This window comes from Orbicella faveolata, unplaced genomic scaffold (genome assembly GCF_042242905.1).
Source record: "Orbicella faveolata isolate gen_17 unplaced genomic scaffold, um_ofav_v1 contig_34, whole genome shotgun sequence".
Lineage (NCBI taxonomy): Eukaryota > Metazoa > Cnidaria > Anthozoa > Scleractinia > Merulinidae > Orbicella > Orbicella faveolata.
In genome coordinates, this window is record NW_028301563.1 from 1,132,501 (window position 1) to 1,365,000 (window position 232,500).

Consider the following 232,500-nt stretch of genomic DNA (forward strand, 5'->3'; position numbering starts at 1 on the left):
ACGGCTAATTTTTCAAATTTATATTTCAAATTTATACTTCAAATTTATATTTCAAATTTATATTTCAAATTTATATTTCAAATTTACATTTCAAATTTATTGCTGTGTTTTAGTTTTACTTTTGTGATAGTTTTGACAGTGATAAACATAGTAAATGACTTATGAGTACCGCGAGATTCATAGGTAAAATATAAATTCATTTTTTAATCGACGTTGTCCTCGGCGTCGCCGTCGTGGTTCCTTAAACTCCCTAATAAGTATAAAACTTTCAGGTAAAAAGCTGTTAAAATTGAGTCTTAACGTTTTCAATCTGTTTGTCCAACGGCGACGCCGAGGACAACGTCGATTAAAAAATGAATTTATATTTCACCTATGAATCTCTGAATACTCTGATGATGATCAAACAGATCGAAAACGTTAAGACTCAATTTTAACAGCCTTTTACCTTACAGTTTTATATTTTACTTTTATCGGCGAAATGTATATATCCCTACTAAGTAGTCAAGACCTTTATTGAAGTGTCTATGTTTAGCCTAGATAGACTAATTGGGGACACCAGTAAAATAACAACACTAATCATAACAATTACAATTTCCTCAAATGTGATTGGTGCATAAACTACTGTATTTTGCTCTAATTAATCTGCAAAGTTGTAATCGGACAGTGTAACCGGACAGCTGGCTGTAATCGGACACCTGTAATCGGACAGTTGCATGAGCCGATCATTTTAAGTCCTCTCCACTAAATCCACCAATCACAACATTGATTACGATCACTATAGCAACCAATTCAAGAGACTGACTTTGTAAAATTGTGGAGGTTTAGCCTCTGGTGACTGTTTTGAAAGAAACTTAACAGCCATTGTGCAAGCTATTCTCTATATTTTTAATTATGATATTTAAAAATGACTATTAAACGCTCTTTTTCAAATGAATTTTTGCTTTTGTGGGAAATTGTAATTGTTATGATTAATTGGTAACAGGACATCGTGTCCTCCAATTCAGTCTGTAATCACACTCGTGATTAACAAATCGGATTCCCGCTTCGCGGTCGTCCGATTTTGTTAATCACTCGTGTGATTACAGACCAAATTGGACTCCACTCAGTCCTATTACCATTATTAATTGACGTACGGAAATAAAAACTTAATGAGTAAGAGAGATCCTATATAGCTTATGTACAAGATAAAATTGTAAAAATTAAAATAATTCGATTGGCTACAAAGATTACAGCAATTGCTGTTGTTAGTTAAAATGTCGGCAAGGCTCATTTTTCTTATTTTTATTTTTTTTTTAGAAAACGAGTAAACTAGGCGAATCTCTTTGACTTTCGGTAAGGTTTTACCATAAGAATGGCCTGAGATATCTAACTAATACGAAGTCACTATTCCGCAGCGAGTGTGAAGAGCCTTTGCGGACAAACAGATCGGAAACGCAATCAGGTACTAGACCACGTTTGACTTTGCACGTAAGTGCTGTGATATCCTGAAGCCGTCTATTATATAAAGAAGGTATATCAGCGCGTCTTAGTAGTTCTTCAAATGTACCGGGGTGAAGTTATATATAACCCTTCGGGCTCGTTCTTGTCTTCGTTCTTAGCTTTCTTTTTTCCGATGACTTGCAAAATTGCCAGGTTATATGGCAGTAAGTTAAATATAAGGCGGTATAAAAGATTTAATACAGTAGTAGCTTAGCCTTGCAGGGTATTAAGTTTCGAAGACGAGAGAACTCCAACTTTCTGGCCTGAACAGTCCATAAATCTAGAAGGAAGAAAATGTACCCGTTCATTTGAATGGATACCTCTCTCGTGGGTCTGTAAAATAATTCAACTCTACGACGTTTTTTAAAATTTTGTTATAGTTACAACCAATTGGTAACAGAACTCTTCGCGTCTTTCAATTCGGTATATAAGTAAGTCCAACTCGAACTCGAATCCAAACTCGATGGTTTGGGACTCCCGTTATTAGTATATTGAGTGTCTTACATCGTGAAACTAAAACTTCAAAGGAGTGGTCATAAATGATGACGTCACATACAAGGGGCAGCCTCGATCACGTGTCTATATATATTTCCTGAGAGCGACAGTGCCCTATGTAATGCGTAGCACGTGGGCGTCAGGAACGATGCACACGATGGCTTTGAGGTGAGTATTTCTTTTCTTATCCTGTAAGACCCTATAACCCTGTTTCGAACGAGCATTTAGATTTCTTGGCGTAGATGTACACGCTCTTTATGATTCTTCTTTGTGCTCAACAGTTCTGAATAAGGAGGAATGCCATAAATTTGAAACTCGTGATGCACATGGTGAGTCCTTTCTATTTGTACATGTACTAAGCTTCTCGCAGAAGCAAACAGATTGTTTGGCGTGGATATTTTGACGTGGTTGTTCATTCTTTGTGTAGTTGCTTCTAGTTTGTGTTCACCGGTTATTTAATCATGGAGAATGAGCAATGAAACTCCATCAGAGCTACTAGAAAGCCTAAACAATTACAACAGCGACCCCGGGTAAAACGCCTGGTAAAAAAAAATGAATTTATATTTTACCTTGCAATTTCGCATTTGTCTAGATATGACAGTGCGCCTATTGGTCTCGGAACTTGTTCAAACTAAATACGTTACGTCCGCGTTCGACTCCAAGTGAAAATAAGAAAAATTAGCCGCCGTCGTTCTCCAAAATACGCAGAACTTACTCATTTTACGTTGTTGTTTTGCAGAGCACGGCAAAGAAATGTACAAAGATTTTTAACGCACGTGCAAGCCATTGTTCTACTCATTAAATCTTTTGTTTGGTGGCGTTCTCACCGTTGCCGTTGTCTTCTTTGCTGGCAACAAATTTCTAAGGGACACCCCTTAACTGGTGAGAAAGAATTTCCGCTTGTGTTGAAGTTTTCTTTTACCATTCAACGTGGCAGCGATATATTTTTCGATCTCGATTCTATCCTGCACTAATGAGATGGAGTCGATGAAAAAGAACATACTGTAGTCTTATTTAGCGCGTTGATATAAAAAAAAATATTTGCTTAGCATTATCAGGTGATTGAGGGTCAAACGGTGCGAACATGGACGAGTAATTCCAAATACATGTACCTCTGGTTAGGAGAGAAGTAAAATCGCATTATTTACGGTAGAATACCAAATTTGGAACTTATCCCAAAAAGAAGACGTTTGCAGGCAGCTGATAAGCAAATGACGTATGTTTTGACCATCAGAGGGTCAGAAAGGACAGGATGGGGAGGCAACGTTTTTCATTTTGTACATGTATAATATACTGTTCTTGGCTAAAACGTTGTGTATAATTTGTGCTGGAATATTGCCAATTTAACTTTTTTTGTGGCTTTGAACGGCAGACGATAAATTTTATTTAGATTATCTTTTGCAATACTCACGTAGGAGCCAAACCACCCCCCAAATGTTTCGTCAGTTCTTGGGTATTTCACATTATTTCGCATTACTTAAAAAGTATTGACTCTTTCTACACCAAACTTGGCAGATGAGCGGGAGACCTATTGCCAATTATATTTACGTGAAAAAATGTCGGTAAATGTCAAAGTTGTGACGTCATAGTGATAACGTCATGGTTTTTGCCACTTTTGAAGTTTTTAATATGCATATTTTTTACAATGTGTTCGAAAGAGCACATCAAGGGGAGTTGAAACCTGAAAAAATTTTGTCCATATCACAAAAATTAAATGAAATATGGCATTTTTAATCATGAAAAATTACTCTGCAAAATATGGGGTCCCCCCCTTGAGAAAAATCCCAAAATTGGAGCCGTAATTTTGTTCCAGCAAATGCAGCTATGTTGCACATGTGATGTGCCAGATGACTAAAGCAAAAATAAAGAAGAAAATCGGAATAAAAAATTATCCCTCTAGTGTTGTTGCGTTAAAATTAGTTTTTGTGTTCGACGAAGTGGAACGCAAACCTAATTGACCTGTGGCTTTTCAAAGTTCGTCTTCCTGTGCACGGTTCTAGGCCAAAAAAAACACATTCGTGTAAGGACACCAAAATGGCCACCCCGCTTGATTTTTGCAGGGGCATGTCACGGCCAGTAAACTGGTACCGTTTAATGCTAAGACATGTGATAAGACATGTGGCGAACATGTGAGTATGTGAGCAGGCCATGTGAGCTCGTCTTTCCGATGTATCTCTTTTTGACTTCTTTCCATTCAGTCGCCGTACGCCTCGCCATTATGTGCTCTCAGCGTTAGATTTTGGCGAATTTAAACGGTTCGACGGCAGCATTTATCGCAATCTGAGGGAATTGTCCTTGTTTATTAACACAACTTGGCTTTGGGATGATAACCGTGGGAACAGCTACATTTTGATTGCATTTGTTGATTAGTTCCAGTCGCGACAGATAGCTCAGTCTTATTCCGGTCAAAATTTTATTGTTTGGAATCGGTGGAAAAGTACTCTGAAGGCAAGATCCATAAGACTACTTTATTCACAGGGGAAATACTCGAATTAGTCGCGAAACGAGCACGCGACTGCAAATGCTAGCTTAGAATAATGTATACGTAATTTAAATATTCTATGAAACTTGAGAGACTACAGAAACTGGTGGCGTCACGCAACGTATCAACAAATCGTGACCTCTTCACTAGCATGGACTTTGACACTATGCATATCTGACTGTAAAACCTCGGTTGCTGCTGAAAAATGTTGATTTTAGCAATAGCCAAAGGTTGAGAGTCGGCTAGTGAAATCATTTATTTACGATATATAATTATATATTAAAGTGAGAGCATCGAACGCACTGTCATAATCTCTGATTACTACTAGTCTTATGTCATAACCTGTGACGTCACCCGTTTTTTTTACTGTTAATACCATCTTAACAAAGCTGAAAATCAAATTTCTAAAACCATACGATTTTTGACAAAAGCAAGCTTTCTAGTTTTCTAGATTATTAGCCTTCCTAGAAAAAAAACTGAAAAAAATAAACCAGAGAGACTGACTTAAGAAGGACAGTATGGTTAAGCAAATTCCGGGAGGGCAAGCAAAAAAATATTTAATTTACCATATCTCGAAAAATAATCATCATAGCAAAAAACGGTTTCCGGCATTTTAATCCTCAAGTCAAGGCCTTTCCAATAACATAATCTTCACATCAGATTTTACAAAAAATTATAGCACATTTTGGTGACGTCATAATCTGACATTTTGTCACAACTTCCAAATTAAAGTAAACTGGAGAACAAAGAAAGCTCATCTGCCAAACTTGGTTCAGAAGTATATAAACTAAGCAAATATAGCCTTCATGAAACATTAGGGGGGTGGTTTGGCCCCTACGTGACTGTATGATCAGAGTTTTTTTTCTGAAGTGGGAGGAGGTAGATTTCCAAGGGTTAACAGTTTGTCGTATAACATCCTGCATGTTATGGTACAGATTGGCGGTTGGGGTGTAGTAGAATCACCAGAATTAACATGAAGGAGCTTTTTCCAACTTTGGGGGATTGAGGATGTGAGACCACGATACTGTAAAAGTTGCAATTTAGCGTGTATTAAATGCGCAAGGAAAGGAAAGGCAGGAAGCAGTTTTCGTGCTCGTCTAAAGGGTTTGAAATTTGCTTTATTCCTGCTCGATGCCAATGAGGCAGATATACCGTTTTTTTCAATCGTATGAGTTTGTTGTTCCAGATTGTCTGAGACAGTTTCTCGGTCTTGCTGTGAGGTGTCGTAGACACGATTTCTAGCCAATGATGAATAATTTGTTTGTAAAATTCCGGAAGATGGCCATTAGGATCAAGAAGGTTGTAGTCAAGGAATTACACTGAAAGAACTCAGTGCCGCCAACAGTTGAGAGAGACGATTATGGAACATACTTCCACAGTGCGTCTGAGACGGAGCACAGCCGTTTTACCCAAGTTAGTTTCAAAGCCTTATCGAAAAGAACAAAATCTTTCATGCTAAGACTGCCATCTGATTTCTTCTTGACAAGGGTTGTCTTTTTTATTTTGGCGGGTTTCTGCTTCCAGATAAAATCGAATACTATTTTATTGACCTGTGTTGCAAAGTTTTTTGGAGTCTCCATAACGCTAGAGATGAATACAAGTTTGTAGAGAGCTGATGTTTTAACAATATTTATTCTTCCGTATATAGATAAGTCTCTTCGGGACCAGGGTTTTCTTTAGGGATCCTAACTTTTCAAAGAAATTTTTCTTATGAGACAATTCAATATCGTAAGTAAAGTGCACCCCAAGCGCGTAAGCAGGATCACCGCTTATTTGAAGGTTACAAATTGCTTCTTTCCTACGGTGCATGGAGCCAAGCCATAGCAGTTCTGATTTTGCCTGATTTATTTTTAGGCCAGAGCACTTTTCAAACAGTGAGATTAAGGCAAATAAATTAGAAACTGACTGGATATCGGCAAGAACGACAGTTGTGTGTCGTCAGCATATTCCATTTCCCTGGATACATATGCCCTTGATGTTTTACACTTTGGGCAAGAAGTTCCTGGCACAGCAATAACAAAGAGTGTGCCTGAAAGGGGACAACCCTGACGGATGCCGGGTTCTAAGTTGAAGTGTTTAGAGGCAACGCCATTGTTAATGATGCAACTGGAGATGTCTTTATAGAACACGCTGATCCATTTCCGGACATTTGGTCCAAAGTTGAAAGATTCAAGGCATTTTGGATGAAATCCCATTCAATTGAATCAAAAGATTTTTCCAAATCTAAGAAAACAGCTATACCTGGTATATTTTTTATTTTAGTGAATTCCAGTGAAACTACCCTTTACGTAGTCGGACTGACAACGATGTATTATACTTGGCAAGATCTTTTCTAAGAGAAGAGCAATACTTTTGGTTGCAAGTTTGTAGTCAACATTAAGTAGCGATACTGGTCTCTAATTTGTTAAATATTCCATGCTGTTATTCTTTTTTGGGATTAAAGAAACAATACTTTGCCGTTGAACGATAGAAAGTGATTGAAACTTTCCACTATAGATTTGCTGACAGCGTTCCAAAACTAGGCGCCCAAAACGTACAAGTGGCTGCTGCTTAAACGTTTATGCTTAATGCAATCAGAGCAATATATGTTGTTGGCCGGCTGGGAGGTCCGTATAGGGAAAAACTGTGACCAAGGTCTTGAAAATGCTGCTCGAGGCCGCATTTTCAAGCCCGAGGTCACAGTTTTTCACTATACGGACCGACCCTAAGCCGGCAAATAACAGGTTTATCTTTTTTTTTCCTGCGGTAAATTGGCTTACAAGTGGGTTTGTTTCGCAATTTTGTCATCGAATAGGCTTGCGCGCCGTCTACAAACCATTCGTAAAACATCTAACGAGCGAACGAGCGAGTAACTCAACCTCACTCACTTCTGATCAGAACCTGATGTTGTTCGCCTTTTCCTCCTATCTTGAACCTTTGGCAACAGCATTTTTACTTCATAGTTACATACTTAAGGTTGATTTTCTTGCAGATTGGTTGCAGCTGTAGGAATAAACGATGCGTGTCCTGTAGATGTGTTAGGCCCAAACGGCCTTGCACAACAAAATCTGATTGCTGGGGCCAGGAGAGTTGTGAAAATAGATCATTCCAGGTACGGTATAGTACGTATTGTAGTTTAGGGTTACCTATACCTTGAAGCACTTCTCGACCAAACGATGTTGCGTGTCTGCTTATACTGTAGATACCTAAACCTCTATATCAAATTAAAGCTTGAAGAGCTGGGTATCAAACTAAACCAAGTATTTAAAATAAAATAAATTGAGAGATTTTTCACCTCCTCTAAATGTGAGCATCCGAATCACATTTTGGTCCCTTTTGAAAGCTACAAGTCAAAGCCAATTTGTTTGTTTGCGCTCAAATTTGGACAGTAGATAGTTTGGCATATAAACAACATAGATGTGACTGCGAAATTATTTTTTTGAAAGATTTTTCTCCGACAGCGATTTTTCAATCATCAGTCCATATTGTTTTAATGCTATTTGGAATATTTTCAAAAATAATACGACTTTTTTAATTTTCACAAACATGTTTTGACGGTACATCCGTCATCGTCAGTGTGACGGTTATGAAAGTTTACAGTGGTTTAAAACGTGCCTGTTACAAATCGTACGTTACATTGCGTTGGAAAACAATACGCTAGATAAATTTCAAAGTTAACGGAATTAAAAGATGCGCGTGCGCGTGCAGCTATAGGGAAAGCGTCAAATTGATGTGTTTGACCTGTTGATTAAGGTCAGGCTTTTCCCACTTGATGTACATAGACTCCTTAAGCTTAACTTGGTACTTGGTAGGTGCAGAGTCTAAGATCTTGAAGCAGTCTAAGTTACAAGAGGTACGGCACGACTCTGAAGCCTGCAAATGCTTATAAACGTGAAAAGATCTGCCCGATGACAAGTGCTCAAAATTGTTGGTATAGTTTGATACGCAGCTTTATAAGCCTTAATTTGATATAGGGCCTTAAATAAATGTTCTATAGTTAAACTGGATGCGCTACATCGCTTGGACGTCTGACATCTTTAAAGGTATACAGTATTGAACCTTAATTATCTCAATATGCTTGAATTATTTAGTAAGTCGCTTAGTAGTAGGTGGTGTAGTGGACAATTGCCGGCAAATTTGTAACTCAAAATTCACAAAGATAATCTTTAAACGACCGTCCCACGCGCCACAAAATTTCTATTTAAACATATGCCACATACTGGTAACGCGAATCGAAGAGAATATGTAATACACAAAATAATGGCTGAATCAATGAATCCCGAAGAACTGACACTCCGAGAAGAAGAGATTAAAAAGGAGGAGAAAAGAATACTCTTCTATTGACGGCAAGACGTTTAAAAAGTCACCAAGTTTGTGGTCGTTTAAAGATTATCCTCGGAGAGCGTGTGGTAAAACGTTTACGCAATGTCACACACTTCACAATCATAAAAATATCATTGTAAAACCGTGACGTTAGAAACAGAAAAAAAGCCAAAAGAAAAATACCCAAACTGCGGCAAAATGTTGTGTAAAAGGATAGCTCACAGAGGTGGACTTTTTGTTGACATGATGAAACAGATGAGCTCCCAGCAGCTTGCTGAATTTATTCTCAAATCGAAGTAGCTGTGAGCCACTGAACTTGGAAATAAATTATGAAAGGGTGTTATAAGGCATTGCTCATTAAGGAACTACTTGATGTGAGAGCAGACTAGCTTTCGAGCAAGACCATAAAGCCTTTTCCCATTCAGCAGTGTGTTGTGATATTTGCGACATGAAACAGTTCAACGTTAAGAAACTGTTTGTTACTCAGGCCTACCTACATGTTTTACGTTACATATATCTGTACATGTCTTCCTGGTGCTGTAGTCAAAACCGCAAGATCATTTTGTTTGGTCAAAAGTGATGTATAGACTCAGAGTAATGTCCAATGCTTGCTTATATCCAGCTCTCAGTTGGCTTAAGACTGGTTCTCGTTCTTTGGTAAAATTCCATAAACCCTTTTTTTAAAATGATTATTTATTAATATTTTCTAAATAGATTGAACTAGTCTAGAAAGTTGACCAAAAAGTGAAGATTGGCCGATCAAGATGAACAGTGCTTTTATTGGAAACGTAGCTTTTTTTCACCAAATCCACTAAAACATTTACTGATTTATCATAAATTATTTAGAACAGACATTCTAAGTGAAGACATCCTAGGTAACAGTCGTTTTTAAACTTAAAAATGCGCAGATTATGCAGTTTTTGCTAAGTTATCAATACAGTGATCTGTTACAGCAGCAGGGCATATACTACAAAGTTCATGATGATAACACCAAAATTTAAGGATAAATTCAACACAGCTCACAAATCAATTTTAAGTAGCATGGATTTCTGCCAAGTGATACGTGACGCAGGATAATCCATTTCAGTCAACTTTAACGTACATTGAAATTTTGTGTCCTTTATGGTGTTGAGTTCAAGTACTTATATTCGCTTGTAGCCCTAATGTTAAAACTGAAGTGAACTCTCTTTTCATAAATGATGGGAATTCATTTGAAGTTTGTGTCCAAACGTAGTCTTTCGAAATTGCAATAAGTCCATTGGCCTCCATTGAGTCCGTTGAATGAGACCACTTCTTTATAGATACACGAATGAGAAACATTGCCATCAAAACATGTCAGTCGTGTCACCTCCACTAACCGTAAACACCGGCGGATAAGCCGTACCTTTTCACTCAAAATTTTCCTTAAAAATCGGGGATGCGGCTTATCTGCGAGAAGATCTGGACAACGTGCCGTACATTTACATAAATTAACACTTTCCATCGAAAATTTACAAGCCGGTAAAGCAAACTTATAAGCACCTCAGTAAACAGAGTTTCGCATCGATCATTGCCTTTACAAGTTTGGTGGCTCCTAAAAGAGCCGTTTTTGTTCATAACCACAAGCTTACATTTCTTGCCGTAAACTGCATTAAACCTTCAACCTTCAACTTAAACATTAAACATTAAACCTTCAACCCTCAACTCAGTATAAAGCTGCAGCTCAGTACAGAGGTTTTTATTATTATTTTGCTTTAATTAAACGATACAGCTACTTACGTTACCTACAGTACAATTACTTACATTACTAGTGACACAGATATTTTCTGTTACTTAAAGTGCACTTAGTGACGTTATTGACGATACAGCTATTTACATTTCTTACAATCACTTACGATATATACAGGTCCTTACCGTCATTAACCAAGTAAATCAACAGCTATTTCAACATTTACATAATCGATTACATAGCAGTAGCTTACATAACTTACTACTGACTACCAATTTAGCAAAGGATATTTGCAAAAAGTAATCATGAAAGTAGCTGAAAAACAGAATATATCTCCTGTATGCGGTGCACTGAGGGTCCATTTCGTTTTTCCATGCAGCCACACATTAAAAATAGACTTTTTGTGAGAACATTTAGCCTTGATAATGGCAAGGATTTGACGAGTTTGAAATGTTTACATAAGTTAATGATGTCACAGCTGAAATATTCTATTTTGCAGTCCAACGAACTATTATGTGCAGATCGTTCAGCAAATCATGGATTACAATCGCAGAGAGTCATAATAAGGAGATATCCTTCACTAAACATTTGCTGGGATATATTTCAGACTGATTTTGTTTTGGACTTTGTGAGACCAATTACTCCGATTTACCAGAAGATACCAATTTTAGGTAAACTGGATATTGATGGCAGCATAAAAGACTATCAGAAAAACATTTTCCTATGGAAATAAATTGATGCACTTTTGTAAAACAAGTCGCTGAAAATGGCTAAAAATTGGGTCATGCTCATTAACGATTCAGCAGTGATATTTGGCACGTCATGAAAACCTTAGTATGAGAGCAAAAGACTTCAAATACATATCAGTCAACTAAAAAGGGGCCACATATTATTGCACGAAAATAAGAGTTTCTGGAATTGGTACGAAATATCTTTTAGGCTCACATAAAGTTAATTGAAATTTTGGCCATTTTAGACTGCTTGAGAGGCCAGAATCAAGATGTGGTGATATCTCCCAGAAAAACGAACGCCTCACTTCGGCAAATATCATGGTTGTTAATCTTTTTGGATAGCTTTTATACTGTGAAGAGATGAAGGTAAATAATGGCCGACCTCGATCTTTTGGTCCTGCCTAGTTTTCTCTGACAATGACACTTAAAATGCTATTGTTGGACCTAAGTTCTGAGTGCTGTTGGCGTCTCTAAAGATAAGTCCCTGTAGCAGACTCCGGTACTGATCTCTGCAGCAAGAGAGTTTTCCCAGGTCTTTACAGATGTACTTTCCCAGGCCAAAAACCTATTATCACAGTAGCCTTGCTTTCTACTCAACAGTTAGATTATGAGCGCAAGATTTCTTTAAAATTTGAAGGTAACTGTTTCTTTGTAAATTGTACAGAACATTTGAATAATTTAAGCATATACTATGAGCGGCAGTCACATTAGTACCGGGCTGACAGACGCAGATAAGAAAGCATTGTATGTACTAGGCTGAGCTATAATTATTTACTGTTGTTCAAGATGGATTTTATTAGAATCAACTGAAAGTTTTGCATTTTCGGGCTTACCAGGTTGTACGAACACCCTACCCATGCTGAAATCGAGGCTTTAATCAGTATTATATTGTTTTGTGGTTGGAATTACAGGCAGTTCAAAAAGCAGCTGAAAGGCAAGTCTAAGTTCTGGAAGATGTAAGATGGATACAGGAGAAGGAAATCCTCGTGATTAATCATGCCTCTGTTGTATGAGAGTAGATTAGTCCCTGGTGTCCTTGAATGAAGCAATTTTTGCCACGACGCTCGGAGGCTGCACACGCCATTGCCGTTCAGCGAAATCTTAATCCGTTTGAGTTTTCCAGAGTCACCCTAGTCCTTCATAGCCAAAGTAGCCATAGGAGTAGCTCATTGTAGCGTAGCTTAAAGTCCTTAATACTGGTTCTACTCCAAGAGCAAGAGAGATTATCAGAGCAAGCTTTCAACTAATTACTCGTTGGGTGAATGTTGTAATTGTTGAGGTTCACTTTGCTGAGATGACATATGATCTCTAGTAAACAAACGAGCATTACTGCACTCTATATTAATTGTTGTTGGAGCATTTTGACAAAATTAATGCTTCTCATTGTAAACAGAGACAGCTCAATTGGTGTTTGTTTTATGTCTATTGTATATAATTTCTGCTTTCGTAACAAATTTTATCAAAGGATTCGCTAACTTGAGAATTACATTGTCTATTTTGCCATGTGATTACCATTTCGTTGGAATCTAGCAAAACTTGTTATTCTTGTACTACTCAGAACTGCTGTTAACATTGGTCTCCATGCAGCTATGTTTACTACAGACAAATAGTTTGATTTTGCTTGATGCCCTTTTGTTTGTTCAAGTTACAGGAGATGCTTAATTAATTGTGGTCAAGTTTGTGGTCAAATTTGTCAAAACATTCAAAGTTAAACTTTGAAACTCAGCTTACCACGCATCTGTACTCTGATGAAGCATCAAAAGTTTGATATAAATGTTGTTGTACGGAATGCATTTGTAATGGCAGTCTGAGCAGATTTTTGGAGACGGTCAGCTTTAACTCAATTTTTAGTTCTAACTTGACTGACACAGAAAAACCTTGTATCTGGCCCTCGATTAAGTACTACATCATTAAAGATCCTTATTTCAAATGGTGAATCATGTCCCAAAATAGTTAACGCTGTATTACCATGCTTTCCCCATTGGATCACAGCTGCTCGCAGCCAGGTTAGCCTTAACTTTGACTGGCCGCACCAGCATCTCACAACGGTAAAAAGAACTAAAAATGCCGATCCCACATCTTAATTTTTGACACAATAGAATTTTCCATACTGAACAAATGGAATTCAATACATTGCCTACAGCATAAATAAGAAACAAACCAACTGCCAAGCCATCATTGCTAGCCATGTTGGTGCCTCATCCAAAACAAGAACTTTCTAGCCATTAATATTATGTCCTATTTTCAAAACTTGTTTTGCAAAAAGCCTGTTGCTTTTAAAGTTCTGTCACTTTCAGTCTATTACTCTATACTCTATAAATGCTAATATCAAGGAATATTAATATATCAAACTGATTGCATCTTAGTAATTGGTGTAATCAATCAGCTTTTTAAGGCAATTTAACCATTTCCCTGGTGATAATATGATGGTTTTACTGTGCTTAGTTTGCAATTTCCAATTTGTTTTCCAGGTCGACCCCTTCCTGCTAATAGCAGGTATTAAAAGCAAAAAGGAGTATTTCGAAGACATCCTTCTAACTAACTTCTCTGTAGAGGAAATTGAAGCCTGTCATGGCTTCCTGCAAAATATAAATAAAACCTTAGCTGACGGATCTGTTGGAAAATTGACACAACAAATTTTCCCAGGAAGAGGTAGGTTCTAGGAACATTTGTTTTTGTTTTCTTCTTTACACATCGCTACCAGAACAGGCTAATGGGTCAATGTGGAAGAGACGAGGCAGAAAGGTGTTTTGTTTTCAAAGTTGTTTGATGTTTGGGCAGAAACCTTTCATTTTGCACCTACAGTCATACAATTTACATGGTATAATTTTTGTTGCAAATCAACCAGTGTAAACTTTCCTGCTAAGAGGTCCCAGAGGTAACGTAATTCATTTCTTCCTATTCTGAGCCAGTGGATGTGGACGAAAACAACTTTTTCATTTGAACGGGCAGAGAATGTCTTTCAGGAGGAGCTTTTCTTTACCTTCGGGAAGGTACTGACATAAGGTCTTCCATTAAATCATTTTCTAAGATCTTCCAGCCTGAAATTTAGGGAACAAACTTTAGTTTCTCAGCGTGAACTCCTTTCCTTTGTCTGTTTTCCTCTCAAAGGTGAATAGGGAAAAAAACTCAAAAAAAATACACTTTCTCTCCTGTGGAGGATACATTGTCCATGCCAAATTTAGAAAGCAAAATCAACGTCCACAACAAGTCCACCCTTGAGTATAATCCATGATCGCAAGATAGATCATGTAATTGCACAATAATAGTAGTGGTGATAATAGTAGTTTGCACCCTGAATCAACAATGTGACCGGGAGTATCAGTAGTTTGTACAGTGTGATCGTGCGGGTGAGGGAACTTCTGAAAAGAGCTAATGTTGGTGACTGACGTTTTGACAACTTGAGCAGAAGTCATCTGAAGATGACTCTGAAGATGACTTCTGCTCAGGTTGTCGAAATGTCAGTCACCAACAACAGGTAGTTCTTTTCAGAACTACCTGTAGTGTTTAGAGTTACACGGTGACAGACACGCCTTACGTCATATAGCGAAGCATGCTGGGAATAAAATATAGACAGTTGTGATTCCAACATGGCTGGTGTGCTGACTTTGTGTCATCTTGTGTGATACACACCATCATTTAAAACATTGCATTGCAATGAGGGTTGGCAAAAATCGCTCCAAGATACTCATAACTGCCTGTGTGACCAAGTGTCTAATCTTTGTGATGGCTACAGTGATTCCACAATTCGAACCGTTCAACATACACACGGATGGCGCCATTGCCCAACGATGGCAAAAATGGATCAAACGACTCAAAAACCTTGTTGCTTCTGCTATAAGTGATAAGAAGAGACAGCGAGCTATTTAACTGCACTATGCTGGAGAGGAAATATCCAAAATCTTTGATACTTTGCCGGACACTGGTGAAGATTTTGAAGGGGCTAAAACAAAGCTAAACGCATACTTTAACCCCAAGATGAATGTGGAATTTTAGATCTTCACGTTTCGGCAGGCAAGGCAAAACCCAGGTGAAAGCATGAATTTGTATCACTCCCGCTTGTGACAGTTGGCAGCTTCCTGTGAATTTACTGACGTCGACAAGGCAATTAAATCTCAAATAATTCAGTCATGCACATCGCAGCATCTTTCCCAAAAAGCACTGAGAGATTCGACCATGACACTCGCAGCTCTGTTGGCCAAAGCAAGAGTGTTGGAGGTCTTGGAGCAGCAAGCAACTGACATAAAATCGCTAGGAACTGCCAATGCTGTGTTACCTCCGAAATCCGAAACACCAGACAAGACAGCTCGTTAATTTAACTGTGGAGAACGTTGGCCACATAATGCCAAAGCTGGGTGTCCTGCTTGGAATCGAGAGTGCAATTCCTGTGAAAAATATGGCCATTATGCGCAGTATTGTCGAAGTTCTTAAAAAGGTCAGTCTGGTGGGAGAGGCAGACCATATTGAAAAGGAAACAAGAAACAAGGACGTCGACATCCCAAGCCTCCACGAACCGTTAACCAAGTGAACAAAGAGTCAAGGCCATGCTCACTGCCGTCGAGTTCAGGTGATGAATACACGTTCACGTTAAGTTCTCGTACCAAGGTTAGTCCTCCATTTGTGTCATTAAAAGTCAATGGTGTCACATGCAAGTTCTTAGTGGACTCCGGAGCCAATGTGAACATCGTCAGTTATGATGTGTCAAAGATGTTTCACTGTAGACTAGAACTCTGTGATACTAAAGTGTGAAAAAAATGAAAAAAATACTAAAGTGTATGCTTTCAACTCATCTGAACCCCTCCCCGTGCTGGGTAAATTCAAGGTCTTAGTGGAATCTAAGTCTCATTCAGTTGACTCTGAATTTCTCGTGGTAGATGGCAAAACCTCTCTTCTTGGATGTACAACTGCTACAGACCTTGGAATACTGCAAATTGCAAATGCTGTGTCTGTGGAAAGGAATGTATTCCAAAATTACCCAAGTCTTTTCAGTGGCCTTGGAAGGATAAAGAATGTTGAGGTCATATTGCATATTGGTGAGAAGTGAGACCTATTAATCAATCGCAGACACATCCCATTTCATCAATGAAAGAATCTTGAAGCTTGTGTTGAATCCCTGCTGCAACAGGATATCATTGAACCCGCTGATGAACCTACCCCCTAGGTATTCCCTGTGGTCTTGGTGCCCAAGGCCAAACGACCTGGTGGAGTATGCCTGTGCGTTGACATGAGGGAAGCTAACAAAGCGATAACCCAAGAAAGAATCCTTATGCCTACCCTTGATGAAGCGTTACACGACCTAAATGGTGCAAAAGTGTTTGATCTCAATCAATGATATCATCAGCTGGTCCTGCACCTAGACACCAGGCACATCACCACCTTCTCCACTCAACTTGGTTTGTACAGGTATAAGTGCCTTAGTTTTGACGTGAATGCTGCAGCTGAAAAATTTCAGGATGTAATTGCTACTGCTATTAGTGACATCCCCAATGTCAAGAACATTAGCAATGATGTCATCATCTATGGAGTCAACATGGAGGAGCATGATAAGACCTTGCATGCTGTCCTAACCCACTTCAAGGAGTTGAACTTGACTCTGAAAAAAAAAGTGCCAATTTTACATGCCACGTATTGAGTTCTTTGGTATGGTCTTCAGTGCAGATGGTATGTCACCTGATCCTGCAAGAGTAGAAGCAATCAAGCAAGCAGAAGCACCTACCTCAGTGAGCGATGTGTGCAGCCTGTTAGGCATGACCAACTATGTGTCTCGTTTCATACGTGATTATGCAGACATTGTGGCCCCTTTGCGTGACATCACTCACAATGGGGTTGAATTCAAATGGGAAGATGTTCACCAAGCAGCGTTAGGGCGACTCAAGTGTAGTCTCACCTCCGCAGAAGTACTGGCATATTTTGACCCTGGCAAGAAATCAATCCTGCTCATGGATGCTAGTCCTGTTGGATTAGGTGCCATGTTAACTCAAGTTGGCAGAGTGATTTCTTACGCCAGCAAAGCTCACTCTAGTGTGGAAAGGTGCTACTCCCAAATTGAGCGTAAGGCATTGGCAATCACATGGGGTTGTCATCACTTCCGTATGTACCTCCTCCTGGGAGGTCAATTCAAAGTTGTGATGGATAACAAGCCATTGCTATCCATTTTCAATAGCCCCACTTCCCAAGCCTCAGCTAGGATTGAGAACTGGCATCTCAAACTACAGTCTTTCAACTTCAAAGTGTTGTATTCAAGAGGTGACCTGAATCCAGCAGACTACATCTCAAGGCATCTCCAGGGTAATGCAAAGTGTGATCTCATCGCTGAGTCTGCGGAGCAGTATGTCAACTTTGTGATGTCTCAAACCACACCTATGGCTCTGAGCAGAGAAGAGATCAGTAAAGCCAGCAGAAAAGATGCACTCTTCAAGAAGTAATGCACATCATCTCAACTGGCCAGTGGGATAATCTGAAGCCAGTGGAGGGAGTTGACCCAAACAGTCTCAAGATATTTGCTGACATCCGTAGTGAGTTGACTTTAGTGGATGGTAACCTTGTGTTTCATGGAAGCTGCAGAGTATTGCCTGATGCACTTCAGAAATGAGTGGTCAAATTGGCTCACTAAGGCCATCAAGGGCAAGTAGACTCGTAGCCTGTTGCCCTCAAAGGTCTGGTTTCCAAGACTGGACAGCCTGGTTGATTCTACCGTGAAACGTTGTGTTCCCTGTCAAGTTGCCATGCCTAAACCTTCACGTGAACCTCTCCAGATGACTCCTTTGTCCAATGGTCCATGGGAACAAGTAAGCATTGACTTCTGTAAAGTTGCTGAACAAAATGTCCTTGTTGTAACTGATGATTATTCAAGATCTCCTGAGATTGAGGTCGACTCTACTTCTGCTAAAGTGGCGATTCCTAAGCTTGACCACATATTTGCTGCCTATGGCGTACCCCAAGTGGTAAAGTCTGATAATGCCCCCCCCTTCAATGGTGATGAGTTCACACAATTTGCTAAATATCTTGGTTCCAAGCACCAAAAGGTCTCTCCTCTGTGGCCCAAAGCCAGTGGAGAAGTAGAACACTTTATGAAAACCTTTGGAAAGGTGCTACGCACCACTACCAGCTGGAAGCAAGAAATGTATTAGTTCCTATGTAACCATCGTGCTACCCCCCCATTGTACTATAGGTCTTGCCCCTGCTACAGCCCTGTTTGGGAGGCCAATTAGAATCAAGCTACCCAACCATGTAGTTGTGCCAAGTGGTGAAAATTATGACCCTATAACCATGTGCAAGAGATGCTCAGCAGAAACTCAAGATCAAGCCAAGCTGAGTCTAAAAGAGCAGTCAAAGATTGTGACATTCAGGTCAGAGACACAGTACTAGTCAGACAACCAAAGCGAGAAAAGCTATCACCCAACCCTGTTGACTGTTCCTAAGCATCACAGAAAGCTAACAGCAGAAAACGCCGACCGAAAGGTGACACGTAATTCGTCTCACTTCAAAAAACTTCTGGCTGATGACTCAACCACATTCAGAACCAGTCAGTCACATAAGGGAGAGGGAATTAACCTGGACACTGATAGCAGCTCTCCTCCTGGTATTCCAGTCTCAGTCCAGGAGTCCACAGACTCACCAGTGGACCCTGGTGGAAATGCTGAGATCCTAACTGAACCTGTGTTGAAGGTCTGCACATGTATCTGTGCCCCCAAAGACACTTATCCAAAAGATTTGATTAGTGATGATTCACTGTTTTAAAGTCATTTTGAAGATTTATTTGACGAAAATTCTTTAATACTGATTTCAAAATGACTCATTAATTTATGGACATTGTTTGAGAATTATGAACTTTGAGTCTGACAACATTTAGTGGTTGAGCATTCAGTGGTTAAGGACTTTGTGCAGGACTGTGTATCCCCATGTTCACATTTATTTTGCTTAGTTTAGTTCTGTTGTTTAGTATCTGTTGTTGCTGTTACTTGTTTCACGATGTTTCTTTGATTGTGCAATTCTCCTCAACTGTAGGAAAGGAGAAATATAGTGTTTAGCATTACACAGTGATGTGACACGCCTTACGTCATATAGCTAAGCATGCTGGGAATAAAATGTAGACAGTTGTGATTCCAACATGGCCGGTGTGCTGACTTTGTGTCATCGTGTGTAATACACACCCTCATTTAAAACATTACACTACCCTCACCTGGATGATCACACTATAAGAAATAGTTCGGTCTATCAAAAAGCCACCACTGAGATTCTCCTCTTTCTTGGGACTTACTGATGTTTGGTTTCTTTGGCTTTGATCAATGGAACCACTTCTGCCACATCCCATGTTTGTGTATACAGATGTCTGTGTCTAATTGGGTTGTTGAATTGCAAGCAGTTCTGCCATGACACGATCAAAACAACCTCTATGTTTACTTTCAGGGTTTCTTTCTTTTTCTCAGCCACAACTACATTATCTGACATTATCTGTTCTGAAAAGCGAAACGTTTTCTGAGAGTGCAGCTTGAGGATGACTGTGGGCCTTGAGAAACAAGTTATATCTGAGGGCAAATATCTTAGCATTAGTAAGTCAAATGCAAGCTGATGAAGGCTGTTGTGTATATTATCTCATTTTTTGAAAACTGGAAAATATCACTAGGATATTCCCCAGTTTTAGCTGATCCATATTCAGTCACTTGACAAATTTAGACCAATTGCTTGCAAGCAAACATATTTGATGGATTATAAATGGTGGTAACAACAGTAATTAAGAGCAGCTTCACCTAAATATCAACTAGACTTGGAAATAGCAAAAATATTGAATTTCTTCAAACTCGCCGAGGATGAAGCCCTATGGGCACTAGTTTCAAAAATATTGTTTTAAGTTCAATAAATCACAATTTATTTTTTCACACAATTTTTTCATTTTGATGCCCCAAATCGCCCAAAATCGATTGGAAATGAGTGCCATTTCCAGAGGTTTGTAAACTCAAAAATAGAAATCTTCATTAAAAACTGATTGTACATCATATTTGTACTTTCTTTCGGGTATATTTAGAGCTAAATAGATCGCAATTTGATTAGAACTAAAATATTTCACGAATTTTCCAAGTTAACGACCCAAGACAACTTAACAAGAGGTCTACATTTAGCCTACTTTCAAATTCTAAAAAGGCGTTCTGGTACATGGCTTTTCCGAAAATGACTAGTTTCGTCTGAAAGAGCATTGTTTCTGCTTCAAATCAGTGAAACAAAAAATTTTTGGGTAAATAAAATTACGAGCGCTGAGATAGCAAACTAAATGCAGCACTTCTTCCTAAAAATGGGACCTTTGACCCAAGCGTAATGAAACCAATTACTGCAAGAGAAGCAAACATTTCGTTATTTTGCAACATTTTCTAGTGATATCTCTCCGAAACCATTATTGCAAGAAACTATTTCCAGATATGAAATCTTACAGGGTCAAAGAAAGAGCTTAAAGGCACATTTTGACACAAGAACTTTGTTTGTTGAGAATTGGAAGGCAATGACCATTAAGAATTCCCGTGAAATTTGCAAACCTGAAGTATATTAACAGATACTTACTTGAATATTTATATTTATGGCACAATCATCTTCTTGGATTAACCTTCAAAAGAAGCTGGATCCAGCTTTGGAAACCTCTAAATGAAGAAAATTAATGTTAAATGTTCCATGACCTGCCCGCTGCTATAAATTCCATGCACATACCAACCGTGTGTTTGTGGGAAAACCAACTGAACTCCATAACATTTTCCATAAGCAACCCCCAAAATAAACAATCCCAAAAATGTAAAATGAAATTGGGTGTCTTTGTAAACAGTTAGAATCTACAGTCAAGTTCCATTACCTTTAAAAACTGCCTAGTTTCTTGCAGTTATGGTTTTGGAGAGATATCACTGAAAAATGCTTCAAAATAACAAAGCATTTGCTTTTCTTGCAGTAATCGGTTTTGATGTGCTTAGGTCAAAGGTCACGTTTTCAGGAAGAAGTGCTGCATTTAATTTGCTATCTCAGCGCTCACAATTTTATTTACTCAAAAATTTTATTTCACTGATTTGAAGAAGAAACAATGCTCTTTCAGACCAAACTAGTCGTTTTGGGAAAAGCCGTGCACCAGAACGCCTTTTTAGCATTCAAAAATAGGCTAAATGTAGACCTCTTGTTAAGTTGTCTTGGGTCGTTAACTTAGCAAATTCGTCAAACATTTTAGTTCTAATCAAATTGCGATCTATTTAGCTCTAAATATACAAGAAAGAAAGTACATATACAATGTGCAATCAGTTCTTAAGGAGGATTTTTACTTTTGTGTTTACAGTACAGCCCAAAAATAATGCACGCGCAAGACCTTTTTTTTTGAATCCACAAGAAGTCAACTTCTTGCAGCTTCTTGCGGGTTGCTTGCGCTTGGATCCTGCAAGATGCAAGATCTTCTTTGCAGTTAGAAGTTAAAACCGCAAGAACTTCTTTGCAGTACGATTTTTAAACCGCAAGAACTTCTTCGCACTAACATTGTAGTATGCAAAGAATTAAGCGTAATAAGATGCTGCATGCAAGTCGGCAAAAGGCACAGTCGAATTTATGTTTTTCCAGCACTTACTGTAAGAATTACCATAGCGACAAATTCTTAACTCTTGATTAAACTTTAGGTTGAGACTGAAGTTTTTTCCTGATGTGAACTGCTGAAAACAACGGGTCTTCTCCATGAGTTGTGATTCATTTTGATTATGTAAGCTTATGTTTACCTTATTGACATACGAATATCTTGATTTAATTGCATGTACGTTTATTTAAAATTGTGAGATTTCTGGTTGTAATTTCGGAAGTTTTCATACAGATTCGAGGAGCATCACTTGGTAACTCACTAAATCTGAATTATGTGTAAAGAAGAGGCTCGAAGAACACACAGGTTTGATTATTTTATTTTGCTCGTTCAGCTCCCACTCTTGTCCAGAGACAAATGCTCAGAGGAGCGTGGACTCTGGGGATGAGAATGGTTAGGCTCCAGGATTGGTTTAGATTTGTTACCTTAGTAACCATAACTTTGTTGGAACATCTGTGAACATCCAGTTGACGTCAAATTAAACCTAAACATGCATGCTGAATACACGAGAAATCGGATACTCGCTCTTGCTAACACCAACAAATCTCCAACTGAGATCGTTATCATTCTTCAAGAAGAGAACATTGTTGTTGTAAGAACAACAGTCGCCAGAATTATATGGCGAGCTAGGGAAAGAAAGCAAGGACAGCAGCTCCAAGACCACCATGGGCAACCACCAAAAGCCAGTTCACCCGTGAAGAGGAAAATCGACGAGGGCTACAGGCGGGATCTCAAGGTCTTAGCTTCTGAACTGAAAAACGTTTTAGAGAATGAGCTTACTGGCATTAGAATTGGAGTCAGCACAATTAAGAGGGCACTGAAGGCAGCAGGCTAAATCTGCACGCAGACACATTATTGTCAAATGGTCAGAGACACGAACAAGATCAAGCGTTTGGAATTTTGCCGGAAGATCATAGAAATGAATGATGAATTCGGCAATGTTATATTCACTGATGAGTCCTCCGTTGAAACCGAATGAGCAACAATGATCCGATTCCACAAGCAAGGAGAGATGTACAAACCAGCTCCAAAACCAAAACATCCCTTTAAGGTCCATGTCTGAGGTGGAATAAGCAAGCACGGGCCAACAGAGCTGGAAATTTTTGAAGTCATTATGGATGCTGTACTTTACTTCCAGATACTGGAAATATTGCTCCTTCCTTTCATCAGAAACATGCTCCCTGCACACAGATTCCAGCAGGACAATGATCCCAAGCATACTTCACGGTACAAGAAGCAGTTTTACACTGACAACAATATAAACTGGTGGGAAACACTGCCTGAAAGTCCGGACTTGAACCCTATCGAACTGTTGTGGCAGGAATTGAAATGATACATTCGCAAACACACAAAGCCGAAGACAAAGGAAGAACTTGTCACTGGGATCCGCAAATTCTGGACAACAAGAGTGACAAAGGAGAAGTGTCATCGCTACATAAACCGTTTGTACAAAGGTTGTACCAAGAGTGGTTGAACCTCAAGGCCAAGCATACTGAAATATAAAACAGCTCTTTTTAGGAGCTCCACCCTGCATTGTACAGGGCAGGGAAAAAGCCTGTAGGTCAACCGTTCGACATTGCACTCTACAGTGATACAAAAACTGCTCCTTTAGGAGCCACCAACTCTAATTAAAGTCATGATCAGCAATGCAATGGGTTATGGGACGAAATAAGTACAACTATTCAGTGTAGTTGCTTTGAATTCGTGAATTTTAGGGCATTCAAATGCCGCACTCTATAAATCAATAAGTTAGCAATGCATTGCTTATCATTCTTTGCTTTGCTTTGGGCACTGCAAGAACTTGAAATTAAAATTTTTAATGAACAGTATATTTGAGAAAGATCTCAAACTGTTGAAATGCTGCCCATTTTTTTTAACAGAAACGATAAATTTTCCAAAAAGGTCTTTTGCAAATGTATTAAAAAAAATTCCACAACTTGTTTATTGAAGTGCCACATGTTAGATTGATAACAAAAAAATTGCGCACTGTGCGAAAACTGGAAAAGCCATTTGGAGAAGTATTTATTTCAAAACGACTGGTAGAATTCCTTTGAAAACTATAAAGGTTTTGATATAGGAAAAACAAAAGCAAGACTCCTTTTTTTAAAGCAAAAGTCACAATGTTTAGTGCAGTGTGCGTGACTGAAAAGAAATATGAAAGAGCGCACACGGCGTGAAATGATAAACAATGTTTTTGGCAAAAACTGGAAAAGTTGTCTTGAAAAGTAGTCTTTTTTACAGTGGCTAGTAGTATTCACTTGAAAACCATGATATTTTTTACTGTTACGAAAGATAAAGGCAAAGCCCGTCTTCTTTAGGAAAAACAAAGTAACACCTTTGGTTTAATTAGTGTGGAGCGCTCAATTGAAACCAAACATAAATGAGCGTGCGCTGCACAAAAGTTGAAAAAGTTGTTTTGAAAAGTATTTGTTTTTAAAAGTAACTACTAGTAGAATTTGGTCGAAAACTAAGTTTTGAGTTAGGGAAGATAACAACAAAGACCGTTTTTTTTTTAAAACAAAAAACAGTAACACCTTGGTTTGCTTAGTGCAGCATGCGCAACTGAAAAAAAACATATAACTAAGAACACGTGCTGGGTGGCAACTGAAAAAATTGTTTTGAAAACTATTTCTTTCAAAAGGAGTAGTAGAATCTGGCAATGATAGTTTTAAGCTAATAAAGACAAAAGCAAGGCCCAGTTTTTTTTAAAGGTAACACTTTGGTCAATTTAGGGGAAAAAAAGTAACACCATTAGTTTAATTAGTGTGGAGTGCTCGATTGAAACCAAACATAAACAAGTGTGTGGTGCAAAAGTTGAAAAGGTTGTTTTAAAAAGTATTTGTTTTTCAAAATGACTACTAGAAGAATTTGGTCGAAAACTAAGTTTCAGTAAACGCACTGTAGTAGGAAATGTAAAATGCGCTGCTCAATAAACAGTCAAATGTTACTAGCAATTACATTTTGTTTTGTCTTTCCCCTCTGTTCCAGTGCGCATAGAGAGGTTGTCATGGCTGATAATTTCTGAGCAAATTTGCAAGTTTGGTCATGAGATTTTTTACGGATTTAAAAAAGAAATTGAGACTGGCACCGTTGCAGTCAATTGGGTTCTTCACTAGCCTGAAAAAGAGAAAACCAGAGGATTAATAATAGGTGTAACAAGTCTTAACCCCACCCCATCACTTTCTCTTTGGTCGTGATCACAGTTTGTTGTTCTTGCTTTGTTGTTTCTGTTTTTTTTTGTTTTTTGTTCAGCGATATGGAGGAAATTTTACTGTTTTCAATTATTATATACGATGTGTCCCGGATTCCCGGACCCGCGGTGTGAAGCGGCATGGAATGAACTTATTTGAATTAGCATCTTCTGTATCCATTTCATGTGTCAATGGTTTAAAAACCGACACATTCACTGGGAAGTAGCTTCCAAATATAATGCAAATTTTAAAACAAGCAAGTTTTTCAGTCGGCAAAAACATGTATGCATGAAAAGTGACTTTTTTCATGCGCCACTAATGTTCGAAACTTTATGCATGGCCTCACAACAACATGATTGTTATCTTACTTATTCAAGGTACACACTGTCTTCTTAAAAGATTTCTTCACTCAATATGATTTTCTTCGAAATAACAGGAATTCACAAGGCAACCCCATTAGATTTCAATGTTCATTAAATCATTGATGTGCTTATCAGAACATACCGGTTATGTTTTGCATTGCAAACAGGAAAAAAATTATGAAAACTGTTCGCATCCGTAGCCGACTTGATTACCATTGATTACCCTGATTACCATTTGTTTAGAAAAATGAAATATTTTTTTTCTGCAAAAGAATTTTTGTCTGCAATAATGACTCTGCAACAAGTTCTAAAAGAAACTTACAACACTGTAGCATCTCATTTGTTTACACACACACAGTCTTAGTGGTTCAATGTGAGATTTGAATGAAAGTTGTCTTCACTCACAGATCATGCACGAAGAAAGAAAAAACCGGAAGCCTGGTTAATTACACTTTTCTTCATGGATTGTTTCCTCAGCAGCTTCATTATTTGGGGATGTTTTGTGATTGTTGCATAATTATGCAGTTAACATAATCGAAGGGCTTTTTTCGTGACATGAACATGCTTGTGGTCACATGTAGCTCAGGCCCGGGTTGTTCGAAAAGTGGATAGCACTATCAACTGAATAAATCACTATCCGGTGGATAGTGCAGTTTACTTTGTTAAACTTTATCCACTGGATAGCAATTAATCTGGTGGATAGCATTATCCAGCCTTCAAAAAACCTGGGCCAGGTTCATACGTGAGTACGTGAAATAAGTGAGCGTGTTCGATAAATTGCGAGTAAGCACTGAACATTTTGACCACCAACACGGCATTACAAACAGATCTTGACAGTTTGACCTGCAGCAACTTCTTGTGCCTTCTTGCAGCTTGCATTCATAAGTTATTGCGTCGTCTTGCAGTTAGATTTTCAACTTCTTGCATTTTGAAAGTTCTTGCAGCACAAGAACTTCTTGTGCCACTTCTTGTGTGTGCATTATTTTTGGGCTGTACTGTACGAGCCTCTGAATATGCTGCTCATTTTCAATTGATTTTGGCCAATTTGGGGCATTAAAACGAAAAAATTGCTTAAAAATTAATTTTTGATTTATCAAACTTACAACAATATTTTTGGAACTAGTGCCCATAGGGCTTCATTCTGAGCGAGTTTGAAGAAATTTGATATTTTTGCTATTTCCAAGTCTAGTAGATATTTACGTGAAGCTGCTCTTAATATGGCGTCAATATAGCCAACTGAGTGTCCCCAATGATTTATAGAGATAAATGTGTTGTTTCAGAAATCTATGCCAGAAATATCTCTTATGCAGCACGTGCAAAAGCACTTTACTGTCGAAGGTTGACCTACACTATCAGGAGTATGCATGGACAAAATCCTGTGAAAAAATGGGTGAAAAATGTCTTATTTTCACTTATTTTTCACACGTTTTTCACAAGCATTTCACATGCATTTCACACCCACGCTTCACATTTGTGTAAAATTTTGCATTATGAAACATACGTGAAAATGTTGTGAGGTGATGTAAGCCCTTTCACACAAATTTTGACCTGCATTTCACATGCGGTTTCACATCTTAATTCACACTGATTTGAGAAACAATTTCATGTGCTACTTCACAGAGGATTTCACCTGAATTTCCCATGCAAATTCTCAGTGAATGGCTATAGAATTTCATATGCTTCTTCACGAAAATTTCACCTGTAAACTCTCAGTGAATGGTGAAAGAATTTTCACAGCTACTCCACACACATTTCACCTGTGTTTTACATGAACATTTTCAGTGATTGCCATACAAATTTCATGTTACTTAACAAAAATTTCACCTGCATGTTGGGAATATTGCAAAGTTGCAGTATTGTCATCTGCTCATTGCATGGTGTTTAAATATACATCTGGTTGTCTGTTCCGTGGGTGTAAAATTTGACAAGCAACATCACTGACTGAGAAATCTACTTGTGGTCTGTACACATTTTTTATGACAATTCATGCACATATTAATTTGGTTATAAGGCTTTTCAAAGTTTCAGAGTCTGTTAGAGCAACTATACAACTGCAAATTTGTATCAATCATTTTAAAATCAGTTGCGCTGATTTTACAGAATGAATGAACTTGAGATTATGCTTGGTGAGTGTAGAAAATTTGATGGAAGCTTCACTTTGGAGAAATTGGACTAAAATTCCTAAGAGTTGTTCAAATTTCCCAGAAATTTATCAAAAAAGTAAAGATAAGAGAGTAAAAACAGAAAAAAAACATTAAAATGGAAATAAAAATATATCTTCAAACAGTAAAATAGTTCAAGATGGAAAAATCGCATTAAAATGGCAGCCAATAAAATAGAGCACATGAGATCCACACCTGAGTTTAATGGAGTAGCATGTATGATCAAAAAGCAAAGTTGTCTGTAATACATAATAATAATAATAATAATAATAATAATAATAATAATGATAATAATAATAATAGCAAACTTTATTGAATACTCTTTCATACAAACTTGAGTCCTACATGTATCTGGTAAAAAAATGAAAGTAAAACATTCTACTTTCATTTAATAAATTATGTTTCACTGCAGTAAAAATAAAATCCTATTATCTCCTTGAAATGATTATTTTACATCTATGATAAAATTAATTTCTGTACAATGCTAAATAATAGTTCTAAAAAACTAAAATCTTTTTAGTTCCTTATCGATTTCAAAGGACCTATTAATTCCTAATGTGAAAAACATTGAAAGTTCTAATAATAATAATGATAATGATAATAATGGTTTATTTAGTCTGATCCTGTTCTAATAATAATAACAATAATAATAATGGTTTATCTAACAGATCGACGCTGTGGCTCTCCTCTCTTAAATTACATTATTAACAATTAAAAATAACTTAAATACATGAAAAACCAGGTCAAAAACCCAGAGTTACGAAAATAATGTGACATAAGGAGACAAAGGACAATTTAAACAATATTAATACTGCACCCAAAAGAGAAACATTAACCTTTACGTGTACAGCGCATATTTTTTTGTTTGATATATCCAAAGGGTAAGCCCGCACCAGATTAAAGACCAGATAGAGCATCTTTTTTCTGTTCATAATTTATTTTAGTTGCAAAATTTGTAGGTTTCTCTTGTCCTTACGGACATTTTTGAACGTCTAATTAAAATTGAAAGTTACAAGTTTTGCACTGAGGACTCATTTCCTGTCAGATCCCACAGATTACGATTAAAATATGGTGTCAGTATCATCACTTATGTTTGAATTTTTTTCACTTGGTTTTTTCAACATGAACGGTAGTTCTGTTGGTACTTCAAACTTTTATGTTTCAATAACTAGAACAATAGCACACAGCATCGTGATTAAAATCAGGAAATAAGTTTTGTTCTGTTTCACTTCTGCAGGCTAAATGTAAAATAGAGTCAACCACTCACAAGAGAAACTCGATTTCAGATTGAGTTTTATGTCAAGCTTTAAATTCTCTTTGTTTAATTATGAATGCAAACACAAGCTTATATCAACGTTGAAATGGACCAGAATATAGACAAAGATCCAAAAGAGACAGCAGCACTGATCACTAAGGTGGAATCAATGATGAATACTGAACTCCGAAATGCTATCTGACGTCTTAATCCAGAAGCCATGTGATTCTTCATACTTTCTTAGGGCCAAAAGGTCCAGATTTTGTTGCTCCATTCCTGAGGCATTTCAGTGTTCTTCAAACATAATTTCCATCGATCTTATTTGACCATTGGAATCACACGTGCCTTTCCCAGAGCACTGCATCATAAGTTAATGCAATTCATTCCAATCATTCGCAGGAGCGCATGGTTATCCAAAAAGGAATTTTATTGCTTTGACTATCAAATTTTATTGTGAGAAGGATTTAGTAAATGGTATGAAGTGTTGATCGATGACCAGTTGAAACTGAAAGTACCACTAACCCCCCCGATTTTTTTCCTTTAATGAAAACTACTAGTTTTCTATGTCACTTCACCAAAAAATTATCTCGATCGGTAAAATCCCTGCGATTCTACAGGCGTTTAAAGTTGTAATTTCTTGCCCCACGACCGAGCATGGTGGGATCTGGGTCGGACCTCTTCAGATGTCATCGAAGGACAGGGCTCAAAACACTCAAGAGACGTTTGACTGGGTTTCAAGCACTGTGAAAACAAATTTGTGCTTCATATTTTATCGAAAACGGACAAGACTTTTAAATGAAAGAACTGTATCATCTAGGAATACAATTCAGAGTCTAGCCACGATTAGCACGGCTACGATATATATATATATATTTTTTCGATTTCGAGGTGCAGGTCGCGAGTCAAGCCCGCCATACTGCCAGTCATGATCGACAATTTGCCAGCCCTTTGGGCTTATAAAGGTTAAAACCCTGGATGAAGAGTTAACTTACAACTATTGAGGAGTTATAAAAATGTCAATGAGCACAAACATGTTCGCGGAAAAACTCATCTTTCTGCTTTGTTATTGCCGACTACTTGTACGTATACAAAGTCAATTACTGAATTAGTTGTGTACAAACATAAGCATTGCGAGTTACACAAACTTGAATATTTCCTTCTAGTAATTAAAAATCGTTCGACAAGATCTTGGCAAAAGGTTCAGCATGGTATAAATGAATGCATTTCTCCTTCACTGTTCTTTTATTTTAAGAGTCTTTTTTAGTATGCTAATAACCTGAGTGCTGCATTTCAGTCAAAACCAAGCACATTCTCCTTTCAGTACTACAGTCTCCGTCTGTAAAGTCGAATCTTTATGGTTTGTTTTACTTTCCTTATATATACTTATCAATGCTTGATTTGTCTTAAGTTTGCAACCGAAACAGATATATCTCTTTGCTCAAAGAACAAAACAATTGTGTATGTGAAAGGGCCTTTGAGAAACTCAGCCACATTGTTGACCTCGTGTGTGTAGCTTGCATGTGGTTGTATGTAAAATCCAAAAATACATAGCTAGTTCAGCAGTTTGAAGTCTTGCTAATCTTAATCACTTTGTTGTGGGAAGTACGTGTCATTGAGTATTCGATTACAATACTGTCTATTTCGAGGGCAAAAAACACGATGCGATTGATTTTCCATGTATTTATCTCACCTACTTTCCATTGTTTTGGTCTGCGGCTCTGGGGCTTGTTTTGATAGAATAGTCAGATGGCTCTCAGCTTATCCCAAATTCGTGTCTTATCTACCCTGATGATGTCGAGCTTTGCACTAGAAGCTAGAGTATAATATACAAACCATGAAAATCTCTAGGTCATTACAGTAGCGGTGAACCCGAGATCAAAGAACTGCTCGATGGCTCCCTGTTTTGGTCCGACTTCGCACAAGTCAGCACACTTCTTTCGTCTTTTTCTCATTTCTGGACAAGTGCCATCGATGCAGAGGTATTGAAGAAAGAGGATAGCACTATTGCATGTTCACACACATTCTCCTCATAAGCAAAACATCGTTAGTCCTTCAATGATGTCACAGGCCAACTTGCCCCATTCTTCGCTATTGCTCGGCCATGGCACACGGAAATGACCCATTTTAGGAACTTTGAAAAATTATACAAAATTAACGAAAATAGCTACAATGATAACTTTTTTGCAGCGGTGATCAGAAAATCAAGGAGATTTATATAAGCGAAAAAACATTTTGGGGGTTAGTTGCACTTGAAGTATTGTGGTAGTCATACTCTTAATGTCCAAAATGCCAGTATGTATTTGCTGGACTGTGTAGAAGGATGGAAACCCCTTCATGAAGTTCACATGCATTAAAAAATTGTTTCACATGTGTAAAAAATTTCACAGACAAGAGAAAAATGTTTCACATCTGTGACAAAAGGTTCACATGCATGACCAAATTGTTCCACATGTATGTAAAAAAAATTTACATACATGGCAAAATCGCTTCACTTGAGCAAAAAAAATTTCACATGCATTATATGAAGTTCACATACATAGAAAAAGGTTCACATGCAAGACAAATACTTTCACATGCATTGCAAAGATTTCACATGCGTGTGAATCTCTAATATAGCAAGCATGTTTATTTCCAACATTTATTTTACAATTCCTTCTTTTCACAAACTTTTCACATACTCTTAGTAATGAATTAGTATTTACATAAAAAAATACCCTGAGGTGATGTCCGTTGATTGATAATTGTATACTCATCGCGGTCGTCCGATTTTGTTAATCACTCGTGTGATTACAGACCAAATTGGACTCCACTCAGTCCTATTACCATTATTAATTGACGTACGGAAATAAAAACTTAATGAGTAAGAGAGATCCTATATAGCTTATGTACAAGATAAAATTGTAAAAATTAAAATAATTCGATTGGCTACAAAGATTACAGCAATTGCTGTTGTTAGTTAAAATGTCGGCAAGGCTCATTTTTCTTATTTTTATTTTTTTTTTAGAAAACGAGTAAACTAGGCGAATCTCTTTGACTTTCGGTAAGGTTTTACCATAAGAATGGCCTGAGATATCTAACTAATACGAAGTCACTATTCCGCAGCGAGTGTGAAGAGCCTTTGCGGACAAACAGATCGGAAACGCAATCAGGTACTAGACCACGTTTGACTTTGCACATAAGTGCTGTGATATCCTGAAGCCGTCTATTATATAAAGAAGGTATATCAGCGCGTCTTAGTAGTTCTTCAAATGTACCGGGGTGAAGTTATATATAACCCTTCGGGCTCGTTCTTGTCTTCGTTCTTAGCTTTCTTTTTTCCGATGACTTGCAAAATTGCCAGGTTATATGGCAGTAAGTTAAATATAAGGCGGTATAAAAGATTTAATACAGTAGTAGCTTAGCCTTGCAGGGTATTAAGTTTCGAAGACGAGAGAACTCCAACTTTCTGGCCTGAACAGTCCATAAATCTAGAAGGAAGAAAATGTACCCGTTCATTTGAATGGATACCTCTCTCGTGGGTCTGTAAAATAATTCAACTCTACGACGTTTTTTAAAATTTTGTTATAGTTACAACCAATTGGTAACAGAACTCTTCGCGTCTTTCAATTCGGTATATAAGTAAGTCCAACTCGAACTCGAATCCAAACTCGATGGTTTGGGACTCCCGTTATTAGTATATTGAGTGTCTTACATCGTGAAACTAAGACTTCAAAGGAGTGGTCATAAATGATGACGTCACATACAGGGGGCAGCCTCGATCACGTGTCTATATATATTTCCTGAGAGCGACAGTGCCCTATGTAATGCGTAGCACGTGGGCGTCAGGAACGATGCACACGATGGCTTTGAGGTGAGTATTTCTTTTCTTATCCTGTAAGACCCTATAACCTTGTTTCGAACGAGCATTTAGATTTCTTGGCGTAGATGTACACGCTCTTTATGATTCTTCTTTGTGCTCAACAGTTCTGAATAAGGAGGAATGCCATAAATTTGAAACTCGTGATGCACATGGTGAGTCCTTTCTATTTGTACATGTACTAAGCTTCTCGCAGAAGCAAACAGATTGTTTGGCGTGGATATTTTGACGTGGTTGTTCATTCTTTGTGTAGTTGCTTCTAGTTTGTGTTCACCGGTTATTTAATCGTGGAGAATGAGCAATGAAACTCCATCAGAGCTACTAGAAAGCCTAAACAATTACAACAGCGACCCCGAGTAAAACGCCTGGTAAAAAAAAATGAATTTATATTTTACCTTGCAATTTCGCATTTGTCTAGATATGACAGTGCGCCTATTGGTCTCGGAACTTGTTCAAACTAAATACGTTACGTCAGCGTTCAACTCCAAGTGAAAATAAGAAAAATTAGCCGCCGTCGTTCTCCAAAATACGCAGAACTTACTCATTTTACGTTGTTGTTTTGCAGAGCACGGCAAAGAAATGTACAAAGATTTTTAACGCACGTGCAAGCCATTGTTCTACTCATTAAATCTTTTGTTTGGTGGCGTTCTCACCGTTGCCGTTGTCGTCTTTGCTGGCAACAAATTTCTAAGGGACACCCCTTAACTGGTGAGAAAGAATTTCCGCTTGTGTTGAAGTTTTCTTTTACCATTCAACGTGGCAGCGATATGTTTTTCGATCTCGATTCTATCCTGCACTAATGAGATGGAGTCGATGAAAAAGAACATACTGTAGTCTTATTTAGCGCGTTGATATAAAAAAAAATATTTGCTTAGCATTATCAGGTGATTGAGGGTCAAACGGTGCGAACATGGACGAGTAATTCCAAATACATGTACCTCTGGTTAGGAGAGAAGTAAAATCGCATTATTTACGGTAGAATACCAAATTTGGAACTTATCCCAAAAAGAAGACGTTTGCAGGCAGCTGATAAGCAAATGACGTATGTTTTGACCATTAGAGGGTCAGAAAGGACAGGATGGGGAGGCAACGTTTTTCATTTTGTACATGTATAATATACTGTTCTTGGCTAAAATGTTGTGTATAATTTGTGCTGGAATATTGCCAATTTAACTTTTTTTGTGGCTTTGAACGGCAGACGATAAATTTTATTTAGATTATCTTTTGGAATACTCACGTAGGAGCCAAACCACCCCCCAAATGTTTCGTCAGTTCTTGGGTATTTCACATTATTTCGCATTACTTAAAAAGTATTGACTCTTTCTACACCAAACTTGGCAGATGAGCGGGAGACCTATTGCCAATTATATTTACGTGAAAAAATGTCGGTAAATGTCAAAGTTGTGACGTCACAGTGATAACGTCATGGTTTTTGCCACTTTTGAAGTTTTTAATATGCATATTTTTTACAATGTGTTCGAAAGAGCACATCAAGGGGAGTTGAAACCTGAAAAAATTTTGTCCATATCACAAAAATTAAATGAAATATGGCATTTTTAATCATGAAAAATTACTCTGCAAAATATGGGTTCCCCCCCTTGAGAAAAATCCCAAAATTGGAGCCGTAATTTTGTTCCAGCAAATGCAGCTATGTTGCACATGTGATGTGCCAGATGACTAAAGCAAAAATAAAGAAGAAAATCGGAATAAAAAATTATCCCTCTAGTGTTGTTGCGTTAAAATTAGTTTTTGTGTTCGACGAAGTGGAACGCAAACCTAATTGACCTGTGGCTTTTCAAAGTTGGTCTTCCTGTGCACGGGTCTAGGCCAAAAAAAACACATTCATGTAAGGACACCAAAATGGCCACCCCGCTTGATTTTTGCAGGGGCATGTCACGGCCAGTAAACTGGTACCGTTTAATGCTAAGACATGTGATAAGACATGTGGCGAACATGTGAGTATGTGAGCAGGCCATGTGAGCTCGTCTTTCCGATGTATCTTTTTTTGACTTCTTTCCATTCAGTCGCCGTACGCCTCGCTATTATGTGCTCTCAGCGTTAGATTTTGGCGAATTTAAACGGTTCGACGGCAGCATTTATCGCAATCTGAGGGAATTGTCCTTGTTTATTAACACAACTTGGCTTTGGGATGATAACCGTGGGAACAGCTACATTTTGATTGCATTTGTTGATTAGTTCCAGTCGCGACAGATAGCTCAGTCTTATTCCGGTCAAAATTTTATTGTTTGGAATCGGTGGAAAAGTACTCTGAAGGCAAGATCCATAAGACTACTTTATTCACAGGGAAATACTCGAATTAGTCGCGAAACGAGCACGCGACTGCAAATGCTAGCTTAGAATAATGTATGCGTAATTTTAATATTCTATGAAACTTGAGAGACTACAGAAACTGGTGGCGTCACGCAACGTATCAACAAATCGTGACCTCTTCACTAGCATGGACTTTGACACTATGCATATCTGACTGTAAAACCTCGGTTGCTGCTGAAAAATGTTGATTTTAGCAATAGACAAAGGTTGAGAGTCGGCTAGTGAAATCATTTATTTACGATATATAATTATATATTAAAGTGACAGCATCGAACGCACTGTCATAATCTCTGATTACTACTAGTCTTATGTCATAACCTGTGACGTCACCCGTTTTTTTTACTGTTAATACCATCTTAACAAAGCTGAAAATCAAATTTCTGAAACCATACGATTTTTGACAAAAGCAAGCTTTCTAGTTTTCTAGATTATTAGCCTTCCTAGAAAAAAACTGAAAAAAATAAACCAGAGAGACTGACTTAAGAAGGACAGTATGGTTAAGCAAATTCCGGGGGGGCAACCAAAAAAATATTTAATTTACCATATCTCGAAAAATAATCATCATTGCAAAAAACGGTTTCCGGCATTTTAATGCTCAAGTCAAGGCATCACATCAGATTTTACAAAAAATTATAGCACATTTTGGTGACGTCATAATCTGACATTTTGTCACAACTTCCAAATTAAAGTAAACTGGAGAACAAAGAAAGCTCATCTGCCAAACTTGGTTCAGAAGTATATAAACTAAGCAAATATAGCCTTCATGAAACATTAGGGGGGTGGTTTGGCCCCTACGTGACTGTATGATCAGAGTTTTTTTTCTGAAGTGGGAGGAGGTAGATTTCCAAGGGTTAACAGTTTGTCGTATAACATCCTGCATGTTATGGTACAGATTGGCGGTTGGGGTGTAGTAGAATCACCAGAATTAACATGAAGGAGCTTTTTCCAACTTTGGGGGATTGAGGATGTGAGACCACGATACTGTAAAAGTTGCAATTTAGCGTGTATTAAATGCGCAAGGAAAGGAAAGGCAGGAAGCAGTTTTCGTGCTCGTCTAAAGAGTTTGAAATTTGCTTTATTCCTGCTCGATGCCAATGAGGCAGATATACCGTTTTTTTCAATCGTAATGAGTTTGTTGTTCCAGATTGTCTGAGACAGTTTCTCGGTCTTGCTGTGAGGTGTCGTAGACACGATTTCTAGCCAATGATGAATAATTTGTTTGTAAAATTCCGGAAGATGGCCATTAAGATCAAGAAGGTTGTAGTCAAGGAATTACACTGAAAGAACTCAGTGCCGCCAACAGTTGAGAGAGACGATTATGGAACATACTTCCACAGTGCGTCTGAGACGGAGCACAGCCGTTTTACCCAAGTTAGTTTCAAAGCCTTATCGAAAAGAACAAAATCTTTCATGCTAAGACTGCCATCTGATTTCTTCTTGACAAGGGTTGTCTTTTTTATTTTGGCGGGTTTCTGCTTCCAGATAAAATCGAATACTATTTTATTGACCTGTGTTGCAGTCTCCATAACGCTAGAGATGAATACAAGTTTGTAGAGAGCTGATGTTTTAACAATATTTATTCTTTCGTATATAGATAAGTCTCTTCGGGACCAGACACTTAGGGTTTTCTTTAGGGATCCTAACTTTTCAAAGAAATTTTTCTTATGAGACAATTCAGTATCGTAAGTAAAATGCACCCCAAGCGCGTAAGCAGGATCACCGCTTATTTGAAGGTTACAAATTGCTTCTTTCCTACGGTGCATGGAGCCAAGTCATAGCAGTTCTGATTTTGCCTGATTTATTTTTAGGCCAGAGCACTTTTCAAACAGTGAGATTAAGGCAAATAAATTAGAAACTGACTGGATATCGGCAAGAACGACAGTTGTGTGTCGTCAGCATATTCCATTTCCCTGGATATATATGCCCTTGATGTTTTACACTTTGGGCAAGAAGTTCCTGGCACAGCAATAACAAAGAGTGTGCCTGAAAGGGGACAACCCTGACGGATGCCGGGTTCTAAGTTGAAGTGTTTAGAGGTAACGCCATTGTTAATGATGCAACTGGAGATGTCTTTATAGAACACGCTGATCCATTTCCGGACATTTGGTCCAAAGTTGAAAGATTCAAGGCATTTTGGATGAAATCCCATTCAATTGAATCAAAAGATTTTTCCAAATCTAAGAAAACAGCTAAACCTGGTATATTTTTTATTTTAGTGAATTCCAGTGAAACTACCCTTTACGTAGTCGGACTGACAACGATGTATTATACTTGGCAAGATCTTTTCTAAGAGAAGAGCAATACTTTTGGTTGCAAGTTTGTAGTCAACATTAAGTAGCGATACTGGTCTCTAATTTGTTAAATATTCCATGCTGTTATTCTTTTTTGGGATTAAAGAAACAATACTTTGCCGTTGAACGATAGAAAGTGATTGAAACTTTCCACTATAGATTTGCTGACAGCGTTCCAAAACTAGGCGCCCAAAACGTGCAAGTGGCTGCTGCTTAAACGTTTATGCTTAATGCAATCAGAGCAATATATGTTGTTGGCCGGCTGGGAGGTCCGTATAGGGAAAAACTGTGACCAAGGTCTTGAAAATGCTGCTCGAGGCCGCATTTTCAAGCCCGAGGTCACAGTTTTTCACTATACGGACCGACCCTAAGCCGGCAAATAACAGGTTTATCTTTTTTTTTCCTGCGGTAAATTGGCTTACAAGTGGGTTTGTTTCGCAATTTTGTCATCGAATAGGCTTGCGCGCCCTCTACAAACCATTCGTAAAACATCTAACGAGCGAACGAGCGAGTAACTCAACCTCACTCACTTCTGATCAGAACCTGATGTTGTTCGCCTTTTCCTCCTATCTTGAACCTTTGGCAACAGCATTTTTACTTCATAGTTACATACTTAAGGTTGATTTTCTTGCAGATTGGTTGCAGCTGTAGGAATAAACGATGCGTGTCCTGTAGATGTGTTAGGGCCAAACGGCCTTGCACAGCAAAATGTGATTGCTGGGGCCAGGAGAGTTGTGAAAATAGATCATTCCAGGTACGGTATAGTACGTATTGTAGTTTAGGGTTACCTATACCTTGAAGCACTTCTCGACCAAACGATGTTGCGTGTCTGCTTATACTGTAGATACCTAAACCTCTATATCAAATTAAAGCTTGAAGAGCTGGCTATCAAACTAAACCAAGTATTTAAAATAAAATAAATTGAGAGATTTTTCACCTCCTCTAAATGTGAGCATCCGAATCACATTTTGGTCCCTTTTGAAAGCTACAAGTCAAAGCCAATTTGTTTGTTTGCCCTCAAATTTGGACAGTAGATAGTTTGACATATAAACAACATAGATGTGACTGCGAAATTATTTTTTTGAAAGATTTTTCTCCGACAGCGATTTTTCAATCATCAGTCCATATTGTTTTAATGCTATTTGGAATATTTTCAAAAATAATACGACTTTTTTAATTTTCACAAACATGTTTTGACGGTACATCCGTCATCGTCAGTGTGACGGTTATGAAAGTTTACAGTGGTTTAAAACGTGCCTGTTACAAATCGTACGTTACATTGCGTTGGAAAACAATACGCTAGATAAATTTCAAAGTTAACGGAATTAAAAGATGCGCGTGCGCGTGCAGCTATAGGGAAAGCGTCAAATTGATGTGTTTGACCTGTTGATTAAGGTCAGGCTTTTCCCACTTGATGTACATAGACTCCTTAAGCTTAACTTGGTACTTGGTAGGTGCAGAGTCTAAGATCTTGAAGCAGTCTAAGTTACAAGAGGTACGGCACGACTCTGAAGCCTGCAAATGCTTATAAACGTGAAAAGATCTGCCCGATGACAAGTGCTCAAAATTGTTGGTATAGTTTGATACGCAGCTTTATAAGCCTTAATTTGATAAAGGGCCTTAAATAAATGTTCTATAGTTAAACTGGATGCGCTACATCGCTTGGACGTCTGACATCTTTAAAGGTATACAGTATTGAACCTTAATTATCTCAATATGCTTGAATTATTTAGTAAGTCGCTTAGTAGTAGGTGGTGTAGTGGACAATTGCCGGCAAATTTGTAACTCAAAATTCACAAAGATAATCTTTAAACGACCGTCCGACGCGCCACAAAATTTCTATTTAAACATATGCGACATACTGGTAACGCGAATCGAAGAGAATATGTAATACACAAAATAATGGCTGAATCAATGAATCCCGAAGAACTGACACTCCGAGAAGAAGAGATTAAAAAGGAGGAGAAAAGAATACTCTTCTATTGACGGCAAGACGTTTAAAAAGTCACCAAGTTTGTGGTCGTTTAAAGATTATCCTCGGAAAGCGTGTGGTAAAACGTTTACGCAATGTCACACACTTCACAATCATAAAAATATCATTGTAAAACCGTGACGTTAGAAACAGAAAAAAAGCCAAAAGAAAAATACCCAAACTGCGGCAAAATGTTGTGTAAAAGGATAGCTCACAGGGGTGGACTTTTTGTTGACATGACGAAACAGATGAGCTCCCAGCAGCTTGCTGAATTTATTCTCAAATCGAAGTAGCTGTGAGCCACTGAACTTGGAAAATAAATTATGAAAGGGTGTTATAAGGCATTACTCATTAAGGAACTACTTGTGATGTGAGAGCAGACTAGCTTTCGAACAAGACCATAAAGCCTTTTCCCATTCAGCAGTGTGTTGTGATATTTGCGACATGAGACAGTTCAACGTTAAGAAACTGTTTGTTACTCAGGCCTACCTACATGTTTTACGTTACATATATCTGTACATGTCTTCCTGGTGCTGTAGTCAAAACCGCAGGATCATTTTGTTTGGTCAAAAGTGATGTATAGACTCAGAGTAATGTCCAATGCTTGCTTATATCCAGCTCTCAGTTGGCTTAAGACTGGTTCTCGTTCTTTGGTAAAATTCCATAAACCTTTTTTTTTAAAATGATTATTTATTAATATTTTCTAAATAGATTGAACTAGTCTAGAAAGTTGACCAAAAAGTGAAGATTGGCCGATCAAGATGAACAGTGCTTTTATTGGGAACGTAGCTTTTTTTCACCAAATCCACTAAAACATTTACTGATTTATCATAAATTATTTAGAACAGACATTCTAAGTGAAGACATCCTAGGTAACAGTCGTTTTTAAACTTAAAAATGCGCAGATTATGCAGTTTTTGCTAAGTTATCAATACAGTGATCTGTTACAGCAGCAGGGCATATACTACAAAGTTCATGATGATAACACCAAAATTTAAGGATAAATTCAACACAGTTCACAAATCAATTTTAAGTAGCATGGATTTCTGCCAAGTGATACGTGACGCAGGATAATCCATTTCAGTCAACTTTAACGTACATTGAAATTTTGTGTCCTTTATGGTGTTGAGTTCAAGTACTTATATTCGCTTGTAGCCCTAATGTTAAAACTGAAGTGAACTCTCTTTTCATAAATGATGGGAATTCATTTGAAGTTTGTGTCCAAACGTAGTCTTTCGAAATTGCAATAAGTCCATTGGCCTCCATTGAGTCCGTTGAATGAGACCACTTCTTTATAGATACACGAATGAGAAACATTGCCATCAAAACATGTCAGTGGTGTCACCTCCACTAACCGTAAACACCGGCGGATAAGCCGTACCTTTTCACTCAAAATTTTCCTTAAAAATCGGGGATGCGGCTTATCTGCGAGAAGATCTGGACAACGTGCCGTACATTTACATAAATTAACACTTTCCATCGAAAATTTACAAGCCGGTAAAGCAAACTTATAAGCACCTCAGTAAACAGAGTTTCGCATCGATCATTGCCTTTACAAGTTTGGTGGCTCCTAAAAGAGCCGTTTTTGTTCATAACCACAAGCTTACATTTCTTGCCGTAAACTGCATTAAACCTTCAACCTTCAACTTAAACATTAAACATTAAACCTTCAACCCTCAACTCTGTATAAAGCTGCAGCTCAGTACAGAGGTTTTTATTATTATTTTGCTTTAATTAAACGATACAGCTACTTACGTTACCTACAGTACAATTACTTACATTACTAGTGACACAGATATTTTCTGTTACTTAAAGTGCACTTAGTGACATTACTGACGTTACAGCTATTTACATTTCTTACAATCACTTACGATATATACAGGTCCTTACCGTCATTAACCAAGTAAATCAACAGCTATTTCTACATTTACATAATCGATTACATAGCAGTAGCTTACATAACTTACTACTGACTACCAATTTAGCAAAGGATATTTGCAAAAAGTAATCATGAAAGTAGCTGAAAAACAGAATATATCTCCTGTATGCAAATCCCGCTCAGGGCATAAAAAGTTTTTCTTCAAGTGAAAATGTCTCTGAGAAGTTGTCCATCCTTGATTCCTTCATTAACTTCATTAATTAATTTCATTTGACCGAGGTTCGGACTGTGAATCCATTTGTGATCCTCCTGGAGCAGAGATGCACTGTTGGCTCGAGAGACCAATTAAATTGTATCCTGTATACATATATATATTTATACAAAGGAATATTTCAAAAGTTGAGAATAGAATAGTGAAGGAACCGAGAGGTCATTAACTTTGTTAAAAGGTGAAAGAGATACCATCTCCAAGGGCCATCTGTAACATTATGTACCCTTTGTAGCCGGGCCAAACGCAAAGATTTAATCATGCAATCTAGGTCAATCATTTTTGAACCACCTTTAGCGTAATCGTTAAATTTCGTAAGACGAGTTGCCTTACACAAGATATACTTGTCTTGGTTCGTTTTGCATTTCTGAGTTACAGGTTACTGTTTCAGTTCATTAACCGTAACAAGCACCTGCTATTTTGTTGTGGATCATAACTGTAATAAGCATTAAACTGTGCTTTCTACCTGCGATAGTCTTTTGTTAAACTGTTATCTACCTGCATTGTTTTCAAAGTTATTAATGTTGTAAACAGCGAATTCCGTTATAACTGAGCCTTCTGAAATGTATGTGATAATGTTTAGCTAAGACTTTTTAATACATGTAGCTTTACGTAATCCTTTAGAATTGTGCTTAAATAGTCAAGCCTTGTAAAATATTCTTTCGTTCTTGGATTAACCTTTTGAGTGCCTGACCATTGCGTATGCTGTGTGCCACACCATTTTCACTGAAAATTGGTACCTAGTAAAAATCTTCTTGCATGCCATAAGCGTTTTCACTTAAACTAGGGACATGTACACATTTTCCCAGTAGACACCTGAGGGACAAAAATCACGATACAGTAAATGGTTTGAACCCAGGAGTATCAGTAGTTCGTATAGTGTGATTGTCCGGGTGAGTGTAGTTCTGAAAAGAACTGTTGTTGGTGACTGACGTTTCGACAACCTGAGCGGAAGTCTGAAAGAAATATTTTACAAGGCTTGACTATTTAAGCACAATTCTAAAGGATTACGTGATTTTTAGTTCGTATAGTGTGATTACGTAAAGCTACATGTATTAAAAAGTCTTAGCTAAACATTATCACATACATTTCAGAAGTCAGAGTCAGACTTGACTCTGAAGATGACTTCCCCTCAGGTTGTCGAAACGTCAGTCACCAACAACAGTTCTTTTCAGAACTACACTCACCCGGACGATCACACTATACGAACTAAAAATCACGATGTATTGGGTACATCATATAGGCACTCAGGGAGTTAAGCGTCATTGTCAGAGAAAACAGGGCAGGACCAAAAGATCGAAGTCAGCTGTTTACCGTCATCTTTTCACAGTATAAAAGCTATCCGAAAGAATTAACAATCGTGATATTTGCTGAAGCAGGCCTTCGTTTTCTTCGAGATAGCACCACATCATGATTTTGGCCTCTCAAGCCGTCTAAAATGGCCAAAATTTCGGGCAACTTTTAGTGAGCCTAAAAGATACTTCATACAAATTCCAGAAACCCTTATTTTTGTGCAATATCTGGCCCCTTATTAGTTGACTGAGATATATTTTAAGTCTTTCACTTTAATTCTTTGATTCTACTGTTTTCACGAAGTGCCAAATATCACCACAGAATCGTTAATGAGCGAAACCCAAATTTTAGCCATTTTTAGCGAGTCGTCTTTCAAGTGCATCCGTTTATTTCCGCAGAAAGATGTTTTCCTGATAGTCTTTTACACTGATATCAATATCCAGTTTAGTTAAAATTGGTATCTACAGGTAAATCAGAGTAAGTGGTCTTCCAAAGTCCAAAAAAAAAATCATTAGTCAGAAATATTTCCGCCAAATGTTTAGTGAAAAATATCACCCTATTCTAACTTTCTACAATTGTTATCCATGATTTGCTGAAAGATCTGCACAAAATAGCTTGTTGGACTGCAAAATAGAATATTGAAGCTGTGACATCATTATTAACTTCTGCAAACATTTCAAACTTGCCAAATCCTTGCCATTATCAAGGGTACATTTTCCCGTGAAAATTCAGGCTATTTTTAACGTCACGCTGCATGAAAAACAAAATGAAAAAAATTAATTTTGGGACTACGGCAAACCTCTTGTTTACACCGACTTCTTGTTTTCAGAAGGCGTGACGCATTACAGATTCAAAGGTCAGATGACAGGACCGCAATGTCGATCTTACTTAAAAGGTTTCTCCTTGGTTTTGAAAACATTAACTGTTCTTTCATGTCAGAAAAATCGCCTAGCAGTGTGGGTGGTGGTTCAGTTTTTCTTCAATTATTGACATGCAAACGAGATGGTCAAGGAAAGACGTCAGAGGTGGTGTTTATTTGGTGCAGCAAAGAGGAAACACGGGTTACAACAAAACTTCCCTGTTATCCGGCCTTTGAAAGGATCATAAAGGACAAATGACTGGAATAAACACCTCAATACATGTTATCTTTGCTAGGTCACGATCTCTCCTGCGTTCATTGTTGCCGTTTGTATTGTCGAAGGTTTGTGCATCATCTTGGTTTTTGTTTCATTTCCTTCCTTTATTACCCCGCACGCGCAATTGTCTTGTGACCTCTTGCTACTAAGCTTGAGATAGTGTTTTGCTGATTCAAAGGCTTTTAAGTGTGTCAAAAACTCAGATCTGGAAGACTCATCTGAATTTAGCAGAATTAAATGAAGCATAACGATCCATGATATAAAATATTCGACACCGTCATGCAACGCACCTTGTACCATTGCAACTAAACTTAGCTAAGTATAACATAAATTTGATAAATTTGATAAATACTGATAAAACAACCAAAGAACCATACGAATGCTATTATGTTGTATCGCAGAACAGTAAACAAGACACGTTGAAACAATCCGCAGTAAGCACACTGTGAAAAAAAGTTATATTTTCGGGTCCTGAGTTTCGAGAAGGATAACAACACTACTGTCTGGACAAATATTGTCTCTTTTATAACAATCCATTTCATTGTTTGGTTCTTTTTTTGACATTCAGATCAATTGAACCATCTTGTTTTGTAGATATTCTTGAGCCACCATCCCATTTATCCTATTACAGATATGACTACATTTTGGCAGGGTTAATGAAAATTTGAGTTAAATTTTCCTCCGCAAGACTTTTCTTTTCATGAACCACCTTGAAACTATCTCAATTAACGTTCAGAGCAACTAAGTTGCATGCAAAATGTAATAAACAAATACTTTATTGAGCCACCTTGTTTGATCTGCATTGGAGAATATTGGTCTGTTTTTTACAAGTTTATGGTTTTTGCTTGCCAATCGGTCCATAAACCTGCAAAATAATACCCGACCAATATTTCTCCAATATCGACCTCACACTAGTTCAATGGTATATGTGTGGAAAACTGTTGATAATAACTTTACTTTAAAGATCCCTAGAGATGGCAGGTTGGAAAAAGGGCCATGTTCCCTCGACGAGATTGGCACAAGATTGGTAACATTTTTAACAGGTAAGTAAAACAAGGTTTGTGTCTTGAAACTCAGTCAGTATTCAGGTTTATATTTTAGTGATTTATTCTCTTGCAGAAGATTATCAAAGAAGACTAGAAAACTTCTTTGAAGAAGTCACCGTTCAAAAGGTATTGCTACTTTTATGTAGGATGAGCGCCATTCAACCAGCCTGCGGCGTTTGTTCCACAGTGGTTTTCAGAAACACAGGAGGGGGGCATTTTAGTTCCAGCCTCGCCTTGGAAACGGAACCGGGCAGGACCGAGCGACTGGTCACAATGAGTGTTTGCTGCATCAACAGTGTGCGTGGTTTTTCTGTGTGAACTGGTCAGATTTTAGTAGTCTTGGCATTCTACAAAGAACGAGTAAAGAACTTCATAAGCATGCAAATATTTTTTTCCAACAAACAAAGAGTGTTTGGGGGAAAAGTAACTTTTTCACTGCAACTCGACGAAGTCATGCGACTCCCCAGGCTTGTTGTTCATACATTAAATAACTTTATGTGACAAAATATATACGGTTTAAGAACTATTAAAAGGCCGTCTCTATTAACGAGATTTTTGCCCTTCTCGAACGAGAACTGGCGCTAGAGTATAAGTGGAACATCAACTGCTCATGGCGCTCCCCAGCCAGCCATGCAAACATTTGTTGTTCCCTACTGTTGTTTTTTTCCCTTATGGACCTGCTGTTACAGAATGTGACCTCATACATGTAATACATAAGTGATAATAATAAAATCCCCGGATCTTCTTCCTTAGGGTCTAACGTAACTGACTCATGTGTTCTGAGGGTGATCCTTAAATCTTTAAAATCCCACCCTATCATGACAGAAGAAGGGAATTCAACAACTGCTTTTGCTTCTGTCAGATGTTATGCAATCCTGGTTAAGTCCTGGGTTGATACAGTGACACCCAAACTAGGAAATAAAGCATTCATTCGTTCGTTCGTTCGTTCGTTCGTCCGTTCGTTCGCTCGTTAGTTCATTCGTTCATTCATTCTTTTTCTACAGAATACTACGTAATGTAGTTGAAATTAAAAGAAACTTCAAGTTGTTACCGTAAACAGATAGTGCAATACGTACCTGGGGGACTATCGACTATACACCTCCACTCTAAGGCAGTTCCAGTTATTCCTATTGGTTGGGTGAAAACGTATGAATCTTGCAGGCACGGGAGTTGAAAACTTGTGTTGGTCAATAGTGTTGCTGTTACCTTCTCTGTGAAATACCTGAAAATACAAAACAAACGTAACTTTGAACACTTAGCTAATAGGCAATGTTCGACATATAAGTATTCTAATATGGTTCGGAGGCTTTCAGGACAAACTTCTAAATTTGGTGTTGTTGTCTAGTCTCTTTTGGAAATTGTGAGACAAAAGAAGCTTAAAAAATTGCAATTTTGACCCGAAAGCTTCGGATCCATGTTAGAATATTGATATATAGAAAGTGGCCTATTGGAAATTAAATTAAGTAGGTCAGCCACTTGGTTATGGTAAACCGACTATAACTTCCAGGGCGCAAAAACTAACGGTGCATAAACACTTTATTTCTGTTCCGAGAGGCAAAGACTCGATATAGTAAGTAAGTGAGTATTTCAGAGCAAATTCAAGACTTTCGTGTCTATCATCCTCAAAATAGTTCGTAAAAAGTTAAAGTAAAAAAAGAGTTAAAGTATGTCATTTGTTGGTTTTCAAAGACGTAATGAACAATATCATGGTAAGCAATAGTAGCTCTCATCGTTTACAGGTGAATTGTATGTCTTACACCAAAAGAAGCCGAATATTTCCTTACTTTAGCGAATAGCAGTAAGGAAGAAAGTTCACAATCAAATTCAATATCTGTAAGGCCATCCAAAGGATTATCGTTCCTTTAAAATCTGCTCCCCAACGGAAGTCATGCTGGCTGGAATACCCAGGTACAGCTACCTGAAGTAACCTAGAGCTAACCCTCCCTCCACCCACCCTACCCTCCCCAAAAATGGCTTTTCCGCAAAAGGATTACTTACTGGCTGATTGAAATCAGTACTGATAGGAGGTCGGTTCTTGGTAACACCCACCCCCTTCCATCGCCACTTAAGGGGTAGACTAAGCCTTGCGAACGCACCAAACAGATCAATTGGAGGCTATAATGTGTAGTCAATTTTGGCTTACATGTTTGCTGGCTGGGAGATTTGTTCAAGGACGAATTAGTTTCCATGGCATTTTTCAACAATAACGTCATGTCAGTAAGCCAATTCTGGTGAAATGTAAACCTTCCTATCTTTGTGTTTGGACTTCGCTGCGCTCGATCCGTACCGACAAGACCTTAGACCAATACTCCATCACAGCACTGGCACTTCAACGATAAGATATCTATATGTTACCTGATCTGTACCATTCGCATCTTTGTAAACTGTCCAAGTGTTTCCATCAGATGAATAAGACAACTTGAAATCCGTAACCCACTCATTACCATTTACGTCCCCTTGGGAAGCAACGGCGCAAACTTGGATTATTCTTGCAAAGTCAATTTGGAGCCAGTCGTTGTTGCTGCCAGGGACTGCAGAGCACCAACCATCGCCTCTGGTATCGTGCAGACGTCCGTTGTAGGCTCTGTAACTGCTGTAATCAGTAGTGGTATACGAAGAAGCTGTCATCTGGTTATCAGGAATTATTTCGGGTGAGGAGACACCAACAGGATAGTCGAAGCAATTAACCTCTGAAATATTTTGATGAAACACGACTTAGAAGCATGGCAGATAAACATGGTAAATGCAGCCCCCGAGTTTTTTGGGCACCGCGGTATGTCATGTAATATATCAAACACGAGAGACTGTTTCATCGGGATATCCAAACACCGAGAAGATAGTTGAAAATACTGCGCGCAGCGGAGTATTTTTGACGAAATTCGAGGTGTTTGGATAGCCGAAGTCTCGAGTGTTTGATAGATATTCTCAATATTCTCAATCGAAACAAAAACTAAGGAGTAAACAGAAAAGTAAGATCGTCAAATTAAAAGTCTATGCTAATTAAGACCGGGTATCCAAACCTCCTTCACGGTTGTGATTTACTTTGTCGTAACTTGATAAACTACTAACGAGTCATCGCATATTAATCAGAATGGGTATGTTTGGGATGCTCGTCCAATGTTACATCTGACGATAATATAACACAACCACAAATTTATCATACTAGAAATATCTTTAACTTTCTCTGCGTGTTTGTTGTTGTTACGATTTTGTTGCTGCTGCTATTGTTGTTGAGGTCGATATCCTTCTACCTATTGCTTAAGGTCAGCTTAACTGTCGGTCTGTTGTTCTGCTTGTTAGTGATTTGTTGTTTTTAAGTTCAGTCTCATCAAGAATTGAAGGAAGGTTTTGCCATTTCGAACACGAAATGGCAAAACGGTGAAATGACCTTACGGTTAGCTCAAGTATCCCTCCTGTCAGCCTAGAATACGGTTTTTCTTTCGATATTTCTTTTTCGGTATTTCATGATCCACCGTCACCGCATTACTTCAGAGGAACGTACTAGAAATTTCTGCCTACCTACACAGTTTTTGCCATCTCCAGTAAACCCAGCATGACACAAACAATTGTAAGACCCGCGAGTGTTTATAAATTTGGCATTGAGGTTACACACCCGGGCATTAGCGCTGCATTCATCGATGTCTAAAGAGAAAATAAAATCACCATAATAATCGCCTTTATAATAAAACAAAGAAGAATCTGTCAAATATCAGCCCCAAGTCATCAATCAAAGACCAAAGCATACAAACTAATAAATAAATCATGTACGTTATCTCCGAGTCTTGCTGGCAAAATTTGCTTTTTCCAACAAAAGATTTGTTGATACTCGAGTTACATTAAGCACTTAATGACTGGCCTCAGGGGAAACAGTGAGTTTTGTTTTCCCTAAGGTCGAGGAGAAACAAAACTCACTGTTTCCCGCGGGACCAGTCATTAAGTGTTTTGTTATACCTCCCAACTCAAAAATAGAAAAAAAAAGCGAACAAATCGTTGGCTTAACGCCGGCTGGCTCACAAATTTGCCGTGGTGTCAAGGAGCAGGACCTGATCACGTGCGAGTCGAATGTTCAAGTTGTTGTTGCCCTAGGGAGTTAGTGAGTTTTGACCCACGACACGTGACACGTTCTCCTCCAATCGGAAAACGTATTTGAACTGGGAGTTACAACAAATAACTTTGAACCATGGCCTTTAGATTTCACAATGTACAGCGAGTGAACGAAGCCTAGCGTTGAGGGTCACTGGTGGTGATCGAAAGTTCAGTTTTTTCGTATTATATTTCTAAATTTCACTAAATTTACAATATTTTGACCATCCCATCCCTTAAGTAATTTTCTTCCTCCGCCTATCAAACAACTGTCTTCCTATCTTCCTCCAACAGTTTCCTAGCATTGGAAGACACCGAAATTTTGTGCAATGAAACCTGAAGATTTTTAATGAGACTGAGGATCATACATTTCAATAACCTTTTATGGCTACTCGACTGTAAATGTTTCATTTCACAGCTGCAAGTTTCATTACTTAACTGACCTTCTGTCTCCATGTTACAATCAGCAAGCACAACCTCCCCCGGTACAAGTGAATCAAACCAGTATTTGCCGCTGAGCGCGTGTCCACCTTCACTCGCCTTAATCTCTTTGCATGTTTCGGCGGGCAGTTCAGGGATGGAACCAAGGGGAACTATAACGTAAAAGAGAAGCGATTTTTAGTAATTAACTTTCAAGTTTTCTGTAACTAGCTGTACATACAACCTTTATTTATACACGATAAAAGACGTCAAAGCTAACAAGCTTGTGGGGTCGTGTACTAATAAGATACATAAAATAACTACAATTAATAGATAGGCCAGCGTCTTTTGTGCTGTTTCGTTCTAGCTGTGTACAAAAGAGGTTTTGTCTCATTTGGTGCCATTATTGATATAACTGATATTGGTAGCAACATTGTCTATATCCACCCATATGAGTCTAGCCTGATTCTCAGACGTCCGAGAGGGCCCGCTAACGACCTCGGACGTCCGAGAATCAGGCTAATGTGATTCAAACCTAACGAAATGTCGAGGGTAGCTTACGATGGACAACTCGCAGACTAGGGGGGAGGGGTGGCAGCTTTTTGCCAGATAGCCACGTCAAGAGGCCAGCGTCTTTTGTGCTGACCCAAAAAGCAAACGTCATAATTTTTTCAGAAGGTGTGGTACAGTATGATCACTTCATCAATGTGATAATCATTGTATACTCTCTACTTTTGTTGATTTTGACAAGTCAATGTCATTGTTATTCCAATGAATTGGTGATAATGAATTTTCGTGTGCCCTGGTTTTTAACATTTCCAATTTTTAAGTATTTATTGTCAAATTTTATTATTTCCGTGTACTGTACCTCTATTTACCTCTCTTTTCAAATAATATCTGTTAAAGGCTGGAACGAAATCTTCAGGTCTGGCTTCCTTGGTGCGGTTATTCAATTCACACATTCCTTGGGAAATGACGTAATTAAAACTTTGACATCTGACGTCCTCGTTGCATGCTCGTAGACACTCAGTACCAAGGGATACTCCTTTGATCTTCTTGAAGACGTGTTGCCGTAACATCATGCCCATGGTGGATTGTTCCCTTCCACATTGAAGAGAAGTTCCGTGGCAAATCAGGACAGACAGAATCACTGCGGCTGTGTTGAACGGATAATTACTTGGAGCCATGTCGAAACTATTAGAGTCCTGGACAGTGAAAAAAAATCATTAATCTAAGTGTTTATCCACCGCATTTTACATCAAGCTAACTCTTCAAGGATACACCACACGTGAAGGCTTGCAACTTTTTCTTTCTATAGGATGGTTTAATCACGATAACTACAAAGTTTAGTTTGCGTTCAAAATACCGAAAAAACTGAAACATATAGAAAAGGAGGGTTTATTGAGAGAAATAAAGAGCAAGTACTTGAAATTTACAGTACTCGTCACAACGAAGTTATTGGAATAATATCATGGGTGATAAAATTACACCTTAATTTTGGCGCGAAATTTTAGCGTTGTTTTTCACATGTGAAATTACAAACTGGAAACGTTTGCCGCAAAATTTCTCAATACAATAAACAGGCCAAAAAAAACACCCCGATTGTAGGCGTAATTAGTCGTCTATGATATTGAAAGGTAATCAAATGGTATACTCGTGAAAGTGAGAAATAATTTCACTTTCGTTTGTCAAGATTCTAATAATCTCCCGAGCCTTTAGTCGACGTAAATTATTGAAATTTTGACAAAACGCAAGTGAAATTATTTCCTAATTGTACTCGTAACCTCTAATAATATACATGACCAATTACTCGATTCTGATTGGCTGCGAGCAATGCAGTTCAAGTGTAACATCAGTGCAAAAGGTGTAACACCAGTACAAATTACAAATCGTAGTTCTGGATTATGATTGGCTGAAACACAATAGGAAATGATGAGGAAAATTTTGAGCCAAAACTTTGAAAAAATTATTCTCGAATGAGAAAAAATGGCTTCAAGAAAGATTTTCCGGCACTTCCTCGCCTCCTTGCCTCGCTCCATGAGCCAAAACCCAATACTGTTCTTTCTTTTTCTGCGGTTCTCCGCCAAGTCCCTTTCGGTCTGCCACAACTTCTTCTTCCCTCTATATCATTAATCACGTATTATATCATTAATAAGAAATCATACGGTTTTACTCCTTCAATTTGGAATTAATTTGCACTTGTGAGTTTTTCAAAAAAGCTGGAATTGCACGCGCCGAAGCGGCTCTTGCAATTTCAGCTTTTTAAAAAACTCACAAGTGCAAATTAATTCCAAACTGAATGAGAAAAACCATATGATTCCCTTGGCAAACAATATTGAGAAAATTCAAGAACTTAGTATGGGTCCGCCAGTTTGGTGTACCATCAGTGCATCCCAACATGGCGGCTTGACAAGTCTGCAAGAAGAAAAACGATTTTTCCGTCAAAGAGAGGAGTTTTCTATTGGAGTGTTTTAGTTATTGTTGTTAGCTTTGGACGGGGTATCTGGAAAGATTTAGCGGGAAGATATTGCTTCTTATCAAGGCACTTTGGGGAAAGAAAAATATTCCCAGTTATTGATGACAATGAGTTCGATAACATGCTAGCAGAACAGCATTGTAAGGGATGTGAGAGGCTTTCCACGCAACTAAACGGGCTTCCGGAATTTTTCAACGGGGCCAAATGGAACGGTGTCACAACGATAATAAAGATTTGAATTGACGGATTCTCTCCTCCAGAATTTGCAAGTGTCTAAGTGTGGATTTGTTTGGTTGTTTTTCTATCGTCGCCATGAAAAACTGAACTAACGTTTGCACGTTACCTGGAGGGAACTCTCCTCATAAAGTTATCAATAGCAGAGAAACATCATCTTCCTTGGATCAACGCATTGAGGGCCGCGACTCCCAAAACAGAGGAGATATGGTACGTGTCGACTAAACAGATTTGTTTAACAATCAGCCTAAATAAATCATTGAAAACCTCCTAATGGTAAAAAGTCAATTAAGACATGCAAATCAACTGGTGAGGGCAGAAAGCAATCGAAGGACGAATTAAAAGTTCTCGGCTAAACTAGACATTAGATTATGATCAAGTCATTGTCATATGGATCTCTCATATTAAGCGCAGGTACTAGTTTTGTCGAAAGCCTCATAGTTATTCTTTTTAACCTCGGAAAGTTAACACTGCATTTTATATGCTTATTTGAATGGCATTAAAATTTAATACCATGCAATTGGAACTGTTTAATACCATGCAAGTGGAACTGTTTAAAGCAAAATACACTTTTTTTTTTCTATGAGAATATCGAGGCCGAAATTTGCGAAATTTTAAGAATACTTTAAGGATAAACTGCCGGAGACTGAGATTTTGAATAGGAATATAATTTTGTGCGTTGAAGATAGGTAAGTGCAACACAATTAGGTTTTTAACCATACCGAACAAAATTCTAACTTTCTGTAAACTACAAACTATACAAAAAATGGCTGTGGCCATATGTTCAATGCTAATAACATTTCTGTAAGAACTTATTAGGCTTTTAACGCCTGCGGTCTGACTGCAAAAATTACTCTGACACCATCAAAGTCAATAAAACGGAAATATCGTACGTTATAATCTAAGAATGGGTATCGGCAGAAAATAAGAATATTCTGCCTGGGCGGTAAAACAATATTCTTGTTTAGTATATACCACGCAAGTGAATAGTGCTTTTCGCTCTGATTGGTTAACTCGGAGGTGATTAGCAAGTACTATTCACCTCCGAGCAGCCGGCGCGAGAGATTTTAAAATTTCCGACCGCTTGTCACACGTAAAATAACGTTTAGGTCTGCTAATTATTCAGCTTGTGTGGTATATACTAAAACAATTATTCATTATTCATATGGATATTTACCTTCACTTCGGTGAATAATTGTTAAATATCAAAAAAAAGAGTGTAACTCTAAGATCAAAACTTGTTCAAATACCTTTGGGAATGAGGTGATAAAAAGTTCTCAGAACATACAGTCCGTGGCTGGACGATCTCAACTCATTTTATAGAACGACTAATTAAGAAGACAGTATTTACCAAGTTTATAAGCAATACAAAATGGCCGATGTTTTCTTTTGCGATACATTTGGGTAAAGAAACCGAGATGAATTTAAAAGTTTATTCGTCTTAATAACTACGATGTAGAAATTAAACCAACATACATTCATGAAAGCGAATGACATTCTAGAAGAGTTTTCTTTGCCCTGATCTTCATCCAAACCGCATGTCCATATACCTTGACTTAATTTAAAATGTATTTGTGCTGATTGTAGAATGGCGCCTCATTGGCAGCCTAATGTAACATGAGGATTGATGCGTGAGAATAATTTGATGATACTAATTTCTATTATTTTAACCCATGCAAAGTTCTTAATTCTGTCCTACCTCATACTAATAAAGAAACTTAACAGATATCGACCTCTTTCACAGTCCGAGCAATTTTTCCTTCTATTCGCAGCAATTTAAGATGTGCAAACGAAATCTCTTTATCATGCATGCCAAGAAGCTTTCATTAATTATTTAGCTAGAGCATTTCAAAAGCCTTAAAGTAAGTGCGCTCATTCATCAAGAACTGCTCGAGAGACCGTTCTATTTTCTTACTAATTCAACGTGTTTGATTTAATGGAGCGCTCATTTCCAGACCTCATTCGGCAGTATTTTTATTATCCACCCAAAGTTCATTGCACGCACATTCAAAAGTCTATCAGCTGCTTCTCTATTTTTATCGTAACACCGAGTTCTTTCCCGTTCTGAGATATTTTTGTTTAGGTCATGTAGCAGCGCTCGAATGGGTGGATACCCTTTGAGAAAACGTGCTTTTCTGGACGATGTTGCTGACTAAGAGAAGCCTAACGTCGCTCTACGATATTTCATTGCCAGTGAGTCTATTTTGGTTCTTTTCTAACGTTCTATCAAAATCATAAAATCCAAGATGACAGCTTTTCAGAAACAATGATGTAATGTCACTTGACGTCATAGTTTTAGTTTATCGACAACAAAGGAAATATCTTTGCGAGTGCTATGATCCAAGTTTAGAACTACCCCTCTTCCAGAAAACAGCTAGTAATGCAGAAGTGCATACAATGCTAACTTGGCAGGAAGTTAAACTTTTTGAAAAAACGTTTCCTAACTTTTAGCGAATATCAAACGATCGGCGCCTCGTTTCATGGACATGCCATGAAATAACTAAGCACCTGACGAAATAACCGGAGCGTGAATGGATACTTGATTGAAACCCGAACAGCTTCAAGTTACACTGGACGGAGTGTTAACAGTTTATCATCCACTGGAAAGTGATTAACAGCCACCCGAAAATAACGGCTTGTAGCACCCCCTTTTGATCGGCTAAATCCAAAAATAGCGAGACTGTATGGCACGTAAAGTGCAAAAAATTCTTAACAGCAGCAATAACGCCGCTATGTACAGGTACGTTATAATTAATGATGTAGAAATCCACTAGTTTGTAAGAAAAGATACCCTAAAATATATTGACGCTTTAAGAAATAGTAATAAGGCAAATTTAGAGAAGTGCACACGAATAGTGGAGTGGAGGTGGAGGCGTGTTGGCGTGTTGGCCTCATGGGTAGTGCGCTCGACTTCGGTTTGAGCGGACAGTTCGAGTCCTGGCCGGGGACATTGTGTTGGGCACTTTTGTGTTCTTGGGCAACACACTTAACTCTCACAGTGCCTCGCTACCCAGGTGTTCTAAGGAGTACCGGCAAATTTAATGCTAGGGGTAACCCTGCAATGGACTAGCATCCCATCCAGGGGAAAGTACAACTACTCCTTGCCACTTCATACTACAAAAAAAACGGAAGAAGCTCCGGACTGATGGGCCACTTGGCTTTGCAGACTTAACCAGTCCTTCTTTACCTACACGAATAGGCAGAAAGTGAGGATGCGCGAGAACAAAGAAAGAGTTGCGAGCAAAGAATTAAGGACGGTGCCTACTTTTGTTAGTGCGCACAAGTTCTGCGCACACGCAAGGCATGGTTAGGCGTGCGCGCTGGCGTTGACATTGACGCAATCAACTGCACTAAAATGAAAGCAAAATTTTCCTGTGACCAAATCAATTTTAATGACCCTGTACTTAAACCAGGAATACCAGAATAGCAGCATATCGCTAACCGCTAACTGTTAACGTCTTCCAGCTGAAGGACTAGCTGTTATCTCTCGAAAAATGTAATTTGTGATAATCTCAAATTAGCATAAATTACTATTTTGCCGGCACGGAGCAGAGGCTTGGGGGCGAGTTCGAGGTGCGCAGCATTCAGCGGGATTATAGTTTGAAATTAGTTACGGTTAGCAGAGTGAGACATTCTACGGTCAACCTTCACCGCGTACAGTTAAAACGTTGGTTTTACTTTTCTTGCTTATGCACGAACGTTATTCCTTTAGCCCTGTCATTTTATTACATCACTGTAATTTACTTCATTTATGTGTACTACGTTTAATTACGATACCCTAAAACCCCAAGGGTGGAACCACTGCTTTGGCTGGGGGCACATGTTCTCTTATTTTTTCCACCTTCTGGTTTTTCGGGGATTTCGTGTCCGACTTTGGCGCACTTAGTTTTCGAATCTTTGTAACTTTTATTGAATTAAAAATGGCATAAAATGGAATAAGTGGCACGGTGGCTTGGCTGTCCAACGCGCCCAATTTAATCACGATGTGTGTCCGGATGAGTAGTAGACGCAAAATTTATACTGAAATCCGACTGTAAACATGTACCTGCAGATGGTGTAGTGCGCGCGCAAAACAAGTGCGAGTTACGCAAGTGTTTTACTTACTGGGGAGGTGACAAGAAAAAATGTAAGGGCACTGTGAAAGTTTTCAAAAAAGATCAATAGCTAAAAAACGCGTGGTTACCCCTATATTTTATGTTATGAAATGGAAGTGGCAAGCCTATTCAACACTTCATTAGTTTCTGGTTGCGAGCAAGATATTTACACTGTATTCTAGCTGAATCAGATCAGAGGAAGGCTGTCAGAGAGGCTAAAAGCGCTGTTCCAACGATTTTGTTATTAAAAACAAATTAAACCAAAATTGCTTTTTGTTACTATTTACCATGCAGTTTCAAGATCTTTATAAATGTGTTTCCATTTCTGTATGTAAAGGTGAATTTTGAGGAAATCTGTGAAGAAATATCCTTTCCTTCTTTTTTCAGAAAAATGCTGATGTCAGCATTTTTGTTGAGATTCAAGGTTAATTATCTTGAAAAGATACCTGGCTACCCCAATTTTTCTTTGTGGATGCCGATGATCTACTTTTTCCACGTGGTCCTAACCTAGCGCAAAAACCTTTGTATTTAGTAGGCACCGTCCTAATTATATAACCATGATAAACATATTTTAGTCCAGTCATATGAGCTAATTTTTTTTGATTTCCGAAGCCACCTATCTCACTTGCCCAAGAGGCTCTTGCCAGGGGATAAAGGAGGTTCTAGAGACACATGATATGATTGGTAGATTAGTAGACTACGACGTTCACTAATTAAACGATGGTTTCCTCTCCAAAATTCGCAGACTAAAACCGTTCAATTACGGCACCTACAGATCTTCAAGAAGTGTAAAACTGGCTTACGGGGATAAGTCCACCATTACGAGGCATGTGAATTCCCCTTCTGACTCAAATTTTGTTTGTTTAAATCTGTTTAATTCTTGTAGGTGTTGTAATCAAACAGTTGTACTGAGAGATCAGTCAACCAGCCCTTATAGATTTCATGGTAGTATCATTTTTATTATATTTTAAAATTTCGAAAAGTGGAGACGTAAAGTGAATTTTCAGACTATGCCAGGATTCTCACATGACATTTGCTCTGATCCACAGAGTGTCTCTCGTAACAGTCTGCCGTGAAGTACAGAGTTGAGCTCTGACTTTATGTCCCGATTGTTCAACGTAACATTGGTAATTTCCCAACTCTCAAAGTCCAGCCTCTACACCTTGGTTTTCCTTGCCTACAAGAGATCAAAAGTTAGAATACAACAACAGTGACACTAGAAGTGATAAAATGTTACTCATTGATTAGTAGCATAGCTTATTGGTTAGGGCACTGGACTAAAATCCAGGACTCCTAGGTTCAAATCCTCTTCCTTCCACTTAATGAATTTGAGTTCAGCGTCCCAAATTCAACTCGCCCACATGCATACTTTGTAGGATGAAACCTGGTAAGCTTCCTGCCAACTGGGGTCCTTAACTACAACCTTTTAGCTTATATAACATAATAATATTAGAATACACACTTTTAACGTCATGAAGTTACTGGAGTAGAAATCAGCCTTATGGACGTTATAAGCAACTACTGCTTTATCTTATGGATCTCTCTAATTATAGGAACTCTCTTCTGGACTCACTTAGAACTTCTAATTTTGCGGACTTTAAGCGAAAAATACTACAATATGACTCTTTTCAGTAGCATTGCAACATGTCTCCAGTTTTATTATGTACACAGTTTAGCTCTTTCATTATTTTTAGCGCATTTATTGTATAAGTATTGTATTTTGTTACATTTACGTTCTTGAAGATATTAGCTCATTTAAGGTACTTCAAATTTTTTAAAGTAGCTACATATGTATGTACGTATGTACATATATATGTATATACGGATGTGCGGATGCATGCATGTATGTAATTTCCCCTGACTAAATATTAAGGTTACAGTAGACCTTCAAGAGTGCATTCCGGGAAAATATTTCTGTGTACACTGCTTAAAGACAACCATGGTAAACTATATATACAAACTATATATTAACTATAGATGATGGACTATATATAGTGTGAGGCTTTTGTGATATTTCTGTTGGTTGGACAACAGAAAATCTTCTGATTGTTTTTAAAATAAGGTTTTTTTGAGACTGGAGATAAGTAGTAGTCTTAAATTTGGCTTGAAAATATTTTGGGGAAAAAATCAGCTAATGAAGGTCTACATTAACCTTAAATTCAATAATTTTTCCCTGACTTTGAGGATTTTTCTCTGTGACCATTTCCTGATGTGTGGCTATGTACATACCCTGCCTGGACAAAAATCAAAATGGAAATTCCATGTTGTACAACTAAGATCAAATCTACTTCCTTTTCAGCAATGAAAAAAGCTTTAACAATTTTGTTTGATCTGATCTGAAGCTTGTTTACTTCATTACAGAGCATATGGGATACTGACAAAACTCCTCCATTCTCCTCTGCGCCTAGCCAGGCAATCCATCTGCATCTAAGAGTCTCCCTTCAGCTGGAGTGTGGATTCTGTATCCCTCCCAAAGCTAACAATTTGGTATCATTCATTAAATATTTTGATATCTTATCAAGCTAAATTTTTATCATTTTCCCATTTGAAACCAACTCTGATCACCACTATCCCACTGACTGACCAATTTTTATTATAATTTTGTTTCAACGCAACTATGATAGACCCTAGTTAAGTTATAGTAAAAAAATACTTATGTAATTGGTTGGTTAAGAAGTTCAGAGTTCATGTGTTACTGACTGAGGAGACAGTAAGCTGGCTTCAGCCATTAGTAAGTGATCAAAATAAAAGTATACTATGATGACCACCTGAAAATGTGTACATGGGTGAAGAAGACAAGGATTCTCTAAAGAACTTACTGCTTGTTTGATACATGCTTTCAATGCATTGAATTCCTTGTCACATGCATGTTTTGCGACATTTTCTTGCTGGGATACACAACTTCCATAATGAAGAGCCTAGAAAGTACAGAAATACACTAGCAACATCAGTTAATTCCAACTTCAGACATACAATCCAATTGCATGACAATTTAAAGTCACTACAAGCTGCAAAGCAGCAATGCATGATGACAGATAACCAATAGCAGCACCATGAGCTGAAGCCTAGACTGGTCACACGTTAGTGACAGCAAAATGGCTTAGACCTAACCCTAGCAATGCATAAAAGACATTCTAAATGCCAAGCAATGAAACTTTACTCATGTCTTTATTGGTGCTTGAATTTCCTGCTTGTGTCGACTCTATTTCCAGTGTGATCATGTTATCTTCTTATTGCTTTAGACAATGACAACGAGTTGAAAGGTTTAACACGGCCCTGCAAATCGCTTGATCGATTGCAGCATGTGAAAAGGAACCTGATTGGATAAAGGAGATTAAGACGAAAACCCGGTCTTACACATCACTGGTAGAGAAACCTATTTGAGAGCTGCACGTGAAAGGAAGAAAAATTTCAGAATGAAATTGCAATTCTTTCATGATACTTGCTATCGATGGTAGTTGGCTGTTAACACTTTACCCTAGCTGCCCTGTAAACTGTGAAAATTACAAGGAATGCAGAAGAGCTAGAGCGACCGTAGCAGTAGGGTTATCCTAACTGCCTTTCCACGGAGTCTTGAATTTCAGCACTACGTGTAAGTAGCTATCTAAATCATAGTTCAGCCTTTTTACGAGGTTCATCCGTAAAAGAAAAAACTTACCTGTGTCTGACACTCCGCAAGAAGCTTCCCGAACCCAGAAATCCTTCTGTACACGTTTTCTTTAGAACTCATTTCCTCAAATATTTCAAGAAAATCCTACATCTACTGCTTGTCCACCATCTTTGAAGGTGCGAAATGTCTGCTGGGTAAATTTGGTGGCTGGGCATAGCGGAAATGAAAAGTAACCAAAACCGGAAGTTCGTTAGTTAATTCTCTCGGGTAATGAAAAAAACAAACAAACCATTAGCACGTCTCATGACGATTTCTATCCTTAAGAAGGCCGAAATTAACTGAAAGCCACAATCTAATAGCGTATTACATGTAATATCACGCTGGTTACATTTTGTGGAACAAATGCTAGGCACGTGAAGGCGGTTGAGAAAGGAGTTACGCTCACGGCAGGAGATCGCGTGTACCCGCAAAGTTGAACGATGTTTATAGTACTTTTATATCTTCTTAACAGTGTGATCGGCAACCTGATATGAACCGTGGGAAATGTAAAAAAAAAAAAAAAAAAAAAAAAACATTTGACGTCAGTGACAAACTGCGGGAAAATTGTTTTTATTTGTTGGGTGGCATGCAAAACAACAACAACTTTAATATTGACCAAGCATTGTGGGCCGATAAAGTTACCTCTCAACACAACATACGTTTATAAATATCTCAGAAGTCACGAGGTCGATTGTATTGGCCGTAATTGCGATAACTCCGCCCAAGTTCGTTTCTATTCGTCGAAAACAGCGAGTCTTGCTGGGCTGGGACTTCACAATCTCCATAATTTCCTCGTCAAGTTATTGCTGTTGATATCGGCTTTGCTTGGCTGGGAACGATAGACAATATCGGGAGTAATTATGTGGCCTTTGTGTTGGCTACGTTTGTAAACAAGGATTTTTAATAACGCTGAGTTTGGACTTCACGAAAGGTTCATCCGATTAGATTTTATCATTGCTTTGAAGACTTAGACCTTAATTGGTTTCAGTTCAAAATTTTTCGCGGAACGTTCGTCGCGTGCGGAAAACTGTCGATTAGGACAAGAGCGCCATGAATATCTGCCTCAACTTGTCGCTGCTTGTGGTTTTAGCTGTTTTCGCACATCAAGGTGTTTGTATAAATACGTGGATGCCGTGGAATTGGGCGGAAAATAAACCCCGGCCGATCGATGGAAACTGGGCTCCTTGGTCTTCGTGGAGTTCATGCCACGTCCCATCCGACATTGACACGTTACCATTTCGGTACAAGGAAAGAAATTGCTCGAACCCATCACCGAAGAATGGAGGCGCAGAGTGTGAAGGACAATCAAGAAGAAAATCGAGTTGCGACGATTGCAGTATTCCGCTGGGTATGGAGAACGGGCGAATACAAGACTCTCTTGTGACGGCGTTGGATTCACATGAAGAATTTCCTTCTTTTGCGGCCAGATTGAACGGGAAGTCAGCCTGGTGTAGTGACAATCCTGAAAGCCTTCAAGAACCTTTGTACCTTCAAATCGAGCTCAAGAAATTGAGCGCTGTATCGGCTATCGCAACACAAGGCTTTTACCCCGCGGCGGAACTTATGTCTCTTCGTATGGGACGCGTCAGCAAATATCAACTGATGTATAGTATGGACGGGGTGTCTTGGGAGATCTACAAAAACAAAGAAAATGAAACAATTTTACCAGGAAACAAGATGCGAGATGGAACAAAATTAAATGTCCTCACGCCAGAAATCACGGCGAAATTTATTCGTATCTTCCCAGCGAGTTATTTCAGTTTTGTCTGCATGAGAGTGGAGTTGTATGGTTGCATCTTTGGATGTGGGGGCCCCTTGACACAAGATCCCGGCAGCATCATGACAGAGAGTTTCCCAACTGCAGATCAGGATTGCTTGTGGTTTGTGAAGATGCCAAATGGAGCAAAAGTACATTTTGATTTTATCAATTTTAATATACCATGTAGCAGTGGTTATGTTGAGCTCAGAGCTGGAGAGGTGCCTTATTCCCTGGCACCAGTATTAGCAGAGTACTGTGGGTATGACACTACCCCTCCCCTGGTCAGTTCTGACAGTGGTAAACTGTGGGTGCGATTCAAGTCTAATGCATCAGACACTCAGGTGGGATTTTATGCGCTGTATTTCCCTGGGTGTGGAGGGCATTTACAGGGAACTAGTGGCGAACTGAGGTCACCCAATTTTCCAAAGGAATATTTTCACAATTCCAAGTGTGTGTGGACAATAACTGTGCCAGAAGATAAATCAGTACATTTAAGATTTGTGGAGTTTCAAGTCGAGGGTGATACAAATAGGCATAGATGTCCCCATGATCACCTGACAATTTGGAATGGTTCTGATTCTAGTGCACCGCTCATTGGAAAATTTTGTAACAGTAATCCACCCCCTCCTGTCATCTGCAGCTCTGGAAACACCCTTCGGCTGAAATTCCGTAGTGATGATGCCCTCGCATGGAAAGGATTTCACCTAAGCTATCATGCTGCTGATCCATTGACACTTTGTTCTGAAACATCATCCTCTGTAATTATGCCAACAACATCAAGAACTTCAACAGTGTCTACAAATATGCCAGTGGCCCCCACACCATTAATCACAACTAGGAATATTTCATCCACACAGCATGCATTGTTTCCATCAAGTACATCAACAGCAGAGTTGACATCAGCCCTTAATCTTGCTAACTCTTTTCAAGCTTCACCTTCAAAAGAATCTGTCTCAACTTCGACAAATGTAACAGTTGGTTTTACAGTGACCCCAGTCCTTGGAGAAATGCAAGCTGCGGCGAAACAAGAGGATGATGATGACAATGATGAGGGGTTGACTACACTGATCATTATTGCAGCTTTTGGTTTTGTTGTTATCTGCATGATCATTGCGAGCCTTGTGCCAGGCGTAAAACACCATTTTGAGAAGCGACGACGGGAGAAAGAAATGAATATAATGCTTGCAGCAAGTGTTAGCATTCCTGAATCAAACAGTAAAGACACTTTTGAAGTTGCTCCTATCACTGATAATGAGAATGTGTTGCCAGTGGCAGCGAGCGTTGCTTGTGAGGCTATGCCCTATGAGGAGAGCCTACCTCCGGTTGAAACTGCAGAGAGTGCATCACTTGGTGAAACCCCTACAGAAGAACTTAGTAATGAACAAAGTGATGTAGTGGAAAGTGAGGTGCAAATTGCAAATGAGATCAACAGTGGAGAACGTGATGAAAAATCAGTGGAAAAGAATAGAGATGAACTGGACGATTCAGACAGACAAATTGAACAAGATACTAACATGCCTTCTGACTTAGCAGGTGACCCAGTGGAGGTTGGTAGTTTAAAAATGTCATATGAGGACCTTGGTAGCAGTTTTGTGTCTGAAATGCAAGCAATGTTGAGTGACTTAGCAGAGAATGATGACCAACCAGCTTTGAATGTCAACCCTTGTGTAAATGCAGAAAATTCTCCACAGGACAGTGAGCATGAAGCAGAGGAAACTGGCATCAGTGGCTTGGAAACTGGAGATTGCATTACTTGTGGCATCTCAGCAATTGAAGATGATGCCAATTCAGTTCCTTCTGATGAAGAAGCTTCTGCCACCAAAAGGTTTTCTGACCTTGGAGGAAAACTGGAAAGCTCATCAAATAGTGATGCAGTTAGAGGGGAAATATGGGAAATGCAGCCTGATCTTGCAAGCAGTCACAGCCGCAGAAAAACAGCTGGAGAAGATCATCTTACAGGATCATGCACAGATGGCAAAGATTATGGCTGTGCATCAAGCTGTGAAAACTTGGCTTCAGTAGAAAACTATCATCAAGCTGATGGTGCAGATAACGAGACTTGTGTCTAGTGTAGTAATGACGAACTTTGAGTTTTCAGTCTGACAGGGCTTGAAAAAAGACACAACTTGGATTTAAGCTTGCCCTTTGGATAGCAGTTCTCAAATTTTGCTTGCCCTGGGCAAGTCTTAATTTCCGTTATTTTTATTTAGTTGGCAGTTGACTTGCCTGGGCCCTTGTCCATTGGTAAGAATGAAAATCTTCTTGTCCCGGATGACTGGATGACACTTTTTTCAAGCCCAGTGACGGAGTGAAATTTTCAGTGTGATAAAGTGGTTCTAAGCATTAGGAAATGATCTGAGGTTCAACTCTGTAAATTGTTACTATAGGGGGTATGTGTAGACAAGTACACTGTAAGGAGAATTTGCAGGGGCTGAAAGGTTTTGCATCCTTTTCTGTTTTCGGTCCCAACAGATTGGAGTCAATGACAGATAGTAATCTGAATTTTGAACATCATAAGCTATTTAACTGCTTTTTTATGACAAGGGGTGGGTAAACATCCATAAAACTATGGTTATTGTAACTAAAGAAAGCAAAATCCTACCCTGTAGTTATAAACAAACTTACATTTAGTATTGGGAAGTAGCAAACACTACTGATGGAACAATGTTACTGTGAAAAGATATACATACACAGCATGTTCACATTTGCTCAAATGGGTTACCATAAAGTGAGATTGTGAACTTTTTAACTCTTAAAGGGCCTGGTCAGCATTTTCATGGGAACTATACTTTGGGGCACTAATCAGTCCTTACATTCTCAAAACCAATAAGGGGCCCTACCTTAGATCTGCTACTTTCTACCAACAAATAGCGGCCATTTTTTGTTTTCATTTTTGCAGAACTTTTGTATGCTACTAGCAAAAAGCCAGTATTTTAAAAATGTATTGGTATGTCAAGTGGTGAGGGTAATATTTACTGCTTGGCATTCTTGGAAAGCAATGTTGAAAGGAGTATGTGCTAAATTAAAGGGGACTTGACCAGTTTAAGTCTAATAAGCCATTATTCTAGTTTAATTTGCTGTCTGAAAACAGATTATATAATTATATATTTATTGTGGGATGCCCAAAATTAAAAGTAGTATTGATATTGTTATGCATTTGTTTGAAAAGAATTTTAAGATCAGCTGGTCCAATAATTCATTTAAGTTAGTTATATCAACAGAATGGTATTCTTCCACAGGTAAACAAAGTACAATTTGGAAGGCAGATTAACATCAACATGAAAGTGGTAATTAATACTTTTCTGCTTTTGTATCAGAACTAGAGTTTTTTTCATTTATTTCTTTTGTAGTAGCATTTTAATCTTTAGCATCATACGTGTTGTGACATTGGGGTGTACTTTTCCATTAAAAAAGAAGCAAGAAAAAAAAGATAGATATTAAGCAAATGTTACATGTGTTTTAATCAAAAGGATGTACACAAAGGACTTGCAGATCCCAAACTCCCAATCACGGAATCTAAGATAAGTCTGCATGTAGCAGTGGTTTAAGTTTGGGTAACAAGTCAGTTTATTTTGGTGGGAAACAAACAAAAAGTTTATTGTCATTAATGGCACAGAACTGACCCTAGAGCAGAGCTTTGTGTCAGGAAGGATAATTTAGATCTGACATTCCATTACAGAAAAGTTAATTTCTGGCAGTGCAAAACTAAGTGGTAAAATATTATTTATCTTGATCATACATTAATAGTGGCTGTTGGGTTACACACAACTCTGTGATTTGCCACAAACTGACTTTAGAGAAGCAAGATGATAGCACATTTTGAAATATAGCCATCCAGGGAAATAATAATAAATAATATTGTTGGCTACCTACTTGATGAATTTGAAACCTTTAGTACACAAATATACTCATTTTAAGTCCAGGAATCTACTATCAAATAATTTAGTCGGTAAAGCGACCATTTTTTTTGGCCAAAAAATAATAATAATAATTTGGGCATGGATGTGTCACTGACGATGTTGTGTTGAATTTAAGTCTCCAGTTCAACGTATTTATTCCTTTTTTTAATTTGAGTAAAATCATAGTCTACATTATCACACAAGAAAATCAAATATCTCATTAAAGTTTAAGTAAATATAATACAAATTATTGAGTGTCCTGTGTTTATTGAAATACAGACTTTGAACCCCACCATTTCGAACTCTCAAATGGGAAATGAAAAATTGTTCAAATTAGCAGCAGTTTGAAAAATTATAGCCAATAGGAAATGACAGAAGAGCAAATCCAAGGGTAACGGTTGTGAGTTTGAAATAATGGGGAATTCAAAATAACTGAGTTCAAATCAATGTAGACTGTACTTGGTAGGGTGGCAGCATAAGTGCAGTTTGACTTGGCAGTTTTTTTAAGGTGCACAGACAAGAAAAGTTGGCTGACCTTTTCACATAGCCAGGTGTGTTTTTTGCTATTAACATTAATATACACTACTGTATGTATCTAAGTCCAATGGTTACAATGATAATATCAATTGTATCTACATGTAAGCAATGGGAAGAGATGGCTCAAAATGAAGAGAAAGGGGTTGGGGTGGGGGTGGGGCGGGGTGGAAGTTGACGATGCTAAATACCCAAACCAAATTGTTAAGTTTTAAATGCGGACATATTTCAGGGTTGAACGAGCCTATATACTTTTAAGAGATAATTTCACAGTATATTTCCAGTAATCTTTTATTAATAACTCAGATTTTTCATTCCAAATTATTCTAACAAGCTATGCCTTGTAATTACTTTTTCCTATTGTTTGAAGACAACAATTGCTTACTAAATTTTAAAATAATTATAATATTCTCATAGTTTGCTAAGATCAGTTTCATTTACCTCGGTTTTTTTTTTTGTGGCTTACTTTATGTTCTAATGTTTTGCCCTATCTATTTACATAGCTGTTAAAAAAAACACATCTGCTAATTTTTTCTTTTAATCAAGGACTTCCTAGTAAGTAAATGTAATTTTTAGTCAGGCTTTGTTTTACATGTACATGATGTTGACTTAGCAATGCAGGCTAGTTAATTAAAAATGTCAATTTGTAAGACTCACAAAATTATTATCACTTATTAAATCTGAACTTGTAAAAATATGGCATAGAGTCAATTGGTGATGCTAGCAATCCAGTTAAGGACAGCACTTACTGAAGTAAAATGATACAGTATGGTTAGGTATTGTGTTTACCTACAGCTTAGAGATACCATTTCTTTTAAGCTACCTGATTCTTTTAGCTTGGTACTTACATGTACCCTGTTAGCAGATCAAAATTCCTCTTCTACCTAATCATATTTACACTTATAATAAGAAGTATTACAATAAAACAAATGTTCAGTTGAAAAATGTTAACTTTTGCTGACCATTACAAGATAAAACCAAACCTGTATTGATAGGAGCATTGACATAAGCATACTTGAAACCGACATGTATCATGTCTCATTCCAGAATTCATATGAATCAAACAGATCAGTGATTCCTTCCGTGTCTGTCAACGTATATAAATACTCTTCGTCTGTGAGATTTGGTGAAAGAGGAATCAGGGTGTCGCTGTCCAAGTCGTCAGGAATAGCATCATCATTCGTCTGCAAGAACAGATTTTTCTGTGGACTGATCAATGACATTGGAATACTTCTCTGTACCTCCCCGTCAAATTTCTGCATTGGCGTTATCACTGAGCCACCAGAACCATGAGGGGTTTTCTCAGGTGTCAGGAGGAAATGATTTGGAGTGGTTGGTGCTGGTGGTGGTCGTTTGATTGGAGAGATGTCCTTCATTGGTGACGGGAGACTACCTTGGTCCTCTGGACAGAGGTAGACGTCAATGGGACCCCTTACACTCTTCAGCCAGATCTGGATATTCTGTAGGAAAATTAAGTTCATTGAGTGAATTTATTAAAGAAACCTTAAAAGAGAAACTGGTGCTCCATTACAGAATTAAGGGGTTAAAAAAGTAAATAACAATACCTCCTTTGGATCTGGTACTTCCAGCCTCGTTTCTGGTGGGGCTTTGATAGCAATGACGGTTCTGTTCTTGAAGTGCTTGATGTCGCGTATGTCTCTGTATGTGACATATGCATATGTATCAAAAGTTAAGGATCAAATATAATTTTCTCTGATGCAGTCAGGTGAAGCAGCAATGCCCATTAAAATTGTAAACCAGGATCTTGAAATGTGAAGTCTTGCAGTCAAATTGTACACTGTAGATTGTTTTCAGCTCCAAGATGACTAATGAATGTTCACTTTCAAAAAGTTAACATGTAAATCATTTCACGAGGAGGAAACATACAGTGGCTAGAACTACAGTGTACCAACCACTGCTCCCTTTGCCTTCCTCTCACTGGAGTGAATGCCAGTCCTTCCCTGGTTTCTCCTCAGAATTTTGCTGATCACTGACCTTTCATTGCCACATGTAATAGTGTCAAAATATTCTTTTTCCTTGGTGTTGATACACTCAAGGGCATTTATTTAAATGACCAGGCTGTCCCGAGCAGGCCAGGGCTAGTCCCAGGGTACGGAAAAAAAAAAAACTTTCAGGCTTGCCCTTCAGGTGATGTGAGAGAATGCTGTATGATGTACTTCATTGTAGCCCAAAAGCCATTCTCTCTAGCCCCCCAACCCCCCTCCCTCCCCCCCCCCAAAAGAAATAAAAAATAAAAATAACAAATATCATCTCACACAATATTCCTGTTAATTGAATTTTTCAGTTAACAGGAGAGGAAACTTCAGTCACCTGTCAGGTAAGTAGGGGACACTATCCACTAGCCCAACTGCAAAATCCACTAGCATTGTGCTATTGGACAACTTTCTCTGCATGCCGAGTCTACATCAGGCGTTTCGCCAGGACTTGAAAACTGGGCATCCAAAATAAGCGAAGGGTCTGCTCAAACAAATAATTCACGTAGCAACATATGAACAAGAACACAATCTGCTGTACATGTACTTTCAAAAGTGGGCATCCACAGGATGCCTAGACACTCATCTGCTTAAATCTGGTCTACATCATTGAACTACTTGGCCACTGTACCACTCTTGAGGCCAGACAAATCAAACAGAGCAAACCTCAGCTAACACAAAATGAACAAATGGAAAAGACTGAAAGGATATTTGGCAACTTCTGAGTCCTCGGTGAGGTTTTTGAGTTCTGTACGGCAGCCTTCGATCATCCTGTCAAGGAAACACTCTTTAGCATCAAGATCAGCAACATCCGTGTGAAGATCCATGATCTGTGCTGAAATTGACTCCATTCCTTTCATTCGACAAGAGCTATCGGTGTAGCAAGTCCCTCTGAAAGTGATATTGTATTAAAGAAGACATTCATTGGTATTTTAAGATAATAGCTTGGAAGTTGTAACTCATTTGGTTTCATGCCGGTTATCTGAGATACTGTTTTGGATTATTTAGTCTGACAGCTAGAGTACAGCAATGTTGAATAGATTCAGCTGATCAATGGAGATTTTGAAATTAACTTATTGCAAAATGTCATGCAACCATGGGGTATCACTTAAAAGTAATATTGCCTTGTCGAATTCTTTGAATGGCCACACCTTACAATAGAATGCCTCCTCCTCCCTCCTATTTGCATTTTGTAATTCTCCACTTGATGGTATGACTGTAATATTGTCCAAATTAGGTGCAGTGAAATGACAGTGAAAGAGGCAAATTCTAGTAAAATAATTATATGCCCTTTAATTAGATACATTTATTTTAGGATAAAAAGGAAAACTAGTATAACAGAGCAAAGAGTAAACACGTAGCAAATAAATAAACTTATCAATACTGAGCAAAACAAAACTGGTAGGAGTGAATGGAACATGACAGAAGAAAATTTGTTCCAGATCACTGACCTCCATTCAATGTTGTTCTTGGATTTCTTTTTGATTAATCCAACACCCTCTAGGACATTGGTAATGTCATAGATTCTTCGCTTTTGAACTTCCAAAAGATCAGCAGCTTGATTCAGATCCACCACACCATCTTCTGAACTCCTCAAAAGCCCCACAAATTTCTTGGTCAAAATTCCAAGAGATGTATCATACCTGGTTTTTTCTATGGGGGATTTCACAAACACTATGAAAGAAAAAGTAAATAAGTGTTACTTAAATACATACATGCAGGTATGACTTCAATGCTATTCACCTATGGTAAAACCACGTCAGTCACATTTTACAGCTTAAAAACTGGCAGATTGATAAATGAATAAGTGCAAAGGTTAATTTGAGGATAATTAGTCAGCTGGAAAACTCAGTATTTAGGTGTTTTCGCTGCATGGGAGAGAAGCGCGTGGAAGCATCTTAACTTGTTACATTTAGGACTTTTTCATGTAGTTTCCCTTCAGATAAAGCATGTTATCTGAGCGTGTAGCTCACAGCATTTATCAATTACCTGTATATGACTACGATCTTCTCCTTGAAAAAAGTTTAAATTATTCCTAAACACAAGTGAAGTGGAAAACTTTTGACAGCTACAATAAACAATTTGCATACTGCAAAATAATGAAAATTTGCATCCTTTTGTCCCTATGATGAAAGACAGTCTGTTCGACAAAAATCGCACAGATTTCGACATGTCGAATAATTAAAAACGCAATACTCTCCACAAAATATATAATGCTATAGAGAATATCTTGAGGGGTAGCTTGAGTCAACAATTGCTTTTTTTATGTAAAACATTCTGCTCACGGGCTTAACTTTCTTGTCCAAAACGGAGCTTTCCCGGAAATAAACACGTGCTGTAGAATCTTTGAAAAGCCCACCTGGGCTTAACATTTTATGAGTTTCTAAACCTGACTTCACGTAAAGCCTTAAAAGTGTTAGTCGTGTACAAGGAAAATATTAATTACATTTTGGGTAAGGCTGTACATCTCTCCTCATTTTCCTTCTCGCATAACTCTTTGTCTTTGGTGTTCTGAGTGAGTGTCGCATTCTAGTCGAAGATTCGTCCAGGTCGAGTCGACGTTTTACCTAAATAAATGAACAACTGTGTTTTAAATGTAGTAATTCAGCGCAGGGGGTTATGCTAAGAGTCGATCAGAATACATCGAGCGCTAGAAATATGGAAAAGAACATAGGAACTATTGACATACCTGAGGTCTGGGACTTGGGCAGACTGATCGTTCTTTCGAATAAACATCGGGAGTGCAAAGCGCAGTTTTTGAGCTTTTGAATGAGGGCGACAGTGGTGCTTTCGCCTTGATAGGGTCCGACAAAAAGCTATCAGCGTCCAAAATTTTCCTGCTAACTGAATTTACTTGATGGCTATGAGCACTCAACGGCGGCCTTCCTCGACCCATGAATGAACATCTTCGCGTGGACGCCATATTGATCAACAAAGGAATTACTAACTCCGGTCTCTTTCGTTTTTTAAAATAGATCGCAAGTTCCAACAAAAGCTGCTAAATGTATGAAGGGACAGTTGCAGAATACGGCTAGTAGCTTCTTCCTAGAGATCGAAGGCTAGATGTTCTGAAACAGCTTAAAATCTGAGCAGTAAACTGGTTTCTTTCGATTCACCCAATCCTTCGCTCTTCAATTGACAATGTAAAAGCGCGCGCTTTCAAGTTTCGCGCCAGTGCTCGATCACGTGATACACTTCCCAGGGCTCAGTCCTTTTGGGCCAAGAAACGCGCAAATTTTCCACGGCTGGTCGTTTTATGCAAACTTTTCTTGGTTTTTAGCTGAGAACCTGAGTTTAAAAGCCATCAGAAGCTGTTGCAAGCTCAACAAATGTTTCAAAATTATGTTGAAATTATTCAAATTAAAATAGATTTGCATTGATAACGACTTTTTCAATAATTAAATAAGTTTACACTTTAAGAGGGCCGTCACGGTCCAGCTAACTCAGCCTTGTGGAGGTCAATCTTTGCTTACGGAATATTTAACCCTTCCTTGTTTTGGCAAGTGCACCTTAAGAGAAAGCACCCATCGTTATATCAAAATTGAAAAACTCGTAGATACCCAAGTACTACAAAGCTTTTTAGGCTCAATTACCAGCCACGTTCGGGGACCGGACCGGAGAGGGAGCGGAAATTTATCCTAAAGCTGCACTTTTGAGTTTAGCAAGGCGTGCAGGGCGAGGGGCAGAAAGGGTGATTCAGTTTGATCAGTACGATAAGCTAAGTTCCGAATACACCACAGAGAAGCGAATTAATAAGACCTTAACATTCCGGCTCTCATTTGATTCCCTCAGGCACTTGATTAATATATTGACAGTCTCTGCCAGTAACTTTTCGCAAACGACTTTAGCCCAGGGAAGTGTATAAAACGCAGCTCGCAGGGTTGACTTGAGATTCCCGGACGAGTTTCGCCGATAGAACAGCTGTTTAGCTTAGAGACTCAGGCTGAACAAAGAATTCACATTTTCTGTGCCTCAATGATTCCAATGGGTTCGGTCTGGCGTCACTAACAAAGCACATTTACTCTTTACCCAACACTGAGGCACGGGCGGCGTGTTCCAACTTGTTCTCGTTTAGGAAAAAAGGGCAAATTCAGGATTAACAGAAAAAAGGTATAAGAGCCAAGTTAATCAAAAGTTAGAACTAAAAAGGAAACTTCATGACAATTTATCTTGCCTCGAGCTCGTTGGAGATGAATCTCTAAAAGAGAAAGTATAAGTTATGTGCATAACTCCAAGACTAATTTTATTCTTAATTCAGCAGACACACAATTTAACAGTAAATGTGCCCGTGATAAAAAACAGGGGACGAAAAATTGCATTTATGATCCAGTTTACTTCGAGAAGCTAGATTTAATTACGATTAGTCTACAATAGGGTTTCAGATTATTTTATTTCTTCTCCTTGTGAATGTGTTCACGACAACACGTTGGAAAATCATGGAAATTTCTCTATTGACAACTTTAAGATGGACTAAAACAGTTAAAAGCATTATTGTCAATATATCTTTAATTCAGATTAGTGAGCCCTTTGTCACTGATGCAAAAGAGTTTGACAGGCTTTGAAAACAGGGAGGCATCATGTTCATCACATATATTAGAGCAGTCAACGGTTCAAAGAAATGGGAGATTTTATCGCTATCTATTGTGTCTGACGACCGATCGATTCATTCGAGTATGAAATCTCTGTATTTTAACTCGGGCCGTGAGAACGAATTTACAACGAAGCGAGACTTGAAGAGCATGGCCATTTACTTGCATCGCAAGGGCAGACTGTCTTTGCCTAATACCTTAGAGCTGAATGTTAAAACAACCAAGTTCTTTCAACCCTCCTTGACAATTTTCTGTTTTGGAGCTGATCACTTTTATTCGATCTTGTACTCAATGATTTAACTCCTTTTCACAGGGAAACATAACCAGCTTTCAATAAAGGGATTAACTCTTGGCGCCAAAATAATCAGCTGGTAATTCAGCATAATTATTCTTTTTCGCGGGAGTTTGAACACTCCACATAACATATGCAAAACGGATCGTGATAAACAATTTTGATGATTTTTGAATAAAGTCAATCGAGTGCGGTCACTTATGTCCTGATTAGGTCAAGTGCCTTTTAAGAAGCGTTCACTTAATTACCTACAAACCGTAACGTCAACGCCGAGATTCTCCCTGATGTTTCCCTTATGAAACTATTAGTAACGCGTTGGGAGAATTTACTTTAATTCCCATATCTTCTTTGAAATTAGTTCCACTGTTCTAGCCACGTTGACACCGGTCTGACTGAGTAGCTTTATTGTGAGATGGTTATCTCCCACCTAACAGTAACATTACAAGCATTCTAATGATTTTAACTGTTAGAATTTTAACTGTTAGGAGCATTTTAATGCTTCTAACGTTACTACTCCGTCAGGGAAATTCGGCCATTTGAATGAAAATTTTATCTTCATCGCTAAAACCTTCGCTTCGGAAAATTGCTTTTAGTTTAAATTTTGTAAGAACCTTGAAGTCTTGAACTCTTCCTGAAACTGATGGAAGCGTTTTTAAATTGTCATTAATTTGAAGATTAAGCATTATTATAAACTTTAAGGTCAATTAATTGCCATAAAGAATTCGAAGATTCTTGGCACGTACCAAGATAAACACGAACCGACAGTCGAAATTCATAGTAAGAGAACATTATCTCCAAGCAAAGCACTATTTGTGCAAAAGGGCGTTTTATACGCCTCGCGATTTTGAATTGACAGGAACGGTTCAGCGCTCTCTTCCATTGTTTGGACCCAAGGCATGATAAACAAGCAATATTTCTTTCGAAATATTTGCATGTATCTGCGTCAAGTTGACGCGGGTGATTTGGTTCTGTCGCAAAAAAGGAATACTAAGCAGCCATATTGAATAAGCAACAATTGTATTAAAACAACAAACTTCATGTCTCAATACTACAGTTTTACACCAGGTCTGTTTTGTCAGATTCTTTTGAGGTCGATATTCAAACCTGTCAGTGAGGTCTTATTAGAATCAAAATTTGTCTTGAATTAACTGACGAATTAAGTAATCCCTTTATGTTTACAATTTACATTGTAATTCTTAATTCATTCACTACCACAAAAGCCATTTGTTGTTGTTCATTATACACCGAACCCTGCAGGGAGTTGGTTTCTCCTACGCCGAACTGCTCGCAGGGTATATACACTGACTTCAAGCTGAACTCATCTGAGTGAAGCGAAGTTTTACAAATGCTCACTTAAAAATGTCACTTCTGTGTTTTCTACTTGTAATCAATACCAGCCGAGTGTATGTAGGGTGGAGGCCATACCTGGATAACAGCTTAAAGTTATATTTACGTGACTTAATTTGCATACTAAGATATTAGCTCAACTGTACAAAGGTAATGAAACTAATTTGACTCCCTTTTACAAAACTGGAACAGCGACATCAAAGAGTTCCTTGTTTAGGAAACGGCGGGCGAGCCCGCGTGGGTGGTTGCGTGGGAGGGTGGGCGGGGGGATTTTACGGGACTGGCTGAAAAGGAACAAGACACTATGATTAAGTCCGAGTTCAAGAAAACCATTTCACCTAAGCTGGATCAAGAAAATTCGACAACTATTACAGGCAGCAACAAATTGCTATTCGCAAACATATTTTATTATTCAAATAATATAAATGCCATAACTACTTTAAGTATGTAACAACTGTAAACGATGTCGGCTAATTCTGAAACAATTATTTACCCCAGTGGAGTTCGACAGCCTTGAGTGAATATTTTCCCGTTATTCACCGACTTTAAAGTGGAAAACTGTTTCAAACCCTGAAACTGAGCAGTGCAGGCTGTGGAAAGAATACATTCACAGACTTCTTCCAAAACGATGTCGTGACAAAGAATTCAATTCTCCCTATTGTTAACGCTAGAAATGTATGGCAATCTGTCAGGAGAATTAGCATTTGAGATCAGTGGGGTAAAAACAAAACAAAGCAAAACAAAGCAACAACACTTGTGTGTTCTTTTTCACTGGTGTAAGACACTTCATAGTCTTTGCAAACCCCAGTTCCACACTTCATAGACAAGCGACAAGCCTGGCTTTGCAGGGTGTGAAACAGTTTGGTATAGTTGTCATAACATGCTTCGTTTTATTCAAGACTCCAGACACTCCTTCAGCCTTGTCTCTGTGAACTGGTCAGAACGTCTGTGTGAAAGAGATAAGCACTGATCAGGATCAGACAATATAATAGTAGAACAGGAATTGGGGATCTGAGGATCAACATCCTCAATGTTTTGGATCGAAAGAAGAGTTTGCAAAGCCAAACATGGGAGGATAAAGACAGTAGTGAGATCAGCCTTATTTAAAGCTTAGCTCGTGGCTACACAATTGTCAACTGATCTTGCTGTGCTGCCTTTGAAATTGCAATAGAATACGCCGTTTCGCGACGCCCGCCCGACTCTAACATCTATTAATTAGAAGCACACTGAAACGACAATACTGAATCGCTAGAAAATTTAAGCGAAGGGAAGCAATAACCAGGGCTACTGTTGCTTTGCTTCGTTTGTTTCTTTTTCTTTTCCTTTCTGCCCAACCAAGGGAACGAAACATATTATTTGGATGGCCTTAGGAAATGACAGTTCAGGACAATATACCGTTTTGACGTTTATGGCCTCACCACTTCCAGTCGCCACTCCAGAAACTTGTGGGAGACTGAGTGCCAGCTAAGACCTCAAGAATTCCGGTATCGTTTGCTAGAGCGAGATATGATTGGTAGATGGTTTCAATAGACAATTTTAGACCAATCAAAGCTCACATCAGTTTCCCGGGTCCTTAGTAATGGAGTGGCGAACTGTTTCGTGTTCTCAGAGTGAATCTAACGAAGTCGAAAAGCCCTAAATGCCACTGCACTTTAACGTCGAAATGACTGACTCCTTAAATACGAACACAATTTGGTCTGATTGTCACCATACGGATTGCAGTGTCCACTCTGTTTATCGAGACACATTGCCCTACCTTTGTAACCTGAGCGTTTGATTGAAGCAGCGCAAGCTTTCTTCAAGAGAACCGAATGAGACGTCGATATCCGGGATATGCAATTCTTCAAGGAATTTTGGAGACTTCTAAAACAGAAAGAAATATGTTTGTATGTACTGAGTCAGACCTTTACAGCACCATAACCATGCACCCATACACAAATGAAACATGCCTTCTTTTACTTCTCATTACAGTAATCATAGTTGTGCTTTCGTCTCACGGACAAACATTGCTACAGACTATTAAAAAAAAAAGACAGAAAACTTCCAAATTTTCACTGAACAGAACTGGCGCGTTTGTTTCTGACTACAAAAAGGCTAGCGGCCTTATGGGCAACAGAGCGCGAAGAAGGTAGGTGAGGTGAGGTGACAACAAAGCTAATGAAATCGAAGGTATAAAATTTAGGCTTTGATTTACAACTTTTAAGAAAGCAAGTTTCATTGACCATATAAAAGGCTCATTGTTAACAACAATCACAACTTATCCCGCAAAAATCTTTCACAAATCTTTCTCTCGTTGAGCAGATGATAACCACCCTGACATTTCTCAGAACAAGTGGCATGTTGCTTAGCGATGAAAAACGCGGGTTTCCCACAGTTTAAAAAATAAAAAAATATAACTATCACGCCTGTTGTACTTTGCTTTCTCCCAAGCTCTGTGCTTTTCGTTTCCTCCATGCGCTCTGTCCCATTACCCGAGGATTGTCCCCGTCTCCGAGGACGCTCTTCAACAATTCTTCAAACCTGTGGAACAAAAATATAATAATTGATAGTTTGTCCCCAAAACTAAGAGACAAGAATGACAAACGCATGGCGTCCATGTTGGAAGACAAAAAAAAGAAGCTCATTAGAAATCTTTTGTGAATGCTATCAAACATGCGCGGCGCTGATGTCTCATGAAAACCAAGAATTATCGTAGGCAGTGACTCTATGAAGGCTAATCAGCCTCCTTCACCAAAAAACAAACAAAAACAAGGAGAAATCTCTACCGTTTAGACTCTGTTTTGGCTTCTTCCACTGCGGTCTGTAATCTTTCGCTTGCCGTTCGTACGGCGGAATCTGACGATGAACTTGAAGGTTCCACATCTACAGATGGCGTGACAGGAATTGGCGTGACAAGAAGTGGAGTTAGGAAAGGCGTAGAGAGGTGAGGAGGGGTGACCAACGAGGCCGGCTGCAGTGAGTGTGTCGCGATATTATGGGAAGTACCTGCGATAACAAGACTCCTTACTAACGAGGAAGAAAGAGGAAAAGAAGGAAGAAAGCACCTGGGCCGGGTTGTCCGCAAGCCGGCTAACGCTAACCCAGGATTAAAAGTTAACCGAAGAATCAATTTTTGTTGTGTAAGAATATTTTTCACTGCTTCTGTTTTTAGTGGGTCGAGATTACGCAAGCTCAGAAATGAAGGACAAATAATATAAACAAAAAACCTCACGGAAAAACTGCAAAACTGAAATCAAAATTCTCGCTAATCCTGGGTGAGCCTAATCGGGCTTTGAACAACCCGGCCCTGTACTACATAGAAAGCGTGTGCTATGGATTTCTGTGGTCCACACCAAATTTTCGTGATGTTCGTCAAATTCTCCTGTCTTGTGCTATAAGCAATCCATGGAAACCAGTAAAGAGAATTTGTGTTTAGACAATATCTTTCGTCTGATTCCATAAGTGTTATCCAATATGACTTGTAAAACAGAATGTAAACTAAAGAACGATGCACTAGCACCAGCTTAGCTTTCAACAGTTGATCTGACAGTATCCCCTGTTGATCAGTTTCGCTATTCTCATCGGTTTACTGCTTGACCATGCCTTGAAATTGTAAAGAGAAATTAGATATTGGTCGTCTTTAGTCAGTGAAGTGTTAGTTAGACATTCAACACTTCTGAAAACCCTCTCAAGATATCTTCGCACCATTCGGTACCGTTCCGAAATTTCTGAATTATATGCTCAAATGGAAAAATCCGACCATCATAAAACAATATGCATATCTTATACCTGTTATTTTATCAAGTTGTTGCTCTATGTCTACAAATGACTCGTGTAGCTTCACATCTCTGGTCTTCTTCGGTATTGATGACTCTAGACTGTAAATAAATACAAAATATGAAATATCTACGTGATACCATACTGACTGTCAGTGCAGTTTGTAAGATGACAATGACGCTATGCGAATACAACGGTTTTGTTTTCGAAAGTAAAAATTCAAACAATGTGTGGATAAACTTGACATATTAACCTCTTGAATCTGAATTTGCCTGGTTCACAGAGTCAGTGGCGGGAAAAGTTTTAAAAACAGGTAAGTTTTTTTTAAAATTTATTTTATAATTACCTGTTTTCACTTTTAACTTTAGCAGCTTCCTCCTTTGACAATCTCGCCGACTCCCGCCAAAGAGATGGTTGTTCAAATGTATTCAGCTCGTCTGCCAAGAAGTAAACGTCTTGCTCCGCTAGGTCTGGGTCCGAATGCAAGGGCGTTAGACGAAAGTTGACGCATGCGTCCAGGACGAGTGGCCAGGGAACCTGAGATGCGGACAGCCTGGGACTGTCCGAGAGGAAGTTGATCTCTTCCAAAACTCGCTTGGCACGTGCAAGAATCGTCTTAACCCTGGAATGAAATTAAATGAATTAGAAAGTTAAAAATAGTGTCATTTTATCCTTCCATTCTTTTGGCATCAAGTTACTAAGAAAACAAAACCTTCCTTGACGGCAAAGTAGTGATTATATCCGTAAATTTGTCAATACAGAATCTTCAGACGGCAAAATGGAGCACTAGTTTTCCGTACAACCATTTTGATTCCTGAATTCCCAACAATGAATACTTGACTATCGTCGGCGACAAACAGTTATAGCTTAGATTAATTATACAAAAGAACTTCGTGTCGGAGGTCGGAGACTAATTTTGAACCCCTAGAATTTTTATTGGAAGCTAATTCAGTTGAAAGAAAGAGATACAATGCCAAACAAAATGTAGTCGTACGGTAGTATATTAGACAGTATTACATGGCCACAAGGAAGAAAGAGTCAAGCTTAAAATGCTGACAGAACAGCAGTGTTTTACCTGTTTAACAGTCCCGTTGTGTTTGTTGAAAGACTTCGAGCGTACTCCAGACACAATTCACTTTCAGACTCCCAGATGCCTGAAAAAGAGAAAGAAAACAATTATGAAGATGATACTGGAATTTAAGATAGTTTCATTACAAAAGTAATTATCATCTTAGAAAACGTGCCTTAGCTATTTAAAATTGACATTTTCCTAAGCTTAACTATGGAAAAGTACAAGGAATGTTAAGGAAAATTTTCTCACCATCAACTGCAGCTGGTGGAGGTGGAGGCAGTTTTAAAGCTGTGATACAGTTGTGAAGTCTTTCAAGATTTTCGTAGCTGTTCCACATCTCATCTGGCAGACCTGCCGAATAAAAATCCACAGATGTGAGGCAAAGTGCTCGTTAGAAATCGGAGTCCGCCTCGTTATAACACAGTGACACAGACGATGTTCTCAATAAGGGGAAAAGTACACAGTGAATCTTTGGAGGTTTTCACTCCATTTCTTGTCATGACTCCCCTGGGGGGAGGTTGGGCAGAAGTAATACCGATATAAAAAATCCGGTTCAAAAAATCTATCGTAACAAGAAATGGAAAACCTTTCAGTGCTTCAGAGATTCTCTATGAATACATGTATACGCGAGATGGCCCGTTTAAACATTTTCAGTTAGCAATTAAAAACGTTGCCCCTATTAATAAGCATTGTTATACACAGCAGGTTATGTATATGTTTTTGTGTAATTAATGTGTACGTCGAATTGTCAACTGTTTTTCTAATTCTCCGTATCATTAAAATATTAAAAAACACCAGTTCTCTTACCATTATCTATTTTCTTGTCATCAGTAAATTCACTGATTGGCCAGGAAAGACGCTGCAAACTGTTGGACGAAACAACAGCTCCGAGGTGATCCAACACGCTGTTGTAGAGTTCAATAATAGCTTCTGGACACTGTAAACACAAAACACAAAACCATTTCTTTGATCCTACAAACGTTATTATTTCATTGCGTGTTGAAATTAATAATGGTGACAGGACTGAGTGGAGTCCAATTCGGTCTGTAATCACACGAGTGATAAACAAAATCGGACGACCGCGAAGCGGGAGTCTGATTTGTTAATCACGAGTGTGATTACAGACTGAATTGGACGACATGATGTCCTGTTATCAATTAATCATAACAATTACAATTTCCCACAAAAGTAAAAATTCATTTGAAAAAGAGTGTTTAATAGTCATTTTTAAATATCATAATTAAAAATATGGAGAACAGCTGGCAAAATGGCTGTTAAGTTTCTTTCAAAACAGTCATCAGAGACTAAACCTCCACAATTCTACAAAGTAAGTCTCTTGAATTGGTTACTATAGTGATTGTAATCAATGTTGTGATTGGTGGATTTAGTGGAAAGGACTTAAAATGATTGGCTCATGTAAGTGTCCGATTACAGGTGTCCGATTACAGCCAACTGTCCGATTACACTGTCCGATTGCAACTTTGCAGATTAATTAGAGCAAAATACAGCAGTTTATGCACCAATCACGTTTGAGGATATTGTGATTGTTATGATTAAGAGGAAAATATCGCCTGTCGATCATTCTTGCTTGTGAGTCGCTTTTAAGACCAGAAAATCCATATAGGAGGAAAACACACCAGGAAAACAAAACAACTGCAAGGCAATCACAACTTCTCCTGTGCTTCTGATCTACTTGACTAACTGAGCAAGGTTGAGAGCTTCGAGGTTAAAATTTTCGAGGGCACAAACAGTAACGTAACTCCCTCTAGTCTCTTGATGCATGGGGTTGTACACATACCTGCTGTTCTAGTTTAGCTTGTTTTCTTATGAACAGATCCTCGGATACAGGTACTGTGAACTCTTTCTGAAGACCTGCAAAGCATACACTGTAAAAACTACAACACCAAGCCATGGCTGACATATTTTGATACGCCTTCCTATGCCGTGCTGATGGTAACAGAACGAAAACTATTTTATGTCGAGGAAACTGCCAAGCAGACATCATATAACACGTGAACATAAGAGTGGTAAAAGCTTCCACCACCACGCCAAACTTTCAAAACAGGAGCTCACAAAAACTGACGCTAGCGTTTGGCATCAGACTCTAAGAACACTATGCAACCGGCGTCCACAGAAGCTTAAACACATACGAGCAGCCCATCCCTTATTTTTTTCCCTTCGCACAACAAATAAACGTAACGCGAAGGAAAAAACACGCCCATTTTTTTTTCTCTCGCACTTTCTTTAGCGTTACTCTCGACCGGAGGACTAAGAATAAGGCCTCAAATAAACAACGAAGGAGTATTAACAAAGTTCTTTAATTTCCTCTGTATTTTTTCCCACTATTGTATAAAGTATCGAACCCCTAGCAATTCAGAGGTCATTTACTAAATAAACCAAGCTACTCACCGTCCTCAATGAAATTCACAAGGTTGTCAATCTTCGGTAGACTAGAACGAGCCATATGACGCCCTAACCACGTGACCGCTGTAGACAACTATCAAAATAAGGTAAAAGCTTGATAATTAGACAAGAGTGAAGTTTTTCACAATTTTCAGAAGGTTAAGAATGCCTGACTCCGTCCTTTGCTTTTGCCAGTTTGCCATCAAAATATTCTTTTTGCAAAATAATGTTTTTGTAACATGGTACAGAAAAGTACCAAGTTGGATGCTGAAACAATGAACAAACTACAAAAAAAAAAAAACTTCAACCAATAAACCTTGACTGATGGTTTCGGAAGTCTCGGCACATAGATTGACATCCAGCATGGTGGCTTTTGTATATCATGGAACCGTCTGTAGGAAAATCTGCGGTGCCCGAGTGAAGCCCTAATGATTAATTCAATCAAAGCAGATTAAGTCTTACGAAATTATTGACAAACCTTTTGTGAGAGATCATCACGATGGCCAAGAGAACTGACTGTACAGAGTTTGCACTCGGATAGAAGGCCTTCAGTCCTTAATTGATCAACACCAAGAAGGGACAACATATCTGCTAAAACAAAAGTAAAGTTAAGCCTTTATGAAACCTGTAGAGATTCAAGGGGCGGTGCATAACTTCCGTTTCTGTAGAGTGAAGTGACTAGGAGTATTACAACTCCCTCTTGTTGTAATGCTTATCCCTAACAAAACACAGGTAATATCGGAGTGAACTGTCTGGCCCAACGCGGCGGTAACCAGAAGCCACGTCTCCTCCCACACAAGACAAAACAAAATGCACAATGTTAAGTACCGTTTCTGTTTTTCACACGTACAGTTTTCCAGCGGTTTGTGATGTCCACCCCAATTAGGCTCGATTTCCGCCGCTCTCTCAGGTAAGACGCCCTTGGGGGGAGGGGTGCCGTCTCCTTTCCTGAACAGCGGCTGATAGTCGAGCCTAGACCCCACTGGTCTTCATCGAATTACAATGGAATAATGCATGACGAATATACAATGTTTACAAAGTAGATACAAGAAACACCCTTCGCAAAGAACACATAAACCTACCGTTAGAAGGCGCGTTGTCCGCGTTATCTATTAAAACTACAGCTACAGGGATCCTCGGCTCGGTGGGTTTGCTCTCTAACACGCGTCTCAGGCGAACATGAGCCTCTCTTACGGCCTAAACAGGACGAAAACACATCGAGTATGAATATCAAAACATCATTTCTCCTCATTGGTTTTCTCGGAAACCTTCAGGTTAGTTCTGGGAATTTCGTGGCACATCAAGACCATATGCTATATTTCATAATCCTCTTCATTCTCATCAGTTCTTTGCTTTGTGCAATTGTGTTGATGTAATCAGAAATTCGGCGTTGGTCAGTTTTTAGAATGAACAACCAGTGACGAACATAATAGCAAAATGATGAATGCAATATGAATTCTCTTGATTCTGAAATTATCATTGTTGGGACTGAAAAGAGTTAAGGGAACTCCAAAAGATTTACAATAGAGAAATAGCGAGTGTGAGGCACATAAGGAGACCCAGGATTTATCGGTTCCTTTGATACACCATGACCTGAGTAACGCAACCAAAGAAACTCATTTTCTCAGTGTCGTTATTTTAAAGGCCACGCAACGTTAGCTCTGTGCATTACGTGACGCACAACGTTTGCTCTGTACATTACGTGACGCGCAACGTTTATTCTGTGCATTACGTGACGCACAACGTTTATTCTGTGCATTACGTGACGCACAATGTTTATTCTGTGCATTACGTGACGCGCAACGTTTACTCTGTGCATTACGTGACGCTCAAACAAGGGTTGAGAAGGGTACTAATATACCTGTCGATTGAGCTGAAGTTCTTTCCAGTCGACAACAAAAATGACAGCACAAGCACCGTGGAACTGCCGCCTGTCCAGGACTTCTCTTACTTCTGTGTTTGTCAGTACGCCGTAACATGCCTGCAAAAGCGAAGCGACTTTTTATTAACATAGTGGAGAGACACTAGCATTCAAAACTACTGATGATTGGTCGGGAGAGAACCGTGCACGGTCTGCCATTGGTTGTTTTTTGAGCGCGCGGAAATTCGATCAACGAGAGACACTACAGTTACTTCTTTAAAGTGGAAGAAAGGATCAGCGTCGGATCAGGGTTCGTCCGCCACCTTAGTAACTAACCTTAGTGCAGACTTTCATTACTTTATTCCGTGTAGGAAAGTTTCGGATCTCTGCTTTGTAGAGCGACAACAATTCAACCTGAAAAGAAACGCAAAACTGAAAACATAGCAACCAAGAAGCCAGAGGCATCTCTACCACTCAGAGGGCCCAGCAGGATTAGCTGAGAAAACAACAGAACAAATAACAGAAACAACAAACCTAGCCAATGGAAGTGCGTGAAACAGGGAGCGAATAAAATTACAGGTTCTGAAGAAGTGCGTGGATTCTGAAAAGCCATATTACATCGAATGAAACAAACAGCGTCTCTACGTCAGGACACAATATAAACTGAATGCTCGTCATTTTTCTCCCCGTCCTTGGGGCCTCGGAATAAATGTTCGCTACCTATATTAGTTGCAGTCTTGAGATAAATTTCGACTCCCTCCACTGTGGTTGCCAAGACAGCTCGGTGGTTCCACAGGATCAACAGGTTCAGCAGGTTCAGCAGGCTGGCCGTTACGTCGCCGCGCTTCTCACTTCCGAAAAAAACACGACCCCAGAATGAATCCAGAAACAAGCTTGGTTCGACCGCATTCAAACAATTAGTCTATAAAGACTGCTGTTTATTTCATCGCCGTGGTGAATTTGGCATGTTAACGTTTTGAAAGTTAATAGTTGCAACCAAATTCACCACGGCGAACTTAAATTAATAGCTTCAATTTTTTTTAAAGCGTTTAATATTAGAAACAGACCTTTTTCTTGAGTCCCTGTGGAATATGATCTTGAGGCGGACACACTCCTCTTTTGAATTTTTCCTTGATGACAAAACTGATATCTCGCCCACTGTTGTCACTGCCGGTAAATCCATTTTCTTTGCAGTCTTCTGGCAACGAAATAACCAGTTTCCAGTACACTGGGGAGCTAGGATCTAAATTGCCAGTAACTGGCTGAGATCTCATCGAGTCTGCGAGCAGTGAAGGTACGTCCAGCGGTCTACATACTTGTTTTCTTGGGGAACAATAAATGAATGAATACATAACAAGAATAATTGAAATCTAACAACGAACTCAAGGGGTGGACCATTTTACTTTACAGGGGGAGATTGGGTTATTTCGAAAAAAAAATCTATCTATCCCACAAGCATACTTGTACCAAAAAAAAAAATTCATGGACACTACTACTGCCGAAAAATAATTCACGCACGTTAGGTGAGCTTAAAAACAAAAAACAGTAATCCATACACAAGTCCTGAGAAAAAAATTCCTAGTGTATGAAAGGGTTAAAACAGTTCATGTCTATACCAAATCAACTAACCCTTCCCACGCTCAAAAGTCAAATTGCCCACCCCTAAGTAAGATTACGACATATTAACAAATATAAACAAACTCTTCAAAATCCATGTCGTCACGTATGTAACAGTAGAAAACGGAGACTTTCTAGGACCATTACTGATGAAATTAGCGCAATTTACTCATTGTAGCCATGGGAAGCATACCTGTTATGCTCGACGTCCAACTCTCTTTTCTTGAGTGCATCGTGAATTTCCCGTCCTTGGACATCAGTTCTGCAGGCATGGAAAATTGCCATCAACGTCAGAAACGAGCAGAGTGACAAATCGGGAGTAACAACAACAACAACAACACTGGCAACAACGACTTTGTCGTGAGAGGATCTCTTAGATGAGAAAAGATTCACACACAACGCGTTCATGGAGGTTTCCCTGTAGCTCAGTGCTCAGAGCATCTAACAGCTAAGCGGAACGTCATCATAAGTTCAACAACTATTACTAGGGACTTATTAACCTGCGATCGCTGTTATTAGGGACAGGTTATTTTCCTTTGTGCCACGCTCTTGATAACATAATTTACATGATTTTCATTCATAAAAGTACTTTACCGTATAGAGGCCATAGTGACGCTATGTGTTCTGCTTCCCACAAGGTTCTGAAGCTGTTCCTCTGTACTCAGCATGGGAGCCCCTGGTGGAAAAGCGCTCAGAAGGTCCTTGAGGTGCACACAGGTCCGGTACGATTTCAACCACCTGAAAAAAAAGACGACTTGTAAATGACGAGACCTAATACACGTCGAAAACAGCGGCAGCAAGCGCTGGAAAAAGTTTCAAACACATCATTCTCTTGCCGCACCTTATTGGCCAAGAAAACACATATTCGCTTCGATTGGCTAAAACGCAATGCAACGCAAAGTCTTGTTTCAGCCAATAATAAAGACAAAGATGCACGTTGAAAAGTGACAGTCACGCCACCCCACTGAAACCGTTATAAACTCTTAACCTTTACGAGGCCTACCAGAACGGAGTCAGTTAATGAGAAAATGGTTGGAGCGAACTCGAACACGACACTTTACCTCAATTTCCCGGACTATTCGTGCTTCAGGAGCAAAGACGCAACTTGTAGTTTAAGAAAGTCGGAGAATCAGGCATACTATACCTCTTAAAATATCGCGATGTTCTCTTCCTGATGACAAGGGAAGCTAGTTGTTGAAGCTTAGCATCTCTTTCTGCCTTTTCTTCCTCCAAAGCGTCCCCTGCAAGTTCCCGCAATTCATGCAATACTCCTTCTTCGATCAGTGCAAGGCAGATCTCTTTAGCCGCTTTTTCTCTCGCTATTTTAAGAAGTTCCTCTTGTACTTCTCTGAGGAAAAGAAAAAGTGTTTCTGTTAGCATCCAAAGTAGTGCTAGTTCGTACGTCATTTCTCCCGCAAACTATAGGGCAAAAGAATCAGGCTTGATCTAAAATCTCTGTGTCGCAATCGCGTTTTCTTTCCTTCTCTGGTTGTTTCTTGCAACTGGTAAAACACTAAAACTAAAAAGAAAAAAAACGCAATCTTAAAGAAACAACACTGATTAGTGAGGAGAGAACAAGGTGTCCTGAAAAAATCAGTACCGTAAAGTACAGCAAAGTAAATTTTTGGTCGGAAAAAAGTTACGCAAAATATCTTGCAATTGAGCGCCGGATCATAAAGACATTACTCTGATTGATTATAACGACATGTGAATGTTTTCTGAAGTGACGATGGAGCTAGGAGAACATAAAAGCAAAGTAACCCTTGAAACAATTTCTTCGATCCATTCTGTACGTTTTCTGCTTTACCTCATAACGTCCGTCACTATTCTTGAACATTCAAGAGAGATGAATTCCTTCATGAAGTCTTGGTGAATAGTGCGTGATACTCGTTCTTCTGTTGCCGCATTTTCCTCGTCGATTCTGAGGACAACGGATGATAGTATGAGCATTACGTAAAACGATACAATTGTCGTTTCAAGTAAATTCACTTGTATTTGTTTTATCGATTCCTGGTTACAAATGAAAACCCACAACAATCTTAGTGGCTTTGAGCTACTGAACTCGGAAAATTAATTATAAAAGAGTGTCGAGGCTACTGAACGGTGTAAATCCATTGTTCATGAGGCCCACTCCCGGGAGGCTTGTACAATGCCTTTTCTCACTTGAGCCTGCTGTGGCAGTTAAATAACCCAGCAGTTCAATACATGAGAACTTCATAAAAATTGCGTTAACAGATACTTGTGATGATACATTGTTCGCGGCAGTCTTACGCAGCTCAGAGAAGAAACGAGCCGCGTAAGACTACCCACGAAACAATGTATTACCATAAAAAATTTCCTTCAATGAATGGATATGTGGCGTAGTGGAATCGCGATCGTTTTCCAGGCAGGAGTTATCGAGTTTGATTAGTAGGAGGAACACTTTTATTTTTTTTTCAAATATCATTATTTTGTTTCCTTTACACTTGTGTTTATATTAGGAAACTATAAACCGAACCGCAGCAATTGCCTTTTTCAGTACATGAGTACTTGAGGAGAGTTTTCTTTAGTTCTAGAGACTGAATGTCGCGCATTGTTATCACGACTGCAGTGGAATCACGATACCCCACTTCGGACCGAGAAAGCCTTACGTACTGGTCGTGGATTTAGAGAAAAGGTTATTAGGAAGCAAAGGAACGATGGTGATGGAGGCGAGTGAAATTCGTGGTCCTACCTATACTCGGAATAATGAATGTCATTTTCCGAGTAAAATGTCGCGATGTTCTCTTTCTCATGACAAGGGATTAGTTGGCATCTGATTTGGTTCTTTCTCTTTGGTCGTGCGAAGGAACTTGTAGTCAAAAGCGTGTTATCCCCAGTCACTCATATGAAAGCTATTAAGCAGTACTTCCAGGTGGTACTATTTGATTTCAACAGTGAAAACGTTTGATCAATGCAACCCTCGAGAGCGAAAAGCTCTCTCGGTATTGTTTACTTGGAGGCCAGCAGAAGCATGTAACTTTAACAGCTAATAGAATTCACCTCTTTTTGTTTAATTCCTCATTTAGCACCGAGTTCGCTGTCTCTCTTATGAATTCAGTCACTGCCTGCTCGTGAAGATCATCAGTAATCTCCGACGATAACTGAAGACAGCAATGAACCTGTAGAAAAATGACATAAGTTAAACAAAGTACGACAACTGTTATCCCGTGGACATAGTAATCAAAACAAGCGCAGAAATTTGTTCGCGCGCACTGACTATTTTCAACATCATGTTACAGACTTTTTAACCATTCTATACAGTTTCTGATATGAGCAGCTGAAGATAAAGGTGGTCGTAAATTTAAAACAGGCTGTATTTACAGTGAAAGGTTTGAAACCATCGTGTTGTGTGATTATGATCATCTATAGTGATTTTTCGACAACTTGAATAGAAGTCACTGGGTATTAATTTTAGTTCGCATACCTTGTCAAGGGCTTCTTTTGTAATTTCTGTGCACATTTCATTCATCACTTCCACAAAAAGCCTCTTGGTAAAAAGAAGAATTTCCTGTAGACAAAGAAAAACAAAATACACCCAGTAAATTTCGGGGAGTTAAAATAGTTGAAATAACTCCATGAAAAAGAATAACTCCGTTTTAGGAGTTAATCCAACCCCGGCCTCAGAGTTATTTTAACCCCAAATTTGGAGATAAATTAAGGAGTTATCCTGTACCTAAAATTTTAACTCCAATTTTGGAGTTAAATTTACTGTGTACAAGAGTAATGACTGGTGACAAGTGACGTTGTTGTACACTGATCGTACTCTCGCGTTTAAGAAGCATTTCACACGAAGCCAAAATACGAGAGCATGCGTTTTGTAAACGCACTTCTTCGAGCTGTTACCTCCTTTGTTATTCATTGAAAAAATTGTCTTTGTGAAACACTTTTTCTGCCAAAAACAAGAAAACCCGATCCACAACATCAGTAAGCAAACAAAAAAATGCACATATCATGACAGAAATAAGACTGTGTAAATCGAAAGTTTAAGTCAAAGAACGGTCGGTCATAACCTCGTTTATCTCTTTGATAAGTGTGATTTTTTTTCGAAGTCGTCCAGTCGTCCACGAAAGCCCACTTTTAAATCTTGAGTGTTAGGCAAGAAGTTGCCAACTAAGACACGAAGGTCGTATTTAAAACACGGAATCTCACTCGCAATGCATTTACTATCTAACAGCTTCATGTCACGGCGAAAACTGAACTTGTACGACTCTGACTACAGTCAATTTTGAAGTAAGAAGAAAATACGCATTAACTGCTAGCAGAAGGATAAACACAACTGGTCAAGTTCAAGGCTAAAAGTGTTTTGAAAGGCCCAACAGCTACGAAATGTTAACTTCATCAACCCACCTCTCCAGAATAAACCACTGTGTCTTTGGGTGAACTCTGAGGAGCCTGGAAGAGAAAAAGAGAATGATACCTGGTTTTTAACACAAAGTTGCAAAGACTTGAAACCAGTCAAAAACAGTATCCGCTACCGAATCTCCCCTACACTCGCATACGTAGGTTTTCAGTTTTGCCCTGTCAATAAGCTTGGTTTCATGACCTTAACAGTGGTTGCGTGCTCACAAAGAATTCTTCTTCTCGCCTTTCTATTGAATTCTCGCTTCGCGCTTGGGCTGTAAATTGAAGAGGGGAAAAAGTAGGTCCATAACTTACAATACGGATCTCGAACTCGGTCGGTAAGAGATATGTATTCTGTGAAGGGAGCAAACCTGAATGGACGGCCTTTGAGCAGACTGTCCTGGAATTCCAGGCAGAGTTGACACTGAGCGAGAGGAAGCCGTTAATACAACTGACAAGTTTCTATCGGAGGTGTCCGGCTGTGCTGTCTGCCTCCCAGAAAACAGAACCGCGGAAGAACTGGTACCAAATGTTGGCTGCGGTCTACCCTGATCTGCTGCTAACGAAGGGGAGGCCTCGTCTTCGCTGAACACAGAAAGCAGCTCCATTGTGTCGCCAATGAAGCGGCCATCTCCGCTGAAACTGAGGCATGGTTCATGATGTGGGGGAGGTGGAAGGGGCCCATTGTAGACCACCTAATGTACAAGAAACGGCAAAAAAAAGGAAATATTCTTCAATTAATTGTACGTAAGAAAAACTGGTGCAGAATAAAGGTTTCTGTTTTTATACAGACTTATATCTAATAAAATGTTTTATTCGTTGCATTGGCGTTTATTTCATTTAGTTTAAACAAGTTTGCTCTTCAATTTGTGTTGATGTTAGTCACGTTGTTAGAGCGAGCGAGTCACGATTACTTTTAGATTAACTTCACATTGGTTGAAGAAAGTGGCGGGAGTTTTGTTTTTGTTTTTTATTTTTATACCAATCCGCAGTAATCGTAGAACAGCAAATTACTTTTGAAAACCGTGAAAACCGCTCTGGAGACAAGGGGTTTTATTTATTTACATCTACACGTAGACGACATTACATACTGTAAGATTGGACGATTCTATAAAGAATGTTTTTAAAGTGTGACGTCAGTCCCTACCTCGCCAAGAGAACAGCTTCGTTTAGATTCTATCAATCTCCAAGCTCGTTTCACTGACAGCTTTGTCTCGGGTTCAATAAATGAAGACCGAGCAAAATTCACTGATCCTTCTGTGACGGATAGACCATGAGACGAGCAAAATTCACCAGCCTGTTAAAAAGCGAGAGGAAATTACAGTCCATGCAACCTCTACTAATGCCACCTCCAAAACACGGTCACCTTTTCACTGCGCCTACATATTTTTATCTCAGTCAAGAGATTTGCTTTTACTTTAACCTCCTACCCATAGTCATTCCTTCACAATGGTCAGTAAACTCTGACCCCAGGGTGGCCGTTGGAAAAAGGTTCGACTGTAAATGCTTGAGTGAAGAAAGGGATATCTTTGGTTGGAATTCAAGGGAACAAACAGGGAACAGTACACAGACTGATCATAGGACAGAAGTAAGATCAAACATAAGTCTCATACTCAGCCTTCCCCCTCAGTCAGTAAGTCTTTTATCAAGCTTAATGGTGTTGACTGCATTGCAAGAGGCCAGTGACATTGGCGAGCGCACCTATCTACATGTACTAACATATTGCACTGCATTATGGCAAATGGGTCGTTCCTTACGAAACTTCGCGGTAGTTGATATTTGCCGGGCTTAAAAAGAACTTTTCCTGACTAGCCGCTTAAGTTGTAAAAACCGCCTGATATTGGAGGACAGTTTTGGCTCATGCGAAAATAAATACAAAACCAATACACAAGCAGGGGCCGGCATAAAAAGATTTGATAGTCTATCAAGACAACCCCAACAACAGCAAAAATGACAATGACAAAAAGAGTATATTTCTACATACGGACCGCAGCTACAAACACCTTACTAGTATAGAGAACATTGCGTTTACACCCCTTTACACCTAACACAATTGACCAGTTGGAGAAGTCAGTGTACCTCAGAATCGCTTTCAAAAGCCAAGATGTCTACCAGCTCTTTCAACTGGAATGGAGTTGTCCTATTAGCGATGCTTAGAGAATGGTTTAACGTCTGAACAGCTCTGCTGCGAACCTGTAAAATAACACAAATATATATTTTCATTGTGTCAACACTACATGTAAATAACTTGGAAGGCCATCATCGGATATTTTGATCAAGACAAAATGTATTTTACAATTTATGTGGCAAAACTGATGTTTTATCGAATTTATGAAGATCTTCTGCTCAGGACATGGTGGGAGGGAAACTTGGGTTGTTTTTCTTTTATCCAAAAAAATATACTAGCGTATCAGTGTAAGGACAAGCTATTTATTACATGTAAATATATGTTAGTTATACCCTACCTGTGTAAAGTAACGGTGCAATAGGCAAGCACTGAGGTACTTCGCATTTCTAGGTAAAACAGAAAAAGAAATAAAATAAAAGGATCTATACTGCATAGCTTACATGTATCTACTATACGTTAAATTGCACTTCAACAGCAATCAGTGGTATGACTTGAAGAAGGGATTCCATACCTGAGAAGTCGAAAAAATCTGACAAAATTATTGCTGTTCAAAGCATGGAAAACAGCCATCGCAAACTTGACTTCCGTTGACTTTTGGACTTCATCTTGCAATGTCATAACTTCCCTGAGGGAAAAAAAAAAACAGAATGAAGTTATTTTCTACCGCAACTAGTAGTAAACAAGGAAGTCATAAAAGGGAGACGTGATGGTCTTAATCTGTCCACAGGCCTTCATTTGGGAGTTAACGCGACAACAACAGCAATGAGGACGTCCCGAATCAAAAGGTTTCATGAGCAGAACAAGTGCTATGCCCCAGCGTAAAAATCCTGGCACATTTGCAAGCCCTCCTGTGAAACACAAAGATAACCAAATTTTGCAGTAAGTGCTATTCAACTCACAGGCCACGCAAACTCGGATAAACGCCCGCAACATGGCGGGCCCAGTTGGCTCACAAGTTCACAGGTTCGTGGTCACAGAAGAATAGTCAATGAGACAAGTGGTACATACCCCTTTAACAGAAACCTTCGTACTTAGAAAGATTGCCATTACCAACTGAACTTACCTCAAAATATCGCCCTCATTCAAATTCAACAAAATGTCATAAGCTCGGAACTCTGCCTCTTGTGGGCATGTTATTCCCTTCAAGTCAAAAGGCATGAACACAAAGCACTTAGAATATGAAATATACTAAAACTATTATACCTCTATGAACATGCATTATCTGTCGTACGTCATTAAATAATGGACTAGCTAATGCAAAAAAACGGGCATCTGCAATCTGCATCTGCGTGTACTGTACATATCTATAGACGTAAAATATTTAGCACTAAAGACCGTGTCTGACCACATTTCTAATGGCCGAGAAGGGAATTTAAAATAGGACGCGTAGCGGAGTATTTTTGACGAACCTCGAGTTGTTTGGAAATGTGGTAACACACCGTCTTGAGTGAAGTTTTCAGTATTGATCTACAAAGTAGTAGTTACCTTGTCCTTATACAGATCTCCATAGAACTGTTTCAATGTTTGCAGGCATTTGGTCAAGTTTTCAGTATTAATCTTTGCATCAAAAGAGTTCATGTCTGCCTCACACAGATAATGAGCACAAAGGATATGAAACCTACAACAAAAAACATATTCTTTATTAATTACGTATTACTTAAAATGTTACATATTAATTAAAATGTTTATCCCAAGCTAAAAATATTGAATGTATATTAACCTTGCTGTTTTCTCCACAAGATCAACACAATCAGGGTCACACAAATGCTGCTGAGTAATATCCTAGGCACAACGAAAATATAACATGCGTATTAACAAAATCAGTCAAACAGCTTGTATAGATTACTGCCCAATGTTCACGTAAATTGACATGGGCCAGATGATCACTATCAGACGTTGTTATGTAATTCTCTTTTGGTTTTCGTGTGCATTACAGCACAAATGAACATGTTCTGCAGTATTGTAAGTAATGTAATCAACTGTATGCATGAGGAGAAATTTGCAATCTTGTACACACTGACTGTCTCTTTATATGATTTGATACTGAAGCAGAGGTGTTAAAGACTGTGTTAAAGTGAGGAATATAGATGTGGCCCGCCTAGATTAGCCTAGACCACCTGCTGGTTCACGCTGTTGTCATAGTCATGTTTTTTAACTTAATTATTTTTAATAATAAAGTGTTAAGTGTAAAGTGTGTATACTTTTCGGTAAAATTGTAAATGTACAAGTAATATAAATAAAGTTGTAAGTTGAAGTTGTAAGTTGAACATTTGAATTTTTAACAAACATAATTTTTTTTTACCTTTCTGATTCCCCTTGTTCTGTTCCAGACAAAGTCAAACCACTCCCCTTCTCTGCCTTCCACTTGATCCATGATAGTCGTTGCCAAGTAATCCATGGTCATTTTCAAAACTGGGACAGGACGAAGCTCATGTGGCAATGGCTCTTCCTAGAGACAGCAACAAAATCATTTTTTTTCCCCAATAAATTTGGCACTTGTAAATTAATCGATTCGTTCTCCAAAAAGAACAAGAAACAAATACAAAAGCCAAGTTTGTGGCATGAGGAGACTGTACATGTAGGTTGTGGCTTCATTATATCTCTTTGTGGCTACTAGATACTGTAATTTGTTCATTTCCCAATAAAACTAAAAGAAGAACATTCACTGTTATGCTGACCTAAAAGCTGTCAAATGAACTGACAAGCACATTCATGTACACATACACAAAACAATTCAGTCAGAAAAGGATCTTGCAAAAGTGTGAAGTTTAATACTACATGTAAACACATCAATGCATGTATGTAGACATAATATAATTGGAAATCATTATTTGAATGAAATTTATACTTTTAAGGGATGGAATCTGCATGAAAATAAAAAGACACTTAATTACTCTGGCTTAAAATCAAACAAAGAAACAAAAACAGTAAGGAAAAAACCTTGTCAGCTGCTGATCTGTCGTACTCTTTAATAGCACAAGTGTGATCAACTTGAGGATTTTCATCCTGCAAGGCAAGGACAAACAAATTTTAACAACAAGACATGCATGACAATAAAGCTTTTAATTGATATCATGCATGATAGACGTCTTTGCTTGAGAGGTAAGAAATTCCATTCCGACTTAGGGGCTATTAATTTAGCAGATTTACGAGAGCCAATATGTGGCCTGTTAAGTTGTTCATTTCAAGAGCTGACAGTCAGACCAAACAATAGGGTCCAACTGCATTCTATCCACTATACCAACAGAAATACTCACAATACTGCCTGTCCCAGGAACAGACTCAAACACACTAAGTCGTCTCTGATATTCTCTCATGTACCTCTCCTGTGAAACCATCAGACAAGTGAATATTAGTATTTCTACAGACCACATTGTACCAAGTAGAAAGAATTATTTTAACTTTGGACTTCCTACTTATCAACCTTCCCTCTTCTACTAGGTTATAGTGCAACTCCCCCATTTCCTCCTTGACCGTAGCTTCTTAGCTCCATGCCTCCAGGTATCCTACCCCATCCCATCACTCACCAATCCTCCTGTTCTCCTTCCTCCATTTATGCCATCTTCCAACTCACCATTCCTCCCTCCCTTCCTCCCTTCCTACCTCCATCCATCCATCTCTCCCTGTCTTTTTATCCTCCTGCCATAAATCTTCCTCCCACACATTCACTCACTTTCTCCCTAATACTCCCCCACTTCCTAACTCAGTCAATCCTCATCAACCCTTTGTACTAACAAGGTGAGTTTTATGGCACTGCCCTCAAATACCTTACTGTGCATGGGAGATAATACAATACATGTGGATGATGTCAAGACTCATGACAGGCCTACACATTCCAAGAATTCACTGTCCTTTGGGCTAGAACAAATAAAGTAATTTAAACACAAGCAAACACTTTCTACTTTACCTTCTCTGGGCACATGTCTTTGCAAGTTCCAACAACAGCTTTTGCAGAACTGATATCTGATGACCTTTTGTATGCTAAAATATTGGATGTAACAAAATACAAATTTACCTTTAAAAACAAAATCAACCAAAGATCGTTAAATCTACAATGATTATCACAAACTATAATTTTTTTAATCATGTTTCTTGCAAAATTTATTTAGAGAACACAGAAGAATTTCATAGCTTAATAATTTAGCATTCCAAGCCTGTTTCCACAAAAATATTGTTTACACAACAAAGTCTTAATCAACAAATATTATTTTTAAATATTGACATCAAAATAAGATCAAAAGATGAAACAATGGCAAAGACTGCTGAGAATGGTGCGTGTGCTCTTGTCTCCTTTTAAAAGGCTCGTCAGCAACATATTTTGAAACAATTCTGCAGTTCAATACCTTGCCTGAGCCTTTTGTCAATTTCTTCTAAGACTTGGAGTTTTTCTCCTGCATTTTCACTTGGTTGTGCTGAGTTTAAATCTGCAAGATTAAATGTAAGATATCCTGTTAATCTTCACTAAATAAGACTCATTTGTATTTATCAAATAAAAGCAGTTTGTCCATCTACATGGATGCGTGGATGGTTGGATGACTATTATAATATTAGTAATAATCAAAATAATTATACTGTGCATGTACATGTAAGTTCAGTCTACATAAGAGCCAAGTGGTCCATCAGGCTGGTGGGAGTATTTAAGCCCCCAAACCCCCCAGAAATGGGATGCTAGCACATCGTGGGGTTACCCCCCCCCCCCCGCATTAAGTTCCAGGGTACCGATTTATACACATGGGTGAAGTGAGGCACTGTGGAAGTGAAGTGCCTTGCCCAAGAAAACAACGCAATATCCCCGGTCAGGGCTCCAACCCGGACCGCTTGATCCGAAAGTGAGTGTACCAACCATGAGGCCACCACGTCTCCACACAAAAGTACATGTATGTACAACAGTACATGTACAACTTATTTAATTACAATGAAATTGCATAGTAATTACATTCTTGAATATCCCTTAGAACTTCTGAACTTCTCATGCTGCATGCACCCTGTTCCTGGGATGATTCAATCTAAGAAGTACAATAAGAAAGACAGCTGTCAAGTCAAGTGGTTTATCTTGGGGATAAAAAATGCTGCCTGTTCACACAGGTGACGCATGAGTTGTATTCCTGTTTAAATTTTGGGAGTTGCAAAATTTAGACTAGTGCATGCACATGTTAGTGGTTTCAACAATGTGTTGATCCTGTACTACACTTTTGGAACCAATAGCAATACCTTTTTTTTTGCTCTTCAGCACAAGCCTGGTTCTTCCAAATTTAATAGGGAAATATAATTAATAACACCGGCATATTCACGAACATTACATTTTTTTTTCCAGTGGAAAATATTTATATACAGCATCAAAAGAATTCATGCAGTATCCTTCATCTAGACAATGCACAATTCTTATGCAAAATAATTGAGGGTGCATGTGAAACTTTACACATACACAGAATAATAATTATTATTTATCATGCAAAGTGTAGATTGCATGCAAAGCCATCATTTAACACATATGCTGTGCATGTGTTATAGCTGGAATTCCTGTGGCCTGTGGTGTACTTTACCTGTTTAGAAACCTTCTTGCTTTTCTCTGGACTGCGCAATATTCTACCACTCAACTTGTCAGCATCTGGGCTTGGTTTGGTCTGTTGATCACTCTCTGTTTATAAAGACACTTACATCATGTAAAAACATACTTTCTTAGAATGGAAAATGAAAAGTTCACTGCATTACATTTATCCATTTACCACTGTAGGTAAACCAGAAAAATAAATTGACTGAACTAGTTTCTGTCTCCCTTGACGGGAGACAGACACAAACAGTTTTCTTGGAAACATGCTCACAGGTGCAAAATTGCATTGTTTTGTTTTTTCTCAAAATTTCGTAATAGATATAAGGGTTTTTTACTGGTGGTAAAAAAGAAAAAGGCAAAGACGAGAGGTCTGAAAAGAAACAACCTCCAACGTCAAAGCAAAAATATTTCAACAATCATGGCATCCGACCTTCCATGGATTATTCACCAAATGGAGCAATGTTCTGCACATGGTGTGTAGAAAAAAAAATCTGTCCAATTCCTCGTCAGCATTCATCACAGGAGGCTGTTCTAATTTTCGATTAGAATTTGTTGCTTGCATTGTGCTTTCAAGTCTTGCTAGTAAATCTGCTGCTATTGGACCTAGTCAATGTCAACACTTGGCTAATAAATTTTGTTTTTGGCTAGTAACATCTAAGTTGTCGCTAGCCACTAGGCTAGTAAGTTGAAAAGTTAGTGTCAAGTCCTGTACTGTAAAAATACATGTATAATCATTATGATTTGGCCATAACTCTGCCTACAGGTGCACATTAACATTGATCATAATGTCAACCCAACTCTACTTTAACTTACACCTGTATATTGACCACAAAATTTAATTGCTAGATGAAAACAACACAAATTTCTCAACCCTTGCGATGAACACAGGGTTCTTCAGAAGCTCCAGCAGCCGACGAAAATCGCCGTCTACTGGACCTGGGCGCACCGGCTACTCAGGGAAAATATACATACATTTTTTGGGGTCGGCTTGGCAAGGAAAGAGATTGTCGCCGGGTACCTGAAATTTGTCTCCGACTAATTCAAAATTGCGGGAGAACCCTGGAACATAATTACACATGTCTGTATACTAATATTATTATAATTATAGGTACAGAGTCACACTATTCCAGACCACACAGTTTGGCCATCTGTGGTAAACAAACGATAAAACAGGAGAAGTTTGGACTTGAAAACACTGTACCTGATGTCGTACTCCGACGACTCCCTTGCTGCTTCCAGAAAATTACCACAGGAGGCAAACCAGGCCTCAGAATTCTGCCTTTCTTCTTAGCTAACTCTGCAGCTTCCTAATAAATTAAGAAATTAGAGCATTTGGACAAGAAATACTAAGTATTCATACATGAAGTATCACAGAGCTGAATTACACATTGAAACTAAATGCAATCCTGAATTTAAAAATTACAGTAAGGACACTCAAACCATGAACACAAGACATTTTTTGCACATCTTCGAAGAATGTAGAAGATTAGTGTTTCTTCAGAGAGTAACAGTCTAGTCAAAGTACTCTTGTTATATGACAAGCACTCATGATATAGTCACTAAACAATTATCCACAGTTCAAGTGTCCCCACTGTAAAAAGCTCTCAGAACATTACTTACATGAGTTTTAAAAACCACTGATGCACTCTTCTTGGCTGCACTACACAACACCTTTGTCACCTCACCAAACCGTGAATAAAACCTCCTCAACCAAGCATTCTTGTTGTATGCTTCTGGAATATCTTTGATGAGCAGTGCTGTCAAATTGGAGGTGTCTAAGCCTCTTATTTTCTCCTCTGCTACTTTTTCCTTGTTTTCTTTTGCCCTCTGACCTGCTGTTGCTGCAGCAAATGCACGGCCAAAATGTCCTGTTGTTCCTGTCTGTGGCTTGTTTGCATTCCCTGCACCAAACGTTGATGAAGTAGATTGTGACATTATTGGGAACAAAGGTTTTGAGTCACTTGATTTAACCTCAAATGACGGCCTAGGCAATGCTCCAAATGTTAAAGGTGAAGCAGCATTGTCGCCAGTAGTTTCACTTCCATTAGCACCACCAAAACTGCTGCTTGAAGAGACTTCTGTTGAGCCAGAGGATCCCAGATTGCTAAAACTACCAAAGGTTAAGCTGCTAGAGGGTGACTGTTGGACTGCTGCACCAAGATTGAAAAGATTACTAGAGCTAGACGTGCTTGCCAGAGATGCATTCATGGAAGTTAAGGCAGCATTCTTGTTGAAAACTGTGCCAAAGACAGGAGTTAAAGCTTGGGATGGTGCGATGAATGAAGTTGTCTGTGAACCTGTTGCAAAGATGCTAGAGGGTGCTGTAGTCACAGAGACACCTGCCTTAGGTTCACTCTTCCCAAACCCTGAACCAAAAATGCTACTGGTGGACGGAACTACAGCTTCTCCTGAGAAATGAAAATTGATCAAATCTGAAATGTACATTAAACGTTTTCATTGATGATTAGAAAACAAGAACATGTGACTTTTGTACAGCCTTGCATACACATGTCGTACATGTCTACATTACTCATCCTACACTCCTCAACACTGTGTCCAGGGATTATGGTGAAAATGGCCAAAGCATTTCACTTTAAAACAACATGAAGTCTTCTCTCATTCAAAGTGTGAATGTCCTTGTGCTAAATAAGGAATACAATCTTTAAGTCCATCTTAATCACCACTAAATACAGTGTAGGGCATTTTGATGCATATCAAGATCCTAAATTACTGTAAATGCAATTTCTGTATTCCATGCTGCTTTTAGCGGATTGCCTTGATTCTTGTTTTCACTTTACAAAAGTTTTCCTTTGTCTGTGTCTAATAAAAATTATGCCTTATGGATATGTTCATGTATAATGTACATTTTACAGTTCCATAAAATGAAAGGAATCTGGAATTACAAATTAAGGAAACTCTAATAGTTTTACATGCATTTTACAGTAACTGATAGGTACAGTGTATTACATTCCCAAAATACATGCACTTGTATTACTTTAAGTAGGCATTTATGCTTTTCTGATAATGTATGAAATAAGAATTTACTGAGGAACAGCATTTTGTACATGACTTGCATACATGTACACATGCACAAAAATGAATTACATGTACAGTAACACTACCTCACATAAAGACTACATGTAGCAAAATAAAATGTCAAGAGGGTGTACTTTGGAATACTCATAAAGATAATTTAACGGTGTACATTGCCAAAACAATTTGAGTATTTAACCTGCACTTTGTTGAAGATTGGATGCAGAACTAAACCCAGTCCCAAAAACAGGTGCTGCTGGAAATGACGAAGAAGTATCACTGGTTGTGTGTGTTAACTGTGACGCCTGACTGCTCAGTGAGGTTTGCACACTACGAAAAGTGAAACTTGCCATCCCAGCCGGTTTAATTGCCTTTGCATCAGTGTTACCACTAACAGAGGGATCTCGGTCAAGTGGACTAGCATGGCTTCTCTTGGCTGGTCTTTGCCCACCTGGTTGCTGTCTCCTCATTTGTTGTTGGTCTGCAAATAATAACAGAGGAAAGCCTTGTACCCATAACATGATAAATTGTATTCACTGCTGTTCTCTATACAACCTGATCAGTTCAGAACTATTATGCATATGCACGTTTAAGATTTTGACCCACATGAACTATCAAAAACTCTCACTAACATTAATTCACTCTCATATTGCTAAAGTACCATCCCGAAATACATGTCTGTACAATCTAAGATGTACAAGTCAGTTTCACTAGCCTAACAGAAAAGAGAATTTTCCATTTACGATCATGCATTTATCGTGTTACCATTACAATTATTGGGAACTAACTGTAAACAGGCTCACCAGTGCACTATTCAGGCTATGGTACATGTAACTTTTGTGCTATTCAAGCTAACCTTTGTGATGTTCAAGCTAATCTTTGTGCTATTCAGGCTAAACAGAACGCTATTCAGGCTAATCGGACACAAAGAATTTGTCCGGCTGTCAGACATCTCCATACAGCCAAAAAAAAAAAACAGACAGACAGAGATTAGCGAACTGAACTATAGTTTGAAACAAATAGACCTATAGAACAAATTGACTTTCAAAAGCTTCTCTCTTGCCCCCCCCCCCCCCCCCCCCATGTTCAAGAAACCATTGACAAACTAAGACACAAACAAACCAGAACCGTTGATTTTCTGGTTCTGTCTTTTTATTTCACCCAGAACATAGGACTTTCAGTCACCGCTGACCAAAGTTACACAGGGTCCAAGACCGAGATTATGCTGCTTAATGCTACATGTATGCTATTCATGAGAACTGGGAGCTTGCAAAAAAGAAAAGATCTTGTTGATAGTTACAAGCTCCATGTAAGAGTAGACATACAAGTACTTGAACATGTATAATAGTCACTGTTCACATTGTTGTACCTGGGAATTTTCTCCGTTGTGGCCATTGCCCTGGAGCTTGTGAGGAGAAGGAACCACCATGATTGTGAACTGCTCCAGAACCCTGTGATAGTCTGCGCACAGCCTCTTTTTTCTACAAAGAGCAAAAGAAAGCAATTAAAAATGGGGAGAATAAAGCCTGATAAAAAAATCAGGCCTCAATGGACTCAAACCCATGACCTCTGCTTAATTTTCACAATCAGTTGTGTACATAACCACAATGATCATTCATGCCTTTATATGTCCTCTGTAGTTTGGAAATACACTGGAAATAACTAAAAGTTGTCATCCATATGTTTATGTCTTTATATCATTCTTTCTTCATAGTTCAGTTATACACCTAGTGTTTCTTCTGTCGATGAAACAGGTGCACGTTTTATTGTTATTTTCCAGCAAGTACAAGAGAACATTATTCAAATTTATTTCCACTGAGTCTACTGAAACGATCTGGCAACTACATGTAATGAATTAAAAGCTCTTAGCTTAGATCTACATCCAGGCTAATTATTAATCGATCCATATTCTGCAATATTCCATTTGATTCGGTTAAAATCAGTTGAACACTGACATTTATTGTTGTAACTGTGTTGCATAACAGAACCCAGTCATTCGACTGAGTAGTATTTGCTTCTGCAAGGGTTAGACTACATGTACCCACAATAGCCGAGCAAAGCATGTACTCGCTAGACTTACCTTCTTCTGTCGAATGTTACTTAGCATGACGAGATTCAGTTTCGTGATTTATAAACAGAAGATCCCAGTGGTTCGTTTAGCAACATATGGAGACTTAAATGAAGTATAAACCAAGCTAGAATCGTCTGTATTGTACATTGACATAAAATAGATTCCAGAAGATCACAGAGGGAGACAGTTTCACAGAGGCGCCATGTTTCTAACCGCTGACACTTTGAAAGAATGTATCTTTATAAAAGCTACACGAAATGTCTACCTGAAAGTGGCAAAACGGGCGGGGAACACTGGTAAGGGAAAAGTGAGATATGGGGGACTTTTACTTCCCATTGTCCCCCTCTTGGAAGCATCTTTGAACGGCTTTCTCCCAGGCCTTCACTGTAAATTGATTTCGGTGACGCATCCGAGACGAATGTAACCCCGATTCAGTGCTAGAAATGCTTATTACCCGAGTCGGTTAAGAATTTTAAAATCAACCACAACCTCCTCCATCGCGGGTGGACCCTTACCATAAATACAGTTTATAGTTTATCGTTTCGAGCTCGATTTCATTATACTGTCCATATTGACAAGAAAATTGAGTTGTTTTGCTTCCGCTTTCTTTTCTCTTGTATAGACACACCAGTTTCGATTGCCGGCCGTTCGTAATCGACAGTGTCCACGTGTCTGTTCAGAGTTGATCATCGCTTTTTTCGTGATCTTCGATGGCTTATTAAATCTTCTTTTAATTATGATCAAGATAAGGCATTTCAGTTCCTTGCTGTTTTCATTATTTGCTTGTCTTCCCGCTCTCAGCTACTTTAAATAAATAGCTTGCACGAAATGCTGACACCAGTTCAGTATCTGGATCATTCGGTTGTTGCCCAGCGGAGTTGCTTACAGACCTTACAGCTAGTACTGAAACGAGATAGACACGCTGAACACTGGTTATCACTTTATACACGTATCCTTCCGTTTGGGTTTTTCTTCCGCAACTCGAAACTGTATCGCTGTTGATTGTTTTACTATAGAGGGTCATTATACGTTGTATAATCACCCTCTTCGCTCCTTCGTGAGTGGAGCATAAGGCCACAGAGGACTATAATTATACATGACTGTATATCCTTTCTTTGTCGAAAATTAACACCGCAAAGAATGGACCGAGCTAACAGATGACATTAGGACTAAAGTAGGTACTAATGAAGTGAACAATAAATTTCGATCGCTTAAGTTTGACTGACATCGGAATTTATTGTGATTTGATCCTCTAGATTTCTAGTTCTCTGTGTTTATAGTTTTATACGATCAATTATTGTACATTTTTAGATTTAGTTTTTAGAATATACTAGGAACGTGGGTTACCTGTAAACTAGCTGATTAGCCAGGCGTAAATCCACGTTAAATAAAGTATCGTATCGTATCGTACTGGCGATAGCTGACACGAACAAGTATGTTTAAAACGCCTTCATTTGGTCGTTAATGAGTTACTTCGGGCATAAAATGGAGTATAAAACGTGTGAAATCTATTTTAAAATCTGAACGACAAGAAGTGTGATAGAGCTCAGCGTTTTCTTGTTGATATTCACTGAATTGTGTGCCGGTCTATTTCGACATCACAATGAATAACCTTGTTTGGTTTGCATTCATTTACTGCGACAAGAAAGGCACCCAGGAGTATACTATATTCGATTAATAATATTTTTCCTGCTTCGTGAGTTGGGCAGACCAATCTTTATTTTATATCGCAGATTACAAAAGGAGGCAGCCAAAGGGAAATTGTATAGAAATTTTTTGCATGTTAATCGCGATTTTCAGCCCTTCCGTTATGCCACTGCTATGATTAATATATCCATTGAAGTGTAACGGACGATAGGGTCGATAGGTGCTATCTTTAGATATCACACGCATAAGCACATTTATGCTCAGGGTCCTTCTTGATTTATTTCAGTGATCTATGGAAATTGGCCGGTTATACAGAAAGTCGAGTTCAAATAAAGGCCCAACTTCAAACGAACATCAGCAGGAACTCAAATAAATACTGGGGTGTGTTAATTAAAACTCAACTGACCATACTGGTCGGGCGTTTATTCGGTCTGGCATTTACCCGAGTAAAAAAGTTGTCATCCAGTGGAACAGAAATAAGGCAGAGTTTCGGACAATGTGTGCTCTTGGTGACCGCTCTGGCCTAGGGGAAGTCACGGACAGTGCCGTTTTCTTTTTTTCTTTTTGGTGTCTACGTTAAAGTTTTCATTAATACAGTGTAATAGTGGTTTAGATAAACGCCTTCTGTGTTTAATGGAGAAAATACAGTATTTCTTATAAAGCAGAGGGAACTATAGTTTCATCATTTTCCTCTACATTGCTACACTTGGCCTCTGTGAAAACTGCGCTACACAGTTCAAACTCAAACTACAATGTGTACTGAGAGCGAGAGATCGAAAACAAATTAGCCTTATAAAAATGCTTGAATGCTGATCTAGTCAATCACTGCGCCAGTTTCTATTCTTTTTCAGAACCCATGCAGAAACAGCCTTTGTTCTCGTAGTCAAAACAAAAATTGTGATCATGGTAAAAGCGTGTGAAAAACAAAACAAAACAAAACAAAACAGCGAATGAACAGTAATTGCGGCCAATATTTTCGCTGATTTGAAATCTATAACGACTTGATCAAGTGGGGGCGCTGTATTTCGTTATAGCCGAGAAACCATCGACCGAAAGGTTTAGTCGAAGTTACAAAAAGCTTGACCCAGAGAATAAACGAATCCTTTTCAATTCGTTATCAATTGTTCATAAGCAGTACACGTCTATTCTTCCTGGTTTCGTTTCTCGTTCTAACTCGTTCTGCTTGACACATAAATTAGTGGAAACTACTGAAGTGTTCCTTGTTCCTAAACACCCTACTTGCCAAGCTGCAGCACTTTATTGAACTTGGAAAACTCACGGACGATTTACCTAGTCTGTTGATTGCGGCCAAGATGAGGAATGTTATATTTCTTCTTGTCTTCCTCGGTTCTTTAGCTGCAGGTATATCAGGTAACTGCAGTGTTAGTGAACTTCTTAGTTCGTATTTCAGACTGCCAGATCGATGTTCATTGTATGAAAATTTCACCGTTAGAACAGCAAAAACAAATTTTTGTCCCTAACAGTTAAATTAGTTTTTTAACCAATCTAATAACTTAAGCGGCGTTTTGGAGGCGACGCAGTTTTGGAGGCCACACATTTCAAAATGTCTCACATCCTCACCATACTGGGAAAAGAACAGCGGCAAAACACTGCTTCAAAACAAATTATTGTACGTGGATTCAAGCACCAGAGTATCATTTTTATTAGTTGTTTCTAAGGCTTTAGTGGCTCAATAGTTTCTGTTCTTGAATCATGTGAATTTATGGTTGCTAATTTAAATTACTGGTATTGATTCTGAGAAAATATAATGATCTTTTGCGCGCTACGCATTTAGCGCCGTATTGACGACTTTTTTTACAGACCTGAATCTCTAACTTTGTTGTTTCTTTCCAGTCAGACAGGAGCGTGAAATTCTGGAAAACGACGAGCAAGGCTCTGGTAAGCGAAAAGTCCATTGTCCAAATCGATTATTAGATAGAAATAAAGCATTTTAGTATACATTGACTAAGTGGGTGTTCTACAGTACTGTGAAATTGAGAAAACTGACTGTGGAAAGATTGCACGAACATAAATCCTGGAAAAAAGTTGTGTGATAAATATTGGACAAATTATAGAAGTATAAAAAGTTGCACGAGCCTTAACATTGAAAATTTCTTTTGTCTAAACGCTTTCCGGTCTAAAAATACTAAAAAATTGCGTGAGTGTAAACATATTGGAAATTACGGGAGCCTAAAAATGTAAACAAAAATTGCGAGCCTAAAAACTTATGAAATTGTGGGCGTCTATAAATATTGCGGAAAGTTCGCGAGTCTAAATACTATTTAAATCATCCGACTCTGAACAGAGAAAATATCAAAGAAAATGAGGGAATACTGTGAGAAATGTGTTAGAGTTAATACCGTGGAAATGTTCCGAAAAACAGATTTGCATGCGTCTTAATGTTGTGAGCTTTGCCGAGTCAGACAGTCTCGCTCTAGTTACTGCGGATAGGCTTCACAAGGCTGTATACTTAATTTGCGCGAGCCTTAACATTGGAAATTGTGTTCGTCTTAACGTTTTCGGATCTCGAAATACTGTAATGAGTTTAATCATAATAAAAATTGCAGGAACGTAAAAGTACTTACGAAATTGTGTCTGAACATTGCGGAAATTTCGCGAGTCTAAATTCTGCTTAAATCACTCGAGTCTAAACAGTGAAAATATAGTGGAGAAATGTGAAAATACTGTGAGAAATGTGTAAGAATTAATACCATGAAAATGTTTCGAAAAACAGATTGAGTTAGTTTAAGACCTTTGTCAATTGGATGAGTCTTACTGTTGTGTCAGATTGCGACAGTCAAACTTAAAATTGTGGTACTCTAGTTACTGCGCCGGATACTTCTCAAGTCTATATGCTACATGTATGAAATTATAGCGCGTCGAAACATCAACATTTTTTGTAGGTCTAAAACCTGTCAAAGTTACTCGAACACAAATTCTGTGAAACTTGCACGAAATTTCTAAAAAGCATCGAGCAAATTAAAACACTCAGAAAATCGCACGAATCTCAACAAAACAAAATTGTGTGAAGAATAACTTTGAAATTGCTTCAGACTAAGCGCAACAAAAATCGAGGGATTCTAAATGTGGAAATTGCGCGGATATATATATATAAAAAAAGGAAATCGAGGAGTGTAAATGTATTGAAAGTTGAGTAGTTAACATTCTGGTAGTTTAAATGGTATGGAAATTATATGAATCATCTGAATACTGTGGAAGCTGTGTGAGCTTAAATACTGTGGAAACTGCTCAAGGCTGAATACTGTGAAACAAAATTCTACTTATCTAAAAACTGCGGAAATGGGTGAATGCCGATACTAATGAAAATTCTTGAGACTAAACAACGCCAAATTAAAAAAAAAAATTATTTACTACTGAAAATTATGTGAGTGCAAAGAAATTTTTTTAACAACCACATGTCAGCAAATTGCACGAACATAAATTCTGGAAAAAGGATATGATAAATATTAGGCATACTACAGGAGTCCAAAAAGTTGCTTGAGCCCTTAACAACAAAAATTTCGTTAGTCTAAACGGTTTTGGGTCTGTAAATACTGTAAAAAATTGTATGAGTGTAAACATAATGAAAATTACTGGACCTAAAAGTGTAAAAAAAATTGCGAGACTTAAAACTTAGGAAATCTTGTTGTGGACCGACGTCTAAACATTGCGCAAATTTCGCGAGTCTAAATTCTGTCTACATTACTGGAGTCTCAACCGTGAAAATATCGTGGAAAATGAGAAAATACTGTGAATAATGTGTCAGAGTTAATACAATGGAAATGTTCCAGAAAATAGACTGAGTTAGTCTTAATACTTTGGGAATTGCTTAAGTCTCAATGTTGTGTACATTGCGCGAGTCAAACTTAAAACTGTGTGGCTCGAGTTACTGCGGAAAATTCTCAAATCAATATGCTACATGTACATGTGTGAAATTATAGCGTGTCCAAACACCATGATTTTTATGGGTCTAAGAACTGTTAACGTTCAGTTACTCGAATCCAAATTCTGAGAATCTTGCACGAATCCAAATTTCTAAAAAAAATTGACCAAGTTAAAATAATTGTTGAAATCGCCCGAGTCCCGAGTAAATTACTTAAGACTAAACGCAGCGCAAACAAGGGGAGCGTCAATATTGTGGAAATTATTCGGATATAAAGGCTATGGAAATTTTGGAGTCTAAATGTACTGAAAGTTGCGCAGTTCTTAACACTGCAGAAGTCTAAATGGTGTGAAAATTATAACATTCTGAATACTGTGAAGCTGTGTGAGCTTAAATATTGTGGAAATTGCTCGAAGCTGAATATTGCGAAACAAAATTCTATACTAACTGAAAACTGGGAAAATTGGGTGAATCTAATTCAGTGGAAATTGGGCGAGTTGATACTGTTAAAATTGTGCGAAATAATGTGAAAGTGTACGCGAAAGTAAAAATGTCGTGAGAATTCTGAAGATATAAAAACTACTGTGAAACTGCAATCTCTAAATGCTGTGATAAAAACGAATTTAATAGAGTGAGAATTGTGTAAGTGTAAATGGCTAAGAAAACGAACAGGTCTAAACGATGTGGAAATTGTCAGAGTGTTAATAATTTGGAAGTTGCTCAGTTGAGTACTGATTAGAACTACGGAAGGATACTGCTACTAAGGAAAATTCTGGAACCCAAACAGCAAACCAAACAGAAGATTTTAAAAATACTGAAACTACAGTTTCAAAAACATACATGTGGGATTTGCAGGTCTCCTCATACTGTGAAAATATACGCATACTCGGCCTCAAACCAACTAAGATATGCACCTTGGCATCTTCTAAAAACTTACTTGAAATCTCCTTAAAAAATTGGGTATACAATATATTCTTACTGGTTTACGCGTAGAACGCATTGACGGTAATTTTGTGGTCAGATGAGGGCCCAACAAAACACACTTCTTTCATTAAATTCCAACCATTCAAATCCTAATCGGGATAAGGTGATCAGTTGGGGTAGTGCTTGCTAGTATTTTTGATAAATATGACTTGATACTGTTTATTTTACACAATTCCCTGGCTTTTTAAGTGACTTCAACTAACTGTTCCTTACAAAGTGCACTGCATGGCTCTTGCTTAGAGAAATAAAACCCCCTTATGCTTTCCTCAGATCACAACTCTGCCTCAATCAAAAGAATTAACTAAAACAGAAAGCTGCGACTTTGATAATGCATGTTCTTCTATGTTTCGAGTGAGTTTCAGATAATCCAGATTTTTATCGAATTTCACATGCTGCTCAGAGGTTTTTCCTAAAAGCCTGGATGGCGACTTACAGGTTAACCATTCTATGGGAATTATTTTTGAGCGGATTATAAAGCAATATTGTAACACTCTTGAAGTAATACGATCATCATCATTATCTTCATCATCAACTTTATTTGAAAAAAAAAACAAACAATTTTTTAAACGATTTCCTGTTTGCTTTAGTGGTTAAATCCCATTTATTTCAACTGCCTTCTCAGGAGCTCAATGGGGTAAAGTTCATGTTCCACAAAAGGGAAACAATGGCCTCTATTGCGAAGATGTGTCCTTCAGCAAGCGTTTTACCAAAGGATCGCCTGTGCGAGTGTACATCTCAGCCAATCACGGAGAAATTCCGTTGAAAGTCCACGATACGTCTTTTATTTGGGTGGAAGGCGTGACAACAAGCGGTTTCAAGGCCTGTTTAGTGCTCGGTGGCCAAGGTAACGGAGGTAACACCAGCATCGATTGGTTTGCTTTCCAAGGTTCCCAATCAGGAGTTTACGATGGATCGGCTAGTTTTAGCTTATTTACCACTGGAACGCAATGCAAAAAAGTGAAATTTCCTAAGGTAAGATTAAAAAAAAATTGGCAGCTTCGTATAACACATAGGACAAAGTAAAGAAGCGAGTTGTTTTCGCCTGATTATATTACATTTTCAAGCGTTACCAAATTTGTACAGGTTACATTAGTTTGAGTGAAATGAAATATTCTTCGTTGCTACTTCAACGCGTTTTTGATCTTGAAAGCTGTCAGGATATTTCTTAGGCATCGATGACATGCTTAACACGGTCATCTCAAACTGGGACAGCAGTTTCCTAAGCTACAACTTGTTACTATCTTGTCAATAACAGTTCGCCTAAATTATTTCAGAAATAGAAAACATGTACCGTGTTTCAATCGAGTTTTAGTATAAAATCTACTAGCTTTCTATCACGAATGCCGTGCTCTGATTGGCCACGCTACTCACTCTATATGCTGTGATAGATAGTGAGTAGCGTAGCAGTGTGCGCTTGTTAACGAATCAGCGAGCGTATTTTCTTAGGACTGTTTTCTAAATATAAGTAGTTATGACAATTAATTTCCATTTCCTAACGTGACTACTTACTTTGTAGATTAGCGAGTTGTTTCCTGGAGAGCAAGGGTTAATTCAAACAAGCGCAGTTGAATGCTTTTTCATGTTGTTATTATACATCCAGATGATGACATTTTTCACAATACTGTTTAATATTTGACAGGCCTTTTCAGCGATTCCTACAGTTCAGGTCACTGTCCAACATGGAACCAAAAAGCAAAAGCAGGACGCCATGCATGTTTGGATGGAAAATGTTACCATAAGTCATTTCGAGGTTTGCTTGCGTGAGTCAAGGGCATTAGATGGCGGGCACAACAAAATTGTAGTGGTAAGTTGTGTGGTGAATATTCATGAAAATGATTTTCATTCATTCATGAAATTGATTTTTCACATAAGTATTTTGATCGAGCTGTTAGCTCAAAGACGTTACGTTTCTAAATAACTGATTGATTGATTTATCGATTCCAAGATTTACACAAAGGAGAGGGAGATTAGAGACATCTTCTGAATTATCAACCTTAGACTCTAAATTATTGATGAAGGGGAAGGTGGATAGTATCCACCTTCCCCTTCATCAATAACAACAAACATCCGCTTTAACACCAATTAAATTCCATTTTGCATCTAATCACGAGCAATAATTTTAAAGTTAATTATTACTTGATATAATGCTACTTAATTCTTTTTCTTCATTTCGTTATTTAGAACTGGTTGGCGTACGCGAACTATTCATCCTCGTGGAAAGCTAAAGAATCACATAAGCTTGTATTTCCCAAGAGCGAGGTACCAGCTGCAGGAAATAATTATGCTCTGTGCATGGTATGTACACGAGTTTGTTTAACATCATTAACTGTTGGACATCAGAGTGGAATATGACAAAACCGTGCTGTGGCTACCGTTTCGTTTCTGGTTTGAGTGACGTCACATCACGTGTCATTTTCCCGAGGGGATCTCACGTGTTTTTAGTTTTCGTTTTGTGAGTTTGTAGTTTAGTTGGTTTTTGTCAAAACAGTTCTTTAGCGTGCACCAGATTATTTCCTGTGATATTAAAACAGCTGACGGCACCTGTATGTACTGCATATTATAATAACAGAATCAGAGCACATTTTGATATTAAATTTCAACTTCTTTTGTAGACTATCAAGTTTAAAGAGCCATTTTTTAAGCCTCCCGTGATACTCACAACAGTCCTCAATGGAGACAGCAACAGTGCCAACATACCTTACCCTTACAAAGGTCCTTTGGCAACCTGGCTCGAGGTACAGTCTCTTTATAGGTCGTTACAAACTTAAAGAAATCCTTAAACAATTTTAACACATTAAACAGTACCTAAAAAAAAAGCCCATTAAAAAATTCTATTTTTGCGTAAGGTCGGTGTTTGGTTTGACCCTTGAAGGTTGATTGAAATTTAAAATCGCATTTTTCACGTTTTCCCATTAACGTCGATATTTGTCGGGGGACTATTATGACATATCTATTGCAGGTCTTATCAATCTTTCATCCCTTTGTAGGAAGTGAACAAAACTCACAGCCGAGTTTGCATCAAGGACAGCGTGGGATACAATGGCCAGAGAAACGATGTAATTGTGAACTATCTGGTTATTGGAGGTAACTATGGAACCAGTTTCCTTCTTTGTAGAACATATTCTTTTCAGAACTACCCTCGTCCAGACGATCATCCTAAACGAACTAATGTTAATGGGCAGAATGCAGAGAGCTGTTCCCGCATTACCACTCTGTATTAACTAATCTCTTAACTAATCTCTTCACGTACGTCAGGAAACCAAACATTAGTTTTGTCCATCTCTCGCTTAATCTATTGAGCATTCTTTTGTAGTATACAGAATGTTTCTACAAGGCAACATTGATCAGTTTAGGTTTTTCCTTAATTAACATCTCTTACCTGGCAACAAGACTGAAAACACATGCCGGTCTCTTCTGCCTTCATCCAATAGGTCTATAGCGTCTTGAAAAAGTTAAAAAAAAAGCAACAAAGCGACAGAAGCAAAATAAATTGTGCATCCATTCATCTGTATACCTATTTCTTTTAGCAGGAGCCATAATCGGGGACGGAGACCGTAAGCGCGCGCTATTTCTAGTATTGGGGCTGTCCCCATGATATGGGACAATTTTTCTATTTTTAGAACAAATTGCGTCATCATGTGCGGTACACGCGCGTAAACGCTGCGAGGATTTTTGCGGATGTAGTGCGGGAAAATGGCGTCCAAAATGCCCGAAATAATTTGATACTTTTGGCCCACAACTCAATACGTTCATGTCTGTTGGAATTTTCACTTCAGTATTTTCGTCGTAAGCTGCTCCAGCTTGAGTGAAGTAAGATAGTGTCGAATTTAGTTATATCCCGCTTTATATCACTGACCAAGTTATGTTCCGCTGCTTCTTTTACAAGAGCTCCACATTACTCCACTCTACTGAAATTTCACACATGTTGAACATTAACAACTTTTCCATAACACAACAAAAAACCTGTTGGATATAGTTGGATATAGCAGCGTTTCTGGACTTCAAAGTGTCCCTCCTATTGCCACACGCTTGGGAGGATTTCGACAGCCGATCGCGACCGAAAAGTAAAAAAAATAATTGCAAGTTTGAGTTTCGCCTGAATTGTAAGTAACGCTTAATGTTTTATCAAGGCCCAATAAGTGACAATAAGTTTATGTCTGTAGACGCTGCTCAGTTTTGGTTGTGTAAAAATCCAACAAATTGTCTGTTGTCGATGAATAAGAGCGCCCGCCGATGTGTGTTTTGTACAGTCAGTAAAACATGACAAATTGAACTCCCGCACTTTCGTATGGCAACTTACATCGAGCGAAGTTTTTAAATATGTTTAAGCTTGATAAATGTTTGAGAACGTATTAAAAGCCTAGCTGAAAATATGTGAATACAGCAGAAATAATCATAAGTAAAATCAGTAAATAAGTTACGATGACGATTTCTGTAATCAATTCGAACAACGATTTCGATTTTGTTGGTTTAGTTATCAAAACTCCTTGTCTATTTTATTTTTGCAGTGTAAACTTTCACTGTGTTAAAGAAACACACATGATGTTAGTAGCCTTTCGGCGTTGGTAAAAATTGTTGCAGCATCTCAGCACAAAAGACAACGAAAGAAATCTTTGTCAAGATTTGTTGACAATTGAAAACACCGACTCGGACTTGAAAGTGCACGCGCTGCACTATGCAAATGAGCTACTCAAAAACTTTTGCAAACTCGCCAAACAAACAGAAACAATAAGAAACTATCAAAAACAGGTTCTGGTTAAGATTAAGCATTGTTTGAGAAACTCTCAAATTAGCTCGATACCAGAGTAAAGAGTTTTCTTTCATAATTTTTCTTTACAGAACGAACGCAAACGCTTACGCGTTCAACTAGCGCGAGCAGATATTATTCATTCACAGCGCGAAATTGAAGTCTTGTTTTCAACCCTGAAAAACTCACCTTTTCCATCAGCTCAGAACATAAACCTACATGTAAGAGCCCTGGATCTTATTCATTGCCTTATTCCCTGCCGTCGCTGCGAAAAATCTGCAAGAGAATCTCGCAACTCTCACCATTTCATCACGGAACGTGACAACATCCTCGCGAGAACCCCCGACATGTACGTGGATCCGCGCGGATATATGTCGTCATGTTGGCGCAATTTGTTCCAAAAATAGAAAAATTGTCCCATATCATAGGTGCGCGCGGATCATAAGACTTACGGTCTCCGTCCCCGATTATGGCTCCTGCTTTTAGCCAATCCTTCCGTAATCCATCAAACCGTAATCCCATTAGCTAACCATTTTATTTACTATTTTTAGACCTTGATCCTTGCAGAGATATTATCTGCACATATCACAGTTACTGCAAAGCGTATACTCCTACCCAATTTAAATGCATTTGTGAAGAACATTGCCCGTCATACGAAGAACAGGTCTGTGCCTCCAACGGTCGCACTTTTGGCAACCTCTGCTTGCTACAGAAAGACATATGTACACGACGTGCAAACTACACGAAGTACCATCCTGGGAGCTGCACAGGTAATGGGAACTGTCCTCTCCTGCAGTAGCTCATCTAGTCCATGGACAATTTTTGCAACAATTTTATAGTATAAGAATTGTGAAACGATGTCTACATGAGCTATTTTTTCATACAAATTAAAGTCAGACAGTGGGAAGAACTGTCGGTTTTCATGTGACGTAGTCACATTCCAAAATTATCTTCTGAGGGTTCAGTTTCATCAGATATAAGACCCTCTAAGAACTTAGCATTTCAAAACGCGTTAGCTTGACAGGGTCGTTCGTTTTCTAATAGAGCACGTTTGAATTTCCAAGCTTTTGTGTTGCGTGGCGGCTGGAGAAGACTGTCACCTAGGTCAATCTGAAAGATCAGTTATTGCTAAAGTTTCTGTTAACTGAACAGTTCGAACAGTTCTTGCAGGAGAAGAAGTATTAATTTCAATGTGCCAGAACTTAAGAGTAAAAACTTCGTTTCAACAGCAAAATTCAATGACAGATGTTTTTGTTACTTTACGGCCGCCATTTTGGTGTCCATCTGGTTAGGCACCGACATAAATTTGGGTGAAACACTTCTCCGAATAACATGCGAATGAAAAACCACACAGACCTAAATCCTGCGAGGTTGTTTATATATCAATCAAATATCATATATCAGATTCTTGACTTAATTTAGTTAATGGTTGCTAGTTTTATTTTTGATGGCACGACAATGAAAACCAGCCCTAAAGATAGAAGAGCTGACCGGTGAAAAAGACGGACGCGAATTATAAATTAAATGTACACGAAGAAGTAGTTACTTTCTGTTGCTGTTTTTTTTTCCCTCGTAGGTTTTCCAGTTCAGAGAGGAAGGCACGAATTCAAAAACACTCCCTCCTGGGCACAAGATCAGTGTGAAGTTATCAAATTTGAACCGTTAATTTTTTATCCTCTGAAGATGATCTATGTGCAGCTATCTGTGAATCATTTTAATTACTCTGATGCGAGTTTCGTGCACGAGGCCACCACACCTTGGGTTGAAAGTGTTAACAGCACTCAGTTTACAGCCTGTGTTACTCGAGCTGGCAGGAATGACTATCCAACAGATAGCTTTGCCACAATTGACTGGGTCGCCTACCAAGGTGCACCTCCTGGAGGAATAGCAGGGGAAGAAACGTTTTCTAGATGGTGGACTGGGACTAGTTGTGAAACAGTCACCTTTCCAAAGGTAACTGATCTGTTTTGGTTGTTACCTTACTGAAATATATTGCAATCATTTAAACGTAGCATTTCCTAATCTTAAGTGATTTCCCCGTCGAACAAGCCAGATTGCATGTCACTATAAAACTAGTATTCTTATTTTGTTTTGTTTCCTTTTTCTTAGGGGAAGTTTTCCAAGTCACCGACGGTATTTGCGACCGCTGAACACTACCGGTCTAGTCTAATGCACGATGCTGCCAGTGTGTGGCTCGAAGATGTCTCAGCGAGTTCCTTTAAGATCTGTCTTCGGGAACTACAAAACTTTGCTGGAGTTCATGACGACATCTCAGTGGTGTGTATTATTAAATTTAACGTAACGCATCGTCATCTAATCTAATACCTTAACTTAGTCTCACACTCACTCACTTATCCTCTTCGCTCCTGTGAGGGGAGCATAAGGCTACAACTTGGTCTAGTCTGGTCTATCAGTCAGTCAGTCAGTTAGCGAGTACGTCAGTCGGTCAGTCAGTCAGAAAGAAAGACAGTCACTCAGTCAGTCAGTCAGCTAGTCAGTGAGTCAGACAGACAGTCAGTCGGTCAGACAGCTAGTCAGTTAGTTAGTCCGTCAGCCAATGACTCATCTAGCCATTCAGACCGTCAGCGAATTTTTAAAATGTAAGAAGAATGTAATTACCTAGAGTTCTATTTCTTAGTCACTTTTCTCGGTTACTGAATATTAGACGATGACAAGACAATCATCTGTATTTCTTTTTAAAATATGCGAGCTGTTACACCATGTGGTAGTCGTATGCAAATTATATTGTTGCTGCTAACTTAGCACTAACACTGATCAAGAAACGGTACTATAAAAACATCATTTAATATTTCTTCCACATATGGCAACGCTATTTTTATTATATTGCACCTTTTATTGTTGCAGAACTGGCTGGCCTTTGAAAAGCTTCATAGACCATTGTTTAAAGAGCACCATGATGTCGAGTTTCCTAACGTTTTGCCTTCAGAGAAGTATAACTACGCCTTTTGTAAGGTAGGCATCATATATTGTGCAGACAGTGAGTTGGGGAGATTAAGCTGTTATTGGCGAGGCTGGCGGCTTTCATTAAGAATGAAGTAAGCAACAAAACGTCATATGTTAAAGATTTTCTAGGTGCTATGACATCAGCTGAAGACAAGCACGTGTTTCTTTTTAATGATAAACAGGATGTGAAGTTTGCTTGGACATACCCCAAGCCCCCAACACTGGTGATAACAGCTAAACATTCCAGCAGTGGTGCAAACTCAGGCGCAGAGTGTAACGGAATCGTAAGCTGGATTGAGGTACAAAAAAGAACTCAATCTACCTTAACAAAAAATAAAATATTAGATATTTCCAAGAGTATGAATAAATACAGTAACAAGTGTAATATTTCGTCAAGGTAGTGTCGCTAAACAATTTTGACTTAAATGATTGTTAACTACACCACAGTGCTTTGGATATAGCAGGCCTCTCCATTCTGTCAGATTACTCAGTAGACGAAGGCGTTACATTTCTAAGGGAGTAACCGTTTATTACAGCTTGTATACCAGAATCCTTATTGTTTCTTTTCTCTTTCTTCAAGTTTATCACCGAATACGGATTTCGAATTTGTGCCAAAGAACTCTTTGTTAAACGCTTCGATCCCATCACAGTGTCATATGCAGTGCTATCAGGTAAGCACCCATTTCTTTCTCCTTTGGGAATATGCACCTGTAGCTGTTTAAATTGATTTTATTACAGTTACATGAAAAAATGCGAAACAGACGAGTTCCACATGGATTGATGTTTTAAAACAGCAACTGAAAAAAAGCAAACAAATCCAGATTTTCAAAATGCGAAATATATAGCGACGCAACAACTCAATGAATGAATTAAATATATGCGAACGAACTAACAAACAGGTGAATGAAAGAGTTTACAGCTTTTTAGAGACAATTTTTTTTTCCAAAAGGAATGGGGCTATTTCAAAGGATTTAGGGCATGTGGCATTACAGGAGTTGATTAAAAAAATGATGTTCAATATATCAGTAAATGGGTGAAACGAATCAATGATACGTTTTTTTATTTCTTGAACAGACATTTGCGAGAAAGACTGGTTCTACTTCAGAGGATACTGTTACAAAAAAGTTGCTCCCTGCAGTTCATGGAGCCTCAGTCAGGGAGCATGCTCTATACAAGGAGCTAATCTTCCCAGTATCCACAGCCAAGAAGAAAATGTGTTCGTTCAAAGTTTGCACGGAGGAGAAAAGTCTTGGTTGGGCCTGTCTGATATCAACACAGAAGGAAAGTTTGTGTGGACCGATGGAACATCTACTGACTTCCATCACTGGGCAAAATTCCAACCAAACAACTTTGCCAATCAGGATTGCGTGCATACTCTGGGTTTTCTTAAAGATCACGACTATGAATGGAATGATGTCAACTGCACAGACTGCCACAGATTTACTTGCAAGAAAGGTAAGTTTAAAACGCTTTCCTTGTTTTCTTAGTTTGATCGAATAGTTTAACCTTAGACTAAATGATGTAGAGAGGGTTAGAGTGGATGTGTAATGATGCTGCAGCAAGGTATCGACCAGTTGAGTTGTATCGTAGCATGGGCCAAGTTGAGTCACAGGTCAAGTTATTTTTGGTCTTTCGGATTTTATTGTTATGAAAAAATGATGAAACAGAAGTACAAGAACAGCACAAGGTTTGACTCTTTTTTCACTGCTGATTACGAGAGTTAATTTCTGCTTTGATTCGCTGCTGCTTTTCAAAGAATAAAACATCCCTCGGCATCTATTAATTACACACAACTGATGCAGAGGTTCCATCCCAAGGAAGAGCCGTGAAAATGTTAGCATTTAGCGGGACTCGAGTGCTGTCTTGTTGCATCCACAGGGCACCCATACAAGAGATAATCACGTAGATTCCAACCCATGTCCTGTGGTCAAATTGGTGGAGGACATTGTTTTTCTGTTAAACACTTATTTATTTCATCAAAATAATCATAGACAACGCATTTTTCTCTTGTGTACGGGTTTTGTGGAGAACGCTATCGCAAAATTAATAGATGGCGAGGCTCAGCGAGGAATTACCGGTAGTTTTAAGCTTATATTAGAGTATATTGTTTGAAAATGCAAAATGAAATCTTAGCTTCGCGATCGCGTCTGCAGTGGAAAACTTTTTAGTGTCAGGCCTAACTGGCTGTTTTTTTACAAGAACAATTATAGTCAAACTATATCATTAAAAAAGCGAAAAAAGAAAAAAAAATTGAGGCGAACTACAATGGGCGATAAAAGTAGCCGAGACGCTTTTAGAAAATGATGCTTTTCGAAATTAAAGCACTTACTCTATTTTATTTGCATCCAGCTTTAATTCTCTGATACGCCCGGCCCCCTAATTCAATGTTGTGTAGGCGCTGTGGTCTGTACAGTCTAAAAAATAGGAAAATCAACATTGTTTGGGGGGGGGGGGGGGGAGGGAGGGGGGAGGGAAATCGAAAATCGAATTTTACTGCCAGTGTCTCAACACTTTTGTCACCTATTGTAGTTTTGACTCGTGGTACGATTACACTAAGACCATCTGCATTTTGAAGCTTTTATTCAAACGCGATGTTAGATTAGCTGTTCTTTTACATTTGCGTGTGTTTAATCGAATCCTTCAGAGGGGATAATAAGTTGGAAGCAATGATTGCTCTGTACCCAATTAACGAATGTCGTGCGAAACTTGCAGACTGAACAACTTCCTATCACAAATGGACTTGTTCAACATGGCCGCTTTTTGGTTACTCTAGTGACGACTTTTAACACCACAAAATGATAACTTTTTTTCGTCTCCAATATATAAAAGTAAATTAGTACTTTTTTCTTTTCACTACAGATTACGATGAATGCAAACACTTCGGCTACAACTGTCCACAAGGCTCCTCTTGTGTGAACAATGATGGTTCTTACACATGTCGGTGTAATAGTGGATATCGGCGTAATGCAGCTGGCAACTGCTCGGGTTTGTACAGGTTTCCGTTCTATATGTGCCCTCTCATAATAACCTCTAATTTCATAATTAGTTGTAATTGTATATTTTGTTCTTATGAGAAAGTGCTTTTTAAGGAACAGTCAAGTAGTTGAAGTAAAGTTAGGAATTTGTGTAATAAGCAGTGTCGAGTCACATTTATCAAAGTTACCAACATGAACTATCACAACTGATCTCTTTCTCCCAATTAGGAATTGAATGGTTGCTCAAATAATTCCGAAGAACTTGACACTCTTCGTAGGAACAGAAATGTTTCAAAACCCGGTTAAGACTGATGTTAATTTCTTTGCCATCTCCTCAGTAATGAATTGACATCATGTGGACTTGTTAGGATTCTTTATCAATATAATCACGGAGTTTCCTTTGTGATTTGTAGCACACGTTTTGTAGCAAATTAAGGAACTGTTTAATTCTTTACCTAAACAGATATAGACGAGTGCAAGTTGGGGCTATATTCGTGCCACAAATTAGCCAAGTGTGTGAATATTCCTGGCTACTACGATTGCAGATGTAACACAGGCTACGGAGGCGACGGAAAATATTGTGGTGGTGAGTGCTCAAAATAGTCGTGGTAAAATAGTGAAATAATAGTATCGCTATTCCTGTTCTCCGAATGATGTTTTTCTCTCCTCTATTGGCGCCAAATAAAAACTTTAACAATAAAAATAACCAAAGGATGGGGAATCTGACATAACTGTTGATTCAAGGAAACTTATTTCCAAACGAAAAAAAGAGCTGGGTTTAGGCCAATTCCATTAGCCGTGGAATTGGCCAAGGGAAATATACCATCTTCAACAAGCTTGGAGCTCTTTGTGTTTTCTCTCCTAGCTGTGACCTCTGTAAAGATTGAAAGGATGTCTGCTTCAAAGATTGTGTTTAAGATTTAGTTATAATTACACGTTTTTAGTTCACAATGCAAAGTGCCACCTGAACTGTTCTAGAGATTTTAACATGATAATCATATATCATATGTGCCTCGCAAGGCTGGAAAAATGAGATTTCAAGGAAAAATATAAACATCTAGTTTTCTTCCAGCGTACTTTCCCTTAATATTTTTTCTTTGCGCGAATATTCTAAATGCTATAATGCAATCGATAATTCTTTTGTGCGTGACTGTGAAACTATCACAACTGCTTTTGAAAGTAGGAATTTAAAAAAGTAAGTTGTTGTCTCTCATTATTTCAATAGCACCGGTGGTGAACTCTAGCAGCACCTGTCCAAATATGACGATCAATCTAACTACAATAGATGGAATTATACAGTCCAATAAGCTTGGCGAATTGTACGAAAATAACATGGATTGCCAGTGGAATATAAGCTCAAATGCATGGGTAGAACTTACCTTCCGTCGTTTTGACACCGAGTTATATGACGATTACGTAACTGTATATGATGGCACTTCCCTCTCCTCTCCGGTTATTGGACGATTTAGTGGATCCAAGCGACCTCCTCCTCTCATCAGTTCAGGGAACAACCTTTATGTGAGGTTTACGACCGATGCCGCCCAAAATAAACAGTACAAGGGATTTCGCGCAATTTACCGAGGTAAGAACCGTTACATTTTAAATGGTGGCAAATCTGTGCAGTACAAAGGGAAAACTACTTTTACCCTAACTGATGGATTACCCTCACTTGTGACCAATCATGACCTATTATTGTACATGCGAACAAAAAAATCCCCAATGACGATTTGAAACACGAATTAAAGTTCAAGTGTGTTAGTGAGCATTGCTGGACTTCATTTGATAATCCACGTGTGCTTATATTCACTTTTTTTTTTTGTTTCTAATAATTAGTCATAACAGGAGGATCGATCCGCATAAATAACAACTCCCCTATACCATCACCTCAGGGAAGAGCAGAAATATTCTACAATGGGAAGTGGGGCACAATCTGCGATGACGCCTGGGATAGAAACGATGCTGACGTGTTCTGCAAGCAACTTGGTTTCAATCACGCTATAGGAGCATACAGAGGTGCCACTTATGGTCAAGGAACTGGTCCAATATGGATGGATGACGTGGCATGCTCAGGGAGTGAGGCCCACATGCATGATTGCAGACACCGTGGATGGGGCAACCATGACTGCACTCACAGCCGAGATGCCGGTGTGAGGTGCTCCTATGGATCATCTCTCGTTCGTCTGGCGGACGGAGGTCTTCACTTTGGCCGTGTTGAAGTGTACGTCCGTGGGCACTGGGGAACAGTGTGTCATGACGGCTGGGATATGAGAGATGCGCGTGTAGTGTGTCGCCAACTGGGCTACAGCGGTGCTGCCGCCGCTATTTACTATGGAGCATTTGGTTGTGGCTCTGGTCACATCTGGATGGATGATGTTAATTGTGCAGGAGGAGAGTCGTCGCTACTTAACTGCAAACAGCGTGGATGGGGAATTCATAACTGTGGCCATTGGAAGGATGCAGGGGTGGTCTGTAGTATCTAGATGGCTTGGAACGATATCAAAACGTTTTCGACTATTATTTTTGTGGGTTTTTCTTTTCGGGGGCCAATAATACTAATAAATAGAAGCGCTAATATTCCCGTTGGACATTCATTTTGTTTCAGTTTTATCACAATCACTAGCCTCTCACATGTATTGTTTATCTCGGGTCCTCAGTTTCTATGACTCCCGATAACGGAGAAAGAATGTCAAAAAAGATGCTCGAGCAGTGTATTTACCACAATGACTACTTTCCCGCGGGTTTTCTATTTTTAAAGGTTTTTTTTTAAAGCAAATCTGGATACCCGTTCATGGCGAACGTAAAGGGCGCGAGGCAAAGTAAGCAAACACTAAAACTGAAAATTGCATCGGGAAAACAAAACCGTACGGTGAGAGTATGCTACAGATTGCTTATATTTACGAGTCGATCTTCTTCTTGTTATTATTTGTTTTGTTTTTTTACTTTTTTGCCTTCTGTTTTCAATTTCGGGATGATCACCTTGCTTCTGAGCCAGTCAAAATTATATAGCATGCTCAAAGTTTATCTTCAGTATTATACAGTAAAGCAATTAGGTAGTTTGTCATAGGGGCTTGTAAGGTGCGCTGATCCGTGATAGAGGGGTAAGCATTTTTGTGTTTGAATTTGCCAACCTAGAAAAACATTATGAGAGACTCTCAATGTATCTACACCGAGCGGTCACAAATTCTGAAGCACAGTTAGGCTTCAATCCTGTTTTTCTGTTATTGATTCAGAAACAACTATATATAGCCAGAGGCACTCTTTAGAATAACTTACTGCTAAATTGAATCAACATTCAGTCAAATATTTTGTCATCTTAATCTAGCAACGTATATTATTTTAATTGCTTAAAGTTAAACAAACAACTAGAGTCGTAAACAGTTGGCGAAAAGTATGAAACCTGGCTCGTGTGATCAGACATCGGTAAGTTGAATCATATCTAGTAACTGTTTATTCTTAGCTTTAAGTTTCGCTAAATGGCTATAGTGAAATCAATACGTGCCATTCAATAGGTTTAGAGCTACAAGAGCCTACATCACACAGTTAATCAGTTTTGGTTATCCCTGGCTATTAGAGGAAAACTATTGTTTAAAGGAATCGACTTCTCGTTATATTAGTCAAAGAAACAGAACGGAAATAACAAGTTTTCAAGCAACCACTATGGCAACGACGAGGACGACATCGATTACTTGTAAGTGCAATTCTGCTACCGAATCCCCCGAATTTCCTGAGACATGTTCAGTCTGACTTAGACTGCCCTTAGCTGAATATGTAAAGCAACGTTAAGTTTGTAGTTGCTGTTCCAGAGTTCGGTAAACCCCTCACAGGTATGGTACATGGTTTCACCGACTATAATTTTGCAGAGAACCTCCAAGAATGTAACACACGTTAAAGTCATTTGCTCGTTGTCGTTGCCGTTGTCATTCCGTGGTTTGCATACTTAATATCCTCAGTATAATACAATAAACGTGGGAAAAACCGCTGTAAAAAATAGTTACTTAGTAACTGTTTCTATCGAAAAAGTAATAAATAAAGCTGTTGGTGTACTTAATAGTTTCTTGCCCCTGGCTCATTTATTTAAAACTCCTCACTACTACAAAGGAATCCGTTGGACGAAAATTTAAATCTAACATCCATTCTCTGCCTTAAGCCTCACGTTTCGCGCCTAGGGTTAGGATTAGGGTTATCTAGTCGGAGATTTAGAGGTACTAAGATCCTGTTTGTGGGCGTAGCTTGAACGTTTTCACCCTTAGGAGGTACCAATTCTAAAACAGCACATTATCTTCTGTCATATTTTTTTCAGCTCAACACCCTAAGAGGTACAGTAAAAGCTCCCACTGTGGACCTTTTCAGGCTGAACACCCTAATTATAAGAGGTAACAAACTCGCTCTTTAACCACTAAAAGGCAACACGAACACCCGTCCTTTTTACATGGGAGTGCCCCCCCGGGCTTTGCCCCGTTAGAGCACATGCGGGTCGTGCATGCTGGCAGTGTCACGCTAGTGAAACAATTGATTAGAGAACAGAACTTGTATCTCTGCCGTTGACGGCGTGCCATTTCACTTCGCAAAACAGGATTGTCACCCGTCTTCGAAAATTTTGATTTGGACCTGGGAAATTTAAAGTACTGCTTATGAAGTGATTGAAGAAGGCACACGTGGAAAGCTGATCACTAGAAAACTGACTTCATTTGATCGCTGAAAAGTACTAGACCGTACTGCTCACGACGCAATCAATGAAATCTTTGAACGCGTGTTGCCCTTTTCACTTCAATGTCTGCTCGTTACTTCGGCGACTCGTCGCTGAAAAGCCCCTTCAAAGCCGATTAATTACTAATATTTTAAAAAGTCTAATTCCATTATCCGAAGTTTACGTTAAGAAGTTACTCATACAACAGATTCTGCCATTTACACCATGCCATAGAAAATACAAGTAATCAAAATACATGAAAGCCGTTGTACATTCGACGGTATTACATCCAGCCATCCCATCGTGCCCTGCGCGTACGTCACATAGATTGTGTTTGCCACTGTATTTTATATGGATGGCACAAAAAATTAAACAACGCTCTTTTGTGGTTTATAATGGTAATAGGACTGAGTGGAGTCCAATTCGGTCTGTAATCGTACGAGTGATTAACAAATCGGACGACCGCGAAGCGGGAGTCCAATTTGTTAATCACGAGTTAATCACGAGTTACCAGTTAATCAAAACTGTGACAAAATTCGAGAAACGAACAAACTATCGATTGAGTTTACTCAACAAAGTGCACCGCAACAGCGCACGCAAAATGACGCGTACTGTCCAATTACAAGCATGACGCGTACACTGTCCAATTAATGTTCAAATCGGGCTGCTGATAGCCAATCACGTTCGAGAATTTTGTTATAGTTTTGATTAACCATGAAATATCACATTCGTTACTTGTATTTTCGTGGTATAAACTAAAGCTGATAAGTCTGCGAAACCAAAGGACTTGCCTGTGCAATAGGATCACTGATTTCATGCTTTGTCTCGTTTTCTGCCTTTGGTGGGTGGTGGTGGTGGGGGGGAGGTGGGGAGGAGGGTGGGAGACAGTTGTCCTTAGGACGCTTGCACTTCTTATTGCGCTTGTTATTCTCATATCATTACATTATTTTAATGTGACGGAGCTCTAGACGGATGATTTATTACTTTACGGCCGCCATGTTGGTACCCGTCCGAGGGTCACCAACATGGCATCTCCAAACAAAGCTCTATAAATTTGTGTGAAAGACGTCTCCGAATAACGCGTGAATGAAAAACCGCACAGACTCGGCTAGGTTGTTTGTATATCAATCATCTACCATATCCCAGATTCTTGACTTTATTTATTGAATGGTTTTTTTTTTTGCGAAAACCAGCATTTGTCAATTTTAGGCGTTCTCTCTCCTCTGATAGAGCTTCTAGCGATCGGATTTTTCTGTGAGTTGTTAGTGGAAACCAATTCTGTCGGGTGGTTCTTCCAGTCGAGGATTGACTTCATAATTGATTAAGCAGCATGCCAACGTTTGGTTAACTCTGTATTCGGAGGTTTATCAAAAAAGAGCTAACCTAGAATTTTAGTTTATATACGTTTATTTTTTTTTCCTAGAAGTGATTGATTCGAAAAGGGATAACGAATCTTAGACTTCAAAAATTTCCGTTCATTCCGTTTTGTTCCATTCTCACGGACGCATGAAGATTGCAGACGGGATTATTCATATTACAAACCCCGAGCTAAGTCGTGCAGACCTGCAGCTGAACTCACGCAAGCAAAGTTATGTAAATTGGATAATGACATTTCTTCGACAAGTATTAAGATCATTGCCAATTAGAAGAAGTCGATTTTTATTCACTATGCATCTAAGTGCACGGATATGAGCATTTCCGTAGGATTAATCTAAGTTTATTTACACGAGCGTTATGTTTTCAGAGTCGTCAGGAAACTGCCCAACGCAAGTTGTGGCAACTGCTAAATTTCTATAGAAAACAGAACGTGACAAAGGCATCAAAAAAGAATTAACAATTGGAGTTCATTTAGTCGAACAAGCACAGGAGTTAACAAGAAGTTCGCATGGATGACATTAAAAAGTGTTTGGAATGGTCATTTAGATTGATAAGTACTCACGAATTTATATCTGAGCATGTAGTTGATGCTACTATTATTCACTCGTTTCAATAATATCCTAAGTCTAGCTTATCTGTTATTTCCTGAGAATCTCGTTATTATCTAGATCAGTCTTTTCAATTATTCTACAGTTTAAGACCTAACCATAAAGCTATCATTCAATTGTAACTAAAAAAAACAAAAATAAGCCGTCGTAGCCCACGGGTTTTCCATCAGAATACGCATGCAGGATTTGGGAAATAGAGATTACTCAATGGAAAACGCTCGTGCACGAAAATATAAGAGTTGAGTAGTATGAGAAAACGAACGTGTAGGCGCAGCGAACGATTGAGTCTTGTGATGTAGTCAATGAGTGAATAAAAATTGCACAAAGCATTCTCAATGCTATAATTTTTTTATTTTACTGGCTTGCTGAAAAACTTCAGTGGAATATAAATTAGTTTTTTCTTATTTAAATCCTTGTGTCACCTAGATAAGTTTATTTCTGCCTTGAAAATGATGTTAGAAACATCGAATTGTCGGGCAACTTTAATTTTCACATTTTATTGGTACTGAGATTACAAATATTATTAACTTGAATCATTAAAAATTATAAGTTTTATTCGTGTTCCCCCAACATCCCGCGTGGGCTTATTGCGTCAGTAAACTCATAGAAAGAGTGGTCTGTTACTTAAAAAGAATACAGAAATTCAAAAACGCAAATTTGTTTTAAAAATTGATGGGGTTCAGTAATGATTTATTTATACACCTGGTGGCACAGTTTCTACTTAGCTCTTATTAACCGAGCTGGAGGTCTGTATGGGAGAATCTTGACCGAGGTCGTGAGTATAGACCGACCGCAGTGAGGTCTGCACACACGACCGAGGTCAAGATTCTCCCATACAGACCGACATAGCTCGGTTAATAAGATGTTTATTATATGGCGAAGAAGTGCGAGAAACTTGAAAATAGCTACCCAGGTGAATAGCAAAAGAAAACTATAGTTGCCATGTAATTTTGGCAGGCATAACTATTTGTATTTCACAGTTCTCCTTGGCTGCCTGCTGAGCTGAGCTGCCTGCTGAATCATGTAAAGAAATCAAGGACAATGAAGGAGTCCAAGCGGTCAGCGGCAATTACTGGCTACATTCATCTAAACAAGGAAAGTCAGTGCTTGCTTTCTGCGATATGGAGACAGAAGGTGTCTTGATAAATTCCTTGTTTTTTTTAATAAGATAAGCTAGTTCAAAGAGAACGATCTCTGCTGCAATGAAAGGGCTGTATTATTTCTACAGAATATTTTAGAGGTTTATTGATTGATACATGAATTTGCCCTAGTTTTTAATTGTATCATGAACAACCAGAATTTCTCACCCATGGTGCTCCGCCTATTGCAATGATTTCTTAGCTTTGTACATTGTACAGATACCGCAAATCCTTGAATTGGCGCCCCCCCCCCCCACCTCGAATAAGCGCCCTTCCTATCGGCCAAAATTTAAAATAAGCTCTCCCCCCTCGAGTGAGCGCCCCCTTCCCTCCCCCCATTTTGTGGACGACTACTGAGACAACAAAGGATGTATGGTTTTCGTCGTATAGTATTAGATTTGTACATTGTTTCAGTTTGTGAACACGTCAAGTGAACACGTTGAACACGTTAAGTATTAACGGCGCCGCGATTTAAACTTTACGATCAGCTTTTTATGTCAATAATCAACTTATGTCGTTGTTTACCCGCAGATGACGTATTAAAAAAAATGATCATGTCAGGCCACCATTTGGGAAAAAATTAAATAAGCGCCCACCCTCGATTAAGCGCCCCCCATCTTCTCCCTCCCCCAGCGCAAAAATCTCCGGCAGCCATTCATTCGCCTTGGCTGAGGGAGGCACTGTGAGATGTAAGTGTCTTGTCCAAATACACAACTCAGTGACTCCGACCAGGACTATAAACCAGACTCCTCGATCCAAAGTCTAACATGCTAACCATTAAGCCACCGCGCCTACCGCAAAAAATTATTAACTTTTTTACCAAGGTTTCTCAGCAGTACAAAGTAAGACATACATGTAGCTTTCAGAAACCACACCATGTGTTTGAAGTTCACATTGTATTAACCAAGACATGTTTCGGACGAAACATTATCGATCGTCAGTTTACAAGAATAGTAATAGAAAATGAACAATAAATGCTTGAAAATAAGAATAATTAAGGATTAAGGCCCGAAACAAAAACAGGTAAAAATACAACACTAAAATAACAAAAACTAATCAGTATAAAAGGGATAATTTAACATGACTAACTTGAGAATTTGAAGAAGACTGCCCCCAAAGGGTGTGCGTGGCTTCCTTAACTTTTAATCGTAAGCTAGTGGAAGCCGAGGCAAGATTGCTATTCTTGTAAACTGACGATGGATGATGTTTCATCCGAAACATGTCATGTCTAAGACAATATGAATTTCAAATACATCGTGTGGTTTCCGAAAATCATAACTAACATTTTAATAATAATTAACACATGAGCACATTGCGGACCTATGTTAGCGTTATATTGACGGCCACTTATGCTGGTATCGTTCCATTGCAGATGTGAATGAATGTGTTGACGACTTACATGCCTGTGACGTCCACAGCTACTGCAGCAATGCCGTGGGATCCTACATTTGCAAGAGTCGCGGTGAGTTTGATATACTTAATCAGGACGCTTAATAAGACTTCTCCGAGTCCCTGAGTTGAACACAGTGTAAAGGTGCCGGAAATTTGAGAAAAAACGTTCTTCTTAGCGAGGCTTCGAGGTTAGTTTTGAGCATCTGACGTCATCATGCATAAAGCCTATCGTCTGGTAAATTTCTATAGCCCTGGGTTGGGTGAGGCATTACAGCAAAATAAGAAGTTCATAATCATTACGGTCAATCAGTCTCCAGCTTGAAAATTTAATTTTCAAAAATAACAAAATGGCGCTGACTGCGAATCGCCCCCAGAATCAACAGGTCAACAACGCCAGTCGCAGCAGCTTCTTTTTTCTTAAGACCACTAACATCAGTAAGATTACACGAGACAACCTAGACACCCTTAGTTCAAACAATTTATTTCAGCTATTAAAAATAACATCACCGCACCTGCTGTTTTGTTTGACCAGGGGGCCTTGGTACATCCATAATTCTTGACGGTCAGCTAGAGCACCAAAAATATGTGGAGACGCTGGCGCTCTATTTAGACCCAGTCCTCATGAACGCATCCTTGAGCAAGTTTGTGAGGTGTTACCATGCTAAGACAGATGGTTGGCAAACTACAACGTTCCACGCCAAGTGCGATGGAAAGGGACCTACTGTTACTATCATCAAAGTTAACGAGTACATATTCGGTGGATACACGGACGTATCTTGGCATAGTAAGTATCATAAATGATAAAATATCGATATACTTATCGTAGTTTGTTGATTAATAATATACGCGCAAAAATTTCAGCATACCGATTGGCTAAGAGCACGTCAATTATTCCCAAACAAGGCATAAAGTTGAAATGAAGTAAAAAAAGAGATGATACTGAGTGCAGAAACTTGAATATAAATTTTATATTATTAACAAGTTATCAAATTATAGTTTTTCTCGTGCAATCTGGAATAAATAAGCACTCGTAAGGCCACAAATTGAATTCGCCCTTCGGGCGAACATGTAAGAAATCTGTAGTTGTTATTAAAAAAAAAAGAATCTTTAGGAAGAAAAAACAGCAAGTTATTGATAGTGTTAAGACTGTTAAAGCAAAATCAAAGTGTGCTGACTTGGTACTTTCACTTATGATTGTCTGTTTTGCTATATTCCTCAGCTTCTGTATATTCCTGTTTTGTGTTCGGGTTCGGAGTACTACTATGGAATGCGCAATAAATCGGGACAAGTGTTCCACGCAACTGCCTTATTAGGACTGAACTAAACTATTCTAGTATGTACAATGATATAATGGTATAACCACGTGACTGCGGTTTAGGTTGTGCTAATCAATGATTACAGATTATCTCGTAGATAAGGTAGTCATAACATAGGAACAAACAAGACAATTCCATCTTTTTTTGGATGGTGAAGATAACATAAAAAGCTCTGTGCTTTGTGATCTTCATTTATTTTCAGGTTCTTGCAGTTGCTCCTCTGCAAGCAAAGCTTTCATTTTCTCGTTCTACAACACCAATGGATACGATCCTGTCAAACTGACACAGTACCAATATCTTAACAAAGCCATGTACAGCTGTTACAGATATGGACCTACGTTCGGGGAAAACCTTGGTCAGCACGATATCTACGCACCAAACGATGCTGTGAACGGACAAACTGCTTTCACCTACTGTGGCTCTACTTACTCTCCTCCCACGGGCAACTCTGTTGGTTATTGTGCATTCTTTGCCGGAGGCAGCCACTTCACTCCGACTGATATTGAAGTGTTTTACGAGACAATTTCTCAAAATGCAGATCCTCTGGTTATTAGCCTGTTCCATGCTCTCGGTCAGTGGGGACCACCGAAAAAGCGGGCGGACAATGAACGGTGTCGGGGAAAGAAAATGGAAAGGGCGGCCCAGTTCTTTTTCTCTCCCAGATCCCGCTGGTAGTCCGCTCGCTTTTTCGGCCGTCCCCATTGACTAAAAGCATGAAACAGCCTACTGAATATATCGTGAGTTTGCTGTTACTGTCCTGTTATAGATTGTAATTGCAGAAGACGTACTTAGTAAGTTGTCAAACTATCTTAAAGTGCAATTCTTGATTTTCTTTCGAGAATAAATATAGGTTAATGTATGAATGCGAGTACAACTAAAGATTTACAATACGAATGCCTTATGGTACTTGACAATTCTCTCAAAACTGCACGAGCCTTTATGCGAGTGCAGTTTGCAGGGTTTTTCAAATATCAGGAGTAGTGTAAATCCTTAATTGCTTGAAGCTTCATTCGCTTCATACGATTACTCTTTTATTATTGTTAATGAAACATTTGCTTGCCCTCAGCTATTGACAGTAAAGTAATTTTCTCAGTCATAAAATAAGCTGCAAAATCACTTTGACCATTCCTTACATGAGCAAATATCATATGCATAACAAATTTCCCAAGTGTTGTAGATGCGCTAAGCTTCTATTGTATTTAGCAAAATCAGGCGACATCACCACTCAGGATAGTGTTCAAACCGATTGAAAAAAATAACTCGTTGAGACAGGCAGCTATGTTAGCGTTTACCATATTTACCGTAACATAAATAGTCTGATCCCTTTTAGTATTTAACATTACCGCTGGACCTAGAGTAAAATCTTCACCAATACTGGTGGGAAGGTGCCTGAAATTTTAGAATGGAACAATAGGCAGGTACATACATACATACATACCTACCTACCTACCTACCTACCTACCTACCTACCTACCTACCTACCTACCTACCTACCTACCTACCTACCTACCTACCTACCTACCTACCTACATACATACATAAACTTTATTTGAGTGTCGGAGTATTTAGCTAAAGATAACTAATTGGGGACACTAACATAAATACAAATATAAAATATAAAATACTAATATTATATAAAATATAAAGGTAGTTAATAATTAAAAATATGTTTTATAGGTTGTAAATAGGTTATCTTCTCGCTGGATTCGTAAACAATTCACTTTAGATGATACACTTAAAAATGCTGACCAAAATTGCTAGCACACAGTTAAGACTGATAGAGGACACGTACGACAGCGCGAAGATATGAATTTCATTTTCGAGTGCTGAGTTTTTCATTCAAACAAACTAGCAGGTTCTAAATGCACCCCACGGAGAGGAGATCTTATGAGATGTGAAGTTTGGATCTTGAACGAATCCCACCATTAAGGGTCATTCTTAGACCCTTAATTAAGCCTGATTCACACTTGTAAGATGAGCACTAGTGTAAGCGCAAGCATAAACAAAACTTGCACTTATTTCACTACTGTTATGCTTATTTTACAAGTGCGAAATGGCGTGAAATAAGCATAAGCGCAAGAATTCAACAAATCACCATCATGATCTTGTTTCTCCTGCGCCGTAACTAGCACTGCGCATGCTTATATTGCTAGTGATGAATATCCTTGTGCTTCTGCTTGTGGTTACACTTGCGCTTATCTCACGAATATAAACTATCTTAGTCCCCTTAATACCTGCATAAAGTGGATGAACTTTTGTGCGAGGTAAAGACTATAAACTTTAGGTTAATTAACTCTCTCTTACACTTGACAAAATGCCACTGAGTGTCAATTTCGTTTGAAATGTGAAGTCCTTATTCTATTTTCCGAGAACTGCTCCAAGGCAATGTTGCAATCATGTGTTTCTTAACATCAACACACAGCAGTTTTAATTGCTTGGGATAGGGTTGATATAAAAGATAAAGTATACTTTTCAAGTTTCGCGAAGTTTTCTTCACTACCAAGACTGCATGAGATCAGGATAAGCATAGCTTGGGTCTAGTGGGTAGTTTGCTCATTATGCTAGAGGAATTTATTGCTTATGTTCACGATTTCCAAGTGATCTGACTCACTGGTAATCTCATAGAGCCGTTATTTGGGCTGTTACGCACCCGTTCCCCCCACCACCACTGTAAGTAAGTGGGAGAGGGATCTTCTGTGACAACTCAAGCAACGGCTGCGTTTGCATAGGAGACTAACTAACGGACGAACCATTGTTTTTTTTGAGGGGGGAGGGGTTGTTAGACACTTCCCAAAAAACTCCTGCACAGCAAAGACTGCTGAAAAAAATAGTGGAAGAGGAGCCATGGAAAACATCGAGAAAGTGCTTTCTATTATCATTGTTTTTAATTTGATGTTAAAAAAAAAAAAAATTCTTGTACATTCAAGCTTCTACCCACCAAAAACATCATGCCCAACCTTTAGTGAGCAAAAATTTCATGCTCCAGAAAAGTTGTCTAACCCTCAACAACAACGTTTATTTGAACTGTACAATTAACAATTACTAATTAGTAAATAAATTAAAAATACATACAGTTGCTGGTCACCCAAAATAACTAAAGAGCTAAACTAGTTGGGTGAACACCATTTAGATCCTCTCCCCCCGCCCCCCTCAATGTTCCGTCCGTAAACTGGGATGAGTTTTATAATTTCGTTATTTTTCTCGTGTAGCAGAGATGCATGATATTAATCAGCAATATTTGATCAAAACTACATGTTATTACAATACTGTAAATGAAAGGAAAATTAATAATTAAAATGTTGATTTGAGCATCTTTATCTGTTAGCCCTTATTACGAGTACAATATAAAAATTTATGAAAAACAAAGTAGGTATTACGTCGAGAAGGAATTTATCGATCCATCTAGCCGAGAATATCTGACCCTTTAATTTTCAAGACTCAAATTTCTCTTTCCCATATTAATGAAGGTGTTGAGACAATTAAAGTTCGTCAGCCATGGCACTTCTCTCCAGTCCTATATTCGTACCATGGAGCGAAACGGAGTATTGTTGTTCAACCTCCCCCTTCCCTCTCCTCCCCCCTTCCACTCTATTTCTCAAGTCACCAGAACATTAGCCTGGGAACACGTGCGTTTTTCCGGCTGTCGTTTTGTCCCCGCCGAAACTAACAAGCGACAGCCGGAAATACGTCTGCATTCGCGGGCTACTATAACGTGCAATGCGCGCCTTTTAACCACAGGCTCTGGAGCCTAAGCTTTTCAGTCACAGGCAGATTCGACAAGAGTCTAATTGTTTTTATTTCGGTCGTTTTTTCAACTTAGAGAAGCCTACGTACTGTCAAAAAGAACCAGTTATTGACAAAGTTCAACGCTTAAATAACTTTAATGAAAGTGCGCTCTTTGAAAGAAAGATTTTAACTAAGGAAGATAAACTCAAGTTTTCTTGATCTTTGGTGAACGAGGCGATTGCTCCCCACTTGCGCCAAAGAAAGTGCCGAGTTCCTTTTTCCGAAATGGTCCCAAACAAACCGAAAAAAAGAATTAACGGAGTTATTTCTTCTACGTGAATTAGTTTGAAATACGGAAAACGAGTAGTTTTTAGGCAGAATTATCACTAAGTTAGGAATTAAGGAAAGCTACGGTAAAGTCAGTTTTCGAGCCTTTTGGATCACCAGACTGGGTAGAGAGAGCGTTGTTGTATGAATGTGTCTTGTCCAAAACACAACACAAGATCCTGGTCAGGGCTCGAACCCAGTGCATTAACTATCAGGCTGTCGCGCCTTCCAAGACAGCAGTATCCCGTACGTTCCGCACTAAGGTCCGAACCCAAAATTAGCACATTTAAACATTTGAACATTGAGCATTCCATATTAAAATAGAAACAAATATAAATAGATTACAATATTTAGAGAGGAAGCCAAGCAGCCTTAGCTGGTTTTCATACAGGTCCTCTATCCTGGTTGAACTGGATTTGGAGATGTTTTTTGTACAGGGAGGAAAACCGGACAACCCGGAGAAAAACCCTCGAAACAAGGCGGGAATCAACAACAAACTCAACCCACATATGGCACAGGGCCGAAATTGAACCCGGGCCACATTGGTAATTCGACGACTGGTTTCCAGAAATTCGATTTATGAGGCGGAAGAAAGCTTGGCGGGAACAGGACAGAATTACAAAGACTTCCAGAAGATAAAAATAATGATATTTCTTCGGCTCGTCAAAGGAAAGAAAGGAAGGTTGTGTAACGCGAAAAAGTCTGAATGGAAGGCCTGAACACTGCTTTAAAAACCAGACTTGCTCTTATTCTGCACTCTTTTCCTGTTTTATTAATAAAATAAAAATAACGATAAGACCATACTCGCAAAGCCACTCCAGTAAGCATGTCAGTTACGCCTCAGTAGTACTTAATCAGCATATAATTTCAATTTCTACATTTGACTCCAAAAGGCCAAATTGGATTGTCTTGGGCGGTATTAATTTGGCGTTAGGTACAATTCCCATTTGATTTATACGATCACCTTTTTAATAAAAGCAGTGATCATACAAAGTACAGAGTACAGCTTAAGATAATATCTCGCTTACCTAGGAAAATAAAGTGTACAAGTCTCGAGAGAACCTCAATATGAGGTATTTTTCAAGGTCTTTCAACGTCCAACAAAGCTACTAAAAAGTTACAAAATTATACGTATAAAAATAGCGTCAAATATAATACATCATAAAAGTCTTTACATTTGGATATCAGTCCTGTTAGTGTTATTTAACACTCAACGGTTATCAGTTCAAGTAAAAACAATACTAATACTAACAGGAGTCTCACAATTGTCAGGTAGCCTTAATTCGATTTATCAAAATTCTAATTTGGCTCCAAGGATTGGAGGAAAAAAAAAACAAACAACAAAAGAAATAACGTTTTCATCTCTCGACCTTGATGCCATTTCTTTTGTTTTAATCCCCCACACCTCGAAGCAAAGTTAGAATTTTTACTATATGGCAATTGGCCTATTAAAACAGCTTGATAAATTATATCTATCCTATGTTAGGTTTCACAATTTTGCCCCCACAAAGAAATTGACTATGATGAATCTTGCGTTAAACATATTTATATATATCGGGTCCTGTTAACACTGTCCACACTCTCTCAATTTTCCTCTAATAATCGAGTAGAGAGCGAAAAGTAATCACATTCAACGTGGTTACACTCGACCACACAGAAATCACTTGGGAAAACAGAGACTGTGAACAGCCTAGGCCCCGTTGTTAATCTCTGATTAAAGCTAATCCAGGATTAAAAGGAAACGGACTTTTTAATTCTTTCCCGTTGAAAGAAGCTACATCACCAAAGGTAACCTTGTTCGGGCAGGCCCTCGGGAACAAAAGAACCCTCGGATTGAGTTGGTTCGTGATCCGTCCAATCAAGTTTAATCTCAACCATTCGTGTTCTTTTTATTGTTTTACCTCTTTGCTCATTTTCGATCTCGATAAATTGCTGTTGTGAGGTTACTTTTGACTCGAAGGTTATATTGAGAATTACGAAACAAAGACTGATTTTATATCGTGACGTTGCCTCTTTAAGGTACTTGATGCTATACACTAACTGTTTAGAATTATCTTAAAAATACTATTACAATATTCTGTAGTTTTGAGTTTTGACAATAGTGTTTCACACTCTTGTTACTTAATTTGTTTGTCATAGTGTGCCGAGTTTTGGAAAGGACGCGGGGTCCCTACAGGTTTCAATACAAGGCAATGGTAAAACTCTTATGTCATCTTGACAGAATTAACAAGCTCGTTGAATAAGAGCATCCGTCCACACTACGCCGGAGGAATTTGAAAACGGAGGTCTCTCTCATAATTATCGGGATGTCATCGTTTTCAAAAAGCTTCGTTTTCAAATGGTTTTCCGTCCACATGGAAACGCAAAGCCGGCGTTTTCAAATTCCTCCGGTTTAAAGTGCGTTTTCGTAAAGCTCCATTTTCGTGACGGATTAGTGTGGACAGTAGACCTAAGCATAGAAATGAAGCTACGTTTTCTCCGATGTAGTGTGAACGGGGCCTTACAGTGTTCAAGAAAGCTGTAATGCAAGCCTGATTCAATTCAATCGCCCAATTACAATAGAGAGCTTAATGAATAGAAAGGTTAAGAAAACCACGACGGCAACGGGAACGTCCGGTGGGGGGGGGGGGGGGGGTACTGTGGGCATTTCTGGGTGGAGATGTGCCGCTGGGACACTGGAACCCTTAGCCTATACCAGAGCTAGTTCAGCTGAATTTTGCTACCCTATACTAGAGTAAACTCCCCAAATCCCCCCATCTGTTGACACTGTTGAGGCTGATTTGCGTAAATTTAAACTTGCCGATTTGATTTTTTTATATTTTTGAGTGGCAATTCCTCGTTTCCTTAGTCTAGATAAAATCTTCAACCAACTAGTCAGTTTTGTGAAAAATTATACCCTATTCTAGACCCAAACGCTCTGATTTATATACCCTATCCTAGAGTAAACTGCTTGAAAACCATACCCTTCACAGCGGCACATACCTATATAGCCGATATATGGCAGTGCCCCCCCCCCCCCCCCCCCTCGGGCGGGAACGTTACTGAACAAAAGATTTAATGTGCAGAACAACGGCTGTGCACGTTGGCTATAAATCTTTGTACATTTCTTTGCCGTTCTCAGCACAACAACAACATGAAATGACCAAGTTCTGATGCGCATTTTGGAGAACGCGAACGCTGGCAGTTAATTTCAAGGTTTATAACGCAGCTACATAGGCACTGTGCATTTGGCTGCTTTTGTTTTAGTGACGTTACCGTTTCCGTTGCTGTTGTGTTTTGCTTAAACGTCCTGTTATTAATTGTAAAATGGCCGTTCATTCATCTAACCAACTACAGTAAGTACTTACATTGTCCAACAACACAACAAAACAACGTCTACAGAAGCTACGTCCCTGAGCACGGCTGAAAGAGAACTCTTCTGTTATCCTCTTTATTAAGAAGACTTTGCACCCTTACCAAGAAGATAAGCCACTGCGTCGGAATTACCATATCTCTGTGCAACCATAAGCGGCGTTTCACCAAACTTGTCTCTGGATTCAATGTCAACTCCGTAAGATAGTATTTCCTCCAATACAGCAACATTGCCACCCTGTGAGGCACAATGCAACACATTCCATCCATTGTTGGCTTGTAATGTCGGATCAGCACCATGTTCCAGCAGATACTTAACAGCCTGTAGCTTGTCATTACCAGCAGCTATCATGGGTGGCGTGAAACCCTGGTTAGTTATTGAGTCAATGCTTGGCGCGTGACTAAGCATTAATTCAATAACCTCAGGGTTGCCACCCTGTGAGGCACAATGCAACACATTCCATCCATTGTTGTCTTGTAATGTCGGATCAGCATCATGTTCCAGCAGATACTTAACAGCCTGTAGCTTGTCTTCACTAGCAGCTATCATGAGTGGCGTGAAACCCTGGTTAGTTATTGAGTCAACGCTTGACACGTGACTAAGCATTAATTCAATAACCCCAGGGTTGCCACCCTGTGAGGCACAATGTAACACATTCCATCCATTGTTGTCTTGTAATGTCGGATCAGCATCATGTTCCAGCAGATACTTAACAGCCTGTAGCTTGTCTTCACTAGCAGCTATCATGAGTGGCGTGAAACCCCCTTCAGTTATTGAGTTAATGCTAGGCACGTGACTAAGCATTAATTCAATAACCTCAGGGTTGCCACCCGCTGAGGCACAATGCAACACATTCCATCCATTGTTGGCTTGTAATGACGGATCAGCACCATGTTCCAGCAGATACTTAACAGCCTGTAGCTTGTCATAATAAGCAGCTATCATGAGTGGCGTGGAACCCTCTTCAGTTATTGAGTTAATGGTTGACACGTGACTAAGCATTAATTCAATAACCTCAGGGTTGCCACCCTGTGAGGCATAATGCAACACATTACATCCATTGTTGTCTTGTAAGGACGGATCAGCACCATGTTCCAGCAGATACTTCACAGCCTGTAGCTTGTCATTAACAGCAGCCGCCATTAATGGTGTTCGACCCTTATCATCATCTCTCGAGTCAATGGAAAATCCAAGAGCGAGCAAGGATTCAATTTCATCAACATCACCGGCCTCTGCAGCAGAGTGAAGTGAATTCCTTATCGTCTTTTCCTCGTCCACAGAGGAGTTGCCTAAAATAATTGATAATTAAAAAGACACAGCTCGTGAATTTTCCGAGATAGCAGAGAAGCAAGTTAGTTTGTAACTGACACGGGAAAAACTGACAACATAACTATAAAAACATTCAAGTCGTCTTATACGTCTTAATATTGAATAGTTTACCTGTTTTAACTCAGTAAACGGAAGCTATACATGTATGTTCAAACAAAACTCTGCAGCGGACATGCGCATAAATACATCTGGCCGAGTCTTTTGTAAGCCGCTTTCAGGTGTTCAGTTAGTTGATGCGCTGCGCGAAAATGGATCACGAAAAAAAAAAAAAAAAAAAAGAGTGGAGAAGCGCGGCGCGTGAAAGCAAGAGAACAAGCTAAGCCTCTCTCTCCTTTTTTTCTGTTCGCCGTTTTTTCACACTGTGCCCTAACTAAGTGAACCCCCAGGAGAGGCTATACCGCTAAGGTTTTGCACGAGAATTTTATATTTTCTCAACAAATGCCCAATATGTATGAGTAAATTTAATAAGCACATGCATGTATTTAATTTCTTTTTGTCAAGATTTGAACAACTCTCATAGTTTGTGAAACGGTTTAAAGAACACTTAAAATAAAAAATAAAATGCTTCACGTATTGTAAGTTGTATCCCACTACACAGTAATGATTTGACAAGGCAAGTCTTCCTCTTAGGATTAGGAAACTTAGGCAGCGATTAAACTGGCTAAAAATCGCTTTAAATCAGCAGACATAGTGAATAGACAATCAACAATACACTGTGGAATTAAGATAAGGCATTTTTATCAAGAGCCTTCCACTATTTCTACCTCCTTAGAAACCGATCGAATATATTCCCATACAAAGGCTTATAAATTTGACGCGACCACCATAACAAAAGATGATCTTCGCTCACAGGTTGAGCTCGAGCCACCTGTGCTGAGCCTAGTTTTTTCAACAAAAATTCCCAGCTAGTTATATAGAATAGAATATTGTGCTTGTCAGCCAGATGCAAGCGTACTTAAACAGCATTATTGCCACAACGATGGAATGATACTTCCCTGGCCTCGCTCGCGACTTCGTTTCGTCGCTCGAAGATTGCCTACTTGCTTCGCTCGAGAATAAGCGAAGGATTTTAAAGAATAGGCATTGGTCGACTGTTGGCGAGTCTAGAGCTTGGGCAGCCTGTGCTGAGACTAGATTTTTTGACAAAAATTGCTAGTTCACACGAAAAGACTTGTCTCGCGACTTGTTGCAGAGCTTAGTCGCAGACTAGTTCACTTGTATGTGCCGACCTTTGGAAAAAAGATCGTGCTGTGCTTATTGCCAGCGCCGGATCGCACTTAAGCAGCGTTGTTGCTCTGTAACTCCATTTGCATCTAATGAGAGAGACACATTTTATTACATGGCTGCATGTCTCATTAAAGAGCATGCCACTTAATAAAAGGAATTGGCATAATGGACTGAATGGAGAGAGTTTGAATTGTTCTTGCGGTATATTTTCTCCACTAACACAAAAAATTAAAAATAATAGTTGATGATTGGATCATTGAACATTTCAAGTAATATCAAAAAACCAAGCCATGCCCACAATCAATATACATTACTGATCCTGATCCTTGAACATTTTTGATAAACATTTCCACCACGTAAATGGCATGTCTTTTCTGGGATCAGGGGATATCTCAATTTCCACCAGGAGTAATAAGATATTCTCTGTCATTCTTGCCACCTTTCCTTCTTAGCCAGCAAGGCCCAACGGCATAAGGTAAGGTGGCTCTACACACACGAGTTGATTTAAGCCATTCAAATCATGAATTTAGACTGGTCACTGTCAACTACAGTGCATATGTAAAGCTACAGAATAGAATATTGTGCTCTTTAGCCAGCAAGCATACTTAAACAGCATCATTACTCTTATACATCAATGTAGACATCTAATTTAACTGTGCTTTTCAACAACAAGCAAGCTGCTCTGCTCAATCAGTGGTTTGTGTCTCTCAGTTACTCTATGCACACTCAGGGATTGTTCTATTTATGAAAACTAAGAGGGGATTTGAGTCTTACGTTTTCAAGGGTTTTAGTTTTCATAACACCTGTAAATGTATAGTACTTGGAAGTGCAATTCAGACTTCTTAGTGCAGGCAGTACCTTAAAGCACATTAAACTGCACAGGCCAATTAAATCAAAGGAGAAGAGACTTGGCACCAGGTAACTTACAGTATGAATCTCAAACTTAGTCAGGTTACAAAGTACCTAGTTAAATGGAATTCAAATGGAATAATTAATGTAATCCAGACTACTGCTATCTACAGGTTATGTCAAGTTTAGAATAGGATAGTTTTAAGGCTATTACTAGCATTGATACCAAACAGCATTGTTGCATCAGTGCAGATATTGATTATAAAGATGGCATACAATACACATGTGTAACCACAAACCTGTTGGTCCTGTTGCTGAATCTTCTTCTCTGTCACTTTTGGCTGCTGCTGATTCTGAAGAGGTAACAAGTGAAGCTGCAACTTTATTTGTAGCTAATGAGAGAGATATCATTTTATATGGCTCTATGCTTCATTAATAAGGTAAATGCTGCTAATTGAGAGAAGAAATCGGAATGAAGTAAACTGTTGCACTAGGACCTTGGGAACTTAAACTATCAGTATTAAGGCTAAAATATCCTTTATGTATATGACAGGAAGAATTCACTAATTAAATAATTTCTCCAGAATCCAGTTGTAGTGGTATGACTCAGGTGTATGCCAGGGGTTTCATTATTATGTTTTCAACAGGAGGGCAAAACTAATTTGAACTGAAATTCAAAAAAAGAACTTTCCTCTAGATGGTCAAACCAGGCAGGCAAAATTGTCCCACAGCTGGTCAATTTGCCCAGTGCCTGGCCCTTAATGAAACCCCTGTATGCCTACACTGTATGCCTTGCCACATATGTAAAGAATGTGTTAATTAAAATTATGTACACAAGCATCTAACATTGTTAATGTATGGATATAGCACAGAGTCAGCCAGAATTCATAATGTTTGAAATGTTGACATTAAATGCTTGACATTTAAAACCAATGTTAAACTATCCTTAGGTATCTAGGTGCTGTAAAGAAATTAGGCAGACATGAACACAGAGACTGCCACACAGACTGTCAGTGAGGGTGGCAAAGGGTTTTTTGCGTGACAAGTGATCACCCCAAAATTACCAGGGTGATGCATGACTGAGACCATATTAGCCATGTAACATGGAATGGGATATCAAAATGTGATACACAATTTGCTATTTTACCAAGCATGTGACAAATGATTTGCTAATTGGATTTCCAAGATAAGTGAACGTTGAACAATGTAAATAGAGTCAAAGTAAATAGAGTCTTAATAACGATCAATAAACTGCAGCAGACGTGACACCATTTTCTGGTCTTTTCTGTCTTTTTCTTGACCTCTGATGTCTTTGATCAGATAGGTCCAAAATATTGTGACACAATAGGAGAAAGTCAAAATAGTTAAAATTGACACAATGACTATGAGCTTCAGAGTTATTTTTGCTGATTTTGCGGCAGCGTGTCAAACCATATAATGTACGAGAAAGGTCTGAAAGAATGTCGTCTCTAATGACTGAAACAGTAAGCAATGTTTAGAGTTTGGTGTCATTTAATGCCACCTGAGGAGACGGTTGTGTAAGCAATGAGAGACTACACAAGGAAAAAGTTTATGTACCACTTAATAAAGGTTGTCATAAAGACCCAACTGAATTCAAAAACCATGTTATGTCCTTCACAGACATAAAAACAAATGCCATTCAGAAAAGGATTTGCAGGGTAAAGCTTTGACACAAATATTGCCTGTATATCAAGGAGTAGCAAAGGTGGTGCACACAACTTCTCAATTTGCATCTAAGATCTCTACTAACTTAGCTCCCACTCATGATATAGGGGAAGGAAAAAACAGACGGGTAGAGCTAGGTGAGAGTGATCTGGAGAGAGGAAAATCCCACTCTGCTTAATAATTATTAGGCTCACTTTGCGTGCCTAATATTTTTACGCTCATTGGGAACCTGTTCAGAGACAAAAACCAACTCTCCCAGATTATCCAGAAGTCTCCAGGATACAGACTGAATCTCCTGGTCTGCCATGTGGGTCACCACTGTTTGAATGGAATACATTTGAACCTCATGTGAGTGACCACCTTGGAAATTTGAAAGGTGGTCCTTTTTACTTAGGTGGTCGCTTACAAGAATGAGCTCTCGTAAGCTACCACATGCTAAAACAAGAGAGGGTGGTCGCTTTCAAGAGCTTCAGAAACTCATTAATAATTCATAAAGAAAAAACATGCATGCATTGCGTACATCACCGGAGGTTTTGTGGTCCCCGAAACTTCCAATTTGTTGTTTTTGATTGTTTCACTCAGCTCTTCAATCCTTTATAATCCAAGGCATCCACCTAGATTGTTCTGTATTTATGGCCTTTAAAACAAGATTCATTATTGCCCTTAGCACTGAGTAGAACATTTGATCGTAAATTGTTACTATTTTACAAATTTGAGAATCTAAAGAACGGCTGGTACGACTATGTGATTTTGGCCATGGCGACTGCGAAGAACCTTGGTGAAAGGTGTAGAGGCATTCTGGTTGACAGAGAGTCTTAAATGAGCGTCTTTATATCTGATAAAGACATGGCTAAACTTTATGTTCAATTTTTTAGACAGAAATAACCATTACTGTAGCTTGCAGTTTCATTAAAGTGTTGATTTATATGTATGAGACTGTGAGTGGTTGCTTACAAGAGCTAAAAACAAAGGAAACATCCAGTTGGGTAATCCCAAAACAGGTCGCGGTCACTTACGGGAGCAGTTGATTGCAAGAGCTTTTTATTACAAAGTTTAAGTCACAGTTCAAACGGGGTTTCACAAAGTTGGTGTCACTAGAGCTGGTCGCTTACAAGAGTGGTTGCAAAGAGAGCTTTGACTATATTTGCCAATGCATCTCTGTGATTGAATCAACAGAGTTCTACTTTTCACAATGTTTTTAGGGTCAAGAAGGTAAAATTGGCGACGTAATTGCTTCCTTTTTTACGTGATGCGTGATTGGTGAAAAAATTCTCTGTGATACATGATTTAATAGAAAAATCAAACGTGACATGTGAGTGGTACCCCCTTTGCCACCCTCTGAGTGTGCCATCGACTGAGAATGAGGGAGACAGATGGAGCTAACACGACTCCCACCCCCCAAGTACAATTTCAAACTATCTGGAAAAGGGAGAGAAACTAAGATCATCTTCGCTGCAAATATAAGGGGGCTGCTCCAATGGGTTATTCCAGAAAAAAATCCATATCCACCCCTCCCACCTAAATTTCCTGAAGAACTACATCCCCCTCCTGCCTGGATTTCCAAGGCAAAAGAGCCCTCCCCTCCCACCTGGATTTCCAAAAAATTGGATGAGGCTTAAATTCAATTTAGATTCAGTAAAATTACATGCACAATCACATCCAGAAGATGTTCTTGTCTAATTTCTAAAGCTTTCACAAATATTAAGCTTCCAATTATCCTGTGGAACCCAATGAAACGAGCTAATTACAAAATGTTTTTGGACTCGCTTATTAAAAACATGCGCCTTGATAGGGTATGGGAAAGAAAAATATTGTGTGGGTTTGGAAGCAAATTGTGCAAGAAAAAACCTCAATTGTGTTGGGAATTGTGTAGGATTGTGGAATCTTTCGTCCAACCAGACTTTAATTTCAAGTGTTCTTGCCAAGTCCTACAGCATGGAAATGCTGCGTTGACAATAGTTTAACCAAATTTATTTCACTAGTAGTTCAACTACACCTAGCAATTGCCAATTGTTTTAGAAAACTGTGTCTGACTGACTGTCTAAAAGAAATCATGTTACATTGTACGTGACACAAACTCAATGCTTTAACTGTTTGAAATACACTCTGCTCCACTGTATGTAGACCATACATGACCTGTCAATTTGGAAACTCTTTCCTATGGTGGCTGATAACGGCTAGTTTAGTCAACAGTTATGCTCAGCAGGATGCTTGGCCTGGGTGCATCAGCACAAAATAATACAGTCAGGCATTACACACTTATAGTGAGCTTTCTTCAATATTTGTCCTTTTGTAACATGTTATTCTACGCGTCTACTGTGATTATGGAAGAACCTGTGTGGGTAACTTGAAGTGTATCAGGAAAGAAAGATATAACTGAAAGATTTCAGCTTTTTTCAGATTCAGAGAGCACTCAAGTGTCACATGTCACATCTGAAAGTTTGAGCTTACATTTGGTTGGAAATGATCTATCCCTGAAGAAGACCTTTTTACATGTAGGTTCACTCCCCCTCCTGCCTGGATTTTCTTAGCCTTTGGCTCCCCTCCTGAGAGAACTTCCAGAAACCCATCTGTCAAGGGTGTGTGGATTTTTTCTGGAATAACCCAGTGTTGAGCAAACTCAGGAGTTAAGCTTCCTTGTAGATCCACCACAAAACTATATGTTATTAGCTGTACATATAATGTGCATTAGTGCTGCACTAACCTGATAATGGATTTCTTTTGCTATTTGTCTGCACCAGACCTTTATCTTGTGCAGAGGTTACTGTTTCCACCTTCACAGTGATATTTCCAGTTTGATCTAATGAAACAAAATTAAAATGAAATTGAACAGGTATATACATGTAAGTCAGTACATATTTCAGTATCATCATATATTTTGCACAAATCTCTTTACAGTGGTTGAGGGGAAGTCAACAACAAGTTGTTGCACCAAGTTGCAAAAATATTGCAGCTGTTACTTAAAGTGCCACTGACCGTTGAAATGCGTGCCTTTCTCAGAGCATCATGGGTTATAGCACTCATTCCCAGGGTCTTATCAACATTCAAATCAAAGATGTCAGCTCATGCACTCCACAGAAGAAACTTGGCTTTTTACTGAATTTAGAGGCCTGACACAGACTGGAAAGTGTTCAGACATAATTTGAAGAAGAACTTACAATATTATTATCCCAAGTAATTTAACTCTTACAGAGTTAAAACTATCTACTTGTGATAAGCATGAAATGCATGCATGGTACTGTTTGTGAAAAGAAGTCTCATGGGGCAAGCGATTGTCATCTCTTTGTCATTCAACGTTAATTAAGCTTCTGTATTCCTAAAGGTACAACTGTAAACTAGCTGTTTTGTTACGTATATTTCTCCAGTCAAAGTAAATGTCAAGATAAGTAGTTGATTCAAGCTTGTCATATGCCAGATTTCCATAATCAAACTTAACTAAGATCCTGGAAAGATTGACAACAATAAATGCAAATGTGCGCTATATATGCTCTATATATTCTATACACCTTTAATTATTATTTTCAAATTATATGTTACAAAAAAAGGGAATGCCTGCAACTAGCAAAGGCTAATCTAGGCGGGCCATCCCTTAATAGCTGAATTTTGCTAATTTTGGAATAAGTTGTGGCAAACAGTTAAAACACCTCAATTTTCTGCTGTTCCTTCCCAAATAAGTTTGCACTTGATTCACATATTTCGAAAATATAATAGATTCAAGACTTCCACTTTCATCAATATCATGTTACTCATAGCTTTTCGTCATTATCAAAATAACGAAATAGTGAAAGCACTGATTTTGATCATTTGCACTTGAGTTATTCAATGACCACCTGAGTCGTGTCAGCCCGGCACAAATATTGCATTGGTTTATGAAAATAGTTTTTCATAATAAAAATATCCCAAACCCTCTTGAGTAGTGTTTAAATGGCCTGTAACAGCAATTGTCTAATTTCTTGCATAACCAAAATAGAGTATTTATTTAATTATGACGCCTTTTGAAACGAAACAAATTTGTTCTGTGAACGATGGAAACTCATCTGTTTCTGTGGTTCAAGATCTCGCTCATGATTGGTTATAACTCAATAAACATTCCACACATATTTTGGGTGTTCACTGTTTTATGAGTTTGACTGTAAGAAAAAATACAAGCAAACATGTTTTATCTCCCACAGGCAGACAACACATATCTTAACATTAAGTTGACTCTTTCTCTGATCTGCCCATGGGTCTGTCCTCTAGGAAGTTCAACAGTATGAACCCCTGGGTGTCCAATCAATGGAAATCAATGATTGGAAAAGCAATTGATAAATTAATATCACAATTGATAAAATTAGTTAATTGGTATATTTGATTGGTATCGATCAATCAACAATCAATCGATAGTCACACAAAAGCTGGTCATTGATTGCTATTTGATTGGGATATTAAGTCAAACCCAGGCTGTTGAGAGACCAAAAACAGAGCTGCAAATGTTGTAACAAATTGATACCAATCAGGCAATCGATTGCCATTGATTATTGATGAACAAATTATCGACAAAAAGTCACACAATTCCTCTCCATCGATTGGACATCTATTATCAATATCAATTGATTAATTGATATTGATTGGTATTGATTGGTATTGTTTATCATCGATTATCAAATTCATTGACTAAACACCCCGGGTATTAACTGGTATCAGGAAAAATCAAATCAAATAACTGAGTGCAAACCTGTCAAAACACAATTCAAAGGAACATCTCTGCGAGATCTCTGAATCAACCCATGGATCATCTGCTCGAATCTCTCACATTCTTTCTTCCAGGAGTAAATTTCTCCATATTTGTCTCTGAGACGCATAGCACTGGCACGTCTGTCTTTTGGCTTCTGCTCTGACAACTGCTTGATTCTTTCAGCCCAGGCCTCTGGCTTGTCTGAAATGACTATCACAGTCATCCCACCCTCCACGTCCTCCAGAGCTTTAGTTATCCCGGCTTCACTGGAGACAAGAACAGGCACACCAGCTGAAATTGCTTCCAGGGCAACCAGACCAAACCCTTCTGTGCGTGAAGGCATAACAATTACGTCAGCTTCACAAAACATTTTCTTCATTTCTTCACTATTGCAATAGCCACGGATGGTTAATTGGTTGCGCGCTATCTTTGTTTTCTCAAGAAACCACTTCTCTATTCTCCGCTGTTCATCTTGCGGTGAACCAACAAATGTCAGTTCAAACTTCCTGCCAAGCAAAGCGACTGCCTCTCCAACAATATCATACCCCTTAAGAGCAAAGTCCTCAAAGCTTCCACGACCAAACATGAAGACACGAAATGCATGCGCCAGTTGTCTTGCAATTGGGTGATTCTTAATAGCGAACTTTTCGCAAAGCCCAGGTGTGATAGCGTCTATCTCTGGAATACGTCTTATGTATTTCTGTTGAAGACTAACACCCACAGCAACAACTATATCGGCTGCTTCGCAAAGTTCTAACTCTTTCTTATTCTTCTCTTCGTTGTCTGCAATTGCATCTGGTGTGGAGGTGCCTTCTAATTTGTGTTTTCCCAGGTCTTCACAGAATACATGAACGAAATGTATCCACTTACATTTTGTCCTGTCCGAAATGAAATAGGCAGGGCTGCCGAACTTTCTGCCGTGGCCTACCACAACATCCGGAGTTGGAAGTTCTGGTGGTGGCTTTTTCAACCACTCCATTTGATCAATAGCTCCTGGAAGGCGTTTTGCAGTGATCAAATTTACTCCTTGTTTGCTAGCATCTAGTCTGTCCTCTTCGCTGCTGCTGCAGACATAGCAGTAAACCTTGATCCGGTCGCCCGCTGCTTTAGCTGCTTTAGCCAGATTTACAGCAAACTCCCTGTTGAAAGTGGGCAGACCTCCCTTGCAAGATCCCCACTCGTTGCAGATAAACATAACATTGATACACTGAGGAGCATCGTCACGAACATGAACCTCCGCGCAATAAGATGGCCCTGATTGTGGCCGCGAGTCCGTCGCATCCTTGACAATGACGTGAAATGTTTTGCTCTCTCCGGCGACTTTTTTATCGACTGAACTTCCAATTCCCATTCCAAGGGTTTCATATCACAATCTGCATTGAAATGGCGATGATTGTCAACCAGCAAAAGCAACTACTTCGTCAAAATTATCGAACCACTGAAAGACTTCCGCATTGCCATCACCCGCCGTAGGTATAGTAACCGGCCACTCCCGCTTCCATATTCGGCATACGATCGACCCAGCTCACTGGCGTTTGCCGAGCAGATCACTCACTCAAATCTTTTACAAGGGGTAGTCTGATTGGTAATCAAGCTAGACTGTTCACAGCCTCTCTATTTTTCAATGCACATGAAGGGACGTGAAAGAAGAAGTTAAGCAGACGTGATAAATTGCTGTATTGTCACATCAACATTTCCCGACGCTTGGAAAGTTGCGAGGATAACCCCAATCCCTAAGACCAGTGGCCCTACCTTCAGTGTATCAGACATGAGACCGATATCAATACTTCCGGTCCTTTCAAAAGTTTTTGAAAGACTCGTACACCACCAAGTCATCGATTACATTGATTCTCACTTCCTGTTAAAAGAGACTATCTCAGGCTTCAGGAAAGGACACTCAACGACTACTGTTCTATGAGGGATCAGAGATGACATTATTCGCGCCATGAAGCGAGGAGAAGTTACCCTCATGGTACTAGCCGATTTCTCTAAGGCGTTTGATACCATCAAGTACAAGACTGTTCTTGAAAAGTTTAACCTGTTGGGCTTTTCCAAGGAATATCTTAAATGGACGATCCAATATCTTACAGGAAGGAAACACTTTGTGCAAGTCGACGACAAAACGTCAGAGCTTTGTATGGTGAGTTTCGGCGTACCTCAAGGTTCTATCATGGGGCCACTCATTTTCAATCTCTACGCCGCTGACCTTCAGTCATATGTACGCGGAGTTAAATGTCATCAATATGCTGATGATACCACATTGTACACACAGTGCAAACCAGCAGATCTTCAATCAACTCTAACTGAACTTTCTGCAAGTATAGGCAAATTGGAAGCGTGGTCACGTGAAGCAAACTTAGTCATTAATCCTTCCAAGACCAAGCTGATGTTATTATCTACTCCGCAGTTATCAAAGGTCGATCATTTAAACACTGAAAAGTTCGACATCACAATCAACAGCATCCCTTTGGAACGAGTGACCACCACTAAATTATTGGGGTCTCACATCCATGAGCATCTGAACTGGGAAGGAAATGTCAGACAAGTAGCAGCGTCCTGCTATGCTACTCTAACAACCCTAAGGAAGTTGAAGAACATCCTGCCTTTCCATATCAAAAAGAATTTGGCACAGGCACTGGTTCTAAGCAAGCTATATTATAATGACATAGTATACCACTCACTCCCGGATTATTTAATGAAACGTCTCCAGAGAGTACAAAAGGCTACAGCTAGTTTTGTGCTTGGTAGATTTGGGTCATCCGAAGACATCCTTACGAAACTCAAATGGCTTCCCGTAAAGGAACAACGCGAATGGAACCTACTTAAGGCAACTCACAAAGCCCTTCACAACCCATATTGGCCAAGTTATCTGAAACTTAATGTATTTCAACACGAAAGATGCTTAAGATCTAGTAACAGCATTCAGTTAGAGAGATCTTTAATTAATAATACTTTACAGGACCAGACTGCAAGTTTATTTAACACGTTGCCCAGCAACGTGAGGTGCTGCCAAGACTATATTAAATTTTGTAAAGACACCAAAAACATTATTTTTAAGAGAGCTTTAGAACATCTGGCATAATTTTAATTATTTATTTATTCATTTATTTGTTTTAGCATATCTTAAAACACAATTTTATCTCGTTTACATATAGATATAAATTTTTAGATATCTTTTAACTTTTTTACAATTGTAAATTTAGTTAGCATCGGGCAGGCGAAGAGCCACCCTGTGGATATACTGCCCGAAATGCCATTATTATTATTATTATTATTATTATTATTATTATTATTATATTATTAGCAAAGCAAGCGCGAAGCGAGCCAAATGAAGAATAGAGCCTATATACAGCTGTCCACTGTTGCGATCCTACTTTATCGGTTCTTGTCATGTTGGTGTCTCGAAACGTTTTTCACGTAGTATCAGCCTTGCAGTCTATTGTTTGTCTTAATACATTTTTTTGGCTGATAAGATCTCTTGTAGATCCTACGTTGGCAGCGTTTATTGTATGCGGTCCCTTGCAGTTTGTGGTTTCTCGTATATATTTCTCCTCCCCACTACACCCCCTATTTAGTCAAGTCTCATGTTTTGGGCTGGTGCGGCATGCAGGGCTCCAGGTGAAAAAAAAAATGGCTGGAATTTCGTCGATCGTGTAAACAAAAACAAAAAAAACCGGGGGGACCTCCATACAAATAAGGACGGGGGTTCTAGTCATAAATTTGGAAAAAAAACCTAAGAAGCACCAAGATCCTTTTTGTGGGCGTGGCTTGAAAATTTTTTCTCCCATAAAGAGGTATCAATTCTTACATAACTATGGTGGCCTGGAACTGCCATAATAAATATGACACTGGTGATAAGAAGCTGTATAACTTGCAACAGTTAATCAAACAAGCGGTCCCGGCGTAACAACACAAAATGCAAGTAGCAAACATGCTCACGGAATATTTCAAACTTTGTCTCTCCAGAGCATAGTTAGTAGCCTGGTAGTGTCCTCTTCTAACTATATCTAGAACTAATATTAAGAGAGCTTAGAACATATCTTGCAATATGAATGAGCCGAAAAAACTAGCAGATGGCAAAATACAGAGGTGTCAAACTCTACAAATTAACCCCAGATAACAGCGGAAACCACACAGACCTATGCGACCTCGATCTAACGGCCCTACTCTGGCAAAATGTCCTCGTAATAACACTACAAAGTATGCCATGATTAAATAAATGTGCTGTTAAAAAAAAGCAAACAAACAAACAAACAAACAAACAAAAAAACAAAAAAAAACACTATGAAGTGCCGGCCTCTCAGAAACGAGTGTGAAGCAATAAAGATACACAAGTGTCTCGAAGCGTAGGAGTCCGTCCTTGTAGGGCATTCAATCCAAAATCAACCATTGCTTAGCGAAATATTCAAAGATCGCCTATCATAGAATGTGCAGATCCTTAAAAGATATACTCGTTCGAGCAAAGCTTTAAAAGCGGTTATCGCATGGGGATAGGAGTTGTGTAGGCCTGTCACCCCTCATGTTATAACTGGAGAGTTCGGGCGGGAACCCGGGAGAATAGAGGACGGAAGGGGGTACGGGAGGCGGGAGAGGAAAGGGCGGGAAGCGGGAGAGAAATGCGAAACGCTAAGTTTTTTTAATTCAACAATGCGTTAAAATACTTTCAAAAACAAGAACCCAAAATATATCTGACTTGCATTTAACGTCTTCTCAGTCGCTTCTGAGACTTCTGAGCAAACGAGCAAACGAAAATTTGCCCTTAGGCTGAAAAACAGGCATTCTTCCGGTGAAATAGTAAACCCGTTTACAGTGGTTACGTCATAGGTCATGAAATGTCAAGCGGCATGAGTGCCCATGTGTCGCGTAAGCTGTCAAATTGCAGAATGGTGAGACGACCTACTTCCATGATTTAATTGTCTTATCCCAATAAAAACCGGACTGGTTACTGGAAATGCGTATACTTTATCAGAGCACGAGACAATTTAGAATTAACTTTTGAGACCGTCGTCACTGAAAACGGATTTCAGAAACAAATCTGAAGAGCCGATGAAAATGGGCTGAAATGGTGAAACTCAAAGAAGATAAACAAGTAGGTCAAAACTTCATTGAATTGAAACTTATGGCAGTGGTAATCTTGTTGAATTATTTAAAAACAAAGGAAATGCTTAAGAATTGCGAAGCTAAATGACTAGGATGTGTTTTCACTGCCAATTTACAGGGGACGGGAGCAGCACGGAAAAGGGCGGGAGGCGGGAGATAAAGGTACGGGAAGTGGGAGGTTCTGACCCCCTGTTTCCGCCCCTCCCCCCACTCTGAGGGTTTTTCTCCGGGTTCTCCGGTTTTCCTCCCTCCTCAAAATTCAAGGTTTCTAAATTCCTATTCGATCAGGAATTCGAGGGCCACGGGTTTGTCAGTCGTAAGGCTGTTGTGTGTTACCCTTGATAAACAAAGTTACTTTATTTTAGTCATTTAAACCTCTGCGCTGGACCACTATGGTTTCAAGGTCTCTCGCTGACTTGCCAGAATCCTTCCTCCCTTTTCTTCCTTGGCGCAGTATATGCAGTTTATCTCTAAATTTGTTTCAATTTTGACGTCCGGAACTGCCATCCTCGGTAAATGCACCGAAATGCATTCTGGTCTATGGCAACAGTAAGCCACACTAGCCATGCCACGCGTGTTTTTTTCCCACTATGGTAGCCATAGGCCATGAACAATTATTTTGTTTTCGTTTCTTATGGCAACGATAGGCCATGAACAATTTTGCTTGTAGTTTAATCTGCAATGCCTTTTTTTAAAATTAGTTTTAAAATTTATTTCGCAGCAAATTTTGGTTTCGTTTGAAATTACTTTAATTTTTGAAATCATTATGTTTTTATTTTGTTTCTTGAGATATTTTCTCTTGATTTAAATTAATTTCTTGAATTATTTACTTTTGATTTTAAATTAAAATATTTTTGTGATAAAAAACAAAATGACATTAAAACAAACATGAGAAATACAACCGAATAAGCAAATAAAACATAAATTTACAAGAAACGTGATGAGACGATGGGTTTTTTGTTATTGCAGTCCCAGGCCGCCGTACATAACACATTTCATCTTTTTCTCAGCTCGTGAGCGTCGGAATTCAGTAAATCCTGCAATCTGATTGGTTCCTAGAGCGGGCGGAAGTTTCTCGTTCGGACCGCCACAGCGTATGGTTGCCGAAAAGTAGCATAATTTGACAAAAAAATATTTTCATTCGGTAAATGACATATTTTTATTCGCTAAAAATATTTTGATTCGATAAATGACATATTTTTATTCGCTAAAAATATTTTGATTCGATAAATGACATATTTTTATTCGCTAAAAATATTTTGATTCGATAAATGACATATTTTTATTTGCTAAGAATATTTTGATTCGATAAATGACATATTTTTATTCGCAAAAAATATTTTCATTCGATAAATGACATATTTCTATTCGCTAAAAATATTTTCATTCGATAAATGACATATTTTTATTTGTTAAAATATTTTCATTCGATAAATGACATATTTTTATTCGTTAAAATATTTTCATTCGATAAATGACATATTTTTATTCGTTAAAATATTTTCATTTGATGAATGACAATTTTTATTCGTTAAAAATATTTTCATTTGATAAATTACATATTTTTATTCGTTAAAAATATTTTCATTCGATAAAAATATATTTGTTCGATAAAACCATTCCCATGCTCCTTTTTGCATTCGATAAAAACTATTTTTATTCGATGCTTTTTTCATTTGATAAAAATGTACTTTCGATAAAGTCACATGACCCAAGGAGGCATGGCCACAAAGCATTACGGCACGATTACAGAGCTTCAAAGTGGATAGATGCGAACACAGTGCAGAGTTCTCACTCCACGCAACTGGTCACCTGAGAGGCTGTGGTTCAATGGCATGCTTAATCGACAAATGCAGAATGAGGCAATTACCCAAGATATGATGGAATGGTATGGTACTGACCCAGAGGGCCCATCTCCTTTGGAGGAACATGGATCTGTTGAAGTTGAAGAGATCGAGAATCCTTTCCCAGAAGAATTGTTCAAAGAATTCAGAGAGCTAATTAATCCAATGGCTGAATCTGGCAGCTTTGGTATAGACATATATTTGAGTGCCCTTGAGGCTTACCGTGAGTTGCTTGAGTAACTTTGAATTTTCCTTTGACAACCTGTAAGTCATATAACAGACCAGCAACATGCTGAAGTTCTTCAACTGTATAATGCAGGCTTCTAAAATTTGGAAAAGGCACGTTTTATGTGCTAAAAGCAATCTTGAAATAAAAAGGAGCAATTCTAACTACAATTGTTCAAGTTTAAAATAAATTCATTTTTGATTGACATAATTTTTTAACCAAACTGAATTCAATTTTTTCTTGTTTGAAAATTGTTATGTAAATGAACATGATTGAAGCAATAAATAATACTTAGAACTGGTTACACAAAAATTAAACGATGACTAAAATTAAAACAGAACACATACATTTACATCTGTTTCTGAGCAATGTTAAGCAAAGTTGATAATTTTACTGTAGTTTTCCTTTCAAACTAGACTGAAAGCATTCATTTGCTAATTTTAATGAAATCCTTGTTTATGCTTTTTTTCTTCCACAATAAAAGGCAGTTGTTGGGACTCAACTTATCTACTATAAACATTGTTTTCATGCATTTTCATGAATTCCCACAGGCCTCATTGGCCGCAGAAAGGGGGATGGGAAAAACAATATATACAGTAAGCTTTCAATGGTGTCCAGACTGAATATACCTCACATTAAAACTCTTGTACCAGCCACAGCCAGCATGTACATGATATTTCCCATCAAAAAATATCAATGTTGGGTATGAAAAAAGGAGCAGAAAGTGTAACAGTTTATTTCAAGTATCACCTGTCAATGGCAACACTAATAGTAACTAACATTACAATAAAGAAACAGTTTTGCCTTGAGAAAGTCCACTGAACATGAGTGTTTTCAGTTCAAATGAAAACAGGAGCTTTTAATACAGGTTTTCTATGTAAACAGTTTCAACTGAGCATACTTTGTAACTAGAAGTATTATTTTCATTAATTTTATATTTTTAGTTGTCTTAATTGCCCACAAACTTACCAATGACAGGGAATATTGATTCAATGTTACAACTTTGATACAACTACATGCATAAACTAACCCAACGGGCATCTTGTTTAATTATAATAGAACTTAGAACAGGCATGCTTTATCAAGTGGTTATCAACATTAATATGGAACACCAATAACAACTTATTCAATCATAATTTCCATTTTTTAAATAACCAAAACCAAAACAGTTTGTTAATATTTTCCTTGGTTTTTAAGATGTCAATAAAAGTTTCTAGTTAAATTTTTAGACACTTAAAATTTGCCAAAGCCTTCACCACCATAAAGGAGACTTGTTAGGCAAGATTGCTTGAAATCCTCATAGCAACTGAGGGCTACTGGTAGAGAAATAGTAGAAAAACAGGTGCTAGCTTCAAGTAGTTTCTTGGAAGGATCACTGTTGTATGTCACTTCAAACTGATCGTGGGAGTGCAACTGGGTACTACCAGAAATAAACCTTACCAGGGTTTTCACAAAAGACTTGCCTGTGTTTTCATCTGAAATAAAATCATATTTCACAATAAACACCTACTGGGATATAAAAGCATACATTCAGTTGCTATGGACATTGGAAGATTTCAGCAGACTTACCACTGAAAATAACTAAAACAGAGACAAATATAATCATTGGTTTATCCATCTAAATCCTGTGGAAAAGACAAAAATACTTGACCAAAAATGGAATGAAAATGAAATACACTGCAGCAAGTGCTGTACATGTGCAAATTGAAGAAGGGCATAGTAAGCTGTGTTATTTATTTCTTATTAAGGAAATTTGTTGGAAATACATTGTTTTATGAATAAAAATTGCTTTGTTCATCTAATATTAAGCTTCACATTTTACATGTATGCTGTCATGCAGTGCACTTCACTAACTCTTGGCAATATCTAACCATTCAGGGAAGATGGTTCATCAATGAATTTGTAGAACCATTCACATGCTAACTTCTGTTCTGCAGACCTGGTGTCATGTTCACCATAAATACCTGTCCTCATGCGTTCATTCACCATAGTTGCATCGATGTCAATGTCATCTTTGGTTGGAAACACTTCCTTAGAAATGCTTGAGTTTTCCCGCAGTATTCTTCCTAATTCCATACAGTCTGAAGTCCTTTAAAAAAAGAGTCCATTGCCAGGGTCCTTGTGATGATAACCTCTGTTGTCATAATGTCTTTGATTGCCCTGTCCTTGTTCAGCTTGGTAAGTGGCACATCACTGAGACCATGGCTTACAATCTTTTCTTCCAATTTCTCTCTGTCATCGGCGGTGAGTTCCTCCAGGTCATCTTTGCTAAGCACCTAAACATAAATGTTTTTTTTAATTAAAGTTAAAACAACTAGCTTTTTAATTTATCCAACGTCTCAGGTTTCCTCAGGTGTTTGAGTGACAATCAACAGAAATGTATCAGGCCTTCAAGTCTATTACAGGATAAAAGGAGAGGAAGCCTTACCTTTGTGGTTAGTAGCGTTTAGATCTGTACATGTGCCAGGATTTCACGTCTAATCTCTCGTGTTCACAGTGTAGTGTTTTTTGCATTGATATCAGCGTTTTCCTTGAGCATTAGTTTGTTAAGAGTGGACTCTTCTCAAAGGCTTTTTGTGACGGGTGACTGTTTATTTGTTTATTTAAGGTATAATTTGAAAATTACTACATTGGCACTCACTCGGTGCAGCCTGAGGACTATTTTCCAGTATTTCTGGTGGCAAAGTACTCACTGATGGCCTGCCTCACTTCACTCCGTATGATCGAGCGATTTAATTCCATGCTTCCATCCATCCTCTGCATTTTGACAACATAAAATGGCCGATGGCGGGAAGCTTTGTAACCGTGCCGTAATGCTTTGTGGCCATGCCTCCTTGGGTCACGTGACTCTATCGAAAGCATATTTTTATCAAATGAAAAGCACATCGAATAAAAATGTTTTTTATCGAATGCAAAAAGGAGCATGGAAATGGTTTTATCGAACAAATATATTTTTATCGAATGAAAATATTTTTAACGAATAAAAATATGTCATTTATCAAATGAAAATATTTTTAGCGAATAAAAATATGTCATTGATCGAATGAAAATATTTTAACGAATAATATGTCATTTATCCAATAAAAATATTTTAACGAATAAAAATATGTCATTTATCGAATGAAAATATTTTTAGCGAATAAAAATGTCATTTATCGAATGAAAATATTTTTAGCGAATAAAAATATGTCATTTATCGAATGAAAATTATTTTAGCGAATAAAAATATGTCATTTGTCGAATGAAAATATTTTTAGCGAATAAAAATATGTCATTTATCGAATGAAAATATTTTTAGCGAATAAAAATGTGTCGTTTACCGAATGAAAATATTTTTTTTGTCAAATTATGCTACTTTTCGGCAACCATAACAGCGGGCGCAATCCGTCGTGTTGATCTATTTTCGTGAACGAATTAGCGGTAATCGTCAATCTGTCGCCTTTTTTTACATTTCCATAGACTATTAATCAACAAAACTGAACATTTTCCAGACCTCGGTCACAGTTTTTCACTATACGGACCTCCCAACCGGCCAATAACATATATCTGCTGTCATATTTTATCGGCTCAATACCCTAAAAGGGTACCACAAAAGCTTCAGTTGTGGACCTTTCGAGGCTGAACACCGTAAGACGTAACAAAACCGCTTTTTTAACCCCCCGAGAAACGACGAGCATCCCGTCATTGTTTTATGGGAATCCCCCTTCTCCCCTCGGGAGGGGGGGGGGGAAGGAGGATTCCCTTTAAAAAGAGTTACGAACTTTGCATGCTTTCCCAATTTTCACGGTAAGCAGAAACATTTTAACGTCATTAATGAAAAGCTGGTGTATCGTTCTCGTGGGGAATCAATTCTTTTTGGACAAAATTAACCTGAAGACGGTTTTCGAACCCTATATTTTCCCGCGGTAGTAAAGCAATTTCTGTGCGAGGACACGTTTTCTTAACGAGCACTCTTTAGATATTTGCATCCATATAAGCAACCCACTGAATATATAAGCGAGAGAGCCTCTCAGCAGGCAGTGGAAGACTTGCTTTGTTAGCAGTGAAATGCCGAAAAGAATGCCCAAGTATAAATGAATCAACCGAGCGACATCCTCGACCTCCTTAATAGAGTAGTCCACCGCTCTTTCCAAACAGAACCCATTCTCGACTCTAGACCCTTCGCTTTCTTGACCGGGTGCGAAAGGTCCGGGGTACACCGTCCGTCACTTTGTTTGCTTGGCTGGATAGGTGTAAACGATCTGTCACTTCGAGACAATAAAGGCAATGTACACCACAGCTGGTTACGCAGTGTCACGCCATGTACGCCGGGTGTGACCGGCTGCGCCGTCCGTCATGCGCAAGAGAGGACCTCTGGGGTCGACTGGGGCTAGGGATGCGTAGAAAACTGCGTCGTACGTTCTTCTGCTCTGAAGGCTGTAAACACTCAGTGTCGAAAATGGTAGAAAAATTTGTGGCGAAGAGATCTGGGAACGATATTACCTCGGCGTGTGTCGACATTAATAATGACGTCATACCCATGCTCGCGCAAGTTTTTCATGAGTCTCGCACCCAGTTGTCCTCGTTTAACCGACAAGCGGTTGTTGGTTGGTTGGATTGGTGTAAACAATCTATTAACGATCGCTGGACTCGTGTAGACATTAAAGCGTTGGACTTAAGGAATAAACATTTTATTTGTTGCTACAGAGCCACAATATCGCTGGTAGTACAAGAAATGCTGTGTTTACACGTTTTCAGTCATTACAGCTTTTCAATAGAAACAAGTACAAAAATGTTAGCCATTTCCCTGAGAAAATATCTCAAAGGCTTCTCTGTGTTTGTATAATTACATCGACGCGGCTTTCGTTGATATTTGTACTGTACCGTTTTCCAAGAGTTGTTTTGTAAACATACCCCAAATACCCAACAAAAAAGTAAGAAACTTCTTGTTTTACAAATGCAAAATGATCGTTTAGCACTTTTTAGACAAAAATATTATGCACATATCTTTGACACAAAAGACAAATTCTGAAGCTACACTATAACTTGACATTGTGGGAATATCAACAATCAAGTCTGTTTTTGACGAATTACTCCAGCTGCTCTGCTGTTACAAATGTCACAAGCATACGGAAAACGTTACTTTGAAATGAAAGCTATAGCAATACGTCACGCTAGTGACAGTGAAATTGTCATGGTCACGTTTCTCACATGAAATTTTGACGGACTACATTATTTTTGCAGTGAACAAAAAAAAAGTGAACAAATGAAAGTTTCAAATAAGTGCAATTATTAAATGGTCGAAGGAATAAGCTCTCCATTAAATAATTGATCTAAATAACATAATATATTGGGACTCATGAATAAGTATTGTTTAAGATTCAAGCGCGAAGTATGCGATACTGTGCTCAACATCCAGCTACAGCTGGTTACGTAGAGTCACGCCATCTACGGCTAGACGTCTTTATTGAAGCTCTTTTTTCAAAACCATTTAATTTGGTGCTCAGCTGACCAGTGGCATGCTCTGTGGGGAATGGGTACTAGCTACTGCCAGCAGCAACGGCACGTCATTATCATCCACACTGAAAAAAAAAAAATTGGAACAAAAACAATAAGAATTTACAATTGAAACAAATCTGTGTTCCTATTCATGGTCTTGAAGGTATGCTACTGGGATGGGGGTAGGGGGTAAAGGAATGGCCCGTAACCTCCCCCGTCTTGCGTTACAAAGGAAAGGGGAAGTTATGCGATTTGTGATCTTACGTATCTCCTTTGGCATTTGGGTCGTCACGCAAGAAGCAACATGGCGTGACCAACGACTTAAAAAAAGGTTGCGGAGGAGACTACCGCAGGTCACAACGGCGGGTCTTACATGGCATGATAGAAAAGAGACTACAAGCGACGATGCGCCCCTGGGCAAAATGAAAAACAGGAATTTCGATTTGTCAATCTTCGTGTGTAACACCAACCTAAATTTCATGCCCTATGAAATCTTACCTCAGCATTTTTGTGAGATCGTCACGAGTCAACGCCTTCCTTCTGTCTCTCAGTCTTTCTGTTATAACCTGTAACCGAAAAGAATTATTTTTCATTCTTTGTTCTTTTACTGTACAGCCCGAAATGGGTCGTCACCGTTTGCATGCCTTGCTGGAATCGTCACACAACGTTTCTTAAGAGCTTTGAGAGACAGCAAAATAATTCCAAACATTCAAAATTGCAGTACCTTGGGTAAACTTGTCACACTCATTGACTTCAGTTACGAGTCACCTTACCTTGCTTTTCAAGTAGATTTCTTTCAGTTTATCCTCCAAGTGCATGAGACACTAAAAAAAGTGAAAAAACATTGAAAATTGTTTCCATTTTTTAGCACTCATATGTTTTCACGAGTTTTTATTACTCCTAAATGTTGCGTGGATAAATTAAGGATTGTATTGTATTATTGATTGATTATAAGTGAAAACAAAAAAAGACAAGTTCTTCTACTGAACTTTATTTCAGAAGTATTAATTTGAAGAAAAAATTGTTGCAAATTACTGTCAAAGAGAGCAAAAAGTCAATCTTTATATTAAGCACTTACAAACTCAGCAGACATCTTAATATCCCAGAGACCACTTAGTGAAGATAGCATAGAGAAAACCAAGTTGGACACTTCAACTTGTTGTACATGAGGAGAATCACTAAAAAGTAACACAGATGAAAACAAAATTAGAAAACATGGCACTTGCTCTTTAAGTCACTACGTTTAAGTCTAAATTCTCCTAAAATTACCCATGGCAACTAAAGTAACCTGATTCTAATAATTTAAGAATTGATTGTCCAAAATTAATTTACATTCAACCTGAATTCAGAGACAAGTTGTTCTTGGAATTTGCTAATTAACAGTAATCTGAAAAGAACTTCGTCAAGGGTTTATTCCTCTTTTACGAAAGTTTCTGCTGCTTATAATTTGAACAGTTTGAGATAAGCCGAGGTCCAAAACGAAGGACAAAACCCTGCATGCCGGTTTAAACTTCACTGGAAAACTTGTGTCAACATTTGTGCTTATCTTGGATTTTATTATTGCACTTTTAATGATCAGGCCCAGAACTGATTTACATTAATTTGGCATATAAAATATTAATTGTCAGGTCACTGATATTGCCAGACTTAGAAAGTGTACATGTTATCCCGTCAAAAATCTCACATAATAAAGGTGTTGTTTTACCTCGCTGGCTGTTTCTTGTTCTTCTTCACAGAGACAACCTCACAAGTCCTAAAAGAAAACCAAACAGTCATGACTTGTGTACTGATGTCAAAGGCAACATACCAACCATTAGCCCCCACCACCCCTACGTAGCCAGACTGTTTCCCTTTACAGGTCACTCAATCCCCACTGTGCATGTAGAGTGCCTTACCCAGGAACACAGCCAGGCTGAACCTTTCAGTCTCTGGCTCTCCACAGTGATCTAACCACCCTTGTGTCACACAACACTTCATGGCTACAAGCTCAAGTGTACTGAATTAACTACAAGCACATAATAAACATATTATAGCAACCAAGCTGGCATTATGTTTTCCCCAATTCTCTCCATGTCATACAAAATTAAGCCTCCTTCAGGGGCAATGTGGAGGTGCGTTGGCCTCATGGTTAGTGCACTCGTCCCTGGATTGAGCAGGCCGGGTTCGAGTCCTGGCCGGGGACACTGTGTTGTGTTCTTGGGCAAGACACTCAACTTTCATAGTGCCTCTCTCCACCCAGGGATAAATGGGTACCGGTGAATTGTTGGGAAATCTAAAAAATTGCACAGGAGTGACCTAAGATGGACTAGCATCCCGTCCAGGGGGAGTAGAAATACTCCCAGCCGCTTAATGCTACAGAAACTGGGATAAGCCCCAGCAGCTATGAGCCTGTTGTCTCCAAGGCTTCACTTTTCAGGGGCAATGCTTAACTGCATCACCAGGCAATGCTTCTTCTCGAAGCATTGCCTGACGACTCAAATAATGATTGCAAAGGAGACCATAGAGACTGCTGGTACAAATTGCAAGAAACAGCAAAGCTGACTCACCATTTGTCTGTGTTGGCAATGATACACACGGCTTCAGATACTGGATCATCAACAACTGAATGCTTTAACACAAAGTATAAAGTCGTGATGATTTAATACAGCTTTGATAGAATGGTCATATTTCTAACACATACTCTGATTGGATGACAAGGTATCTTGCATGAGGCCATGCAAATATAGTTACATTGTCAAGTCACGTTTCTCATCTGGTGATGGATATTAACATACATGCTTTGATGCAGAAATGCTAAAAGGCATTGAGCAAGCCCTTGCATCTGGGTCAAGTTCACAACAAAACCTATGGGTCTGCCATGCTAAGGTAACAGAGTAAATTTTGCACCAGGAATAGGCCATATTTGTATTCTTGGTATTGGACTGCAACTAGCTTGCAGGGGAATATCATTACAAAGATATAAATGCATTTGCATTTGAAAAGACTCCCTGCATAGGCCTCAGTTGCAAGCCAGTTCCAGTCCAATATTGAGAATACCAAAATGGTCTTTTATCAAATAATAGACTCAAGACAAAGGGATCACGTGGTCTTCTACACCAGTGATATTTCTTGGGAGCAAGCAAATGCACTGACTAATAACATCAGCTGGTTCACAGTAGACTGTTAATTCAAATCACTTGTACCTGTAATGTAAACTTCAAGTCAGTTGACAAACTTCCACGAAAGTTGTTATCTTGAACGCCTTGAAGAACCAGGTCAGGTAAATAACTGTCCACAACACTGCCGACAACAGAATAGAGAAAATAAGAAAGGTTTCCAGAGGTGTTTACTGATGCAACAAAAATAATTTGCAATCAATATACAAATATACAGCAACAGCAATACAAAGAACCTCTGTCAACTGACCCAGCAAACATAGATCGTCCAAAATTGTTGAAGTTTCTCCATTCATCTGATTTACTGCAAATAAAACAAATTAGTTTTAGCATAAACCAATGAACAGCAAAACTGTGTTTACAACACCATCTTACATCAACTAAAAATATGCCATTAGTTATAAAATTAGCATAGGCTCTGGAAAATCTTAACTAGTGGAATGGCTGAGAAAGATGTTAGGCAGCCACTGACAAAATCTACTTCGACAAAATTCAGCACTCTCTACACAAGATCCAAGGCTGGCCCATGAGAGGGAAATGGCTTTTGACACAACCTCTGAGTGAACTGTTACATGATCATGCAATTTATTCATGGTGAACAGGGAGTTTTATAAAAGACAGAGAGCACATTGCACTTAACAAATCTCTCACCTGTCAGGGCTTGGACAAGAGTTCACATCCTCTATCCTGAAAAAATAAAAATAAAAATACAAATTGATCTATGTTTGGAACCAATAAAGGGGAAGCAAGGAGTACTTTGGACTTCTGGAATGAGGTAATAAAAAGGATGGCATAAGTTACATGTGTACAGCTGTCACGGTTATTAAGTAAATGTAGACCCACACTCAAAGGACAACTCCCAAACTGTCCTGCATTGTATGAGCATTACAAAACTATTTACATAAGCAGCACTGAAGCTGTCATCTGTCATTCAGGAAAAAGAGAATCAATTGCATACATGATGTACAAGATCAATATTCTAAATAATATTACCATTACTGAGTAATCAAGAGTACTCAGTTGTAACACAAGTTTTTGACTGGATATACAATAACATGTACATGTATTACTAAGTAGAACACCCTGGTCTTCAGTTTTACAGCTGTAAATCTGCAGATCTGATTATTTAGCCTTGTTATCACTCACTGATAGACCACAACCGAACAAGTTTTGCTTTGTACATGTAAGGAAAATTACTCTTGATCACTCCACATTGTATTTTAGTGCCAACTTAAAGAACTCATGAGTCAACCAGCCTGAATTCTCTAATAATATCAAATAAACAAGTGATTAACAGTACTGTTGATCATTAAAAGAACTCTTCATGTCGGCTTCAATCAAACAGAACATTTGTTCCCCCAGTTGTTATCTCAGAGTGGATGCATTATGCGGGTCAGTGCCGTACCTTGGAAGAGGAAGTTCCTCTGGAATCTGTTCATCTTCTCCTTGATGCGAGATGATATTTGGAAAATCCACAGGTTGCTGAATGAAGGGTGAATTTAATGGACTTTGGTGAATGCCTGAGTCAGCTGAGCCACTTCGTCCATAGGATGCAATAGTCTCTTCCACATCAAGTTTGTCTAATGCGCTACTTCTAACTGATGCTGTATCAGTGTCATCTGAGACACAACTGTCTGTCTCAGAGATACGATTGTCTGTGTGTCCATTACAGTCACCTAAAATGTCCTGGCTTTGAACAGCCTGTGAAATTTTTGCAATCCTTGCTAGAGAGTCATTTGTTTTGGTCTGGTGGTCACCCTTGCATTTCTGCAAAGATTGATGAAGTTTCTCAAGACAATTGATGCAATAGAGTTCATTGGAAAACTGTTTTCCGTGATGATTGTTAGAATCACAGTCTGGCGCACAGTAGCATTTAAACTTTGTTCCTTTGGACAAGACGTGATCAACTCCAGTTGAATTCTTGCAGCAATAGCATTGAAAAGTGTTAAAATGGTGATTGGTCATAGTCAACAAATTCACATCCTTAATAAAATGTTTAAATTCTTTTTGAACTCCAACAGTAGATATCTTGTTACATGTGCAGTTAGACTGCAATATTTCAATAGGAAGCTTCTGCAAAGAAGTGCCGTTGATTCTTGAACTACAATTCAAGCATTGTGTTACACCATGTGTGACTTGTAGCTGTGTTAAAATCTGTTCATGTAAAGATTCTTTCTCCCCTTTGTCTTTAAGTTCACCTTGTAGTGTACACTTTCCATCACAATTTTGTTTGCATTTAGTACAAATAATTACAGTCTCGCCGGTTAAACTACACGTTTTTCCAGAGAAGTCACTTTCAGTAAAAGACTTGGTTCCACACTGGGAACAGCTACTATCTTCTCCAAAATTGGAGACTTTGTCGTGCGTAACATCTCTGCTGTCATCATCTCTTTTCTGTACATGTTCAAACACTTCTGTACATCTAATAAAATAGCTAAGAACATCTAACACTTGGGCAACAAGATTGGAATCTTTTCCAACAACAACAGTTCTTGCAACTCTGAGGGGAAATCCAATTGCCCCATACAAGTCCCTACAAAAACAATATTCGGGAAAACATGTTTTAGAAATACATGTACATGTAGTTATTTAATTAATAATAATTCTTGATACACATCCCATTGGACAGATGGCTGATGATCATGTTAGAAAATACGCAATATTTCCTCACTTTGCTTAAAATATTTAATAGTCAATTATAAAAAATTGCCCCCTGGCTGATAAATAAAATGATGTTCCTGGAAGAGGCATTTCATTGATTTTTCCTCTTTGTCTTGATGACACAAGTATGACTAACTTTAGACATTCTAAAAGTACAGTGGAATTCCTTTTTTTGAAACTTCAATTTTTCGAACCTCCTGACTATTGGAAGTAATTTTTTTTTTCCTCTGCAAAACTATTAGCCAGAGAAATTTACCCCAAATTTTTCCAACCTTCCAATTTTATCCAACTGATTAACACTACCCTAAGGGGTTTGAAAAAATCGGCATATCACTGCCGCTCGATTTTCTCAAAGACAGACGTACATTTGTACTTTAACAAACCTGTGACATTTGCAAGGAAATCAGTATTGAGAATTATCTTACCCCAGCTGTGCCCACAATGGATTGTATGGATGCGACTGAGCAAGAAGATCCAGCTGTTAACAAAATGACAACGAAATAACTAAAAATGAATCTTATCCTCTTTGCTCCTGTTAATGGAGCATACAGTAAGGTTAGGAAAGGCTACTCAACATGAAAAGTGAACAATACTTCAAGTTGTGTTTTTGAATATTCATCAAAATTCGGACTTACAACAATCCCAAGTAGGACTTCAATAAGCGACTTAGGTGTAGGTGTATGTTTGTACAGATGTTCCTTTTACATTTTATCTTAAAATCTTAATGGCAATAAATGTTGAGATACACAGTTGTAACAAACAAAAGAATTCAAGAGAAATAACTTACAGTTTTGGATGAATGTTTATCCAGATAAGCCCGGCTAGGAGCTGCCCCAGCAGGCATCACCGTCGACACCCAAGCAAGGTGGTATTGCAAAACAGCAGTCAGTACTGAAGCCATGAAACTGGTAAAAAATAAAAAATAAAAACAGTTTACACATTAGCATAAAATGACAAAACAAGATGCTCTGCAGTTCTCACAAGGGCTTCTCCCAGAACATGTCAATCATTTCCTACAAGCTCAACGAAATTATTAATTTTACCTTACAACTGAACAAAATGATCAATTTTTTTTCTAATTAGTTGGATTATTGGCTATAAATAGTGACTGCATAACTTACAAGTTAGTTTCTCTGCTGTTTCCAATTCTGAGGCAATCAATCAACTGAACCATGAATTTCTCACACAGATGAGAGCGGTGTGAAGAATGTGTCATCATGTTTAACCACACAGGCTCCTGGAGAAAAATAACAAAAAGGTAAAAATGTTAAAAGTGAACGAAAACTAGTCACATGTATGTTGGTGTATACCATTCCAGTGTGCGTGGTCCCTATTCTAATAGCTTGTAACAAAAATTGTATGTACTTCGTAGTCATTTCTTGAAAACTTTTATACCCAAATAGGATGGCAAAACTACTGACAGTGTATTCTTAGGGATTTCCAGTTTGGTCAATCAAAGTTAAAATGCAGAGAATTAAATAAATTAAATTAACGAAAAAATGATAATAAATTGTGTAAAAGCCTCTTGATTATGTTTTTATATATATATATATTTAATTTAATGCCTTGCTGAAGTCTTTCAACAACTTTGATATTACCCAGTAATTAAATGAATTTTCATTCTTGATAATGATGTTGGATACATAGAAATGTTAATTAAAATAACATCACTTCTAATATTCAGAAAAAAATAAAATGATATTGGCATTCCAACCACATTAGACATGTATGCCCTACCTTGAGTCTTGGTGCTGCCAGAAGGTTGTGGATGTTCTCTCTGAACGCCTGTACTGCCTGTTGATATTAATAACAATTAGATTTCATGAATTTCAAAAAAGAATTTAAGAGAAGTAGCCACATCAGTGATACATGTACAATGTAGCTGGTTTTCATGCAGGTCATGCATGTAGGTAAAAAGGGAATTTGAAAATGTTGGTTTTCTGAGTGAAAGGAAAACTGGAGTAGGAGCGAGAGGAAACCCATGGAGCAAGGCACGAGCCAATCAACACATTGAAACAAAAAATGGCACCAGGCTGGGTTCAAACTCACGTTACACTGTTGGGAGGCGAGTGCTCTCACCACTAAGCAGCCAAATTTTCCAATTAAAGAGAAGATGACAATGTTATCCTCTACAAAATGCGACAAAACTACTTTGAACATATTTATCATAAGATGCATAGTACTGTCTGTAAGAAAGGTTTCAAAATAACTTTTTGAATTTCCTTAAATGGAGAAGAATCTGCCAAAAAATTATAATTTAATCCTTATCTTAACGTCTACAATGGTATTAATTGCATGCCTTACCTCAATTACTTGACTTGAAAATGACTTTGTTTTCAAGAAGCAAGCATTTTCTACAGCCAGTCTCAAACGCTTCACATGCGACTCAAACAGAGGGAAATGGGCAAAAAAGAAACCTTGCAGGGCTCTGAAATGATACAAAGAGCAACATGCAGAAATCTGTCAGCCTTGTAGTAATTCCAAAGAGTAAATACAAGAAGGTGTAAGAAGGTGCTAGACAAATCACCTTGGCATTCTAAACAAAAAGGTTATTATTACTTATTACTGTACGTACCTGCTCTTTTCTTCATTGTCACCAAGCGCAAAAATGATTCCAATACCCAACTTTGGCCTGCGTCTCATGAGAGGAGAAACCTGTTACAAATAAAATCATGCCAAAAGATTAAATAATTCTATAGTACATAATTGTTGAGAGACCTTGTAATACAATTTAAGATACTTTTCTTTAGGCCTACATTTAAGATACTGTTCTTTAGGTCTACAATGTGTGGTTCTAGAGAATATACCCACCCCAGAAATTCCAAGGGGAAGGGCAGTCTTAAAAGGCAAAATTTTTAAAGGAAAGTAGAAATCAAAACTGGAATTTCAAGCAGAGACATGCTGCCCAGACAGATGTGCATGAAACTACATGTCACTAAAGCTAAAGTTGAAGAAGTAAAATAATTATTCCAGTACATGTATGTTAGGTGCATTCCCCCTAAGAAACAGATTATCTAACACCAACAATAACTGGATTCACAGAACAATGCATTTTCACCACATTCATTCAACATCTACTCACTTCTTCAGCTAATTCTTCGCTCTTTCTTCCAAAACTGTGGTCAATACTGGTGACCTGGCTGCGATGAAGACGCCTGTGATAGCTACCACAAGGTGAGGAGGCTGACAGAAAAAGCGATGATAGAGTTTCTTCCAGATAATTACCTGGAAAGAAATTATACAACAAACTGTTGAAGATATGTTCTCCCAAACTTCCATTCATGTTCTTATGCAACAGCAGAAGATAAGCACAGAAAATGTTTTCTATATCTCTCGATCAACTTCTTGCTCAATCTATAAAGTAAGTAACTTACTTTCAACAGATGCCGTGAAGCCACTGTCTTCATCAGTATCATGATCAATAACAACTATTGGTGAAGATCCTGGAACAGCCATTGGTTTAGATGAAGTTCCTGAAGGAAAACATTCAACAGGTGATTGACTGTGTGGAAAGAGTTATTTACTCTGACTGGCTCAAACTATCACTACATTGTTAATAAATTGTTAGTAAAAATTTTAGCAAATTTTTATAACAATAACGTTCAAAAAATTCTAAGATTTGTTTACTAGATTTTTCTCTATTCATTTGTTTATCTACACTAGCTTTCACATCTTTCACTTTGATTGTAATTGCTGGTCAAAAACCATTTTTAATGGGGTGACCAATAAAGGTATTTATATACACCATTAGTACATACTAACCAAGACCTGAATCTTCTTTGGAAAAACTACTCTGTGGCGACAGTGATGCACAGTCTGGTTCTATCCTTGTACTTTCATCCAACACTGAATCTACTTGACTACTGGAACTTAGGAAGTCATTGCCATCACTGTAATAATTACAGCAAAATCAATTAAGGTTAGTATTCCCAGCGCTGTCACTCAGTTTAAAGTCACCTGCAGTCTTGTTCTCCCCAACCATAACAAACTTGTTACTTTGGGGGTGAATTCTATCAACAACAGGCAATTTAAACCGTAGGATCAGGGAAAAATCAAGCAATGATCCTGAGCTACAACAGACGTTATGGTTTATGACCATTAGTGACAGCCCTGATTCCCTCAAAACTTTCACCTGATGGCCAAGCTGTGCCATCCAAGGAAGAGTCCTGTATAGTCCAAAGTCTAATACATGAATCAGATCAAAGGTCATCAACTTGCTACAAGCATATGCGTCCATGGCTAGATTATCAAGTCAAGACTTCAGTCCTTAAAAAATCAGGTGACACACAAAGATCACTCTCCTACAAGGGATGCTGGCCATGGCAGGTACAGCAAAACCACATGCCCAAAATTTTGTCAGGTTTCCTGACAAAAATGTGACCCTTGGTGGAAGGGCAGTGTCACAAGAGTTGTGTCTTGTCTAAGAACAAAAACATGATGATCATGGCCTACTCTTGGGGTGGACTGTTTGGTCCAGACTTCAACACTCTAACCACTTCAATGACACTCACTTCTACATTGAAGAGGATCTCATGGGAAAAGGTCAACATTTGTTCAGATCTTGACACCGAAAGGGGGCTTTGAAAATGGGTCATACTTTGATGACCTTCAGTACATTGGTCAGATGTTTGACATTACAATGTAGAGTGTACATCGCAGTGAAATTTTCCAGATCACTTACCAGCAGTTGGGCATGACAATTCTTGGTTTAACAGCAAAGACATTTGTTAGTAGAAGCTGATGCGGAGTTCTAGAATACAACAATCAATAATTACAGCCATTAGTCATTGGATGGTATTCAATTTTTTTTCTGCTGCATTAGCAGGGGCTTCATTAACATTTTCAGGGTAAAACTTTTTGAACCAAACTTCTTTGTAAGAAAAACTTTCCTCTTGATTATCAAACCAGGCAGGCAAAATCATCCTCACAATTACCCAATTTTTTCAGTGCCCGACCCTTGAAGAAACCCCTGCTTTAGAAATGAAATCCCCCAAAAGAGTGTATCCCAGCACATGTAATTTCTCCTGTTAATATCTACTGTACAATGTGAAGCCGGCAGGCGTTCATCAACTGGTGATATTGCCTGCATTATCAAAATAGAATTCTTAAAACAAATGTTATAATGAACCTTAGAGATCCACTACTCAATACCCCACTGACACTGGACGTACCTTATTTCATGAACTTTGACAGTCTGTCCTTTGTAAGTCATCGCCACAGAGCCAAATATCATTTCTCCAAGCATTTTGGCATCGTGACTTGGGCGTGAATGCTAAAATGACAGAAAAACAGATTACAATCGTATTAATATTATAGCAGTAGTCGGGACATGACAACTACAATAAAGCAAGAAAAGAAGTAATTTCTATCAATAATACACTTTCTGACAGGGTGCAAAAAGAATTATATTCCATTTGACAATTGAATCGCCTCTCTTAATAAAATGTCTAGAAGCTTCTAATTTACTCATCAACAGAGGTGATGGATAAAATCTAAAATCTGACAAAAAAAATCTTTGGGTTCTGGGCTATCAGACAGTTTCTTTGCACACTGTTTCCACTGATAAATAGGTGCCTACTTCCATCCATCCACCCCATGCTCTCTAAACCTATGTATTGCTAACCTGTAATTTTGGTCGGGGCGCTGGGTCCATCCTTGGACCTCCAGATAACCTCTTGCTTCCTTGCTCTGCATCAGTGCCTTCGGTTTGACCTACATCCTAGTCACATCAATAAAAAACTTTTATTGGAATGCAACTTTGGTAATGCAAACCTTTCAGCAATAAGAAGTTGTTTCAAACTGTGCACCTATTGAATTTAAAAGCTTGTGTCCTGCAGGCATCTGTGAGATTTGAAGATGCTGGCTCAAGACAAAACATTAGTCACCATCTGTGCATGTTGTTGTTTTTTTGTGTGTGCAGTTCATTAAACAGCTTTAATTCATACAGTAGTACTAATGCATGCAATAATACGTTACAATTGCAGAGTTGCATTGTTGATCTAACCTGCTGATTCAAATCCTGTGTAATTACCTTGGAGTCAAACAGCAAGGTTTTCCCCTTGCGATCACAATCTCTGAACACCAGAATTCTTATCTGATCTTGAGCCAACTGTGGAAATGGCCTGTACAAAAATAGTAAAAAGATGGTTTAACTGTTTGTACCTTAAATATTTATGGATGTTGACAGTTTACACTCAGACAAGCTTCTCTATCTCAAGGCACACAATATACATGTTCTCTCTCCCAATGACTGAGTTTCTCAGTTGAATATGATTGACTTGATTTACTTGGCTTGAAGCTACTTTGAGTAGATAACAGTTTTAGCATGTTCAGCATGCTTGTGTCCCTGTTTGGGGCACAAATAATTTGTGGTGTGCTTGTCTATAAATATGTACAAGAAGCAGGTTCAAATCACTACAATATTATCCCATTTTGAAACTTTTTCAGGTCAGTTATTCCTGTCGTAACACGTAAATGTAATTATCATTCTTACAATTTCAAAACTCGGTCATCTCGGACATCACAAATTCAAACTGCTTTATTTGCAAAATGAAGCACTGAATGTCTGAATTAAAAGAATAGCTTTTGTAGGATGAAAAGTTTAAAACATCTTAGGACTTTCACAATGTCAGATGAAAATCAACAATAACTTTGCAACTGTAATTACTTGCATCACGGAAGTTGTTTATAGCTTTGTTACTCCAGACAACAGGATGTTTTAGAAATCACACAATGTATTTAGAAAGTGACTGAACACAGAAGACGACGACACAATTTGGTGATCATGTCAACATTCTTAACCTAATCTGAGCGTGTACTAGCCAAGCTACAGGTCATTCTGTATCAAAAGTTAGTCCTACAGTGAAATATTCCACAGACATAAGCTTGATAATCACTACAGACCAATCGACCTTTGTCCTCCACTAAAGGGTAACCATGCATTACAATAGCCGCGGTTGAGATATGTCAAAAATTTATCTGGTGGAGTTTTGAAGGTCATGCAGACACTACTCGCTTGCTAACGTCTGTATGGTTTTTCCGGCATTTTTCAGAGTCACTGGTCTTTGAATTTCGGATCTAGCTCCTGTCCAATTCAAACAAATAGTAGCTGGCCATTTAAATTGGTAATTATACCGTCAATAAAAGCGATATTGCATGGGAAAAATACAGTTCAAGTTTGTATCCCCTGCTCAACTGGCTCCCATAAAATAAGGTTAACTCGATTAATCGATAACAAAAAAATTCCAAATGTTTAAGCGGGTTTAGCCTTGGAATTTTCACTACAATGACGGAGTAAGAATTTGCATAAACATGTCGTTTTCTGACTCATTGATAAATGCTTCTAGAATTGTCTTCGCGATTCGGGACGATACTTGTTAAACAAAAGTTGATTGACTCGCTGTTTCAAACGATAGAGCAAAATGTCATGTACTCCACAGTCTTCTCGAATTTATACGCCTGTTGATATTTTAAAATCGTTTTTCGTGGGTCGAAATCAATCGAAGAGTACTCTATACATACGGATTGCAAAATAGTTTTATTCGCAGGCAAGTTACTCCAGTCACGAACTGACGACCCACAGGGAAACACTCAATAAATACTCAAACTCAACCGGCGGTTAAAACCGTTAATACTGATATTTCGACTAAAGAACGACTGTCACAGACTGGTAAATTTATGCCACATTAGCATTTTATAACCTACCTTTTCGTGGCGCAAAATTCGTCTGGCGTTTCACTGCGGTGTACAAATGCAAAACAAATGTTAGCGGTCGTTATAAGATAATCCTTAAACGACAAAACGCAGTGTTTGAGACACCAAACTTACGCTTCGACATCGCTGTGCTTTTTGCCAGTTTTTCGAGATCCAAAAGAGAATATTTTCGACAACATTGGCAGTTCTTTTCGGTCCAAACCACATCTCCCACATATCACGTACGACGGCACAGGGAAAAGAAGGAGAAAAGGGAGAAGGGATTGAGAGTCACATGACGTTCCAAAACACGTTTTGACCGCACGTGATTGGTAAAAACTTGGCGGGAAAAATTCACTGTCATCTGATTGGTTGCGAGTTCTACCCACATAAATTACAGTGGTCTAGTGACTAGCGCGTGACTCAGAGCGTTTCCTCAATTTTTTCCAAACTTGGACATTTTAACTCGTTTTGTAACAGATTTACAGACATTTCAGATTCTTTCACGGATGGATTTTACTAGCGAAGAAAATCGTGTCAAAAAGAACGCAACTCGGCACGCGTGCTCGTGAGATACATCGTCTCTGGGCTTATTTAAGTCATGTGGTGTTTTTGGCTGAGTCACGATAAAATCGTTTTCGCAAGGATTTGTTTCTCTTTTGGACCTCTCAACTCACGTGCTGCGCTCGAGAAGGTAGTACGATTATTACAACATCACATTTCTGTAATAAAAGCATGTGCGTGATATCATGAAAAAGTACACTAGCCAGAATTAATCAATTCAAAAATCTCAACGAGCACCTTTTCATGTGCCTGCAAGTTTTTTTTTCTTTTTTAATTGTTTTTTTTTTTTTTTTGGCTTAAATTTAGTTTTTGGGCTAGGTTTTATTGAAAATTGAAGATGTCGCATTACCAATCTTTGAAACGCTTATCTCAAGAATTTTTTCAGAGCCAGTTTCCCTTCAAGGCTTTAAAGTAATTGGTTAAAATGTTAGGGACCTTGCGGCAGTTCTGAGGAGGGGAAAAACACCTAACGTATAACTGTTTTGCAAAATGCTAGAAATGTTTTCTTTCTTTTTAAAACTACTGTTCAGTTGTCACCTAATACACCTTAAAGTGTGAGACGTCAGCGTAAAGAAGAGAAAACTACAATCTTGATCAGAATGAAATAAGAAATAAAACCACCCCTACCCCCCCTACCCCGAATCAATGATGAACACGCGCTGACAAACAAAACACGCCATTTTTTTCATCATTGAAATGAGAGAGGGTTGGTCTTGATTTTTCATTTAAATTGTCAAGATTTTAGTTACGATTAAAATAGAGTTTTAATCAAAATCTGCCGCTCAAAATTTCAGAAATCAGGCTTTGGCTATCATTCAGTTTAATTTTGACAAAATAAAGCAAAACTATAAAAGTAAATCTCAAAGAAAGAATTTTCGCAAAATAAGGAAAGGTAATGTTTCTACTCCTTTACATGTAAAATATTTTATAATCTCTCTTTCTTATCTTTTGGCTTGACACTTAAGTCAAATGGCTTCCGAAATTTTCCCGCAGGGGCTCTGGGTATGAACTCATCTCCAGTGCTCTCTCGGTGTTGCAATCCCTGGCGGTTTTCCCTGTCAGTTGTGGTTGTGAAAATGAGATTCTTTTATCATGCACTGAGGTAAGTGTTTGCATTATTTTATGAATTTTGTGAGGTAAAATTCGTGATATAACAGCTTTGCTTACACCTGGCAAACTAGAGACGCAGTCTATGTAGATAAAAAGAAAAGTGAACAGCCATCATCTGTAGATTGCAGCATGCAGCATTGTGCACAAGTTTGCAGAAGTTTGTGAAAATTATTTCAATATTGTAAGCTTATGTTTGCTGAACGATGCGCTGTAAGATTTAAATTCAGTACTTAACCCTAAAGAGAGTCTAAAATTGAGTTAGGTGTAGTTTTACTGCACTTGTGCTTGAATGTAGAGATTATGTGGATCTGCTACCATGTGTTTTTACGATAACTGCAAAAATTTCCACGTGCTCATTGGCTAACTTTCATTGTCAAATATAAGTGGACAGACACATGAATTTAAAATTTGTGCGATGCATCAGCAAGCGAAAGCGGACAATATGACAAATTGATATTGTAAAATTAACAACTTGACATCAGTTTTTTATACGTCTGTCCTCTTATTGATGATAAATTGTATCATAACAACGTCAAAGTGGCTGTTGAAAAAAAGAGGTTTTGGAAAACTTTGTATTGTGTTGGAAAGTAGCTAGCCTGCGAACATAGACGTATTTCCCACTGTCACTTAGTTCTGCTAAAAATAACGTCTGCGAATCAAAGTGAGAGATCGATTTCAGTGATTTGAGCTCTTATTAATCAATCACATTTCACCTTGCAGTATACACTGAAGTAACACGCAAAAATTGTGCATGGAGCTCGTGCAAACACGTGGAGGAAAAATGGCAGCAGATGTGTTCAAGAAGTTTTGCAAAGTTTTCAAGTTCAATAGCCTCGATAAGGACCTGAATTATGTGTAAACAGCAACACTTGAATCATGTGGTGCCAGAAATATGAACAAAGGAGGTATCAACCACAACATTGAGCTTGAGAAGTAACAGCTCCCTCTTGATGCAAGAAATTTTATCTGCAACAATACCAATTAAACAACAGAACCTGATGTCACAATATTTAAAGCACAACCAAGCAGCTTGTTTACAGAGTACTGTATTTCAAACTTTGTCCCTCCAGAGCTGATATGAGAAAGGTATAACTTGCAATAGAAATGAGCCCACATGAAGTACAGAGGTGTCAAACTCAGCATAGCAACATACAGATAACAGTGGAAACCATGCAAACCTATGACCTACAAAAAATTTGTAACAGTCAAATCTAGCTCTTCTCTACTTAAAGTTTCTTGTGTGCATAAAGTGCCTTTCAGAAACATGTGTGAAGCAAAGAAGGTTGGTAAAGTCTGCATACAAGCCAAGTGGCCCACCAGGCCGGAGCTTATCCCGGTTTCTGTAGCATGAAGTGACTAGGAGTATTTCTACTCCCCCCTGGATGGGATGCTAGTCCATCGCAGGGTTACCCCCAGCATTAAGTTTGCCGGTACCCATTTATACACCTGGGTGGAGAGAGGCACTGTGAGAGTAAAGTGTCTTGCCCAAGAACACAACACAATGTCCCCAGGCAGGGCTCGAACCCGGACCTCTCGATCCGGAGACGAACACACTAACCATGAGGCCACCGCGCCTCCCAAAGGAGAGACCTAAAATTAAAAGAGAATGGCAAATGTTACAAACTGTAAGAGTTCTGCAGGCCTGTTTCATGAAGCCCCATTTAACATTTGCTCCTGCCATTTGTCCTGGCTAGCTCCCTAGTTTTTTGACAAGCCATCATTTGTGAAATCTCATTTTTGAGTTCTGCTACTCTGTCTAAAGCTCTCTTGTAGTGAAGCAGATGATTAACACATTTGGAGCGGCAAACACCAGCACCAAGATCGCTCTTGTCACAAACAGACAGATTGACTTTAGTTGAACACAGAATCCAGAGTACTTTTTCCAGACACTTTTATCTTCTCGTCACTGCAAACTTTTTCTTTGCATAGCAAAGAAATCTCGGAGGTTGAGATCTTCTTTGGTGTTTCACCAGTGCTTCATGCGAATGAATTTCAAATTCTAAAATTATCGCCGGTTACCACATGTGTACATGAGTGCCATGTTCTATCAGAGAATTTTACTGGTCAACAACAAAACAAAAGTTTTAATGTCACTGAAATAGATCTCCCACTGTGGTTCGCAGACATTATTTCAGTGGAACCAAGTGACAGCTATAAATACATCTCTTTTGCGGGCTAGTTTGAAGGTAGCGGTAAACCGTTTTGCTGCATGTGACGATTTAATCACCTACAGGTATATATTTTACCAGAGGAAGACAGCTCATAGCAAAGTGGAGGACACAAGTGGATGACCCTGTTCTCCCAGAGGAGAATAAAGTCAATAAAGTTATATTTTAATATACAGGGTTTGAAAAAAGTGCTGTCCAGTTGTCCAGGATAAGTAGATTATCCCGCCAGGCAAGTAACTTCTTATTCACACTTGCCCAATGGGCAAGGGTGCATGCTGAGGCAAGTTATCTGCCAACTAAATAAAAAAAGTAAAAGTACTTTGTAATCTAAGACTTGCCCAGGGCAAGCAAAATCTGGAAGCTGCTTGTCCAAAGGGCAAGCTGGAATTCAAATTTTAAGCCCTGATAACATTGATGTTTTGGCTGTTAAATTGGAAACTGATTTCATAAACTTGATTACTACATGACTTAGGTAAGTTGTGTGCCTTTCAGTGGCATGTGACCTTGGAGGTTCTAGCCTAACTATTGATTGTTGTTGACCCTGCTGTCAATCATAATTACCATGAAGGCCAAATAAACTGAGAAAAATTAATATTAAATTAAAAATGAAAATTAAGAATATGTAGCCTCAGAATTGGCATGCTATCAAATGGTGCATAATTAAGTCATTAAACTACATTATTTTCTTTCCATTCCAAACAGATTGACAAAAGATAAAAAAGAAAGGCCTATAGGAAATAAGCGAGTCTTGGTCAGGATTGAGAACACCTGTTTGATATGTTCTAGTTAGTCAGAATAAAATTAAATAGAAAATCTTACATTTTATCTTCTTTTGTTATCACATGTCAATCAAATTTATATTCTTTGATTTTTATCCCTTAGGAACTTTAGTGACTAAAGTAATGGCTAGTTGGATCGCTGCACCCGATTTGTGCTATATGATCTTGTAATTGGGTGTTCTTAAGACCATTCTAAGTTTTTATAGCAGTGCTGCCTTAAAAGCATGGTCTTGATTCATATACGCAGGAAGGAACTTTTTGGAATAAGAACTTTGCGATGGGCCCATCTGCACATGCATATAACTTTTCTGTCATCACCTGTGGATGGTTGTTGTGCCTGCCACTGGACAAATCTTGTTGGAGACAACAAATCATCGAAAGTGCTACCAAGAAAATTTGTTTTGGGTGAAAACTGGGTGCAATGTTTTGCTTGTTAACACAATTTTGTTTCCCTTATCAATAAAGCAAACAAAATCCAATCTCTAATAATGAGAGCTCTTAGTCCTTCCATCAAAGCAGTCAACATTATTTACTTTTGTTGGCAGATTTGACTGACTGTAATTTTTAGATGTCAGTTAAGATAAGATAAACTACTTTATTTAATGTGGAGTTAGGCTTAGCTAATCAGTTAGTTCACAGGTAAAACTTAAGGTTTGGATTGTAGAGACATTAGCCATTGAGCCAAACTTGCCCAACAGAAAGTTGTCCTTGATTTTTGTCCAAGGTGCTGCTTATCAGTCAGACTTTGATGAAGATGACTTTTAATGATTTTACTTACATTTTCAAAGAAACTGAATTATTTTAGTTTTACATTCTGATATCAATTTCATAGTTCCTTTCCTTTTTTGAAATGTTCTTCTGGTGAACAATTCAATAATGGGACAGGATAGAAAGTAGAGCAAGTTATTGATGATTCATGTGTTGAGAGGTTGACCAAGTGTCTGAAAAAAAAAAGGCTAAGAAAAAACCGGCTTGGCTTTCTATGTTAGCTCTTAAGTGCTACTGCTGAAACAAGCTGACAGGAACAGCGAGAAAATCACAACAAACGTTGTGACAACCATTACTACTTTGTATTGTACTTAATACTCACACAAACTACCTAACAGCGAGGGTAAAACTTGTATCTGTAAAGGTTTAATTTAAGGTCGGCGCTGAAGTTGACAAGAATGGGGCAAATTTCAATTCCATGTAATGTACAGAGCAGACCTAATAAACAAGGCTGTGATTCATTTGATTGCTTTACCAGTTTAAAATGCTCTTTTACCTGTTTTACTGAAAATGAGGGAGAACCCTGGATGCATGCAAATCACTGAGATGTAAACCCCCAAAAAATTGAAATCTGGGAGATGACAATATTAATTTTTTCTTCTAAACCTAAAAATTCTTTTGCATGTAGAGCTCTGCCAATTTAACCACAAAATTGCTTCACATATTGAAAGACAATTCCCCAAAAATGCTAAACATTGACTAAAATAAGTGTGAAAAAATACCTCAATCAGTTACCTTTGTAACCAGGAGATCTGCCAACCCAGAGATTTGGTCCGCATGCAGAGACTCCGCAATAATCCAGGATACATGTAAACAGCCAAAGCAATCATTAAAAAAATTAATTAATTAATTAAATTTAATGTTACTTTCAGTCTGCAGTCCACTTTCCTTGGGATCAGAAAGCTATGATTTAGGGAGTTGTAATTGGCATGACGTTTATTGCTAGATGGTTCTTTCATTTAAAATTCTTGCCCATTTTTGATAAAATATGAAGCACAAATACCCCAATATGTTTTTGCAGTGCTCGATTTAATTTCACCCTGTCAAACGCCATGAGTTCCTTCAGCCTAGTTCCTCTGATGACGTCAGTAGATTTCAGACCCACAGATCCCATTTTTCGCGGTCATGGGCATAGAAATCACAACTTCAAATGCTTGTAGAAATGCAGAGAGATTTTATCAACGGAAATAAGTTAGTAACTGAGAAAACTGGTAGATTTTATTAAATGAGAAAAAAAAATTTTTGGGTCAGTTGCACTTTAAATTTATGTATCAATTCATCAAATGTATATTTCCCAAGTAATTTCACAGCAAAAAATCTTGCTGAACTGTTGGAAGCCAAACCCTCAGTGACTCAGGATTACAGTAACCACTCTATTCCTTTCTTTATTGCACAATGCAACCACAAGACATCCATATTTATTATCCAGTTTTGAAGGTGAAAGAAAATTCATCAAGATACTCTCAGGGTGACCATGAACCAACAACTTTAGATAACATTTAAAAATGGTATGGCTGTTTCTTATGAAAAATGTCCAGAAATTTTGGTTGGGAATTACTACTTTGAAGTCTAGTAAAACATAACCTGTTTGAAGATTCCCAGCAGTAAGACTTGAGACTACTTTAGAGATGCAAAAATGTTAAATGAAACTTGGCTTAATTGCTGTTCCAAACAGCCCAACAGGAAAACAGGGCTACCTTGTTAGGAGTTCTGTTTCGTCATCTAGTAGAAGACTTTCATTCCATTTACATCTAAACCAGTATTTTTCAGTGTGAATCATCTCGGAAAAAAAACACATTAGCCTTGTGTTTAGGCTTGTTGTTCAGTCTGTTTTAATCTTCCTCAATTTTACCTTCCTTGTTTATTTTTGGTTTATTATCACTTTCTTGGCAAATTGGTTAATGATTTCTTTGACTTTTCTTTCAATTTGAAATTATTAATTTTGTATGTCAGAAAAATGACTTTGGATTCTGTCCCTTCAATTGGCCAAGAGTTCCTGTAACGCTGAATCCACCAGAACTGCAGTAACAAAATATATCAAATGAAATAGCATACACTTCCTGAGTTCATGGGATGTACTGTAAGATGTGACAGCTCATAAAACAGTTACCTTACACAGAACCACACAAAAAGCTTCTACTCTGAAATAGGCAATGTGAAATATATTTATATTTCCTGCCAATCACAAGGCTGGGATTAATTTTTAAACTGTTATTATAAACCATCTAATTAAGTCTCTTTCATGTATCTTTGCCAAATTTTGTTCACTGCTTGAATTGTAAATAATGATGTCCTTGATTTTGAAGTGCATATATTGAATGCAGTGAAAATGCAAAGCAATTGGGAATTGAGTGCCGACTCAGAGAAATTAATCCCCTACAAATCTGTGGTTTTCTAAAACATTACTGCCATAGTTTTGGTAAAACCCTAGGAGTGTGTGTTTTGCAATTATTAAATCAGGACAAGCATATTCGTAAGCGTATAAAATGTTGCGGAACAAATGAAACATTCACACATTGATTTTTAAATGAGTCAAAACTTCTTCAGAGCTTGTAGAGCGAAATCTTAACACTCAATCTACAAAGAATCAAACAGCTCGCCCAATCTCGAGATATCTAGCATATTTTACAGACGATCGTTATTTAAGTCGGCACAGCAATCGAGTTATTGAAAGCATACCAAGCTTAGGGGTAGCAAAGCTGCCCCTTGCGTGTCGCCAGGCGGGTTGCCTTCTTTATCTAATTTAGTAACCACTTAGAAAGCGACATTATTTTCAAGGAATGAAGTGTTCTTCAGGGGCAAAGAATTTGGGAAAAAACCCCAACGCATTATTGTAATAAAGCAAATAACTGAATTCCATGTCAAAGCAAATTAGCTCACAGCCTCGCCGCGGCATAGCGCGCCTGAACAATATCCGAACCGTTGTCACCCCGTTCCCACGTTGTTTTCTGCTGAAACTTGTCGCCGAATCGTTTTAGCGACATCCGCCACAGTAAAACTGAAAAACTGAAAAGAACGGCGGCCACAAAATCCCCAAATATCGGGTTGACAACATGTCGCCTCTTTAACTGGGCAAAGCGAGATTACTCATCTAATAACAGATAAAGAAAGCCGTTATGAGCGACTGAACAACATGCACATATAACAAGTAGCACTAGAAATATGGAAAATGACTTCAAAGGTTTATTTATTACAAAAAAGGGACCGACTTAGCGGCCTTCTTCACATGCTAGTGCGGTTTCAAAATCGAGAGCATTTACATTGTGAATAATTGAGTGCCAGTCTGCCAGAAGGCGCATATTATTGCTGGTATTCAACGTAAAAATCCGCTAAATTAAACCCATAAATACCTCCCCTTGGTTCTGTTACTTCTCTTGATGTCACAAAGAATGTTCAAAAAGATTATCAATACTATTTTTATCGACTTACTTAAAGAAACAGCCTTTTATATCGTTATTTCGAGCACATATAAACCTTGTTGAAGGTGGGGAATACATAACATGTCAGAAACTTACATTGCAACTTGCATTTTGTTGGTTTTTTTTTTTGCTTTTTTTCTAAAATCGTATATTTTTCCATGTATATATACTAATATTATATAGTCATGCCTTCTTAAATGATATATTGACACTCTTAAAAAGAACATAGATTAAAAGAATCATAAAGAACTATATATCATGTACAAAAAAACCTGGAAAAGTTATGGACAATTCACCCTAACGAAGGTACGATAAAAACTAACCGCTTGTCATAACCTTAAAAACATACGAAAATAATTCTGACGGAGCGATTTCGCTTCTACTTTAAGCCTCAAAACTACCAAATTATGGACAGAAGCCTTCTTTTTACCTTCTGATTACGAATAAACTAGTTCTAAGAGGCGATTTCATCTAGCAGTCCTGCATTAGTTCAGATCGTGAAAGATCTGTGTTTTAATACCGTGCGACTTACTAGTTGGCGAGGCTAATCTCGATGGCGTACTCAATATTTTATGCCTCTCTTATCGTACCTACACTATTACCTCGATAAAAAATTTTGCTTGCGTCCATTGCTAAAAGTTCTGCTTACAAAATAGAACTCATCCACTTCGTTTACACGAATGCTTCCTTCCCCGTGTCGCCTTGTAGTTTGTACGTGTCTTTATAACCTGCGTCGCTCAAAGCATAGCTGCCTTCATCTCGTTTCCGGAGCCGATACACAAGGAATGCAATGAGAATCACAGCACAAACGGCTCCCACAACCACTGCTGCAATAACTTCGGTGGTCAGAACTCCTAACGCGCTCTTTTCATCAACCCGTGCTTCGGCGTTCGGAGAATCATCTTCGTCCGGTGCATCTGTCTCTGAGATACCACCACCGAACATATCACCATCGCCAACCTCATTTCCATCAGTAGGTTCCTCTGACACTTCGTCTTCTGTCGGTTCCTCTGTGCCTTCTGTGATTTCGTTGTTAATTGTCGTGGTCTGTTCAGTTGTGGCAGTCGCTTTTTCGTTGGTTGGACTAACAACAGAAACATCGACAATACTGTCTTCTGTAGTTGGTTCATCACCGCTGCCGCTACCACTTTCGTCGGACATTATTACAGAACCGTAATCATCTTCGTCGTCGCCTTCGCCAATAGAGCTTTCCACCGATCTTTTCTCAAAATGTTGTGAGACGCGATCGTCACTGTCCTCGTCAATGTCAATTAGGCCATCGAAGTCCGCCATGGTGTGTTCGATTGCGAAGGCAACGCTGACAACAAGAATAGCCAAAAGAAGTGATTTAGGCCTCATTTTCGTTTCAAATATTCTCTGTCCTCTTAAAAATAGTTTCCCCTTTTGATCAACGCGAACGGTAGAAGATGTTTCAGCGAATGAACGCCAAAAACAGCCACAAAACTCTTAGCCCTTGATGATTGCGCTGAATTTCACTGAGGCTTTGCTAACACTGGCCAACTCTGGTACATTCTTCGGGGCATGTCTGTCAATCAAATGACATCACGTCCGGCATGTGCTATTTGTGAGCAGACCAATCATCAGAAAACTTTCGGTCAAAGGAGTCTCTCCGCTCGACCTCCAACAAAACACGCCTTGTTGAAGATAATAACCACAAAGACACAATATATACATTACAATACCGGTATCAGGAAATAAAAGCAGGCTTAAACTTTATTAACAACCCAATCAGCATTTGTAGTTTAATCGGAATATCACAAAACGTTTCGTCATGTCGCTCCGGGAATCTCCCGATGATTACGACATACGCAACGGGAAAAATCGAGTGGAAAATCGGAAGGTGTCAGCACAAATAGTCTGAAACTAATTTTACCGAAGGAGAAAATTACCATTCTCGTAAAAATTAGTGCAATCTATGCATGACTGCACAAAATAAAAATAAAAACAAAGGAAAACAAAAATAAAAATAGCTTCATACCGTAAGAATTTTTTTATTCCCCGCTAAGTTTAATTTAGTCTCTGATCTTGATTATTGTATCCGTTATATCTTTGGTCCTACATTAATCATGTGCTTTCATCAAATGTCGATTCGTCACATTCGATACAGCTGGATGTTCTGACATCACTCGAACAGAACCCTGCTGTGCTCTAAATCACACTGGCCATGATAAATCCGGGAGGGAGGGAAAACTACCTTGTCGCCACTGACATGGTAATGCTTCGTAGTAATAATTACTGTTGCTTTCCTTTCACACTCTTTGGTACACGATAGAATTGTTCCTAATATTAATACACAGAATGGAATTGACTCATGTATTTGAAAGCCCGTACAACCAAGAAGTATACTATGTACTAAGCGTGTGTCTTGTCCGCCATCAGGCCCTAACTCTCCTATTCACTTCCCCTCCGGGTGCTTCGTTGGGATCAGAGAGGAGGCGGAGTCGTTATGGTCTACTGTAATCACAGCATTAAGAGTTAGAAGGGTTTTTAGCTTACTGAGCGTAAATATAGCTACTATTTGTGCGTGTAATCCTTATGAATTTCGTTCTAGAAAGACTATTGGTCACCCGCAGCCAGAAGCAGCGGAAATGAATTCATCACATTATTAGGAGGCATCGCGTGGTTTGCGTGGGGTACACGCGTGGGCGAAAGCGTGCACGATACGTATTGCACGATGACAGTTTGCTGCTGAAGCAGATATCACTTTACAGATAATCAGAATTGAATGAGGAAGGTCTTTCAACTGGGGCTGTGTCTTCCTTGAATATTTTTTCTCTTATGTAAGTATTTTTTTACAGGAAGTAGCTTGCGAGTTTCCCGATAGTTTGGAAAGGATGTAAACATGCGTGATGCTAAATATGGTGTCAAATTATTTTCGCGACATCCATCGTAGTTAGAAAGATGCGAACCGAGGAACTTGCCTCGGTAAGAATATTAAATATGTTTACCTATTTAAAGCTCCCGTAAGAGGCTATGCATTAAAAAATAAATAGATATAAACGAAGCGATTTTTTTTTCTGATACGGCCTTGGGAAGAATTCTAGTCTAACTCAGGTCGTGGCTCTTGTCCAACTACGATCATGAGCCAAAAGAATCGCGAACAGGTAGAAGGTACACAGGCGTCGTCCAACATGAGGTTCACTTTGAAACATTCAAACCCAAAGGGCATATATTCATTGATGGAATCCTACAAATTGTTATCTAGTTTTGTCAAAAACTATTATCGTAAAAGAGCACTGTAGCTTTAACAGCGTGAAAAATAAGGCCTGCAAAAAGACCGTTTACGGTACTCATGGTCTCGGATAGGGTTCTGGTCATGGAATCTCGGCCTGATCAATTGAATTTTCGGTGATTCACATCCATCCATCTCTCCTAAGCAATCAGCAAATTTTGCAAATCTCAAATCTTAGTCATAAATTTTAAGTTTAAAAAAATTTCTCAGCTCTGGCCAATTAAAATTATGACCAGTTCTCAGATTTCGGGTAGTATCCCAGGGAAATGGGGGAAGAAGAACTCAAGAAAGAAGTGGGAGAGAGCACATAAAACTCTTTAAGTAGAATTAGAAAGTTTATCTTTACAAAATCCCAGCCGAGGGCGGTAAAAGGCCTTTGGAATTCCCCCAACTATTTCGAGTACTTTCGAATTCCGCTAGCCATCGAAATCTAATAAAACTGATTTGCAAACGGCCTTGTGTAATGCTTAACGAATAATCAGGGCGCGCGTTATATGATCGAAATCTTATAACCTCTCCCTATTTCAGACGGGTGATTACAACTATATGATGGTGCAACCAGGGTGAAACTGATCAGTCAATAACTACTCACGAGTCATGTATTGTGACAGAAATCATCATATGGATCACAATACTGCAAATTATGTGCTACTTTTCCTCTTTAATAATAAAATTGCGTCATCATCATAGTTATCATCATCGTTATCATTATCACTATGACAAGAGTCAGTTCTCTCATCCGGGGCATCAGGCCTTGGGTAAACGTTTACTGTGAGACATGTGGCTTCCACGTGCAATACTAATGATGATGATGTAATCAAATAACCCTGCCATGTCAGCATTTGATTCTTCGGTACGAATGCGAGGCCAGACGATCGAAAAAACAGAAAAGCTTAGGAATGCTCTTTTGATCTGTCGGTCAATTGTGTTTTCATTATCAATATGTCAAAGAGCTAGTTTTATATTCGATCGGATAAGTTCGTTATTGGAATTGCGCTAAATCGCAGCACGTATTTGACACTGCTCTGTCTGTAATTACGATAATGCAGTCTTCAGGTGTGAAAAGACATGTTCACATTTAACTCAGCAGGCATCAATCACCGATCGCTGCAACTATCATTTGAGTTATTTGCTCTCAGCGTTCGTGAGGATACGAAATAGCTCTGCGTGTTCAAGTTCCCTCCGCACTGGCGTGAGCTATGTTTAGGAAAAATCAACAACATCAGTACTTGCCGTGTGGGATAATATTTTTATGGAGTTAAGTTGTTGTTACCATTCTCAGTCACGCAATTTAGTCTGTGTTGCTTTACCTGGTACAAATATTCATGGTTCTGTCTTTATGACTGATTAATTTCGTTAGAGGAAAACATGGTAATGATTTATTTCCGACACCGCATCTTTGTTTCAGACTAGCTGCTTTGTTTCAGCTTGCACAACGAAAGGCGTGGACTAAACTGGGATGGATTATGACGTCATAAGAGCATAACCGTATAAAATCCCAGGCTCAACTTTTCAGCAATATAAAGAATTTCCAATCCAATTATCATTTATCTCTGGAGATGAAAAATAAAACGTTTTCTACGAAACCCTTTTATTTTGTGCATCTCGCTGGAAGCATCTCTAGCACGCCCATGAATGAGGCTCTCTTCTTCCAAAAAAGCAATGATGTTTGAGAACAATTATGAATTCTTTCTTAATTACTAAGAACTTTTCGAAACCTCAGGTAATTATATCCTCCCATACGCTCTTTCTTTATTACCAGATATAAACGCATTACGAAGCGAAAACTTGTTATTCCCCTGAGGGGATAAGGGCGGTCGAGATATTTGGATTGCTTCCAACTCTTTCATTCTTTGGTCAATACTCCAGCGGTATTGTTTTGTATTGTTTCGTTTTTTTTTTACAAATGCACAGCTTATTAGAGCGTTTCGCCGCATGACTTTACTTAAATCATAGTTAGTGCTAACTATGGTTAAATTCCAGCCTTTCTCGTGTTGACCGGAACTGAGATTAACAATTTTGTTTAAAAACGAGGCCTGTTGCAAAATTGCAGATACCTTTTAAGGTTTTTGTATCAGGCCCATTTAGAAAAATGTTTAAAATGATTCGAACTTAAACTTGCAGAGTGCAAAATTAACTTCGGAAGCTCAACTGTACAATGGAACCGTTTATGACCTTGTTTATGTGTCCGCCTTTAATTAGCCCTAGAGGGGTTTTATGCATTATGGTAGAGGTAAGTGCTGCTTTCTTCGATTCGATTCGGTGAACTAATCACAAGCCAAAACTCATTGAACCCTAAATACTCTTGCTTTTCAAGTTTACCTGCCTATTCAAGCATATCAAGTGAAAGCTGTTCTTACTATTTATAGCAGCTCCGCGAGCGAGTAAGACGAACCAGATTATTCACTAGGCACCCAAGCGGGACTGAATGGGGCGTTCTCTCGGGATTACTCGCAGTTTCCTTCCAAAAAAGGGTTTTCTTTATGGCCATACAATAAATCCTATATTGACCAAGAAGGCTGGATATGCAAATAGTCTTTGCATGGTTATGGACTTCTTCCATGCTTTGGTCCATAAACACGCACAAAAAACAACTTGGTCAATATTCAGCCGGCTATGTTGACCCCACGCTTGGTCAATGATCCATACATATTATCGCGGTAAAAAGGCTGACTGAGCCTTTGTTGGGAAATAAAGTGGTCCCAATCATACGTGGGGTTAATGACATGGTAAGATTCCATGCATTGCAGTAAATTTAACCGGTATGAGAACATTCTTTGAAACATAAACCATGAATGAGGCGAACTTGTCAACCCAGTGGTTTCTGACAGCCACCTCCCCCCCCCCCCCCAGAAAAGCAAAGTAACATAGCTCAAGGTCTGTTTAAATTATCCAAACCGCCCTACAAACACTCCTAGATCACGCAAAATCGGCATAAAAATTAAAGTGTTACACCTGGCTAACTACACGATTCACTGTCAGTTCCTCGAAACACATGTAAAGGTAATATTATGTTTGCGGCTAGCCTTCTACTCAGACACTTTTAGCTTTGCGATTGGGCATGACGCAGACACCCACTTTCTTGCATTTCATTTGTAACTTACTTAAAAAAAACATCGTTTCTTTCAGATCTATTAAAAAATCACGTGATTTCTCACTTTCTAGAAAACAAGTACGACACACACCCCTCCCTCCCATACACCCTTCAATGTTCTAATGACTTCCTCTTTCCTTTTCTCATGCTAGCGGACGTGCATGAGGAGGGTGATGGGGAAAATATTGGTCGAGTTATGTTTGTGACTGATCAAACGGCTCAAACCATCGGTGTTCTATAATTTGGTTCAAATATCTCAGTAAAATAAAACTTGCTTCGATAAATCTTTAGTTTTAGTTGAAGGCCAGAGAAGCGAAGAATAACTGCTCGGAGTTCATGAGCTTATACAAAAATAACTTGAATAGAAACGTTAAAGTAGTAATAGAGAACTAGAACGTAAATTTGTATTAAAATGAAAATATTTTGACGGCCACGTCAAGCGTTAAACAAGGAAATTAATGACGTAAATTCCGGCTCATCATTTCTCGCTGACATCTTGCAAAATGTTTGAGCTTTACATAAATAAATAAAAAAAACCCACCCAGACTTGTCAAGCTATACGAGAAAGGTATGCACATGTTAATATTAAGTTTGTAACGATACTTAGCCTCCGGGGCAGGTGTCCGAAGGGGACGGAAAGGAGAAAAAACGAGCGCACGAAGCGCGCGTAATGGTAGGGGACGCCATCCCTCCTCGAAGCGTGCTCGATCCTCCCCTGCGCGCTTATTTTGACCCTTTGTCTCCCCTTCTACGGCCTGCCACGCAAGCTAAACGATACGTGTTTTATGTTTTGTTTTTGAGGACATTCACCGTAGTAAATGCTCGCTGTGCGTAGCAGGAAAGTAGTCAACTGAAAAGAAAACAGGTTTAAAATTAGCGAATGAATTATTTCGTTAACGTTCATATAACCAATGTCTTCTATGAGAAGAAGGGATACTGCGTACAACGGCCTACACGGCCAGGGAGGCTTTGTCCAAAGGGTACATTTTTTAGCCTTCAGGGTATGCGTCTGCCTGGACTGATCATGGTAGTTGTTCTCAACAACTTGGTAATACAAGAATTACGTTAACAGCAAAGGACAAAACATTATAAACTTTGGCGTCTGGTTTTAGCCATTTGTGCACTAAAGTTGTGCTTGCTGTGGGTATGAGATTTTTTTCCCTCCCTTTGGTTGGATTAATTTAAGGATCGAAGGACAATAAATTAAAACAGTATATATCTGAGGCAATTTTTGCCATTTTCCTTCAACGCCATTCATTGATTCCCACAGGCGAGTTGAGAATCGTCCTTGTTGCGAATCATTCACGTCCTGATTGTCTAAGACTGGTATTAAATAAAGAGAAGTACAATCTTGACACAAGTGGAATTCGCATGATTCACATGTTGGTTGCTTTATACTTATTATGGAGGACTTCGCCGAAAATTTTCTCTGCTTCCTATCGAGACAGTTTTATATGTGCTGAAGGTCTGTAGATGCTATGATCCAATGATATTTTCTAGACAGAAACCAGTGTTGAGTGATCAGGATCGGATAGTTTAGTCACCTTTTTCTCGTTCCAGGGCCTCGCCGTCTAAAAAGTGGTGGTGACCCTGGAGAGAAGAATGGTCGCTGTTAGCTCTGAGTCAGCCAGATATGTTAAATGATCTCTTAAAGTAGACTGCACTCGTTAACAGATAGACTAAGCAAGTTGCCAAGTTCACACAGAAGAATTTTGCATCTTGAATCAAAACGGGCAATTTTGTATGTAGCCATTGGATCTCAAAGTCTCTACTAGAGCGCTTCTCAAGCAGCTCGCATTTGTCTGTAAAGCTGCCTGATATATACGATATATACAAAAAGTTGAACAAAATTTCTAAGTAGCTTATTCTTCTACGAAATCAATTTCTGAAGAATTGTTCGTTTCACGAAATTGCAAAAGCTTTCTACAAGAGCTCAGTCTCTTGCTTTCTGTAAATTTTTCTTCATACATGCATGCATGCTATTTAATTTAAAAGGAATAGTTGTTATCAAAGCCTTGATCAGAAATATTTATTGCACGATGCTCGACCGATTTATTTTTTAAATCCCGCGATCATCACAGACTGGAAAGGCATCGTAAACGGCATAAACGCAGTTATAATACAGAGATTACTGACGAGGTTTCACTGAGAAAAAAGAACAAAAGGAAAGTTGGAAGAAAACGAAAACGAACCTTTTACGTGTTAGCTAATTCTTATGGAAAGTCAAAGGAAGTTCAAGAAAGACACTAGCCGGGCTGTTAGTATAATAGCGTTATGCTCTTGTGACATGAGTTGAAACGTGAGGTAGTCTTGAGGTTGTTAGGTAAATATTGGTATCGTTTGTGATAAAAATAAGCGTCAGCAATAATGAAGAAAAAAACATTTTTTCAAGATTTCAAACCAAGTATTGCCGGAGCAAAGATAAAAAGTTGACAATGATGATGTTTTCACGGCATAACCTGGTGGAAGTTCAGTGAAAACTTCTAAAGGTTTTCTTCGGTCAACGTTTTTTAAATTTGCAATTCATCATATGCAATATGTAGTGAACTATATTTATGTAGATATTTGTACTTGGGTTTGGTTTTACTTAACTGAGAGGCCGATTGCAAACAAAGTAAAATATATGATACGTCTTAACCATACCTAAAGGTTGCACCATTAGATTAGTGAAAGAACTGGAGGTTGGAAAAAATCCCTATAAAAATACTCCGCACGTGCTTTAGACTAAAAGAATCGAGCGAGACGGTCGCAGAATGGGGAAAAATATATCCAACAGGATTAGCAAAAATTCCTGCAGGAATGGAAGGAGGAAAATGGGAGATATTGAGCGGCTACAATCCATGCAGCCTCTCTCCTCGATAATATAATGGCTGATCTCTAATTATGACTGAAATTTACGATATTTGATAGTAGATTTTATTGGAACGCGACGTGCGATAGGCTTAACCGGTCGCGCGACAGATTCACTGGTCATGTGACTGAATTTAGTTTGGTCTCAAAGAGGGGAAGGAAAGAGAAAATCTGCGTTCGAATCCGACATACCCAAAAGGCCGGCGCTTATGGCTTGAGGCAACTATAGGATTATTTCTCCCCGCTGGATGGGATCCTAGTACAGTACCAATGTACACACACGGATGGAGAGAGGCAGTACCGTGAGAGTGAAGTGTCCTGCCTAAGAACACGACACAATATTCCCGGCCAGGGCTTGAATCAACCTTGTTCCTAGGGTCTCTCATCTTCGGGAAGGTGAGTCACCCTGGGAACGAGGTTGGGCTCGAACCCGTACCGCTCGATAGGCCTAGACCGATTATGCTCAAAAAGTTGTTCAAAAATATCCCCAAAGGTTGCTCAAAAGTTGCTCAAAAGTTGCTTAAAATCGCAAAACTTGCTTAAAATTTTTTTATAGTTGCTTGCTGAAATCGAAGAGCAGCAAGCGGGCTGTGTTTCTGTACAACAACAAAACGAGTGGTTTCAGTTCAGTTACAGTTTCTTGAAGACCAAGCAATTATTCTGGACTCATCCTAGTGCTTTCTCTGGCAACTGTTGTACCTGATCATCTCAGATGCCTCAACGTAATCTTCTAAGGCGCTTTCCTGTTGGGATGAGAGGGTGCCGAGCATACTACATACCCTCCAGGCAGAGGCAGAGCTGGGTTCAAGGGACGAGGAGTATTTTCTTTACAAGGGAAGCCCTGGATTGGATCTCTTTGATTTTATTCTTCATCGGATTCTTCATTGTCAGAAGAAAGTGCCTTTTTGAGCTAGTTGCACCATATTTGGAATATTAACACAGGACACCCATTCTGAAAATGGTGTCACATCCGGCATATCCATATTTGGAATCTATCAACGCAAGATATCGATCAAAACGCAAGAGAGTTTCTAGTGAAATTCTTGTGAATTTCCTAGGAAACGAGTTAAAATATCAATTCAGCTTATGAATTTGATTTCGAAATAGTGAAAATATGCTAAAAATATGCTAGCCTTTAGAAAAAATGGTGTTGCTCACTCTCCGAAAAGTTGCTCAGAATCATAAAAGTTGCTCGAAAGTTGCCGAGCAGAATCACAAACCATTATGAGGCCACCGTGTCTCCTAGGAAAGGAAGGAAGGAAGGAAGGATGGAAGGAAGGAAAGAAGGCAATAAGGGAAGCAAAGTTCAGTCACGCTTTTTATTTTTTCACCATCCACCATAGCGCAGTCAACGAGCTGGAATCTCAGTTACCAATTAACATCTCGACGATTTTTCAGCTTTCAGTTGAAAGCTCAGCCCAGGGGCCCGTTTCTCGAAAGCCCCAGAAACTTTTTCCGCAAAGCCAGCTTTAGATAATCTGTATCTAAAAACCGAATACGCAGGAAACTCCTTGTACATGAAGAGAACCTCTGTTGATGTTAAGAATATGTGACTTTAAACAGCTCTGTAATCATGAAGTTTGAGATTTTGCTACGGCTTCCCAGGTGCGAAAACTTTTCTGGACCTTCGAGAAATGGGCCCCACATCTCAGGTATTGTTAAACTTTTTACGACAGCTGTCAGTCACAATTTTCAGCTATCACAGTTAATATCCATTTAGACTCTCGTAGCACTGTAAGTGACGATGATTGACGTAAAAACTTGAGCCAATTTCTCGACCAATCAAAGCAAAACCCAGGACCAATCACGAGTCGCTTGCATATGTTTTCCCGCGATTCGCACACGTTGTTCGAGTTTTGATTGGCTCACTGGATTGTCTGTCTGATCTCCTTTGTGTATGATTGGCCAGAGACTCGTTCCCATGAGCTTTTCGATCCAGGTAAACTTTATTTCGTTTCTTTGATATTGGAAGTTAAGGTGATTCCCTAGTAAAAGAATCCGCCATAGATTTCCGATGAAACTTTTTTGCTGTTGTTACAAGACAAGGCGTAGTAAATAGACTTTCAAGACTGGTCAAGACTTTCAAGAGATGAAAAGAACAGTGATACCTTACATTCCTTCATATCAACTATAAGAAGAAGAGACATAGCATCTTTGCTTGGGGATAATTGTGAAAACTGTCCCTTATGTTTATCCTGACCTGACTTTCATATTTACTTATTAATATTTTAATATTTACTTATTAACTTTTTAATATATACTTATTCATTTTTACATTCATAATTTCTTTTTTTGTGTGTGTTCCCAATTAGCAGCAATGCTAAATACCCCAGACACGTTAATAAAGGCTTTTGTTGTTGTTGTTGTTAGAGGGAGTCACCGTGCTTGTTTTCACGCCACAATGCTGATAAATTCGGTTATTTACGTGACTTTTGGTAATCTCCGTGCGCAACAAATAAGCTCGATTATTTTTCAATGCAGCGTGTTACATCACACAGAGTTTGACTTTCTTTGATTATTTATTCATCTACGTCCCTGAAGAAATGTCCTCAAATACCCTGTATTTTTTTTATCCTTTGAAGGAAACATAATTTGGACATGCACTGTTGGACCCGTTATGTCTCCCTCTGTAGTATTTATTTCATTTGCCAAAAAAGTAGCATAGATTTCTGCTAATTTTTTTCTCAGTTATTGAGGATATTGTTCTCATTGAAATTATGAAAAGAAAAGTGGGGGTCACCGTGCTCGAGAAAAGGAGCATTTATTTCGCTATCGAGCTTAGTTTGAGGGAAATCTCTTACATTTTGTACGTGCACGCGCTTATGTGTTATGTGCGTGCACTAATGACGCGAAAATCGTGCGCAGTAGGGATGCAGGCAGTCAGACCGGGAACACGACGTTAACATGGGCAAAAATGATACCCTATCCCGCGGCACTAACCCTATGTAGCCCATGTATGGGAGTAACTCCCGGATTTTGGTCTAAGAGTTTGGTCTAGCCATGGTTCCAATTCTGTCGAGATGTAGTCATGATGAGACCAAAGGCCTGATATTCCGCCGAAACGTGCCATAAAAGGTACAATTATGTATAATTACCGTAGCCAAAATATATGATAAAGTGACCATGATGTGCTCATTGGCTATATTGCGAATAACGTTATTATAAATTCTGAGGCCCAGACCCTGCGCTAACTCGCATTTTACCCACAGTTCTTATGGACCAAAGATTTCGTGTTTTCTGCGTTCGTGTTTTCTGTTGGGAATTTTATTTTGTGTTGAAAATCGCCAAAATGTGACAGAGTAATTTATGGTTACAACCCTCGAGGAGCCTCCCAGCATTGCTGAGGACGTAAAATGAACAATGAAAATAGTGGTGAGGTGGATGGTCGACGGGGAAGCGCGCTGACAGACTTGTCGGACACCGGTACGAAAGCCCGCAAGTCTAGCGTGATTTTTTGGTGCAATCCTCTCTTGGTCCATTTTACAATTAGTATCTCCCGATCTTCTATTTATCTCTACACAGCTGTTGACAACGATGGCCTGGAAGATCTCAAGCCGCCCGATAGCAAGAGATTTCAACTGGAGATGGATGAAATGCTTGGAAGAATCCGCGAAACCGACGCCAAAATTGTATCCTCTTCGCACTTGTTGCTCCATTTCTATTTAGGCCGATTTCAAAAAGACATTTCGTTTTCGTTTCTTTTTCCGTCACGACAAGACACTCGTGTTTGTTCCGTGTTGTCTCTTAAGAAAGTCCTTAACACTCTTTTATAGAAATCACTTGAGAAGCAAGTCTCCGTGTCTGGGGGGAAAATTAAAGCGGCCTCCGCTATCGACAAGGAAAAGTTGCAGAGCGAACTTCGAGAACTTCGTACGGTGCGAGAGAAAGTCATTGAGGAGAGAAAACAGTTTGATCTTGAGCTAAAAGGCGTAAATGTGCAAGTTCAAAAAAAGGTAGGTTGTTACGTAAACCGCATCTATAAAGTGGTTTTAATGGTGGAAACAAATATTTCGTGTGACATGAAGCTTTAAAAAAATTTCATTGATGCCTCATCTTATGCCATTGATCGAATGTTATTGTTGATGAATCAGCTATTTTAGGAAAATTATATCATTTCCTAATCAATGAGCGTTCTTTATACAAGCTGTTTGTGTTAAAATATGATTTGAATCACTGTTTGTAAAAGGGATTTATAGAGTCAACTTTTATAGAAATAGTTATTTGAAATTGGACAGTCACAAGCGCCGTACGTACATGTATGCAGCAGTCGGCCCATGTTAGTCGGTTTGTGATCGACTAACGTTTGTACATCATATGTTGAGATCACATGTAGTAAAGCTTATGTAAGAGTAAGCAAATCCTGCATGCGGTAAATTCCGGTTACATTTGTTAACTCTATCCCAAATATGTTGCCAAAATAAATTTCCTTGAAATTTATTTGGCAGAACTTTCTCCTTGTATGACATTTTGATCAACTGAAATAGAAAATGGAAATTTTCGACATATACTGTAGATTCATACATGTAACCTTTATTTATACATGATAAAAATTGACCCTTTTATGGTGATGTGGAACATGAGATAACTCTTTTAAGAATAGGATGTTTTAATTATGCAACATTGTTTTGTTAAAGTCTTAGTTTATAATTATATTTAACAATTACATATTAGCTTGAGATTCCTAAGATCAGTAGAGGTGATAACTGATAAGGCCAAAACTATCAACTTGTTTGTAATACTCTTTTGAACCTTTCAGCGGCTTCTATTTGGATTTTTTGTCTCATCCCTGTGTATTTCTTTTTTATATACCAAGCCATAGAAAATGTAGCCAATCAGAATACAGGAAAGCTGTTGTATATCTGACAGTATTACACCAAACCCTCCCATTGTGTGCCACGCGTATGTTGCAGTGATTGTGTTGGCCACTGTATTTTCTATGGCATGGTGTAAGATAGTTATGCCATGCTCTCTTGTGGTATACCATGGAATATCTCACTTGTCACTTGTATTTTCTTGGTATACACACTTGCCTGACAGTGTGTGTGCAGGGAGAAAAAACACTGTCAAGTGACTTGTGAGATATTCCTTGGGTTACCATTTAAAAGCATTGCATAACTAGTATGAAGACCATAATCATGCATACTACGCTTAAAAGAGACAAATTTATCTGAGGATAAATTAAAAGGGACAAATTATCTAAATTGTAACACTGTAAATCCTCGAATAAGCGCCCGGGGCGCTTATTTCAAATTTAGAAGAAGACAGGGGTGCTTAATCAAGGTGGGGCGCTTATTTAATTTTTCCATCATCATCATACATTATCTGTGCATTAGCAACAACATAAGCTGTTTATTGACATAAAAAGCTGATCCTAAAGTTTAAATTGCAGCACTGTTAGTACTTAAGGTGTTCAACGTACTCACTTAAGGTGTTCACAAACTGTAACAATGTACAAATCTAATACATCACGTAGTATTAGATCCTTTGTTGTCTTTATTATTATGGGAGGAGGGGAGGGGGGCACTTATTTGAGGGGGGGCACTTATTTTAAATTTCGGCTGATAGGAGGGGCGCTTATTTTAAGGGGGCGCTTATTCGAGGGGGGCGCTAATTCAAGGATTTACAGTAATTAAATTATTATTTTTAGCTCGATATTGCTAAAATTGTATCTTATCCTCGAACCTGGACAAACTTTTATTTCCTCTGCACAATAGTCAACTTGGCTGTGCCTTAATGGTTTCACTCACAGAAAACTCACACTTGTTGTGTAACTGTATGAAGAAATTAGCCAGGAGGTGCCGAGGCCTCCTGGTTAGCCTTTGAATCAAACTGTCTGGATATAGAAGCCCTGGCTGAGATCATTATGTTGTGACTTTGAATGAGACATAACCCTCACATTATCTCTCACATCCCTTGTACCTTATTACATTTCGCGAATTTCGCGATTTAAAAAAAAAATTGCGAAATTTAAGTGACGCGAAAGTTAAATGCCGTGAAATTAACATGACGCGAAAATTAAGTGACTCACATTATGTCAGTAATTAAAAAAGCGACTTTATTACCATTACACATGTTTATAACAATCATTTTGAACTATTCTGTGGTAATGTTCTGGTCCTCTTCATCACTACTGCTTTCCGTCTCCACTCCCGGTAGCACTTCTTTTGTACAATCCTCAAACTGTCCATTTACTGGCTCCTTGTAGTGCTGTTCTACTAGTTGCTTAAACCTTTCAATTGCTTCAACATTCTGGGTAGATGCCTCCATTCTTACTGTCGCCTCTGGAAAAGAAGTGCTACCGCCTGTTGATCCGTATCAAGATATTTACGCAAACAATTAAACAGCACATCAGTCGTGAAATTAAACGGCAACATTTTCTCTTTGGAGTCTGCAGAAAGGAATATTTAATGTACATGGATGATGAGGTCAATTGACCACTAAAAATGTGACTTGAATTCAAGCATGAACTACAAAACGTGCCTTGTAGACACTGAGAACATCTTTCTTGTTACTGTTTACATCAATCAGTTGCGTTTCTGTTTATTTGGACATTGTTGATTAAGTTGTTTGATCAAATTCAGGGACATGTTAAATAATATTGACAAAGAAATAAAGTGTGTCTCACTCAAAAACACGAAATTAAAGTGAGTCAAAATGAAAAATTTTCGCAAAATCGCAAAATTAAGGTGTCGCGAAATATGTGAGCCTCAAAATCGCAAAATTAACGTGTCGTGAAAATTTCATGTTATAAGGTATATTTACTCTAATAGACACATAAGAACTGCTACTTGTTGCCATGGAAACTAGGGTTAAACATTGGCTGGTTTAGTTATGTGAGATCTAAGTGTCGTGGTTTAATGGTCTGTATGCTGGACTTGAGATTGAGAGGAACTCTGGCTGGGACCATTGTGTTGTTTTCTTGGGCACAACACTTAACTCTTGCAGTGCCTGCCTTCACCTAAGAATATGGATGGGTGCCAGCAATTTTGTTGTGGAAACTTAACAAAAGACTGTTGATAACTCACAATGACTAGCCTCCCATGTAGTTAGGAGTTGCAGTACTCTAGTTACTTTTTCACTTCATTTTCATAGTCACCTCATGTTACTGAAACCAGATGAAGCTCTGGCATTTGTGAGCTATCTGGCACGTGAAGGTTTTACCTTACCTGGTTGAACCACTAGCTCTCAAAGTACATGTATCTCACTTTTCTTTTAATTTTGCATGCATATACTCACCAAAAGAGAACTGTTTTCAAGCTAAGTATTTCAAATAATGTTTAAAAATCCACAGAATGATGCTTGTACAAAGCTTCAAGCAGGAGTGAGGTACAAATCTGAAGCCAGGATCGACGAGGCAGTGAGGTTTGTTGACATGTACATTTTTTCTTCTTGCCAATAATCAGAGAGCATTCCAAATGATGTTTCCAGAGCAAAAGATAAATTTGATATCTATTGATTTGTCGGAGGTGTGCTGAATAAATCATCTCTTCAGTGCAAGAAAAAAAGCAAACTAACGGGTTGACCTTCATGCATGAGGCACTATGGGTTTTCAAAGCCTTCCTTTTTACTAGTATCTGCCAGAAGCAAACCAGAAATTTCAACCTGTTTCAAATCTTGGCTAAGCTTATATCCTTGTGATTGCTCTGTTTACAGGAAACTGGAACATCAGATGCAAGCCCAACAGCTCAAGCTAAGTGAAGAGAAGCGAATAGTCGCTGAAATTGACACCCTCAAGCGGTCAAAAAGAAATTTAAAGTAGGTATTCCTGACTGATATACAGTAATCAGTTTTAACAACAATTGTCATTTAACAAGAATAATAATGCAATGGTACGGAGCAAAAATAAGTTTTCCTTATGATAGAACTACCCAGCTGGAGGGATATTATTGTTGGTAATAACGTTTTGAAATCCTTTGATGGTAGACTATTTGAGAAAATGTTTTGTGGTTGTTTAATCAACAGTGAGTACTTGGTTCTCAAACAGCATGTCGACCAGTTGAGAAACAAGCAGAAACACTTGCGATCACAGAGAGATGTGAGTACATAGTTACATGACTACGCATGTATGTATGTACAGTAGTGTACTGAAACACAGTCAAGTTAATAATCGAGCCTTTAAATTTCACGTTAATAATTAATAATGCAATTTGGTCTGTAATCATACGAGTGATTTCAAAATTGAATGAGCATGCAGCGCGAGTTCAATTTGAAATTACAACTATGATTTCAGACCAAAATTCGCACGACACGAAGTTCAATTGCTACTTTATTACTAACATCCATTTTTGATCACCTTAGTCAGTACCAGTATTTTATTGATCCAGTAATCAGTTTGTTGAAAGCAGAACCAGAAACACTTTAGTTTACATCTCAGTTTGTTCTCAAAACAGAAAAAAAAAACACAATTTAGCACAACATAGAGTGATTCGTGAATAAATCAGACTGCCTTTCCTGTAATTTGATTTCTAGTCTTGAAATCTGATTGGTTGGGTTTATCAGGGTTCTTTTCTTGTTGGCTGGGAAAAAGATGCGATTTAAAACACAAAAATATTGGGTTTCGAGAATAAATCGCACTGCTGAGAGTTAGTCAGATTTTAAGGATAACCAGTGATTTCAAAATGGATGTAATAAAGCCAGTAAATCCAAACAACTAAATCAAGAGCAAGGTTTATATATCTGGGCATAACTCAATAGATGCATGCCTGTGCTTCATAACCTAATGCATGCAAATCACTACATGAACCAGAAAATTTTAACTCACTTGAAGCAAGAAAATCCCACAAAAATGGTTGGTGATGGTGGTGGAGACCTGTCTGTTGTCAGGGATTTCAAGCCCAAAATGTATAAAACTAACAAATACAGGAGAAACAGAGTTTATGGAGACTGTTTACAATTTTTCATTTCTTACGGGTAAATTATTTGCACTGATTTGCACTTTTACATGAACATACAGTCATGTAAATGTTGTGGTACATAAAAAATGTTGTAAATATTTTTCATTCTGATCCATTTTTCAGGCTTGTGTCAAAAGAATAAATGGCTTGAAGTCAAGAGAGGAAGAAGTAAAGAACCTTTTAGATTCAGAAGTCAGTGATAAGAGTGAAGAAGTTGAACATCAACAGCTACATGTAGAACAGCTGAAGGAAGTAGAACTTCTCAAAAAAGGTAATGATTTAAAACTATAATTTATGTAAATAACTTAAAGTCTATTCCTCTGAATGTTAAATGTAATATTAAGTAAATTGGCCAGATCTGGAAGTAATGGTGACCAGGACATTTAAAACATCAATAATTGTGCTAGGTACCATATGTTTGAAAAGTCAGACTCATTGTATTGTGTATACAACACCTGTAGACATAAGGTGAGAGCAAAATAAAGGTTAAGAATTAAAGGTATCTTTTTGTCTAGGACAAAAACAGTCCTTATTCTTGACTTAAATGTGCTTTAAGGCCACTTTCTTTCCTCCGAGGAAGAGCTCAATCAGTCAAAATTGACGCTGTTCTTGGCAGGCTTGATATGTAGAAGCCAGAAGTTTTGACTAGTTAGCAACTTGCAGTGGAAATATTGGCAACTCAGAATTTTAGAATGACCAAAAGTTTAACTCCAGCCATCTATGTTTATATACAAATTTATAATCCACCAAATATTTTTGCTCATGCGTGATTGGTCCAAACGCATGATGTGACCAAATATTCCCCAGCTGGGGGAATATCCAAGAATATTCCCCTATTTTCTAAACTGCGCATGCTGCGAAAAATATATGAAGGATAATAAACACAGTAGCCTCCATTTGACTTTGAAAATAAGTTTGGATATTTGTCCTTGGACATTATCTGTTCCTCAAGGCTCACAGTTGTCCTCGAGCTATGCTCTCATAAACTGTTCGCTTCTCAGAACAGATAATGACCGAGGACAAATATCCGAGCGTATTTTCATGCCAAATGGAGGCTATTGTTTATATAACCAGCTGCTTTGAAGCTTATTGATCATGACGTTGTCCTGACTTGTGGGCTGTTGATACATGCATGACTACTTTATGGCATCTGCTATTCATTTCTGAAGGGAGGAGAAGGGAAGGCTTGGACAAATAAATATCAGCATTGATGATAGCAAAAATTATTTTAACCTTTGCATGTAGAAGGACCTACACAGCAATCACCCCAACCCTGAGGGAGTGGGCGTGGTGTTCAAACAAAAGGAATTCCACTAGTACCATGCAGTCATGTAAATTACATATTTGGAATTGAAAATACTTAAAGAAATTGTTGGAATTTGAAAAATTCTTGTATGTTTAGCCACAGTTGCAAACTATGTCCTACTGTAGATGCCCTTTTGATTTAATTTTCTGGTTGGAGAAAAATTTTTTTGGAAAACAATGCATGTATCTGATTTAAAATTCTTTTCTCTGCCTTTTAAGAGCTTGATGATCTTCATGCCAAGAAAAGAGACATTAGAGGAAATTTTACAAAGGAGAAAAACGATTACTATACAGCCATCAGAGAAATCAAGACTCAGAAAAAGAAGGGATGGACAGCAAAGAGAAAGAATGAGAGACTTCCTATGGTCAAACCAGTGTAAGTATATTTTTAAAAACTGTTTTTGTGCAAGACATACATGTAGGTAAAGTCTGCATACAAACCAAATGGCCCATCAGGTCAAAGCTTATCCTGGTTTCTGTAGCACAAAGCAACCAAGAGTATTTCTACCCCCCCCCCTCTGGATGGGATGCAAATCCATCACAGATTTACCCCCAGCATTAAGTTTGCAGATACCCATTTTATACACCTGGGTGAGGAGAGGCACTGTGAGATTCAAATGTCATGCCCAAGAACACAATGCGATGTGCCCGGCCAGGGTTCAAACCTGGACTGCTTGATGCAGAGAGAGGTGCACTAACCCTGAGGCCACTGCACCTCCCACAAGACATGGTGCATGTTTATTGACAAATGAAACTGCCTCTCACTTAGAGGACATCTGCAGATGAATGTCTAGGGTTACACCCTCTGCATTGGTGTTGTGTACGAAGCCAAGGTGGTGCTTGGGAGACACAAAGATGATTCAATTAGTCACCATAAATTTATAGAATATATGCATCTGTTTTCTTGTTGGTAACACCGCTGATCCACTCTGCAAGTGCCATATGAGTTCACAACTACTTGGAGAATGTTCATTCACAAGTCAAACATGATATATGATGATGATCATTAATTAAAAATGGTAAATTTGTGCATGTTAAAAGAGATCAGAAATTTCTGGGCAGGTACCTTGCAAATAGGCCAGTCCTGTAAATTTATGCACTTAAGACAACGCATTGTTTTTTGAAGGTGTTACTATTAAGGATTGCTCTGTCTTGATGAGTTATTTTGTTTTTGTTACAGGGCAAGCAGCAGGGCTATGGAACAGCCGTTTGAAAAGGAAAAAGCGCTTTGTGATACGCTTGTGAACTACTTGGAGGGACTTCACATAAATGCAATTCATCTGCCAGATCTTCAATCAACGTCTTCAGCAGACAAGGAACCTGCCATTTCTTTAGCAGCAAGTATGTTTAATTAAAGATTGGAATAAGACCATGACTAACCAGTTATCAAAAAGCACCAAATTGAGCTTTTTTTAGAGAGACTTATCAAAGTTTAGGAATTGTCTTGTCATTTAACTGACAGCACATTTGTTGGATTAATTCGGTTACCTTAAAAGAATGAAATCAAAACATGAACTCGGGGCAGGGCCATCCTAGACCATCTGCCTTTAGGCAAACTTCTCAACCTTTAATAGGTTGATATTCACTGGAATGCAGCATGGCAAACTTAATATTAATAAATAAGTGTATAATTTTTGCTAAAAGAAAATGTAGAATCAAGAAGGAGATCTCCTTTAAAACCTGCAGATTTAGAAATGAGATTTACTTGTACATGTAGCAACACTTCCACATGGTGTAAATCAGATCCTTAAATGTCGTATGGCAATTTTCTAATATATAAATTTAGGCAAGCCTAAAAGCGGAGCTCCTGGGCTACGTTGTTCAAAGCCCGGTTAAGATAACCCAGGTTAAGCGAGAATTTTGATTTTAGTTTTGTAACTTCTGTATGTTGTTTTGCCTTCTGTTTTGAGTTTGAATAATCTCAAAATACACAAAACAAAACATTTGTACACAATTAATATTCATCCTTCTGTTAACTTTTAATCCTGGGTTAGTGTTAACTGGCTTCCGAACAACCCGGTCCCATTTACAACAAGTTAACCTAACATGAGCCTGCAATCCAATAGAAAACCGGCTCTTGCTCAGCGGTCAACTTAAAAAAAAACACGTTACCTCGATGAGCTCAAAACTTGAGCTCGTGATACTGTCATGTGATACTGGTCAGCGGATACCTTGTTTTGACAGGTGTCAATTGACTATAGCATGGATGTCCAATATCAAAGGAGGCTATAAATCAAGGCTACATGTCCCTGTTAACCTTTTAGCTGGACTATGGCCGCCATGTTGCACAACTGCGTCGCCATCATTGCCATCATTGTTGCCGTCATGTGTACGCGCCCACGAGCAATACCGCTAACCACGATAACCATGAGAAAATCCATTCATGGGTTTCCTTTTCTTTCCTATATGAGTATGGGGCTCCGCTATGAAAACTTCACAATCTTTTATTGTGAGTCTAGTGTCTTGCATGATAGAACTGTGGGGCTTGATATACTGTAAAAATATTACAGGATATTTTCAGAGTTGTGTTGTTCAAGTTGGTTTAATCAAAGATGATTTGTGATTCTTGATGACTGCATTTGCTTTAATCACTCATTAGTGATAATTGCTGGAGTGTCATGAAATGATCACATGTTATGTTTTATTGACTTTGTTCTCCATTATTGACCTTCAGGTGCTGATTTTTCCTTGTCTGGTGATAAAGGAGTGTTCCTCAGACGCAAATCAGCCACTGATGATCTGGTGGGAGTGTATGCCGGGGTCAACAGGACTTCAAGAAGAGGAAGTCGTAAAGGAAGGCGGTCCTCTGCAAAAGAGGTCAGGAACTGCATTAATCAAAATGCCTGAGAAAAAATGATAACAAAATGTTATTCAGAGTCTCAGGAATGGTGATAAACTTGTAATGAATTTGTTCTTACTAAATGTCTTTTGTGTTCATTATAACATGTTTGTATATTCATTCCTAAAACTTTGGATAACATGATAATTTATCACCTGGGATACAAAAGAAGCATATTTTCAAGTTTGCCTTTTGGGAAGTTGACCCTGCCACTGTGTGCTAAATACGTGGTCTTGTATGGACGACTGAAAGCTTATAACTGTGATGCTTTTGTTGGCATCTACACTGTACTAGACAGAAAAATATCCAGTTTCTTGAGCCGTTGGATAAAACTTGCTTTTATTATTTAAGAACTTTTAAGAGCTGGCATGTGAAAGCAGGAGGTATTTTTAATCTGTGTGTAGTAGATGTGGAGAAATGTTTTTACATGTACTCTTTTCACATTCATCATAGCTCTTTCTGTTAAGATTGACCTAAACAAGAACATGTTTCTCTTATTTTAGGCTCCTCGCAAATTAAATCTTCATGCCCAAGTTGTCGAGCACCTTTTGACCCTTGGTCTATCACCGCCCAGTACTGCTGCTGATATTCCAAAGGTTCTTGAAGAGCTTCAAGAGAAGAAGGTGGGTGAATTGACTAACTATTACCACCTTAATTACTTACAGCCTTCATGTACTTATATACATCCTCACTGCTAACTTAATAGTAAATCTGAGTTCAGTGGCCGTAGGACAAGTTTTTTTCTCTGTCTTCTGTGATTAACACTCTAAGGGCTGATTGAGTTCAATTACTTTTAAGTATAAATCTACTAGTGTTCTGCTGTTGCCTGCATATTGCCTTGGAAACTGGAGTCGAGTGCCGACTTGTTGCCACTAGACTCTCAAAGTACTTTACTTAGTATACTTAATTCACAGCCTTACATATATCTAATGGTCAAGTAGCATGTTTCTAATTCTAGTGCACCGGAACCAAATAGAATCAGTAAATTAATATTATATTTCATATTGTCTTTTAATGATTCATTTTCAGGACTTTTTTGAGAGTGCCCAAGCTCCTAGCCCTGTGCCAGCACCCGCTAGTCATGACCCTATGACACCAATAACAGAAGAAGCTGCACCTGAATTTCCGAGCAAATTTGAAGAAAGCGGAGAGAGTGAAACTCCTGAGGCAGTTCTCCAAGATGCCACACTGGATACTGAAGATAACACAGGAGATGGTAATCTGCAAAATAATCCACAAGCAACGCATGATGAAAAAAGTTTAACTCTGAATGAAGAGGAGGTGTTGGGAAGTGAAACTTCAGGTAAGGCAGACACTGAATTGACCGACGAGTTAAACGGCTTGTTACCAGAGAAAGAAACTGAAGAATCCCAGCTGAAGACTGTAGACCTAGAAGAGGCAGCTGCTGCTGTAAACAGTGATCTTTCTAATGCAAAGCCAGCTGTGTCGAATGAGAACCATGAAGTAAGTTCAGACGACACTGGGCATATTAGCCTTGCTCACTCTTTCACAGAACCCAATACAGAGGGTTTGTGCTTGCCAAATGGAGATCCGCATGAGTTAAATGAGGTCTTGACAAAGTTTGTTGAAAGTGAGAATTGTCGCTCAAAAGAAGACAAACTTATTTATCCTGAAACGGACCAGGTGCTCTCTGAAAAGACAAATTCAGCACCCAAGGACAACACGTGTAGCATCACGCCTCCTGTTCAAAGCAACACGATTTGCCCAGAACAGCCCAGTTTTTCAGGCTCATCCTCTCACAGCACGAGTCTCTTAATAGAGGAGAATGGCTTGGAGGCTGTTTATGATAGAAACTCTATAAATGAAGGAGGTGGAATGGTGAAGATACAATGCGAGAAGTGTCCCGCTTAATGTATCATGTTGTTTCTGATGAGCGCTTCAGTGGTAAACCAGGACAACCCATGCACTGTATCGCGATGGAAGCATTCAGAACACACTGAACCACGCGCGTAGATTCTTCGGGGTACTTGTAGAATAGTCTATAAGGCATGCTATATTTTATAATATTTTTGTGTAGATTTGTATGTTCAGGTACAAATTTATGTACCAAGCACTGACTTCAGCTCCTTTGGTGGGCTGTGTGAAGGTAAATAATTATGAAATGATACCGTTATGTCATTTCTTAGAGCGGTTTTCAATTGAGTGACGTTAAATCAAAGTAAGCACTCTGGCCAATCACGAAAGACACAGACAATCCAATGAACCAATCAAAACTCGATACAAATACATATAGCTGACGCAAGGCGGGGGAAAACGTGTGCGGGCGAGTCACGGTTGGTTTTGATTTTACTTCTGATTGGATGACAAAGTGGTGCGTGTTTCTTAAACCAATTGCTTACTGTGGTAAATCAAAACTGACGCAAATGCGTTTTGCAGGACTTTTGACACTCAAGTGAAAACTGCTCTAAAATGTTCATGTGAGCACGTTTTTATTATCACGTAAGTAGGATCTTGCATCTGGGGAGCAAACCTTACTCAGCTCTATTTCTTGCAGCGGTGTTAACTATTCCGAACATTCAAGCTGCTGCATTATGAAATCTCTCATTTAAAATGTCATTGGCGTCAACATCAATGGGTAGTGAATGACCATTCAAAAATTACGCGTCTTGTAGTCTTGACTTTATTCACGAAGCCGTCTCAAAGTCTCAATTTCTCTTGCAAATCTGAAATAGCGAACCTGCCGCAGAGACATTAGTTGTAAATGTACTATTTGCTTCCCCAACATCAAGTTCTTTTCAAGGTTCTCCCGGTATGCTTAGCGTCGTTAACGTTTAGGCCAAAATTTTAGCAACATGTACATGTATCCTATATGATTTTAAATTAGGCATGTCGTCCGTGCATGTGTCTCACTAACACTGTTTGCAATGTGGACTAACTCTTTTTTAAGACTAGTTTTTAAATGAATAACTATTTTATGGTCAAGTGCCCTGAGCAACCAAAGTTTGGTCAGATAAGCATTACACCACACAGATTTTCAAAGAAGATTTTTTTGTAGCTAATTTGTGTGTTGATTAGAGTACTTGAATATTCTTGTAAAGATAGTTTCTGCTAAAGCAACGAAAAGTACCTCAGTTTGATGTTAATTATACATGGGACAAATTCCAGTCAATGGCTACTGGAATTATGGTCGCAGTTACAGACAATTTGTTTGTTCCATGAAATATTGGTTATTTAACCAAAAAATTTATTACGTCTAAAACTTTCTTGGAGAAATAACTCAGTGGTTCCAGAAGGTTTGTTCGTTACATGTATCCTAAGGTTTTGAATTTGTTATTTTCAGACCTAGACCTGGTTTAGTAAGTCAAGAAAATATTATTTAACTTATGGTGCTGCCCAGGGTTTAATTATTGAAAAAATTAAAAAAAAAAAAAAAGAAGAAGAAAACCAAAACAGCCAAAAAAGAAAAAAAAATGAACTTATTGAAACATTCTTGTGAAGGTCAAAAACTGATAATTTTTTATACTAAATTAAAGAGTGGTGCAGCTTATCAATGGGTTAGTAAAGCGTAGTTCACACTAACGACATGATTGCCATGTCGGTAATGTGAACATTGACAGACAAACAAGGAAAAGATCAGTTTTTCCTTATGTTGTTATGTTCACGCTGTTATGTTGTTATCATGTCATTATGCCAGCATGATCACACTACAAACATTACCACATAACGTCCTTCTTATGGCGTTATGTAACTAGTGTGAGCTAGGTCCAAGATATCAAACTTTTACCGCCTTTCCAAATACTGAGAAGAGAGTTGAAAATACGACACGCAGCGGAGTATTTTTGACGAACTTTGAGGTGTTTGGAAATTTGGTCAAACACTGTCTTGAGTATTTAATATATCTTTTCAATCGAAACTAAGACTAAGGTGAAAACAAGGGAAAAAATGTTAAAATCTGTGCTAAATAAGATCACATATCTAAACACTCTCACTGTTATGATTTCGATTCTTTACAATTGATGAATTGTGAGTGACTTTGAATAACCTGTGTAGATCAGCCTCACATTATGAGGTGGAACTGGAGTAAAAAGTTGAGACTAAGATTTAAATAGTTCCTGTCATGATTGAAATTGTAGGTCTTTCAAGACTTAAAATTCTTTTTACTCGAGTCGTCATTACGTCACTAGCTCGAATCGAGTTATAGAAGTAAAGCTTACTTGCAGCAGGTTAAGCCTAAATATGCACAGCATGTCATCATAAGACAATACGCCTGTCGTGATTGTTGTTAAACTCGTATCTTTTTACAGGAAAAAGGCAGTGCTAGCTTGGCTGTTTTTTAGGACAGTCGTCTGAATATTTTCTATTATTTTGGACAAATTGAGCAAAGAAGAAAATATTGTCCAGTATGGTACAGTGAGGATGAGTGGGAGGTAATTTTTAAATTGTGAAGTTTTGATCAAGTGGTTTAAATTTTACACAGGGCCCCTTTTGACACCAGCCTATGGCTGATGGCGGCTACCCTGCCTAAATAAAGATGACTTGACTTGACTTGAGTGAGTGAGTGAAGGAGTGCTTGTAAGTTCGTACATTCTACATGCTTTTAGCCTTGCCCGGGTCATTTAAAATTGCAAATGTCAATTTTTCTTGTACGTCTTGAAAAGTGTTTCACCACTGATGGAAACACAAGCCAACTTGGTGTTGCAGTTGAAAAGTTACACTCGGGTTGTGTTAGATTTTGTTGACGTTCCCTCAGAATACGTTTTTTGGTTGCTTGTCCTTTCTCTCTCCACAAGCCCATTGATGTGTTGTTCTAGGAAATATCCATACCCTTCCCGCGGAAGTTTTTCCGGTTGACCCGCATTCCCCCACCCCTCTAGATACTTTCCTTTGAATGTTTTGGCTTTTGATGACCTCCCTTGGGTCCCCTTGGAATTTCCAGTGACCTTCCTCGTGAAAAAAAAAAAAGAAAGTAAAAAAGGCCATTTATTTGATTTTGAAGAAAAGAAGCCAGTTGTAGAAGACAATCTATGATTAGCTAGGTAATAAATAATCCTAAGATTGAACGTTATATTTCACACTACAAATCGACTGTGATGCAATCCTTGCGAATAAGGATTTATTGATATTCTGAGCCTTGGAAGTTTTTGTAAATAAATTCAATGCAAGTAAACAAGGTGTGTGTAGTTTATTTTATCAAACTAAAGTGTACGTTTTTACTCGATACTCGATCTCTAGGAGCGTGCAACTCCCATACTAAGCCTATGTCGCGACATTTTACACACCGTTCTATTTTTAGGCTTCTTTTCCCATGAAATAGGTTAGTTCCGGTCTACATGAGCGCGCATCGGTGAGGAATTCATCAAAACAAGTTTAGAACTTGAATAAAACTACCTTGATGAGAAATGGGCTTTCCCCACTGGGGATAGGAAAGATACGAATGAAAATAAACATAAAATAAAGCGATATTTATACCCTGATCTATTTTATTGTTGCAATCTTTTATTTTCTACGATAAGTGCAGAAATTCCTGCGGGCTCATTGGCTAATTTTCGTTGTCAATAGGCGGAGAGACATATGAATGTATCATTTATGAGATGCGTCAACGAATTAGAGCGGACAATTTGACAATTTGTTATTATAAAAAGAAATTTACGTCTTTTTAATGCGTCTGTCCTGTTATTGACAATGAATTTCGTCATAACATTGTCAAAGTAGTGCTTTGACAGGTACTTTGACAATGTTATGACGAAATTCATGAACAACAACAGGACAGACGCATGAAAAACTGACGTCAATTTGTTAAATAACTGTGTGTCGAATTATTTTCTGCAATGAGCACTCTCAATACATAATCACTCAAAACAAAACATGCCTGCAGAGGCTTATCATACATGTTGGCTCGAACAACCTTTTTTTCTCAGATCAACTGAACTAGAACAAAATAAGAACATTAGCCTGAGTCCTGCGCATTCAAATATTACGTGTCAATGAACTCGGGGGGTGGGATGTACTTGGGTCAATTTTTGCTAGGTATGTATATGCTGAAAGTTAACAGCTCAGGTTCTTGAAACATTGGACATAACCCGTTATGTGATATTAAGAAGATGTACATAACAAAATGATAAGCGAGTGGGTAGCTGCCTAGATTTAATTATCGTGTAACAAAAACAATAAGCAAGGTTTGGTGGCGACATGTAACAAAACGATATACACGCGTTTATTTCATTGGTTATATTCTGCTATGTTAGAAAACATACATATAACGAAACTATGCGTATATATACTCGCTTATAGGTTGATACTGCGATACGTAACAAAACGGTAAGCGTTTACTTCGTTGCTTATATTTTGTTATGTTACTAGAAAACACATACAACAAAACTGTAAGCGAGTATGTTGTAAGATAATGGTTTGACACTGACTATTTTTTTGGTGTATGCGAGTATGTATTTGCTTATATTTTGTAAAGTGCTAAATTATTTTCTCGTGGAATTCACTTTCTGCATTATTTATTTTGTTATAATGGAGGATTTTTAGTGCGTATTAATATTTTGAGGGTGTAAATAACGCCTTTGTTTATGCTCTTTTGAGACTTCTTTTTAAGATTAAAACACTATCAAAATCTAGTGTAAGTTCCAAAGATTTGAACGACTTTTTATGGGATAAATCTTTCTCGGTTTGCGACTTACCAAATTATCCTTATCTTTATGGTATTATTATTATTATTATTATTATTATTATTATTATTGTTATTATTTAATACTCAATTAATAGTCAGCACCTCCCTTTTATTTTTTAACTAAGAGAAAAACATTTCTTCGCCAACAACTTAAAGTGTAACATATAGTTATTTTACAGCAATTTTATGTTGCACCTGAAAGCTGGCCGTGTGTCATTAAAACACATTTATCGAAACCAGTATTTTAATGTAGCGGTAAAAAAGATGACTAGCACTATATAAAAGGACAGAAGCATATCACCTATTCTAGGTGATATGGTTCTGAAAAGGACGAAAATGCTGACTATATGAAGCGATAAAATGACTATATATATCTGACCCTATCAGGACCAGACAAAGATCGTGCAGTAGTTTCATTCTAAGCGTAGCAGGTACATGTAACAAACAGATTATCTCTAAAAGCCTCAGCCAGTCTTGTTAGATACAGAAAACACCACTGTACTGCCGGGGTGAAATAAGCCATTTTGGTCTTTCAGGAAACAGCAGGAGGGGAAGTGTACCCTCGCGGTCAATTTCTGAACTGTCGTTACAAGCACTTCTGCTTAACTAATTAAAAAAATGCGTTCAGTTTTATAGTTAATTCAGGTATTATCAAGTAAACTACCATATGTTACCACCAGCAGTTTTGATAATTGCCATTAACCATCTATGTTTTGCAAACAACACTTGCATCGTCTACGTGACCACAGTTATGTATTCCCCAACCACTTCGAGCACAGTCAAAAAGCGAAGCCTCTCCTCCTTGACACCCAGCTTCCTCCATCCAGATGGGACCAACTCCCTCACCGTATGCGGCATCCAGAGGAGCAGAGGAGGCGTTGGAGAAGCCAAGTTGGCGGCACACCACGTGCGCATCATTGATATCCCAGGAATCACGACACACTGTGCCCCAGATTCCGTTTACGCAAACCTCCACACGACCATAGCTACCATTACCATTTGCCAAGCGAACTGAAGAACACTCTACACTGGCGTCTTGACTGTGGGTACAGTTATGTTTACCCCATCCACCGTGACTGCAGTCGTGCAGCTGCGACTCATTTCCAGAGCATGCCAAGTCATCCATCCATATTGGTCCAGAGCCTTGACCATGAGTAGCGCCGCTAAAGGCTCGAGAAGCTTTATAGAAACCAAGCTGTTTACACACTACGTTCGCTTCTTTGATGTCCCAGCCATGATCGCATAGTGTGCCCCACTGGTCATTATGGAGGATTTCAACTCTTCCAGATGATGGCGTACTACCGTTGAGACGGAGGGAACCATTTGTAATTGCTAGTCAGAACAGAAAATAAACCAGAAAAATGCTATATTTAGTGAGCGTTGGTGACGTCCTAAACTGAAACTTGTCACGTGATAGGAGCCACTACTGTGTAAGGTGCAAAGGCTGCATGTGTGATTTATAATGTTCGTTCCAAACTGAATTTTGTTACATTAATATTACGGAAATGAATTGCAAAAATAGATCGATCAAGATCATCGAAAAGTTGGCTATTCGATTCTGTCGAGTGCAGTGTGATAAACCGTGTCATCACGAATGTGATAACAAGAAATAACAGCAGAGGCAACAGAGAGTTGTCATATACCGTCTTCCAGCCTGAAACATAGGTGCAATACAGCTTTGGCCCTTGCGGTATCCGCCACCTGCATAGAAAGCTATCGGAGACCTCAATTTTAAGCAGTTTATTTAGTCTTTGGGAACTACGATGTTCACGATACAGTCACTAATGAAGTCTTAAGCGCAGGAAAGAGTTCTGCAACTCTTTAGAAGAGCCATATAAGGATACTCTAATTGATGATTTTACTAATGTATTGATCGAATAATTACAATGGGTGGTTGCATGGTTGGATGGATGGATCGACTAGTTGATAGACTTATTCGTATACATGACTTGGAAAGAATGAATGAATTTTTACACTTGAATTAACATGTCAAATTTTTATCCAATCAAGTTGAAGTAGCTTGACGCCTCCATTTGTCACTTGTATAGTATTAACAAGTAATCAAATGATTTTTCTCTTGTAATCGTATCCAAAACACAATTCTCGATCGTGATTGGTTCTCCGCCTGCGTATTTGTCACGTAATCGGTGCGCGATCGAACGGGTGTCCAATTACAGGTATCCGATTTTACTGTTCCCTACGGTTTTTACTTTTTTTACTTCTTATGGAAATCACTACTGACTTTTTCGCTCAAAAGAAGTTTGCAAAAGACCTTTTTCTAACACGGAATTTGTCATTGATACGATTAATTAGTAATCGGACCTCGTGTCGTACAATTCAGGGAGAAATCGTGCTCGTAATTTCAGATAGGCCTTGTGCTTCGCGCTCGTCCGATTTTCAAATTTCTCGTCCGATTACCCGATTAAGGGGCCGATTACTCCCTGAATTGAACTCCACAAGGTACAATTTCTATTACTAATTTGGAATAAATAGGCACTCGTAAATTTTTCATAAACTGTAAATTGCACTTGCCCTGCGGACTCGTGCATGTTTTGTAGTCGTTGAAAAATTTATTTGTGCTTAGTTATTCCAAATTGCTCTCGAAATCATTTGATTACTTATAGTAATTGACTTACCTCGGTATATTGCTGAGAATCCTTCTGCGCCTTTGAAGATCCCATCAGTTGTAAACGTTACATAAAGTTCGCCAGAAGAACTCATGATAGGCGGGGGGAGAGAAGATTCACTAAATCTGCCAATGAGAGGTGATGCAGCTGATTTTCCATCGTACACGCTAACGTAATCAGCAGAAGAGTCCGTTTTAAAATGAAGGAAAACGAGTTCCAACTTGGCGTTTGAAGTGAAATGCCATCGGCAATTCGCGTTGATACTGTAGGAACTTGCCGGATACTGACTTGACTTAATTGTTCCACTTGACATGGATGTCTTGATATGTACTTCTGGACATGAACTAGTCACATTCACGAACAATCCTGCCAAGTAACAAAAAAAGTGTTACAGAAAATTCAATTTCAAGGAGGGGCGGGGGGCGGGGGGCGGGGAGTGGGTTCCATGGAGCCCTAGAGCTCGGAATTTTTGCCTCTGGAGCCCGGAGGCCTGATCTTTTTAAGGTGCGGAGCCAGGAGCCCAGAAAGTTTTGTTGTGGAGCCGGGAGCCCAAAGTAATAAAAGGCAATCATTAAATAAATATCTTAGTTGACCACCTCCCTAATGGGGCTTTTCAGGGTCAATGGAACCAAATGATGAAGCAAATAATGCAAATGAACATAACATAATTAAAAATCCAACTGGCGGGAGGCAGACCAGTTGGCTATTTTGAAGCATGACCGAGGAGTTGAACTAGGGTCTACCGCGAAACAACTCCAGCTTAGTGGTCAGAGCGGGACTTGAACCCGCGATCTCTGGATTTCAAGTCCGGCGCCCTAACCACTCCGCCACGCTGCCTCCGCAATCATTTTTAGTACCCAGTCTTTCTTGCTTTGGGGAAATGCGGTTCTTTCTGATTTCGGTGCAAAGTAAAAGTAGTTGCAAACTTTTGAATGCCAAATGTTTTGGCTACCCAATTTATAAAAACCGACACGGAATAATTTATTTTCATTAACGACACGGAACAATTGACTGATCGAGGTATATAGCAGCCTACCCATACCAACCTGTTTCACAGCGAATTCCCCTATATCCGGGAGGGCAGCTACAGTTGTACCCATTCAGACGATCTTTGCAAGTTCCATTGTTCAGACATGGATTACTTGTGCACTCATCGACATCTATTTAGGCAAATAAAAAAGGGTAAATTTACTGTTATGGCGAGAAGAATATCTGAACATTATTGGACACCTGATGCAACACAAATACCGGTCCATCTTTGCACGCGTCTTAATCTTCTTAATGACTTATTCAATCGGTATCCCATGATTTTCTACACCGACGCCTTTTTTTCTGTTTGTATGGGATTCTAAACCAAGGGATTGAAGAGGTTACACGCATTGACACGTTACTGATCAGCTGTAACAATCAGGTGCGCACAACAAGCCATTTTATCGGAATATATCTAGGATTATTATGGCTACGAAGAATTCTTTTCTTAGTTGATGGCAGATTTTAACCTGTTGCTTTTTCCTAGCAGGAAAAAAACCCCGAATTTACAGACAATTAACACACTTGAGGAAGTTTCCTAAGGGTCATACCTTCAACTTTACTTTGTGAAGGAATCGGAGGAGATGGGCGAATGATTGACGTGTTCTGGGGCTTTATTTACGCCTTGTCACGGTGGATGTGAAATATGGAGAATCAGACTGCAGCGTTTTAACCACCCTGCAGCAGCAGGTACAACTGACACGTGAAATAACCAGGTCCCAGCTTGAGATTAGGCTAATGTTAGTGAGTGCGCCTGGAACAGACATCCCAAGGAACCAATTCGTTGCATGGCCCCTAAATAATGCTTCGGTTATTTCAAAATGACCCAACTGCTTTCGCTACTGCCAAACGATAATTCATTGCAGATCATTCGAATAAGTTCTCAAATTGAAAACTCTCCGCTGCACATTAATTCATGTTAAGATATTGACATGTAGTCGATGTTCATAATTTCACTGAAATCAGGCGAGTAGCTGCGGTTAATTCCAATGTATCAGTTCCATTATTCAGCGAAGGGTTGCTAGTGAAAATATAATATATGTTTCAAGCAACGGTTGAATCAGGCTCAGTAACATTATTACAGAGAGGCTTGTGGGCCTTAGAAAAAACGTTTCCTTAGAAACTTTCAACAAAAAGACGAAATTTTAGGATTGCAATAGCTGACTCAAGCTCCAAATTTCAGGTGGCCTTTACAACTTGCGTTCCTGTCTGAAGATTCCTTCATTTGTACAAGAAGTACTGCCGGACTTAAACATTTGCATGTTTACATCAATGATCACCTATAACAATTTCTACGTGTTAAAAACAAGTAAAGAACTTATTATCACAAAAGCGAACCTTGTTACATTTCGCATAAAAATATCACATTTCACGACAGTTTCACATCACAGTTCCGTTGGCTTTACCTTTCTCGCATTGTTCCCCACTGTAACCATCTTGACATTCACAAACGTATCCTCTGGTTGTAAATCCATTCAGACAGGTCGCATTATGAAGGCATGGATTGCTGGAGCATGGGTTCTGAGAAGAAATTGAAATAAAGTGCTTTAGTTCAAGTCTGGCTAAAGTCTGGCTAAATTACCTCGAGTCAAAACCAAAAACAAAAATACAGTGGTTAGTTTCATTTCCTTACCTCAGTGCCTCTATATATAAAGCCTTCCCGGGCCTCAAGATCTTTAGGATGCTGTATGTGGTCAGCGTCATTCAGTTGACAGAGAACATTGTCTTTAATTGGCGGACCAATGTTGAAGGATACACATTTACTTTCCATGGTACAATAATTGTTACATTGACTTGGTATATTTTCCACCAAGTATATGTTTAAAGAGATATCTTTAATCACGTGACGCTGCAGTGCATACCCATCGACCGGTGGGGAAAACTTAAGATGTCGGCAGAGACCTATAAATAATAACAATAATGTATTCATTTAAAGGAGTTACTTCACGGTACGCGTATCTTGAAAAGTTTAGCATAATTTTTTCAAGTTCGTCGTTCAGTAATCCATGTTGATCTTCTCTATCTTTAACCATCCTTGATCGTCTATGGTTTATTATTATTATCTCTTTGGTGTTGTTCTTACTTAGTAAACTACTATTTTCAGGTTTCCTTCAATTTAAAGATAATTTTGTACGCGGCCAAAATAACTCAAAATGCTGTGACTGATCTCCTTTAATATGATTTTTTGTTACTCTCTTTTCCAATCGTCTAAGAACTTACACTGAGTTAAGTGTTAGTTTCATAGAAAACTGGGCAAAGCCAGAAGATCGAGGTCGGACTTTTACCTTCATCTCTTCAGAGTATCAAAGCTAATCGAAAAGATTTACAGCCATGACATTTGCCAAGGGAGGCATTCGTTTTTCTTCGAGATATCACCACATAATGATTTTGGCCGCTCAAGCAGTCCAAAATAGCCGAAATTCCGGGCAACTCTGAGCGAGCCTAAAAATACTTCGTAACACTTCTAGAAACCCTTGAATTTTGGGGACAATATTTGCCCCCTTATTTGTTGACTGAAATATTAGATGTTCTTCACTTTAATACTACGGTTTTCACTAAGTGGCAAAATATATCTGCCGAATCGGTAATGAGCGTGACACAAACTTTAGCCAAAATCAGCCATTTTCAGCGGGTAGTTTTACAAAATTGCGGGAGTTCATTTCCAAAGTAAGAGATTTTTCCGATAATCCCTTGCAATATTATCAATATCCGGTCTAGTTAGAATTGGTATCCATAAGCAAATCGGAGTTATTCGTCTCGCAAAGTCCGATAAAATCTCCAGTCAGAAATATTTCTTCCAACTGTTTTAGCAAAGAACATCACTTTATTTCGACATTACTGAAAGATCTCCTCACAATAGTTGGTTTGACTGCAGGATATAGAATATTCATTAAGCTATGACATCGTTATTAACGCATGCAAACATTTCAAACTCGCCAATGCCTTACCCAGTAGGTAGGCTGAATTAAACTGCGAAAATTCTATTTTCAACGTTTCCCTCCATGGAAAAACAAAATAGATAACCAGTTCGCTGTTGGAGGTAACAACAAAATTAAAATTTCGCTAATAGGCACACACAACTCTGGAAATTAGCGCACGTAGCTAATAAGTAACAACTTGTCAACAGAATATTTCAAGAAGCCTATTGCATGTTTACGCTGGAAATTAGCCTACACGAAACATGGAAAGTGGAAACGAAATATCCGAAACGAGCAAAACCTCCAAAACGACCGACAAGGACTGCTGAAGCGGCGGAAACGAGCGAAACGAAACAAAATCAGATTTTAGAATTGAGAGAAACATAATTTATCGAAACCGTTATCATTTTGAGAGGTAGCCGTAAACAGGCTAACCTGAGGAGTAAAAGCCTGCGCGCTCTTCATAGTAACTGGAGTAAAACTATGCAGGTCAGGAGTCTGCTTGCACCGTGGCTAGCCTGAATTGCGTCTCTCTGTTTCTCTGGTGTTCTGAACATGCTTGGTTTATAGTTTAGGGTTAGGGTTAGGTTAGGTTAGGGTCACGACAGGCCTATTATCCTCCAGCTCCAGCTCCAGATAATAGATGGTAATCATAATTGAAAAATTGTTCTTTTTGAATGGACCTACGAAAGGCAGTTTGTGATGCAATTGCGGTTGTGCTACTTTGAAGTAAATGTCTTGAACTATGACACTAAAAAAATGAGGCGATTTTCATTCTTCGATCCGGAACTGCTTTTTTGTGGAGAGAACTTCTTAACAAGACAGTTTTTTTGCGATTTCCCCTATTCAAAACCCTACGAAAACACAGTACACGGCATTAAAGTATATAAGGTAGCCATACTATTCTTAAAACACAAATTGGAGTGAAAAAATATTTTTCGAACTCACCCTTCACATGCGTGGGATAAAACGTTATTGAAATCCATGACACGGAAAGGAAGAGCATAGAAAAACGCATGGTATTCTGTTGTTTATCAAAAGATAAGCGAAGGTAATGATGAGTTAGTCACCGTAATGTGTAGGCGAGGCTTCAATCAACACCGACTGATGAAAGGTGGCGGGATGTGACACTGCGATAAAAAATATAAGCTGTTTAAAGTTGTATGGGCACTTCCCTTTGTGACACGTTCTGTTTAACTTATGTTTGTTTAATGAGCAAATGAAAGTATTTTCTTTTGGCGTGATAACTTTGTTTGTCTGTTTCTGCGGTTTTTTCAACAATATTAGTAAAAAGCCTTTAAGTCAAGCTGTCTGTAACAATCACATGGAATGCCTTCAGGTCAGAGACATTTTCTAGTTTCGTGTCTTTGCTTTATGGAACAACTTCACATTTTTGGGCGTCTCAATAACCCAGTGACGTATTTAATTAAATTTAACGTTTACATTATGCATTGTGCTGACTCACAAAGTGAAAAGCTAAGTCGTTCTATTTGGTACATAAACATGGAAAGTGATCTGACAACCCAAGATGTGTGCATTGCTGTCCACCTTTGCTTTCAATGCCACTACTATCACACGTCTTTAATTCGCAAAAAAGACAAAGATTTAGTGTTTGCTTGAGTTAAAACTCATCGTGACAAAAATGTCATCTGAAATATGCTCATGGATAATTTGTATAAATTTACTGTCATTAAGTTATTAAACGTACTACTACACGTTAATTATGTGCAGAGGAGCAGGTATTTTTTCTGTTCAGCATGTCGAAGCTATTAGCATGCAAATTTACACCGGGACAGTTGCTAATACAATTGGTTTGCTCCAAACTCTAACTTGATGCACTATTTTCAAAAAATCGATATTGGCATATTTTTTCCTGAGACATGCTACTATTCAGTTTGTAATTATCCTTATGTTTTGAAATGAAATCTGATGCATTTTTTTCTAAATGGCGTCCAAAATTTGAAAAGGAGTTCAAAACGATAAATACTAAATACGAAAACTGTTCTCTACATAAATTTCACCCTTTTGCGGTTTTTCTCTACAAACATTATTAACTTCTACAGTGACCAGTTTTAGAGATCCACCCGTCAACAGTGCTCTCCATTGTTCGTTATTCTCAATTAACAGGTAAAAATTGTTGACAACTATAATTTCAATGAAAATGCTCTTTTAACATTGCAACATGGTATAAATAGCGCAAAGGAAAATTAATTCCAAAACATAAGGCTGCAAAAACTTAAAACAGTAATTTTCTGTTGGAAGTTAAAGTTTGAAACGTGATTGAAGCTAAAGTGGGTTCAACTCATATTTCGTAATTATATTCAAACGGTAAATTTTGGAAAAGAAACTTTTTTTTCGCAGTCTCATGAAAATTCTGTTAGAATTCACCATGATTCTCAATTTATGCTTAAATTCGTCTTTTTTCTAGGGCTCCGTCAACATTACACCAGAGGAATTTGAAAAGGGAGCTTTATGTCACCGGTTAGGTCTACCGTCCACACTAATCCGTGACGAAAACGGAGCTTTTCGAAAACGCTCTTCAAATCGGAGGGATTTGAAAAACGCCGGCTTTGCGTTTTAAAATGTGAACACGAAACATTTTCAAAACGAAGCTTTTCGAAAGCGATGAAGTTACGGTAACCATGACATTTCCCTGGCTGTGTGTTATTCAAATACAATTCTTAAATAACCAGTGATTGTTGCCTTTTCAAATTCCTCCGGCGTATGGAGGGCGGAAAACATTTGATGCGTTTTCAGAGTGAAACCTCTGTTTTCAAATTTCTCCGGCGTAGTGTGGACGCGGTCTAAGCTGAAGAAGTTTCTGAAAAGGTGTCAGAAAGAATCTTACAACGCTTGGGATGTCCGCTACCTTTTTCACTTTATGTCACCCGAACTACCGCATAATATGTCTAGAGACGCGTACGACAAGTAAGTAAACGAGGATTCTTCAGATCACTGTTTCTCCACCTCTAGTGAGGATAATTGGAAAAACTCTTGAGATTTTCATTTCACGGCACTTCTTACGGGCTGTATAAACAGAAAGGCATATAGCAATTTGTCGCATAAAGTTCCAAATCTGTCAAGACTCTACTTGTTCATTCAGCTTAAGGACGTTCGCGCGAAAATTTTCCAACATTGATTTTTTTTCTGAGACTTTTATCACTGTAAGATGGTGACTTAGTTATGTCAGAAATGTAAAAAAAATAAAAAATAAAAAAAATGGGGGGTCACCGACTTCGTTTTGGAGAGAACATGCCCGGAGGAACACCCTAAATCTGAAAAAATCGGGCTTCGTTGGCGAATAAGGCCACAGTGTCTGTACGCCCAAAAATATTACAATTAGATCTTTGAAGTGAAATGTTCTCTGCCAAATATTGTTTAAGTGGACCTTTTAAGTGAACTTAGTCAACTGGTGAGGTTCCTTAAAGAACAAGTTCGCATTTAGCGACCATAGATTCACGCGCCTTGCAGCCGCAAGATGGCAGGATCCGATGTCCCGTGGACAGAAATCTTGAATTTTTTTTAACTTCCCACATTGATTTTTTTGTTCATTTTTGGACAATGTGGAGATAATTGTAAATAAAATCTGTTTCTGGAAAGAAAAGTAGTTCTGAAGAAAAGTTTCTGGAAAGAAAAGTAGGGGTCACCGAACGTCCAAGATCGTTGGAAAAGAAGGGAAAAGACCCTGGGAACGAGGTTGAGAATTTTCAAATATCACGAGTAGTGAATGAAAATAGTATTTCCAGTGTTTCGATCGGTGATAAGCATTTTCTAAGTTCTTTTGTAATCCGATCTGGTTTTGTTTCTCTTCTGAATCACCGGTGGCTTCTGTCCACATTGATCAGAGTTGCAATCTTAAGGTTCGTTATTTCTCGCGCTAAGAACCCAGGTGCTGTTTTTTAAAATCAGCGGTAAGTAAGCGCGAAAGAGCGGTTTCCTTTCATTGACGGCAGAGCTGTCCAAATTTGAGCGCTGCGACTCCAAGAAAAGCCTCTTGTGATAGTTGGTAACGCCATGTTCGAGGATCTGGGCGTCCCTTGGGTGGATATTCTGATCTTTGGACTCAGCATGATTTACTGTTGTTCGCGCGGCCTGGATCATGCTCAGCCCCGTGCAAGCTCCACGAGCACTTGCGGTTGGCCGATGGGTCCAAACTTGTTACTTTAGTAATAAGCATGTGCCAATCATGATCTCACAGAACGCTAAGATGACATCATATATCTTTCAATGTTCGCCACTTGGGATCTGCCATCTTCTATTTTTGGTTGGAAAAATCAGGAAAAATATAAAAATAAAAGAATATAAGAATTTGAAATAAAATCGTCATAAGATCTAAATTCGAACTAAAACAGAAATTTAAGCACCAAATGTTTGAGTAAACACCCACGGTTGATACACCAAGTGTTTCCTGTTAGTAATAAAAAAAATAATTAAGTAAATAAAATAATAATAAAGTGAGAGAGCTTGACCATTAGAGCATGAATGCTGTTTTTGCAAGAAACGATTAAATACCCCTCCCCTCTTCCCAGGCTAAATAAGGTTAAATGAAAATCATCCACTCTTTAAATTATGTTGATCGATTGGAAACGTTTAAGTGATTGTATGTCCACTTTGAGGAACTGCTGGTGTATGGAGGATGGAGATGGGAGATAAAGTGATATTTCTGCTGGGCTGCTGTTAGTCTTTCATTTGCTTTCACGACTGAAAATAGTTAAGTCGGAAACTTAAAGATCAAATACTCCAGAACAAGAGGGGAATATATTGGGAAAATATATTCAGTTACAAGAAATTTATTTCCCAGTTGAATGCATCAATCAAAATAAACAGAACAAACAACACGATAAAACAGTACTAGCTTTTCATATGTTTTATTTACCATCACTTTATCCTAAAACTTCACTAGTTCCAGGTGTATTTAAAGTATTCGGTTTTAAAATCAAAGAACTTTTGAAAGGGTCGCTATCAGGGAATTTTGTTCCATTTTTTGTCAAAACAGTGCTATAAATATGATTTAGTACCTTTACTCGCCTGCTAAAAGCTCTTAGAGCACCAACATAGAGCAATATTCATTCGAGGGTCGAAAGATAATTGGTTTTGCACTGGACTTCTGGTTTTGCATTACTTCTTGACACGACTGGCTCAGAAAAACTCGCGCCATATTTCGATCAAATCAGAAGTAAAACAAAAACTAGCCATGACTCTTCCGCATATCTTCTTGGCGCTTCGCGTCAGCTAAATGCATTTTACTTCAAGAATTGATTGTCTGGTGTTTTTTTTCATTGGATTGCTGTATAATTTGTGGTTGACTTGAATGATTACATTGGTTTTGGTCTTATGATACTCAATAGAAAACTGCTCTATTAAGCAAATTGAGGGTAAACTGTAACTAGTTTTTTGTGGTAGTCACAACAACAAAATATGAAAATGTCCATCAGACCTTTTTCAACTTCACTCATGACAGCCCTCTACCAAACTGATGCTGATCATGGTGTCCATAACTTTTGTAATGCTGTTATTTTCACAGTTAAGACTAAATATACTAGAGGGACATTAAACTCCCTGTCTTATTTTACCAGTCTATAAAACTGCTATGAGCGCTTTTACAGTATAATAACAATGTACAGCTGTTTTCTGTTCGCCGTCTTCTGTAAGGGGCTTGAATATAATGTAAAACAATCTACGCCACCAAATTCCTCTTCCGTTTCAATTGTTTTCTAAAATCGTCGCCGTTTGTGCTCTTTAACGAATATATTGCTATAGTTTTTAACTATTATCGCCATTGCTACTTTATTAATAAATTTCATAGTTTCCCTGCCGGGATAACTGTGTTATAACCATTTCATATATTACCTTAACGTAACGTAGTCTAGAGGTTAATCAATCTTATTGATCTTCTGCCCCTTCAAGCGTTTTCCAAGTATTGGATTGGACGCTGTCCCAAATGATAGCGCGTCATCACTCCAGAGAAGTGTTTTTTTAAATTAACGTAAGTACCGTAGATGGGAAAGTCCGTTGCTCTTTTGACTTTCCTTACCGTTTTTTGTGCAAACGTCATGACGTTACTTGAGGCTGATTATTGACTAAGTCGGCTTTCAATCAGAATTGCGCAGATTAAATTGACTGTTTCGTTACAGTCCATGATCGTGGAAATTTTTTTAATATTTCACTCGTGTAATAAGTTTATTGTACACCAAAATTACTTGGGATCGTACTAAGAGACCATCGGACCTTGGTCTTTTACGCTCAGTTCATTCCGCGAGAATCTCGGACTGACGTTATCTCTTTAAAGCCTTTGCATACCACTAATACGATGTGAGAAACAGAAGCTAGTATATGTGCAATTCTATTTTCTTTCGAATGTCATTTGAAGTACTATTCTATTTGATTAGAGTAATCCCGCTCAATATAAAAAAAGTGATTACAAATTAGCGTTTGAACTCAAAGTTTAGGTTCACTCATTGTGATTATGATTTTCTTTCGTTAGACAGTGCCACAGTAATAAAGGTTAAAGTCATGATCAGTGTTGAGTTAACTACTGCCGCAGTAGCGTAAGCTACAGCCTGGTGTACCACTTAAGTAGTAAACATAGAAAGAGCCACAGTTTCTCACTTGAATGTTGGTGTGCAGGTTACAACAGTTTGAATTCCAGTGAAAGCAGACTTTCCTGATTACTTTGCCGTCAGCCACTTTAGGATGTCCACCACTTAACCAGCCGGTTTGAGCAGTGTTACACCTCCTTGATTTTGGACATAAAGTGGGCATTTTTGTTCCCGCACTTCCTTGGAAACGGTACCAGTTAGGACCAAGTGAACTGTCACATTTGTACTTCACAGTGGAGTAGGTCACCTTTCTCTCACCACTCGTCAAACGTTTGTAGTTTTGACATTCTGGGGACCAGATAGAAAAAAAAAGATTAAAAGATAGATTAAAAGAGGTAAACAACAAACCGCCTTACTTTCTGTTTTTGTTTTGTTTTAAAACCTGGCAAGACTTGAACTTATTGTAAATCCTGCGAGATCCGTTTTCATAGCTTTAATATTCTAAGAGTTACAGGGCGAAAGGTTTAAAAGTCCCCCAGGTCCAAGCTTAAGAAGCAATGCTGATGTCACCATTTTTGTCCTAGATTCAACTTTATTTATTAAAAATAGAAGCGGACAAACGGAGGGGTTAAGAGAAATAGAGAAAAATGAAAGAAAAAAAGGCACTATTTTATCACAGTTTACGGCAAATGAAAGAGTCACATTTAAACCAAAACAGAATATTTACCTGAAGTCATTTTGCACGTTTTTCCATCTCCTATGTAAGGCTGATCACACGAACATTTGTAGGACCCTACAGCGTTTGCACATGAAGCTGAACTATGGCAGTCGTGTACACCGCTGACGCACTCATCGATATCTGTGGAGGAGTAAAGAGGAACACAACAAATTAAAGAAGGCAAAAATCAGTTGTTTTGCACACAATTATAACAAACACTTGCAAAATTGTTTCATACAGTGTACATTGAACACGCAGAAAATACAACCCTACACCTCCTGTGACATTACCTTTTTCGCATTGTTCCCCAGTGTAACCATCTTGACATTCGCAGAAGTATCCAGTGGCTGTAAATCCATTTAGACAAGTCTCATTGTGAAGGCATGGGTTACTAGAGCATGAGTTCTGAGAAGAAGAGATTGCTCTATTTCTAGACGTACAGTTTGCCTTAATTACCTTGGGTGAAAACCAAAAACAAAAATACAGTGGTCAGTTTGATTTGCTTACCTCAGTGCCTCTATACATGAAGCCTTCTCGGGCCTGAAGATCTTTAGGATGCTGTATGTGGTCAGCGTCATTCAGTTGACAGAGAACAGTGTCTTTAATTGACGGACCAATGTTGAAGGATACACATTTACTTTCCATGGTACAATAATTGTTACAGCGACTTGGTATGTTTTCCACCAAGTATATGTTTAAAGAAATAGCTTTGATCACATGACCCTGCAGGGCATACCCATTGACTAGTGGGGAAAATTTAAGATGTCGGCAGAGACCTGGGAATGATAATAGTATGTAAATGTATAATACGTGGTACTCCTTATCTCGTTTCAGCTTTAAGAGCCTATAGTGAGCCCTCAGACGTAGATTTCACTCGGCTTTCTGTAGAAGGTTAGATTCTTTTCGCTGGCCATGACTCATTTTTATGTCACATGTAGTCCAGCATGTTGGATTAACCATCTTGGCTTTCACAATGCGATAGAAAGTTAACCGAAAAATGATAATGAAATGAAATGAAGTTAAATAAAGAAAAACTAATTTTGCAATGTTCTTCAAACTGGGATAAACTAACGATTCATTTCAATTTCCAAAGAGACGAAATTTAGCTTGACCTGCCTGCGAAAACTGTGATTGCCATGTCAGTGTCAAATAACACGAAGACTGAAACAGTTGACATATCAAAATTATTGCGAGTGATGAAGAAACAGCTAATGACAGTTTCAGCTTTACGTTCGGACAGTCCAAAGAAGGGAGATAACTTTTGATCTTAAGTCATACAGCATTCTTGTTTCCCAATATTTGCTTTGCATGCCGGTGACAAAGGACTTGTAATTAAAGCCTGTCCTAACAAGGCAGAAGTTCTGCGTTTTGTTTTGCACGCACAGGGGCGTACTCACTACCAGTTCTCCATGGAGATGCTAGTCCGCAAGCAGACATCTATCTACTTTTGCCTTTGTTTGAAGCTCTTGTCACTCAGGAAAAATTGTAGTACGTCTTTAATCCCGGGGAACATTTAAGGATAAGACTGGTGAGATACTTTACATTGTGCAACGGCTGGTCGCTTGGTTGGGCATGAGATAAAAAGCAATATGTGCACATGACAGGTTGACTGATCCTAATTTTAGGTAGACAATTCGTTATATCAATTTTCATTGACAAAGGAAGGACAAGATGACATGCCCAAAGCGTGCTCTGTAAAATGAAGATATAAACGTAACGATGGCAGCTGATACCTTGTTTTCTCGAGAAAGGTGTGCTGCGGCTATTGCTAGCCTTAGTCTCTAGCTTACTCTAAGTAAATGTAGAAGCCGAGATCTAGAAATGACGCTTTGTTGTGTAGACGTCAGCTGACATGTTGTCGCAATCCAAGGCGTTTATCTGCTTTTCCGTTTCTATGTTGCGGTTTAAGAGAGTCACGCGTCACAGAACATTGGGAACTAGTTTAGGCCAACACCACACGGTTCTCCTAGCGAGAACCTTTTACAAAGTACTGTAAACTATTTACGATGTACTCAACGAATTTAAGGCCCAAAAAATGAAGTAATAATAGTAACTTTTTTACCCTCATACTGGATATTTTCAATAGACAAAATAAGACAAGTTAAGACGGCATTGTTCTCGTGCCAGTGATATGAAGTCGTTACAGCAGTTGCAGCCAGAATATTAATCAAAGCGTTTTGAAACCGCAGTTGGCAGATATGACATTTTAAGCTTATGTGTACAAATGTCAGTTTCACCTCTCCTGATTACAGTGAAAACCAATTCTTGCACTCACGAAAGTGATCTAAAACGCTGGGTCTAAAGCCAAGAATCAAAATAATTATGTATTCTTACGCTGGAATAAAGGCCTTTCATCAACACAAACTCACGACAGGCAATTTCAAGTTTTTGACGCGGAACCTAGATGACCGCTCACACGCGCAGAGACGAATTCCCAACACGCGAAAATTTCACGAACTTCTTGAATCTTCAAAGTGCAAAAACATATCTGGTAGCCGTGTTATACATTAAAAGCAAATTATTGGGCCAATAGAGGACATTTTGAGACTCACCCTGTGCAAGCGTTGGATAAGGCGTCACTGAAATACATGACACGAGAACGAAGAGCAACGAAGAGCTCATAGCTACACTGCTCTGGACGTCTTTAGTTCTATCTTCTCGCATACGGAGAATTCAAGGATATTGTTTAGTTACTCACAGCAGTGATGTTAGCGGAGGCAAAAGAGAACACTGAATATAACTCGGAGCAGTGATGTTGAGACACTTCGGTTGACAAACTTACTTACCGTTGCAAAATATTGTAAGTAATACCTTGATCATGGTTGTAATAGTACGGTTGACGTGATGTTTAATACTTGTCGCAAATTGTAATAACAGCTGTCGGGATTTCAAAATCTTTGTAACACATTTATCGAAAATCTTAGTACGCAATACATTGTCGAAATTTGTAATAATCCGAGCTGTCGTTAATCGTCTACAATTAATAAGTCTAAGAGGACATGAACAGTTTTCCAGAAAGTTCGTTTTATTTATTTTTTTTCAAATAAAAGTTAAGGATGTTGCACAGCGTATTTAAGCTATCCAGCATCAGTTTACCTGCCTTTTTTGAGCCGAACTCTGTAGTAAGTCACTCTATTCGCCACTGACTTATTAAAAGTAGATAACCCTCCACCCCACCACCCCGCGTCGCTCCCCTCTTTCCTTTTCACTTATAGCTACCAGACCCCTCTATAAGACGCGCCAGCAGAGAATCTTGGTAGCTGTATTCAACATAACAAGTTCAACACATACCATACATTGTAAATCCCTACAGTCGTGTACCATAGAGGCAATTGGACTTTGGGAAGTCACAGTCACAATAGAGAAAAATTTCTTTCCCAGGGAACATGAAAGAGACAAGGACGAACGCAGACGCGTTATGACGCGTTATTTCTACTCTGTGCTATTTTATTATTTCAAACTGTTCTTTTGGTTTCTATGACACTTGTAAGTCATTATTTTCTGCGTTAGCATTCTTAATTCATAGTTATTCCAAACAAAGATATGTCTGCTCTATCACATATTCTCGATCGACTTTCTTTAAATTAACTTCACTTCAATAAAATATTAAAACCAGTCCTTTACATAGAAGACTATCCTGTTGTGACATTCACAGAACTCAATCAGTTGAAACTATGTACATAATGAGATTCGCATTCTTAAAGGGATGGTCTCGTGGTTCGGCGCATGTGCAAGCTATGACGATATTAACAACTGTTACTTTGTTCACTTCTTTGCTGAAGCACATGTAGTTCAGTAACCACAGACTGTGATTTGTGAAAGCAGGATGACTCATGCCCAAATTTTGCTGAAGTTGTCAAGAGATGTACAGAGAAAATATCTAGGTTTGTACTGAACATTGAGTGTATTATCCGCTTCAAATTCTAGTGAGAAGTACTACCTCTATCGTGGCGTTTTGGAACTGACCGAGAAAGTTTTAAGGCAAAATTTCCTTAAGAAGTCATTAGCTCGGCCAAAGTTATAACTTGCGATAACGCCGAGCCATGAAACCATCCATTAATAGCAATTATTAACGAAGTAAGCTCAAAGTAACCTGTTTGTCTTAGATTAAGGATACGTGACTACTTCATGTTATACTAACCTATTGATTGACATATCACCGGTGATATGGACATCTTATGATATTGCACTTCTATAATTTACCAACAGTTTGTATATACCTTAATAAATTTGCAAAGGTTTAATTTGTTTTGAGCAGGGTGTTAAAAGAGTGCAAGCTCCACGATTCCTTCAGGTAGTTTCATAGAAGACTTCGACTTCGTCAGGTCGAAAGTTGTAACTACCCGCCAGGAATGATTGTGTGAAGGAGGATCCAAAGGTGTTGCCAGGTGGCGGGCCGTAGGTGTATCCAAGGTTTGTGGAAGAATCGGTGCTTGAGGCGGCGTTGTTGGCAATGTAAATATCGTTTCCTCCTCCAAATGGTGGTCCATAGGAAGAGCAGCTGTAGATAGAACAACAACTAGAAGAGCTGTGACTTCCTGTTTGGTTTAGCTTTAGTGGCTGCCAACCAGGCTTGTTCACCAATGAGAAGAGAAAGGCTGCTGAATCGTAGCGATATCCACAACTGGAGCCTAATTTGAAATACACAATGATAAAATAAGTCAAACATTTATGATGTTTAGTGGCACTTTGATCACATCGTTAATTTTTACTATATGCCTAGATCGTCATTATTTCTTGCAGTTTTATCTTAAGTTCGCGTGTTCCCGTATCTGAAAACTCTGCTGAGTTTGTTTCAAAAAGTTTCAATTCTCGAATGAGCGGGTCCGGTAGAACTCTGGAGTTCGCTGTCTAAATCTCAGACTGAACGTGTAAGCCTTATTTTATAACTTTCATAAAAATCAACTTATTTTCGTCAGATTTACAAACCGAACGATCTTAACTTCACTTACCAGAAAAGTGTTTCCTTTATATTTGAATTTCCCTCCCGTATCTTGAAACTGTGCTAAGTTTTTAATAATTTTCAATTGTCGGATGAGCGCGCCCAGTGCGAGACTGGAAACCACTGCCTCGATTATAATTCAGACAGAACGTGTATGCTCTATTTTATATCGTACATAAAAGTCGACCTTTTTTCGTCAGATCTACGAAGCGAGTGATCTTAACTTCGCTTCCAGTAAAGTGTTTCGTTTGTATAAACATTTTCCCCGAGTGTATGCGCGAAACAAATCATTCTTCAGCTCAAAACGTCTAAAAGACATAACTTTGTCCCCGCAAATCAGACATTAAGCTTATAATACCCAGTTCTATTTGAAAGTACCACCTTCATTTCCTTTTGAAAAATAAAAGTAATAATTAAAAATGAGCATTCATCCACAACTAACGCATGGACATGTTTGTTGTCAGCGGTTTCAGCGCCAAAATATACTCGAGCATGCTTAGCAAGCGTCGTTTGTTGATAAATGACGCCCTTGAAAATTAAGCGATCTATAAATTTAGCATCTGAATTTGTGACAACCTCTGTGAAGCGACGGACCCACTTAAATTGCCGTCGACATCTCCATAACTAACTCTATCGTCTGCCAAGCTCAAGCCGGGAAGAACGGGATGACAATACCGTATAAAAATTGTAAGTGCATTTTTGCTATCGGCAATTTTATCGTGATGTGTCTTAGGAAACGGATTAACGAGAAATTCTTAGTATCATTGACTAACTTTGCTTTCATAGGATATCTTCTGTGTAATTGCTTTACTTATTTGAAGCGATACCTAGCAAGTTTACAGCTCCCTAAAAGGCCTTCCACCACGATACATGTCCCCCTAAAACCGTCCCGAATCAGAAAAGAGAAGTTTAGGGACAGCGAGTAATGAACTGTGGAAGTAAGATAAGGCATTTTGAACATAAGGTTCTAGCACTTAAATTTCCTAAAACATATTTTAATTATTCATTTCCATAAAATTCTTTTTCATATTTCTCCGTGACCGCGCAATATGATCATCACTGACTCACAACTTGAGCTCGAGTCGTCTGTGATAAGATGAAATTGATCATGTCACTTACTCCATGAGAGACTTGTGTATCCTCCAAAAATATATTTCCCAACTCGGATGATTGTGACAGATGGACCTTTGCCATCACAGTTTGAATGGAAGGTAGAGGCAGACCAGCCATTTACAGTTGCCTGGTAACAGCGATTCCAGTAAGAAGATTGGCGAGTCACAGGCTTTAACCATTTCTCGAGCCACGTCAAAAAATTCTGGCTGTTTCCCACAATGCTGGAATATTTGAAAACCGCTAGAAAAAAAATATAAGAACATTCCTTGGATCCAATTTTCTATACAACTAGCAATTTTTTAAAATTAGTTTGCCATGTTAATATTTGTTATATATAACACTTTCATCTTCTCCAGTCACAGACTGACCATCTTTACTTGCGCCATACATGTGACGCTGCTAAATGTTATCGTTTTGGTCCGTTTGTCGGAATATAGACCACGTTGCAGCGCGACAAATTTTGGTCTGGAATACACTTTTTTTGTTCTACAAGAATATATCTTATTAGAATATCGAGGCTGAAATTTGCAATATGTACTAACCGTATAAAATGTTTCCTTTCTCTAAACGGCAAAACCGGCGAAAAAACAACAAACTTAGCCCTGACTGTATGTTCGACACTAATGACATTTCTTTAAGAAGTTATGTGTGTCATATCAGGCTTTGGTGCCTGCTGTCTGGCTCCAAAATTACTTCAACGCCATCAAGGTCATGAAGGACAAATGTCACGTTCCACAACCGATGGAACTGTATTATTGCAATGAACGGATACGACACACGAATCCAATCTAGAAGTCCGCCATGCTGCTTTAATAATCAACTTCCCAACTTACATTGCGCGCTTAAGGATATTCTGTATCATGCACCGAAATGTACCTTACAAACACTACAACAAACATCGGACATTTTATTGGCATAGTCCACTTTGCATTCATTTCTAATCTAAGAATATTCACAAGAACATTTCCAGCCTAAAATCGCAAAAAATTAACAGTATTCATCCTTGGGCAGAAAAACAATATTTTAATAGAAAAAGAGAGAGTTTATAATTTCCTCCATGTTGGGTCTCGTTTATCAATAATCTTAAGGTACGTTTAAACTCTGAATAGCAAATGTCAACGGATAGCATTTGTCATGAAAAAAAAGGTAACGTTAACTCTACTACTCATCGCCGACCTCAAAATTCTCAGTGACAGAATCAGCATTATACGAAGTCACCGTAAAGTTTGACAGCACTTTCTTCACTGAAAAAGTTATATGCCATAAAAGTCAGCGTGGGCTCTTTTCATGGCATCAATAATACCTGTATTCCTTATATGGCAGAGTGATCCAAGATAGAACGGAAATTAAAAAATTCAGTCTGATTGGTTTTCTGAGTGTTTCGAATTTTGCAGTATCAACCGCAGGGGTGCACCATTCCGGAATTAGTTTTGGCGAATTGCTTTTTCGAACTATTTCACAAAAGAAAACAGTTTGTTGTTAACAAAAACTTCAGGTTTTAACTTTATTTTTGGCTGGTAGTTTGAGCTTAACTCTAACGACTGCAACCTGAAAATGTTAAGACACGCTTGGCAGTTGGCTTGAATTTAAGCACAGTCAACGTGAAATACTCACCTGCCGCGGTGTATCTGCGAGTTTTACCATCTCCTGATAAAGGATGGTTACAAGAACATGTGTAGGATCCTACAGTGTTTGTACTTCTTTTTTTGCCATGTTTCTTTCTTAATTACATACAGATATCGATGAGTGTGTCAGCGGCGTACACGACTGCCACCGAATGGCTTCATGTACAAACATA

General features: G+C 38.5%; 16 protein-coding genes and 5 long non-coding RNA genes across 29 annotated transcripts in view; 8 read left to right on the forward strand and 13 right to left on the reverse strand.

Moving 5' to 3' along the window:
* Positions 1-422, reverse strand: part of LOC149104228 (uncharacterized) — a 2,112-nt gene extending 1,690 nt beyond the window's left edge. Inside the window, exon 1 of the long non-coding RNA XR_016201664.1 lies at positions 1-422. This exon is cut by the window's left edge and continues 390 nt beyond it. This is a non-coding gene — a long non-coding RNA (uncharacterized LOC149104228).
* A 32,035-nt stretch (positions 423-32,457) lies between these two features.
* Positions 32,458-32,990, forward strand: LOC149104229 (uncharacterized). The gene is made up of 2 exons (XR_016201671.1): positions 32,458-32,605; positions 32,719-32,990. It is a non-coding gene; the product is annotated as an uncharacterized LOC149104229 (long non-coding RNA).
* Positions 32,991-40,892: 7,902 nt separating this feature from the next.
* LOC149104230 (coagulation factor VIII-like) lies at positions 40,893-52,449 on the reverse strand. Its single transcript, XM_089272120.1, has 6 exons — positions 50,199-52,449; positions 49,354-49,503; positions 48,347-48,469; positions 47,183-47,517; positions 45,904-46,049; positions 40,893-45,174 (listed from the first exon to the last, which is right to left on the reverse strand). The coding sequence occupies exons 1-5, from the start codon at positions 50,515-50,517 to the stop codon at positions 45,912-45,914; spliced, it is 1,065 nt and encodes a 354-aa protein (XP_089128246.1). The 5' UTR covers positions 50,518-52,449; the 3' UTR covers positions 40,893-45,174; positions 45,904-45,911.
* Positions 52,450-57,072: 4,623 nt separating this feature from the next.
* On the reverse strand, positions 57,073-60,307 carry LOC149104231 (NADH dehydrogenase [ubiquinone] 1 alpha subcomplex assembly factor 8-like). Its single transcript, XM_089272113.1, has 3 exons — positions 59,793-60,307; positions 58,954-59,052; positions 57,073-57,311 (listed from the first exon to the last, which is right to left on the reverse strand). The coding sequence occupies exons 1-3, from the start codon at positions 59,862-59,864 to the stop codon at positions 57,291-57,293; spliced, it is 192 nt and encodes a 63-aa protein (XP_089128239.1). The 5' UTR covers positions 59,865-60,307; the 3' UTR covers positions 57,073-57,290.
* Positions 60,308-60,343: 36 nt separating this feature from the next.
* Positions 60,344-64,988, forward strand: LOC110048278 (uncharacterized). The gene has a single exon (XM_020754064.2). The coding sequence runs from the start codon at positions 60,834-60,836 to the stop codon at positions 63,609-63,611; it is 2,778 nt and encodes a 925-aa protein (XP_020609723.2). The 5' UTR covers positions 60,344-60,833; the 3' UTR covers positions 63,612-64,988.
* Positions 64,989-66,252: 1,264 nt separating this feature from the next.
* On the reverse strand, positions 66,253-71,171 carry LOC110048279 (transcription factor E2F3-like). Its single transcript, XM_020754065.2, has 6 exons — positions 70,659-71,171; positions 70,416-70,536; positions 69,421-69,643; positions 68,681-68,860; positions 67,541-67,655; positions 66,253-67,435 (listed from the first exon to the last, which is right to left on the reverse strand). Exons 1-6 carry the CDS (start codon positions 70,890-70,892, stop codon positions 67,007-67,009), a joined length of 1,302 nt encoding a protein of 433 aa, XP_020609724.2. The 5' UTR covers positions 70,893-71,171; the 3' UTR covers positions 66,253-67,006.
* Positions 71,172-74,582: 3,411 nt separating this feature from the next.
* LOC110048280 (germinal-center associated nuclear protein-like) lies at positions 74,583-102,278 on the reverse strand. Of its 3 annotated transcripts, none has more exons than XM_089271935.1 (43): positions 102,061-102,278; positions 101,350-101,461; positions 100,180-100,461; positions 98,568-99,355; positions 98,149-98,254; positions 96,940-97,034; positions 96,333-96,402; positions 95,740-95,820; positions 95,304-95,377; positions 94,654-94,722; positions 94,337-94,402; positions 93,699-93,845; positions 93,117-93,178; positions 92,882-93,014; positions 92,460-92,536; positions 91,908-92,021; positions 91,734-91,782; positions 91,348-91,461; positions 90,416-90,565; positions 89,640-89,963; positions 89,275-89,319; positions 88,352-88,435; positions 87,928-88,046; positions 86,714-86,827; positions 86,051-86,254; positions 85,501-85,644; positions 85,100-85,168; positions 84,357-84,612; positions 83,626-83,703; positions 83,290-83,409; positions 82,511-82,625; positions 81,907-82,016; positions 81,435-81,522; positions 80,824-80,897; positions 79,833-79,962; positions 79,275-79,376; positions 79,029-79,107; positions 78,300-78,575; positions 77,966-78,054; positions 76,963-77,182; positions 76,612-76,717; positions 75,954-76,060; positions 74,583-75,143 (listed from the first exon to the last, which is right to left on the reverse strand). In XM_089271935.1, exons 1-43 carry the CDS (start codon positions 102,085-102,087, stop codon positions 75,092-75,094), a joined length of 5,721 nt encoding a protein of 1,906 aa, XP_089128061.1. In that variant the 5' UTR covers positions 102,088-102,278; the 3' UTR covers positions 74,583-75,091. The 3 variants fall into 3 exon arrangements, with proteins under 3 accessions (XP_089128061.1, XP_089128062.1, XP_089128060.1); XM_089271936.1 differs by having other exon boundaries at positions 76,963-77,059; positions 81,907-82,019; XM_089271934.1 differs by having other exon boundaries at positions 81,907-82,019.
* A 1,968-nt stretch (positions 102,279-104,246) lies between these two features.
* On the reverse strand, positions 104,247-104,771 carry LOC149104232 (uncharacterized). The gene is made up of 2 exons (XR_016201661.1): positions 104,432-104,771; positions 104,247-104,388 (listed from the first exon to the last, which is right to left on the reverse strand). It is a non-coding gene; the product is annotated as an uncharacterized LOC149104232 (long non-coding RNA).
* A 127-nt stretch (positions 104,772-104,898) lies between these two features.
* On the forward strand, positions 104,899-123,299 carry LOC110048268 (uncharacterized). Of its 2 annotated transcripts, XM_089271954.1 has the most exons (18): positions 104,899-105,069; positions 105,553-105,597; positions 109,188-109,537; positions 110,205-110,369; positions 110,747-110,860; positions 111,178-111,300; positions 111,553-111,649; positions 113,864-114,082; positions 114,889-115,265; positions 115,422-115,589; positions 116,178-116,285; positions 116,459-116,575; positions 116,857-116,947; positions 117,351-117,731; positions 119,136-119,261; positions 119,715-119,837; positions 120,477-120,833; positions 121,085-123,299. In XM_089271954.1, exons 1-18 carry the CDS (start codon positions 105,012-105,014, stop codon positions 121,729-121,731), a joined length of 3,666 nt encoding a protein of 1,221 aa, XP_089128080.1. In that variant the 5' UTR covers positions 104,899-105,011; the 3' UTR covers positions 121,732-123,299. The 2 variants fall into 2 exon arrangements, with proteins under 2 accessions (XP_089128080.1, XP_089128079.1); XM_089271953.1 differs by lacking the exon at positions 104,899-105,069 and having other exon boundaries at positions 105,558-105,597.
* Positions 123,300-126,796: 3,497 nt separating this feature from the next.
* LOC149104233 (uncharacterized) lies at positions 126,797-130,763 on the forward strand. Its single transcript, XM_089271406.1, has 5 exons — positions 126,797-126,836; positions 126,926-127,057; positions 128,435-128,524; positions 128,987-129,238; positions 129,973-130,763. The coding sequence occupies exons 1-5, from the start codon at positions 126,797-126,799 to the stop codon at positions 130,443-130,445; spliced, it is 987 nt and encodes a 328-aa protein (XP_089127532.1). The 3' UTR covers positions 130,446-130,763.
* Positions 130,764-134,569: 3,806 nt separating this feature from the next.
* Positions 134,570-148,498, reverse strand: LOC110058759 (uncharacterized). 2 transcript variants are annotated; one of them, XM_089271955.1, is made up of 4 exons: positions 146,981-148,498; positions 144,971-145,066; positions 140,880-140,972; positions 134,570-138,464 (listed from the first exon to the last, which is right to left on the reverse strand). In XM_089271955.1, the coding sequence occupies exons 1-4, from the start codon at positions 148,329-148,331 to the stop codon at positions 137,257-137,259; spliced, it is 2,748 nt and encodes a 915-aa protein (XP_089128081.1). In that variant the 5' UTR covers positions 148,332-148,498; the 3' UTR covers positions 134,570-137,256. The 2 variants fall into 2 exon arrangements, with proteins under 2 accessions (XP_089128081.1, XP_089128082.1); XM_089271956.1 differs by having other exon boundaries at positions 140,880-140,933; positions 146,981-148,496.
* Positions 148,499-153,712: 5,214 nt separating this feature from the next.
* LOC149104234 (uncharacterized) lies at positions 153,713-154,490 on the forward strand. Its single transcript, XM_089272111.1, has one exon. It carries the CDS (start codon positions 153,850-153,852, stop codon positions 154,162-154,164), a length of 315 nt encoding a protein of 104 aa, XP_089128237.1. The 5' UTR covers positions 153,713-153,849; the 3' UTR covers positions 154,165-154,490.
* A 359-nt stretch (positions 154,491-154,849) lies between these two features.
* On the reverse strand, positions 154,850-157,231 carry LOC149104235 (uncharacterized). 3 transcript variants are annotated; one of them, XM_089272106.1, is made up of 3 exons: positions 156,844-157,231; positions 156,115-156,426; positions 154,850-155,625 (listed from the first exon to the last, which is right to left on the reverse strand). In XM_089272106.1, exons 2-3 carry the CDS (start codon positions 156,224-156,226, stop codon positions 155,384-155,386), a joined length of 354 nt encoding a protein of 117 aa, XP_089128232.1. In that variant the 5' UTR covers positions 156,227-156,426; positions 156,844-157,231; the 3' UTR covers positions 154,850-155,383. The 3 variants fall into 3 exon arrangements, with proteins under 3 accessions (XP_089128232.1, XP_089128230.1, XP_089128233.1); XM_089272104.1 differs by having other exon boundaries at positions 156,792-157,218; XM_089272107.1 differs by lacking the exon at positions 156,844-157,231 and adding an exon at positions 156,579-156,785.
* On the forward strand, positions 156,422-157,255 carry LOC149104236 (uncharacterized). Its single transcript, XR_016201670.1, has 2 exons — positions 156,422-156,585; positions 156,759-157,255. It is a non-coding gene; the product is annotated as an uncharacterized LOC149104236 (long non-coding RNA).
* A 1,549-nt stretch (positions 157,256-158,804) lies between these two features.
* Positions 158,805-173,420, reverse strand: LOC110058760 (folliculin-interacting protein 2-like). Of its 2 annotated transcripts, none has more exons than XM_089271952.1 (25): positions 173,272-173,420; positions 173,149-173,181; positions 171,449-171,566; positions 171,068-171,163; positions 170,616-170,716; positions 170,126-170,194; positions 169,207-169,334; positions 168,819-168,917; positions 168,527-168,669; positions 168,020-168,099; positions 167,749-167,872; positions 167,182-167,238; positions 166,566-166,681; positions 166,232-166,349; positions 165,870-165,922; positions 164,189-165,316; positions 163,435-163,470; positions 163,034-163,087; positions 162,811-162,907; positions 162,175-162,236; positions 161,334-161,381; positions 160,707-160,806; positions 160,402-160,452; positions 160,127-160,194; positions 158,805-159,711 (listed from the first exon to the last, which is right to left on the reverse strand). In XM_089271952.1, the coding sequence occupies exons 1-25, from the start codon at positions 173,334-173,336 to the stop codon at positions 159,633-159,635; spliced, it is 3,123 nt and encodes a 1,040-aa protein (XP_089128078.1). In that variant the 5' UTR covers positions 173,337-173,420; the 3' UTR covers positions 158,805-159,632. The 2 variants fall into 2 exon arrangements, with proteins under 2 accessions (XP_089128078.1, XP_089128077.1); XM_089271951.1 differs by having other exon boundaries at positions 171,476-171,566; positions 173,272-173,402.
* A 159-nt stretch (positions 173,421-173,579) lies between these two features.
* On the forward strand, positions 173,580-178,986 carry LOC149104237 (uncharacterized). 2 transcript variants are annotated; one of them, XR_016201654.1, is made up of 3 exons: positions 173,580-173,830; positions 174,694-174,802; positions 175,531-178,986. It is a non-coding gene; the product is annotated as an uncharacterized LOC149104237 (long non-coding RNA). The 2 variants fall into 2 exon arrangements; XR_016201655.1 differs by having other exon boundaries at positions 177,060-178,986.
* A 2,700-nt stretch (positions 178,987-181,686) lies between these two features.
* LOC110058720 (uncharacterized) lies at positions 181,687-183,481 on the reverse strand. The gene has a single exon (XM_020765375.2). It carries the CDS (start codon positions 183,301-183,303, stop codon positions 182,617-182,619), a length of 687 nt encoding a protein of 228 aa, XP_020621034.1. The 5' UTR covers positions 183,304-183,481; the 3' UTR covers positions 181,687-182,616.
* Positions 183,482-194,348: 10,867 nt separating this feature from the next.
* LOC110058737 (uncharacterized) lies at positions 194,349-209,310 on the forward strand. The gene is made up of 12 exons (XM_020765395.2): positions 194,349-194,564; positions 194,664-194,770; positions 194,915-195,094; positions 198,433-198,503; positions 198,795-198,896; positions 199,104-199,176; positions 200,159-200,306; positions 201,560-201,716; positions 202,521-202,681; positions 204,015-204,157; positions 204,683-204,802; positions 205,209-209,310. Exons 1-12 carry the CDS (start codon positions 194,495-194,497, stop codon positions 206,049-206,051), a joined length of 2,175 nt encoding a protein of 724 aa, XP_020621054.2. The 5' UTR covers positions 194,349-194,494; the 3' UTR covers positions 206,052-209,310.
* Positions 209,311-210,317: 1,007 nt separating this feature from the next.
* LOC110058750 (uncharacterized) lies at positions 210,318-218,408 on the reverse strand. The gene is made up of 6 exons (XM_020765409.2): positions 218,339-218,408; positions 216,106-216,374; positions 215,879-215,993; positions 214,490-214,603; positions 213,453-213,809; positions 210,318-212,148 (listed from the first exon to the last, which is right to left on the reverse strand). Exons 1-6 carry the CDS (start codon positions 218,406-218,408, stop codon positions 211,523-211,525), a joined length of 1,551 nt encoding a protein of 516 aa, XP_020621068.2. The 3' UTR covers positions 210,318-211,522.
* A 3,756-nt stretch (positions 218,409-222,164) lies between these two features.
* Positions 222,165-225,122, reverse strand: LOC110058752 (pancreatic secretory granule membrane major glycoprotein GP2-like). The gene is made up of 3 exons (XM_020765411.2): positions 224,938-225,122; positions 224,657-224,788; positions 222,165-224,277 (listed from the first exon to the last, which is right to left on the reverse strand). Exons 2-3 carry the CDS (start codon positions 224,664-224,666, stop codon positions 223,919-223,921), a joined length of 369 nt encoding a protein of 122 aa, XP_020621070.2. The 5' UTR covers positions 224,667-224,788; positions 224,938-225,122; the 3' UTR covers positions 222,165-223,918.
* Positions 225,123-227,654: 2,532 nt separating this feature from the next.
* On the reverse strand, positions 227,655-232,346 carry LOC149104238 (uncharacterized). The gene is made up of 4 exons (XM_089271407.1): positions 232,317-232,346; positions 231,584-231,673; positions 230,709-230,982; positions 227,655-229,278 (listed from the first exon to the last, which is right to left on the reverse strand). The coding sequence occupies exons 1-4, from the start codon at positions 232,344-232,346 to the stop codon at positions 228,938-228,940; spliced, it is 735 nt and encodes a 244-aa protein (XP_089127533.1). The 3' UTR covers positions 227,655-228,937.
* Positions 232,347-232,500: the final 154 nt, after the last annotated feature.

Bases quoted from the DNA above. Each gene is read 5' to 3' on its own strand.
- LOC110048268 (XM_089271954.1), top strand. From the start codon at position 105,012: ATGAGGAATGTTATATTTCTTCTTGTCTTCCTCGGTTCTTTAGCTGCA. The intron at 110,370-110,746 runs GTAAGTTGTGTG...TTCGTTATTTAG, and splicing joins GGCACAACAAAATTGTAGTG to AACTGGTTGGCGTACGCGAA. The intron at 120,834-121,084 runs GTAAGAACCGTT...TCTAATAATTAG, and splicing joins ATTTCGCGCAATTTACCGAG to TCATAACAGGAGGATCGATC.
- LOC149104238 (XM_089271407.1), bottom strand. From the start codon at position 232,346: ATGGTAAAACTCGCAGATACACCGCGGCAG. The intron at 231,674-232,316 runs GTGAGTATTTCA...TTGCGATTTTAG, and splicing joins TCGCAGATACACCGCGGCAG to GCTGGAAATGTTCTTGTGAA. The intron at 230,983-231,583 runs GTAAGGTACATT...CTAGTTGTATAG, and splicing joins CGATGTTTGTTGTAGTGTTT to AAAATTGGATCCAAGGAATG.
- LOC110048279 (XM_020754065.2), bottom strand. From the start codon at position 70,892: ATGGCGTCCACGCGAAGATGTTCATTCATGGGTCGAGGAAGGCCGCCG. The intron at 70,537-70,658 runs GTATGTCAATAG...TCATTTATTTAG, and splicing joins GCCCAAGTCCCAGACCTCAG to GTAAAACGTCGACTCGACCT. The intron at 69,644-70,415 runs GTAATTAATATT...TTTCTTTCATAG, and splicing joins TGTACAGCCTTACCCAAAAT to TGTTTGTGAAATCCCCCATA.
- LOC110058750 (XM_020765409.2), bottom strand. From the start codon at position 218,408: ATGCGTTTTTCTATGCTCTTCCTTTCCGTGTCATGGATTTCAATAACG. The intron at 215,994-216,105 runs GTAAGGAAATGA...ATTTCTTCTCAG, and splicing joins TTATATATAGAGGCACTGAG to AACCCATGCTCCAGCAATCC. The intron at 212,149-213,452 runs GTAAGTCAATTA...TGTTCTGACTAG, and splicing joins ATTCTCAGCAATATACCGAG to CAATTACAAATGGTTCCCTC.
- LOC110058760 (XM_089271952.1), bottom strand. From the start codon at position 173,336: ATGTTGTCGAAAATATTCTCTTTTGGATCTCGAAAAACTGGCAAAAAG. The intron at 170,195-170,615 runs GTACGTCCAGTG...GTTGTATTCTAG, and splicing joins GTCAAAGTTCATGAAATAAG to AACTCCGCATCAGCTTCTAC. The intron at 168,100-168,526 runs GTGAGTAGATGT...TATTTGTAACAG, and splicing joins GCGAAGAATTAGCTGAAGAA to GTTTCTCCTCTCATGAGACG.
- LOC110048280 (XM_089271934.1), bottom strand. From the start codon at position 102,087: ATGCTAAGTAACATTCGACAGAAGAAG. The intron at 100,462-101,349 runs GTACAACAATGT...TATTATTTGCAG, and splicing joins ACAACGGAGAAAATTCCCAG to ACCAACAACAAATGAGGAGA. The intron at 78,055-78,299 runs GTAATTATAAAA...ATTTATTTACAG, and splicing joins AAAGTTAAAAGTGAAAACAG to TCTAGAGTCATCAATACCGA.
- LOC149104233 (XM_089271406.1), top strand. From the start codon at position 126,797: ATGGCGAAGAAGTGCGAGAAACTTGAAAATAGCTACCCAG. The intron at 127,058-128,434 runs GTGTCTTGATAA...GTTCCATTGCAG, and splicing joins CTGCGATATGGAGACAGAAG to ATGTGAATGAATGTGTTGAC. The intron at 129,239-129,972 runs GTAAGTATCATA...ATTTATTTTCAG, and splicing joins CACGGACGTATCTTGGCATA to GTTCTTGCAGTTGCTCCTCT.
- LOC110058720 (XM_020765375.2), bottom strand. From the start codon at position 183,303: ATGAGGCCTAAATCACTTCTTTTGGCTATTCTTGTTGTCAGCGTTGCC.
- LOC149104231 (XM_089272113.1), bottom strand. From the start codon at position 59,864: ATGAGTTCTAAAGAAAACGTGTACAGAAGGATTTCTGGGTTCGGGAAG. The intron at 59,053-59,792 runs GTAAGTTTTTTC...TGTACTTTCTAG, and splicing joins TTGCGGAGTGTCAGACACAG to GCTCTTCATTATGGAAGTTG. The intron at 57,312-58,953 runs GTAAGTTCTTTA...GATCTCTTGTAG, and splicing joins AAGCATGTATCAAACAAGCA to GCAAGGAAAACCAAGGTGTA.
- LOC110058737 (XM_020765395.2), top strand. From the start codon at position 194,495: ATGAACAATGAAAATAGTGGTGAGGTGGATGGTCGACGGGGAAGCGCG. The intron at 195,095-198,432 runs GTAGGTTGTTAC...AAAAATCCACAG, and splicing joins ATGTGCAAGTTCAAAAAAAG to AATGATGCTTGTACAAAGCT. The intron at 200,307-201,559 runs GTAATGATTTAA...CTGCCTTTTAAG, and splicing joins AGTAGAACTTCTCAAAAAAG to AGCTTGATGATCTTCATGCC.
- LOC149104230 (XM_089272120.1), bottom strand. From the start codon at position 50,517: ATGGCTCCAAGTAATTATCCGTTCAACACAGCCGCAGTGATTCTGTCT. The intron at 48,470-49,353 runs GTCAGTTAAGTA...TTTTCTCTTTAG, and splicing joins TTGTAACATGGAGACAGAAG to ACATCGATGAATGCAGCGCT. The intron at 47,518-48,346 runs GTAGGCAGAAAT...AAAATATTTCAG, and splicing joins AGATGGCAAAAACTGTGTAG to AGGTTAATTGCTTCGACTAT.
- LOC110058759 (XM_089271955.1), bottom strand. From the start codon at position 148,331: ATGGGAATTGGAAGTTCAGTCGATAAAAAAGTCGCCGGAGAGAGCAAA. The intron at 145,067-146,980 runs GTTTGCACTCAG...TTGTTTCATTAG, and splicing joins TTTGAATTGTGTTTTGACAG to ATCAAACTGGAAATATCACT. The intron at 140,973-144,970 runs GTTAGTGCAGCA...CTCTCTCATTAG, and splicing joins CAAAAGAAATCCATTATCAG to CTACAAATAAAGTTGCAGCT.
- LOC149104235 (XM_089272106.1), bottom strand. From the start codon at position 156,226: ATGGAATTAGGAAGAATACTGCGGGAAAACTCAAGCATTTCTAAGGAA. The intron at 155,626-156,114 runs GTATTTATGGTG...ATTTTATTTCAG, and splicing joins GAATGAACGCATGAGGACAG to ATGAAAACACAGGCAAGTCT.
- LOC149104234 (XM_089272111.1), top strand. From the start codon at position 153,850: ATGCGAACACAGTGCAGAGTTCTCACTCCACGCAACTGGTCACCTGAG.
- LOC110048278 (XM_020754064.2), top strand. From the start codon at position 60,834: ATGAATATCTGCCTCAACTTGTCGCTGCTTGTGGTTTTAGCTGTTTTC.